The 288,358-nt window shown below is 43.8% G+C and overlaps 2 protein-coding genes and 1 pseudogene across 5 annotated transcripts; 1 reads left to right on the top strand and 2 right to left on the bottom strand.

The window, feature by feature from the left end:
* Positions 1-16,952: 16,952 nt before the first annotated feature.
* Positions 16,953-19,436, top strand: LOC102948090 (annotated as a pseudogene).
* Positions 19,437-37,419: 17,983 nt separating this feature from the next.
* Positions 37,420-44,264, bottom strand: GPR75 (G protein-coupled receptor 75). The gene is made up of 2 exons (XM_007072396.3): positions 43,887-44,264; positions 37,420-43,062 (listed from the first exon to the last, which is right to left on the bottom strand). The coding sequence occupies exon 2, from the start codon at positions 42,966-42,968 to the stop codon at positions 41,316-41,318; it is 1,653 nt and encodes a 550-aa protein (XP_007072458.1). The 5' UTR covers positions 42,969-43,062; positions 43,887-44,264; the 3' UTR covers positions 37,420-41,315.
* Positions 44,265-73,544: 29,280 nt separating this feature from the next.
* PSME4 (proteasome activator subunit 4) lies at positions 73,545-282,999 on the bottom strand. Of its 4 annotated transcripts, XM_037895874.2 has the most exons (47): positions 282,692-282,997; positions 255,469-255,609; positions 254,755-254,871; positions 244,647-244,691; positions 241,658-241,807; positions 229,555-229,618; positions 228,633-228,707; positions 223,732-223,854; positions 213,469-213,561; positions 211,515-211,780; positions 209,575-209,761; positions 207,563-207,652; positions 205,725-205,789; positions 205,482-205,632; positions 203,556-203,654; positions 203,009-203,078; positions 202,356-202,423; positions 201,526-201,741; positions 198,372-198,529; positions 195,557-195,652; positions 168,051-168,106; positions 164,899-164,955; positions 164,573-164,628; positions 164,392-164,490; positions 155,538-155,600; positions 155,267-155,362; positions 154,545-154,676; positions 153,343-153,552; positions 152,360-152,496; positions 144,397-144,450; positions 143,415-143,544; positions 142,117-142,198; positions 136,976-137,129; positions 135,068-135,137; positions 132,420-132,545; positions 131,614-131,766; positions 123,081-123,185; positions 116,959-117,050; positions 115,829-115,960; positions 114,151-114,359; positions 113,675-113,760; positions 103,084-103,212; positions 100,325-100,480; positions 86,455-86,617; positions 85,363-85,496; positions 75,838-75,976; positions 73,545-75,257 (listed from the first exon to the last, which is right to left on the bottom strand). In XM_037895874.2, exons 1-46 carry the CDS (start codon positions 282,898-282,900, stop codon positions 75,842-75,844), a joined length of 5,499 nt encoding a protein of 1,832 aa, XP_037751802.1. In that variant the 5' UTR covers positions 282,901-282,997; the 3' UTR covers positions 73,545-75,257; positions 75,838-75,841. The 4 variants fall into 4 exon arrangements, with proteins under 4 accessions (XP_037751802.1, XP_037751804.1, XP_037751803.1 ...); XM_037895876.2 differs by lacking the exon at positions 123,081-123,185 and having other exon boundaries at positions 282,692-282,999; XM_037895875.2 differs by lacking the exon at positions 213,469-213,561 and having other exon boundaries at positions 282,692-282,998.
* Positions 283,000-288,358: the final 5,359 nt, after the last annotated feature.

Raw genomic sequence — 288,358 nt, 5'->3', positions numbered from 1 at the left:
CTGACAGACTGAGCAAAATTGACCAGCATTTCTCAATAGTTCAAATAAAGCACCCACATGCTGCTTCTTTCCTACAGATATTGTGCAAAGTGTATTTTGAGTTTATCACATGCATTGCCCTACTGAAACTTGCCTTTCCTTTAATGCCTGATCAGTGGCACTGTACCCTGTAATAACTGAAGCAGAACTAATGGGCTGGTTTCCTTATGGAATATCATGAGAACAACTAACTTTGCCACATCCCGGATGTCTGCAGTTTTCTAAAGATGGAAAAAGTGGTATGTGGACCTGTGTCCAGCTTTGATTTCACTTCAGTTTTGAGTCCTTTCTCTTTGTCACAGCCTTGTGCTTTGTGACCCATCTGGGATGGGTGCTGCAGGCTCCCTTCTCCATCAATCACAATGTTGCTAGAGAGAATGGTAGAAAAATAGTTTCTGCCCAGATGAGAAGAGGGTTTTTGAAGTTATTTTATGTCATCTTCATAAAAAGTAGATGGAGCAGGAAATGTCACATCACAAATGCTGTACAAAAGCCAGGGGGGTTTTAAAGAAGGGAAACACTTGTTTTACAAGTCATCTAATAAACAGCAATTTAAAAAAAAAAATTGCACAAACTGCTGCTGTTAAAACAAGAGAGAAGAAAATTATAAAGAAATACTGTATGCCATTTAGATGAGAGATTAACCTAATCTCATAAATGGTCACAGTACCCTTTAGCTTGGTTCTTACCAGTGACTCCTACATCCATTACCTAGACACTATTTTACTGTTGCTATCCAATTCTAGTCACATGCACCCACATTTGTGTATGACATCCAGAAGTAGACACTACCCTGACTCTTGAGAAGCTGCTTTATGTCTGTCAAGGCTAATTCCCCACTCTGGCACTTTGAGTGCGGAAGGTGGGGGCCCGCAAGGATTCTAAAAATTTATACTGGCTACTCTGGGCTTGTATTAAACTCCCAAGGTTACAGCTTTTCTCTGACCTTGGCTGGGTAGATGCTGCCATCACCAAGTGCAGAACCCTTTGAGAGCCCAGGAAGGCACATTTGGGAATTTCTTCCTGTGGGATACCCCCAATCTCTTTCACTCCCCCACCAGCTGAGAAAGACCCAAAAAAAGGAAACCAGCTAATTAAACAACATGTGCACAAACCTCTAATTCTGTTCTTAAAAAAGGTAAATTTTATTTAAAAAAAGAAAGAAAATACATCTGGGAACTCAGACTATTGCTAGATTTTAAAAGAGCAATTACATGGATTAAGCACCAAGAATAGTTTCTTGAGGTCTAGCTTAAAGGTTACAAGCAAAACAAAAGCACCTGGGGTTAGCACAGGGGAATCCACAAGCCATAACAAAATAAAAGGGATAAACCTAATCATGTCTTCCTAGACATTTCCTGATCTATTTACATATCTGGGGTTTTAAATGAGTAGTTTCTAGGTATGATACTGATGATTTTTTCATACCTAGCCCCAAGCTTCTTACAGCATAGCTGCTGCCCTGTCCACCTCACCCCAGGAGAACAACAAAAGACGAACAAAGACTCCCCTTTTGTCTAATTTTTAAAAGTTCGAGCCTTCCCATTGGCTCCTTTGGCCAGGTGCCCACTCACTTCCTTTTACCTATGCATAGCAGTGAGACTTTTTAACCCTTTACAGGTAGAGCAATTAGAGAACAGCTACTAAGAGGGATTTTTTCACTACTGGCTGGCTGGGTGTCCATAAAAGGGAGCTACCCTCCGCTGTTTCATTTATCACTATGTCATACCACTTTATCAATAAACCCAGCCTCAAAGGACCCAGGAGGTTCAGCCCAGTGTAAGGGTGGCATAAAGGGTGTACAGAGGTTTATACACCTCTCCCCTTCCCTACTGCCAGTGTTGAAGAGAAAGAGGATGTGGGCAGGATGCCAGGCCAATCCTGGGTTACATTTTTGGCCCCTTGTGGGATGTACAGGACCGTATAAATTAGAACAGTCAAATATCCGTTTAGACACAAATAAGTGGCCTGATTTTTCAGAAGCACCAACAAATGCAACTGTAGGGAAAGGGTACTGCAGGTACAGAGCAGGCCTCTATTATTTAGACACCTGAGAATGGATTTAGGGGTCTAACTTTAGGCACCCAGGTTTGAAAGCCTTAGGCCATAGTAAATGCACCAACAAACAGTGCTAGGTACACACAGTGGCCAGTCTCAAATGCAAGTCTGCCGGTAGATGTACCTTATAATGGATACTGTTATGTACTTCCTACTAAATTGCATACCCATTCTTAAGGAACAGTAAGTACTTTACCAAACAAATTCTGTCAACAGGTGAATAAACTAATTTCCCATTTGCATGTGTCTCTTACAGGAAGAGAATTAGATGCCAACAAAAGCTTTTACCAGCCATCAGTGTGAGAAGTGAGCCTTCCTGAAGGTGTAGCACCAGCTAGCTGCTTAAGGATCTCCCGCTCTCTTGGAATTAAACCCAAGGGACAGAGGATGTCAGAACAGTCATAGGTGAACTCTAGAAGGCTGTCTTTGGGGGACCCACAGCAAAGGATATGGATCTGTAGGGAACAAAAGCCGCAGTCCCATATAGTGCCACAGTGGCAACAGTGCAGCAGTAGCTGTGTCACATGCACATACAGCTGTTGGCTCTTCTCTCCCGGGATGGGGAGGGAAATCGCTCACATGCAGGGATGTAACAAGAGTTCGAGTTCCTTGGAGTAACTAACTCCCACATGGCTTGCTGTTCAGATAGACACTGGGCTCTGAAAGGAGCATACTACTGAAGGCAAAGGCTTCTTTGGCCCTGTGCCAGGACCTCCCTCTCCCACGCTCTGGGCCCACATTGCCACTGATGTGGGGCAAAGGGGCATCCTGAGGGGCGGAGGAAGCAAGCATCAGAGTCATATAGGTCCACTAGCATCTGCTCCTCTTGAATTCTCTTAGCAGAGAGGACTATATAGCCCTAAGGTATTAAGGGTATTGAAATCTCAGCCTAATTGAGATTTTTTTGTTTTTGTTTTAAGTATATTTAAAAATAAATGAGGACGAGAAAATATTTTGTGGTACTGAATGTCAGACTGAAAAGCTGCAGCAAGTCTATTGTTGCCGTGTTCAAAGACTAGCTGTGCTATCTCACAAATAAATTTCTATTAAAGCAAAACAGAGGATTTGAGGAGGCGAAACCGTTTACCTTAGATATTTCAAAAAGAACCTAGTAATAAAGATATGAATTATTGTAGCCCACAAATCATAAAATTCACACAGGTGGTTACATTTGCCATCAGCCCATAAAGCAATTAACCAACGTATTAAAATCCTGGGGGTTGAATCAGTAAGTGATGGAGTTCTCTTATGCAATATCAATTAGTTCAGTTGAATTATGCTCATCTCTTGCCATATCCTGTTCATTGAATGGCTGACTAAATACTTCTATAGGAAATTCTTTCAAAGGAATCCTATGATTCTTGTCATGTCTTTACATACATTGACTCAAAGGTCATTGCATTACTACATCAGGGATTTCACAGCCAGAAAAAGAAAGGGCAACTGATATCCAAAGGCTAATTTAATTTAAATGATTGTTATCATCCATGAATCCAATTAACTGCAAGAGGGGACCAAAAAGTTACTCAAATATTTATGCATAAGCAAGACAAGGTGGGTGAGGTAATAGCTTTTATTTGACCAACTTAGGTTGGCGAGAAGGACAAGCTTTCACAGAGCTCTTTTTCAGGTCTGGAAAACATACTCAAAGTGTCGCAGTTAAATACAACGTGGAACAGATTGTTTAGCACAAGTAGTTAACACATATTTCAAGGAACCATTCAAGATGAAACAGCCCATTCATACCCTCTGGTCATAGGGAGGAAAGGGGGAAGGGAAGCAGCAAAGGGAAGGGATTAGTGGGTTATAGATTGTTGGAATAAACCATAAATCCACTGTCTTTGTTCAGTCCATTATTTTTGGCATCTAGCGGAGTTATGAATTTAAGATCCCAGGCTCAGCTTTTGAAAGTGTTGTGTGGATTTCCTTGGAGGATGAGGGCGGATAGGTCATCACAACTGTATAAACTGTCACAGCACCGCTTAGCCTGCGCAATATTGACGTTGTCAAAACAAAATCCTGTGGTTCATGACATCAGGGATGACTGTCCTGGGCATGTTCCACTTTGATAGTTAAGTGGAGGTAAAGCAGAGGAGGGAGTCAAGAGGAAAGAAAAGTTATTTTCCATAACTCCGGAGGTCAAGCATTGTATTTCCTGTTCTAGCCCGGTCAGGAGTGCAGAACTGATTTCAGGATTGGACAAGGAAATACACCCATTTGTATACCTCCACATCTAGTTCAACTAAACCCTGATCCAAGCCTCTCTTGGTAGAGAAAGTCTTTTTGAAGTTTTATAAGCTCCTGAAGGATTGGGCAAGCCTATCCAGATCCGAGAAGGCTTTGTGCAGGTCCACCTTGTCTCCTGGATATTACCAAGCCCCAGAGAGTTACCTTGGTTCCTAACCAGATTTACCTTTAAAAAAAAATTGAGCCACCACAAAGGAATTTGAAGTGTTTTCTTCTCTCCTCTACTAAAATTAAAAGCATCCCCTTAAAAGGGCTGAACTAATCCAGGAGCTTCAAGTGGCTAGTAACTATCTTTAAAACATCTAGCCCAGATTCTCAGATGCTGCATTCCCCTGCCCACATATCACAGAGCAGAGTCGGTGCCTAAAACCAGCACTGTCAACTACAGCAGGATTGCCCTTGGATAGGAGGATTCTCTGGCAGCCAATGTAGCGGCAATTAGGTCCTACTATGCTCAGAGCTACCCTCTGCTGTCTGATCCCTGGCTACTCTAAATTACAGTATAGCCAATCCAGGATAGAGGGAGTACAAAAAGCACCTTTTCTCCACAGTTGCTCTCCCTTAACCAAGGCTCTACCCCCTTCAACCAGTGTTACCACACAAATGAAAACATGCTCTTAGAGAAAACAATGAAAAAATGGAACAGCTGTTCTAGGTATTGATTGGCTCTGTGCTGTGAGCCAAAACTTTATGTTGTCAGCCATGCTGTTTACGCTTCTGTCACACATTTAAGGACTACTTTGTAGTGTGCTGGTGTTCTGCCGCTATCCCTGAGACAAAAAGCAGTTCTCAAAAAAAGCTGGGTATAGCATACAGTGAATACACAACACACACACACTGGAAATAATATATTATCTCAGCAAAGGCTATTGGCACACATGTCACAATGCTCATCTTCACACTAATCACATCAAATATTACTTTCAGTTTAATTACTTCCATAACATGCTTCACTCTCTCAGTAGGATCTGCTAGAATGTGGTCCATCCAACTCCTGTAGCTGAGGCAGCTTCAAGAGGCAGAGCTGCAATTTGAAGGATCGCCTCAACGAGAGAAAGAATAAATGACCACCGCCAAAAAGCAGCGACTATGTGCAGGGTCCTGGGGGAGGAGGGATGACTGCAGTGGAAGCAGAATGATGGGGAATTTGTGCTGGAGAATTTGAATTGCTTTAGGAGAAGTGACAGGAGACTGGAAGCAAGTTAAAGCTTTCCCATGGCGGGGATGACTGCAGAGCAAATGGGAAGTAGTCCTGGAATTGTCAGTGTAAGTGGCAGGACAAGACATGAGTAATTCCCATTGATTTCACTGGGAGCTTTTAGTCTCCTGCACCTGGAGAAAGAAAAGGAGGACTTGTGGCACCTTAGAGACTAACAAGTCCTCCTTTTCTTTTTGCGAATACAGACTAACACGGCTGCTACTCTGCACCTGAAGAATGAGTCCCCTGAGTTCAAAGAGAAGAGCAGAGCTAGTGACAAAATCTACTTTGTGTGTAGTTTGTCTCACTATTGATTTCTTGTCTGGGTGAGACTGGATGTAAACAGAGAGGACATCTGTCAAAGCAGCACTACTGCCAGTAGGAAAATATCATGTCATTTCTTCCGTTTGAAATTCTCTTATTACCATGATTTATTATTTACTTTGTGGTAGTACCTAAAGTGTTCTGGGTGCTGTGCACTCATATAGAAAGAGTTGGCCCCTATCCCAAAGACCTTATCATTTAAAAAGACAAAAACAAAAAAGTGGAGGTTGTTAAATAACCGTGCATGGTGCTTTACAGCATGACGCTGCCCCAAGGCACATACATTCTAAGGCTTTGTCTACACTGGCAAGTTCCTAGGCAGTAAAACTGCTTTCTGTGCTGTAACACCCGACATGGACACACTGCCAAGCCACTTAGTGCGCAGAAACTGCACAGTTGTAGCACTCTAAAAAAATCACCCCAATGAGAGGCGTACAGCTTTCTGCACCGCGGCAATTACAGCGCTGCAATTGGCCTCCAGGAGGTGTCCCACAATGCCTGTTCTCACCTCTCTGGTCATCGGTTTGAACTCTACTGCCCTGCCCTCATAAGAACATAAGAATGGCCCTACTGGGTCAGACCAAAGGTCCATCTAGCCCAGTATTCTGTCTTCTGACACTGGCCAGTGCCAGGTGCCCCAGAGGGAATGAACAGAACAGAGCCATCCCCTGTTGCTAATTTCCAGCTTCTGGCAAACAGAGGAGAGGGACACCATTTCTGCCATTCCTGGCTAATAGCCATTGATGGACCATAAACTTATCTAGTGCCCTCAGGTGACCAACTGTCATCCCCACCCCATACATTCCTTTGCAAATTTGAAAATCCTCTTCCTGTTTGCTCGGTGATGCGTGCAGTGGTTTCAGTGCATCTTTCTGGGTGGCCATGCCTGCTCCACACACCAGGCGATCCCCCGCTTGGAGCAGTGCCGAGCTGCTAGAACTCATCAGCATTTGGGGAGAGGAGGCTGTGCAGTCCCAGCTGCACTCCAGCCATAGGAATTATGATACCTATGGACAGATTTCACGATGCATAATAGAAAGGGGCCATGACTGGGACATATTGCAGTGCAGGGTAAAAGTAAAGGAGCTGTGGAACACCTACCACAAGGTGTGGGAGGCAAACCGCCACTCCGGTGCTGTGCCTACAAGCTGCCGGTTCTACAAAGAGCTGGACGCAATACTCGGTGGCGACCCCACCTCCACTGCGAAGGCCCCTGTGGATACTTCATTGGCTCATGTGCCAGTCGAGAGTGGGCCGAGCCAGGAAGAGGAAATCTTGGACGAAGAGGGAGATGGGGACCCAGAGGCAGGGGATGACTCGGAGGTCAGAGATGCATGCAGCCAGGAACTCTTTGCTACCCTGGAGGAGCCTAGCCAGTCACAGCAGTCAGATCTTGGCGAAGCACAAGCAGGAGAGAAGGCCCCTGGTAAGTGGATCCGATTTGGGGAATTGCTGAAGTGAGTTGTTGTGGGCAGGAGGGTTGCAGAAAGCAGGCTTGTCTCCCACCACATGCCCAGTCTGAGTGGTAGAACAGGCTGCTGATAGACTCCCTCACTTCATGGGACTCTCCCTCAGAGATCTCCAGGAAACTCTCATGGAGATACTGGGCAATCCATTGCCACAGGTTCCTCGGCAGAGCTGCTTTGTTTCTTGCACATTAATGGTAACTTTCTCACGCCACTTTGCCATCACGGAGGGTCGGGGGGACCATTGCTGCACACAGGCAAGCTACACAGGGGCCAGGACGGAAGCCGCAGGCTTGGAGAAGACTCTCCCTTGATTCCCTCCTCAACCTCAGCAGTGAGATATCTTCCACAATGATCACATCCTGTGGAAAGTGTGGGGACAGGAATGATTCTCAACCCCCACCCCTCCCTACAGTGCTGGCTCTCCCCAAGAGCCATGTGTCCAGTGTACAGCAGGGTCCAGGAAGAGTGGTTTACCCTGCCCCTGCAGCTGCTCACCATTTTGGGGGTCTTGTGGCTCATGTGTGTTTGCCTGGGGTCAGTCAGTTAGTGACAGGTGTGTGAGTACTGGCTGTGTTTTAAAGCACTGAATCAGTTTTATCTGAGTTACAAACAATACTGCTTCTGTAAAATGTTGCATTTAAACTTCACAGAGATGATCTTGGGAGCCCAGCCTTCCTCTTTGTTATCAGCGGCAGAACGGCTGCGCAGAATTAGAAAGTGGCCAAGAAGAACTAAGGGGGATTTTCTCCGTGAGGTTATGATGCACTGCACCGCCGAGAAACAGGAATTGAAGGAGTGGTGGGATAGCAAGAAGAGGGACCGAAAGGAGAACGCGGCACGCCAGAAAGAAGCCATGGAGCGGCTCTTAAATGTTATGGAGCACCAAGTGGACATGCTCCAGGTGATACTAGCTCTTCAATCCGAGCAGCTCCTTGCCCGTCCTCCCCTGCAGCCGCTGTATCAAAACTCTTTCCCATGCACCCCCACCACCACCACCACACTGTTATCAACCTCCTGGCTCCAGTCTCTACCTGCAGCATTCCACTCCTCCCTCATCACAGTCCAGCACTGTGGACTCCCACTACCCACTGCACTCAACACCCATCCCTCTGCAGTTTGGCCCTGCTGAAGTACAGCACCTGCTGCATTGTACTCCAAAAGAGAAGGTTGGGTATGATCCCTGGTCATACACAAATCTATATCCATCCCGAGACCCCTCCTCCTCTTGAGACCTTCCCTTCTCCCATCCCCCTCCCTGCTGATGAATTTTTTCGTTTGACTCTCTCCTCCGGTTGTTGTCTTTTAATAAAAGAATTATGTTGGTTTGAAAGCAATCTTTATTCTATTAAGTGAAAGCAAAAAGAGCACTGCAAAGCAACATACAATTATGTTAAGCCCCCTTCTTGCATCATATGCACCAATCACCTCCTAGCATTACCAGCACTGCAATCCCGAGCATAGCAACAAATATTAGTGGTTTTCAACTTCAAATTGCTGCCTGATCCTTATGGCCCTGCACCCCTCTAATAGCCCTGGTCTCTGGCTGTTCAAACTCAGCCTCCAGGTGCTAAGCCTCTGCGATCCAGCCCTCAGTGAAGCTTTCACCCTTCCCCACACAAATATTATGGAGGTAAAGCATGCGGCTATAAGCATAGGAATATTGTCATCAGCAAGGTCCAGCTTCCCATACAGGCATCACCAGCGGGCTTTTAACCGGCCAAATGCACACTCAACAGTCATTCTGCATTTGCTCAGCCTGTTGTTGAACCACTACTTGCTGCTGTCAAGTTGCCCCGTGTATGGCTTCATAAGCCATGACATTAAGGGCTAGGCTGGGTCTCCCAGGCTCACAATGGGCATTTCAACTTCCCCTCTGGTGATCATCTGGTCCAAGAAGAAAGTCCCTGCTTACAATTTCTTGAACAGACCACTGTTCCGAAAGATGTGTGGTTCATGCACCTTTCCGGACCAGCCAGCGTTAATGTCTGTGAAATGACCACAGTGATCCACAAGTGCCTGGAGAACCATTGAGAAATACGCCTTGCGATTAATGTATTCGGTGGCTAGGTGGTCTGGTGCCAGAATTGGAATGCGCGTGCCATCTATTGCCCCTCCACAGTTAGGGAAGCCCATTTGTGCAGAGCCATCCACAATGTCATGCTCATTGCCCAGAGTCATGGTCTTTTGGAGCAGGATGCGACTAATGGCCCTGCACACTTCCATCAACACAAGTCCAATGGTCGACTTTCCCACTCCAAACTGGTTAGCAAATGATCAGTAGCAGTCTGGAGTAGCCAACTTCCACAGTGCAATCACCATGCGCTTCTCCAGCAACAGGGCAGCTCTCATTCTCGTGTCCTTGCACCACAGGGCTGGGGCAAGCTCATCACACAGTCCCATGAATGTGGATTTCCTCATGCGAAAGTTCTGCAACCACTGCTCATCATCCCAGATGTGCATGACGATGAGATCCCACCACTCACTGCTTGTTTCCCAAGCCCAAAAGCGGAGTTCCACTGCGGTCAGCACCTCCGTGAATGCCACAAGCGATCTCGTGTCATAGCTACTATGTGTGGTGAGATCAATATCACACCCCTCTCGCCTTTGTAGTGTAAGGAATAACTCCACTGCCACTCGTGACATGTTGGTCAGAGCGAGCAGGATACTGGTCAGCAGTTTGGGATCCATTCCTGCTGCCTGAAAGAGGCAGGGCGCGCAGTACACAAACCATTGAAAGATGGCACCAAATGCTGATGGAAGTACAGGGATTGCTGGGATGCGAAGCAATGCATCACAGGGCATTGGGACAGGACCCAGGATGCCCTGTGACCCTTCTGCCCCCGCCTTCCCACAAGTCTTAGCAGCAGAAGAGAAAGAGATGCTCTGTGGGATAGCTGCCCAGAGTGCACCACTCTGAATATCACTGCAAGTGTCACAAGTGTGAACATGCAAATGCCCAGGCAGCTGTCAGTGTGAATACACAACAGCAGTTGCCCTTCTGCGCAATCTGAGCGGCGCTGTAACTGCCGACACTGTAACTTTGCCAGTGTAAACATGCCCTAAGGCTCTGATCCTACCAAGATTTACACACATTTAACATTAAGCATGAGCAGTCCCACTGAGTTCCTGATTAAGCATATGCATAACTTTTGCAGTGTTGCCAACTCTCACAATTTTATTACAAATCTCTTGGTATGTAGGGGGTTTCAAAGCTCAGCTGTAGGAGCCATTTCATTTCAGAAGATTCTCAGCTTCCATTAAAAAAAGTAAATTGCTAGCCCTCGCAGTTATGGAGAAAAGTCTGGAAACATGACCCGAAAGGCATACAATCCAGAAGGCAAATAAAAAAGTCCCCCAGATTTTAAAATTCTATGATTTTTAAACCAGTCTCCAGATTTTGGGGTCCTCACTCATGCTTTCTGAATGCTTGGGATTAACAATGCAGCATAAGTGTTTGAAAGTTCTGGGCCTAAAACAGTCACAATGCAGCAAGCGATAATAAACAGAGGGTGGGCCATTCATGGCTGAGGATAGGTCAGTGGTCTGTTCCAGCAGTTCCTATACCTAATGTGTATCTTCATTCTACATTATGGCACAGTAACAGCACAGCAGTCAGCTACCCTGAGACATTTTCTAAAACATCATAGAATGAGGACATTAAGGGTACATCAAATAACTTCCCCTTCCATTCCCCTTCAAAGCTTTGTTTAATTATTAATACTCAAATCAATGTGCCATGATTGGAGAGTAAGAAGAGGAAAACACAACAGAGACTCTCTATAGGGAAGAGGGGGAAATACAGCAGCTCTCAGTTAGGAAATAGTCATGTTAGGGGTTGGTTACTTGGCCTTGCCAAAGGACCAGCCCCAGAAAGGCATGCTGGGGAAAAGTTACTATGCAAGGGCTACCCCTGCCCTCTTTGGTGGTGCCCCGACGTCAGAAGAGGCATAGAGGCTGCTGGGAAATCCCCCCGATGTAGTGGCTCTGTTCTGCTGGTGTAGAGGTGGCAGGATCACTCTGTGACAGCATAGGCGCTGACATCTAATGGTGCTGGTGGGTGCTCGACCCCCCCTCTGCCGCCAGCCCCACCCCAACTCCACCCCTGCCTCGCCCCTGCCCGCCCCATTCCAACCACTTCTCCAAAGTCCCCGCCCCAACTCTGCCCCCTCCCTGCCCCTATTCGACTCCTTCCCCAAATCCCGGCTCTGGCCCCGCCTCTTCCCCACCTCCTCCCCTGAGCACGCCACATTCCTGCTCCTCCCCCCTCCCTCCTGGAGCTTGCTACAGCTGTTTGGCAGCAGCAAACACTGGGAGGTAGGTGGAGGAGCGGGGACACGGCATGCTCAGGGAAGGAGGCAGAGGAGGAGGTGAGGTGGGGGGAGCGGGGTGGGGAGCTTGGCTGCCGGTGGGTGCAGAGCACCCACCAATTTTTCCCTGTGGGTGCTCCAGCCCCAGAGCACCCACAGAGTTGGCACCTATGCATGACAGCCCCATGTCAGAAGGAGGGCCACTGACAAGAGTGCAGCTAGTCACTAGTGCACTAGCTGGCTAGTCTTCCTGTGGGCCCCAGCCAGCCTGGGCAAGCAGAGCAGAAATCAGGGCTTGTGCTGATTCTAGGTGGCCCCTCTCCCCCCCTTCTTCTCCCAACCCCACTCCCATCTCAGCAAGGGCAGAGCTAGGCAGGCTCCAACTTCCCCTCACAGTCAGGGCATGACACACCCCAGACCTGAGCAGGGTTGTCCCTGTGGGTCGGTCAGAGGTGGGTGGGCAGTGTAAGGGGCTGAGCTCTAAGAGAGACACTGAACTCACTAACCCAGGTAACATTTAGATCAGGGACAGCAATAGATTCATGACCCTTTCCTCTGGCTCCTCTGCCCACAGGTGGAGTTTGGGGGCGGCATGAGTGTGCAATGTAAGGACAGGAGAGTGCTGCTCCCAGCTTGCACCTCTGAGGTAGGAAGTCAGAATTTTGTTTAAACAGAGAGATTAACAGGTGATTAAGATAAGAAAGGGCTGTTAGAATGTTTCCTAAAGTTAAATGATCTGTTCCAAGCTTGGTGAACTGCAAAAAGTAAGTAGCCTAAATGACAGAAAGTAATTGTAGATTTTTCTACAATTGTTTCAATTGTTGTATTCAAGGGGTGGTAACAAAGTTACTAATATCTTTCTTTGAGAAGATAACTGACTTTTTTAGACAAAAGAAATGCAGTAGATCTAATCTACCAGGATATCTGTAAGGCATTTGATAGAGTTCCCCATGGGAAATTATGAGTTAAATTGGAGAAGATGGGGATTAATATGAGAACTGAAAGGTGGATTAGGAGTTGGTTAAAGGTGAGACTACATCAGGCGATACTGAAAGGTGAACTGACAGAATAGAGGGAGGTTACTAGTGGAGTTCCTCAGGGATCAGTCTTGGGACCACTGTTAATTAACATTTTTATTGCTGACCTTGGCATAAAAAGTGGAAGTGTGCTAATAAAATTTGCAGATGACACAAAGTTGGGAGTTATTACCAATATGGAAGGGAACTGGAATACTATACAAGAAGATCAGGAAGACCTTGTAAACTGGAGTTATAGAAATGGGATGAAATTTAATCGTGCAAAGTGCAAGGTGATGCATTTAGGGACTAACAACAAGAATTTTTGCTATAAGCTGGGAATTTATCAGTTGGAAGTGACAGAAGAGGAGAAAGAGCTGGGTTGACAGCTCATAGTCATCCTGTGATTAATGTGATGCAGCTGTGAAAAAAGCTGATGCAGTCCTACCATGCATCAGGTGAGATATTTCCAGTAGAGACAGGGAAGTGTTAGTGCCATTATACAAGGCACTGGTGAGACCTCATCTGGAATACTGTGTGCAATTCTGGTCTCCCATGTTTAAGAAAGATTAATTCAAACTGGAATAGGTACAAAGAAAGGCTACTAGGATGATCTGAGGAATGGAAAACCTACCTTATGAGAAGAGACTCAAAGAGCTTGGCTTAATTAGCCTAACCAATAGAAGACAGAGGGGAGGTATGATTGCTCTCTATAAATACATCAGAGGGATAAACACCAGGGAGAGAGAGGAGTTATTTAAGTTAAGCATCAATGTGGAACCCAGAACAAATGCATATAAATAGGCCATCAACAAGTTTAGGCTTGAAATTAGGTGAAGGTTTCTAATGATCAGAGGAGTGAAATTCTGGAGCAATCTCCCAAGGGGAGCAGTGGGGGCAAAAAACCTAAATGACTTCAAGAATAAGCTTGATAAGTTTATGGAGGGGATGGTATGCTAGGACTGCCTACAGTGGTGTGTGGCCCACTGGTGACTGCCTGTAGCAAAAAATCCCCAATGGCTGGAGACAGAACACTAGATAGAGAGGGCTCTGAGTTACTACAGAGAATTCTTTCCCAGATATCTGCCCACATGGTCACCATATCTGAGGTCAGGAAGGAATTTTCTCTCTGGTCAGATTGGCAGAGACAGTGCGGGCGGGGGGGTTCGCCGCCTTCTGAAGCCAGGGTCACTTGCAGATTTAAACTACTGTTGTCAGGGTTCCCTCCCCACTCTGAACTCTAGGATACAGACATGGGGACCCACATGAAAGACCCCCTAAGCTTATTTCTACTAACTTAGGTTAAAAACTTCCCCAAGGCACAAATCCTTCCTTGTCCTTGGATGGGTACTGCTGCCACCACCAAGTGAGTTAGACAAAGATTCAGGAAAAGGACCACTTGGAGTTCCTGTTCCCTAAAATATCCCCCAAAGCCCCTTCACCCCCTTTCCTGGGGAGGCTTGAGAATAATATACCAACCAAATAGGTAAACCAGATTCTTAACAAACAGAACTTTATTATAAAGGTAAAAAAAGTAAAAGCAGCACCTCTGTAAAATCAGGATGGAAGGTAACTTTACAGGGTAATCAGATTCAAAACACAGAGGATTCCCCTCTAGGCAAAACTTTAAAATTACAAAAGACAACAACAACAAAAAACAGGGATAAACCTCCTTTTTAGCACAGGGAAAATTCACAAGCTAAAAACTAAAGATAATCTAACATGCCTTGCCTTATTTACTTACTCTTTTTGTAATATTGAGACTCATTTTAGGATGGTTTTAGGAGAAGGAGTTTTCTGACCTGTTGCTTCTCTGCTTCCCCAGGAAACACACAAAGAGCACAAACAAAGCCTCCCCCCCCTCCCCAATTTGAAAGTATCTTCTTTGTCTGTTGGTCCTTTTGGTCAAGTGCCAACCACGTTATTTGAGCTTCTTAACCCCTTACAGGTAAGGGGGAATTCCAGGCTACCCTTAGCTGTATGGTTATGACAAGTGTAAATGGTGAATTCTCTGTAACTTGATTTTAAACCTTTAAACCATGATATGAAGACTTCAATAACCCAGCTAGAGGTTAGGGGCATAGGCGTTGACTCCATGGGTGTTCCAGCCCTGGAGCACCCATGGGGGAAAAATAGTAGCCAGATCCCCCTGACACCTCTAGTGTCTCCTGCCTGCCAGCGGCCCCACCGATCAGTTGTTCTACGCTGTGCAGGAGGCACTGAGGGAGGGGGAGGAGTGAGGGCAGGGTGCGCTCAGGGGAGGAACAGGGTGAGAAAAGGTGGGGTGGGGTGGAGCGGGGGCGGGAAGAGGCAGGCAGGGGCTTGGGGGAAGGGGTGGAGTGGGGCAGGGTGGGCCCAGGAGGAGGCAGGGGCGGGGCTCGGGGAAGGGGTGGAGTGGGGGTAGGGGCTGGGGCACAGCCAGGGGGTTGAGCATCCCCTGGCACATTAGAAAGTCAGCATCACTGGTTATAGGTCTATTACAGGAGTGGGTGGGTGAGGTTCTGTGGCCTGAAATGTGCAGGAAGTCAGACTAGATGGTCATGATGGTCCCTTCTGACTTTAGTAAGAGTATCTGAGTAAGGCTATACATTACAATTTTCAGTCTAACCTATGTCCCACAAGTGACTTGCCACAAGATATCAGAACATGTTCGTATTAGAGCTGAGTGGGTCTAATATTTATTTAAATTTCTTTCTTGATATAGGAATTAGATACAATGCTCCTGTCAGATATTTCTAAGTTATTATCTGCAAAAACACTAGAGCTTTCAGTTGCCTAAGTAGCCCTTGGAATCATGGATAAACTTGCGACACCCCTTCCCCCAATCTGAAATGGCAACCCTGTAGGCAGGCACGGAATTGCCCCCCACTCCCATGTGTGGCCCTGTTGGCCTGACTGGAGCCACCCTCCCCACCCCAAATATAGAAGTCAAACTGCGCCTATGCCTCAGCCTGTCACCGAGGCAGGGATTACCCAGCGCAGGAACTAGCTGCGGAGGGCTCTCACTGGTACAGGTCTGGTGCCTGTTAGAAGCGGTTGCAACAGTATATTGTAAACCATCCCTTAGATTAAGAGACTAGCAGAAGCAAATTACATAGTGAGGTCATAACCTTAGTCACCCCCACACAACCTGGGTGAACATGGTGCTTAGAAACTTCTTGTTTTCTAGTAACAAGCCCAGTGCTGAAAATGGCATTAGAGAAAAGCTAGGCCAAAAGGCTGAGTGGTAAACAAATGAAAACATTTAGTCCCAGAATAATAGTGGGGGTTATACTGATCCTGGGAAGCTATTCCACAGGGCAGAGTCAGCAGGGGAGAGAGGGCACTTACACCATCTGCAGTTTGACTGTATACTGGCATAGAAAGGAGGCTAGTGCTAGATACAGGGAAAGACACAAGGTTTGTGAGAGAGGCTAGAACAAATCAATGGAGGATTTTACATACATTTAAACTGAACCCTGAAATAAATGTGGGGCAGTGGAAGTATCTGCAGCTGACATGTGGTCCTTTGGTGATTATTTTAGTTAGTTGGTTTTGGTTTTATTTTATTGTAAATATCCTATGAGGTTACAGAGCAGAAACACTGGCAATACTCATCATATAAACTTCAGGCAAGTGTATTATTACAGAGAATAACCTCTACACTGTGTATGTAGGAGCGAAGAACCAGATCCTGCCATTCTTACTTACACTGAGTACTGCCCTACTTTTGGAAGAGTTCCACTGAATTAAATAGTACAGCTGTGGAGTAACAGTGCCAGAATATATCCTGAAAAAATTAGGGGTGAAATAATCAGGAAAATGACAAGAAGTTATAATTAACATGGTGCCATGTAAACATTTCCATTCTTCTTTTAAATGACTATAAAATATTGTAGCCCTGTGACCACCTGTCTCCACTCCATTCAACCCCAGCCTGAACAGAATGGACAATCAAGTTCTCAGTGTTCCAAAAGCACTGCCAAGTGTTTCATAGAATCAGAATATCAGGGTTGGAAGGGACCTCAGGAGGTCATCTAGTCCAACCCCCTGCTCAAAGCAGGGCCAAGCCCCAATTTTACTCCAGATCCCTAAATGCAAGGATTGAACTCACAACCCTGGGTTTAGCAGGCTAATGCTCAAACCACTGAGCTATCCCTCCCCCTTTTAAATATGCCCAGCTGCTCCCTTTTAAAATATATACAGTTAAAAGTAAACCAAGACTTGAATTGCTATAAGGGTCTATTTAATGTTGAAAGGATTATACTAATTGCTTTTACCTTTCTTTTCTCCAGGATCGGGTTCCTTACCAGAGTCTTTTATTTCTACTTAATTTCTTTCTTATTCAATGAGGAGGATGGATTATAATACCTCTAGCTCCAAATTTTCTAACTACTCCTATTTAAACCTTTCATCTATATCTGAGCTACAGGCTCCAAAAACTGCACGAGCCCTTGACTTCTCACATAACATTACTGAAAAAATAATCAGAAAAGACTTTGAAGGGTTTGGTGCTCTGGAAGTTTTAAACATTTCCTACAATCAGATTCAGGAAATTAAATCTGGTGCCTTTGAGAATCTATTCAACCATATTTCTGTAAATCTTTCATTTAACAACCAGTTACATGAAATTCCTTATCTTGCACCTCATCTAAAATTCTTACAAATACATGAAACCTCAGATTTTCCACAACATTTATAAATATTTTGAAAGATCATCAGAGACTGCTTTGAAGTCTTCTGTGTCAGCAGAAAGGTTGCAATATTCCAAAGGTTCATCTGGCTTGTTAAATGTTCATTCCAAGTTCAGGTGAAGCGTACAGGACTTTCAAAGACTAGATAAAAACATAACTGTGTTTCCACCTTCTATGATAAGGCATGCTTTCTGTCGAATGCCAAAATATGGAGTGTTTGATCTTTCAGACAGTAAACTGTCTAAGGAAGATCTGACAAGAAAAAACGTATGCCATGTCAGTCTTTGCAAAGATCAGCTGGGCAGTATTTTAGAGCTGAACATTAGTTACAACAATCTGGAAATTGATCTCTTGTCACTTTTTATCCTTTTTCTTCCAATGGAAAATGTACAGTCTATTGATGCTAGTTACAACAAAATAACAATTAGCAATGTAGATATTGGAAACATTTGTCATTTCACATCCAGCAAGCTTTTGTTTTTAAATATCAGTAACAATCCCATAAACAACTTAGATACTATATGTCTCCCTTCAACAATTAACATAATTGATTAGTCTTTCACAAGCATAAATCAAATAGCAAAAGTTTTGGTGCAAAATTGTTTGATTAAGAAAAGATATATATTCAGGGAAATCAGTTCATCTATACTTGTGATCCAGACAGCTCTGGAACAGTTGTAGACAAAACTGAACCTGGAAGTATACATATTGTTGCAATTTCATATATTAGAAGACAAGAAGGTACACCTATAGAAAGCCTGCCAGAGAAAGTAAATCATTTAGAAATGTCAAACTGTTCTATTGTAGAACTCCAGTTATTTGTCAGTAATGTGCAAGAATTGCTATTTTTAGACCTTAGCAATAACCCCATTTCTAAATTTCCTGACTTATCAACCGCTCTGCAGCATCTGGATTTAAGCAACAGTGACATTAACATAATAAAAAGAAAAGGAGTACTTGTGGCACCTTTTGCGAATACAGACTAACACGGCTGCTACTCTGAAACTTAACCTTTCTGGAAATCTAATAAACCAAATAGATCCTACCAGTCCAATTATTTTGCCCACTAGTCTAGACATCAGTCAAAATTTAGTATCAGAGATTTCAGATCATTTTGGAAGATTTCTTCCAGTATGGAAATATTTTAATTTATCTGGGAATAAGATCTCATTTCTACAAAGTGGGTTGTTTCTAGAATCTTTGATTAAGTTAGATATTAGCAACAATGCCATTAGTACAATAGTGGAAGACATTCTGGGGAGTCTCACAAAATTAAATGTTTTAACTGTTCAAGGGAAACATTTTTTCTGTAACTGTGACTTGCGCTGGTTTGTGAATACATATATCCATAGACCAAATCTGCAAATAAATGGACGAGAAAATCTAAGATGCAGCTTTCCACCAGATAAAAGGAGTGCATCGTTCCATTGGTGTTCAAATGGCTATTACAGCTTGTACAGACATATAATCTATGTCAGTAATAACAGGCTTATCTGGCATTTTGATGGACCCTGGAATGTAAAAATGGGCTGGAACTGGTGCATGGCAAAAAGGAAACAATGCAAAAATAGGCCATAAAATAAGTTGTATGATGCCTTCATTTCATACAGTGAAAATTATACAAGTTGGACTAAAGAGAATTTGTTGGAAAAACTAGAAATGAATGGGTTTAAAATATGTTACCATGAGAGAGAGAGAGAGAGAGAGAGAGAGTTCAAACTGGGGCTTCTGGTACTTGGTAATGTTTTCTATTGCATAGAGAACAGCCATCAGGTCCTTTTTGTTTTCTCCCCCAGCTTTGAAATGGCTGCTGGTGTCAATATGAACTGTATTTTGCTGAACATCAGGTCCTGAATGAAAATGAAGATTCTCTCATTATGGTTGTGTTGGAAGACCTCATACCCAACAGTGTACCACAGAAATTCAGCAAACTCAGAAAACTGTTGAAAAGGAAAACCCATTTAAAATGGAGCCCAGAGGAACACAAACAGAAAATATTCTGGCACCAGCTCACAGGTGCCTTAAAAACATTCAACGACCCACTTGCTTTGAAAGCAGATAATGGACTGACAAAATATATGTACGAGATGGAATGTGACTATTAGAATACATTAAGCTTCTGATGTAACATTTGCAGTCAAATAAGGCATATTTGCATATTTAATTTCAGGAAAGCTTTCCATTTACAAAATAGGAATTAAATCTATAAACTGATCAGTCCAATGAGAGACTATTAACCAGTTTGTGCCATGTACATTCATTTCATCTTGAAAAGAAGCTATCATGTGGAATACCAAGGCTTTGATATTATCAGACAAAGTCATGATTTCTTAGGGTTTGATAGTCTACAATTTTAAACCTCGTCAGTGGTTCAGGAAATATAGTGGATTTCAGCAAAGAAAAACTTGAGTCATATCATATGCTGTAAGTATCTTTTCAAAATCTCCAGCGAATTAGTCAAAAACAATGTGGTTAAAAGGCACAGATGTGGTTAACATTATGGAGATCTAATATTGCTCATAATGAGAAAAGACAGAACAGAAAACAAAGGTCATAACACAACATTCTTGTGATCCAGACTGAACAAAGTGTTGCAGTTCAGAAACCAACACATTTGCAATCACTCCCAAACCTGGTAGTGCCCACTCTGAAAACTGCTTCTAGAGACGAAAAAAAAAATTCACAATAAATAATATGTAGTAATTGAATAGCACTTCACATCTGTGATTTGCAAAATCCTTTACAGAAGCGAGGACTTTATAGACTAAAAGACTCTGTTAATACAAACCATTGGGGAAAGAAATTCCTGGTCCATGTTGTGTTGTGAGCCCTTATTCAATGGCTAAAGTATTGGAATAGATCAGAGCTTAGATATTACAGTGATAGGTACTATAGAATGTCCATTGACAACTAGATGTATGTATGTACAGATACCCCTAAGGTATCTACCCAGACACTTAAGAAAGTACGAAGAAGAAAAAGTCTCTAACCCATGACCATGCAGGCAAGAGAAGGCCAAGAGAGAGAAATGCTCCGCAGCTAATGGAGAAATATTGGTGATGGACAGGGTGACTCAGACTACTTCATTTTAGGGCAGAGACATGGAGAAATTCCAGCTGACATCAGGGACCAGCACCACATTGTAGCTAGGAACAGAAAACTCACTGATTTTACATGCTTTTTGTTTTTCAACTTCATCCTTGCCAGATCATGAGTGATCAGGAAAGGAATAAGAAATGCTACTCCTAGGCCTGGTCTACCCTACATGGATAAACCACCATGCACTGACCTAGTTGTGCATGTGTCTGTGCTTAAATTTGTCTCCCACTGAAGTAAGCTCTCCATTATGCTGACATAGTAACACTACCTCCCCGAGTGGTGTCGAGCTATGGCTGATATACTGAGGCTCATGCAGTGCAAATATAGACAATCCATTACCTATGGAGACCGGAAGCCCCCCACACCCTTTCAAAACCTCTTGAATTTTTGAAATGCCTTTTCCTGATTGTCCTTCTTGGTGAGCCCATCTAGCAGCTCTCCATTGTTGTGTGCAACTGTCCAGCTGACCATGCTGGCTACATGCTCCAGACTCGCTCTGGTCTGGAGCAGACAGGAGATATTGGACTGTGGGGAGAAGAGGCTGTGCAAGCACAGCTACAATCCAGCCACAGAAACATAGACATCTGTGAAGGTGGCTGGTGTACAGCTTCACGAGCTAGGGGAGTAAGGGGTAGGTTGGTATAGGATGTGATATGTAGAATGTATAGTTTAGGTGTTGGGACATGTGAAAAGATGCCTGCTTGTCCGACAGGGAAGGAGAACAGCCAGGGGAACATCTGGGTCACCAACCTGATCAGGTAAATAACTTGGTCAGCAGTCCAATCAGGTAAACAACTGAGTTAGCAAACTAATCTTTTGTGTTAGGCAGGAAGGTGTTTATATATAACGAATAACTTTGTAACAATGTATTTAAGGGGCGCACCTGAATGTGGGTGCATGCTTGCATTTAACCCTATGCTGTGCCCTGTTTTGGTGGACTGATTGCTAACTGAAGCAGCAAATAAATGACATACTTCACCTCAAGTCTGTCTGTGAACCTGTGTGTTCTCCCTTTGTGCTGCTTTCTAGTGCAAGTGGGACAAAAATGTGTTCTGTGCTGCTACAACAAATGTGATTGAGGCCTGGTAGAATCACGTTTCAATTGCGCTTTCTGCAATGTGGAAAAATGTTCTTGTCTCATCTACATTAAAAATAACACTGTTTTCAACACCAAGTCAGTAACCCACTGCTGGCAACTGTTCTCAGCTTTGATCAATGTTCTAGTGTAGATGGGACTTGTATGCCATTTGTTTATCGCATTCATAAAGCTTGACGGTCCAATGTTTCTATCATGAATGACAGACCTCAAGTAGTCCATAAACAAATGTTGAAGCTGTCCACAGAAAAGACACCTCTGGTCTACCTAAGTAATTTACATGTGTTTCGTTATAAGACAGCCTCGGTGTTACTAAAAGCCAGAAAGTCTATTGGGAGGCTACTCCTCCAGTGGGTATGATTCTCCAATCACTACCAACAGTATAAAATAAGGAGTAATTCTGAGTTATCCAAGAGCAGAAATAGTAACCTTATGAATTAATGAGCAAGTGAATACAACCAGCCAAATTTAGCCTGGTGTGAGTTATGAGCAGGTACATTGACTCAATGGCAATTGCTCCTTCTTACCCCTGAGCTGAATTTGAACCATTAGGTTTAGAGTTCTGGGATTTTAAAAGGAAACGATGGTATTTACGTAAGTAATTTTCAAAATTATGAGCTATATATTCACATTCAAAGACATTACTTTAAAAGGAAGAGCCATTGAGAGTAACTATTTAGCTTAGTGAAAAATTTGAAATTACTGTGATTCTTTAGCTGTTTGATGGCACCCTAATAGCTTTCTTTGACAGGGAACAAGACTGCGGGAGGGGGGGCGGGTGGAGAGTTGTAGATGTGGTATATATTGACTTTAATAAGGCTTTTGATACATGACCTTCTCATAAACAAACTAGGGAAATACAACTTAGCTGGAGCTACTGTACAGCGGTGGCATAACTGGTTGGAGAATAGTTATCAGTGGTTCACAGTCAAGCCGGAAGGGCATATTAAGTGGGGTCCCACAGAGATTAGTTCTGGGTTCTGTTATGTTCAATATCTTCATCAATGATTTAAATAATGGCATAGAGAGTACACTTATGAAGTTTGTGGACGACACCAAGCTGGTAGGGGTTGCAAGTGCTTTGAAGTAAATAGGATGAAATTTGATAAGGACAAATGCAAAGTATTCCACTTAGGAAGGAACAATCAGTTGCACACATGCAAAATGGGAAATGATGCCTAGGAAGGAGTACTGCATAAAGGGATCTGGGAGGTCATAGTAGATATCAAACTAAATATGAGTCAACAGTGTAACACTGTTGCAAAAAAAGCAAACATTATTCTGGGATGTATTAACAGGAGTGTTGTAAGCAAGACACAAGAAATAATTCTTCCACTCTACTCTGCACTCATAAGGCCTCAACTGGAATATTGTGTCCAGTTCTGGGGACCACAATTCAGGAAAGATGTGGACAAATTGGAGAAAGTCCAGAGACAAGCAACAAAAATGATTAAAGATGTAGAAAACATGACTGATGAGGGAAGACTGAAAACATTGGGTTTGTTTAGTCTGGAGAAGAGAAGACTGAGGGAGGACATGATAACAGTTTTCAAGTACATAAAAGGTTGTTACAAGGAGGAGGGCAAAAAATTGTTCTTCTTAACCTCTGAGGACAGGACAAAAGCAATGGGCTCAAATTGCAGCAAGAGAGGTTTAGGTTGGACATTAGAAAAAACTTCCTGTCAGGGTAGTTAAGCATTAAAATAAATTGCCTAGGGAGGTTGTGGAATCTCCATCACTGAATATTTTTAAGAGCAGGTTAGACAAACACTTCTCAGGGTTGGTCTAGATAATACTTCGGCCTACCTTGAGTGCAGGGGACTGGACTAGAAGACCTCTTGAGGTCCCTTCCAGTCCTACGATTCTATGAACCTTTTGTTGCCAATGTCTCTCGTTTCTAATTATGTTGCATTCATGATTGTGTGCCTGAATATAGCTTTGTTTTTGTTTGTAAACCTCCATCTATTTCTTGTATTAATCCCTCCCCCCACCTCCTCAGTTCCCTCCCCTCTCCTGCATTCCCCATACTCTAAATCCACAACTGAAATACCAATTTAACATGCAAAACAGTCCCCAAATGACTGTGCTTTGTTAAACTGTTAGGCTAACAGAAGACAGATATTATTGGTCATCCCAAATAAAGCAAATGTCATATTATTTTCTTTATAACAATAACATAGTTACTGTTCAGCTGTTCATTCCTGATGACTCCCGAGAAGTCCCTTCTGGTTAGCTTTAGATTACTCCTCAGGTATCTGAGTTCCCTTATTCACCTTCACTTCTGCCATTGCCAGTAAGGTATCTAAGGTCTTTTGTCTTTTCTTTTCATTTCTTCTTTTTCCTGGGTTTCACCGTTTCCCAAGAGTTTTTGAGGAGCTTATCTCTAGTTACTACCTCTGGAGAGATTTCTTGTATGTCTGAGATTTTGATTTCTATCACAAGCAATGGGGTTGTATTTTTTCCTTGTTTAAAGTTTCTTACCGTATAATACTGATTTTGGAAGCTGAATGAGAATTTAAATGGGAATCCCCATTTCTAGTGGCTATCTGCTCTCCTGAGCGTTCCTGTAATTTCCTGTAGCTCTCTTCTTTTTTTTAAGGTTACGGCAGAGAGATCATGGAAAATGTGCAGCTTATAACCTTTGAGTATAAACTCTAAATGCTCTCTGGCTTTTTTCGTAATTAAATTTTTCTGCTGCTAATTTCACAGTTAGGTCTCTGAGTTTATTATTATTATTATGAGGCCCAGCCTGGTGGAGCAGTGCCCTGTGTGCTCTCTCCACTTTTACCTCTCCCAGAGAGCTTAGATGTAACAACTCTAGAATTAAAGGTTTTACATATCAGATTGGTTTCCTCCTTCAGCGTTTTCAGGCAGACCCTTAATTCTGATATTCTCCCTTCTTTATCTGTTTTCCATATTGTCCAATTTAAGCTGCATCTCTCTCTCTCTGTTCCCGCAGTGCCATGTGGTTCTGTAGCTCTGTTTCTCTCACTTGCTTTTCTTAGGCCAGTGACTCGCTCTTCCAAGTCAGCAACTTCCTTCTTTATTGCAAGAAGCTTGATCGTCAAATCATCTCTCATGCCTTAAACTCAGAGGTCATCTCCAGAATGCCTGCTTTAGTTGCCATTTGATTTTCTTCAGCTCTAGCATTTTTGCCTAATTTCGCTGCCATGAGTTCACTTGGAGTCTGAGAGATTTCTCCATGCTGTGAGCCAGAAACAGTCTTCTCAGCCCTGGTCTACACTACGAGTTTAGGTCAAATTTAGCAGCATTAGATCCATTTAACCCTGCACCCGTCCACATGATGAAGCCATTTTTGTCGACTTAAAGGGCTCTTAAAATCGATTTCTGTACTCCTCCCCGATGAGGGGATTAGTGCTGAAATTGACATCGCTGGGTCGAATTTGTGGTAGTGTGGACACAATTTGACGGTATTGGCCTCCGGGAGCTATCCCAGAGTGCTCCATTGTGACCGCTCTGGACAGCACTTTCAACTCAGATGCACTAGCCAGGTACACAGGAAAAGCACCGGGAACTTTTGAATTTCATTTCCTGTTTGGCCAGTGTGATGAGCTCATCAGCAGAGGTGACCATGGAGAGCTCATCAGCACAGGTGACCATGCAGTCCCAGAATCACAAAAGAGCTCCAGCATGGACCAAATAGGAGGTACTGGATCTGATCGCTATATGGGGAGATGAATCTGTGCTATCAGAATTCCGTTCCAAAAGACGAAATGCCAATATATTTGAAAAAATCTCCAAGGGCATGATGGACAGAGGCAATAACAGGGACTTGTAGCAGTGCCATGTGAAAATTAAGGAGCTCAGGCAAGCCTACCAAAAAACCAGAGGCAAACGACCACTCTGGGTCAGAGCCCCAGACATGCCGCTTCTATGATGAGCTGCATGCAATTCTAGGGGTGTCCCTACCACTACCCCACCCCTGTCCGTGAACACCTGCAAGAGGGGAGTCTCACACAACAGGGATGAGGATTTTGGGGACGAGGAAGATGAGGAGGAGGAGGAGGATAGAGCACAACAGGCAAGCGGAGAAACCGTTCTCTCCAACAGCCAGAAACTGTTTATCATCCTGGAGCCAATCCCTCCCAACCCTCCCAAGGCGGGCTCCCGGACCATGAAGCCGGAGAAGGTACCTCTGGTGAGTGTACCTTTGTAAATATAATACATGGTTTAAAAGCAAACATGTTTAATGATTAATTTGCCCTGAAGACTTGGGATGCATTCGCGGCCAGTACAGTTACTGGAAAAGTCTGTTAACATGTCTGGGGATGGAGCGGAAATCCTCCAGGGACATTATTAAGGGGACATTCAGAGGTGGCCGTTCCTGCTGGGCTGTTTGCCTGTGGCTGAAAAGAAATCATCCTTGCTATTAGCCACGCAGCGGAGGGGGGGCGCCGTTCACGCTGAGCTGTTCGCATTTGGCTGGCAGGGATCTTCTCTGATACTAGTCACGTGGTGGGAGGAGGGGTGAAGTGATCATCCCAGAGAATTGGGGGGGGGGGTTAGTTGGGTTTGTGCTTCACATTAACCCGAAAACCGCAGCCCCCCCTTTTAAATGGCCAACCCAGTGGGTGCTTGGTATGGGAAAGGAGGGCGCCGCTGTTTGAAACTATTCCCATGTTATGAAGGCTGAAGAAGCCGAAAGACTGTGGGTTACCATGGCTGCCTGCAAGCCAAATTCTGTTGCCCGGCCCTGCGTGTGTGATCTCTCACACCAAACCGGCAGGCCCTCAATATAAGAGGCAAAATGAGACCTTGTACCGAAAGCACATGTGCTATGTAATGTTAACAGCTTGGTTCACCGTGAAAGAGTCTACCCATTGTTCTCTAAAATGTGTCTTTTTAAACACTACTCTCCCTTTTTTCCTCCTGCAGCTGCAAATGCTTCAACGTTCCCCTTATCATCTCCGTCCCAGAGGCTAGCACAGATAAGAAGGCGAAAAAAACGCACTCATGATGAAATGTTCTCTGAGCTTATACAGTCCTCCCGCACTGAAAGAGCTCTGCAGAATGCGTGGAGGCAAACACTGGCAGAATCCAGGAAAGCAGAAAATGAACACAAGGACAGGAGGGACAAACAAGATGAGATGTTGCAGGAGCAAGAGGAGATGTGGCGGCAGCGTGATGAGAGGAGGCAGGATGCAATGCTGAGGCTACTGGGGGATCAAACTGATATTCTCCGGCGTCTGGTGGAGCTGCAGGAAAGTCAGCAGGAGCACAGACTGCCACTGCAGCCCCTGTGTAACCACCCACCCTCCACCCCAAGTTCCATAGCCTCCTCACCCAGATGCCCAAGAACGTGCGGAGGGGGGGCCCTCCGGGCACCCAACCACTCCATCCCAGAGGACTGCCCAAGCAACAGAAGGCTGGCATTCAATAACTCCTGAAGTGCAGTGTAGCCTTATCCTTCCCTCCTCCCCTCATCCACCACCCCACCCAGTGCTTCCCTCCTCACCCACCCCTCCTGGGCTACCTTGGCAGTTATCCCCCTATTTGTGTTATGAATTAATAAAGAATGCATGATTTTGAAACAACGACTTTATTGCCTCTGCAAGCGGTGATCGAAGGGGGGAGGGCAGTTGGCTTACAGGGAAGTAGAGTGAACCAAGGGGGCGGGTTTTATTAAGGAGAAACAAACAGAACTGTCACAACGTAGTCTGGCCAGTCATGAAACTGGTTTTCAAAGCTTCTCTGATGCACAGTGCGCCCCGCTGTGCTCTTCTAGTTGCCCTGGTGTTTGGCTGCACATAATCAGCGGCCAGGCAATTTGCCTCAACCCCCCATCCCGCCATAAACGTCTCCCCCTTACTCTCACAGATATTGTGAAGCACACAGCAAGCAGCAATAACAATGGGAATATTGGTTTCGCTGAGGTCTAACCAAGTCAGTAAACTGTGCCAGCGTGCTTTTAAAAGTCCAAATGCACTTTCTACCACCATTCTGCACTTGCTCAGCTTATAGTTGAACTGTTCCTTACTACTGTCCAGGGTGCCTGCGTATGGTTTCATGAGCTAGGGTATTAAGGGCTAGGCTGGGTTCCCAAGGATAACTATAGGCATTTCAACATCCCCAACAATTATTTTCTGGTCTGGGAAGTAAGTCCCTTCCTGCAGCTGTTCAAACAGACCAGAGTTCCTGAAGATGCGAGCATCATGTACCTTTCCTGGCCATCCCACGTTGATGTTTGTGAAACGTCCCTTGTGATCCACCAGTGCTTGCAGCACCATTGAAAAGTACCCCTTGCGGTTTACATACTGGTTGGCAAGGTGCTCCGGTCCCAAGACAGGGATATGCGTTCCGTCTATCGCCCCACCACAGTTAGAGAATCCCATTGCAGCAAAGCCATCCACAATGACCTGCAATTTCCCAGAGTCACTACCCTTGATAGCAGAACATCAGTGATTGTGTTGGCTACATGGATCACAGCAGCCCCCACAGTAGACTTGCCCACTCCAAATTGATTCCCGACTGACCGGTAGCTGTCTGGCATTGCAAGCTTCCACAGGGCTATCGCCACTTGCTTGTGAACTGTGAGGGCTGCTCTCATCTTGGTATTGTTGCACTTCAGGGCAGGGGAAAGCAAGTCACAAAGTTCCATGAAAGTGCCCTTAAGCATGCAAAAGTTTCACAGCCACTGGGAATCATCCCAGACCTGCAACCCTATGCGGTACCACCAGTCTGTGCTTGTTTCCCGGGCCCAGAATCGGCATTCCACGGCATGAGTCTGCCCCATTACCACCAGGATGTCCAAATTGCCAGGGCCTGTGCTTTGAGAGAAGTCTGTGTCCATGTCCTCATCACTCTCGTCACTGCACTGCCATCACCTCCTTGCCTGCTTTTGCAGGTTCTGGTTCTGCACATAGTGCAGGATAATACGCGAGGTGTTTACAATGCGCATAACTGCCGCGGTGATCTGAGCGGGCTCCATGCTTGCCGTGGTATGGTGTCTGCTGGAGAGAAGAGTTGCAGCGGAAGCAGTGGCTGACAACGGATGCCACAAGAATAGGTATTTATTGAGACTGACAAGAGGACCTGCGAGGTGGATTCATGAGAGCAGGAGAGCAGAGTTGCAGCGGAAGCGGTGGAGGACGACGGTTAGCACTGTGCACATTGCCTGAGGAAGAACAAACGTACCCAGGAGCCCATGACAGACAACATGGAGAAATTCGCTATTGAGACAATAGCAGCAGAGCAGAGTTGCAGCGGAAGCGGTGGATGACGACGATTAGCAGTCCTACTGCACCATCTGCTGAAAGCAGTATGGCGTCTGCACGGAAAAAAGGCACAAAACGATTGTCTGCCATGCTTTTTGTTTTTCAACTTCATCCTTGCCAGATCATGAGTGATCAGGAAAGGAATAAGAAATGCTACTCCTAGGCCTGGTCTACCCTACATGGATAAACCACCATGCACTGACCTAGTTGTGCATGTGTCTGTGCTTAAATTTGTCTCCCACTGAAGTAAGCTCTCCATTATGCTGACATAGTAACACTACCTCCCCGAGTGGTGTCGAGCTATGGCTGATATACTGAGGCTCATGCAGTGCAAATATAGACAATCCATTACCTATGGAGACCGGAAGCCCCCCACACCCTTTCAAAACCTCTTGAATTTTTGAAATGCCTTTTCCTGATTGTCCTTCTTGGTGAGCCCATCTAGCAGCTCTCCATTGTTGTGTGCAACTGTCCAGCTGACCATGCTGGCTACATGCTCCAGACTCGCTCTGGTCTGGAGCAGACAGGAGATATTGGACTGTGGGGAGAAGAGGCTGTGCAAGCACAGCTACAATCCAGCCACAGAAACATAGACATCTGTGAAGGTGGCTGGTGTACAGCTTCACGAGCTAGGGGAGTAAGGGGTAGGTTGGTATAGGATGTGATATGTAGAATGTATAGTTTAGGTGTTGGGACATGTGAAAAGATGCCGACAGGGAAGGAGAACAGCCAGGGGAACATCTGGGTCACCAACCTGATCAGGTAAATAACTTGGTCAGCAGTCCAATCAGGTAAACAACTGAGTTAGCAAACTAATCTTTTGTGTTAGGCAGGAAGGTGTTTATATATAACGAATAACTTTGTAACAATGTATTTAAGGGGCGCACCTGAATGTGGGTGCATGCTTGCATTTAACCCTATGCTGTGCCCTGTTTTGGTGGACTGATTGCTAACTGAAGCAGCAAATAAATGACATACTTCACCTCAAGTCTGTCTGTGAACCTGTGTGTTCTCTCTTTGTGCTGCTTTCTAGTGCAAGTGGGACAAAAATGTGTTCTGTGCTGCTACAACCAATGTGATTGAGGCCTGGTAGAATCACGTTTCAATTGCGCTTTCTGCAATGTGGAAAAATGTTCTTGTCTCATCTACATTAAAAATAACACTGTTTTCAACACCAAGTCAGTAACCCACTGCTGGCAACTGTTCTCAGCTTTGATCAATGTTCTAGTGTAGATGGGACTTGTATGCCATTTGTTTATCGCATTCATAAAGCTTGACGGTCCAATGTTTCCATCATGAATGACAGACCTCAAGTAGTCCATAAACAAATGTTGAAGCTGTCCACAGAAAAGACACCTCTGGTCTACCTAAGTAATTTACACGTGTTTCGTTATAAGACAGCCTCGGTGTTACTAAAAGCCAGAAAGCCTATTGGGAGGCTACTCCTCCAGTGGGTATGATTCTCCAATCACTACCAACAGTATAAAATAAGGAGTAATTCTGAGTTATCCAAGAGCAGAAATAGTAACCTTATGAATTAATGAGCAAGTGAATACAACCAGCCAAATTTAGCCTGGTGTGAGTTATGAGCAGGTACATTGACTCAATGGCAATTGCTCCTTCTTACCCCTGAGCTGAATTTGAACCATTAGGTTTAGAGTTCTGGGATTTTAAAAGGAAACGATGGTATTTACGTAAGTAATTTTCAAAATTATGAGCTATATATTCACATTCAAAGACATTACTTTAAAAGGAAGAGCCATTGAGAGTAACTATTTAGCTTAGTGAAAAATTTGAAATTACTGTGATTCTTTAGCTGTTTGATGGCACCCTAATAGCTTTCTTTGACAGGGAACAAGACTGGGGGAGAGGGGGCGGGTGGAGAGTTGTAGATGTGGTATATCTTGACTTTAATAAGGCTTTTGATACATGACCTTCTCATAAACAAACTAGGGAAATACAACTTAGCTGGAGCTACTGTACAGCGGTGGCATAACTGGTTGGAGAATAGTTATCAGTGGTTCACAGTCAAGCCGGAAGGGCATATTAAGTGGGGTCCCACAGAGATTAGTTCTGGGTTCTGTTATGTTCAATATCTTCATCAATGATTTAAATAATGGCATAGAGAGTACACTTATGAAGTTTGTAGACGACACCAAGCTGGTAGGGGTTACAAGTGCTTTGAAGTAAATAGGATGAAATTTGATAAGTACAAATGCAAAGTATTCCACTTAGGAAGGAACAATCAGTTGCACACATGCAAAATGGGAAATGATGCCTAGGAAGGAGTACTGCATAAAGGGATCTGGGAGGTCATAGTAGATATCAAACTAAATATGAGTCAACAGTGTAACACTGTTGCAAAAAAAGCAAACATTATTCTGGGATGTATTAACAGGAGTGTTGTAAGCAAGACACAAGAAATAATTCTTCCACTCTACTCTGCACTCATAAGGCCTCAACTGGAATATTGTGTCCAGTTCTGGGGACCACAATTCAGGAAAGATGTGGACAAATTGGAGAAAGTCCAGAGACAAGCAACAAAAATGATTAAAGATGTAGAAAACATGACTGATGAGGGAAGATTGAAAACATTGGGTTTGTTTAGTCTGGAGAAGAGAAGACTGAGGGAGGACATGATAACAGTTTTCAAGTACATAAAAGGTTGTTACAAGGAGGAGGGCAAAAAATTGTTCTTCTTAACCTCTGAGGACAGGACAAAAGCAATGGGCTCAAATTGCAGCAAGAGAGGTTTAGGTTGGACATTAGAAAAAACTTCCTGTCAGGGTAGTTAAGCATTAAAATAAATTGCCTAGGGAGGTTGTGGAATCTCCATCACTGAATATTTTTAAGAGCAGGTTAGACAAACACTTCTCAGGGTTGGTCTAGATAATACTTCGGCCTACCTTGAGTGCAGGGGACTGGACTAGAAGACCTCTTGAGGTCCCTTCCAGTCCTACGATTCTATGAACCTTTTGTTGCCAATGTCTCTCGTTTCTAATTATGTTGCATTCATGATTGTGTGCCTGAATATAGCTTTGTTTTTGTTTGTAAACCTCCATCTATTTCTTGTATTAATCCCTCCCCCCACCTCCTCAGTTCCCTCCCCTCTCCTGCATTCCCCATACTCTAAATCCACAACTGAAATACCAATTTAACATGCAAAACAGTCCCCAAATGACTGTGCTTTGTTAAACTGTTAGGCTAACAGAAGACAGATATTATTGGTCATCCCAAATAAAGCAAATGTCATATTATTTTCTTTATAACAATAACATAGTTACTGTTCAGCTGTTCATTCCTGATGACTCCCGAGAAGTCCCTTCTGGTTAGCTTTAGATTACTCCTCAGGTATCTGAGTTCCCTTATTCACCTTCACTTCTGCCATTGCCAGTAAGGTATCTAAGGTCTTTTGTCTTTTCTTTTCATTTCTTCTTTTTCCTGGGTTTCACCGTTTCCCAAGAGTTTTTGAGGAGCTTATCTCTAGTTACTACCTCTGGAGAGATTTCTTGTATGTCTGAGATTTTGATTTCTATCACAAGCAACGGGGTTGTATTTTTTCCTTGTTTAAAGTTTCTTACTGTATAATACTGATTTTGGAAGCTGAATGAGAATTTAAATGGGAATCCCCATTTCTAGTGGCTATCTGCTCTCCTGAGCGTTCCTGTAATTTCCTGTAGCTCTCTTCTTTTTTTTAAGGTTACGGCAGAGAGATCATGGAAAATGTGCAGCTTATAACCTTTGAGTATAAACTCTAAATGCTCTCTGGCTTTTTTCGTAATTAAATTTTTCTGCTGCTAATTTCACAGTTAGGTCTCTGAGTTTATTATTATTATTATGAGGCCCAGCCTGGTGGAGCAGTGCCCTGTGTGCTCTCTCCACTTTTACCTCTCCCAGAGAGCTTAGATGTAACAACTCTAGAATTAAAGGTTTTACATATCAGATTGGTTTCCTCCTTCAGCGTTTTCAGGCAGACCCTTAATTCTGATATTCTCCCTTCTTTATCTGTTTTCCATATTGTCCAATTTAAGCTGCATCTCTCTCTCTCTGTTCCCTCAGTGCCATGTGGTTCTGTAGCTCTGTTTCTCTCACTTGCTTTTCTTAGGCCAGTGACTCGCTCTTCCAAGTTAGCAACTTCCTTCTTTATTGCAAGAAGCTTGATCGTCGAATCATCTCTCATGCCTTAAACTCAGAGGTCATCTCCAGAATGCCTGCTTTAGTTGCCATTTGATTTTCTTCAGCTCTGGCATTTTTCCCTAATTTCGCTGCCATGAGTTCACTTGGAGTCTGAGAGATTTCTCCATGCTGTGAGCCAGAAACAGTCTTCTCAGCCCTGGTCTACACTACGAGTTTAGGTCAAATTTAGCAGCATTAGATCCATTTAACCTTGCATCTGTCCACATGATGAAGCCATTTTTGTCGACTTAAAGGGCTCTTAAAATCGATTTCTGTACTCCTCCCCGATGAGGGGATTAGTGCTGAAATTGACATCGCTGGGTCGAATTTGTGGTAGTGTGGACACAATTTGACGGTATTGGCCTCCGGGAGCTATCCCAGAGTGCTCCATTGTGACCGCTCTGGACAGCACTTTCAACTCAGATGCACTAGCCAGGTACACAGGAAAAGCACCGGGAACTTTTGAATTTCATTTCCTGTTTGGCCAATGTGATGAGCTCATCAGCAGAGGTGACCATGGAGAGCTCATCAGCACAGGTGACCATGCAGTCCCAGAATCGCAAAAGAGCTCCAGCATGGACCGAACAGGAGGTACTGGATCTGATCGCTATATGGGGAGATGAATCTGTGCTATCAGAATTCCGTTCCAAAAGACGAAATGCCAATATATTTGAAAAAATCTCCAAGGGCATGATGGACAGAGGCAATAACAGGGACTTGTAGCAGTGCCATGTGAAAATTAAGGAGCTCAGGCAAGCCTACCAAAAAACCAGAGGCAAATGACCACTCTGGGTCAGAGCCCCAGACATGCCGCTTCTATGATGAGCTGCATGCAATTCTAGGGGGTGTCCCTACCACTACCCCACCCCTGTCCGTGAACACCTGCAAGAGGGGAGTCTCACACAACAGGGATGAGGATTTTGGGGACGAGGAAGATGAGGAGGAGGAGGAGGATAGAGCACAACAGGCAAGCGGAGAAACCGTTCTCTCCAACAGCCAGAAACTGTTTATCACCCTGGAGCCAATCCCTCCCAACCCTCCCAAGGCGGGCTCCCGGACCATGAAGCCGGAGAAGGTACCGCTGGTGAGTGTACCTTTGTAAATATAATACATGGTTTAAAAGCAAACATGTTTAATGATTAATTTGCCCTGAAGACTTGGGATGCATTCGCGGCCAGTACAGTTACTGGAAAAGTCTGTTAACATGTCTGGGGATGGAGCGGAAATCCTCCAGGGACATTATTAAGGGGACATTCAGAGGTGGCCGTTCCTGCTGGGCTGTTTGCCTGTGGCTGAAAAGAAATCATCCTTGCTATTAGCCACGCGGCGGAGGGGGGGCGCCGTTCACGCTGAGCTGTTCGCATTTGGCTGGCAGGGATCTTCTCTGATACTAGTCACGTGGTGGGAGGAGGGGTGAAGTGATCATCCCAGAGAATTGGGGGGGGTTAGTTGGGTTTGTGCTTCACATTAACCCGAAAACCGCAGCCCCCCCTTTTAAATGGCCAACCCAATGGGTGCTTGGTACGGGAAAGGAGGGCGCCGCTGTTTGAAACTATTCCCATGTTATGAAGGCTGAAGAAGCCGAAAGACTGTGGGTTACCATGGCTGCCTGCAAGCCAAATTCTGTTGCCCGGCCCTGCGTGTGCGATCTCTCACACCAAACCGGCAGGCCCTCAATATAAGAGGCAAAATGAGACCTTGTACCGAAAGCACATGTGCTATGTAATGTTAACAGCTTGGTTCACCGTGAAAGAGTCTACCCATTGTTCTCTAAAATGTGTCTTTTTAAACACTACTCTCCCTTTTTTCCTCCTGCAGCTGCAAATGTTTCAACGTTCCCCTTATCATCTCCGTCCCAGAGGCTAGCACAGATAAGAAGGCGAAAAAAACGCACTCATGATGAAATGTTCTCTGAGCTTATACAGTCCCACCCGCACTGAAAGAGCACTGCAGAATGCGTGGAGGCAAACACTGGCAGAATCCAGGAAAGCAGAAAATGAACACAAGGACAGGAGGGACAAACAAGATGAGAGGTTGCAGAAGCAAGAGGAGATGTGGCGGCAGTGTGATGAGAGGAGGCAGGATGCAATGCTGAGGCTACTGGGGTATCAAACTGATATGCTCCGGCGTCTGGTGGAGCTGCAGGAAAGTCAGCAGGAGCACAGACTGCCACTGCAGCCCCTGTGTAACCACCCACCCTCCTCCCCAAGTTCCATAGCCTCCTCACCCAGATGCCCAAGAACGTGCGGGGGGGGGGGGGGGCCCACCGGGCACCCAACCACTCCATCCCAGAGGACTGCCCAAGCAACAGAAGGCTGGCATTCAATAACTCTTGAAGTGCAGTGTGGCCTTATCCTTCCCTCCTCCCCTCATCCACCACCCCACCCGGTGCTTCCCTCCTCACCCACCCCTCCTGGGCTACCTTGGCAGTTATCCCCCTATTCGTGTTATGAATTAATAAAGAATGCATGATTTTGAAACAACGACTTTATTGCCTCTGCAAGCGGTGATCGAAGGGGGGAGGGCAGTTGGCTTACAGGGAAGTAGAGTGAACCAAGGGGGCGGGTTTTCATCAAGGAGAAACAAACAGAACTGTCACAATGTAGTCTGGCCAGTCATGAAACTGGTTTTCAAAGCTTCTCTGATGCACAGTGCGCCCCACTGTGCTCTTCTAGTTGCCCTGGTGTTTGGCTGCACATAATCAGCCGCCAGGCAATTTGCCTCAACCTCCCATCCCGCCATAAACGTCTCCCCCTTACTCTCACAGATATTGTGAAGCACACAGTACGCAGCAATAACAATGGGAATATTGGTTTCGCCGAGGTCTAACCAAGTCAGTAAACTGTGCCAGCGTGCTTTTAAATGTCCAAATGCACATTCTACCACCATTCTGCACTTGCTCAGCTTATAGTTGAACTGCTCCTTACTACTGTCCAGGGTGCCTGCGTATGGTTTCATGAGCTAGGGTATTAAGGGCTAGGCTGGGTTCCCAAGGATAACTATAGGCATTTCAACATCCCCAACAATTATTTTCTGGTCTGGGAAGTAAGTCCCTTCCTGCAGCTATTCAAACAGACCAGAGTTCCTGAAGATGCGAGCATCATGTACCTTTCCCGGCCATCCCACGTTGATGTTTGTGAAACGTCCCTTGTGATCCACCAGTGCTTGCAGCACCATTGAAAAGTACCCCTTGCGGTTTACATACTGGTTGGCAAGGTGCTCCGGTCCCAAGATAGGGATATGCGTTCCGTCTATCGCCCCACCACAGTTAGGGAATCCCATTGCAGCAAAGCCATCCACTATGACCTGCAATTTCCCAGAGTCACTACCCTTGATAGCAGAACATCAGTGATTGTGTTGGCTACATGGATCACAGCAGCCCCCACAGTAGACTTGCCCACTCCAAATTGATTCCCGACTGACCGGTAGCTGTCTGGCATTGCAAGCTTCCACAGGGCTATCGCCACTTGCTTGTGAACTGTGAGGGCTGCTCTCATCTTGGTATTGTTGCACTTCAGGGCAGGGGAAAGCAAGTCACAAAGTGCCATGAAAGTGCCCTTAAGCATGCAAAAGTTTCACAGCCACTGGGAATCATCCCAGACCTGCAACCCTATGCGGTACCACCAGTCTGTGCTTGTTTCCCGGGCCCAGAATCGGCATTCCACGGCATGAGTCTGCCCCATTACCACCAGGATGTCCAAATTGCCAGGGCCTGTGCTTTGAGAGAAGTCTGTGTCCATGTCCTCATCACTCTCGTCACTGCACTGCCATCACCTCCTTGCCTGCTTTTGCAGGTTCTGGTTCTGCACATAGTGCAGGATAATACGCAAGGTGTTTACAATGCGCATAACTGCCGCGGTGATCTGAGCGGGCTCCATGCTTGCCGTGGTATGGTGTCTGCTGGAGAGAAGAGTTGCAGCGGAAGCAGTGGCTGACGACGGATGCCACAAGAATAGGTATTTATTGAGACTGACAAGAGGACCTGCGAGGTGGATTCATGAGAGCAGGAGAGCAGAGTTGCAGCGGAAGCGGTGGAGGACGACGGTTAGCACTGTGCACATTGCCTGAGGAAGAACAAACGTACCCAGGAGCCCATGACAGACAACATGGAGAAATTCGCTATTGAGACAATAGCAGCAGAGCAGAGTTGCAGCGGAAGCGGTGGATGACGACGATTAGCAGTCCTACTGCACCATCTGCTGAAAGCAGTATGGCGTCTGCACGGAAAAAAGGCACAAAACGATTGTCTGCCATTGCTTTCACACAGGGAGGGGCGACTGACGACATGTACCCAAAACCACCCGCAACAATGTTTTTGCCCCATCAGGCGTTGGGAGCTTAACCCAGAATTCCAATGGGCGGCAGAGACTGCGGGAACTGTGGGATAGCTACCCACAGTGCACCGCTCCGTAAGTCGATGCTAGCCATGGTAGTGAGGACGCACTCCGCTGCCTTAATGCACTTAGTGTGGACATACGCAATCGACTGTATAAATCGATTTCTAAAAATCGACTTCTATAGTATTGACCTAATTTCGTAGTGTAGACATACCCTTAGTGAGTTATCTTTTTAAATGTTCAGAATTCCTTGGAGAATCCATCCTCTGCAACAATATGGTCTGTTTTTGTGGGAAGTTTTGTAGGTTTGGGGGTGTGGTGGTTGATGGAGGCAAATTCTTTGCTATCCCCTCAAAGCTGAGGCTTCAGAGAGCCATGTTATTTTGGCCCCCTAATGGTCTCTTCTCCAGATCTATTTTTACCATGAAGTCTATGAGAAATTGCCAAATTATAACCACTAGGTAGATGACCAGTAAGGATTTATTTTTTAGTTTATAAAATAAATTAACTGAAAATCATCTGGCTGTGCACATATCTGACTAATATTAGTGTTTTCCTCCTCATTTCTCCCATATATTTGTTACAGAATATCCCATCTCAAACAATGATCAGCATCAGATGCTTCAGAGGAAGGTGAAGTAACCGCACAGTAAGGATAATCTCCCCCCCCCCCCCATGAAGGTTTTATCCTAATCCCTAAATCAGAAAATGTTTTAAATCCTGATGCAGGAGGTTTTACATCCTTCCAAAATTTCTTGGCATTACCTATTATAACTCTGGATGTTCTTATTACTCATATAAATGTCCAATCCCTCTTTGAATCTTGGTAGATTCTTGGTCTCAATGACATTATGCAGCTATGAGTTCTCCAGTCTAATTCTGTGTTATAATACAAGGACATGCCACCTTTCAGTTTCACTTCTTGTGTTATCAGCCAGGGAGAACAGAAGCTCCAGATCTACCGTCTCTAAACCATTCAGTATTATATATACTTTTATCATGTCCTCTCTTATTCATCTCCATTCTTTTCAATCTCTTAGTATGGGTGGTCCACCCCCCTAACCATTCACATGTTGCATCTTGTCTCAGTTAGACTGTCACTTTTTTAGGAAATAAGGAAATTTTATTCCGTGTCCAGCATAATGGTGCCCTGATTTAATGGGGCCAGTTAGGTACTACTATAGTACAAATAAATAAGATTACTGGAGATAAAAATCACTTATTTTGTGATCTTCTAATGATTCCTGATACTTAAATTAAGGAATCACTTCAATAAAATTACAGCAACATAATATATTTTCTATTTATCACATACATTCAGCTCCACAAAATGCTTTGTTATTTAATATTATGTAGGACAACTCAAATTGGACAGTGTTCTTATTGCAGTTAAAAGTTCAGAAATGCTACATTTTATTATCTGAGACCACAAACATTTAAAAATATTAGGAATACAAAGTTACATTAGCAGTTAACTTAAGAAAAAACATTATAAAATATTTTGAAAAGATTTCAATCCCTTTCTCACTTTACTCATCATGCAAATATTGAATACATTTACTTTTATGAGCAAAGTGATCATAACCCTTAGTCATGTTATGGAGATCATATAATTCAAAGCAAAATGCGTAATTTAAGGAACATAAACAAACAAACCACCTTAAAACCTGATTTAGCAATCCTTGAACACCCAAAACTCTCACTGACTTCAGTGGGAAGTTCGGACGTGCCAGGAATGCAGAACAGGAGATGTGCAAGTTAAGTATAGATAGGACCCAATCCTGCATCCATTTCTCAGAGTCAGGGCCCAGTCCTAATATCCTTTCTCAAGTAAAGCTGCCACGTAGTGCAATCAGTATGGTGTCTGAGTGAGAACTGGAGGATTAAGCCCATAACATCATCTCCACCCCAAAAAATTATGCGGCATCATGCTAAGGAGTAATCCAAAGACAGAAAAAAAACAAACGTGAGACATTTTAGTTAGTTATATTTTATCGTCACTTTAGCAAGGACCATGTTGTTCATTCACAGAAAAAAATATCTGGGTAGGGAGAAACGAACCATTGAAATTATTTCAACTTTACATTTGTGAGAGAAATTTGTTTAGATTCCTTACTGCAAGAAATTATGTCATGTTTAAATTACTAAAAAAGAAAAGGAGGACTTGTGGCACCTTAGAGACTAACAAATTTATTTGAGCATAAGCTTTCATGAGCTACAGCTCACTTCATCGGATGCTCAAATAAATTTTGTTAGTCTCTAAGGTGCCACAAGTCCTCCTTTTCTTTTTGCGAATACAGACTAATGCGGCTGCTACTCTGAAACCATTTAAATTACTGATTATTATATTTTATTTTCTTAAAACTAAGAAAATTGTTCATTAAAGTGACATTCTTCAGTGGAAACACTGTAAAATAGTTTAGTTTCTAAAAAAGCCAGCTAAAACAATTCACATTACTATGAAAGGATGTTTTTCTTTTTCTAAATAATAAATCATTTCCCTGGAACCAAACGATGTAATTTTGTTAATTAAAGATGCCAACTTTTTCAAACTTGGGTCGCTAAAATGAGGCACCTGAACTTATAAGTGGGTTAATTATTTCAGAGCTTCTGTTGAAGTCTATAGGAGTTCAGAGGTGTTCAGCACTTTTGAAATACAGAGCACGTATTTAAGTGACTGACTTTAAGAACACCAATCTGAAAATTTTGGCTGCCGATTTAATAGCAAAAACTTTATTTTAAAACTAAAACCATCCTGTTTCAATAGGGATTTCCACAACACATAATACAATAAAACTAAACATCAGCATTATAAAAATATTTCACTTCTATATTTTGTTGCTTATGTAGGGCTGTAGATAAAATGCAGAAGTAGACAAATAATCTGACTTCAAGGTAAATAATTCATCACTAGACTGTTTTAAAATGTTTTAGTAGATAAGAAAATCTGAAAAAAGAGTAGTAATATTATGATTACTTGGTAATTTTGTTTTTTCCAGATATTAGTAATTTCTACCCGCATTTGATGGCAATGTCAGATCCTAATCTGCCAAATATATAAAGTCATAGACAAAAACCAAACAACAACACTGCTCCTCAGGTAACAGTTTGTAAAGTAGAAAATTACATAGGCTACTGCATTAGCAATAAATGTCAGCACTGTGATATTGCAATAGTCATTTGTATCCTCAAGTAAAACTTATAATTAGGCATTGCAAGTTAACTTTTATCAGTTGAAAATCATTTCTCCATATACCATTAAAATGGTATTTTATGACACCAGTGCCTACAATAAAGGTATAACAAAAATTAAGATTACCATATAACAAGGCACAATGCCTCTTGCAAGGATCATTCCTAATAGGTAGTGATATACAGCTATTTATAAGTAACCAGGAGTGATATCGTGGTCCCACTGAAGTCAGTGAGAATTTTCCATTGACTTCAATAAAGTCAGGATTTCACGTTAGAACCACAGAAAAATTTACTCAGTCTGGCACTTGTTATAGGAATATTATTCATTCTTTCAACGCCTGCAATAAAACAAACTTTATACTTAAGTTATCAAGATAAATCCTTAAGCATCCACCCAATTCACTGGAAACATGGTTTTCTACATTCTTAAAAATACAGCAAATATATAACAAACCATAATGTTGGCAAAGTCTGTTTTCTTTACATACTTTGCCACATGATGTAATTAAACCTACACTTTCCACACTTACAGTGTTCAGCATAAAATTTAGTAACAAAAACACCCTAATATAACTATTCCAAGTACAAATCTAAAAGATGCCCTTTTTATTAATGAAAAATTATACAATTTCAAAAAAATATTGTGGAAACAGTATTCTACTGCTTAGTTCAACTCTAAATAATTGAATATTAACAATAATAGTAATTTGTAAATTGGCAACTGGATAGCAAAATCAGATATAATACTATACCTTTGAGTTCAGAATAATCATGAATAAAAACAAACAAGGGGAGACAGAAAACCAGATGAAGTGTGGACAAGTTTCTCTGATATCATCCTCCAAGTTAAACAGAGGGGACAGGAATCTGTTTAGCTGAAGTGCTGTCATAATCTCGCACCAAGTCATTAGTGGTATGATAATGCATGGCAATATAGGATTTGGCAAATCCAAAAGTAGACTTTACTGGCTGTAAGCTATTTGGTGTGCTCACTTCCTGTGAAGGGCTGCTGTTATAGATGCTGTAATAAGGTTCAATGCGGGTATTCATGGGGGTTGAGCTGCTCTGTGCATAGTGCTGATGTCCAACAGAAGCCTTAGGACTCAACACACTTTCCTTAGAATGACTAGGACCACAAGCTTGATCCACAAACTTTTTCTGAGGTTTTGGAGACAACATGTATGCCGAATTGGTTTCATGATGGGATGACTTGTTTCTGTTGACTTCCAAGCTCCCTTTGCCCATAGCTCGAAGCCTTGTCTTCTGCTTGCAGCAGAAAAAACCAAGGGCTAAATATTGGAGACACCAAAGGACTCTCCTCCTAAGTCCAGCACTGTTCCGGGAATATATAAAAGGATTTAATCCAGATTTGAAAAAAATGAGGGTAAATCCACACAACTCAAACTGGTAGAGGATGAAACCACCATTACTGGACAGCACATCCTGCACCAAGAAGATCCCCAGGGGGAGACAGCAAACTAAGACAGAGAGGACAATGACCACACATGTCACCACCGCTTTGGAGTCTTTAGCTGTGGACAAATTCACTGTAGACACCAGTTGGAGCCTGGTGGATGCTGGAGCTGGCAGCTGGCTGAGATTCTTACTGTAACCATGGGTCTGGACATGCTGCAACTTGTTGTAGTTCTGGTTCCTGTACAAAGCAGGCATAGCACACTGCACCCCATCCACCCCTCCTGAAGCACGAGGTCCAATGAAAGGCTGCGGTCTGGAGGCATCTACTGTGATGATGGGGGGACATTTCCTCACTTGGGCATTTCTCCTCAATGTCTGGGCTATCATGATATAGGAGACTGAGACCACAGCTACACAGCAAATGAAATCACTCACATACAAGTAGAGGATGATCTTCCCTTCGCCACTGATCAGGCTGGACATGGGGAGGCAGAGGCGGGACTTACGGGTTCTCAGGGTGGCCAAGGTAGCCAAGGTGAAGCTTGTGGCCCACAAGAGCAAGGTGAGCAGGAGAGTGCAAGGGAAGGAGGCAGTTCGGTTGGGCTGCTTACCCAGCACCATCCGCAGCCGGTGCAGGGCAATCACAGCCACTGTCTTGAGAGACATGATGATGAAGCCAGAGCTGGTGAGGTGGAAAGTGAAGCAGAAAGCATCAGGAACACCATTCACAGAGTTGAAAAACAGGACGAAGGCAAACATGGGGGCAGTTACCCCACAAATGAAGAGGTCGCAGAAGGACAAGTTGAGGATCATAAAGTCAAAGTTAGTCCTGAATTTCCTGAAGGCTGGGTCGAAGAAGGACAAGAAGACAATGAGGTTGCCATAGGACCCCAGGCAGAAGATGAGGGCCAGCAGAAAGGTGCAGGTGACCAGTGTGGCTGTGTGGATGATCTCCTGGAGATCCCCCTGGAAAGAGGAAGAGGTGGAATTCCCACTGAGAGAGTGCAGCAGCTGTAGGGAGGTGTTGAAAGGATCCAAGCGCCTTTGGTCAGCCCAGTTCTGCAGCCTGCCTGTCAGGTTCATCTTCACAAAAATAAACACACTCCCACCCCCAAAAGGGGAGTCCAGTGCCTCAACTCAGAGGTTTGGGGCAAAGTGGGTCCATGGTGGATGAAGCCTGTACACACCCCCACCCAAAGAAAAAAAAGTCAGAGCACAGAGATTAGCCCACAAAACAGCATGAGTCACTGAATCACAGATGTTAGGAATGAGAGGGACCTACCAGGACACACACCTCATCCCCTAGGGGCTGGGGCAGGGCTCTTCCCTAAACTACAGGAGCCCTCCCAGTCAATAAGGCATGGACAGAGACAGGGGACCGGGGCCAGGGAGAGACCCCCAGTCCCTGCAGGCAGGCCAGACCTCCCCCACCCGGTAAAAGAAGGCAAAGGCCCCAGTCAGAGCCTGCCCCACCCCCCAGGCTCCCTGGTGAATAGGGCCATGCCCACCCCACAGCCCCGCAAACACAGCCCCGCACCCGCCTCCCACGCACCCGCAGCGCGGGCACAGACCCGGAGCCGCGGCGGCAGGGGCAGCACTGCCCCGCTTGCCCTCTCCCCCCGGGAAAGGCAGTCGCTGAGCCCAGGGGAGCGGCGGGTCCGGGGTAGGGGCGGCGCGGCCGGCTCCTGGCGAGTGGCCCCGGACTGCCCAGCCAGGGCCAGGCAGGCGCAGCCGGCAGGATGCACGCAGGGCCCCTGGCGCGCCCAGCACCGCAGCCTCCCTGCCGGCCCCGGCGCTCCCTGCTCCGCCAGCAGCCTCCGCAGGTGCCCCGCACAGCTGCGTGCGCCCCACCCCCCCCGCGCCCAGTTGTTTCCTCCTCCCAGATGTGAGCCCCCCCTCCCGCCAGCGGTGCCCGTCTGCGGCCCCCCGGGCGCCGCCATCCGGGCAGCCGGGCGCGGGGACTCGGGGCAGGGTAGCGCCCGCCCGCGCGGAGCCCCCTACCTCGCTGCTCGCGGCGGCGCAGCCCCGGCTGCTGCGGCGGCGCCGGCCTGGCCCCGGGGCGGCCCGGCTCTCTGGCGAGCGCGGGGCGGGAGCCCTCCCCGGCTGGGCTGGGGGACAGGCGGCTGCTGAAGTCATCGCCGACGTGCGGGAGCGGATCAATCCCCTCACTGCCACCTGCAGCCAGAGCCCGGCCGTGCGCTGCACCCCAGGGCACGCACACACTGCATCGCCTGCACACTGCATCCCCTCCACACACTGCAATGCACACACTGCATCACAGCCACACAGTGCAACCCCACTGCACAGTGCAGTGCACATGCTGCAGCACGACCACTTACCACAACCACATACTGCACCACAAACCACACACTGTACCCACACTGCAATGCACACTGCGCCACAATTGCACACAGCACCACAACCACACTCTGCACCACACACTGCACCCCTGTTGCACCGCACATTGCAACACACCTACACAGTACAACACTGCCACACACTGCACACTGTACCACAACTACACACACACATGCTGCAACACACATACTGCACCACCACCATATACTGCACACTGACAGTGCACCACTACCACATGCATAGTGCCCCATCACTATATACTGCACCACCACTGCACACACACTGCAACACAACTGTGTGTGGACCATGCATGCACATGCACCCCACAACTGTACCTGCATATATGCATACTGCACCACAACAGTCCACACATTGCAACACCACAGCACATACTGGTACACACAGTGTGTGTCAACCACACACAGATCTACAAATGCAGCAACCCAGCCTCACAGAGCCACACAGACGTACACTGCCATATACAGAAAGACAACCACACACAGCCCCATCGCCCCAGAACACAGCCATACAACCCAATAATACAAGAGAGAGGCACTGTCACAAGACAGTGTAACAGCCATACAACACACAGTTACACACAAACATGAGAGAGGCACCATTGTCACACAAAACTACCACACACAGCAGCACAACTTACAAATAGCAACACAGAAGAAGCACTGCTACCACACACACAAACACACATTCAATGCCATAACACACAACGAAACACATCCCCAGACCACACAGAGCGTGACAGCAACACACACACCCTGCTGGTGACAAGGCAATGCATAAAATGCTACAGCAACAAAGCCTTAGCGCCACACACTGTGTCAGAGTCACAGCAGCACTCTCTTATCCACATACAAGCCATGACTATGCTAGACCCTATGGCTGCCTCTAGACTGGCAATTTTTGGGAAAAGCATCCCTGTCCTGTGGATAGTGAGCTCTGCATGCTGACACTGTCTCCTTGTAACATGACTGTACAGCACCAGACAAGAAGGAGCCCCAACGCTGGCTTGGGAATCCTAGGCATTACTGTAATACTAAATGAAATCAGAATAACAGCGAGAGTGCTAGTACAGGTTGCCTGCTACCATTGGAAGCCCTCTGTCATGTAATCCTGCAGCTCTAGATGCCATAGTGTTAAAAATGGGCCAGATGACACTACAGATCCCACTGCTGCTACAAACCAGCGGAGAGCTCCGGTCTGAATTTTGTCAGTAGAGACTCAGCCCTAGCGTAGCCAGGACAAAAGTGTCTTCACAGTATTACCAACTCATGGGTTTTTTTTTCCGGAGTGATGGGATTTTTCTTAGAACGGGGCTAGTCTTGTGATGAGGCAAGACACTCCAGCCCTCTAGCATTCCCACTTGCCCATTCCACTTGCCTGCCGCCTGGGAAAATCAAGGTTGCTGAAGGCAGAGCAGTCTTTCCCCCTTCCCCATCCCTAAAGCCACTTGAAGCCATTCACAAAGGGGTGAGGAGAGGGAAGAAGGGAGCAAGAGAGTCCGGCAGCTCAGGGCAGCTCCATTTCCGCCTGCCCCCTCCCATCCTGTGGGCAATAAGGATGGGATGGTGCATCTGCTCCTCCCCGTCTCCATCCCTCTGGAGAGAAGTGCAGGGGGGAGGGGAGGTGAAGAGCCCCTTGGAGCTTCCCCCTCCCCATCCTGGAAAGGAGAGATGGGACTCGACTTGCAGCCCCTCCCCCAGCCTGGGAGAGGAAGATGAAGAACCCTAGGAGGAGCAGAGGTGAGGCTGGGCAGGGGTTGGGGTTAGAGCTCTGTCAGCAGAGGCCAAAATCCCCTTACCCAATATATTTGGCAGCGTGGGCAGCACTAATTATCTCTCACACACGGGAAGGGCAGGAGTTGTTCAAAAACAAAAGACAGACCAAAAACCCCACAATATAGTAATTTAAAAAATAAATCTCATAAATTTGGGGTCCAATCTCATGACTTTTTGGGGTCCAACTCATAATTTGTGATCTCTTGTGCTTGGCAATAGTGAACCTTGACACCTGGTTTCAGCACTGGTCAGCTTCCTAGCCTTGGTATAGCTACAGTGTCCCAACAACTCCGTGGCACACCAAGAATCAAATACCCTGTTGCCTTGGCAAGTGCTACAAATGGAAAGGGGGGAAAGACCAACTGGCATCTTCTGGGGTGCGTGTCACACTGCAAAAGAGGCTTTTAGGGGTACGTCTGCAGAAAAAGGGTTGGTCTTAACCAGTGTTAGCTGAGTTAGGATAAAATAGCAGTGAAGACACAGCAACTCAGCTTTTAACTCAGTTGAGCAGCTCAAGTTAAACCCCGTGGGGCAGCCTCCTGTTGAACTCAAGCTGCTAACCTGAGTTAAAAGCTGAGGAGTTGCTGTATCCTTGCTGCTATTTGAACCCAAGTTAGCTAACCCGAGTTACGAATGCACCTCTTCTGCAGTGCAGACGTACCCAAAGTGTCTGCCCAGGATGGGGCTCTGCTGCATGTTTGGAGTTTTAGCCTATAGGAATGAACCTACTGGATACCTTCCCTCCAGCCAGGCTGAGTTGGAGGGAAATGCGTGGAAGGTGCTGTATTTTACCATGTTCACCCTCCAGCCAGCGGAGGACTCCATAATACAGGTGAATAGGAAAAAGAAATATCAGCCGGGGTCAGAGGGCAGCAGGCTCAGGAGGATGCCAGCCAATCAGAGGCAGAGTGTGAGCTGGAGCTGCTTGCTAGTGGCTGTAGCCTCAGAACTGGGACATAGGTACTGGAACTAGGGATGCTGGGGGTGCTGCTGAACCTCCTGGCTTGAAGTGGTTTCCTTCATATATAGAGTTTACAATTTGGTTCAGTGGCTCTCAGCACCTTCCCTATACAAATTGTTCCAGCGCCCCTGCGCTGGGGAGAGAGGCAAAGCTGGAACTGATAGGGGCAAGCTGGGCAGGAAAGCAACCTGTTGCTGGCAGCTGTAGTGACAGCAGCATGCAAGCAGGAGGCATGGGATAAGATGGGCAACAGAGGAGGAGAGTGTAGAGCAGGGGTTCTCAAACTGGGGATCAGGACCCCTCAGGGGGTTGTGAGGTTATTACATGGGGGGTCGCGAGCTGTCAGCCTCCACCCCCAACCCTGCTTTGCCTCCAGCATTAATAATGGTGTTAAATATATTTAAAAGTGATTTTAATTTATAAGGGGGAGTCGAACTCAGAGGCTTGCTATGTGAAAGGGGTCACCGGAACAAAAACGTTTGAGAACCACTGGTGTAGAGGGCCCCAATGAGACCCTGTTCCAGTTACAGCCCTGTACTGGGAGCTGGGCTGGGCTAGAAACCATGGGTTGATTTTTGTTGTAACCGTTGACATCTCTGGGGTATTTACATTTCTTCCTTTTGCTAACCCAGCCAAGTAACCCGGTTACTTATTTGAACTACTTGAGTGTCAATGGGGACTCTTGAGAGCTGGCACCTATGGAGCCTGGTGCTCAGAGCACTTGCCTCTGAGCTCATGGTACACAGAGGAGTTACCAGTCACCTTGAAGGGAGCGGTGTGCACAGCGCTCAGAGCAACCCCCTGCAGCAGATGGAACTGATGATCAGTTGGCAAGAGCAAACAGGACAAATGCCCAGTTTTTCAAAAAAAGTTGGGACAGCAGGGACAGAGCTTAAAAAAGGGACTGTCCAGGCCAAAATGGGATGTATGGTCACCCCACTGATTGTGTACTTGGTGAGAGTCTGGCTCAGGGCTTGCACGATTCACTGTTGTGATGCAGTGTGGCAGTTCCGGTAGGGATCTGTAGCAACTTAGATGTTTGTTTTTGATCTTTTCTTTCCAGTGACTCATATATTGTTGTCTCCATGTCAGCATCATAGCAACACAGTCTCACACAGAATGTCTACCTCTCTCACACACACTCACAGAGTCTCTGTCAAAGATCTCCCCCTTCACACAGAGGGCAGCTCCATAATTCAAGGCTGCTTGTGAGGTTTAATGAGGCATGTGCCATAGAATGCAATGCAGGCTGCATATCAGTTGTCAAGGAAACTCACAGGATGCACATCCTAGAAGTTTTCCTGAGGGGAAAGACAAGTCAGTTAAAGCAGCCTGGGGAAGTTTTGCTTGGAGTGAAATCAAAGTCCCCGGCTCATCTGGAGAGTAGAATAATGGCTGCATATTTAGTTTGAAGGCTCATTTGTCCCTGAACAGCGGTCAGGCTGTGGGAGGACTGCCGAGCATACAACACAATAGCATCTACAGTTCTCAGGCCACATGTGTGGGTAACAGAACCCTTATTTCTGATTGTAGTTAAGGTTGTGGTTGCTTAGAGCATGACTATACATACTGAGCCAAAGTAACTGGCTAGTTGGGGTTTTGGAGGTTATCACATGCACCAGCTCATGAGGGTGAACAGCTAGGAACTCAGCACTAAAAAGAGAGGAGAGACCCTCTGCTCATTGTGTTAAAACAATTCTGCTGATGTTTTAAACCAGGATGAGAAGAGAATACTGGGCATGCCTGACCTCAAAGCAGCACTTCCCTTTTCCCTTCTTTTTCCTTGTATCCATCACGTAGGAACTGTTTTTCATAATGGAAGGATACTGTAACAAAACAGCCTTTGGTGGGACACTACTATCAATTCAGTATCAATTCAGGACAAAGAGCATGGCAGTCACAGCCCAAGGCTGAGGGTCCTTTGGACACCAAACCAGCCAAACAGAGAGGACTTTGGTTTTACCCCACTGGCTAACCAGAAGTCATACAAGCAATTCCCTCAGACACTCCAGTTTCCCAGTATCACCACCAGCACCGCTCCTTATGGGGATGAATGGTTATGAAAACGAATAGCCCAGTAAAAGAAAAAACGGTTCTCCCGATCCAAAGGACCAAGCCCCAGACCCAGGTCAATATACCAGTCAGATCTTACTCACAAATCACGCTGTTGCCAATCCTTTAGAATCTAAAATCTAAAGGTTTATTCTTAAAAAGGAAGAAATATAGATGAGAGCTAAAATTGGTCAAAGTAATCAATTACATACAACAATGGCAAAGTTCTTGGTTCAGGCTAGTAGCAGTGATGGAATAAACTGCAGACTCAGATCAAGTCTCTGGAGTACACCCACAGCTTGGATGGGTCATTCAGTCCTTTGTTCAGAGCTTCAGTGTAGTAAAGTTCCTCCAGAGGTAAGAAGCAGGATTGAAGACAAGATGGAGGGGATGCAGCTGCCTTTTATAGTCTCTTGCCATGCGGCCTGTGCTTCCTTTGTTTCAAACACAAGCTGCCCAGCACATAGCTTGAAGCCTCAGAATTCTCTCCATAGGCATTTCCCTTCATGCCTTGCTGAATCATAAGGTGTATCTGCCCTCTCTCAATGGGTCAATTGTATAGCTAATGATCCTTAATGGGCCATCAAGCAGGCTAGGCAGTCCTGATGCCAAACTGTCTAGGGTGTCACCCAGAAGCATAGCACACTCTATACAGACAGTATAAAGCCAATACTTATAACTTTAAATACAAAAATGATACATACATACGGATAGCATAATCATAACCAGCAAACCATAACCTTCTCATAGATACCTCACTTGACCTCCTTTGTAAAAGATTAGGAGCAACTATAAGACCTTGGTCGCAACAATCATCTATACAGTCACAGTTTATGTCAGTAACATCACAGATACATTTTCCCACATTGATTTTTAAGCATTTCCTCCTCCTTTTCTTGGGTCACTGAGCCCTAGACTCTCTAGCAGGAAGTTCAACAGGGTGCCAGTAGATAAGGTATTGATACAACTTCCAGGTGGCTGAAGGGCTTCAGTCTTGTGCTTTCCAACACGCAATGTAGCCTGCTAACTCTTGTTCTGGTGTGGCTCTATTCCGTGTTTCCAGCACACAAGTATCAGTTCTTATTGTATTTGCACATGATGGTTGAATTCTACTTTCAAGCCTGGCTCAATTTTCTTTTCCTGTTTGGTGTGTCTAGCGTTCATTTACTTCGTAAAGAACTATTAAAGTTTTATCTGTTTCACTCCAACTTGCAGAGACAAGTTCATTTACTAGAAAAACACTAATATAACATCTAATATGGTCTTTAAAGCACTGTACTCAGTATTATTAGAGATCTACTGAGAAGGCTCCTCAGCCCTGTGTAAACAATCAAAATAGGATAATCTGGTAGCAATGAAAATTTAATTTATTATGCTGTCTGTATAAAGAAGCACTACCCTGTGCTGTGTGGCCATTTGATGGGCTAGTAATCAGAAGCTGTTTCCCCCTTGCAGGCTCTCAGATTCCCTTTGTTCATTCTGAGGTGGGAATAGAATAGCAAAGTTTGAGGCCAGGATTATCTGACATGTTGTATCCTGCCTTAATGCACAGTCCCACGACCTCAAGTGCATACATGCTGATATACAGTCATGGATACACCAGTGCTGACCCCAATGCAGACCACAGAGCTGTCTTGAGAGAGAGAAAGAACTTCAGCCTCCAACCTCCCAGCTCTTATTGCAGAAAGGCAGGCAAGCTGCTTGTTCCTTTCAAGCCTAGCAATCAGTTTCCACCAAGTTATGTTTTCAAGGCTCTTGTGAGGAAAAAGGCTAGAAATGTCCTTTCTTTAAAAAATGAAAGCAGAAATTTTCTATTATATTTCTAGCTGTTCTCGCTCTGCTCCATGTCTATTCTCAGATACTCACGTGCCTACACAAAGGTGTCCACTCAACAGCAAACACCACATCTACAAATCGAGGTTGGATGCTTTTTTAAAAGATAGGCTCTAGGAATTATTTTGCAGAAGTTCTATTGCCAGTGTTATACAAGAGGTCAGACAAGATTATCACAGTTTGTCCCTTCTGGCCTGGGAATCTATGAATCTAAGAAAATTCAAATCTATTCACTGGTTCCCCCTACATTTCCCCCATCCCCCCTAACATTATTAGAATGATCGTGTCTCAGTCAGTCACTTTCACCACCTTGTGAAACAGTCAGGTTGCAAAGGCCATACAAGTTCTCTCGTGTAGTCCATCAGTTTGACTCTGATGTTTTCATGCTCTCTCTTTTTGTGGATTCTGGAGTGATTCTGAAGTCCAAAGATGCTTGTGAGCAGATCGGGCAGACAAAGTCATTGGTGAGCATGTTGGTAGCTACAGCAGTGGTATGACGCTTTTCTCTTGCAGCTAACAATCGATTATTTCTGTCCTCTTCAAAGGCTTGGAAAGCTCTGAGTGTTGTGTGTCACCATGCTGATCTATTTGACACAGCCTTCTCGAGATCATCTGGTTTTATTGTATCAAAGTGTATGATGTTCTTGATGCTGTCCTTGTAGCGCTTTCTCGGGTGGCCTTGATTCCAATGTCCCTGTGCCAAGTCTCCATAGAAAATTTTTCTGGGGAGTTGATGTTCAGGCAGCCTAATGATATGTCCAACCCAAAATAGTTGGGCTTTTATCTGCATGGCCTCGATGCTTGTCGCATTTAACTTTTGGAGAACCTCATGGTTGGTAATTTTGTCTTGCCAGTGGATCCCATAATGGCCCGCAGAGACCACATATGGAAGGCCTCTAGCTGTTCTAAAAAGTTTTAAAATACTTTCATCCCTATGTGTCAACACCTGAAGAGAAAGTGTTGGAATGGGAACCAGCAGCGGCACATGGAATGCAAACTTCTCCATGAATCTGTTCCATTTTCTCAGATCCATAGTGAGGGGAAAGCCATCTTTTGAATGTCAGTGGGGCTTGTGATCCTGTCACGTAAGTTATGTCTACACTTAGGGCGGCATGTAGAATACGGACACAGCATGCCCAGCTATCACGGGTATAAATAGCAGTGTACCTGGGAGAGGTACTGCTTAGTGAGTCCTGACATGCCTGAACCCTGCGGGTATGTAGCCTACACAGCTCTCTACATACCCAAGCAGGGCCTCCCCCATCTACACTGTTATTTTTAGCAGTGTAGTGTCCCACTTCTGGAGTCTTGCCTCACTGCAGTGAAATGCTCTGGAAGGGGAAGGCAACGGGGAAAGGCTCCAGCAGCCAGTGCCTTTCCCCACTGCCTCTCCCATGGCTCCCCTTTCACTACTGCATGTAGGTACAAACCACAGTGTGGATGCAACCTGCTTTTCACTGTGGTGTACCCTACATGCCTCCCCAAGTGTAGACACAGCCTTAGACACGTTTGAAAATAACAACCTCTCATCTTTAACAAAGAATCCATCTCTGCTCTGTGCAGTGTCTTGAGAAAGAGATGTACAAGGGGACTACTTGTGTGAGCAATCACTACTCAGCGTGAATAAAGGTTACAAATTTGGGACCCTGATGTTTGTGAAATGCTTTGAGAGTCTCAGATGGAAGGTGCTATAGGATTAACTAATCAAGATTATAATTATTAAATAATCAAGATCATAATTATTGTAATTCTATTGAATTAGAAGTGATTCTTTAGTCTTCCAGATTAAAATTCAGCTGGACCTGTTGTTTTATTGCTTTTCTGTTTCTAAACAGACCCAGTAAGGAATCCTGTAACTTACGTAACTAAAAAACCCAGCCAAACATGTAATGGCTTGGCCATCAGCTGGTTGAAAACATAAGAACAGCTATGCTGGGTCAGACCAAAGTCCCATCTAGCCCAGTATCCTGTCTTCCAACAGGGGCCAGTGCCAGATGCTTCAGTTTATCAAGTGATCCATCCCATTGTCCAGTCCCAGCTTCCAGCAGCCAGAGGCTTAGGGACACCCAGAGCATGGTATTGCATCCCTGACCATCTTGGCAGATAGCTATTGATGGACATATTCCCCATGAACTTATCTAATTCTTTTTTTTAAACTCAGTAATGCCTTTGGCTTTCACAATATCCCCTGGCAACAAGTTCCACAAGTTGACTGTGTGTTATGGGACGAAGTACTTCCTTATGTTTGTTTTAAACCTGCTGCCTTTTAATTTCATTGGGTGACCCCTGGTTCTTGTGTTATGTGAAGGAATAAATAGCACTTCCTTATTCACTTTCTCCACACCATTCATGTTTATAGACCTGTATCATATCCCCACTTAGTCATCTCTTTTCTAAGATGGAGAGTCCCAGTCTTTTTCATTTCTCCTCATATGGAAGCTGCTTCATACCTCATTTTTGTTGCCCTATTTCCAATTCTAATATATCTTTTTGAGATGGGGCAACCAGAACTGCATTCAGTATTCAAGGTGTGGGCATAACATGCACTAGGAGGGTGGTGAAGCACTGGAATGGCTTATCTAGGGAGGTGGTGGAATCTCCATCCCTAGAGGTTTTTAAAGGCCCAGCTTGACAAAGCCCTGGCTGGGATGATTTAGTTGGTGTTGGTCCTGCTTTGAGCAGGGGGTTGGAGTAGGTGACCTCCTGAGGTCTCTTCCAACCCTAATCTTCTATGATTTTATAACATGGATTTATATAATGTCGTTGTGATATTGTCTGTCTTATTATCTATCCCTTTCCTCCATGGTACATTGAGTAAACGTTTTCAAAGAACTATCCACAATGACTCCAATGTCTCTTTCTTGAGTAGTAACAGCTAATTTAGATCCCATCATATTGTATGTATAATTGGGATTATGTTTTCCAATGTGCATTACTTTGCATTTATCAACAGTGAATTTCATCTGCCATTTTGTTGCCCAGTAACTCAGTTTTGTGAAATCACTGTGTACCTCTTCACAATCAGCTTTGGACTTAACTATTTTGAGTAAATTAGTATCGTCTGCAAACTTTGCCACCTCACTGTTTACCCCTTTTTCCAGATCATTTATGAATATGTTGAACAGCACTAGTCCTGGTACAGATTCCTGGGGGACACCGCTATTTACCTCTCTCCATTCTGAAAACTGACCATTTATTCCTACCCTTTGTTTCCTATCTCTTAAACACTTACTGATCCTTGAGAGGACTTTCTCTCTTATCCCATGACCGCCTACTTTTCTTAAGAGCCTTTGGTGAGGGACCTTGTCAAAGGCTTCCTGAAAGTCCACGTACACTATATCTACTGGCTCACCGTTGTCCACATGTTTGTTGACTCCCTCAAAGAATACTAATAGATGGTGAGGCATGATTTCCTTTTACAAAAGCCATGTTGACTCTCCCAACACATTGTGTTCATATATGTGTCTAATAATTCTGTTCTTTACTACAGTTGCACCAATTTGCCTGGTACTGAAGTTTGGCTTTCTGGCCTGTAATTTCTAAGATCACCTCTGGAGCCTTTTTAAAAAATCAGAGTTACATTAGCTATCCACCCAGTCATCTGGTACAGAGGCTGATTTAAGTGATAGGTTACATACCGCAGGTAGTAATTCTGCAATTTCACATTTGAGTTCCTTCAGAACTCTTGGGTGAAAACCATCTGGTCCTGGTGACTTATTACTGTTTAATTTATTCCAAAACATCCTCTATTGCAGGGGTGGGCAAACTAGGGCCCGGGGGCCACATCCAGCCCTCCAGACATTTTAATCTGGCCCTCGAGCTCCCTGCAGGGAGCGGAGTATGGGTCTTGCCCTGCTCCAGCACTCCAGCCAGGGAGCGGGATTGGGATTTGCCCCACTCCACGCATCTCCCGGAAGCAGCAGCATGTCCCCCGTCTGGCTCCTACACATATGGGCAGCCAGGAGGCTCCACACGCTGCCCAAGCGCTGCTCCCACAGCTCCCATTGGCCAGGAACTGCTGCGGGGCCGGACCCTGTGGACAGGACAGCGTGCAGCGCCGCCTGGCTGTGCCTCCATGTAGGAGCTGGAGGGGGGACATGCTGCTGCTTCTGGGAGCTGCTTGAGGTAAGCGCCGGCACCCCTGACCCCCTCCTGTGCCCCAACCCCCTGCCCCAGCCCTGATCCCCATCCTGCCCTCTGAACCCCTCCATCCCAGCCCGAAGCAACCTCCTTCATCCCCAGTGCCTCATCCCCAGCCCCATCCCAGAGCCCACACCCCCAGCCAGAGCCCTCATCTCTTCCCCTCCCCCCACACCCCAACCCTCTGCCCCAGCCCAGAGCCCCCTCCCGCACTCTGAGCTCCTCATTTCTGTCCCCACCCCAGAGCCTGCACCCCCAGCCAGAGCCCTCACCCCTCCCACACCCCAAACCCCAATTTTGTGAGCATTCATGGCCTGCCATACAATTTCCATAACCAGAGGTGGCCCTTGGGCCAAAAAGTTTGCCCACCCCTGCGCTATTGACACCTCAATCTGGGACAATTCCTTAGATTTGTCACCTAAAAAGAATGTCTCAAGTGTGGGAACCTCCCTCACATCATCTTAAATGAAGACCAACGCAAAGAATTCACTTAACTTCTACGCAAGGGCCTTGTTTTCCTTGAGGGCTCCTTTAGTGCCTAGATTGTCCAGTGGACCCATTGGTTGTTTGGCTGGCATCCTGCTTCTGATATATTTAGACAAAAAATGCTGTTAGTTTTTGTGTCTTTTCCCAGTTGCTCTTCAAATTCTTTGTCCTGCTTAATTATTCTTTTACACTTGACTCACCAGAGTTTATATTCCTCCAGTAGGATTTGACTTCCAGTTGTTCAAAGATGTCTTTTTGTCTCTAATGGCCTCTTTTACTCTGCTGGTGTTTTGTTGTTGTTTTTTTTTTTGGTCTTGTAGCGGCTTAATGCGGGGTCCCTCCCACTTTGGGTCCTCTGGAGGCCACCCCGCCTCACTATGTCACTGATAAGTCAGCCGCTGTGGGGAACGAAGCAGTCTCCGCTTGCAGCTGAGGCCCAGGCCTGTGCTCAGTCAGCCCTGGATCAAGGCAGGGCAATAAAGAGTCTGAGGCTCAGGCAAATGAACAGTCAATTAGCCCAGGCCCTGGATCCAGGAGGTGCAGCAAAGAGTCTGAGGCTCAGGCTTCTGGCCTGGGGAAGGGGAGACTGCCACCCCCGGGTTGGGGTGGCAGGGGAGACACAGGCCCACCCACTCCACTGCGTCCTGGCCCAGGGCCTTAGCAATGACAAAGCGCTTTGTCACTGGGTCAGTGGGGAGCCATGCTGCAACACGTTGACTCACCCTCTGTCAGCGTTGCAGCCAGATAGGGGTCTGCTACCCCTGGGCCACTTCCACACTCCCCTTCTTGGTGTACCTGTTTCTGTGAGGAGCGGTCGAGGTTGACAGTGGCTTCTGGGACCATGAGCAAGTCTTTGGGGTCTGTTCCGCCAGTGGTCTGGGCCAGTCATCTTCTCCCCCCGGGAGTCAGGTCCGACAGCGCTCTGGGCCAGTTGGTCTGCTTCCTCCAGGTCTGAATCAGCTGGCAGCCCCGGTGGCCCAGGCCAGTCCTCTGCTCTATCAGCACTCTCCATTGCTTCCCAGCTCAGGAGGCCACAGGGGCGTCTGGACTCTCCCGTGGTTCCCTCCCTACTGAGCTTTCTGGGTCACCTTTTATACTTCCTGCCCCTCCCTCCCACTTCCTGGGGGAGGGGCAACTAGGCCCTGGTTCCACCCACCAGGGTTCAGTGCAGGGGCCCTCCCACTCTGGGTCCTCGGGAGGCCACCCTGCCTCACTACACCCCAGCCTCCCTTAAGTCCAGCTCCTGATCTTCGGAGCTGGGCTCTTGGCTTTCCCCTAGGTGGGACCAAAAGTCCGCATTAGCATTCGGTTTCCCTGCATGGTGTCAGATAGTGAAGGCATACTGCTGTAAGGTGAGGTACCATCTCATCAGCCAAGCGTTGGTGGTTTTCATGGTACCCAACCACTTTAGGGGCTCATGATTGGTTATCAGAATGAAGGGTTTCCCGAAAAGGTAGTATCTGAGGGTCTCAATCACCCATTTGATGGCGAGGGCCTCCTTTTCTATAACGGCATAGTGGCATTCTGGAGAAGAGCTTCTGGCTAATGTAGAGGACAGGGTGCTCTTCCCCATCCACATCCTTGGACAAGACCACCCCTAGCCCCACCTCCGAAGCATCTGTCTGGACCAGGAACTCTTGGTCAAAAATCGGGGCTGAATAGTACAGTTTCCCGACACAGGCCCTCCTTGAGGGTTTGGAATGCCTCTTTGCATTCTGCCGACCATTGTACTCGACGGGGGCTGTCCTTAGTTAAAAGGGCCATGAGGGGAGCTGCGATGGATGAGAACTGGGGGATGAAGCGTCAATCGTATCCTGCTATGCCCAAAAACTGCCAGACCTGCTGCTTTGTAGTTGGCATTGGGCAGGCCTGGAGGGCTTGGACCTTCTGAGGGTCCGTACGAGGCCTCACCCTAGGGTATATCTCAGGTAGGTAGTTTCCTGCCATCCAATCCGACATTTCTTTGGAAAGCAGGCCTCACAGCCAACCCAAATGGTCCACAGGACCACCACTACCAGGAGTAAGTGTTCTTCCCAGTGGTGACTATAGATAACAACGTTGTCTAGGTAAGTGGCTGCGTAGGTGATATGCGGACTCAGGAGGTGATCCATCATGCGTTGAAAGGTAGCCGGGATCCCATGGAGGCCGAAAGGCATCTGGAAAAATTGATATAGCCCCGTTGGAGTGGCGAACACCGTCTTCTCTCTGAAATGTGGGTCCAAGGGGATCTGCCAATACCCTTTTGTGAGATCAAGTGTGGTGATGTAATTGGCAGTTCCAAGACGGTCAAGGAGCTCATCAATCCGGGGCATCGGATAGGCATCAAACTTCGAGATCGCATTTACTTTCCGAAAATCAATACAGAAGTGATGGCTCCCATCAGGTTTTGGGACCAGTACAATGGGGCTGCGCCATTCACTTTGCGACTGCTTGATGACTCCCAATCCTACCATTGTTTGGATCTCCTTTTCCACAATCTCTCGCATCTGCCGTGGGAGAGGGCGGGTCGCTTCTTGAACTACCTGTCCCAGGGTTGTCTGGATCATGTGGCGTATGACGGTGGTCTGCCCAGGGCATGTGATGAAAGTCTTCCAGAAGGCTTCCAGGAGGCACTGAGCTTGTTTCTGCTGATTAACTGACAGCGTGTTGCCCAACTGAGGCTCCTCTGTCTTGTCCAACTCAGGCACTTGGGGCCCTAGGGCTGGTTCGGGTGGGTAGGGGGTGATTAGCAATCCTTCCTGGACATGCCAGGGTTTCAAGAGGTTCACATGGTACACCTGTTTCTTCTTCCTCTGGTTGGGCTGGTGAACCTCGTAGGTGACAGGCCCCATCTGATGGACAATTTTGTATGGGACTTGCCACTGAGCCAGGAGCTTCAACTCTTCTGATGGGAGGAATAGAAGTACCTGGTCCCCAGGTGCAAAGCTTCTTGTTTGGGCCCCGTGGTCATAGCACCACTCCTGGATCCCTTGGGCCCCCTGAAGATTTTCTCAGGCAAGAGAGTCCTGGCTTGGTCAAGCCAGTCTCGCAATTGCCTTACATATTGGAGGAGCCCCTAGGAGTTTCAGGGGGTGTATTCCCAGGCCTCTCTCATCAGATCCAGTACCCCGCAGGGCTCAGGTAAATGGGTGGCATCGTCCAGTAGGATGAGGATATGCCAGAACCCAGCCTTGCTCTTGGGGAGGGGCCCAATCAGGTCCATGGCGACTTGCTCAAAGGGCACTCCCACCACGGGCAAGGGAACTAAGGGTGCCTTCGACATCCTGGGATCGGTGGCCAACTGGCAGTCAGGGCATGAATGGCAATAGTCCGTTACCTCCCAGTGAACTCCTGGCCAATAGAAGTGGGATAAGACCTGAGCCAGGGTCTTTTCTTGTCCCAGGTGGCCAGCTGCAGGGATGTTGTGAGCAAGCTTCAGAACACTTCTCTGATGGCATCGGGGAACAACCAGCTGGGTCCGGACCTCCTGGGTCTGGGGGTCCTGCTCTACCCAATAGAGGCGATCAGCTGTAAGTTCAAACCGCAGCCACTGCAGTGCTCTCTGGGGGTCTACTACAGTCCCATTGACACGGGACACTTGGTTATAGGCATGCTCAAGGGTGGTTTCATCCTGCTGGTCTTGTGGGAAGTTGGACAGGGAGGTTCTCGCACGGTCTTCCCCCACTGGATCTGGGGGCCGGGTTTGGGTCCGGGATGCATTGGGGTTTTCCTCCCCCTGTTCCTCTTCCTCTGGTTCATGGTGTCCCTCTTCATTGGCCTCAGGGCCCTGGTCTGTCACTGTGTCTTCCCCTAGAGCTGTCAGGGGAGGAGTCCCCTGAAGGCTGGCCTCCCAGAGAAGGTCATTAAAGCCTGGCCAGTCCCGGCCAAGAATGACGGAATAGGCAATGGTGGGGGCCAACCCTACCATCACCTCCTTGGTCACCCCATTTATCGTTAGAAGTACCCGGACCTGGGGGTATACTTTTATGTCTCTGTGAACACAATGGAGTCAAATCTCTCCTTCGGTCCTTTTTGGGTTCAGGATGACTCCCTGCCGTATGAGGGTCTGCCCATTTCCCAAATCCAAGAGGGCCATGACTGACTTGGGGCCCACTTCCACCGGCGTTGTCAGCTTTGGGGAGGATGGCTTGTGGGCCCAAGATTCCCTGGTTCAGACCTAGCCAAAGCTACAATCCATCTCTGGACATTCCCACTGTAAGTGTCCGAAACGGCCACACATGAACCAGGGCCCCACGTTTGAATGCGCTTACGGGGGCGACGCTTCTAAAGGTGGGCTCCAATGATAATCCGGGCCTGCTGAGCTCAAGACTCCCCAAGAGGCATGCCTTGCGGATGATCGGGGGGGTTGGGGGGGTTACGGACGTGGTTCTGTGAGTTGCAGGTGCCTGGGTTCTGCTCAGGTCTGGGTCTGGGTCGATGCTGGGGTCATCGCCCTAGTTGTGGTGCCCAGAGCCTGGGCACCCGGCCTGATGGGATCTTCAGCAGCCAAGAAGTCCTCCATCAAGGTGACGGCTGTGCTTAAAGTTTTTGGGTGATGTCAGAGTACCCATGCCCTACCGCGGGGCAGGAGAATCTGGGTGAATTGCTCCAGGGCCACTTGCTCAGTGACTTCTCCCGCCGAATGCCGCTCTGGGAGCAAACACCACCAGCAGAGGTCCTTTATCTCATGAGCGATGATGCGAGGTTGGGCTCCTGAAGGGTAGGTTGCCTTTCGGAGCTGCCAATGAAAGGTCGCAGGGGTAATATCTGGGGCATCCAGGATGACCGTGTTCACCCACCTGTACTCTCGTGCACCTTCATTTGGCAGCCCCCGGTAGGCAGTCTGGGTGATTCCACTCAAGTATGGGGCCAAGAGGGTGGCCCACTGCTCCTGGGGCCACCCAGCCACCACAGCGACCTGCTCAAAGGTCTCCAAGAACGCTTCTGGATCATCCTTGGGTCCCATCTTGGAGAGCCGGGCAGGCACCAGGGCCGTGGTGGGGCCGATGGCCCCCCAGATCAGGGCCCACTGGGTTGGGGTAGCAAGGTCGAGAGCTGTTGGAGGCACTGCTGCTGCAGCTACCGATGTTGCACCCCCAGTTCCCAGAGGGCTTGCTGTTGTTGGGCCCCAGCTGCTGCACCAGTTGTTGTTGCTGCTGGCTTTCAGCCAAGTACATAAGGAGCTTCTCCAGCTCCATCCTTTTCTTTCTCTTTCCCCACTTCCCCCAAGAACTCATCAGGGGCAGCCATGGGACCCCTTATCACAGGGGTCAGGTCGATGCCCACATTCTCCACCAAGTGTAGTGGCTCAGTACAGGGGCCCTCCCACTCTGGATCCTCGGGAAGCCACCCCACCTCACTATGTCACTGATACATCAGCCGCTGTGGGGAATGAAACTGTCTCTGCTTGATCAAGGTGGTGCAGCAAAGAGTCTGAGGCTCAGGCCTGTGTGCAGGATGAGCGGCAAATAAACAGTCAATTAGCCCAGGCCCTGGATCCAGGAGGTGCAGCAAAGAGTCTGAGGCTCAGGCTTCTGTCCTGGGGAAGAGGAGACTGCCAGCCCCAACTTAGCGGGGATGCAGGCCCACTCACTCCACTGTATCCCAGCCCAGGGCCCTAGCAGTGACAAAGCACTTTGTCACTGGGGATCCATGCCACAACACGCTGTCAGGTCCGATGGCGGTCTGGGCCAGTTGTCTGCTTCCTCCAGGTCTGAATCAGCTAGCAGCCCCAGTGGCCCAGGCCAGTCCTCTGCTCCCTCAGCACCCAGCTCGGGAGGCCACAGGAGACATCTGATCTTTCCAGTGGTTGCCTCCCTACTGAGCTTTCTGGGCCACCTTTTATACTTCCTGCCCCGCCCTCCCACTTCCTGGGGGAGGGGCAACTAGGCCCTGGTTCCACCCACCAGGGCTCAGTGCGGGGGCCCTCCCACTCCAGGTCCTTGGGAGGCCACCCCGCCTCACTACAGTCCTCATACTGTTTTTTTAATTTAGGGTATACATATAGTTTGAGCCTCTATTGTGTTTTGAAAAAGTTTAGATGCAGCTTGCAGGCACTCTTGTGACTCTTCCTTTTAATTTCCGTTATTTTGTGTAGTTCCCCTTTTTGAAGTTAAATGCTACTGTGGTGAGTTATTCTGGTGTTCTTCCCCCTACAAGGATGTTAATTTGAGTTACATTATAGTCACTATTTTAAATTGGTTCAGCTATGTTCACCTCGTGGACCAGATCCCATGCACCACTCAAGACGAAATCAAGAACTGCCTCTCCTCTTGTTTCAGAGTAGCAGCCGTGTTAGTCGGTATCCGCAAAAAGAAAAGGAGGACTTGTGGCACCTTAGAGACTAACAAATTTATTTGAGCATAAGCTTTCGTGAGCTACAGCTCACTTCATCAGATGCATGCAGTGGAAAATACAGTGGGGAGATTTTATATACACAGAGAACATGAAACAATGGGTGTTACCATACACACTGTAACGAGAGTGATCAGGTAAGGTGAGCTATTACCAGCAGGAGAGAAAAAAAAACTTTTGTAGTGATAATCAAGGTGGGCCATTTCCAGCAGTTGACAAGAACATGTGAGGAACAGTAGGGGGGGAGAAATAAAGATGGGGAAATAGTTTTACTTTGTGTAATGATCCATCCACTCCCAGTCTTTATTCAAGCCTAAGTTAATTGTATCCAGTTTGCAAATTAATTCCAGTTCAGCAGTCTCTCGTTGGAGTCTGTTTTTGAAGTTTTTTTTTGTTGAAGAATTGCCACTTTTAGGTCTGTAATCGAGTGACCAGAGAGATTGAAGTGTTCTCCGACTGGTTTTTGAATGTTATAATTCTTGACATCTGATTTGTGTCCATTTATTCTTTTACGTAGAGACTGTCCAGTTTGGCCAATGTACAGAGCAGAGGGGCATTGCTGGTACACGATGGCATATATCACATTGGTAGATGTGCAGGTGAATAAGCCTCTGATAGTGTGGCTGATGTGATTAGGCCCTATTATGGTGTCCCCTGAATAGATATGTGGGCACAGTTGGCAAAGGGCTTTGTTGCAAGGATAGGTTCCTGGGTTAGTGGTTCTGTTGTGTGGTGTGTGGTTGCTGGTGAATATTTGCTTCAGGTTGGGGGGCTGTCTGTAAGCAAGGACTGGCCTGTCTCCCAAGATCTGTGAGAGTGATGAGTCATCCTTCAGGATAGGTTGTAGATCCTTGATGATGCGTTGGAGAGGTTTTAGTTGGGGGCTGAAGGTGATGGCTAGTGGCGTTTTGTTATTTTCTTTGTTGGGCCTGTCCTGTAGTAGGTAACTTCTGGGTACTCTTCTGGCTCTGTCAATCTGTTTCTTCACTTCAGCAGGTGGGTATTGTAGTTGTAAGAACGCTTGATAGAGATCTTGTAGGTGTTTGTCTCTGTCTGAGGGGTTGGAGCAAATGCGGTTGTATCGTAGAGCTTGGCTGTAGACAATGGATCGTGTAGTGTGGTCTGGATGAAAGCTGGAGACATGTAGGTAAGTATAGAGGTCAGTAGGTTTCCGGTATAGGGTGGTGTTTATGTGATCATCGCTTATTAGCACTGTAGTGTCTCTTGTGTGGACTGGTCCAGGCTGAGGCTGATGGTGGGATGGAAATTGTTGAAATTATGGTGGAATTCATCAAGGGCTTCTTTTCCATGGGACCAGATGATGAAGATGTCATCAATGTAGTGCAAGTAGAGTAGGGGCATTAGGGGACGAGAGCTGAGGAAGCGTTGTTCTAAGTCAGCCATAAAAATGTTGGCATACTGTGGGGCCATGCGGGTACCCATAGCAGTGCCGCTGATTTGAAGGTATACATTGTCCCCAAATGTGAAACAGTTATGGGTGAGGACAAAATCACAAAGTTCAGCCACCAGGTTTGCCGTGACATTATCGGGGATACTGTTCCTGACGGCTTGTGGTCCATCTTTGTGTGGAATGTTGGTATAGAGGGCTTCTACATCCATAGTGGCCAGGATGGTGTTTTCAGGAAGATCACCGATGGATTGCAGTTTCCTCAGGAAGTCAGTGGTGTCTCGAAGATAGCTGGGAGTGCTGGTAGCGTAGGGCCTGAGGAGGGAGTCTACATAGCCAGACAATCCTGCTGTCAGGGTACCAATGCCTGAGATGATGGGGCGTCCAGGATTTCCAGGTTTATGGATCTTGGGTAGCAGATAGAATACCCCTGCTCGGAGTTCTAGGGGTGTGTCTGTGTGAATTTGTTCTTGTGCTTTTTCAGGGACTTTCTTGAGCAGATGGTGTAGCTTTTTTTGGTAACCCTCAGTGGGATCAGAAGGTTTGAAGAATGTGGTTTTGGAGAGCTGCCTAGCAGCCTCTTGTTCATATTCCAACTTATTCATCCTCTTGTGGGTTCCAGGAGTAACTGCTTCAAGAAACAGTTATTAATGTTGTCTAGAAATGTTATCTCTGCATCCTGTCTTGAGGTGACATGTTACCAGTCAATATGGCGATAGTTAACCCCCCCACATTATTTCTGTTTTTGCAGCTTCTCTGATCTCCCTGAGCATTTCACAATCACCATTGCAATCTTGCATAGGTGGGTGGTAGTATATTCCTACTGCCGTACTCTTATTTTTCAAGCATGGAATTTCTATCCGTAGAGATTCTATGGTACTGTTTGATTCATTTAAGATTTTTATTATATTTGATTCTATGATTTCTTTCACATATAGTGCCTCACCCGCACCAATATTACCTACTCTGTCATTCCTATATATTTTGTACTCTCGTATTACCGTGTCCCATTGATTATCATTCTTCCACCAAAACATCAATAAATATTGCATCTGGCATTTTTAACTCCTCTCCTGCCCCAAATGCTGCTTTCATATATTTAGAGGTACTCTAAATATAGGCACTGCTATACCAGATCAGACCAAAGCTCCATCAGATCTGGCATCCTGAATCCTAGAGTTGCCTTTGCTTCATGCTTTAGAAGAAAGCAGCTCTCCCCTCCACCCCTGTGCCCCAATGCATCTGGTTAACTCTGTGCTCATGATAATTCCTGTGTGGCTCATGCACACACCTCAAGCAAATATAACACTTAGGCTACAGAACTACTTTGTGGTGAATTCCATTTCATTCAATACTTAAAACTGACTGCCTGCCCTTTAGAAGCCTTAGTGTGACAAAATAGTGTTGGCAACATTTTCAAACAGGGAGACAAAGCTGTTAATAACTTTTTCCTGCATGGGCATTCCCCTGGCTGAAAGAGCACTCTGTTTTGCATGGACCTGCTCAGAGCCTGAGAAGAACACAGTGTACAGATTAGCTGAGACAGTGCCTTTCAGGAGTCGCCTCACCAACAGAGGAGGAGGAATCAATACCCCTTAGTCAGATTAAGACAAAGGATATGTCTACATTTAAAATGCTACAGCTGCGCAGCTGCAATGCTTCAGTGTAGACACTACCCTATGCTGACGGGAGGACGTCTCCTGTTGGCATAGGTAATCTACCTCCCTGAAAGGTAGTAGCTAGGTCGATAGTAGAATTCTTTTGTCAGCCTAGTGTTCTCTGCACTGGGTTTGGCTGGTATAGGTACATCTCTCAGGGGTAAGGATTTTTCACACTCCAGAGAGACTTAGCTCTACCAAAGTAAATTCCTAGTGTAGACCAGGTCTAAGAAATGCCTTTACAAATAAGAACAGCAGGAACTTCACTGGGAGTTTTTTCATTGACTTCAGTGGGCATTGGCCTGGAGCTAACAGCTAAGAGAATTGTTCTAAATGAGTGAACTTTTTCAGGTAGTGAGAAAGGGCCAGATTCTGATACATTTACACTGACCAGTGCCTCATTCCACCAATAATTCCCCCAATGTCAATTAAACGACTTGTAGGCTAAGGTGCTACCTAATGTAAGGATACCAGAATCTGACACCAAGACCTCAGTCTGGCAAAGCAATTAAGTACGTGCTTGACTTTAAGTGTATGAGTAATCCCTATGATGAGGTATTCACTCCCCCACCCCCCGAAGGGATGAAGGTGGCTCAGAAGGAAATAATTAACCTAGTAGACTGGACCTGGGGGAGACTTAGGCTTGACTGACAAGCACTAATTGGAGCTGGAGCCCATCTGAGCAGGAGCTTGTCTAAAGCCAGGACATGGGAATAGCAGGGGCTGCAGCCTGGAGGTCTGCAGTCACGCTCTGAACCTGGTAAAGAGAGAAAGAGGAAACCCAGTGGGGGTGTGGACACCCTGGGATCTTGACCCCAAGGGAAGGGTTTACCCAGAAAGGTGGTGGTGGTGAAGAAAACCTGCAGAGGGTGGAGTAGGAAGACTCCCACGGACCTGGCAGTGAGGACTGAGACAGTGCAAGCCTTGGCTGCCAATTGTAGGGTCCCTGGACTGGAACCTGGAGTAGTGGGCATGCCTGCGTTCACCTAACAGCCTCTTGGAAAGTGGCACAATCTTGAATAGGAAGACTGCCTGGAATGTCACTCAGACAGCTGGTCCAGTGAGACTTTATTACCTTGGAAGGGGAAAACTATGTAGTGACCTGGCCAAAGGGCTGAATCACGAAGAGGAAGCACTGTGATTCCTAGAGAGCAAGAGGGGCTACGTCGCGAGTGAGCAAGTGAAGGAAGAAGGCATCCAAATAGGCAGAGCTAATTCCCAGATGCAGCCACTGGGGGATGCCACAGCAGGGAACAGATCTCTCCCCTTCTGCATTACAGTCCCAGTGAAGTCAAGTAGTCACATGCTTAAAGTTAAACACACACTTAAGTGCTTTGCCGAACTGGGTCCTATGTGAACAAATATGATGATAAAATCAAACCAACCCTCCTCCCGCCCAAAGGTGGAGCATATTTCCATAATGTGTTCTATATTAATTACACTACAGTATTTGAAACTTCAGCATACGCTGTAGTGTATTTAATACAAAGAATGAAATCTCCAATAATATGAAATGTCATTGCAGCATCTGCTGTTACATCTTTACTGTGAGCTGGAAATTAGCCAAAGGGTAGATTGGTGAGGGTCCACTTGACAGCATTCAGTATTAATACTTTGCATTTCTTTACACTTTTCATGTAAAGATGTCAGAGCACTTTATAAACATGAATGCAAATCAGCCTCCCACCACCCCTGTGAAGAAAGTTTATTATCCAAGGTTACCAATGGAGAAAATGTATCTAGGTGGCTTTAAAAAATACCTCAGAAAATTGAATACGGTATCTCCCCCATCTCTCTGTAGCCACCTCTTGTTGTCTCTTGACTTATACGTATGTTTTGAGCTCTTCATCTTTTTGTTCTGTTTTGTACAGCGCCTAGCACAGTGGGATCCTGGTCCATGACCTGGGCTCCTCGGTGCTGTCACAGGACAACTAATAAACACAAATAGTATCTCATTCTTTGAGTGCTACATTAATTTACTTGCCATTCACAAAACATCGTGGTCAGTTTTTAAAGTGACTCGAGATTTTGAGTGTCTCAATTTTTGGGTGCCCAATTAGATACACTTAAATGGGCTTCATTTGCAGGAAATGCTCAGCACCTGCCCTCTGAAAATATGCCTCCTCAAGGGTCTCATGTTAGGCATTCAAAAATGACAGCACCGAAAGTCATTAGTCACTGAAAACGTATGGCAGCAATCCACACTAGATATTAACCAGCCTGACTGGACAAGGCAGCGAGGTGCTATGAAACTGCTATTGTGCAAGGACTCCTGCTTTACGTATTGGTATTGCATGCATTGTACTGGTTTTGTATGAATTCGTTATCCATCACTGGAAAAAGCCCAGACAAATACATAAAAGCATTGCAGTGCTTTGTATATGCAACAAAACAGCAACACTGGAAAGTTGCACTGACAGTTTGAAAGTTCATCTGAGATACATGTAGATTTATTTTTAAAACATTTCTTTATAAAACCAAGAATATGGCAAATATTTTTGTTCAATAAACTTATGACTCAGTTCACCAGCCTGGCCAATGCACACTGTAGGCTAAATTCTCTTCCAGCTATTTTTCTATTGAAATTAATTATAGGGCTGTTCAGCAATGAGATGTCAGTCTCCTCCCGGAAAGGGCCACTGGCGTAGCCACCGTTACTAAAAGAAGGAGAGACTCTTCTGGCCTAAACTCTTGTTCCATGTTGCTGTTATCAAGATATGCAGAATGGGGTTCCCCAAGGCATCAGTTGTGCCTTACTGCTTCAGATTATGCTTTTCTCAGCTGTCCTGTCTCTTGTGATGTTCCTGGATCACAGTTCATTTATCTTCCTGGGGTGAAATCCTGGCCTCACTGAAGGCACTGGGAGTTTTGTCACTGACTTCAATGGAGCCATGATTTCACCCCTTAAGTTTAGCTATAGACCTCAGAGAAAACATTATTGTGTAATTAAACACAACTGAAAAATCATTCTCTGATCTTTTACTACATGCAGGAGGGAGTTACCGCAAAGTGATTAATACTGTTCAGTTTGAGTGAGAAACTCTTTCAGAGCCATTTAGCATGTTTGGGGACTAACAGGATGATTCTGACAAATGCAAGACCAGGGATTGTTTGTGCAAAACTTACAGCAGAGTGTGACTATTTTTGGTGCTGCTCAAATAATGTTTTTAAAAGTTTCTTCTGCTATTATTCTTACAACAGCTTAATAACAGTGGAGTTAGCAGGCCTGGGTTCTGTTTCTGAATGTGCTATTGACTTACTGTGTGACCTTCTGAAAGTTATGGAAACCCTCTGTGCCCCAGTTTCCCCATCTGAAAAGTAGAAATGATAACTTGTCCTTCTTTGCAAAGTACTTTAAGGTCTAGGGATGGAAAGGTCTGTATAAGTGCTAAATATTATTACTGGTCATAGTTTCAAACTTGGGTGCCTACAATCAGGCTCCTGAATTCCCATTTGGGCACCTACATAAATGGGTTGAGAAAAGGCTGCTCAGCACTTTGAAAATCAGGCTATTTATTTAGGGTCGGGTTTTCAAAAGTGCTTAAGAGCTTGGGAGCACAAGTCTCACTGACTTCCTTGGTCACTTCGGCATTTCTGAATATCCAGCTCCGAGCTGCCAAAATATGGATTTAGGAGCTTAGTTTCAGAAACCATAGTTTGAAAATTTTTGCCCATTAGAGGTGGTAGTGAAGGGTTAAATATTTGTGAACTGGACACTTTCTCAAAAGGAAAAACTGTTTCGCTAAAGGTAATAATTAATTAATATGGAAGACCTCAGAAGCGAGAGATTTTTTTTCCAGTACTATAGTTATCAAAATATAGAAATATACCTCTGGGTACAGCACAAATGTTTCTAGTAGAAGTGTGGCAGTCTTTTACAAATTTAAGTAGAAGTTTGTGTGTTCAAATTCTCTTTTTAATATCAATCACCAAAATAAAACAAGCAGAGCACAGGACTACTGTACATAGTCTGCTGAGCTGCTATGAAGATCACAGAATGTGGCATGCGCTAGACAAAAAGGTCATTAGAACTCAGGTCTTGTATTTAGGAAGTGAAGAGATGAATTGAGGCAAAAAGGATTTCCATGGGAACAAGAAACAATACTGCACAATCCTTTTACATTGGCAACCTAAGTCGCTCTCTCGTCCTCTCCTTTTAAAGAGGATGGCTGACAGCAAAATCAATTCGTGTCTGTGAGACAGGAAATATGATCACAATCATTTTTGCAGCATCTTTCATTAGACATTTGGATATGAACTCATTCTTTACAGTATTCTTAGAACATCCCTCGACAATAAGCATTTCTAAAATATGACGGTCTTTAATCCTAACATTACTAAATGTCACACACACACCCTCTGGTAAACTACTACTTAAGAAACTTGATCCCCAAGGCATCTTTTCCAATGCAAGGCCAAGTCCTGTGAATATTTTCTGCACGAGGTTGGGTATTATTTTTGAAAAGAATTTTAAATATCATTCCTCTTTATAACAGAGTGCGTGTGTTTCACAACTTTTCTAAAACAGCTCTAGACAGGTGCTGAAAAATATAAATGAAAGTAAAATGAAAATAATTTAACTCAGCTCACCACTTGTAGAATGAAATTGCAAAAAAGGGAGAGGGGAGGTTTTTCTAAAGTTGATAAACTGCTACGAAAAGTTTCAGAGTAACAGCTGTGTTAGTCTGTATTCGCAAAAAGAAAAGGAGTACTTGTGGCACCTTAGAGACTAACCAATTTATTTGAGCATAAGCTTTTGTGAGCTACAGCTCACTTCATCGGATGCATCCGATGGTGCCACAAGTACTCCTTTTCTTTTTGCTATGAAAAGTACATTACAGAAGTTTAAATAAACTGGGATTCTATCAGAGAGACAGTAGAACCAGGCTGAGTTAATTTGGAACCTACATAAGCAAAACAATGACCAATTGCACCTGGAGAAAAGGGATACAGGGGAAAGTACACAAGAAAAATCTGGGTCTGCATTAGAAAAATCCACTGACATGAGCAGCTCCCTTGGATACATTGCTGAAACTATAAATTTATCATTTCTATCCTAAGTTCTGTCATCTTCATTGAACTGTTCAGCCTCTTGAAGTTTAACATGGCCCAAACTCTACTTCAGTGTCTTTATAGTATGAAAAAAGCTGGGCAGAGCCCTGAGGATCTCTCTTCAGACAGAGAAAGCTTCTCTTACTTCTCGGTCTAAGTGGTGCGCTATCTCTGGTAGTGTCGTTTGAAATGTGGCCACATCCCTTGAAGCTGAGTAGACTATGAAGGAGACTGGTGCTCCAGAGAATAACATGCTGCAGCGTGTCCAGTATCCGCTTGCCTGAAGTTGAACAGAACGAGACAGATGAATAGTGGGCCTCCCAGGCCAGTTTCTGAACAAAGGACCCAGGTGCATTCATACTGACGGAAAAGTAGGACCTATTCCTTGACCAGGGCTGCCCTGTTGCTTCAGATCTTACCCCTGAAATAAGAGAAATCCCTTCTCTGGTAGGTAGTGACGAAAGGAGCTTCTGCCTGTGCACAAAGGCTTGTAGTTCTTGAATTTTGCCAGAGGGTGGCATAAATACCTTGGCTTGTTTGTGCTGTTGGCTGCCCCTGATAGAGCTAGGTGGGTGAGGTTCTGTGGGCTGCAATGCACAGGAGGTCAGACTAGATGATCATGAGGGTCCCCTCTGGCCTTAAAGTCTATGAGCTCTTCCCCACAAAGGATTCAACTGGAGAATTCTGAGGCACAGAGGAATTGCTGTCAAGTAATGAGTCCAAAGTTTAAGATAGAGCTGGTGCCTGGTATTCTAACTTCCATGGCTCTCACTGGATGCCTCACAGAGTCTATCACAGACTTCAGAGATAAATTGTTTATAGCATTGATAGGAATTTGACATGATTGCAGATGTGGAGGCTTTTGTGTCATTGCTTCAGAACAATGTGGGTGTAGTGAAACGTGGTTGCCAGGGAGGCTTTAGAGTCCACTCCAAAGTCCCTTTTATCTTCTTTACTGTGGGGTCTTTGCGGAAGAATCCCCCTCAGCCGGGATGTTCAAGTCAGGGCAGGCAGGAAGCAGTTGTGGCACAGAACCTCTTCTGCAGATCCTGAGAGGGCCTCCTTGCAGATGGAGCAATTCAGCTTTCTGCTTGCTCTGTTTAGCGTGCTCCACCATGGTTGGGAGGAGACTTAGAAGGGATTCTGGAGAGCAAAACCCAAGAAACTTCTGTCCCCTAAGGGAGAGCAGAGACCAGGGGAAAAGACATTGCTTGCTACTGCATGAACAATCATCTTTAAAAAGTAGGATGGCAATGACAAGGTGGGAGCACTGAAGCCATCACTCAGAATGTGGTTTAAGTGCAGAAGGGCCAAGCCCCACAAACAAGTGAACTGCCTCCAGTATCTGTGAGAAGAGGCACAATCTAAATGTCTCAGACTGGGGGATATGTTGGGATTCACAATAATATTTTATGGCTGAAATTGGTGGAAGCTAGTTAGAAATATGTTGGTGATTGTTAGCTTTGGAATATCTGATTTAGTTGGGGTTGGTCCTGCTATGAGCAAGGCGTTGGACTTGATTACTTCCTGAGGTCTCTTCCAACCCTAATCTTCTATGGTTCTGTGGTATGTTGCTTGAGGGAAGCCAAAAAAGAAAATTTTAGCAATGAACAAAGATGGCACCCCAAGAAATGGTTCCTAAATCTAATGTTTTGGCAAAACATATTGTAGTTAATCATTGGCTGTGTGTGTGTGTTCTTTCTGTGTGCTGTCCCAGCTCTGCGCAGATAGCCAACACAGCAGACCTCGATCAAACTGCCCCCAAAGATCACTGACCTGTTTCAGTAGCAAAGGTGCCTGGCCAGGTTTATTGTCAACAAAGCACGGTCCGATAGATGCTACAGGACCACTAAGACATGCATGCCTATTACAATGGACCAGCTCAGTGAATGGCAGGACTTTCCATTCCCCCCCTTGGCCAGCCAAAGACATGCCCTCTGAGATCCTGCTTTATACACTGATACTAGCAAGTTATGTATTGCCCCTCTGACATCAGTTACCCCCTTTTACTTTGTACATGTTGGTTTGATCAAAACATCTCTATCCATCACCCTGGTATCCTGACTTTATCTTTAAGAGGGGTCAGTGTATCCTTGTATATCTTTGGGGAGTGTGTTTACATCATAACCTTGTATCGGGGTGTTCTGGTACCACTCTTCTGGAATGTGTTTGCATGAGTGTCCTGTGCCGAGTACTTTCCAGGAAGGTCTGTGCTTTTGCAGTGCCAGCCCTGTTCTTGCCAGGTTCTGTGAACTTGCAAGCAGGCATGTTTTGTAACAGGGCCTGACTTCTGCTCACAATCTGACTTTTGCTAACTTTGCTTTATACCAGCAAGGCTTGACCACTACTGTAGTTCAGGCTTCAGGCCTCATAGCAGGCCTCTTATAAAAGGCCTCATGTCTTAGGCTCTCTTTGTACTACACATATCATGGCCCAAGCCTAGGACAGAATGAAATTAATCTGAGCCACAGAAGAAATAGTTAAAAGACAAATTTGTTTGTACAATCACAAGTACATTTTTATCCCAGGGAATTTTCAAGTTGAGCAATTTACTACGGATTTGCAGAGCTCACCTATCACGGCCCGTGCTAGTTGCTTATTAGCTACAATACAGTTATTATTATCTTTGAAGCACAGGGCCATATTCTCAGCTCCCTTTTTATCCCAGTTCCATAATCTGGCTAGTTTGCCAACTGAGAATGGGAATTCTCAACTGATGTGAAGCTGGCTCCTATGTCAATTGCCCTAAATCCAGCATAGGGGGCAAAGCAGAACTCTCCGCTTTCCTACATCAATTCTCAGCTGAGGTGTTGTGCTTTAAATAGCATAGCTTATTACATGTGCTTTCTACAATCTTTAGTGTTTTCAAAGTTAATTTTTATGCTACTGGAGAGAGCTGAATTTCTTTGACTTTAGACAGCCGTTTGACTAGTGAATTCACTGTTGGGAAGGTAATGCCTTTGGTCCTGGTCTCATCAGAATTCACAAACTAAGGAGGGTGAGGCATCATCAGCACATCAATGCAAGGACAAAAGAAAACCTAGGATCCCACTGGAGTAGGGACTGGTCATTCAACAAGTGGCATTCTTCCCTCTGCAGTAGTACTGATTGAATATCTCAAGTAAGGTATTAAGGGAAATTTGTTGTTGAGATGCTAATTCTAGGAAGTGTCATAAAACAGAGGTTGTGTCCACCTGTGGTTAAGTATTCCTAAAGAAATTTTCTCAATAGAATGGTGGTGATCTCAATATCTTGGCCAACTTCCATTTGTGCCCTCTTAAAATTATACCCACATTTCAAATGAATGCAGTGTTATTCCCTTGCTGTCGTTAACTGTGGTGCTGTGTGATGTTAGAACAGATGACATGTTCTATTCCTGAGGTAGTGCATTTCAGTGATGGGTAAAGAGACTATTGTTAATACAAAAAAATTTAAAATGGCAACCTACAGTCTGCACCACATAAACAACCTGACTTCTCTTGAATTCCACAATGCATATAGATTTGATACAAAAACCCCATAGAAATTGGAGTAGACAATCCTAAATTAGATTCCGAAAGTAGTGAAAGACAAAAAATGCAGATGTTACAAACAATCCATTTATTGGGTTTTAAACTAGGTACACAATTGAAATAATTTTGGCACTACACTATACAGTGGTTACATCTGTGTGCTGACACTTAGTAAATACTGTACTAGGAACACTGCTGTGCTTTAAAATTGTATTGAGTCACTCCATCAGCAGGTAGATATTTCAAAATGTATTGTAGTGTTCCTGTAAGGAAGACTGTACAGGTTGTGTGAAAGATGAAACATATCAACTTGTGAACTATTTCATTGAAGGAGGTACCTTGCTTTCTATAATCTTATCACATCAAAACATGTGATGTTAGCATTTAGAGATGGTCACAAATGTTGCATTAAAATCCTCATCAGATGCAGTCATGAGATAAATGAAAACTAAAACAAAATAAAATTTCTGCCTTTTAAACAAGGAAAGATATTTTGCTAAAGAAAATAATTTAAAAAACACTAATGGCATTTGATTTGATACAAAAGCCAGAAGCACTATAGTATTAACATTGAAGTGTGAATTTTTACAAATTAATCTCACAATGATGTTATGTAAAAGGTTGCAAACTGTACAATGTCTTCCTAAAGCAATGCCTCTACAATTTATACAATCTTTTACATCTATGTAACACATATTAAACATGTCATTAAATAGCCAATAGATATCAGTCTCTGAACAAACTTGCAGGCAAAAAACCAAAACCAAAAACAGAACTTCCACAATCTTAGCAGTCTTCCATTTATGCAAGATATGCTTCTCCAAATGCTGACTAATAGTCTTTTTAATGAGAATATTCTGTTAAAAAAATTCAGCCATTCAGTGCTTTTACACACTGTACATACTCTTCAGTCTCTGAATTAAAACCTTGCTTGATAGCAAAAAATTCATATCTATGGGCTCTATTCATCTGAAAAGATCCACAGCCTTCCACCCTTAGGAAGCTACAGATGGTCATGGGTTTAAGTTGTGCACCAGGTCAGATTACCTCCTAAAACTTGGCCAGGCCATGGAAATTTCCCCATTTTCCATAGTACTGATCTAGGCTGCAGAGGACAGAATGGATATTTCCATTTCCATAGAAGGTCAGATTTAAAAGGGTAGTCCAACTCTCAGATGGATTAAATGGCACAGAGTTTGTCACCTAATGGGTACCTGAATGCAAGCAGTGAAAAAAAATCCTTTGAGAAAAATAGGTTCCTGGCCTCTTGTCATGGGAGTAGGCGGGTTTGAGGTTCATAGGTACCAGCTCCTGCAGGTTGATACGATAAAAAAATGTCAACCAAAACTGGAGCACTTCCCTTAGAATGTTCAGACTTGCAGTCATGTGTGCTCTGCAAATCCACGGACATAAAAAATGGCTGGCACATGGAATAAGAAAGAAAAGAGGCGATGGGAAGAGATGGGTGGAATAAGCCAGTGAGTAGAGGTTGAAGGTGGTAAGGCTGTATAACGCAGGCCCATGACAGTACGCTTTGAAACAAGTAATGATCTGGCCCCGCAGATGCAGTAATGGAAGAACGCAGGACTCCCATAGCTACTCCCTGTAGAGTTGTAATTTGTGATGAATAGAGCTCTGTTAGGACCTAATATTTGTATTTTAAAAAATGGTTTTGATTAGGCATCAGGATTTCCAAGACTAAAAGTTCCATACACAATAAATTAGTTTTGAGTTTCCTTTATTTTTGCAGAAATGTTTCTAGGTCCTCATTTTTTCCAAGAAGAACCTGAAATAGAAATAATTAAAAACAAGATTATATCTTTACCCATGTTCTTGTGATACTACAGAAAATGATGATTAAAAAAGTCCCTTGCAGGCTAGCACAGTGGTCCAGTCACAACACATATCATTCCCATGTAAGAGATCAGGGTTCAAATTCAAGTCTGATTCCTTGTTCTGCAGGTCAACAAGGACCAGGAACACTGTGAATGTGGTATGCTAAGTCTCAAGGTACCTTGTGTCCCTCTAGTGATGCTCCTCTGACAGAAATGCAGAGGGCAGCTTATGGGCTGAGAAGGTTTGGGAGCAAAGGAAGTGTTGATAAAACTTCTTTTCTTCTGAAGACCTAGACTTTTAGTTTATTGTGTATTCCCTTATTTTTGTTTGAATAAAGTAAAGATAAACAGCAGGTCACTAAAAGCAGAGTTTTCAACCAACAGAAATGAGCATCGATAGGGACTTCATTTGGAGGGAACGCTTTTCCCTGGATCTGGGACCTTCTTTCGTTTACTTTGACTGGATGGCTAGAGTGGATATCATAAAATGGCAATGTTTTCTAATTTAAACCAAAATAAACGCAGCCTTACCTATTTAAGCATAATAGCATGGTGATACTAAGAGGTCTGTAAGGACAAGCAGCTGGTCATCAGTGAACTGCTGTTTGTGCTCCTGCCAGTTGTCATGGTGTGTCCTCCGGAAATTGGACAGTGTTTTCTTTACTGTCATCTGTGTAGCAGGCAAGAAAAAAATTAGATCTGTATTAATTTTTGATATTTTTTAAAACTGTTTCACATCTGTGGAAAGTTTCCCTAAATGGGATAACAAACAACAAAAGTAAGAGAGGGTTAATCACCTTGTGCAGTAACTGAGGTTCTTTGAGATGTGAATCCCTGTGGGTGCTCCACTTTAGGTGACTGTGCACCCTGCGCCTCTAGTCGGGGAATTTTGACAGAAATACTTGGCTGGGCCACACATGCGCTCTCCCAGTCTCGCGCCTGCAACGGCAATTAACTAGCGCTTTGCAGCCCCCTCACTCCCCCAGTTCCTTCTCTACCGCAGAGGAATTAATTAGAACGCCGAAGTAGAGGGGAGGAGGGTGGGCAGCAGAGCACCCACAGGGACAACCATCCTGAAAAACCTCAGTTACTGCACAAGGTGAGTAACCCTCTCTTCTTCTTCGAGTGGAGTCCCTGAGAGTGCTCCACTTTAGGTGACTGTAGAGCAGTGCCCCTCAGGGGAAAGGGGGGAATTTGGAGTTAGGTCTGAATGGATGATAAGACAGTGTGTCCCAGCCGAGTGTCAGAGGCTGAGACTTGATGGATGACGTAGCGCTGAATGAATGTGTGAGGAGAAGTCCAAGTAGCTGTATTGCACATGTCGGTAATAGGCACATCGTGCAGGAAGGCAACCGATGTGGCTACAGATCTTGTGGAGTGTGTTCTAATCCTTGAGGGGGGTTGTAGGTCATGTTGTCGGTAACAGAGCTGAATGTAATCTGAAATTCATCTGGAAAGTCTCTGCTTAGAGATGGGTTTTCCTTTGGAATGGTCCGAAGTGGAGAGGAACAATTTAGGAGTTTTCCTGAACGATTTGGTCTGTTCAAGATAAAAGGCTAGTGCCCTTCTAACGTCAAGGGTGTAGAAAACTGCTTCTTGCCTGTCCTTGTGAGGTTTAGGGAAGAATGTGGGAAGATGGATAGGCTGATTGATGTGGAAAAAAGAAGGGACTTTAGGCAAAAATTTGGGGTTAGGTCAGAGTGACCTTGTTTTTTTTTTAAAAAAAACCCACATAGGGTGGTCCAGCCATAAGACCAGCAATTTCTCCCATATGATGGCAACTAGGAAGGCCGCCTTCATGCAAAGATGTAGAAGTGAACACATGGCCAACGGTTCAAATAGGGCGGTTGTGAGAGATCAAAGCAGTAAAGTCAGATCCTATGGGGGAGTTGGGGCTCTGGGTTCTGGGTAGAGGCTGCGCACTCCCTGCAGGGATCTTTTGGTAATTGGGTGAGCAAAGACTGAAATGCTGTTCACTTTGTCATGGAATGTTGTAATGGCTGCCAGGTGCACCTGCAATGAACCCACTGAAAGGCCAGATTTCTTAAGGTAGAGCATGTAGTCCCATGGTATGGGAGAGATGGTGGTGTCGATTTGTTTTTTTAGGCACTATGTGTGGAATCTCTTCCATTTATGTAGGTATGTAGCCGGTGTAGTGGGCCTTCTGCTGTTTAGCAGGATGTCTTTAACACCCTCAGAACAAGTTCTCTCCTTTGCCATGGAACCATTGAGGAGCCAGGATGTGAGATGGAGCGACTCCAGGTTTGGATGGAGAGTCTGACCTGCACCCCAAGAAGAGATTTGGAAGAAGTGGGAGCCAGGGGGGCATGATGACATCTGTTTCAGGTATGGGTGCCAGGTTTGTCTGGGCCATGCTGGTGCTATCAGAATGACTCTGGCTTGATGGATTCTGATCTTGTCCAGGATGCTGGACAGCAATGGGGTATGAGGAAAAGCATACAGGCGGGGTATGCGCTACAGAATGAAAAATGCATCGCTGCTGGATCCTGATCCCAGACCCACTCTGGGACTGGACATTTGCTGTTTTGTTTTGTGCTGAATAGGTCTGTCGCTGGGAACCCCCATAGCTGCAGTAAGCTCTGGATCTTGCAGGTGTTGATTGCCCACTTGTGGTCATTCGAGAACCTTCGATTTAATGTGTCGGCTGTGCTATTCCGAGACCCGCGGCAGGTAGGTGGCTGATATGGTGACTGTGTGTGGTATGCACCATGTCTAGAGTTTTATGGCCTCCATACCTAGCGAGTGTGATCTTACTCCTCCCTGTTTATTTATGTGGAACATGCAGGCTACTTTGTCCTTCATGATCTGTATGTTTTTGTCTTTAATCAGAGGCATGAAATGTGCATAGGCATTGCGAACTGCGAGTAATTCCAATACATTGATGTGGAGTGTTGATTAGGAAGGATATCATCTTCCCTGTACTGTGAGTTTATGTAGGTGGGCACCCCACCCCAGTAGAGAGGCATCCGTTGTGATTATCGATTTGGGAGGAGGCTGAAGGAAAGGGACACCTGCGCAGATATTGTGTGGGTGAGTTCACCATTGTAGTGAGTCCTTGACCTTCGTTGGCATACTCAGAAGTTGGTTCAAATTGCATGTATGTGGTGTGAACACCATCTTGAGCCAACACTGCAAGCAGTGCATGTACAGTCTGGCATGTTTCACCATGTACATGGTCACTACCATGTGATCTAGTAGCTGAAGACAGGTCCCAGCCGATATCCTTGGACTGTGCACTGAGGTACTGATGTGGTTTGTTAGAGTGGCGAATCTCTGAAGAGGTAATGATGCTGTCACTTCTAGAGAATTTAGATGCGCGCCAATTAAGTCCAGTTTCTGGACTGGCGTTAATGTGGAATTTTGGACGTTTGTTTGTATACTGAGACTGGTGAAGAGTGACGTTGTCTGGTGCGTGACTGCGATGGCTTCTGCCCAAGTGTGAGCCTTGATCAGATGGTCGTCTAAGTAGTGGTATATCATGACCCAGTGCTTGCGAAGGTGGGCTGCGGCCACAGTAAGGACTTTGGAAAATACGCAGGGGGCCGTGGAGAGGCCAAAGGATAGTACTGTATATTGGAAATGGTCCTGTCCTAGTACGAACCAAAGAAATTTGTTGTGCATAGGGCTTATTGTAATGTGAAAATATGCATCTTTCAGGTTGAGGGCTGCAAACCAATCCCTTTGTTCCAGTGCTGGAATGATTGTAGCTAACATAACCATCCTGAATGTTGTGTTCTGACGAATTTGTTTAGCTTCCTGAGACCAAGGATGAGTCTCCAGACTTCTTTCGGGTTAAAAAATAATGAGAATAGAATCACAGAACTGGAAGGGACCTCAAGAGGTCATCTAGTCCAGTCCCCTGCACTTGTGGCAGGATTAAGTATTATCTAGACCATTCCTGACAGGTAGAAGCCCTTCCCTCTGTGATGTACCAGAACTGTCTCTATTGTGCCCAGTTGTAGGAGATGCTCCACTTCCTGTCTCAGGAAGGGCTCATGAGAGGGGTCCCTGAAGAGGGACAGGGAGGGATGGAGAGGAACTGGAGGGCATAGCCAGGCTTGATGATTTCCAGTACCCATCTGTCAGAAGTGATGGTTCACCGGTTTGGATAGAACAGTATTAAACGATTGGTAAAGGGATGGTTGGTGGGAGGTCTGGCAGCAAGTTGTTGGCAGCAAAAGTCAGGGGGAGGTCTGATAAGCCCTTGACCAAACCTTCAAATCTGTTGTTTAGAGGTTGATTGTTGAGATGTGGTGGGTTGGGAGGAGCTTGGTCTGCGTCTGAGTGGTCTCTATCTATGCCTCTGGTTACTGTATTGTCTTGGCTGCTGTGCGTACGATGATCCTTGCTGCCGTGTCAATAGAGTCCAAAGAGGCTTTGAGGACAGTTCTAGCCAAGAGGTGGCCCTCGGAAATGAGCTATGTAAACTGCTCTCTTTTGTCCTCTGGTATGTAGTCAATAAAGTCAGAAAATTTGGAATAGTTTTTATGGTCATACTTCGCCATAAATGCTTCATAATTAGCGACCCGGAAGTGTAGTGTTGTTGATGAATAGGCCTTGCGGCCGAGTAAGTCCAGTCTTTTCCACTCTTTATCATAATGGGTGGTTCTAGAGTAACGCTGTTTGCCCCGTTTGTTGACTGCATCAGTTGCCAATGAATTTGTCTGAGGGCATGTGAATAGAGATTCCATCCCTTTCGAAGGGATGTAATATTTTTTGTCTGATCTCTTACATGTGGGTGGGATGGTGGCAGGGGTCTGCCAGATGTTTGTGGCGGATTCCATGATTGCTGAGTTAATCTGAAGGGCAATCTTGGAGGAAGTGACGTGTGAAGTATATCCAAGCGCTTGTGACATGACTCAGAGATCTCCTCTAGGGTTATCTGGAGTGTCTCTGCTATTCTTTTGAAGAGCTCCTGGAAATTCCTGAAATCAACTCCAGCAGTAGGCGTAAAGGACATAATAGTCTCATTCAGTGACAATGAAGTGCAAGTGGCAGGAGCTGCTTCCTAAGCTAAACCTTCTTCCCTCTTCTCAACGCTGTTTGTGAGGGGTAGCTGGTGACACTGTGGATAGTGGTGAAGAGTGCCTATGTACCTCCATGGTGCCACTTAGGGGTCTGGGGTAAAACTGTCTATAAGCTGCCCATGGGTCCCAGAATGCCCACTGAGATGGGAAGGGCATGGGGTTCCCAGGGGTGACCATACCACCCTTGAAATTCAGATACTGGTGCAGGCTTAGGGAGTTCCTGATGTATGAACCGAACACTGCCTTGCATAAGTGAAGAGCATTGGGAGGAGAAAACCTCCCCCTTCTTCATCTTCATCCTCCTCGCTAGAGATAGAGGAGCGACTGTAGTTGGTGGAGGGAGCACTAGCGAAAGTACCGAAGAAGTATCAGTACCAAGGAGAGACGATTCTGGTACTGGGGCAATTGTCAGGTCCTTTGGAGCAAGAAACTCTTGAGGTTGTGGTACTGATGAAGGTACCTGTGTGAAAGGCGGTTGTGATAAATGAAGGGCGGGGGGTAGCTCCCTTTTATGGGCACCCAGCCAGTCAGTCAACCAGCTATAAAGTCCCTCTTGGTGTTTGTTCCCTGCTTGCTTTACCTGTAAAGGGTTAACAAAGTCCCCCAGATAAAGGAAAGGGAGTGGGCACCTGACCAAAAGAGCCAATGGGAAGGCTAGAACTTTTTAAAATGGAAAAAACTTCCCCTTTCTCTCTGTTATTGTTTTCCAGGAAAGAGGGGAACAGGGAGCAGTTATGCTATGAGAAGCTTTAAGCCAGGTATGATCATAGATCATCCGATCATACCTAGAACTACTTATTTGGAACCCCCAAATGTGTAAACAGATTAGGAATGTTTAGAAAGACGCGATTAGGTTATTTCTTTTATTTCTTATTAGCTTGTGGACTCCTCTGTGCTAACCCCAGATGCTTCTGTTTGCTTGTAACCTTTAAACTGAACCCCCAAGAAAGCTATTTTGGGTGCTTAATTTTTGGAATTGTTCTTTTTAAATCTAGCAAAAGCCTAAGTTCCATATGTATTTTCTTTCTTTTTGTTTTTAATAAAATTTACCTTTTTTAAGAACAGGATTGGATTTTTGGTGTTCGAAGAGGTTTGTGCATATGATGTTTAATTATGTAACGGGACTGTTGCCCCCTTACTAACATTCAGTGGGGGTGTTTAGTTGCTAGCTCCCAGTACTAAAAAAGGGGAAGGGTCGATGGGAAATCAGGACCCTGAGACTGACAGCCCCCAGGAACAATGGGGAGAGGCCAATGCTCCAGGTCAGCCTGAATGACAGGGCGGGCAGGCTAATCAGGGAGTCAGGAGGCCAGGGAGGTCCCGTCCTCCGTGTAAGCTGGAATTGCCTGGGTCAGACAGAGTGGGGCCGAGCTAAGGAGAAAGCAGGGGCCTGAACTTAGCTGGGGAGATGAGCTGTGCCAGATCCAGAGGGACCAGAAAAGCAGCCCGGAGAGAGCAGACCCTGTCCTGGGAGCAGAGCTGCAGCCCCAAAGCCAGAGGCACAGCCCAGAGAGAGCAGACTTGCCCTGGGAGCAGAGCTGCAGCAACCAGAGCCACAGGGGTCAGAAAAGCAGCCCAGGAAGCAGGTCAGTGTTGGGTGCAGAGTCACAGAAGCAGCCTGCAGAGCAGATCCGTTCTGGGAGCAGATCTGTAGCAACCAGAGGCAGAGGGGCCAAAGAACCAGCCCAGGGAGCTGGAGGCAGAGCAGCAGCAGCAGCAGCAGCGCTGAGACAGAGTGGTGGAGCTGGGGCAGGAGCAGTCTGGAGCTAGGTGCGGTGAGCAGCTGGGGAGAGCGAGGGGGATCCTGGGCAGTGGGCCCAGCACAGGGAGACACCTCAGCCAAGAGGCTCTGCAGGCCAGGCTTGGATCGTAACCCCAAAAGGGCGGGGACAACGCTGGGAAGAAGGGTCCTACCACTTAGAGCCTGAGAGCATGTGGCCACCACCAGAGCAAGTGTCCAACCCACAGCATCCCTGCAGCACAGCCAGGGCCTGAGAAGGCGGCCTGGGACTTACAAGGAACAGACTGTGAACTGCCCGGACATTCCAGAGACACTGTTTGTGATGTTCCCTGCACAGAAAGGGTTAATGTGTTTCCTTTAACCTTTCCCTTATTCTTTTTAAAATTAAGTGCTGATTAAATAACTTGCATTTACTTTAACTTGTATGTAATGCTCAATGGGTCAGAGAAGTGCCCAGGGCAGAGAGTACATCCCGGAGTGGGGACACCCTAACCCTTGTCCTAGGTGACCACAGCAGGGTTGGGGGTCGAGTCCCCCAGGAATCCGGGGCCCAGCCTTGTTGGGGTTACGAGGACTCTGCCAGACAGGAGAGTGGAAGGGGAGTCCTCAAGGGCAGGGAGGCCACTGGGTAAAGGAAGTGGGAGTGACGACTCAGATCCTTTCGCTAGCCCACTTCACCGGGGTAGTGCAGAAGCCAGGAAAGTTCCCCACAATAGCGGGACTATTCCCCCGCTTACAATTAGCTGGGGTTAACAGCTAATTTTCTTTGTTTTCTTTCTCAGCTCTTCCCCGGAGGGGAGTGAAAGGGCTTGACGGTACCCCACAGGAAGGAATTCCCAAGTGTGCCTTCCTGGGTCCCAAGGGGTTTGAATTTGGGTGGTGGCAGCATCTACCCATCCAAGGTCAGAGAGAAGCTGTAACCTTGGGAGTTTAATGCAAGCCTGGAGTGGCCAGTATTAATGTTTAAAAATCCTTGTGGGCCACCACCTTCTGCACTTGAAGTGCCAAAGTGGAGAATCAGCCTTGACAGCGGTACAGAGAACTGTGGCAGTAACAGGGGACCTTGCGGTACCAGTAGGAAAGGAGCCAACAGAGAGCATGCCGAGGATGGCATGACAATCTGCGGGGCAGTGTCTGTGCTATTGAACATAGGGCCAGCAGGTGGCACTGTTGCCTTTTGTACTGCAGAGTTGCTTGGTACCGAGCTTTTTGTCTGTGCTGCCAGTGCCGGGGTGGAGGAGGCAGTCTTCTGTCTGCCCTCCTTCTCAGAGCCTGCCTGCTAGGGTCTGTGGCTGTGACGGTACCGCCGGTACTGGAAGTCCCTGCTGACTCAATGGTACTAAGCCATGGTGTGTTCGGTACCAATGTGGTGGATGGAGTCAGGGAATGTTTCCTCTTTGATGTGGTCTTGGTAAGGGGAGTGTTAGCTCTCCTCTTTCCACATCCTTCAGGAGATAGGTCCCTTCCTTTCCGGGTGGAGGAAGTGGGTCTGTCAGAAGCCGCCTGCGGTGATAGGATGGCAGGAGAAGTTTGCAAGCCCGGGTCTGAGGCGGGATGGAGGGACTTCTCCATTAGGATAAGTTTCAGTTTAAGATCCCTCACTTTCCTTGTCTGGGTCTTAAGACTGTGGCAAGGGGTGCACTTCTGGGGCACATAAGTTCCCCAGGCACCAGAGACACGGCGAGTGTCCACCAGAAAGCGGAACTGCCTCGCGACAGGAGAGGCAGCGTTTAAAGCCAGGCGACTCGGGCATTCTGAGGAAAAATAATGTCCCTTAAGAGGACGAAAGGAAAATTTTTTATTTATTTTTTAATGGGCAGAAAAAGAAATAAAGGGTTCTTAATCAACTACCCTAACTACACTAAACTACTTGACTGATTTAATTAAACTAAATCTGAGATAAAAGCGAGAGCGCGCACTGCTGGGGCCCTGACTTGAACCAAGGGCGGCTGAGAAGGAACTGGTGGATGAAAGGGTCGCACAGCACCAGTTAATTGCCACTGGAGGTGAGATGGGGAGCGTGCGTGTGCAGCCCAGCCAGGTACTGCTATCGAAATTCTCTGACTAGAGATGCAGGGTGCATAATCACCTAAAGTGGAGCACCCACAGAGACTCCACTTGAAGAAGAACAGGTAGTTCTATATTTGGATGACACTCCTCAACTAGCATTTGTATACATTTAGACAGTTGGAAAGTCTGGAACGGACCCCCAAAAATTCATCCAGTCCAGATCTGTAAGATTTCAGAATTTACAAAGTTTTGAATTCTAATCTCTCTAGATCAGTGTTGTCAAGGCTCTTAAGTATAGTGAAAGAACCTTTGCTTGTTGGTTTTTGTTTTGTTTTGCAAACTTTGGAGACCTATGATAAATTCTTATTAATTTTTATCAAAATAGTTTTCTTCCCTCCTCTCAGTTTTCAATCTTGTTGATCCTGCTGTAGGGGCTCAGGCTCTGCTGGGTTTTTCAGTGTTGGACAGACAGATGGTAAAAGGTTGAAACAATAATTTTTGTTCAGTCACATATAACTTGCAAAGTGGGTGGGAGATCAAACTTTTACGGGGACATTCCAGAGATATTGTCTCCTATTATTATTTAGTATATCTCGTTTGGTGCACCGCAAAGGCAAAATAATTATATGCATTCTCCAGATTTAATTTTTGTAATCCAGTAAAAGTCAGCCCTAGCAGAACTGGTTAGCTCTTTCAAGGAAATTCCCCTCCACAAAGTTTAAACACTATAGTTAATAACAATAATATAGTTGAATTGCTAGCAACAGCTACAGGTAAAGATGCTTAAGTATTTCCATTCAAAGCCCCTTTTTTGAGGTGCTCACAAAAGTTTCCAGTACTTTCATCTATCAGGCTGCAATTTTATAGGCCCTGGTCTCTACCCAATGATTTTGTTTGCTTTATTTTGTTTAGTTTGTGTAAAAACTATGTTAGTCATTTTTGAGTACAAGGAGAGTGAAGGAATTTCCCCATTATAAATAAAGCTCTCTCAGCTTTCTACTTTATTTATTTTTGGCTCTAGTGTAGAAATGACTGAGGCAGAAAAGAAATATGGCAAGGAATTGGCATGCTTTCATAAGGTGCCTTTGAGTTAAAGCACGTTTGGAATTAGCAAAGTTATGAGCTTTTGAAGAAAAAATGTCACACCGTGACATATATTCCTTCACAGTCTTTCTTCAGGAAGCTAATGTAAGGATGATAGACATGTTTTAGATTAGAGTAAACAGAAAAAAATAAATAGGATCAGACTATTTTTACCTCAATAGGCTGAGGATCATTCAGGTGGGCACTGAGGTCCATCAGAAGCTGGGGCATCCAAGTGGGTACATCATAAGGGCTTGACAAAATACATGCACTAAGTCCAAGCACACCAGCATGGCGCTTAACCAAGTCTGCAATGAAAAGACTGTAATATACATGTGGCAGGATATAAATCTTTCAAAATATGTTTCCATAACACAGCCAGGCTTGAAACTTCATTTTCAGTAATTCCAGCTATTTTTAACTTATGAAAAGTACTAAAATAAATACACATTAAACGTAAGTTATCATGAGCAGTAAAGCGCAACTAACATCCATACTAGGGGAATTCTTAATCTTCACATCTTCTACCCATTACAGGCTCTTGTGAAGAATCAAAAAGGAGAGGTTATTTACCAGTTCAAGGGCTGCCTCTGCAATGGACTCAAAAATGCCTGTACCAGTGTTCTGTAACTTTTTGGTAAACTGTTCCTGTTGGGGCTCATGTAAATACAGTCTAATGGCACTGACAGTTCTAGGGAGGGCAAGCTCTAACTTAGTTCCTTTCTCCGGCGCCTCACAGGTGAAGGTGGATGAGGCGTGTGACTGCTAAGACAACCCTCAAAGAATTACACTGACTGGTAAAATAACCATTTCCTCTTTGACGAGTCTCTGAATACATGTACATTCATGGAAGTTGGTAAGCAGTACACCCTAGAATAAACCACAAAAACCTATTAACCGTCATATAACTCTGCCCTGTAGTAGTATAATGTTATTTAACATTTATACTGTATCAGCACCCAAAGTACCTAATTGGGATTGGGACCCCATTGTGCTAGGAGCAATACAAACATACAGGAAAAAAGTCAGATCTATAAACAAAAATGTTTTGTCATGATGGTTTATAAACATTTAAGTATTATAAATATTTGCATACACAACAGCTCCGTTTCTTTATGTATACTGCTTGAAGAGTCCTCCGTAACTGCAGGGCCTGTTCTAGCCATCTGGGTTGCTCACATAATAAGTTGTCTAAGGACAATGTAAATAAAGTAACTGAACCAGTTTTTTAATTTACAGTTTGCTTCTCCAAGGCAGTGTCTTTACCTGCAGAAGGAATGGTATCCACCACTGTGCCAAGGTCTCGCTTTCTCTTTTTTGGTAGTCTTGTCTTGCAGAGCTGTTCAAAGTGAGCCTGCACCAGGCTATCCATAGTGAGGAAGTTGCACTGTAGCAGGCCACTAAGTGTGGTAGCAGCCATTTCTCTCACCTAGGAGCAGAAACATCAGCTACATCAATTACTACAGAAAACACTCATGGCTGACTTTTATTACTGCCCTGTTGGACTGATCAGTTAGATCACGTTGCCATACTGTGCTTGACAAAGGGCTTTCAAGTTTTTATCACCTCATCTTAGTAGGTCATTAAATACAATTAGTATATCAAAGTGTCACATATAAAGCAATAAACAATATTCATTTACAATTTTAAAACTGTCTTTACACAGATTGACAAAATTAGTGATCCACGACTGCAGCAAACAGTAAAATTTCAGTGTCAAACTTGTGTTGTAAGCTAAAACAGCAACTGATTTTGAATTTTGAAAAATAGTCATGTGTGATAAATATATAATCCAGAACAATTCATAATAATGCTACTGTGATTTTATAGAAAATATATAAATAGTACAACTATTACAGAGATACCTGCTTTGTCCATTAATGAAATCGGTACACTAAGATTAGTTTACACAGGGGAAAATATACTTATCCAAAGTGTTTCATTTCTTTCCTTGCTACATATGAAACCTTTACAATCCACAGTTTAGGATGAATATCTTGGAGATATGCAAATTTAAGAATGTTTATATTCATGATATCTATTATCCTAGCTGAATCTTGGGAAATTTACCAGGCCATCCTGTATTAAGGCTGAATTATGACAATACTCTTCATAATGCTGTAACTCTTGCTGATGTTTATAAGCAATGTTGGGTTATTAGGCAATAATAGTATGTCAGTAGTGTGCAGTCACTGACTCAGTTGTATAGCCTTCCAGTATTCATTTTACTGCCTTGAGCCTTGGTCAATCCATCAGAAAATTGACTTGTAAAAATAGACATGAGAGACATGCACCATTCTTTTGTAACTAAGTTACCAAAAGTACTAGCCAAATCAATTTCAACTAATTACCCACAAATTCACAATGCTACAATCTTTTTGAAAACTTCACTGGGTTTAATTATATCTGAAGACAATTAAATTACTCTTTACTTACAAAAACAGCTTCGCCTACTCAGTGTTACTACATCACTCCTAATAAGCCATTAAAATTAGTGAAATACACAAAAAAATTAACAAATTGTAGAAACACAGGTTCTTTCTTGTCATCTCAAATTTGGTCCTGTCGTAACAAGCCCATTGCTATTAAAAATCGAGGTGTATGGGCTGACCATAAGAAAATTTTAACATTTAAAAATCTGAAAGCCCAATTAGCTTATTAAAATGTGGTCAGCAGTTGCCTCATTTACTGATAAGTACATACTGTTATACTTACACTAAACAGAACGCACATCTATCTAGAGTACAAACACCTACCCACGCTCTGAATCCAATGTAGCAGATTATAATAAATTATATCCTTGAACATAATGTTCTGAACCTCCACAAAGCAATAAAGTATAGCAGCAAGTGCTGTAATAATTAAACATAGTAAGTTAACAATAGGCTCTTGAGGCTTCCTTCCATTTACATTTCCACAGCATATTATTCAAATGTGATCCTCGTTATTAATAGTGGAAAGTATGAAGTGAAATAGTCTGCCAGTACTGTTTATCAGCAATATATGAGTCTCTTAAGGACTAAGCTGTTAAATGAAACATGAAGTGCTAATGCAAATCCCAGAATAGGTTGAAGCCCGGCTGTAAAGTGGGCGGGCTCACTGGGTACCTAATCATTTACATCACTGTTCACTGTATTAGAATCCATTTTCAATATTGTCAAATCAACCTTACTAATGGCAATATTTTGCTGCAACGAACACGTAGAAACAAAGTCCTTAAAAATCACATTAATAAATTATAATTTTATACATATGTACTGCAATGCCCATTAATATCTCTCATAGTTAAGAATTTATAAGCCATTAGGCCTGTATGATGATCTAAAAGCTACAGAGTAGAAACATATTCAGTGGAATACTTTCCCATGCATCAGGATTTTCTAACTACATTTTTTTGTAGAGGAGTCAAACTGTAGCAGTTGGCTTTCTTGTATCTAAAAGCAAGTAATACGTGTTTAATGACACACTGAAAATTAAAACAAAAAATTCAGACCACAAGGAAAAGTTGAAGTGGAGTACTCTCAATGTACTATTTGCTGTAAGAAGCTAAAGACACTCAAGTTTCTTAAAAGGGAAATTGCAGTGTAATAAAAAGATTTTAAGCAGTATATTTAACTACATAAAGAATAAATTAGTGAAGAACTTTTGTAGTATATAAAGTACAAAAAAAAGAAGAAAAGTATGAAGCTGCCATTTTGACAGTCTCCTAAATTAGATCAGAACTGAGAAAATTAAAGTCCCATTAAAAAACACTCTAAATTAGATAGATTCAATGTTGTCTTACAGTAAATTATGTACTTTTTATGTGTTTTGGTTGATTTAACAGCTGTTTTAACATTGACTCCATGAACAACTAACAAAACATCTTAACTCTTTAAGGGACCATTTACCCAGACTAGATGTTTCAATTTCACAGATTTTAATACCAGAATGGATAAGTTATAAACAAACTAGGCAGCTGCCTAGGCGGTATATTCTTCCTAGGGAAACGGGGCCAACCTGAGTGGCACCGCAATACCGCATGTCAGGTTACAATGCTACTAACTCAAATTTGGCCTATCTGCCCCTCCGTCATGATGGGGGTGTGGCTGGGCTCACTGCACCCCCCCCCCCACCCCAGTTGAGAACTTCTTTTCTGCGAACAGGAGGGGATGGCAGACTGAACTTTTGCCTAGGCCGGCAGACTGTCTTGAGCAGTCTTTGACAATGAACCATGATAATGATCTAGTTTGACCTCCTACATAACACAGGCAGTAGGACTCCAAATGCTAATTTACATATCAAGCCTAATTACCTGTGGTTGAACTAAAATCATTTGAAAATTACCATTAAGGACTTCAAGGGATAGAGAATCTACCACATCCCTTGATAAGATGTTCCATGGTTACTTACCCTCACTTAAAAATCTGTGCTGAATTTTCAGTTTTATTTTTTTAGCTTACTTCATCTTTCTAGTCACTAGATTTTTTTTTCTAATACCTTTGTCTGATAGATTAAAGAATCCAGATATTTTCTCGGTGTAGGTACTTTGAGACCATGATCAAGTCATGTTTAAGCTTCTCTTCAATAAACTATAGACTGAGGTCCTTTAACTTCTCATTGTAAGATGCATTTTCCAGACCTCAAATAATTCTTGTAGCTCTTCCCTGAATCCTTTCCAACTTTTCCCAACATCCTTTTTTAAGTGTGGACACCAGAAGTGGATATAGTATTTCAGTAGTGGTCTCACCAATGCTACAGGCAATATCACCTCCCTACTTTTACTCTGTATTTCTCCAAGGATCCTTCCAAGGATCATGAGCCATGGTATTACACTACAGTTTATGTTCCTTTGATCATCTACCATGATACCTAAAAAAGATACAGTGGATGAGGTAACATCTTTTATTGGACCAACTTCTGTTGGTGGAAGGGACAAGCTTTCAAGTTTCACAGAGAGACCATCTTGGGCCTTGTCTACACTACAGAGTTTTGTCGACACAAGTTAAGCCGACAGTCAAAATTGGTATAATTACATCGCTTGTGCATGTTCACAGTATACTCCTTCTGTCGGCAGAGTGCATCCACACTTGGTACTGTAGCATTGACAATGAGAGCAGAGCACGGTGGACAGCCATCCCACTGTCCTACTTGACACCTTCTGCAGCTAAGAGTTGTGGAGCGGGTCGTCCCATGATGCAGTTCTTTCTGTCCCAGAATTCCATGGGATTCTGACTGCATTTCGCGGCATTTTTCAATGGCCTGTTTATTGTGTAGCTGCCATCTTTGTGTGAAAGGATGGATCCCGCACCGCTCTCTACTGTTGTAGTCATTGTTATGAATACATTGCAGATGGTCATGCAGTGTATCATGAGCACCCAATCTGAACAGGAATCAGAGTTGCCTGACCTGCTGTATGTCATGGAAAGAAACACCACCAGATTACTTTTGGCATTCACGGAGCAGCTGAACACAGTGGATTGTGGAATACGACTTTGGCAGACTAAAAGTACGCTGGTACTGCTCCATAATATTTGTGAGGCTCAGAGTGAAAAGTTTCCCCCAGGGTGGAGCAGCCAGATACCAGCGCTATTAGAGGGGCTATTCGAATCAGGGAGGTTTTGAGGTGATATTTTGATAACGAGCCCTAGTAATGTAAGTCTTTCTATACAGCACTCTGCCATGCTTTGTTAACTTGCCGCCTTGCATGAAAATTGTGATGATTCCCGATTGGGATTTGTAGTCAGCAAATGATCACCACTATGTATTATTACCAACAGCAACCACCACATGTAGGAGACAAATAAAGATTGGTTATCTTTCAGAGAGTTTGTTTTTATTAAATACTAATTAACAACACATGAAAGGCTTGGTGGGAAGGCAGATAACAATGAAGGGCAGTATAGGCTCTCATAGCTGTGTGTAAGTCCAGCTATCATTTTGGAAGTTGTCCGATAGGGGTGGCATGAATGGGGTACCAAGATGTTCCGGGAAGTTGCAAGGAATGTGTGGGAGGAGTTTGGGGAGGGCATGGAAAGCAGTTCTGTATCAGCTGGGATGGGAGGGAAGCATGCATGTGTTCTGCCTGGAGAGTTAGGGACTTCAACATCTCCATTTGCTCCTCCTTCACTTTTATCATCCGCTCCTGGTCCTTTACAATGGACTCCTCACTCTCCTTTCTGTCCTGACTTTCCATTTTAAATTTTTCCTTCAGGGTCTCTCTCCACTCCCTGCGTTCACTTTTTATGGCCTCTGAGGATTGAAGCACCTCTTGGAACGTCTCCTTCCTGCTCCGCCTTGGTCACTTCCTTATCTGGCAGAGGCGCTCTGCCAGTGTGTAGGGGTACCCCTGAATGTCACATCTGTGTATTGTTTCTTGTGCTTCTGCAGAATTATGATGGTCACGCACAACAACGAAACATTATAGTAAAATATACCTCTTAATATATCAATCACTTTCTCACTGTCCCTTGGCAAGTGTACATCTTAGCGAAAACCCTAAACTTGGTGAGTTCAGCCTTGTCCACCACTTTGTCCTTGGGGTTGAGTCTGCTGTCTGCTGTCTCCAGCCACCCCCGCAGTATCCCCAGGTCTCTTGGCAGTGAAGGTTGGGCCCAGCTCCTTATAGAAGAGGCACGTCTTCGGTGCAGCACCAGAGCGACGGTTTGCCTCCCTTGCCTTCTGGTGCGCCTGCCTCAGCTCCTTTACCTTCACATGGCACTGATGTGTGTCCCGTTCATAGCTCTTATCCAACAAGCCACGAGAAATCTGCCCGCAGGTATCTAAGTTCCTATGACTGGAGTGGAGCTGGGATCGCACAGCCTCCTCTCCCCAAAGTGCAAACAGATCCAACAATTCAGGTGTGCTCCAAGCGGGAAAGCGTTTGCTTCATGGAGCTGCCATGGTCAGCTGGGAAGATGCAATGTGAGCTGTTCACGCCGAGCAAATAGGAAGTGGAATTTCAAAAATTCCCTGGCCTTTAAAGGGGGAGGGGCGGATGCCTGCGTACCTGGGTGTAGGACACCAGAGTGTTGATGAGAGTGGTCAGGTTAGGCATTGTGGGATATCTCCTGGAGGTCATTTACAGTGACATAATCAAGTGGGATATCTACACTGATACTTTGTTGATGTAACTTTGTCGCAAAAAGTTCTACGCTTCTTGTCAAGGTGGTTTTATTTTGTGAGCAAAGCAGGAGAGTTTTGTCAGCAGAGGTAGCACTGTAGCGTGTATACCTCCACTGTTTTGCCAACAAAACCTGACTTTTGTCAACAGAACTGTGTAGTATAGACAAGGCCTAGGACATGGGTTTTATGGCCCATTACAACAACTTGTAACACACCCTGCTGCCTAGGAACCCGCCATTGTCCTACAACTGCAGAGCTGTTCATTGCCCATTTCATTTTAAGTGGTCATCTACAACATGCTTATGCTTAGTCTGTCCCACCTTGCATTTAGCTTGGACACTCTAGATTCCTTCTCCAGACTTGAGGAAGAGCTCTATGAAGCCTGAAAGTTTGTCCCTTCCAGCAACAGAAGTTGGTCCAAAAAGAGATATTACCTCACCCACCTTGTGTCTCTCATGTCCTGGGACCAACACAGCTACAACAAAACTGCAAACATGAGGGCTGGGCTGAGAACTGTGGAACTGATTCCTGAGGAACCCATGAGAAATACTAGAAATTTAAAAAGTCCATTAAGAGAGAGGCAAAAGAAGTGGTGGGGAGAACCATCAATTTTAGCATTTTTACTTAAAATAACCTGAAAATCCACTTCAGAATTAAGAATTTGTCTGTCACGTTTCAGCCCAGAACAAAGAGACAAGGTATATAGACTTGAAATCACCCTCTCATTAAATATAGCACGATGAAAGCAATGCTATGATAATTACTGAAACATACTGGAACTTGCCAATTCTTATAATGAAAAAGCAAGATTACTGCTACAGTAAAGTAAAGTTTCCATGGTAACAACATGATTGCAAGAGATTACTACACAAAATAGCTTTTGCTGATATCTACCTTGGCAGTTCAAGGACATACGTTTTATCTAATTATTTGCAAATCTATGTAACTATTAAAAGTGAACATCAATTTTTGTAAATTTTGTAAATGTGGGATTATGTGATGCATGCTTTGATTAGTATGGATAACAAATTATCCAGGCTCACAGCTCTTGTTCTACTGTAATACTATAACGTGCAGTGACATGACTGGTACCAAAGAGACCTGCTGGAGAATGGAGCCAGTGCATTGGGAGCAGAGGGTTAAAGTGCTGTTCTTTAAATACAAACTACAATCTCGCACAATTTGAAATATTAATTCTATATTTATGTTTTTTAAATTACTTGCAATTCACCTTTCACAGCTTAGATTTTCATAACAGTGAGACTTTTCAGCCCAATTTTAAACAGATTTTATACAAAAGCATGACACAAGAGGGACTTCTTGTCCTTCAAAGAAGAGAAACATGTTACATGAAAATGAACTTTTAGTTAGGCATTATGGAAAAGTTGTCCTTTACAAATAATACACAGAACAAACTGGTATTTGGGGACCAGAGGTAAAAGGGCTCAGTTCTGGCTGAAACATTAACATTTCTCACTATGATTCTGCACTGTACATTATATATTATACATTATATATATACAATCAAACCCATGTGATTTCATAAAACCCTTTTTAATATATCCAATACATTATTGGTATAATGTTAATTTAAAAAGCTTTACTGAAAGGAAGAATTTCACAAATTAGAAGCCCTGCTGATAAACATTTGAGGTTCCCATGAACGCTCTTTGTAATGCACCTCGCATTCATGCCCACGAGTGCTCTCAAGAGCACACATGCATTAAAATCACCATTTGGATTTGAATTGCTTTGATTTGTGCATCCTGAGCATTAGTAGTTTCCTAGAAACCAAATTTCTCAACATTTCTAATACACAGAATACTGCTTTGATGGTCAGAATACTTATGGCCTATCTGTTCTCCAATGAGATATTAGGTTTTCTCAAATCAACATCTGGCTTTTAAGTTGGATGCATTTAAGTTACTTAGGAACTTGAAAAAAACAGTTACTAACTTCCTGTAACTGTTGTTCTTCAAGATGTGTCTACTTGCTCCGAGCACCACTGCTGGAAAGTTTTCCCCTGAGTAGTATTGTTTGGGTTGGCTCTGGTACCCCTTGGAGTCACACCCTCATAACGGTGGTATATAGGGCCCCACCGACCTGCTGTCCCCTCAGTTCCTTCTTGCTGCCTAACTCCAACAGAAGGGCAGACCGGGGTGCGGGGGGTGCGGAGCGGGTTTGGAATGGACATAAGCAACACATCTCGAAAAACAGTAGTTACAGAAGGCTAGTAACTATTTTTTCTTCTTCGAGTACTTGTTCATGTCCATTCCAATGTAGGTGACTCCCAAGCAGCTGCACCACTCGAGAGTTTGGAGTTCATTGGCACACTGACTGTAACACTACTTGGCTGAAACCCACATCGTCTCTAGCTTGCTGGGTGATGGCGTAGTGGGATGCAAAAGTGTGGACTGATGACTATGTTGCTGCCCTACAGATGTCCTGAATCAGAACTTGGGCCACGAACGCAGCCAATAATGCTTGAGACTCTTGTAGAAAGGGCTCTCAGTGGAGGAGCTGGGACCTTCACTAGGTTGTAGCATGTGCGGATACAGGAAATGATCCACGATGAGATTCTGTGAGCTGAGAGTGGACAGCCTTTCATTCTGTCTGCAATGGCTATAAAGAGCCGAGTAGATTTCCAAAAGAGTTCAGTCCTTTCCATGTAAAACGCTAGTGCACGCCAAACATCCAGCACATGGTGTGTCTGTTCCTCCCTGTTAGAATGTGGTTTCTTATAATGAATAGGATAGGAAGATAACCTAGTTATTATGGAATTGTGAGACTACCTTTGGCAGGAAGGTCGGGTGGGGCTGCAGCTGCATCTTGTCCTTGAAAAAGACTGTGTATGGTGGTTCTGAAGTAACGGCTTGGATCTCTGAAACCCTTCTGGCTAAAGTAATGGTGGCCAGGGAGGACAGCTTCCAGAACAGATAGAGCAGAGAGCACATTGTCAGCAGTTCGAATGCACTAGAACCTCTGACCCCCTTAGCTCCGGTGGAACGTCTTCCACTGCTCCCACCTTAGAAGCGACTGCACCTCCTGGTCCAGAAGTTGCTTGTGAGAAGGTCCTTGAAGAGGGATGGGAAGGGAGGTTGGGAAGGAGGGGAACAACTGACTTGAAGAGTGTATCCCAGTTCTATCGTGTGTAGCATCCAGCGATTTGAGGTAATGCGGGCCCATCCCTACTAGAAGTGGGATAACCAGACCACAAATATAGGAGAAATCAGATCCACACATTGTCCTGATGCATTCCAACAAAAGGCCTGCTTAGACCCTGCAGATTGCCTCGGGAGTGCGGAGAGGGAGGCAGGCACCGGGGCAGACAAGGACTGGGATGGAGAACTTCTTGTAGCCTTTACTCCTTCTTCTGCTATAGTCTTGTCTCTGCTGTGGGGGGTAGAAGCGTGCCATCGGTTAGGGCTTAGAGTGCTTCCTGGCAGGAGCCGGTGTACGCAACTCCAGGGATTTCAGGGTGGCTCTGGAGTCTTTCAGACTAGGCAGCTTCAAGTCTGTTTGTTCAGAAAAGATCAGCTTGCCTTCAAATGGAAGGTCCTGCACAGTCTGCTGCACCTCAGAGGGCAACCCCAAGGACTGAGGCCATGAGCTTCTTCTCACGATCACAGCTGAAGCCATGGATCGGGCTGCTGAGTCTGCCACATCCAAAGCTGCCTGAAGGGACTTCCTTGCCACCGATTTCCCCTCTAAAGCTAGGGCCAAGAACTCGCCTGACTCCTGAGGCAAAAGCTCCTTGAATTTCGCTATTGCACTCCAGGAGTTGAAATCATATTGGCTCAGGAGTGCTTGCTGGTTTGCTATCCTGAGATGGAGGCCGCCAGTTGAGTACACCTTCCTGCCAAAAAGGTCCAGTTTTTTGGCATCTTTGGCCTTGGGAGTCGGCCCTTGCTGACTTTGCTGCTCCTGCTCATTTGCCACTGAAACAACCAACGAGCCCGGTGGTATGTGAATGTGTAGAAATTCATACCCTTTGGGAGGGACAAAGTATTTTATCTCCATCCTCTTTGCAATAGGTTGAAGGGACGCAGGAGTCTGCCATAAGGCCCTGATGGGGTCCAAAATTGCATCGTTCAAAGGCAGAGCTACCCACGATGGCCCTGAAGCTGCTAAGATGTCTACCAGGGCATGGAAAGATTCGGAGATCTCCTCCACCGGGCTGTCAGTGTTAGCTCCTGAATGGTGGGAGATTGTGGTACTGGGACTGACATTAACTCCCTCGCTACCTCAAATGCTTCCGGTGTGGATGGTAGCACCAGAGCTGTCAAACTCCGGTGGCTCTCTCTTGGTGGAGAGTCCGAAGGTGCTGGATTCAATGGTGCCCTTCCCGGGGTCGGAGTCAACAGTATCTTATGCACCGCTGGCATCTCCAAATGGCCCAGCACGAGTCACACACTGTCAGCATCTCTATGCCCCGCAGACCTTGGGGTTGGGGAATGCTCCCCGGTCAGTTTTTCTCTGATTCTTTCTTGCATTAGTGATGGAGAGCAGTGCCGAGAGTCCCGTGCCGGAGTTGTCTTCCTTGGCAATGGAGATGAGTGTAAATGCTAGGAATCCCAGCCCATAGCGGAACGGCACAGTGGTGGACAAAATAAGGTAGCCCTTCCCAGAAACTTTCTGCAAAGGATTGCAGAGTACCTCCCAGATTACAAGGCGGAAAAAGACGACTCGGGAGGACATGTTTAATCAGTTAATGCGCGCCTCTGAGAGTGACAAGACGGAGCTCAGAGTATGGAGGATTACACTGTCTGAGAAACTGGATATGGACGGGGAGGATAGGAGAGCATGCAGGGAACAAGAGCATGCCAGTCAGGAAGAGATGCTGCGGATTATGAAGAAGCAATCAGACATGTGGAGGTCCAAGAAAGGCTGCTGGATGCTAGAGTCCCTCTGCAGCCTATGCTGAACCTGCTGCCATCAGCACCAAGTTCTACATCCTCCTCCCACAACCGTCCTATGAGGCGGGGATGGGGGGGGTATTCGGTATCCCTTGCACTCAACACCAGTGGAGGGCACAAGGACCAGAAGGAGCCCATTCCCACACCTTTGATTGTTACTGCAGTGCATCTGTAAGCAAGCTTTCCTTGTTTCTCCCCCCACAGTGTTATCAGCCCTTTTTGCTCCAGGTTATCTTACTTTTCCTAGCTTTCTCTGTGTGTTTGTGTGCATAGTAAAACTTAATGGACTGAGCAGAAAAGGCTCTTTATCCATTCAGCACACGGTGGTTGGTGGGGGTGGAGTTTACAGGGAAGAAAATGCAATGGAGGGGACAGTTTGGTAAGGAACAACACAGGTAAGTGTCACATTACTCTGGCTCATTGCTGAAACTGGTTTTCAAAGCCTCCTGGAGATGCAAAGTCCCTCAGTGTGCTCTTCTTATTCCCCTGGTGTCTGGCTGCTCAAAATTGGCTGCCAGGCAATCTGCCTCAACCCCCCACCCCAGCAGAAACTTTTCTCTCTTTGTTTCACAGATATTATGGAGCACACAGCAGGCAGCAATAACAATGGGGATACTGCTTTCACTGAGGTCTAACCTAGTAAGCAAACAACGCCAGTGATCTTTTAAAGGTCCAAAGGCACATTTCATCACCATTCTACACTTGCTCAGCCTATGGCTGAATCAGTCCTTATCGCTGTCCAGGCTACCTGTGTACGGCTTCATAAGCCATGGGAGTAAGGGGTAGGCTGGGTCTCCCAGGATCATGATTGGCATTTCAACATCACCAATGGTTATTTTGCAGTCTGGAAAGAAAGTCCCTGCTTGCAACTTTCTGAACAGATCTGTGTTCCTAAAGATAGGAGTGTCATGCACCTTTCCCGACTATTCCACGTTGGTGTCGGTGAAACCACCCCTGTGATCCACCAGCGTTTGCAACACCATTGAGAAGTCCCCCTTTCAGTTTATGTACTCTTTGGCAAGGTGGTCTGGTGCCAAGATAGGGATGTGTGTTCCGTCTATCGCCCCACTGCAGTAAGGGAACCCCATCACGGCAAAACCATCCACTATGTCCTGCACGTTGCCCAGAGTCACTATCCTTCTTAGCAGAAGTCTTTTAATGACCCTGCAAACTTGGATCACAACAGATCCCACTGTAGATTTATCCACTCCAAATTGATGCAACACTGACCGGTAGCAGTCTAGCATTGCAAGCTTCCACACAGCTATCGCCACTCGCTTCTCCACTGTCAGAGCAGCTCTCATTTTAGTATTGCTACACTTCAGGGCTGAGGAAAGCTCTTCACACAGATCCTGGAAAGTGGCCTTACACATTCAAAAGTTCTGCAGCCACTGCTCATCATCCCACAGCTGCATAACGATGCAGTCCCACCAGTCAGTGCTTGTTTCCCGGGCCCAGAAATGGCGCTAAACCCTGTCAAGGTGATGCGTGACTGTCACCAGCAACTGTGAATTGCTCCGCTCTAGGTCTTCCAGCAGGGCTGGTTGTGTGGCATCACACTACTCCATGTGGCGGCTCTTGTATCGGCTATGTAAATACTGCACGATAAGGCTCAAGGTGTTTGTAATGCTCACAACAACAGTGTACAACTGAGCAGGGTCCATGCTTATCGTGCTATGGTGTCCTCGTGGGTAACCCAGGTTTATGCAAAAAGATGTGAAAAATGTTTGGTTTGTTTGCTGCTGATTTCAGGAAGGGAGGGAGGGACGTAAGTGCATCATGGGAGGCTAACGCCATGTTGCCATAACCACCCATGCCAATGTTTTGGTCTCGTAAGGCACTGCAAACCCAACCCAAAATTCCACTTGGCTACTTGCACTGTGGGATAGCTACCCACAGTGCAGCACTTTGTGCATCAATGCAAGCCCTGCTAGTGAGGATACACTCCGCTGACACAATGAGCGTAGTGCGGACACACAAGATCAAATTGCTTAAATCGGAGGCTTGATGTCAACTTAATTTTGTAGTGTAGACATGGCCTTAGTCCGACTAAACTTCTGGAAAATCCTAGTAACATTGATAATCTCTCAAAGACACAAAACTAAAAATTACTTCAACAGTGGTGATAAATGGAAGATATTTAAAATGCATTTCTACTCTGAAAAGAAACTGAATAAAATGTCATTGTAAAGTTATGTTTCTATATTTTGATGGCTTCCATAGCAAATTTTTTCAATTTAAAAAGTAAAAAGATGTTTTTTCTAACAGTCAGTCCTGCAGACTCAACCTAGAATCTGAGTCAGGCTTAGGTTTTTTGTTTTTGTTTTTTAAATTACTCTTGCATCACATCAGTAATAATGGCTCTGCAAGACAAATTCTGCCCTCAGATGTGGGCAACTCCATTGTCTTCAAATTATATCTGTGCTACTCTACTGAAGACATTCAGAACTGAAGCCAGAATTTGGTTCTGCAATAGGAACTTATTTCTGATGTATTAGCCTAGACAGAGTCCAGTTCACTTGCTCATAATACTGCAGAACCAGTATTGCCAATCTGAGTCAAATGAAGTAAAAACTTACTTTTGTCACTAAAATCAGCTGCTGTGAATGAATACACACAGGTAACCTCTGCTGAGTAAGAAAGTGTTATTTTTACATAATCAGATTTTAGAGTAGAAATGCATTTTAAATCTGAAGGTTGGGTTTTCTACTAATACCCATTATGTACTTAGTACTGTAAAGATACTACCTCTCTTCCAACTGTATTTAAAACAGGACAGAAAACATTGGGGGGCTTGTGCCATTTTATTATTGCTAATGAAATGCTTTCTGGAACAATTTTGTTTTCCTGCTGAAAGTAGAATTTTATATAGAATACAATTCTATACAAGTTAGCATTTTTATTATATATTCAAGAAACTAAACACAAATGCATTTTCTATTAGTGCTAAATATGGCAAACTTTCTATTCTTTGTATGAAGTTACACAGTAAGAGGCAAGAAACTAGATATATAAAGATAAATATAAAAAAACTTTAGTTCTGCTTCTTTTATTCACATTCCATGTCTTTCACTGAAAGTTAAAATACATGGGAATAGGTATAACTTCATGTTTACCTCAAGCTGTTCATCTTCCAAAAGTTTTATAACCAACCATCTTATGTCATTGACAGCTTCTTCATTGTTGAGGAAGATAAAGAGATTATAAAATACCATAGTCTGGAGGTAGGTCAGTATTGTGTACCTAGCATGCCAAGAACTGCTTCTTGCTGTCTGAAAGCAACAAAGATTAAACAGTTGGAATTAAAAACAAGGGCATGTAGACAAGCTCTTTGATTTACTCTAAATATTGTCATGTACCATTACTTAAACCTTTTGTGCTGCTGCAGCAAGTTACGCATAAAAGTTGGTTTCCCACCTTATAGTTAGCTTTGTTTTGTTTATGTTCTTTTAGGCTAAATTTCCAAAGCATCTAAATACTTAATATTTGTAGTACTGGATATATAACTGAGAAACTAAACAGATCACACCTTTTGATTTGTTCATGACCTCAGATACCAGCCTATTCTAAGTGGCCAAAAAGTTTAGTTATGCTCAATTTTGCATTGAAATTGTCTGTATAGTGGACTTTAACTGTGAAAAAAATGCTTGTTACTGACAAAAGATGTAAGCAATGGGTGAAAGTTGAACTAGTACCACCACTTTGACTGCATCCACTGCTGACACCCATTTTCAGTAATGGGTAATTTTTCTAGAGTAGATGAAGGTTGAAAGATTAAAGGAAAAATCCATTTGCTCAATTTTTTTATTTTGTGCATTTGATAGCACTTTGTATACTATCAGTTTCTCCATTTCTCTGTATAGTCTGTTTTCCTTTTCATTTGTGTGGGTCTTTCACAAAGTTACAAATAGGACAGACATACATTTTAACAGAAAAATACCATTGTAAAACCACAAAAAATAGGAGAGGGACCCAACAGAACATGCTGCTTTCTGAAACTACATTTCAACTTGTTTTTGAGATAGTCAACTGGAAATCTGTTCTATGTCTAATGCTGTGAGTCTGCCACAGAGGTCACGGAAGTCACAGATTCTGTAACTTTCCGGGACCTCTGTGACTTCTGCAGCCTTCCAGTGCGCCTGACCGCAAGGATACCCGAGCCGCACTGGGCCGCACAGCAACACTGGTGGTCCTCGGTTGCCCCACCCCCGCCAGCAGCAGTGTTCCTGGGTGGTCCCCCATCAGCAGTGGCGGCGGGCACCCTAGAATCATAGAATATCAGGGTTGGAAGGGACCTCAGGAGGTCATCTAGTCCAACCCCCTGCTCAAAGCAGGACCAATCCCCAATTAAATCATCCCAGCCAGGGCTTTGTCAAGCCTGACCTTAAAAACTTCTAAGGAAGGAGATTCTACCACCTCCCTAGGTAAAGCATTCCAGTGTTTCACCACCCTCCTAGTGAAAATTTTTTTTCCTAATATCCAACCTAAACCTCCCCCACTGCAACTTGAGACCATTACTCCTTGTCCTGTCCTCTTCTACCACTGAGAATAGTCTAGAACCATCCTCTCTGGAACCACCTCTCAGGTAGTTGAAAGCAGCTATCAAATCCCCCCTCATTCTTCTCTTCTGCAGACTAAACAATCCCAGTTCCCTCAGCCTCTCCTCATAAGTCATGTGTTCCAGACCCCTAATCATTTTTGTTGCCCTTCGCTGGACTCTCTCCAATTTATCCACATCCTTCTTGTAGTGTGGGGCCCAAAACTGGACACAGTACTCCAGATGAGGCCTCACCAATGTCGAATAGAGGGAGCATTCCCTGGAGCATTCCCCCAGAGCGGCGGCAGGTGGCTTTCCTGGAGTACACCCCCAGAGTGCCCCCAGAGCCTCCCAGGACACCCAAGATTTAATCAGGGGTGTATAGTACAAGTCATGGACAAGGTCACGGGGCTGTGAATTTTTGTTTGTTGCCAGTGTCCTATCCATGACTTTCACTAAAAATACCCATTACTAAATCTTAGCCGTAACTACGTCCCTTTCAAAGTGACATTTTTATTTTAAGCCGACTTGTTACTAAACCCTTACTTATTTTTATTCCTTAAAATAAATTTTACATCCCATTTGGGGCAAATATTTGACAAGTAAAAAATAAAACTGGAAACAGAACTTTTTTGAGATAGTATTTTGTTAGAAACAAAATGTGAAACATTCATAACGTTCATGTATTTTTCCCTTACAGGATTTATACTCATAGGAACCTAAATGTAAGTTTAATCCTTTTTCCGCTTAAGATAACTATACTTTCAAACACTGGGTATAATTTTTAGTGAACAAACTAGAAGAAAGGCAATCCTTTCTTTACAAAGAGTTTAATGCTTTATTAGTATGTATTTCTGCTTGGCAATCAATCAATCAATCAAATAAAAATTGGAAGCTGATACAAAAGCCATTTTACAAAGTTAATTCAGATTATTGTTCCTGATGACCAAACACTAACATGGAATTTATTACAAAGCAAAGGAAGTCAGCAGTCTCAGTAGTGCTGCCTTTTTGGCTGGTGTACAGCGAATTACTGCAATCAAGAGTTTAACTAAGTACTTAAACATTCTTCATGATTTTGGTGAGATGTATGCCACTTCAATATAGAAATGAATGAATAAAGTAGTTACACTAACAACAGTGTCACTATACAGACTCAAAGAATATAAGCAGCAAACCATTTCAAAAACTGCAGAAGACCTTTGCACATGTAGCACTGGCAGGAAATAAGAAATACTTAGTTTCAAAATTGTTAACTCAAGTTACCTTGTATGAATAACAAGCTCAACAGGTTTTAAAGTGATGTACATTCATTAAAACAATTTAGATCACACTCACTTGTTTTAGCACCTGGAGTACCAAAGGCACTTGTTGAGGATATAGCAATCCCTGAGACATTAATGATAAACACATCTTAGCATCTCTTTTGAGTTCATCATAGCTATTGTCATTTTCTACTGGTGCAATCTACAAAATAAGAACAAAACAGGAAGCGTTAAATATTTGTTGCTAAAAAAAAATCCTGAAAGAAAGAAAAAGAAAAAAAAGAAAAACTTCTTTGCATGAAATTAATGTGTTATCTGAGGGGGGAACTATTCGTTTTAATAACTCAGTAGTAAAGATTAAAACTGGGTCAGTCATCAAGACGGGTCCTACTTATTTTAGAGGACCATGTGTCTAGGAAAGTTTAAAATTTCTGTATTTGAACATGTAAGATTTATCGACCTATAAATGCTCAACTGGCCTAAATTTGTTAAGTAAGGTAAATGAGTGTTAGGCAAAAGTTTGAAAAAATGTTTTTAACATTCTAAGGAAGGATATAAAGTAGATGGCTGTTTAAACAGAAAGTTTTCCATACCCAATTAAGTTTCTCTTTCATATCCTCTAAGCCAGTCCAGACACTTGGGTATAATTCCACCCTGCCAGTAGATAAGCACACAAGAACTTTTTATCCAGGTCACCCCCTGTATATGAAGGGTTTGCTAGCCCACAGAGGGCAGCTGTTGCTGTCTCCAGCAGTAGAGAAGTCCTTTGCGGTTTGATAGAAGAAAGAAGATGAAAAATGAACCTGAGACTGCAGAACTCTCTCAGTCTGGGTCATCCATGTGTGTGGTTTTCCCTTTTAGGCTGTCTGCTGAGAGGTTCAACATGCCCTACTCCAACCTCTGGGAACTAACTCAAACTCCTCAGGTACGAGGCTATTTCCCTCAGAGGCTCTCTCCTTTTGCTTTGTACAAGGTTTGGAATGAAAATAACAGCTGAATTTGACAACTGCTGGTTGCAGTACCATTGGCTAAACAACTGATGCACTAATAATTCACTTGATTGAGAAAAGATGACAATGTTTTAAAGGTTGTTCTGACATGGGGAGGATATCTTTCAATGAAGATCTCTGATAGAGAAGAAGTTATTCACCTTGTGCAGTAATGATGGTTCTTTGAGATGTGCGTCCTTATGAGTGCTCCACTGCAGGTGTGTCTGCGTCCCTGTGTTGCTGATCGGAGAACTTTGGTAGCAGCGTCCTGTGACGGTGCACCCCATAAGGCTTTATAGAAATATGTTTATGACTGTATATACAACATAACTAGAATATGTTTTATGCTGCATATGCCATGTAACATACCTATGTAAAGGTTACCATCTACTGAATATGTTCATCCTATTTGTATGCATGTGTCATTGTTGTATTCGAAGGTATGAATACTGGCTGTATGCTTGTTTGATTTTAAATAGCCATAGTAAGGTATTTGGTCAGCTTCTTTAGAAAGGAATTTGCAAGTACAAGAAGCCCAATCAAGAAGCACTTAACACACAATGGATCTTGGAAGGCTCCAATCCACATAAGAAGTCTACACGAGGACGTTCAAGGTACACTACCCCGATATAACGCTGTCCTTGGGAGCCAAAAAAATCTTACTGTGTGTAGTGGGGTGGCTGCCCCACTCCTATACTAGAGGGGGCTCCAGCAGGCCAGAGAGGCTGTGCAGGTGGGCGGCCATTCAGAGAAGGCTTGCTAGGGAGTCAGAGGCTGAGTAAGAGATAGCCAATCAGGGCCAGGCTCAGCCCTATATAAAGGCTGCCCAGGAAGGGAGCAGGCAGTCTCTCCCAGGCCTTCAGAGGGCGAAGGTCTGTCTCCTGTGCAAGGGGACTAGCACCAGGGACAGCGCAGTCCGGAGCAGGCGATGGGAGCAGAAGGAACTCCAGCCCAGTATCTGCCAGGCTGCAGGCCCCGAGGGAAGGGCCGGGCCGGTGCAAAGGGGATGAAGGGGAAGTGACCCAGGGAGAGAGGCAGACAAGGGGAGAGAAGGAGGGCAGGAAGGCTGCCGCCAAAGGGTCCCTGGGTCGGGACCCAGAGTAGAGGGCGGGCCTGGGTCCCCCCCCCTTCCCCATGGCACATACACCCAGCTGTTGGATGTGGCGATAGTGGACTGCACTGGACCCCTGGCAAAAGGGGTTAGACTTTGGGGTGTGGTTGGCCGCTGTGGCTGGGCAAAGTGAAAGACTGCTGATAACCCCCCCCCCGAAAGGGGGTGAACGAGGACTAGGAGGCACTGCTGGAGGACAGTGTCTTGAAGAGGACGTCACAAGGAAGGAGCAACACGGGTCCAAGAGAGAGTGAGAGACGGACAGGACACCACCAGTGAAGGGCGCTCCACACTGGACTGAGCTAATTCCCTGACGAGTCAGCAGGAAGCCCTGCGGTGGTGAGTCCCAACCCCATCACACCGTGTAATAGGTGAAACCACGTTATATCGAACTTGCGTTGATCCACCGGAGCACGCAGCCCCACCTCCCCGGAGCGCTGCTTTACTGCATTATATCCGAATCTGTGTTATATTGGGTCGTGTTATATAGGGGTAGAGGTGTAGCATGTGGACAATGGCTGCTGTCTGTAAAAACGGAGTCATGCATGGACATGTAACTTGCCCATGTGACTCCAAAACTCCATCGTGGAGCTGGACTTTGCATAGACGAGAGGAGGGGGGTCTCTGCCCACAAGAGAGTCTATTTAAACCCCTGGGAGACCCCTTCATTTTGTCTTCAGCTGGCACAAGAGATAGCCTCTCCACCCCCAAGGATACCGGAAAGAAACTGGAACAAAGAACAGTAACTACAGGGGGTGTGAGTGATTGCTGGATACAGAGTAGAAGGATGTTTCTGTTCAAAATGTTCTGTGTAAATTAATTTTGTTTTGTGTGCAAATGAGGAATGTATGTGTAAAGAAATAAGTGTGAAGGCCATCGCTGAGCCAGATGTACAAGAAAGAAACCAGAAACAAATGCAAGGGCGCCAGGAGGCTGCAACACGCTCCTATTGAAATGTCAGAGGAGGGCAAATTAATGACTCTAAAAATAAGACAGGCACCTATCAATGGGGACAAAATAGCTGTGATCAAAACCAGCATGGGATAACTCCCTGAGGAACTTGATGAAAGAACAAGATAAAGAATAAGAAGGACAAGTTAAAAAAAAACAAACAAGCACTCGTCAAACAACAATTGATTACAGCATGATAGTGCAAAACTCATTGATCCCAATGAAGGAAAATCACTATATAAACAGGGTGCCTTGCCATGAAACTTAGGGTTCATCCTGCCAAGACTTCCCCGAAGCATCGTGTTGCGACCGATGAAACCTGGCTCCTCCCTACTGGTGATCAACCTAGCTGGTCATTAGGTTGATCCGGACTTTGGACTGGTAACTATAACATCGACCGGCAGGACAGTGTGTGTGTTTGTGTGTGTGGTGTGACTGAATGCATATGCTAATTGTTGTATCTTCAATAAACGCGGCGTATTGCCTTTTCCCCTGAAAAAGATTCCGTGTGCTTCTTATAAGCACAACATTTTTGGTGGAGAATTGCGAAAGGGAGAAGACATGCACTGTGATTGTTGAACATACTGCTAAATATTGTTAAAAAGTATACCATACGTATAAAGTGATCAATCATTCAGGTGTGCACAACCCTGGGCGTAGAAGTGTCGGGCAATAAGGGGAGGATTAGAGCCCTCGCTCCAACCCGTCTGTTGGGGAAAACGATATAGATAAGATATATACAAACTGTCTAGTTATATACACCCCCGGTCATAGAAGTGCTGGGCCATAAGGGGGAGGGTTAGAGTCCTCGCTCCTACCCATCTGTCGGGGAAAAATTGCATAGATGATATACTCTTGGTCGTAGCAGAATCGAGCCCAAAAGGTAGGGGGCTTAGTGTTTCCCCCTCCTGCTCTGTCAGGCAGAGTTCTTTTTAGTGGGTATAGACTTTTGTGTTTTGTAAGTCCCAGCATGAGCGTGGGCGCGGAAGAGTTATAAAGGTAAAAGAGATTCATAAAGAAATATGTTTAGGCGGTATTTTCTATGTGAGACCCAACTCTGAAGGATATAGGAGTGTGGGCAAATAGTGGTAGCACCTGTGTAGGAAATGTTTAAAAGGAAGCAATCAAAGATGATACTTTGTTCAAGAGATTACTCCTTTTAAACAGATCTTGCTCTGTTAAACCAAACTCTGAAGGATATAGGTGTCTGGGCAGTGTAGTATATTTTGTGAGTGATATTGTGGTGATTTCACAATTTTGAAGGAAATGTTTTAGGAAAGAGACCAGGAAGGGTGGGGGCTCGTTGAGGAGCCCACCCTCCTTGCTAAATTGGTAGTGGAACAAAGCCTGTGTCCACAAAAAGGGACAGTTCAATGAGGAAAGCAGAATAGGGCCCAGACAAGCAGGCAGGCAACAAATAAAAAAATTGGAAAACAGCTTGGAAGCCCTGAGGGCATAGTGGCAGACGTATATATAAAAAAGTAAGTACAGGCATGGGGAATTCAAATCCCTGGAACAATACTTGGAATGGTGAAATCTGAGTTGATGAAGGATTTTCCCCTGAAAAAGATCCCGTGTGCTTCTTATATGCATAACACACTGCAGGTGACTCCTGAGCAGTACCCCTTTTGGAGGCCTGGGACTTCGGAGTGGCGTCAGTTAGAGATGACAGTACTGTGGAGCCGAAGATGGCATCAGAGGCAGAGTCCCAAGAGATCGCATAGTGTTCTGCAAAAGTGTGGCCTGACGTCCATGTCTCTGCTCTGCAGGTTTCTGAGACAGGGACATCCTTGAAAAAAGCGACAGATGAGGAAATCGATCTTGAGGAACATGTCTGGATCGAGTCGGGGTGTGTGTGTCACATTACAAATTTGGTAGCACTGTCTGATGCAATTCGAGACCTGCTTACAGAGTCTTTGGGCTGATACTGCTGAGCTGTTGAATCTTTCCACCACAATGAGGAAAAGTCATGGGGACTTCCTGAAGGCCTTTGTAGAATGCTAGAGCTCTCTTAACATCTAAGGTATGTAGTATAGCCTCCCTATTGTCTTGGTGAGGCTTGCGATAGAAGATTATAAGGTGGACTTACTGATTCATGTGAAAAGGGGAGGTTACCTTAGGGATGAATTTTGGATGAGGCCTGAGTGTAATCTTGCCTGGAAAGAATACTGTTTAGGGGGGGATGTGCCATCAAAGCTATCTCCCCTATTCTTCTAACTGAGGTAATTGCTGTCAGGAAGGCTGTTTTCATTGATAGGTACATCAGCGAACAGGTGGCCATGGGTTCAAAGGGGGGGCCTAGTCAGGCCTTTCAGTACCAGGTTTCGGTCCCACGAGGGGGTAGGAGTCAAGGTTGAGGGAAGAAATTCATTATACCCTTAAGGAATCTTTTAGTGGTTGGGTGTGATAGTACCGAGTCCCCCTCTATGGGTTGTTGAAAAGCTGTGACAGCTGCAAGATGGACCCTAATAGAGTTTAGAGACAATACTGACTTTAAGGGTCAGAGAATATTCCAGAATATGTGGGAGAGTTTCTGACATTGGAGAGATTTGTTACGATGTACACCAAATCTGAAACCTGGACTATTTCTGCAGGTAAATAAGTCATGTGGAGGACTTTCTACTGTGTATTAGAAACTCTTGTACTTCCTTTGAGCATCAACTTTCTAGATGCTGGAACCATGCAGGAGCCATGCTTTGAGACAGAGAATCCCAAAGTAGGGATGTAGGGTACACGCTTTATCTTATGAGAGGAGATGTGGAATGGTTGGAAGGGAAACTGGAAGGCACATTGTGAGCTGTGTCAGGTAAGGTACCAGGTCTATCTTGGCCAAGTAGGAGCAATCAGGACCGTGAGCTTAGTCCCTTCGGCAGTAGAGGAAACGGAGGAAAGGTGTAAAGAAGGTCCTTGTCCCAGGGGAGAAGAACATCACTCAGAGAGTGTTGTCTTGAGCATCAGCATGGCCACTTCTTGTTCTGGTATGCAGCAAACAGGTCTGTGGATTGTGTTCCCCATCATGTGAAAAAGTCATGGAATACTGATGGGTGCATCTCCCACTTGTGATCGTGCGTGAATTAGCAAGTGGGGTCATCTGCTATTGAGGTCTGCATGCCCAGGAAGGAAGCCGTGGACAAGGTGATGTTGTGAGAGATGCATCAGTTCCATAATTTCATTGCTTCTGTGCATAAGGAGGGCAACCTGGCCCCTCCCTGGCAAATGTAGTATCTGCAGGCTATGTTGTCTGTTAGGATATTTGTATGTGATCCTGCTGTCAGCGGGAGGAAATGGGTGCAGGCATTCCTGACCGCTCTCAGGTCAAGGAGATTGATGTGTTGAGATATCTCCAGAGGTAACCATTTGCTGAGTGATGTATCGGTGGTAAGCAGTGATGATGGCGTCCTCTGTGAGAAGGGAATCCCTTTGCATACATTGGCTAGGTTCTTTCACCAGTCCAAGGAGCTTTTGATCATGGTAGGTAGTGACAGGGGTTTGTCCACACTGTCTTTGTTCGGCCTGTAAACTGAACTGAACCATAGTTGGAGGCATTGCATGTGGAGTTTGGTGTGCAGTATCACAGCTGTGCCCACTGCCATATGCCCCAACAGTGGGAGGCAGAGTCTGGTTGGTACTTGAGGACTGCATTGATCCGTGTCTATGAGTCAGACCAGGGATAGGAACCTGTGTTGAAGTAGGAAGGTTTGGCCTGCAGAGCATTCCGGTCGACCGCCATGAATTCCAGGTGTTGCATTGGCGTGAGGGTCAACTTCTGGGTGTTGATCTGAAAGCCCAGTTCTGTGAACAAATGTATAATGGTGTTGATGGCTCAATGAGCCTCCTAGAGCGATCAGGCTCTGAGGAGACAATCATCCAGGTAAGGATAGATCATTATCCTTTGTGAATATACATGAGCGGCTACCACTGAGAGAACTTCGGAAAATAGGGACCAATGAGAGTCTGAAGGGGAGGACTCTGTATTAGTAATGGTGTGTCCCAGAGTGAATCTGAAAAATTGTCTGTGAGCTGATAGTACTGAAATATGAAAGTAGACGCTCTGTAGGTCAAGACCTGAAAACCAGTCTCCCTGTTCCAGAGATGGAATGATCATCGATAAGGTGACCGTCTTCAATGTCTGAGCTTTGACAAACTTGTTGCGAGCTCTGAGATCCAGTATGGGTCTCCAACCTCCCTCCCTTTTGGGTATTAGGAAGTAAAAAGAATAGAACCCCTTGCCTTGTAGATGTTGAGGAACTGGTTCTGTAGCTCCTAACTGGAGGAGTCAATCTATCTCCAGTTGTAGCAGACTCTCATAAGAAGGGTCCCTGAAGAGTGACAGGGAAGAGTGTTGTGGAGGGGGTAGAGAGGTGAAGTGGATGGAGTACCTGGATCAGATGATTTCTAGGACCCATCTGTTCGACATTATGCATTCCCAGGCACTGTGGAACCCTGCCAAATGGTGGCCAAATGGGTGCGTGGTCATAGACAGTACTGGGGAGTAGTCTTATGGTGCCTCGACCTGCCCCTCAAAAAAGTGGTGCTGAGAGGCAGGGGCTGGGTTGAAGATTGTGGACCAGATGCCTTATGTTTTGGGAATTTTCCCTTTTTTCTTTGTGGCTCATAATGGTGCTGTGATGGGAATTGAGATGAATAATCTATGTGTTGGGATTGGGGGCTAAAAGATCTCTTTTGTCCCCGAGTGTAGATTCTCAGCAACCGGAGGGTGGCCCTGGAATCCTTCAAGGTGTGGAGGGAGGTGTCAAGTCGTCTCAGCAAAGAGCTGGGCTACTGGCAGAGAGAACGCTTTTGTTGGATATGGCCCTCGCCAAGGCAACAGATGCACTGGGAGTGCTTGTCCACAACCGGGACCGCCTCACTGTAAGTGCAGCACTTCTTTAAGCCCAGAGAGCCTTGTCCAGGGCGGTCTCCCCCACTGTGGGTTGACAGAAGAACAAAGTCCATTTTTCTTCTTTTAGGCAATGGCCAAATAAACAGTAGAAGGAGGAAAAGAAACAAAAGAGGCTTCTAAGGAAGCTAAAAATTAGCAATTGTAAAAGAATAAACAATCCACAATGGACAGCTAAAGCTCCATCTCTAGCTGGGGCAGTTGAGAAGGAAAGCAGGACTGTTAGGGCTTGTCTACACTGGCAAGTTTTGTTGCCAAGAACTGCCTTTTGGAGACAAAACAGCAAGAGCGTACACACTACAATGGGACTTTTGTCGCGAAAAACGCCCAGTATCCCACAATGCCTGCCCTGATTGCTCTGCTCAGTGTTTTGATCTCTGCTGCCCTGCAGGCATGCGCCCCTCCCCCTTCAAAGCTCCAGGAAGTATCTGTGTGCTGCTCCATTTGGGGAACAAACAAAGAGAAAATAATTGGAATGCTCCTGTTCTGTCCTGCACTAGGAACACAGCAGCAGGCAGACTGCTGCTGCAGGGGGTGGGGATTCCTCACCATGGAGAGCTCACAGAGCTGCTCATGATGCTGTTCTTGGCAGCTGAGGGGGCTGTGGGAGAACTCACAGAGAATCCCAAGATGCGCAGCGATCAGCTCTTCCTTCCCACAACACTGCACTATGGGATATATACCCCTGGTGAATTGCTCACCCTGTTGATGATTGGTGTCCCCAATGTGGGCATGATCTATCGACAGAAGGAGCAAGTGTGAACAGCCTTTGGTGATTTTTGTTTTGTCGACTTCTGGGTGTCGACATAAGTTTTGAAAGGTTTCAGAGTAGCAGCCGTGTTAGTCTGTATTCGCAAAAAGAAAAGGAGTATGTGTGGCACATTAGAGACTAACCAATTTATCTGAGCATAAGCTTTCGTGAGCTACACCTCACTTCATCAGATGCATCTGATGAAGTGAGCTGTAGCTCATGAAAGCTTATGCTCAGATAAATTGGTTAGTCTCTAAGGTGCCAAAAGTACTCCTTTTCTTTTTGACATAAGTTTTGTAAACAAAACTCTGTAGCGTAGACAAGCCCTTAGCCCCTGAGCGCTGGCTAGCCTCGTGGTGCAGTACAAGGTGAGACAGCGCATGTGCTGGCCCAACGGACACAGCTACCAAAGTTCTCCGATCAGCAGTCTAGGGACATAGACACAACTACAGTGGAGAACCCATAGGACATTACTCAAAGAATTCCAGGTCTACCACTGAGTTAGAAGAAAAGTTAAACTGGAAATATTAGCAATATATTTTTGTATCAGTAACCCTTTTGTGTGTTTTGGGGACATAAGTTATTTTTAGATAACTAGCTGATCTGACATTTTATTAAAGTAAGAATGACTCTTCCCACAAAGGTAACCTGTACTTTAAACTGAAATGGATGCTATTCTGCCTTGCTAAGTTCTTATGATGGGCCGATATAGAACACAAGGGATCCTGAACTCCCAGTTGATTAAATGAAAAGTGAGCGAGAGTATGTTGTTTTAAAAACAGTATAAACTGACAAAATTGGTAACCAAGGATTAAAGTAACGAAGTTTGCCTAAGCAAAGTTTTGATTTTTTCCATTGCCATAGAACAACAGTAGTCTTTCATCATAATGTAAATTTGACAGGATTTTTTAAAAAGACTTTGTCTAATTTACATTCAGTATGCAGGAATTAATGATGAATCCCTTGTGAATTCTAAATTGAATGAAATTTGCTGTTCTTTTTCATGGCCTTAACAGTTGTGAAAAAGCCTGCTTTGTTGCTGTCTATTAATTGAATTTGATCTTAATATAACTATAGGGGCTGTTTCCACCACTGGAGAGAAAAAAAAGTGAAGATGGTGATATTCCAAGTCTAAAGGTACTCGTGTCTATTCACAGTGACTTGGGTTAGGGTGGACAGTATAATCTAGAGAACGCCTGCTAAGAATAATACTTTCCTCATATCAGTCATATTTTAGGCCAAAAGGCCAACTGCTGTGAAAAGCAAGCTGTCCCATTCTATGCAGTAGTGGTGAAATGAGCTGTCTCAACTTATGAATGGTAGAAGGACTACAGGAGCCTACCAAGACCTACAGAGTAACTCCATCTTTGAAAATGTAAGGGTCTCACACCTGCTAACACTATGGTGTTGGAGTAACTGCAGAAGAAAACAGTTTAAGTGACTACACTCTATAATCTTCTAGAACACTGCAGCTAAACAGCACTGCATAAAGAGTTTCTGAAGTATGAAACCGAATGGTGGTCTGCTGGACACTACTCTACTTCCTTTACCAAGTGTGACTATTAAGTCTCCGCATTCAGAAACTCTGGCCAAGTTCTGCCTGTTCACTGTAAGAGCATACACCTGAAAAATATCTGGATCTCTCTGCACCCTTTCATCATTTTGAAACAGCTCAGGATTCCTCCATAAGATCAATCATACATTTCTATGTGCAAGAATGGGAGGGCGTATTAGAAAAAGGCTAGACCAATGGTTCCAGCTTCTATAAGTACACTATCAATTTCACACATAAGCAAAGGAGGATGTTGGGGCAGAATTTGGCTAGCCATATATATGCACAGTTTTCTATTAAAAAAAAAAACATTTTTTAAAATCAATCATAACATTACTTTTTATTCATTTATTTTTATAACTTGTTTTTAAACCAAATGTGACTAAAAGCTCAGTAATTAAAATGGGTACCTTGAAAAACAAAGGTAAGAGCTGGAGTTGTTCTGTGACAGCCGTGGAGAAGGACCGACCTGCACTTGCCATCAACCACTTCAGGACTGTTTATAAAAAGACAGAAATACTTACTGAATAACAAGATCAACAAGCAAAATGACAAATGTATAGGCCAAATTCACTACTGGCATATCTCACCAGATTTCTACTAATGTTAGTGGAGTTGCATCAACAGTAAGTTTGGCCCTGTGTTCTTATGTTAGAGCCCATGAGTTTTCATTAGAATAATTATTACTCAAGCCATAGTCATGTAATTTGGAATAAGTTATACATTAACACAGTCCAACCTACAAGAGGTACAGACACCTCTTTAGTATAAAGCTAATGTAACAGGCAAAATTGCACATTGTAAGTATGCCACTTGCAGTACTCAATCATAATTCTGTGCAGCCAAACATATTGTCTGTTTTCACAAGTTAAATTCAGCAACTCACTGGTTTTCAAGAGTTTAATGCCCTGAGTTCGCTCATCTTGTTCACCAACTCCATTCTCATCCATAACATGGTTCTGAATTTCTTCATCCACTTCCATAAGAGGTTTGAGCTTTTCAAGTATTCGCGTAGTGAACTCATGGACATGAGGGGACTTTGTTGGAGCAGTATTTGGCAAGGAAACATCTATCATGAATATGTAGGTCAAAACACTAAAAATAAATAACGCAAGTTTATACATTAACATGAAGAAACCAGTTAAATGTGTTCAGTGGCTATTTGCTGCATTTTACTAGTTGAAATTTAATACTTTTCTGAAATTTAAAATTTCTTCCTGTAGACCACATAAAATAAATAAAACCAAATGCTATCTGAAACAGAATGCAACATCATTGTGATTCATGTCTTTACCTCAATTTAAGGCATTACACCATAAGAGTACAATGCACCAAGACAAATAACCTCAGTTCACTGAGCTGCTTCACTATATATACACACATCTAAACCTCAGTGAGAACATGAGGAAAACTATTAATTGAGGGCTTAAGAACTGTTTTCACCTAATGAGAAAGTGAAAGACTCAAGGGGGGAAAATGCTATGGCTTTTATTTTTAATGAGTTCACATTTTTCATCTTTGACAATGTCTATCTATTGCATTTGGAATCTTATTTGGCGTGTAGGTAACTTGATATCCTGTAGTAGAATTATTTTTCTTATTTCTGACAAACATGCTATTTTGCATACTGTACATGAAAAGATATGCTGTTTACTTATAACTCTTTCCTGAAGGTTGCAAACTGTAGACACACAAAATGAATCATACAATAATAAATGGTTAAAAGAAACTGGGCATATTTAGTCTTGAGAAACAAAGACTGAGGGGAAACCTGATAATCTTCAAATATATTAAGGGCTTTTCTAAAAAGGATGGTGATCAATTGTTCTCCATGGCCGTTGAAGGTAGGACAAGAAATAATCACCATAATCTGCAGCACAGGAGATTTAAGTAGATATTAGGAAAAACCTTTTAATCATAAGGATAGTTAAGCACTGGAATAAGCTTCCAAGGGAGGATGTAGAATCCCTATGATTGGAGGTTTCTAAGGACAGGTTAGTCAAAAAGTATAGTCTAGGACTGTGTATTTGGTCCTGTTTCACCATGTAGGGCTGGACTAGATGACCTCTGAAGGTACCTTCCAGCCCTGCATCGCTATGATTCCAGATTATTCTCTGACTATAAATATTTCTAGAAAAACCCACTCTACCACATCTGAGACCGTAATTATTCATTAGTTATAGGTTCTAACTTGTTACAATTTGATAGACTTTCAATGGCACTTAGGAGCTTAGGTGGTTTTGAAAATTTCACCTTGGTCTGGCAGGGGTTGGGTACAGTTCATTTGTTTCTAGAGCTTTAGAGCTCTCCCAGTGTGAAAATGAGAGGTCACATGAAACAACAGGATGAGAATCAAGACATCACCCTATGTTTACAAAAAGTGCCTGTTAAATAGCAATTTATGGGTACATTATTTTTTGGAAAATATTATTTATTTCTATTCTGGTACTACATGTATATGTTCACATACCTAGGAAGACAATCATCCAAAGAAAATAAATAATACTTGAGTATTCAATGGACATGAACAGAACAAAGAAAATTCTTCAGAAGAGAACACTAACCTTCCTATTCTTTCTCTGACATTTTTGTAAACCTGGGTGAGTTTAGGTTCCAAGTACTTTAGTAACCTGTGCAACAGCTCTGGTACTCTCCATTCTTGCTGTGCAAGGCCACCTTGCAATACGTAGAGTCGGCTAGAAATTGGAACATGAAGGCTTTAGTTAGCTTTACTGTATTGACAACTGCAACTTATTTTTTCCAAGTCTTGTTTTTAATGATTTACATATATCCATGAACTACAGATACACAAGAGTATAAAAGCTTTTCAATCACAAAATGAGAGTAACTATTACAGTATTGCTGTTATGTCAGTACCATAGTTCCACAATAGTTATGGTTCTCAAACTTACTTAATAGGACCCCCCTTCTTTGTGTCTGTAGTCATTTACACCCCTCCCCACCCCCACTACATATACTGCTACCCAACTCTGAAGGCAGAGTGGAGAGCAGCAGCTGCTGGTCAGATGCCCAGCTCTGAAGGCAGCTTCACGCCAACAGCAGCACAGAAGTAAGGACAGCAATGTGAAAAGTGATACTGACACATATCACTTTTCACAGCAGATTGAGAAGTAAGGGTGCAGCAGTGCAGAAGTAAGGGAGGAAATGTGAAAAGTGACATGTGTCAGTATCACTGTTTATAGCAGACTAAGCGTCCCATTGCCACCCTTCTGTGCTGCTACTGCCGCTCCGGGGCTGACCTCTTTATCCCCGCCTCCTGGGTGTGCGCGGCCCTTCTGCAGAGTCCCAGCCACCAGGGGCTGACAGCCAGAGCTCAAAAGAGCACAAAGCTAGCACCTCCCTTGACACATTCAGGAGGTACGCCCCATACTTTGAGAACCGCTGTCCTAACTGAATCCAATTAATCATAGTGATGTGCTTTAAGCAATGTTTTTCCCCTCTGGGCCCTACTCTACCCCTGGGGAACTAAGGATAGGAGGGGGTAGGGCATGAACAAGGAACTACAACTAAGACAGGTTCTTGTGTGGGATGTGCAGGTACATGATTAAACTCTTGGCTCTTCCACCTTGCAGTGGCCAGTCACAATATACTCTGAGTGAACTTTATCCACATCTCTTACATTTGTTCATGCTTTACCCATCAACTGTAAAGCAGTTTGAAGGTAACATTTTACCATGCATCTACAAATGATCCTCCTTCACCACTCAAAGGAGACTCCAACAACAGCTCAAATAACCAGTGCAGTTTCCGAGGATCTCTGCTCTCCTGATAAAGAAAGTAATAAATCAGTAACTGGAAAACAGAGGAATTTGGTGATTCTACTTTAAGCCATGTAAAAAGAAAGACAATTAAATATTTGCATTAAATGTTCTTGAGGTTCCTATGTATGCATTATTACATAAACGAAGACAGTGTTTTGCTTTTCTCAAAATTAGGGTCCAGTAAAAAAAAACAATCAGGATCATACAGAAATGCGGCATTCTAATATGGATAGTAGTGCAAGAGATTTATTACCAATTACTTAGTAAAGTACAGTGATTTAAAAACAGTGTTATTTTTATTTCTATGGCATTTTAAAGGATGTAATCTAGTTATGAAAAACTATTAACATTTAGTGCAGAGAAATCTTACTGGATACAAGGCCTGGTCTACACTAGAAAAAAAAATGGTTACCTAAATTTTCGTAGCTGTTGTTCTTCGAGATGTGTTGCTCATGTCCTTTCCATTCTAGGTATGTGCGTGCTCATCACACGCACAGTCATTGGTGATTTTTGCCTTAGCAGTATCCATAGGATCAGCTGTATTGCTCTCTTCAGTGCTGCTCTCATGCGTTGGTATATTAGTGCTGACCCTAAGCCCTCTCAGTTCTTTCTTGCTGGCAACTCAGGTAGGAGGGTGGATAATGAAATGGACATGAGCAATACATCCTGAAGAACGAAAAGGTAGGTAACAGTTTTTTATTTTTCAAGTGCTTGCTCATATCACTTCCATTCTAGGTGACTCACAAGCAGTATCCTCGGAGGTCGGCTTGGAGTTCACAGTCTAGAGGCTTGCAGTACTGCTCAACCGAAGCCAGCATCACTCCAGGCCTGCTGGGTAAGTGCATAACGGGACATGAACGTGTGGACAGATGACCAGCTGGCCGCCCTACAGCTGTTCTGGATAGGCGCTTGGGCTAGGAAAGTTGCTGAGGAGGCTTGTGCCCTGGTTGAATGGGTAGTTATGGTGGCACCCCTACCTGATCAGAACAGCAGTGAATGCAGGCAGTGATACAAGCAGAAATTCTTTGAGTGGACACTGGATGACCTTTCATCCTGTCAGCCACCACGATGAAGAATTGGGTTGACTTGCGGAATGGCTTGGTCCTTTCAGTGTAGAAGGCTAACACCCTCCTGACATCTCAGGAATGAATCTATGCTCCTCCTCCGACTTATGCGACTTTGGAAAAAAGACAGGTAAGTAAAAGTCCTGGCCCGTATGCAACTGTGAGACCACCTTTGGCAGGAAAGCTGGGTGTGGCTGCAGCTGGACCTTGTCTTTGTAGAAGACCGTATAGGGTGGTTCCGAGGTAAGCACCCTAATCTCGGAGAACCGGTGGGCGGACGTTATCGCAACTAGGAATGTAACCTTCCAGGACCAGAGAAGGAGAGAGCAGAAAGCCAGAGGCTTGAAGGGGTTAAGCCTGAAGATATTATGTCGAGCACCCAATGGTCCGAGGTGAGCCGTGACCAGCCTGACCAGAAGGGGTGCAGGAGGTTGAGAAAAGACCCAGGAGGTGGATTCTGGGGAGTGACTGGGGCGCCGTCCTTGGGTGCATCCTCAAAACACCTGCTTCTGGCTTCCTTGGCCTCTAGAAGAACTAGGCTGGGGGGAGGAATGGGAAGACGATGGGTGACACCATTGAAATCCTTTGTCCCTATCCTTCCTGGAGAAGCTGGACTGGGGGACACCACAGAACCTCGATGGAGGTGGAGGGGGATGGAAAGGCTTTCTAGCCTTCTAAGGGGTCTGAAGGCCCAAGAAACGGCGGGTGGCATGTGAGTCTAAGGCCGTGGAGCTGTTCGTCAGTCAGCTCCCTCAAATGGAAGGTCCTGAAGGGTACTCTGCAACTCCTGGGACAGCCCAGAGGACTGTAACCACCAGCTGAGCCTCATGACCACTGCAGAAGTGACTACCTGGCCGCCGAGTCTGTAGCGTCCCAGGCCATCTGGAGGGTGCCTCTCGCCACTGCTTTGCCCTCGTCCACCAAGGCAGTGAACTCCTGGGCTCGGTCATGTGGGAGGCCCTCCTTAAACTTGCTGATGGAGTCCCACAGGTTGAAGTTGTACCTGCCTAGCAGGGCCTGATGGTTAGATACCCAAAACTGCAGGCCGGCTGTCGAATAAATTTTCTTGCCAAACAAGTCCAGCCTCTTGGTGTCTTTACTTTCCAGTGTGCTATTCACCTGTCCCTTCTGTTGTCAGCAGACACAACCAGGGATCCCCCTGGAGAGTGGGTGACAGGTACTCAACCCCCTTTGTGGGGACGTAATACTTCTCTTCCACCTTCTTGGAGGTAGGTGGAACGGAAGAGGGGGTCTGCCACATACACTTGGCAATTTTAAGGACCCTTGGGTGGACGGGCAATGTGACCTGGGACAGGGTAGAGGAGAGTATAACATTAAAGAGGTCATCAGACTCCTCTGCTAGCTCCTTGACCTCCAAGTTCAGGTTGGCAGCCACTATTTTAAACAGGGCCTGGTGCTCCTTGAAGTTGTCGGGGGGACTGCTCATTTGTGAGGAGCCCGCCACTGTTTCGTCCAGAGACAATGAAGATGACTGCATAGCAGGGGGAGGTGCAGCTTCCCCTTGCTCGTCTGGGGATGGCTCCTTGGGTGTCAGTACCTACTATGTCACCCTCGTGTTAGATTTGGCACCGTGCTCTGACTTGGGTGCTGGCTGTGCCAGGTGCAGTTTGTCCGATTAGGCCTGGGAGTAACAGTGGGAGTACGGGACTGGCATAACAGGTACACCTCAAAAGTTCCAGTACTACCATTGAGAGGGGCCTTGCCCCATCTCCACGCCACAGGAGCCATGCCAGTCTCGTGGGCCGGTGGCAATTCGCCTTTTATAGGCGAGGGGCTGAACACCCCTTCAGGCTCAGATCATTGCCCTTCCGGTGACTAGGGCAGAGCTGTAGATGCCTGAGTCTGCTGACTGATCCTTGCTGGCGACTGTAAGGGGAAGGCAAGGACCGGTGCCTGCCCGAAGAGCAGTACTGGGAAGCTGGAGACCGGTTCCATGACCAGGAACGATCCCACACTGGGGGAATCACCACCTGGGAGATCGCCTAGGCAATGGTGATCTGCACCGTGGCGAACTCTGGTGGGAGACCTGAAGGGTACTAGGGGTACTGAGATCAGTGTCGCGACTCAGGTGTCCTGTGCCTTGCAGGAGGAGACCTTGGCATCAGGGACCTGTGCCTTCTAACTGGGGACTGAGGCTGCGGTGCTAGGGCCACAGTGATGGGGACAGACACCTATAGTCCGGGGATTGGGGATGCTCCACTGCTTTAGGGAGCAGTCCCATAACCGGCTTGCCCATAGATGCCGGGGCCTTGGCCAGGTCCATCATCTTGGTTGGCATCTGCAGTGCCGGTTGGCCTACTTGCTCTTTGGCCGCCGGGGCCACTTCGGGCAAAGATGTCTCTACTAGGGGATGGGACCTCTTACTGCTCCCAGGAGTCAGAATCATAGAATCGTAGAATATCAGGGTTGGAAGGGACCTCAGGAGGTCATCTTGTCTAACCCCCTGCTCAAAGCAGGACCAATTCCCAACTAAATCATCCCAGCCAGGGCTTTGTCAAGCCTGACCTTAAAAACCTCAAAGGAAGGAGATTCCACCACCTCCCTAGGTAACGCATTCCAGTGCTTCACCATCGTCCGAGTGAAAAAGTTTTTCCTAATATCCAACCTAAACCTCCCCCACTGCAACTTGAGACCATTACTCCTTGTTCTGTCATCTGCTACCGCTGAGAACAGTCTAGATCCATCCTCTTTGGAACCACTTTTCAGGTAGTTGAAAGCAGCTATCAAATCCCCCCTCATTCTTCTCTTCAGCAGACTAAACAATCCCAGTTCCCTCAGCCTCTCCTCATAAGTCATGTGTTCCGGCCCCCTAATCATTTCTGTTGCCCTCCGCTGGACACTTTCCAATTTTTGTACATCCTTCTTGTAGTGTGGGGCCCAAAACTGGACACAGTACTCCAGATGAGGCCTTACCAATGTCAAATAGAGGGGAAAGATCACGTCCCTCAATCTCCTGGCAGAGGCGGGTCCCTGGCTGAACTAGGGGGTCCGACCCCAAGCAGCTCCAGGGTGGGCATGTGGCCTAACACAGGTCTTTTGCCCGAAGCCCCCTTTTTCTGTGGTGCTAGCGGGCCCATCGACTTCAACCACTTCTTAGGCACTGCGGAGGGGGAATGGTGCTGGGTGGGTTCCGGTGCTGTGGTGCACTGCACGCCAATGCTGAGGTGCCAGGCATGGAGTCCAATCGAGAGGGCTCCGAGGTAGGATGAAGCGAAGCCTCCATGAGAAGGACCCTCAAGTGCATATCTTGTTCCTTCTGAGTTCGAGGACGAAAGTTTTTGAAGATCCTGCACTTATCCTTTCTGTGGGACTCTCCCAAACACTTTAAACAGCTCTTGTGGGGGTCACTAATGTGCATCGGCTGGCTGCACGATGAACATGGCTTAAAGCCTGGGGAATGGGGCATGCCCCGCTTCGAGGCGAAGTCTCAGCCGGGACTCTAACTCCTAAACAACTACTCTAACACTTACCTTACAGGTCTAAGTACCTATCGACTAACAACAAAGGAGACAGAACAATGGACTGTAAGAACCACTAACACTCTTGGGATGTAAGACAAGGTGCTCCGACCAACCGTCACGGGCGGTATGAAGGAACTGAGAGGGTGTAGGGTCGGCAGTGATTAATATACCAACGCATGAGCATGGCACTCAAGAGGGAGCTACATCCGACTCTACAGATACCGCTAAGCCAAAAATCTCCAATGATTGTGCACGTGGGCATGCACATTGCTAGAATGGAATCGATACATGAGCAAGCACTTGAAGAAGAATTAAGTTTGCTTAACTACGTTGCTCAGGGGTGTGAAAAATCCATACCTCTGAGCAGCGGCGTTAAGCAGACCTAGCCCCCCCGTGCAGACAGTGCTAGGTCAATGGAAGAATTTTTCTGTTGACCTGGCTACTGCCTCTTGGGGAGGTGGCTTACTACACCGTCGGAAGAACCCCTCCCGTTATTGTGGGGAGCCTCTACACCAGTGGTTCTCAGCCTTTCCAGACTACTGTACCTGTTTCAAGAGTCTGATTTGTCTTGCGTACCCCGAAGTTTCACCTCACTTAAAAACTACTTGCTTACAAAATCAGGCATAAAAATACAAAAAAGTGTTCACAGCACACTATTACTGAAAAATTGCTTACTTTCTCATTTTTACCATATAATTATAAAATAAATCAATTGGAATATAAATATTGTGCTTACATTTCAGTATATAGAGCAGTATAAAACAAGTCATTCTCTGTATGAAATTTTAGTTTGTTCTGACTTTGCTAGTGCATTTTATGTAGCTTGTTGTAAAATTAGGCAAATATCTAGATGAGTTGATGTACCCCCTGGAAGACCTTTGCATACCCCCAAGGGTACATGTACCCTGGTTGAGAACCACTGCTCTACACTGAAGTGGTGCAGCTATGTTGCTGTAGCATTTCAAGCGTAGACAAGCCCTTAAAGGTCAACAGGCCACCCTGGTTACGTTAATCTGTATCTATATATTTTCCAGATCCTTTTCAATATGTTCATGATTAAACTGCACTTTTTATTTTATAAACTGAGGACAGTTCTGTGGTCTGAGCTTCAAAAGAAGAGTAAGGAAAAATTCAGCACTAGTGGTAAAAGATTTTACAGTAAGTGCAGAGATTAATGTCATCAATAGCTAGCTCTTACATAGCTATCACAAAACTAGAAAGTAGATGAAAGTGTGAACTATACTTCCAAAAGAAAAAGCATCCACAATTGTGAATGAGAAAATGTATTTTACTGTTTTCTGTAGGACTTCAAGAATTAGTATATAATGCAATTTTTAGGTTGTATTTACTACTCTGAATTTAATCCTAATAGAATAAATCTAAATATTTTTCTTCATAAAATTGTTATTTACATATTACCAAAAATGTGTGTGTTTAATTTATTTTAACATGAATAACGAGCAAAGCTAAGCAATATTGAGAACTTACACAGGAAGTTGCTATACATGTTCCCCAATCATTATAAGTTTCCACGGTAATATTGGATAAAGCTGTTCGAAGTAGTGGGCACAAAAGCTTCCAAAGTTTCTCCACCTACTCAACAGAAAAGCAAAGGTGAGATTATGGATTTTGCCATGTATGGCTCCTACTTAACTTCTCTAACTCCCAACCCCTCAAAGAGAAATTTGCTTCGTACAGTAGCTCAAAATTATTAGAATCCTGAAAAAAAATTACCAGGAAAGGCAACAATTCAAACTGCCAACATCTTTTTCTGTTTTATTTACAGGGTGCTCTGAAGTACTGCTCAGTCAAGTTCATAGATATGCAGCCTCTTGGGTTTTTTCAGTTTAAGTACAATACTACTACAGGATTGCAGATTTTGTTGCTTCTGTAGGCTGAGTGCTTTGCACACACCAGGGACTCCTTGCATTCATCTAGTCTCTCCCCACGTTCCCTGTGTGCCACCCTCCCATCCCCTTCTACTTCTGCAATCAGCCACCCCTTCCTCCATGCTGGGTCTCTGTGTGCCCCCAATTCTCACCCCATGTCCTCCTATGCCAAAAGTTCAATGTGCTCCGCAATCCCGCCTTCCCTCCTGTGCCAGGGGCTCTGTCATCCCCATTCACTCTATTCTCCGCACCATTTTTATTATTTTCTCTCCCTTCCATCTTTTCTTTTTCAGGATGTCTACATTTAAAAACTGTATTGGGAAGATGGGCAGAGCTGAGATGGGGGTTTTGTTACACTGAAAGGTGTTATTGGCTGTCATCAACCAGTTCTTTGATCAGTAGACAATTATTTACTCCTGGGGGAATTCTGCACCACTGCGCAACACAACATTTTGCAGAAATTAATGTTGTGCACGCAGAATTTCCTCCCCCTCCCAGAAGAGTCACAGTAGTGTGAAGACACTGTTTCATTTACTATAGTACTATATATTCATATCTAAGCAGTATGCCAGGGGAAATATTTAGTTTTTATATATATATATATATATATATATATTATTCTCACAGCAAAATGACTCACCAAGTATTATTATTTCATCAACTACAATTTGTTAACAACATAGCAAAAGCATCCCGATTGGTTAATAATTAAATCACACAATGTTTTAATATCATGTGCTGCAAAGAACCACAGGAGACACATTAAAGAGCCACTTCTGGTTCAGGAACCTTAGCTAAGTATCACTGGTCTAAACAGAGAAATGCCACCAAATTAAGAATAAGGCCTCGCAAACTCAGCCAAACCCCCAGGTTCAGATCTGCAAAGTATTTTGGGAAGCAGTTTGTACGAGGTGCCATAGAAGGCAAATATAACAGCAGCAGCAATACATTGCATTTCCACATATATTCTGTTCAAAGATCTCAAAGTGCTTACCAAACTTTAGTGATTTAAGCCTCATAATACTTTTGATGTAGGGTAGGGAAGTGTTATTTCCATGAGGAAACTGAAGAAGTCAAATCACTTGCCCAAGGTCACACAGCTAATCCCTGGAAATCACTCAGTGCAAGAGGCAGCAATAGAACCCAGATCTCCTGACTTGCTGTAGTGAGATATAATTCCAAATATTTCCAGCTACCATATATAAACTGTCGCAAGTAGTCCCATGAATGTGATTTGCCAGGAGATCAACCTTCAAGGCAAATCTTCTTCCTTTATCTTGTGGATGCAATTATCTTACATTTATATGGTGCCTTTCATCCCAAAGCACTCTGAAATGTAGTCACCTATGTAAGGAGCAAAATCTAGAATGTACACTTTTTGTGGAGTACAACATTCAGTTCAACTGAATTAAGAGACTTGAATATGCTTTTCAACAATCTCTTTAATTTCTTCAATACTTCAAGACTGTTAATGACTCATTTTCTCTATTACTAGATGGTGTTGGGGTTTGGGTGTACATGAAGAGGTTTTACTTGTTTAGTACACTTTCTAGAGATTGATCAGTTGATTCAAAATAGAATTACTCAGTATTCTACATATTGTTTTGGAGCACAAAGAAAAATCCCAACAAATGACAGGCCACTTTTGTAGTCTCCCGTCTCAGATATTTTATTCTGTGTTTGCAACACAGTATTCTTAATTTTTTTTAATGCAGTAATAAGCAATGAATAGCTAATTATGTTAACATTAATTTAAGGTCTTGTCTACATTACAAAGTTTTGTCAGCAAAAGTTATGCCGCTTTAATTAAAGCCACTGTTTCATGTCCACACTAGCTCCTTGTGATGGCGGAGTGCATCCACACTAGCAGCTCTTGCTTTGACAGAGAGCAGTGCAATGTGATAGCTATCCCACTATGCAACCGGCTGCAGGGTACTTTGGGAAGGGTCTGCATTGCCTCATGGGGTAGGTACAGCATCACATGATGCAGGTTTCTCAATCCCATCGTTCCCTTCCTGGGGCATCCTAGTAGATTGTCAGCTGCTTTTTCAACTGAAATGTATAGGGGGAGGGAGAGGAGAGTGGTGTGTCTGGGGCAGGGGAAGACAGCAGGCTGACCGACCTATCCTGAGGCAGGAGGAGGGGGACACCCCCCCCCCCCCACATCAGCCCCCGGCTCTGCTCGGCACAGCAGTCTCTTCCGAAGCAGCCCATTCTGCCTGCCTGCCTATGGTTCTGGGATTCCCTCAGTTCTCCCACAGCTTCCTCAGATGCCGGGAGCGGCATCCTGAGCAGCTCTGTGAGCTCTCCGTCCTGAGGAACATCAAAGCAGCATAGAAGTCCTCTCCTTCCCCAGCCCACCCCCGCCTTGCTCCCTGCAGCAGCAGTCTGCCGGCCGGCCGCTGTGTTCCTAGCGCAAGGCAGAACAGGAGCTTTCCAATTATTTGCTCTTTGTTCTCCAAGCGGAGCAGCATGCTCAGCTGTCAGATACTTCCTGGAGCTTTGAAAGGGAAGGGGCACATGCCTGCCGGACAGCAGATATCAAAACAGTGAGCAGAGCAGTCACAGCCAGCATTGTGGGATATTGGGGGAAGCCAGTTCTGTCGACAAAACAAACAGCAGTGTCTACACTGATGCTTTGTCGCTTTAACTTTGTCACAAAAGGTTTTATGTTGAGGTGATTTTGTTTTGCTGCCAAAAGTAGCTAAAAACCTAAAAATACATTCAGCACTACAGAATTTTTTTTGGAAAAAAAGCCTATTCACACACAAATGAAATTTCAGATGACCTATAACTGTGAATTTGACTGATCAGTTTCAACTGGGGAAAACTTTTTCAGCAAAGAGAGAGAGTCTGTCCTTTGACTCCTTTACCCCAGTGGTTAGGGCCAGGGCCAACCTTAGCATGGGCGACTGCTCAAGGTGCTGCGGTAGGGGGGCTGCCAAGAGAGTGTCACAATAACAGCCTCCTGCCACCCTGATCCTCACAGCCGCAGCTCACGGTCCACCTCCAGCCTCACTCTGGCCCTAACTCCTGCGCCACCTGCATCTTCTCTCCATCCTGCCTCCTCCCCAGCTCCTCCCCCAGCTCTGGTCCGCCCCCATCCTCCGCTCCGCCTGTACCCCTGCTTTGCCCCCCATCCCTTGCTCTGCCTGCACCTCCACTCCACATCCTCGCCACCCTCCCAGCTCTGCCTCCAGCCCCGGTCCAACCCCGTCCCCTGCTCCACTCCCAGCTTCGCTTCCAGCCCTGATCCACATGCACCTCCACTCCACCGCCAGTCGAGCTCCATCCCTCACCCAGCTCCACCCCCCAGCCTCACTCAGGGTGTCATTTAGGTAACACAGGCCCTGATTAGGGCACTTGGCTGGTATGTGAAAGACCCAGGTCTGAACCCCTAATTCTGGAGCAGGGACTGGAACAAAGATTTGCCCCCTTAATGGCCCCACCTCATCTGAGCATCCTAACCACCACGCTATGGGACTGTTGTTCTTAATCTCTCCCGCTGAAGTTCTTCCAGTTTATAGAAACACTTAAATATTCACTGGGAAGAGAGAGCGCAACTCTATAGCATGATGATTAAGGCACTCACCTAGGAGGTTGGAGCTGTGGATTTAATTCCCTCCTCTGAATCAGGCACATCTACAGCTACAAAGTGTAACAGCTTCAACAAGAAAAAATAAAAGCAACACACCTATAGCTTGGTGGTTAGGATGCTCCTCTAAGACATTTGTGGAATCTGAGTTCAAATCCCTGCTCCAGAGTGGGGATTCAAACCTGGATCTCCCACATCCCAGGCTGTGCCCAAACCACTGGGCTACAGCTTCTAAAGGAACACCCTCTGACCCATGAAGTTTGCAGGCCCAAAATGGACTTTTCCAAATTCTGAATTATTTTCAGAACCAAACTGAATATTTTCCCCTGACTTTTCCACTTTCTGGCTGAACTGAAAAATCACCCAGCACTATTCAGCACATTATTTTTCTTTGACATTTTAAAATGCTGTTTACTCTGAAAAGTGAAACTGACACCTTCTAATTCATATTTGCTCTGTGTATCCAGAGTTATTTCTGTTTATTTTAACAACAAATAAGTCAGTGCTTATTTTAGTATTACTGAACCAACACAGCTAAGATTCGGCAACCTAGATTTTATTCTGCCTTGCACATCAATGGCAATGTCTAAAGCTATGCATGAATGTATATATTTATGGAAAAGTTCAAGGCTATGGGTTTGTGCAGGTGTCATGGAGTATAATCAGCAAACTATGTAGTTGCCTAAGTATAAATGAAGTAATAATCTGGTCTGCAGAAGAGGAGGTTACTCACCTGTGCAGTAACTGATGTTCTTCGAGATGAGTGTCCCTGTGGGTGCTCCACTGTAGGTGTCGATGCGCCCCTGCGCCGCTGTTCAGAGATTTTTACAGCAGTACCCATATCGGCTGAGCATGCGCAAAGCCTGCCTCACACATACCAGTCTTGTCTTAATATTGCACATGTGCGGCCGAACTCCTCAGTTCCTTCTCTATAATGGAGGCCGCCCCAGCTCCAAAGTAGAGGGGAGGAGGGTGGGGAATGGAGCACCTACAGGGACACTCATCTTGAAGAATGCCAGTTACTGCACAGGTGAGTATTCTCCTCTTCTTCTTTGAGAGGTGTCCCTGTGGGTGCTCCAATGTAGGTATCTCTCAAGGAGGTAGGGACTTTGAATCTGGAAGGAATGCAGTAGATAGAACAGCTCTGCCCACACATGTATCGGTGATGGGTCCCTGTGTAAGAGCATAATGTTTTGCAAATGTATTTTCAGAAGCCCAAATGGCAGCTCTGGAAATGTCCTTACGGGGGACGTTACATAGAAAAGCCACTGAGGCTGCCAGGGATTTGGTGGAGTGAGTCCTGATAAAAGTAGGGGGAGTCACATTCTGTAATTGATAGCAGAGACAAATGCAACTCGAGATCCTGTTGGAAAGTCTGTGGTTAGAGATAGATGAGCCCTTACAGCGCTCTGCAATGGGGACGAATAGCTTGTTGGAACGCCTGAAGGTTTTAGTCCTGTCCAAGTAGAAGGACAAAGCTCTGCGCACGTCTAAAGTGAGCATCGTAGATTCAAAGGAATTTGCATGTGGTAATGGAAAAAGGTAGGGAGATGGATAGGCTCATTGACATGGAAAGATGAGTGCACTTTCGGTAGAATTCTGGGGAGTAAGTGTAGGGTGACTTTGTGCTTAAAACATATGGTGCATGGCAGATCTGCCATGAGTGCTGCAATTTCTCCTGTGCGTCTCGCAGAGGTAATTGCTACTAGAAATGCAGTTTTCATAGAGAGATGTAGGAGGGAACATGTGGCTAATGGTTCAAATGGTTTTTGGGTTAGGCATGTTAAGGCTAGGAGAAAGTTCCAAGGTGGATTAGGCGGATTGATGTCTGGGTATAGGGTTTAGGGTCCCTTAAGAAATCGCTTAGTAATTGGGTGAGCAAAGATAGGCCTATCATCGATGGCATCATGGAACATTGTAACTGCAGCCAAGTGGACTTTGATGGAACTCAGAGAGAGTCCAGAGAGTTTAATCTCTAACAGACAGTCAAGGATTAGTGGGAGAAGCACGGAAAAAAGGAGTGGTTTCTGTGGCAGCCCACGGGTATGTAAATCTTGTCCAGTTATGAAGGTAGGTGGTGTGTGTACAATTTGTTGTGCTATGAAGGAGTATATTTCAAACCTGCTCCCAGCAAGTTCACTCTGCATGAGAGAACCATGAAGGAGCCAAACCCTGAGGTGTAACATGGTTAAACTGGGGTGGAGTAGTAGACCGTGTTCTTGGGACAAGAGATTCGGGCGGAGAGGTAGTGGGATGGGTGCGGAAAGCGCCATCTTGGCAAGAAAGGGGTACCATGCCTGTCTGGGCCACGTGGGGGCGATCATTATGACCCTGGCTTGGTCTGTTCGTATTTTGATCAGTACTTTGTGTACGAGTGGTATCAGGGAAATGCATACGTTAGGTTGGTGTTCCATGGGAACATGAATGCATCCCCCGAGGAGTGTTTGCCTAGTTCATGAATGCATCTCCCGAGGAGTGTTTGCCTAGAACAAAACCGTGGGCATTTCTTGTTTGCTGCAGTTGTGAAAAGGTCTGTGGTTGGGTATCCCCACGTGTGAAATATGTCTAATACTATATCCTTGTTTAGTTCCCATTCATGGTCTATGGGAAATCTTCTGCTGAGGTCATCTGCGGTGGAATTGAGAGAGCCAAGTAAGTATGCAGCTGATATTTAGACATTGTGCTTCTGTAGAAAGTGAATGGGATCGCCCCACCCCCACCCCCTGCCTGTTTACATAGAACATGCAGGCAATGTTGTCAGTCCTTATCCTGACATGTTGGTTTTGTATGAAGGGGAGAAATTGGAGGCAGGCCTTGAGTATCATTCAGAGTTCTACACGTTGATGTGAAGGGACTTCTCGGCAGGAGACAAAAGCCCCTGGGCAGTGTATTAGGGCATGTGAGCTCCCTATCCCGTAAGGGATGCGTCCGTAGTTATGATAACCGGCGGGACGTCCTGTAGAAAGGGGACCCCAGAGCAAAGGTTGTGGGGCAATGTCCACCAGTGGAGGGAGTCCTTGACTCTGGGAGGTATGTATAAAAGGTTGTTCAGTAGACAGTGGTCATCCAACTTTGGAAACATCTCATGAAGAGGCGAGCATTCCTGACTACAAAAGTGCATGTGGCCTAGGAGCTATAGGCAATCTCGTGCAGTCACCTGTGGACTGTTGTACACCTTGCTAACCAAAAGGTTGATGGTGTTGAGAAGGTGGAGTGGGAGAGATGCTATTTTTTTGCGTGAGTCGAAATGTGCTCCTATGAACTCCAGTTGTGGGGTGGGAGTGAGCGTAGATTTTCTTTGTTCATTCGCAGGCCAAGAGTATGGAAACATTGGACTGTCCATTGTGTGGATTGAATGGCTTCTTTGAGGGTCCTGGCTTTGAAAAGGCAGTTGTCGAGGTAAGTAAAAATTATGATTCCCTGCCTTCTGAGATGAACTGTTACGACTGCGAGGAGTTTGGAAAAGACATGAGGCGCAATTAAGAGACCGAAAGGTAGGACCCTGTACTGGTAGTGTTGCGAGCTCAGAACGAAGAGGATAAAACGTCTGTGGGCAGGATGTATGGAACATAAGCACCCTGCAGGTGAAAGGCTGAAAACCAATCTCCCTGCTTCGGTGCTGGAATTGTGGTTGCAAGAGTCACCATTTTGAATTTTTTTTTTTTTTTAAAGGGATGAACTTATCTAGTAACTAGAGTGCTAAACTAAGGGGAAAAAGGATGTAGAATGGGTAAGAGAAAAAGTTTTAACAAGTACGCTGTAAGTCCAACTCTGGCCAGGGATGGTAGAGAAGGAACTAAGGAGTTCGGCCACGCACGCACACTATTAAGACAAGACTGGTACGTGAGGCAGGCTCCGCACATGCGCGGCCGATACGGGTGCTGCTGTAACCATCTCCGAACAGCTGCACAGAGGTGCACCGACACCTACAGTGGAGCACCCACAGGGACACCCCTCGAAGAAGAATCTTCATTACTGCTGATGATTCATAATATGGAAAGAACACAGCTTGACTTTCAGATCTTGGACTGAGTTTACAGGGCTGGAAGTTAAAAAAAATATGTTTTTTCTTGTATACTGAGCACATTTAAATCTGAAAATCATTGAGACCCAATAAACTTGGGATTCCACAATACTATTTGAAGAGACAGAGTCCTGTGGCACCTTAGAGTCTAACAGACGTATTGGAGAATAAACTTTTGTGGGTGAATACCCACTTCGTCAGATGCATGCATGCATCCGATAAAGTGGGTATTCACTCACGAAAGCTTATGCTCCAATACGTCGGTCTATAAGGTACCACAGGACTCTTTGCCGCTTTTACACATCCAGACTAACACGGCTACCCTTCTGATATTTAAAGAGAGTCACTTTTCAGAGTAGAAATGAATTTTTAAGGTAGCACGTGAAAGTTAGTTTTTAAGTAATATGCTGAAAGACCTTCAACCTGGCCATTCAGTTGATGAGCACATGCTGATTAAACAGCTGGAATTGATTCCTTTACTTTTGCAAACCACTTAAAATGTTACATACACACCTTTTCAAATGTCCAGTGTTTAGAGCCTCTTATCAGACCAGCTATAATTTCAGCTACACATCGCTGGGTACTTTCATGAGAGTCTGCTACCAGATGTTCCAAGTGGGGCTTTAGAACTGGCAAGAAGGCATCATCAAAGTTTCTGAATATGCCCTGTTAAACAAGATTACACTTAAAAATGTTTCACTTAAAATATTTTTAACCTTTAACATTGCGTGCAATTTATATTAATATTCCCAGGCTAACAAGAGCAGCAGTTTGTATTGCCACTGTCACTGAAAAAGTAGTAATGTTAATTCTGTATGGAATGTTCCTTTTCCTATTTATTGTCCTAAACACGTCAGAACTGGATCCACCTACTGCTGTAGGAGATACAATATACAAATATAGGTAGTACACATACATGTTGCATCATTTTCAGTTGCACAGGTTTTTAATTATTTAACCAAATTTATATATATTAACATAGTGTTATTAGTCTTAACTATATTTTCTCCGTAAGAGACATAGGAGATTGAGAAACAAATTTAAAGTTTAAATATATAGTTAGGTAATGTTTCTCATATGTTCAAAATAGAATTATCCCCAAATGTATATACCCTCTCTATATCACCACTATAAGGGAAAAATATATTTGGAGAATTCAGAAGACAGTATAATGAAGTTAGTCATAGTGGCGCTTAGGGCATATCTTCTCTCAACATTTAACAACAGCGATAGCTTGGGTCACTGAATGCAATGCTTTTCACACTGATTTGATAATTATCTATATAAGGAAATTAATTTATCCATAAAAATCTAGTTACCTTGAAAAGGCAAAATCTGCGAGGATTAAATTTGTCTTTTCCTTTTCTGTCTTCTAGAGATAGAAACTTTATTAACTGCTCAACAAATTTTGGATCGGAAAAGCGATCATATATGATTTGTTCTGCCTGTAAAAGAAAACAGTGATAAGCCTTAGTTTAAATTCAAGGTGCTTAGCTATCACAAGAGTCTCATCTGGGGGGAAAAGATCTTTCCAAGTCCTAATTCTTATTTTTTTCTACTTTTGCCAAAAAAGGAATCCAAATCATGCCCACAGTCTCCATTTTCCGCAGACAAGCACTAGGTCAACATCTTAGTGCCCAGAGGTTTTTAGTCCTATAGTGATGTTGGGCCATCTTTCCTTCCACTAATATAATGCTTTCAAAGCGGTCATTTCCAATGGCACTTACTATGGACACCAGCTCTGTACTCATGATTACTCTCCTGATCACTTCAAAATCTTTATCATCATTTCACGAACCACTCATTAGAGAAACTATGAAGCACTGACACGGACACATTTTTAAGCAAAATGTATCCCAACTAATCTGAAAATTGGGTCCCTTGTATAGCAATTTTCCATAGTATTTTTTAAAATTTATTTTGGTTTCACACTTTCAGTCATTTCTCATTTTCATTCTTTCCCCTCAAACACGCTCCAATTCAGTAAGGCACTTGAAAATACCCTTACCTTTAAGCATGTGAGTCCAAATTAAGTCAATTTTAGCTCACATGTTTAAAATTGTGTCCACGCATTGCATACACCTGGAAGTCAAATTCTATATTCCTATTCTATATGCCTCTACAAATCCAGCCATGCCTGACTGGAAAGGATTAAAACGTCTCAGAAATATTTTTTTTCATAATGTATCTACTGCTGTGAACCCACTACATAGTTCTAGGTGCCCTTACTTTTTTTTTTTTTTTTTTTTTTAAATAGGCACCACCACCACCTATGGTAGAATATTAAAAATCTAAATAAAATGACAATGTCATCAGTAATTCAATCAAGTCTTTGCATTCCAAGGAAACTCCACCAGTCCACACCAGCATCAGCAAGTACATCAAACACCACAATGTGGCAGAGGCATCAAAAGCAACTGATTGACTTTCAGATCTATCTGATCTTTGCTCTACATCAGGAGGAGATCGACCACCAAACTAGCAGACTGGAAGGATCAAGATGATAGTACTGCACGTTAGCTCTAGGACTCTCACTAACCCTTCTCAAAAGGAGGAGATTAGAGATGATGCAACAGCTGCAAAAATATATATTTGGTTACTTGAATTAAAAACAAATTGTAAGGCTTATTTAGCATGATAACGAAAGACTAAGAAACGTTAGTTTCAGATAAAAGTAATGATTGTGAAAGCGCTGGACTGATAGCGTCTGAGGCAGAAATCCTGTTTATTCACAGAACTGGAATAGCAGGCCTTCCCACACCATGTTGCCATTATGCATCAATCCTGTTCTGGAAGAGTCACCTTTAGGGTAGAAAGTTCAGTGTCCATATTCACCTCCTTGTTGACACTATCAACTACAATCAGCAAAATTGGTAATTAGTAGGGCTGTCAAATGATTAAAAATATTAATCACAATTAATTGTGAGATTAAAATAAACCATGATTAATTGCAGTTTTAATTTCACTATTAAACAATAATAGAATATCACTTAAATATTTCTGGATTGGGGGAAGTGTGTGTGTGTTGGGGGGAAGTGTGAGACACAGAGTAGGTGTGTGTTGGGGGAGTGTGTACGTGTGTGAGAGACAAACTGCGTATGTGTGAGAGACAGTGTGTGTGTTGGGGAAGTGAGTATGTTCAGCGCACTGTCTCTTTAAGCAGAGCACTCTCCAACCTGAATGCTTGTTCAGACTGCAGCAGCCGCTGGTGGCTCCCGCTCCTGACCCAAAGGCAGCAGAAAACAGGCTCCCTGTCACCCCACCCTAGCTTAGCAGAGACTGGGTACATGGGGAGGAAGATGGGAACCCCAACATTAGCCCCCAGCCCACTCTGCACAGCAGAGAGGAGGGTACCGGTGCTGAGCACCTTGGGTGTGCGGAGTAGAAGCAGAGGTGGCTGCAGAGCAGAGAAGTGGGGGGAGGAGGAGCACCCCTGCTCCAGAGGTGCCCCTGGTGCCCTGGCCCAGCCTGCCCACCCCTAAGGCCAGCAGCAGCAGCAGCCATGCTTCCCATGTTCCCTGGCCCCAGATCAGCAGCAAATGGGTACACAGGGACACCCAGACATCAGCTCCCACCCCCAACCCCTCTGCTCTGCACAGCAGGCAGAAGGCAGTCTCCCGGTCCAGAGCAGCTTGGCCAGGGGCAGCTCCATGGGGGAGAGAAGGAAGAGGTGGGAGCAGCAGTGGAGCAGGGCGGCCGGGGGAGAAGGCAGGCAGCGGCACCTCCCTAAGCACAGCGCCCTGGTGTGTGATTCAAGCATTAATTTATTTTGAGTTAATTGTATGCATTCACTATGATTGACAGCCCTAGTAATCAGCCATTCAATATGGCCATCAACTTATTTCAAACATTATCTTGATGATTGTTCGGTGCTCTAATGACTTAAAAGTCACAAATAATCTGTGCCAGTCTTGAATCAGAACAATCCAGACTCTCAAAAAAAAAAAAAAAATCCTAGCATGCTTACCTCTACCAACTCCTCTCTCCTCCTCCCGAGCTTTGGTTGTTGCTCAGCAGAAGCATAAACTACCATATTTCTAAATATTAGAGGAAATATATATTAGCATTACTTCCAAAATAAATGAAAGAACAAAAAACAATTCTGCTAATTCTCGACATTCTATATACTGATATCAAATTAAATCTGTGGACTCGAACACCAAAATCTAAAGCAAATTTCTAATATCTTAAACATTTTTGAAACCTTCTTCTCTCTTGCCTCCACTATTTGGGGTTGGTGACACTTATAGCCTTCTTCCAAAACACATGATTGTAAACCAGGCTGTTGTGCAGACTGATCTCTTTGACATCTGCTGATATCCAGCCCATGTAAAGAGTCTTTGGTCTCCCCTTCGGATCTCTTCCATCCATAATCACTGCAAGAGCCATCATACTTTTTTAACACTCTGGTATCTGTTTGATATGCCCATACCAATGTATAATAGCCTCCCTAAACTTGTCTTCAATTGGAGCAACCCACATTAGGCCACTTGCAACCTCGTTCTGATCTCTATCTTGAAGTGACCAACCATCTGACCATCCTGACATCTTCATTTCTGTGATGGAGAGCATACTGATTTATCTTCTTGTGACTGGTTAAGTTTCTCTTCTCTACATTAAGATGGGTCAAATACAGTTTTATACACTTTAATGGCATTTTTTTATCACAGAGAACTGGGGTCAGCTCCCACCATTTGCACCATACAGCTTTAGTGTAATGCTGGGCATCACTCATGAGGGCACTATCGTCAACAACAAGTAATCCTAGGTATTTAAATTGTTTTATTCTTCTAATCTCTCTGCCTGCAATATCCTCTATGTTGAGTCCTTTTCCCCCACTCATCATATCCTCAGTCTTACCGACATTGACGCTAAGCCCCGCCTGCTCAAAACAATGCTGCCACTGTTCAAAACTGGCTTGCCAGGTTTCACAATCTTCTGTACATATTACTATGTCATCAGCAAACAGCATGTTCCAAAGCGGTTCCCTTTGTATATTCTCATCAAGTCCATAACAACTGCAAATAAAAAGGGGCTCAATGCTGATGCGCAGTGTAGGCCAATGTTTACTGGAAATTCTCTACGGTAGCCCCATTTAGTTTTGACTACGGTAATCACTTCATCATACATATCGTGGTTTAGATGGACATAAAACTTTCTGGCACACCTCTGTCACAAACTTTACTCTAATCAGACGAATGTATGCCTTCTTCGAGTCCACAAAGATCAAACCCAGTTGCTGTCTCTTTTCTCTGAACTTCTCCATGAGGATTAATAGAGCAAATATGTCACTAATTGTGTTCCTCCCAGCATGAATCCCCTGACCCTTTCACATTTCAACCATTCCATATACACGCTTTTCAGTAATCTTCTCCTATACTTTCATAGCATGTGACAAAAGCTTAATTTGATGACAATCATAAACACTTCTCAAACCTAGCGTTAAAAAAGGGCATCATTGGGGAAAATTTAGCCCCCCAATATTTTTTTAATGATTGATTGTAAAACAAGCTTTTACAAAATCCAAGACCAACAGATGCAATTCCAACAGAAATAGTTAAACAAAAAATATTCCCCACAATGTTTGCAGCACACAAAAAGCTCACATCACAACTGGCTGGAAACTGATTTGCAATAAACATGGAAATGGAGACTATTTTCATTGTCCAAGCCAGGAGAAGTGCAAAAAGTAAACAAGTAGCACAAATAAGAAGGAAAATGGATTTTTAAAATTTTCAGTTTTAATTATAGTTAAGAAAATTAAAAATATTATTTTTGACCCAATAGCGTCCCTTTAACTTCAACAGTATTAGTCAAACTTTCTATTTTTCTTACACAATTTTGCCCACAATGCACATAATTTAATAGTACTCACTGAGGCCAGGTATAGTATCCCCAGTGTGTTTTCTCCACAAAACAACACGACTCCCAAGCTTGTTTAGTCTTTGGTAAACTTTCACAATCGAAATGCAGCCACTGGTTATCAGGTCTGTCACCAGCCTGAATGCTGGAAGGCTTGGGGACGCCACCTATTTTTAAAGATGTATTAATGTTATATTAGATTTGTTCACAAGCCCATATTTGTTAACATACCCACACAGTTATAATTTACTATCAGCTTTTTCATGAGAGAGCCATTTCAAGAAAAGACAGTTGCCTTTTCTGTAACTAGTGTTCTTCGAGATGTGTTGTTCATGTCTATTCCACAACAGGTGTGCACGCTCGCCACGTGCACCGGTGCCGGAAGTTTTTCCCCTAGCAGTACCCATGGGGGGAGCGCCCCAGCAACTCCTGGTGTGGCACCTCCATGGCGCGGTATAAGGGGAGCTGCACGCTCCCCCCACCCTCAGTTCCTTCTTGCCAGACAACTCCAACAGAGGGGAAGGAGGGTGGGATGTGGAATAGACATGAGCAACACATCTCGAAGAACACGAGTTACGGAAAAGGTAACTGTCTTTTCTTCTTCAAGTGATTGTTCATGTGTATTCCACAATAGGTGATTCCAAGCTATATCTGTTGGAGGTGGGTAGGAATTCACAAGTTCTCGGGACGGAGTACCACCCTGACGAACCTGGCATCATTCCTGGCCTGGGAGACGATCGCATAGTGCGAGGTGAATGTGTGAACTGAAGACCACATGGTGGCCCTACAAATGTCCTGGATGGGGACGTGGGCCACAAAGGCAGCCAACGAGGCCTGCGCCCGAGTTGAGTGTGCCCTCACAATGGGCGGCGGTGGAACCCCTGCCAGCTCATAACAGGAAAGGATGCACAAAGCGATCCACTTAGAAAGCCGCTGAGTGGAAATCAGATGACCCTTCGTGTGCTCAGCCGAGGTGACGAACAGTTGCAAAGACTTTCTGAACGGCTTGGTCCGCTCGAGGTAGAAAGCCAGAGCTTGCCTCACGTCAAGCGTGTGGAGACGGCGTTCCTCGCTAGTTGCGTGAGGCTTGGGGCAGAGGACTGGCAGAAAAATGTCCTGACCCATGTGGTAGGCGGAGACCACCTTTGGGAGGAACGCAGGGTGTGGGCAGAGCTGGACCTTGTCTTTATGAAAGACTGTATACGGTGGTTCGGAGGTTAGGGCCGTGAGCTCCGAGACCCTCCTGGCCGACGTGATAGCTACCAGGAAGGCCACCTTCCACGAGAGGTGAGACCATGAACAAGTGGCCAGTGGTTCAAACGGGGACCCCGGGAGATGAGCCAGCACCAGGTTTAGGTCCCACTGTGGAACCAAGGGCTTGGAATACGGGTAGAGATGGTCCAAACCCTTAAGGAACCGGCTGGTCATAGCATGGGAAAACACCGTGTGCCCTTGCACTGGGGGATGAAAGGCTGATATGGCCGCCAAGTGTACCCTGACTGACGAGGGCGCCAGTCCCTGGACCCTCAGGTGGAGGAGGTAATCAAGGATAAGCTGGATTGGGATGGCCATCGGGGAAACACCCTGGTCTGCCGCCCATCTCAAAAACCGAGACCACTTTGCCACATAGGAGCTGCGAGTGGAGGGCTGTCTACTTTTGAGGAGGACGCACTGAACCTGTTCTGAGCACGCTCTTTCCTTGCCACCTAACCACTGAGAAGCCACGCCGTGAGGTGAAGCGTTGCTAGGTTGGGATGGAGGATGCGGCCCTGGTCCTCAGAGAGCAGGTCCAGGCGGAGTGGCAACTGCCATGGTGGAGCTACCGCCAGCCCCGAGAGGGTCCCGTACCAGTGTTGCCTGGGCCACGCCGGGGCAATGAGAAGGACCCTGGCTTTGTCTGTCTTTATTTTCTCCAGGGCCCTGCTGATCAGAGGGAATGGGGAAAAGGCATAGAGGAGCTGGCCTGACCAGGACAGGGTAAAGGCATCAGAGATAGCGCCCCTCCCTAGGCCCCCCCAGAGCAGAACCAGGGGGCATCGTCGGTTCTGCCATGTCGCAAATAGGTCCACCTGGGGAGTACCCCACCTTCAGAAGACCTGGCGAGCCACTTCCGGGTGTAGAAACCACTCGTGCTGAGAGGAAAAAATCACTGCTCAAGCGATCCACCCTCACATTCCAAGCGTCCGGCAGGTGGAAGGCTTTTAGGTAGATGTCATAGGCTATACAGAAGTCCCATAGACTAAGGGCTTCGTGGCAGAGGACAGAGGATCGGGCCGCGCCTTGCCTGTTGATATAGAACATCGAGGCTGTGTTGTCTGTGAGGACCTTGACTACCTTGCCCTCCAGGTGCAAGCAGAAGGCCATACACGCCAGTTGCACCGCCCTGAGTTCCTTGATGTTTATATGAAGCGGTAGGTCTTGTAGAGACCACAGGCCTTGGGTCTGAAAGTTCCCCACATGGGCCCCCCAACCCAGGTCCGACGCGTCGGACACCAGCTCCAACGATGGGGCCCTGTCCCTGAACGGGACCCGTTGGAGCATGTTATTTGGGGAGGACCACCACCGCAGGGAGGTGATCTCTGAGTTCGGCATGGTGAGGACTTTGTCCATTCTGTCCGTGGCCTGGGAGAATTGCGAGGCCACCCAGAGCTGGAGAGGCCTCATTCGGAGTCTGGCGTGACGGACCACTTATGTGCACGCAGACATGTGACCCAGCAGTTGCGGGCAAGCCCTGGCTGTTGTTACTGGGAACCCTGTGACCGAGTCAATGAGCCCTTTCAGGGTGTCGAACTTGTCTGGTGGGAGAGAAGCCCTGGCCAATGTTGCGTCCAGCCAGCCGGCTGTTCGGGCTGGCTAGCTTGATCTGTAGAGGGGCGGCTCTGAGGGGAGGCTGGGTTGGCGTATGATCCGCTGCTGCCTCTGGACCAGAAGCATCGGTGGTGCCGGGATCTACGTCGGCCACGGGACCTTGATCTTGATGCGGAGGAGTGGCACAGATGGTTGTAGCTGCTCTGCGAATGGCCTCAACAGGTGGACCCGTGTCGGCGAGACGAGGGCGATCAACACTTGGGGCTATGGTGCCTTGGCAGAGACTTGGAACGGGAGTCCGAGCGGGAACAGTGTTGATGATCGTGCAGCGACCAACTGCGGTACCTCCTGCGAGACGAGGACCATTGGCGACGTCCGCCACAGTCCCGTCGATATTCGCTTCACCTAGATGAGTGGTGATGGGAGTCCCAGTCGGACGGCACCCATCCAGACAGTCTGGCTGGCGTTGAGGGCGATCCACATGGACTGAGGCCTGAATGGTTGCTAGGCGGTGAGCAGTGTCGGGAACATTCCCTCGACTGAGACCAGTACCGGGCCGGTGGCGACTGTGGTGATCCCAGAGGCGGCTTGCCTCTGGAGCATGGGGCTGACGTCGGCGGAGCTCCAGGCACCGGCATGGACATGACATCTCTGGCTGCCTGGAGGGTTTCGGGCGTAGATGGCATCCGGACATCTGGACAGGCCTGCTCCGAAGGGGCCGGGCTACTCTGCTCAACATGAGTCAGAGGCCTAGGGCCCGATGGGGATCGAGGACTACCCAACATGGGCCTAGCCTCTGTCCCAGACTTCCCTCGGAGCCATTGCAAAGAGGGAGTCTTTCCGGTCCTCTTGGCGTGCCCCGTGGACAGGGAGTGGTGCCAACTGGATGATGGTACCGGAAGGTCTCCATGTACTGACGCCATGGTGCTGGGTACCCGTTCGGAGCGGCGTGCCGGGGTTGGGGCCAGCGCCAACTCCATAGGATGGCCCGGAGCCTAATGTCCCTTTCTTTTTTAGTCCGGGGCTTGAAAGACTTGCAGATCTTTTACCTTTCGCTGATATGGGTTTCTCCCAAGCAACGCAGACAATCCGTGGGCGGGTCACAACTTGGCAGAGAGTGCCTACAAGAGCCGCACGACTTAAACTGCCTGGAACTGCTACATCAAAAAAAAATTGATGACCCTGGGAAAACATGTACAGTGGCAACCTTAGTCATGGAGCACATACTTGTGCTTACAATCAAGGTACAACACAACCAAGAAGTTTAGTCTAGACGGGACCGGTATCTGTAAAGCTTGTTTGGGTGTTTAGTTTAAAAGACAAACATATTTTCTTTCAAATACTTCTTTGAATGCTGCTCATCCTCCAGGAGTTCTGCTTACATTTCTCTTCCAGCTTCCAGTTCATTTTCCATATCTAGTTTTTAGGAAGGTTTTGGTTACAGGTAGTGCAATAGAGAAAGGGATAAGCATATAGTTTGAAGTAGGGAGACAACTTGTTCACACATCAATTTTTTAAACCAAGAAAATTTGTTACAAAGATACTATTAAATCACAAGATTTACAACTTTAACTAACCCCTACCAATATTAAGAAGAGATTCGATTTTTCCTTCATGTGTGATGTACTGTGAAGCACCACTGAGAGGAGCCAAAACAGCAGACTGAAATCCTGTAGTGAAAATGACTTAAACAACACTCGAGCCTGTGAGGTCATGTTTAAGGGACAGGTGAAGTTTTTCTGCCTGTTCCTTTTTGTAATGTATGCATGCATAAAAAGGGAAAGAACATCTTGAACTCAGGTTTAAAATGTTTACCTTTACAATAAATAATGTTGAGTTCATAGGACTCATGGAACCAAGAAAAGTCATCTGTCACATTGACAAATTCAGAAATAATATAAAAAGAATGTTATTTAATATTTGTTTATACATAGTGTTCATCATAATCTGGATCATAAAAAGAATAAGGAATGAACAGAAAGCAGAGGTACCTATTAGTATATGCAAGTCTGATTTTGTTCTCATTCAAGTTAATTGCAAGACTCCCACTGTCTTCAAAGGGAGAAGGATCAGGCCCTGTGTCTATATATAAAATATGTACACACACACGACCCTCCCTACAACCAGCTGAATAAACTACGAGTACACATCTACTTGTGAGATGTGAACACATTTTGTTTTAAAGGCAAGTGAAAAATGTTTTAATTAGATTACCCATTTTGTTTATACCATAATAACAGAGAACATGTGTTTTCTATTGGTAAGGTAGGTGGGAAAATATATTTCCTGAAAGCTTCAGGATAAATTTAGGTATTTAGGATCTGAAATCTCTTATTAAACACTTACTGACTTCATAAGGGCAGAGGGACACCTTTTTGTGGGCTCTCTTCAACTGCTTGAGGATGCCAGCAACAGCTGAGATACCCATCTGAAAAGGAGAATGAGGATTAATTCATCCATTTCACATTTTCAGTGCAAGGATTTGTCTAGTCATTCAGAACATAGTCACTCATCCTCCCAGGTGAATGGCACTCCCTTTAAAAAGTCAGTCAACATCATCATGTGGCACTTAGTCACACCAGCAGATGAGATTAATTCCTCCACAGTCATCTCAGGCCCCTCATCACAGAGAACATGAGACCTAAATTCCCTCTAAGCTGCATGGCCGCGCAGCAACCTATTAAGCGCCATGCAGGCACTCAGGGCTGCGGTGGGGAGAGATGCCTCTCCCCCAGTCCCCGGACCTGCCGCAGAGGGGAGAGGTGCCCCTCCCCCGGCCTCAACCCAGCCCAGCCCTGGACCTGCTGTGGCTGGGGGAGAGGTGCTTATCCCGCGGCCCCAGCCCCGAAGCTACCGCTGTAGGCCCTCTCTCCCCACTGTAGGTCCAGGCAGCCTGCACCCCAACCCTTGTCCCCACCCCAGAGGCGACATCCCCAGCCAGAGCCCTCACTCCCCCCAGACCCCAACCCCTTGTGCCAGCCCAGAGACCCCTCCTGCATCTCAAACCCCTCATCCCTGGCTGGAGCCCTCACCCCCCCACACACCACAACCCTCTGCCCCAGCCTTAAGCCCCTCATCCCTGGCCCCACCCCAGAGCCCACATCCCCATCTGGAGCCCTCACCTCCCCAATCCACCCTCTGCCCCAGCCCTGAGCCCCCTCCCACACTCCAAACCCCTCAGCCCCACCCACCGCCACATGAATTTTGTTGTGTGTCACACATCACCTCCACACTGGTGCACATAACAAAATTCATTCTGCACATACGTTGGAAAAATTAGAGGGAACACTGCATGAGACATAGAATTAAACCTCTTTCGCATGGTGTGCATAGTACGAAGTCTGCCGTCTAGTTTCCTCTTCCCCCCAGCCTCCCACAATGCTGAAAGTGTGTCCAAGTCTCATTGACAAGCAGGATAAACAAAATTAATAGTACACATTTTTGCTCATTCAAAAGCCCTCAGATCAACTGCCATTGTCATAGGACTCCCAAGATCACATGCAATCTGAGGGATGTACTTTTATGTGGGTAAACAGGGCCCTGCTCCCCAACTGGAGCCTCTAAATAACAAACAACCACCACCACCACCATTTGATCAGGGATTGAAATAGCAAAAGAAATTTTAATCAGTTTGCCATCTTTACCTTGCGAATCACTATTGCGTCGTGGTTGAGACACTGCACAAAGAATCTTATGGCACGGACAGGTAGTACCCTATCATCCCTCAGGAGGAGAGACAGAAAGCCAATGCCTATGTGTTCAAACTTCCAGGGGCTAAAAAACAACATATACAATGAATAGTGGAGTGCTGTATGTAATGCTGTTGTTCAAAAAAGGTTATAAAAATATACCTAAAAGCAAAAAACCATCTGTTAAGAAGGTGTATCTAACCACCATAAAACTAATGTTCTATTCCACAACCACACTATACGGGCATCATTCTTATTAAAAGAAGGCCTGTCTACATCACTTGGGGAGAGAAAATGGGCCTTGAAGTGCATGCAAATTGCATCCATTTGAAAGCTCTTTACAGTTAGACTGGTGTAAAATTGCCTTAATGCAACTGAGAATTAGACCTCACATATCTTTATTTAGCTAGTAGTATTTTAAAAATAATATACCTCGTTAACAGTAATTTAAAAGTACTTGCACTTCATTGCCATCTTTACGCTAGATAAATAATTGTACTCAGAAATTGTTAGAAATGGAAAGAGATACTGAAAACAACAACTACTAATTACTGCAAGGCTACATTTACTTATAGTACAGGAATCGGGTGGATGGCAGCAATGCAAGATTCCTCATGTTGACCTGACACTTCCCTGTTCCATTGGGAGGGAGAGTTGAACAACCCTACAAATGGCCCTTCTGTCCCCCTATATCCATTCCAATTGATGTTGGTTCTTGTCCACCAGAAGTAGGCGAAGGCCAAATATGTTTCATGTATGAGATGTTAGACAGTACAACTTTTTGATCACTACTGATCTAAACTGCATTTTAACCAGTCCTGTACAGGAAAGGCTGCATGTGTTATTTCCAGTTATCTAAGCTATCTATTTTACTGTGCGTTTTTTTAATTCAGAAAAACTAGCACACAAAAAAGTTCACAGAGAAAGGCAAACTTACAGATTTCTTTGATTCACACAATCTAACAGCATGTTGACCAAATTTTCATAGTTTCTGAAAAAACAAAAGTAAAATGAGTATATAGACTTGAAGTGTACTGTCAACAACTAGACATCATGGAGAGAAGTGTTTAAAAGAATCTTTACATAAACAAAGTAAGGCATTATATTTTCTCTTCATTCTCACAACAAATATAAATACTACAGACAATGTCTGGTAATTAAAATAACACTGCAGATGCTGTGTATATGTCATGTTAATTTTTTTGAGAGGAAGGGGTGGAGAGGAGAGAATCGCTGTTGAGTCAAGGGAGGAATATTACGGTGATTCCTCCACACTGTGGCTTTGTCTAGACTAGGATTTCAAGGTGTGATGTTGGATCATGTTAGTCAGCTAAGTCTAATTAAAACCCTTAAAAACTCGAGTCAAGACATGGCAAGCTATACTTTAGCATATGCTAAAAGGGTTGAGTTTAAGTTTTAATTTGTCTTGTCTTGACTAGAAGTTTAGGTTTTAGAGTAAGTTAACTAACGTGATCCAACATAATACCTTTAAATTTCTGTCCAGATAAGGCCTTAAAAGGCAGCTAGTCTGCCCAGCTGAGTGGCATTTTCTGCACTGTGTTTTGGAGGTGTGAAAATCAGGGTATCATTTCCCTAGAATGCACCAGTTGGTCTCTATCCAATTAGATCAACTTGCATATCATCAAAATATTCAAGTCTCGGTTTTTGACATTACTGACAAGCTCGCAGGTTGATTCACCCTCATGTTCACTAGTAGAAACCAGGAGTAACTCCATAGGGTCAGCAGAGTTTCCTGCCTAAAGCTGGTATAAGAGAGAAGTTGTATGTGCTTTATAATCTGCCTGGCTATACACCAGGGGCAGGAAAACTTTTTGGTCTGAGGGCCACATCAGGTTTCCAAAATTGTACGGAGGGCTGGTTAGGGGAGGTTGTGTCTCCCCAAACAGCCTGGGTGGCCCAGCCCCTGCCCCCTATCTGACCCCCCCCTGCTTCTTGCCCCCTGATGGCCCCCCCAGGACTCCTGCCCCATCCAACCCCCACTGTTCCCTGTCCCGACGGCCCCTCTGGGACTCCTGCCCCATCCACCACCCCCAGACCCCCCACCTCTGACTGCCCCCCGCCGCCCTATCCAACCCCTCCTCTCATTCCTGACTGCCCCCTGGGACCTCTGCCCCATCCAACCACCTCTTTTCCCTGTCCCCTGACCCCCCACCCCTTACTGCCCCCTGCCACCCCATCCAACACCCCCCCACAATTCCTGACTGCCCCCCGGGACCCTTGCCTCATCCAACCCCCCTGTTCCCTGCCCTCTGACCGCCCTGACCCCTATCCACACCCTCGACTTCCCCTGCCCTCTATCCAGCCCCCTCTACCCCCTTACTGCACTGCCTGGAGCACCGGTGGCTGGCATCGCTACAGAAGCGCCGCCCAGAGCACTGGGTCAGGCCGTGGCTCTGCAACTGCGGTGCACTGAGGCTGTGGGGGAGGAGAGAACTGCGGGGCAGGGGCCGGGGATTAGCCTCCCCAGCCAGGAGCTCAGGGGCCGGGCAGGAGGCCGGATGTGGCCCACAGGCCGTAGTTTGCCCACCTCTGATATACACTATGCTTTACCATACCAATAAAAGGTGCTCTATTTTAGATTCTTCAGTCCTGTCTGGCCACTTCGCATGGACTATGGACAATTCCCCATGTGAAGGGGAACTTTCTGCTGGTGTGTAAACCCTTGATGATGAGGCTCCTTTGCCAGATCCCAGCCCTGGCTTAAAGCCATGCCAGGGGGAGGTATAGGACGTAATGGGAGTCAGTCAGTGCCAGATGCTGGACCAATGCACAATCAAGAGTTGTAATCAGCTCCCTACTAGCCACTGTTCCCTGGCACCAGGGAGAAATGAGCTATACAACTGTTTTCGTCTCTTGTGTCCCTTCATTTAACAACCCCCTTTTTAATTTAATGCTCTTCTAGCACTTTTTAGTGAAAAATTTATGCCATTCAGAGTCCTCCAAGGAAGGGTCAGACTGTATAACATGGCATGTCCTAGAGTTTTAGGCCTTTCCTGTGAATTTAATGCCGACTTTTCCCTCAGTTCCCTCCATGTCAGATAATCTTCCCAGTGGAATGTAGAAAACAGTAACTCATCCCTGGGAGGCAGGGAAGGGTTTAATTTACCCATGCAGGTATGAAAAGGAACATAAGAGTTACTGGGGAATGCTGTTCTATAACACCCTTTCACCAAATGCTGCCTCGGCGAGGATGAGAATGTCGACTACAGTGTTTGAAAAAAATGTGGATGGAAGGTCCTGTAGTAGCTTTACAGACCTTCTAGTAAGATATGTGTGATCTTTCCAAAAAATCATTGCTCTTTCCACAGAGTGAGTGGTACGTGGTAATAAGGAGTTGAACCTCAGGCTCCAAATGCCTCTGCTATATAAACTTTTATTCCGATGTAGGCTTTGTTTACCTCGAGCTTATGAATTTTACATCCTTAGGATATTTGGCTTCATCCAGGACAAAAATACCACTTCCTATTATATAAGAAAGATTGCTGTTACCTTGGGGACAGAGGCCTGCTTAGTTTACAGAACTACCATGTTTGACAGAGCATATAACCGAGACTTCATTGAGAGCATTCCAAGCTCCAAAACCCCCTTGGTACCAGGAGGGGGCAAGTAGACAAAATACTTTCAGGGAGAGGAGGAAGAGACCTACCAATGTGAAGATGTAAGGCAATTTTATTAGGATTTGTAGCATGCAGCTCAAGATCATGACAGGAATTTGTGTTTTGACTGAGGACTGGTAAGAATGGTGGTCCTCAGCCATCTGTTATGTGCTGGTGAGGAGAGATTCTCATGGATTTCTTTACAGTGCAATATGCCTGAAGTCACTGACTTGTCCACCTGTCCACTGGTCAGGCTAATACCAGAATATCCTTAGCTTTAGCAGACTGTCCCCTGATGTGTCTCTCTTGTAACATCAACATCTACACCTCAAGTGATATACAGATATCTGTGAATCTCCTCCAAGATACTAGGAGGATGTTTATCACTTTCTCAGAAAGAGTGACTGATTCCTTTCTAGGTGATGGGCTAGACAGCACTGGATTTTGACTCAGAATCAGCCCCCCATTGTGTGAAGTTTGAGAGGAGGTTCCAGTTACATTTAAATTGGGTCTGAGAACCAAGACCTGAGTGTTAATGAGAAGGCAGTTACAATTACTGTGATCTTGCTCCTCCACAATCTGATTTACCATCTTTACTATCAGTAGCAGGGGGGAGAGCATAAAGGAGGCCACTTAGCCCACTTCTGAGATAAGGGGACCACAACCTACACTTCGGTGTATCTCTTGCTCACATAGCACCTCTTGATATTCCAACTGGACTGGGATGCAAATAGAGCCATCAATAGGCTTCCAAACTGGCCTGCAACGCACTGAAAGGCTAACTGATCTAGACGGCATTCCCTTGGTTCTTCATGTGTCTTGGTGAGCTGGCCGACACTGACTTTCCTTCTTGGCACAGAATTTTGAGTAACAGAGTAGAGGCTTATGTCCAGGACATGAACAAGGCTACTTCTGTAAGTAGTGCTGAACATTTAACTTCTTAGCAATTGTTCACAAATACCAGATTTCTGAAGAATCATCTGCTGGAAATGGAAGAGTGAGTTTGATGGTCCATAGCATGAGACAGTGCCGGTTTATTTTACTTTGGGGACATGATAAATATTATCTGAAGCACCCTTTTTCTGAGTGGTTCACTCCCAGATGGGAGCCCACCCTGAAATGCCCCTCATAGGAAATCTAGGTGAGGGATGTTGCAAGAGAGAATCTTCCCAGACTCAGGAAACCCAAAAATCAAGAGCAGCTTTTGGAGTTGGATGGTTTTCCAAGAAATGGTGGCCTTAGTCTTTCGACTCCGGAAATGTAGCAAAAAGCCTCCTCCTAATGTGGAACCTGCAAGAGCAGCAGCTTCAAAAGGGAACACTTGCTGAGATGAGGTAGATTGAAGATTCTCTCACTGGAACAAGGGATGGACCAATTTCCTTGTCTAAAGCCTCAGTGACTGCTTTGTCTCTATGCTCTCCAAAGAGCTTACCAACAAAACATTTAGAAGGATAACAACACATATTTGGAAGTTTTGAATGTGCAGCAAACAACAGTCAGGGGAAGCATCAGTCCCATAAAAGCTGTTATGGAAATCTAGTTTAAGGTAGATTTTATATATGGGTTTTTTTTTTCTTTGTTTTTTTTTTAGGTGGGAGTTATCTACCCCCCAATGGCCTCCCAGATGAACACAGAACTGCACAATCAGAGACTGCAGTTAATAGTCCAGGGTTGACACTGCTATATCCAAGTTCTCATCTATGGGAAAGTCATTTTTCTGCAGGGAACCAAAGAAATCTGCAGGGGACATAAATTCTGCACTTGTGCAATGGCGCAGAATTCCTCCAGGAGTAAACTTTGCAGGGTTTGAGGGTTTTTTTTGGATTTTTCATTTTCTAAAAACATAAGCACCTCTTAAGTTAGATCTCCATTCATGCTAAACTCTGGGAAGCTTAGCTGAGAGTCTGAGGTATCTCGCTTATAGACCAGTTTTAGATATTTCTACTTCTCTTTGGAGAATCTAGAAGGGAGATTCTCTCATGAAAGGTTTTAAGACGTTGTGTTGTTCCTTTACGAGTTGATTGTGAGCACCAGCCTTCACCAGTCCCTGGGCCAGACCTCTGAGAGAATGGTGACGAGGCTCTAGGAGGGGGAAAGTGTGTTATCAGAGAGATTGAAAGAACAATCTGCAGCCATGTATCCTGCATGTCGTCCTAAGGAAAACAGTAGCCCTCCTGTGGGATGGCTGGAAGAGGATCTGTATCACTTCACCCCATGCTCCCTGCTGCTGGATCTCGGCACGATATGGCATTGCCACCCTTACTTCTGTGCTACTGCTGGCAGGGCACTGCCTTCAGAGCTGGGCGCCTGGCCAACAGCCACCTCTCTCAGGCCACCCAGCTCCGAAGGCAGCGCAGAAATAAGGTGAGCATGGGGTGAGACCAGATTTCATGGTCCGTGAAGTGTTTTTCAAGGCCATGAATTTGGTAGGGCCCTACTCATTAGTATCAAATGTCCCAGGAGCTGCCCCCTTTCATGGCAGCTGAGCCCTTGCAGGTAAAACAGCTTGTGGGAAGGGGGATACTTTGCAGCCTTCTCAACCATCTCAGCATGAACCTTACTTACACGCTGGTTGGGAACAGGAATTTCTTCCTTGGGGTTATTATGGGTGTCTCTTCCCCCAAGATTCAGGAGGCTCCAGTGAACCTTTCCTGCTTGCTCTGAAAGCTGTGGGAAATACAATCCTCATTCCTAGGAGAGAGCTAAGGGGAGAGAGGTGCAAGGGGGAGGGGAGTTTGAAAAAAACAAACAAACTTATCCCCCGTTCCATGCCACTCATTCAGGCCTCGTCTCAGTGAAGGGAGCTTCCATGTGGCCCACTCAACTGTCTCAGTGTGGACCTTGCCAACATACCAGCTGAGAGCTGGGTTCCCGAGGCGTTCTGTCTCCCGTTTCTGAGAGGAAAAGGGAGGACAGGTGGTGTCCTTCAAACTCTCCTCAGAAAGCCAAAAATAAAAAAATGTTGGGACTAGATTTAGCAGTTTTGAGGATAAAAACCTCAAAACCAATGAAGGAACAGAGCATTTAGTTAAAAAAAAAAAAAAAAAAAAAAAATTAACAAATCCTGTGAAATCTCTGCTAGAAAGGGAGACCCGGAGTCTGCAGTGTGTGCTTCTTGGAAGCATCTTCCTATGGGGAGATCCTTAGCCCATGCCCTGAGCAAAGATCTCATCTGCTCCCAGTTGCCATGGAGACAGGGAACACTCCACCATTAAGGCTGTCTGACATGGAGGGACCGGGAAACTGTTTCCATTATTCCAACCCCTCCATACCACACTGCCCCCAAGCATCAACTCTCTAAATGAATTTCCAAACCAGATGTCAATGTCATTGCTTTAAGGCTGATCCATTCCTTCTCTTCTGTCTATTTGCAGCAATTATTCCCAGGGGAATTCTGAGCCACTGAGCGTGCACATAATTCATGTGCCAGGCATAATTTTTTTCCCCCCACAGAAAATAACTTCTGCCGGAAAGTTCCTGCAGTTATGCCTTTTGACCACCAAGGGCTGCTGTGGTACTAGAACAAAGCAGCCGCTCCCAGGCCAGCCCCAGCTAGGATAAGGAAAAAGAAGAGGCTGCCTTCCTGGCAGTGCCCTGTCAGTGAAGCCAGGTCAGGAGAAAGGAGATATGGGGGAACAGACAGAATGGGGCACATGGGACTGCTGGGGGGTTACAGACTGGGGTTCATAACTGCTAATGGGGGAGGACAGACTGGGGCAGGGGCTAAATGGGAGTGGAGGTGCAGGGCCACATGGGGATAGGGGAGGGGATGCAGGGCCATATGTGGGAAAGGGGGATGGCTGAGTATGGGCACAGGGACACATGGGCACATGGGAGAGGGTGAAGGGCCACATCGGGGAAGGGGGGTGGCTGAGTGGGGGCACAGAGATATGAGAGTACGGGGAGAGGGGGTGCAAGGACACACAGGCTGGGGCTGGCTGAGGTGATGCACGGCCACATGGGGGTGGCTGAGTGGGGGTGCAGGGCCACATGGGAAGGGGGGGAAGTGGGTGCCTGAGTGGGGTTGGAGGGACACATGGGGACAGGGGCAGATGTGCCTGATTGAATGGGAGAGGCTAGGGGTCTGCCAAGGTCTGCACGGGGGAGGATCCCTAACAATCCCTCCCCACCCCACCCAAAAAAACTGTTCCATACTTCCCCCACCCACACCCAACAATCTTCCAGGTTCACTCCCCGGCTCCTTTCCTCCCCCTCAGCTCCTCCGTTACCCTTGACTCCCCCAAGACTTTGCACTGCTTCTGAGAGGGGTGGGAAATACAGCTCTGTATTGTAGTTTAAATGAATTATTCAAAGTTTTGCATAAATATGCCTAGTAAGGAATCTATTTGTCAAAAAACATTTCCTGAATCTTTTTCGTTGTCTGTATTGTTACAGACATACTTGCTGACAAGTATTTTGAAATAAATTACCAAAGTAATTGAAACTGGTGTGATTATATTGTGCTATTTTGACAAATAAAATATGCAGAATTTTAAAATATTATGTGCAGAATTTTTAATTTTTTCATGCAGAATGCCCCCAGAAGTAAGCAATATTCTCTTATTACTGTGTTGTCTCATACTCAGGCACACTGCTGCCTTTTCTGTTTCAGCTGCACTGTTGCTGTTATTGGTGAGCACCCTCTTGAAGACCTCACGGAAGGGGGTACACCAGCACAAACACATTAAAGTGACTGAAAACAAAGCTGTCAAATGCACAAAGTAAATCAATTGAAAAAAAAATCGTTCATTAGTCTGAAGTATTATCTTAATAAGTACTAGTAACTATAACTGGTACAAAATTTTGAGATGAAGTGCCATTTTGTTAACACACTACTGGAAGGTGCTCAGGCACTATGGTGATGAGAATATGGAATATTCCATTCTATACAGGTTCTCATACAAGTCAATGGGGTCCCTTCCAATGTAGTTAAGAATTACAGAAAGACAGCTACAATAAGAAATTAAAAAGATGCAACAATGGAAGGAAAGATGGTCGGAGTTCAGTGTCACGTGTAGGCTAACGTATTAAAAAAAAGGTTATGAAAGAGAGATTACTTTTAAACAGTTTCATTTTTGCTAGAGAAAACCCTACACATAGATGTCACAAATAATGATTTCTTATTAGCCTCAAAACTCAGACGAAAAATAGCACATCCTCTTGGAATACTACATTTAATGAACAATTTTAGGTTAAGTTTACATCATCACTCATGAACTGTATATGTTTATCGACTAAAAACTATTATGCTTAATGAAGTCTACATAGACCAATCTAACTTACTGCAAGGCCTCAGCATTCTTTTCTTTCTGTCGTTGAATTCCTAACTGAATCTCTTCTGAACTAAGCATCATCCCGCTGGCGCTTGGGTTTTTTGCTTTTTGCATTAGAATGGCCATCTCGACACATTTGTCTGGAACCTGTTGAGAGAGAAGGGAAACATCTCTAACTGAATAGCAGCCAAAGAATGCTAGCCATCCTTTTGGAAAAGGAGACACCCAGAAAGGCAGTCAAATGAAGTGCTCATACTGTCCCTTCCACATAGATATGACTAAGCCTCCCTTTATATTTTACAAAATTGCCTACACAGGCAATTCAGGTTGCTCCTTTGTTATTTGACAGGAATCACTGCTCTCAGTAGTCTTGTTATGATAAGATGGAGGAAAATTTAGTAGTTTTAAAATACTGATAGAGCTATGATTACATGTCTATATTTTAAGGCATGGAGTAAACCATGCACAAACTGTGATTTTATAGTTAAACAAAAATGGTAAAATATTTATGATAATGGTTTCTGTCCTCATGTTTCATTTATTAAGTAAATTTAGTATTGTGAAAGTTGTTAGATTAACAACAGAACAGACACAACACAAGTACTGACAGTGCAAGCTTCCCCACACTGTCCTGCAAGTGCACAGCGACCTTGATCTGGAGAGCCCACACCTGACAAGAGCCAAAAGATAAGTTATTTTTCATTCCCATTGCATACCTGGCCTCTAAAAATGGGTGGGGGGGGGAAGTGGGGAAGAGGGGGGAAGGTGTCAAATTCTAATAATCTTAAACTCAAATCTATAATATTCCAGTCTTAGATATATTTGTCTATATTTATGCATACTGGAAATCAGAATGAAATCAATACATCAATATTAGTAGTCAAAGCTAAACCGAAACATGTAAAATTTATTAAACGACTGACTCATTTTATCAAATATAAGTCAAACAGCCTCTGAATGTGATGTTAGCTTTTAAGTAATTTTTTTGCTTACTGAAAAGTCCAATCCAATTGTTTCATACTGTCTGTGGATCTTTTCTGCTAGGTCATCAAAGAGTCTCACTATAGATGGCTTTTCCAGAGACATAGCTTTGCTAAGTCCAGAAGAAACAATTGCTGGCCATGTCTGTACAATACAGTCCCAATCATGAAGATTTGCCAGGCATACCCCACTGTGGTTTCCAAGAAGACAATACAAGGCACCCTACAGTAAACAAGAGTTGTAATATTAAAAGTTATATAAAGCAGTCATTCATATAGAATAAAAATGTGTTGCTCTGCATTGTACAAATTATTAAATTGTAACACGAACTGAAATTAAACCATCCAGTTTATCTCTAATATATACAAGATATTCCACACAATTCTGACATATTAAATATTTATTTCAGTAGTATGTGCAAGTAGTGCTGATTAATTGACTAATTGGATTTCTCTTTCATAGAATGGTTGTGAGGGAACTATTTCCACAGAACACATTTCAATAACCACAATGAATAAACAAACACCTGGCCTTTCTACAAACCTATTTATGGTAGTTTAAATTACAAACTTGTGTTTCTTAGGCTTGTCTACACTGCCCTGCAATTCGGCCTCTGAGTGGCATGAACAGAAGTGAGCATCAAAGTGTTGCGCTGTAACTCCGTTGTGTGGACACTGCAGGCACACAAAAAAAGTTTCCTAGTTCGCATTAATGTAATCCTCTTCATACAGGATTACACTAATGGTGTGCGCTGCTATTCACACCCCTGTAGCCTGAATTGTGGGGCAGTGCACACATAGCCTTAGCATAACATTTTGTTGATCAGCTCTTTGTTCTTCCTTTCTTGCTCTACTAGGATTGCTAAAAAAACTACTGAACTAAGAACAGTATGCTGAGATTTTATTGCTTTGTACTATTTTTTTTTTAATTAGGATATAAAAGTGAACTGCTATTAGCATAAAGCATTCATAATTCCTGAGATCCTGATGAAATGGGGTATATTCATGAAGGTGGCGTATGGTATAAAAATATTTTTAATGAGCACTTTTTTGGGATGACTGCCTAAGTCACTTTAGGGTTAGCTAACCATGAGTAATTCAACCATCCCAAAGTTACGCTAATAAAATCTTTACACCATACCACATGTATTTTAACCATTAAAATCTTACACACAAACTAAAGACAGATCTGAAATTAAGTAACTGAGACAGTACTTTAAACTGCTGCTGAGTAACATCGTGTCGGTCTGGCCGCAAAAACTCCAAAACCAAAGGAATGATATCTCTGCAACAAAAGTTGTATGTTCCCAGTGCTGTGAAGAATGCTTGCTGAGCTTTACTTCTGACCTGTAGAAAGATAAGCATTACCACAGATCTACAAGTACACAAAAGAATATACAAAGCAGTGATATCCTAGTTCCCTTCAATTACTAACGTGCAGGTCTTAGGAAGGTGAGTCAGTGCATTTGTCTTGCCATGGGATGCATCTGTTCTGTGACCTGAAGACTTCAGTTTCCACAACTGTCAATCTGGCACATTTGCTAAGCACTTAATACAAATGAGATTAAAGTTTAATAAATAACTCCAAAGATTCTATGGTCCCAATTCTGGTTTTGGATGAGTGTGTGCGGCTGCTATTGACTTTAGCAAGTCTTTAATTCATAGGACAAAACACACTTTTGCAAATTTCAAAAAAATCAGTCAAATTTTGGGCCTAACCAGGATTGAACAGAGCCCTGGAAAGAATTATGTGAGTAATTAAATGTTTCATACATTACTGAAATGGAAATAAAAAACAAAGATACTGTGACACTGAATTTTACCAACGAATTAAAAGCTATATTACATTACATTTCACTGCAAATATCAAGTTGAAAATAAACTCAATAAATGTAACTGATGACTGAATTATTTTAGCACAGAAGAAATATTCTTACCTGACCATAGGAACTTGTAGACAAACACAGAAGATCCCTAATCATGTCTTGGTGTATATTTTTATATTCACAGCCTTCAACAGTTAGAGTTCTCAGCTAAAGGAAGTAGAAAAATCCCAATTAGACACAGGCTCTATTTGCAATTTTACAAATCTAAGAGGGGAAAGTTATTGTAGAGATTGAGAATGCTTTTAGTTAAATAAGATGTTACAGATTAACATTTCCTAGTATAGCTGCAAGTAAAAATTGGTAGTACAGAAATGTACATTACCTCATGCTGCAACATGACTCTGTCAATTAGCAAGGCTCTAATATGCTGCTTCTTTCCTTGAAGCTGCAAGGAAAAAATCAGAGTAATTTGGTTCAGATCTCAAAGCTAACTTTAGCAATGTAAATATGAACTCTCACCTTTTATGTTTTCTGTACACAATATATATTATCAGCGGGTTCTACAGTGAGACATTCTGACTGTTGGGCTGCAGTTATACAAAGGTTTTTTAAAAAAACTTCTGCCACAGTGACAACTGGTGTCAGTGGATATTGATCCACGTCATGTGATGGAGTGAAACTGTAACCTTGACCCATGTCATATGTCTGGAGATAAGAAATAATGACCACTCTCATACAGCACTCTTGTATGTCACTTCTTTATTACACAGTGTTAATCATGGCATGAATTTGCTTAGATAACTGCCCCCAACTTTCTTAAAGATTTTTCCCTAACCCCTCAGCAATTTGAAGCTGGCTTATGCCTCAATACATAAAAGTTTATATCTCGTGCCCAGCTGAACTTAGCATGTGCCCTTCATAACTAACTTTAGTCAAAGAAATCTGGCATTTGTTTACGGTCAATTTAAGATTATCTTCTTTGGTATGCTACAGAACATTGCTCAGTCTCATTGTGGTGTTTATTTTTGCCCATCAGCAGCTGATAATCAAGTTCTGCCACGCTATCCACATCTTCAAAAATCTGGGACATGAGCCTTTGGTATACCTAAGGTGACGAGGCAATCCCAAAGGAAACTCACTTAAACATATGTACTAAAAAAGGGACTTAAAAGGTGAACAATTTTTCACTTCCTATCAAGTCAGACCTGCCAAAACCCTCGGCTTGCATGCAAAACTGGTAATACTCTTGCATTTTGAAGTTTCAGCATCACCTCTTCAACCATTTTCATGGGCTGGTGCTTGCATACAGCCCCATGTAAAGGACCCCTTTGCATAGCGTTGTGACTGTCTCCACATTTAAGAGCAAAAATCTGGTTTCCGTCATTTGTTTACTGTGTATTTTGTCTTTATGCCTTGGTATTTATCAGTACTTCTATATATCACACTTATTACATCTCCCATTACTGCTTTACCACAGGGGAACAGCATCAGTGCTAGAGCAAGGATGTCAAACTTTCAGAAAATCTCTAGTGAAAATATGGCTTTAGGATCTTAGATGGAATTTCTGATCAATCTAATATCAAGAGGTTAATAGTGTTGTTGCCATTGTGTTACAAACAAAACCCATGTGGAAGATGGGAGACTGCCTATATATAGTAATTTACTGCATCCTTATCTTCCAGTCCAATAGGCAGGATTATGAAGCATTTTTAATTCATTATGCCCTTTAAGAGGCTAAGAAAGTACTCTACTGTTTAGCAAACTTCTTCCCTTTTGTATCTACTGGAGTTTGAAACTAACACGACTCTTTGTTTACATCCTTGTTTGTGCATCAGAATAGCAGATGTCCGCATAATTCTAAAGATAGAATATTGCACAAATTCCTCTGAAGAACCAGAAGAGAACACACAACATTTTTGTGTAGAGCAAGAAAAAGAAAAATATACAACTCGAAATCCTTAGTAAATATTTGAATAAAAGATACCTTTCAAATAATAGGAAAAATAACTTGAATAGTGTCTGATGATTTTGGTGTGTCCATCTGTACAGCTTATGAATTCTGGGTGAGATTATGAAGTTATCCCTATGAAAATGGATTTCTTCTTATTCATCAGCAGGTGAACAGCTGGAAAATGGACATGATTCTGATCCAGACCTTAGATTCTGAGTAGTCCCTGACCAGCCAGTCATCTAAGTCAGCCTTTCTCAAATGTGGCCACCAGGGGCTTTTCTTGCAGCCACAGCCTCCTGGGCAGTGATGGGGTGGGGGGGAAGAGTGGCAAAACAGCAGCCCCTCCCTGTTGCTCCTGGATGCACCACCTTGCTGTTGGTTGCTAGGGTTGCCAGAAGGGGTTGGACCCTGCCCCCCTCCGGAGACACCTGGGGCACAACGCTGGAGGAGTAGGCAGGCAGTGACTTCCCCAGCTTCCCAGGGGCTGTGGGGCTCAGGATTTGTGCTTCAGACCTGCAGAGGTGGGGGCGATGGGGCTGAAGGGCTCCGGGTGCATGGCAGCAGGCCCCAGGTTCCAGCCACACGGCTTTGGGCTCCATCCCCAGGCACCGTCTCCCATCTGTGGGGCTTCAGGATCTGGACACAGGGCTTCAAGCTCCAGCCCCCAAGTATTTTAGGAAAAAATATCAGAGTCACCAAATAGGAGAGCCACTCTGAGGCCACCAAAAGAGAACCCCGATCTAATTATGGAAACACCTGGATACTCATCTTTTTCAGATAGGCCACCATCACATGGGACACCACAGAGAGCCCACAGGACAAAACCCAGAATTGGTAATGATTGTTGTTCAACACAAACCTGAGAAAGGACTTGTGCGTTGGGTGTATTGCACTGTGAAACTCTGCATCCTTGAGGTCAAGGGCAACATAACAGTCTTACTGATTTAGGGAGGGGATAACTGACGCCAAGGGAGACCATCTTGAACCTGTGTTTCTTGTTATAGGTGTTCAATGGTCTGAGGTCTAACACTGGATGAAACCCCATCTTTTTGGGACTAAGTAAGTACCTTGTATAGAACCCCTTTCCCTTCTACTGAGGGGAAACCTCCTGCATAGCATCCAAAACAAGACGGGACTGCATCTCTTGTCAAAGCAGACATTCATGGGACAGGTCCTTGAAGAGGGATGGGGAAGAAGGTTAGTTGTGGAGAAGGGAGAAGAACTGAATTGTGTGGCCTCTCTGGACCACCTCCAATACCCAGCAGTCTGATGCTAGACCAGGCCTGTTGGAAGTGAGCCAGACGTTTGCTGAAAGGAATGGAGGGCAATGATTGTGGGAGGAATAGTATGTTGTCCTTGGGCACAGAGTCAAATCTGCTGATCTGCTGCCTAGTCGGTGCTGAAGCAGGGTGGTGCAACTGAGAGGTAGATCCCCCTACCCCCGAAACAGACTTTCTTCTCAAGGGCCTCTGCCTGCGACCTAGGCCATCCTGCGACCTAGGGGCTCAGATGGCCTATACTGGAAGAACAACTGTCATGGATAGGGTTGGGGTCTGAAGCGCCTTCTTCTGGAGGCCAGGATATAGATCCCCAGGACCATTAACCTATTAGGCTGCAAGCTGGGAGAATTCAGGCTGAGAGGAAAGCTATAATTAGGGGAAACTCACCTGTGCAGGAACCAGAGGGGCTTCTATACAGCAGAGAGAGGCTGCAGGGAAGTAGTCTGCAGTCACTCCCTGGGAGAATGGAGGTGTGTTTGGGGCTATATAGGCAAGAAGCCTACAGTTACTCTCTGGGAGGAGGGAGTTGTGGGGCTGCCAAACCAAGTGAAGGGTGGAGAGCCAGAAGGTAAGGAAAGGGCTCAGGGAAAAGGCAGCAAGGTTCAGGAGGGTGCAGACCTTGGCTGCTGATTAGAGGGTCCCTGAGCTGGAACCTGGAGTAGAGGGCAGGCCCAGGATCCCTTACCAGCCACTGGGGAATTGGTATCATAGGGGCAGTGCAACACGTTGTACCTCAAAGCAGCACCTTGGAACCTCCATATTCACCATGGTGATATGATTATGATACGTTTTGTCCAAAATATGCCTTGTGAAATATCGTTTTAAAAGTCTTGATCTGTTGAATATTAATATTCTGTTGGATTGTATGTGGTATCATTGGATGTGAAGTTATGAAGTTTTGCTATGTGTGTGTTACTGAAATATGTTGTGAGGTTGAAACACCCACAACCAGCCTTTCAGGTATAACAATGGAGTAGCCAGGCATCCTGATGGCCCATTAAAGGGAATCCACTCTCCCAATGGCTATCCCAGATGACTTCTCAGAGAGAACATGTAGACAATGGAGACTGCTTGACCAATTTGGACTGCCTGATCCCCATGTCAAACGATCTTTCCAGCAACCTGGAAGAAACTATAAAAGAGGGAAAGTGACATCATCACTTGGCCACTCCCCCTGCCCAACTCAACACCTGGAGAACAAAGACTTTGAACAAGGGAAGGGATCCTGTTTAGTTTGTAGAACTCAAGACTACAAATTTATTTTTATTTCTTAGGTAACCTACTTAGATCTCTACATTTGCTACTTCTAATCACCTAAAATCAACCTTTCTGTAGCTAATAAATCTGTTTCATATTTTACATAAAACTGTGTGTTTTGGTTGAAGTGCTTGGGAAATCTCAGCTCAGTTTACAAAGGCTAGCGTGTGTCCTCTCCACATCGAGGGAGAGGCGGGCTAGGGAATGAACTTACGCTGACCAGGATTCTGACCAGTGCTAGACCATACAGTTCTGGGGTGCAAGGCTGAGGAACTGGGGGGAATTGGCTGGAGCCTCTCTATTGTTGGTTCATGAGTGGCTGAGAAAGCATTAATGTAACTCAGTTGAGTGTGTCCCTGCCTGTGGATGTTTGGGTAAGTGCAATACCTGCACAAGGTTTGTGGCTTGACACAGCATCACAGAATGAGAGGGATACCAGACTCCAGGTTGCACCCCGGGGTCCCATCATAGGCAGTGAATGAGACGAGCTAGTCCCTGAATGGCCAGGAGGAGGCACCATCTATGGTGAGTGGACCCTGTGACAGATCTCATTGCTTCATCAGTCTTCTTGTGGAAAAGTGAGCAGCCCTCAAGTGGCAGGTCCTCAATAACTGTTTGAAATTCTTCAGATATGTCTGCCGAGGCCAGCCAGGAGGAGTGGCGCATTGCAACTGTTGTTGCCATCGGCCTGGAGGCAGTGCCTGCATGTCCAAAGCTGCCTACAACGCAGTTCTGGCCACCACATGACCTTTTGCCAGGCTGGCCTGGAAGTCACCCCTGAAATCGTGTGGCAGCCTCTCAAATAGCTGTAGGACACAGGCAGCTGATGTGGTTGCATTTTGCCAAGACCACCTGGTAGTTCAAGATCCTCATCAGGTTTCAGAGTAACAGCCGTGTTAGTCTGTATTCGTAAAAAGAAAAGGAGTACTTGTGGCACCTTAGAGACTGGTTAGTCTCTAAGGTGCCACAAGTACTCCTTTTCTTGATCCTCATCAGGAAGCTCGAAGTGGAGTAGGATTTCTGGCCACCGCGTTTTAGGTGCTTCACCGTCTCATCTTTAGAGATCAATTTCTGGCCGCTCTAATGGGATTGCTCATTGGCCACTGGATGCAAATAGAACTCTGTTCATATCCAATAGCCAGGACTTGGTACCATCTAGCTGTCCATTTGGATGTCAGTGCCAGTGATGCTGGTGTCTGCCATAAGGCTTTCATGGGCTCCAATAGCCCCTTGTTTATCAGGATCACTATGACTCCCAGTACCAAGTACAGGATATTGAGGAGTTTGTGTGGCATATCCCACACTACCTGCATAGGTATCTCTAAGGCCACTGATACCCATGTCCCATGAGGTCTTGGAAAATCTTCTAGTCCTCAAGAGTGGCAGCTGACTGTTCTGGAACAAGGGTATCATCTAGAAGAGCTCATGGCCAGTACCATCCGTCCCTTGCTCTGGATCTGATCCACTGGAGCCGCCTACTCCTGGTCCCAGGGATTCTGCAGGGACAGGTCCAGTCTTTGGCACAGGGGTGATTATTTGCCTCATGAGTGTGGTGGAGAGGCTGGTCCTGGATAGTACTGCAGTCCCCAGGGGGTCCACATGCCATGATCATATAGCACCAGGCCCCACAATGTGTGGTCTCAGTGATCCCAGTACTGGGCTGGGTTGGTTCCGCCCTCCACCACAGGGACATGTCTCTTATCCCCCAGATGAGGTTGATACCGCTGGGTAGCAGGACCTGACCAGGGATGGCTAATGGCTTTCCTTTGAGTCAGAATCAGTCCTTTGGGAAGGATGGTGCTCAACCCGTGGGTCTAAGGGGAACCTGACCAAATAGTGGAAGTATCAAAGTCACTGGGCCCAGAAATCTGGACAGCATCAGTGTGAATGCAGCTGCAGTAGCCGCACAGGTGTCAGCCATGTCAGCATGGCCCAAAGTGCTTGATCACCAACAGATTGGTGTGGCAGTAACTGCACTGGAGCTGGTGCTGGGGGCAATAGAATGACCAGCACCGCAGTCAGGCTTCTATCCAGTACTGGGCTATCTTTCTTCCTGACTACCTCAGTAATGAGAAGGCTAAAACAGCCACGACAGCATCAGGTGAGACCTCTATTATGGCTAGGTCCACTCAGCTGGTACGAGTTCTCATGCTTAGGGAACTTTTCCTAAGTTTTGAGACACCCTTAATGTCCATATGCACAGCAGTCTTATGCAACCTTGAAGTCGGATTCCAGGGAGGGGGATGATCTTCACCTCTGCACTCTGAGTCTGATCCATTTCTCTCCTTCCCAGATGAGGAAGCCAGAGGACTGAGTGAGCATTTGGCTGGCTTTGATGATGAAGCCAGGGCAGTTTTCAACAGCCAGCAGTCTCCTGAGGATCCAGGCGCCTAAAGTCTGAGGTCAGAGATTGGCCTTATCACTGCTTCATCAGACAACCCTTGATTGCTGGGTCCACTCTGAAAAGTACCTACAGTTTTTACAGAGTTCCAGAACAAGTCCCTAACTGAGACAGAACACGGTGTGTTCATTGTTCAGAGGCATGACAGAGTGGGCAGTTCTTAAAGCCCAGGGATTTGCCATGGTCAGCCACAGCAGCTGGTAGTGCCAGTGACCACAGGGGGAGAACCCTTTCCCCCCGCAGCATCCTGTAGACCTACCTAAACTGAGACTAACTAAACTGAGACAAAGTGGATGAAAAAGAGTCACTTTCGGGATGAAGAACAGCTGGCTCTAACCGAATCCAGTGGAAGTAGCAGTGACGGTTGATAGGAAGGGGAATCCAAGAAAGGGGAATTCTTGTAGAACTAATAAAACTATGATTTTATCCTCTGTTGAGTGCATTTGCCCCCAACCCCAGTTATCAAGGTAGCATGTAATCTCAGGTTCCTGGTGAATACTTCACTACTCAAACACAGAAATAGCTGTAGTGGTTGGAAAGGCCTTGGGCGAGTTAGGAGACTACACACTCGAATACAGATTTAACTACTGTGTCACAGTTTGGGGCAACTGCACCTGTATTTCCCTTCTGCGGTCCAGCAAAGGCACCCACTCTAGGTTCACGGATCCTGAGCAGTAATCTTTATTGGGTCAAGACCTGAATCTCTCTTCCTCTTGACCAGGGGATTTTCCAGGCTGCACAGTTTCCTGCCTACACTGTGAATTCCCCAGCAAGCCAGACTACGTAGACACGCCTGTGTCCGCATTTTGCTTTCTACTCAGAGGCTATAAATAGCATAACTGATCATGGTTATAAGTTAGCACACAGACATTTCTAAGCAAGCACACCTATTCTTAAGGTGAAAGCAGTATAGAGAAAATATATTAAAAACAATAAAAGAACCTATGTGCATGCTTATTAGTTTACCCTCCCTCCCAACGCCAGGAGGGGCTCCAATCAAAGTTAATCTTTCAAACCTCACCAAAAAGTTTTTTCTGTGGCTTCAAGTTCATAACAGCCTCAGCTCAGAACAAGCACCCCAATTGTGCAGATCAACCTGTTTCTTTATACAGATTGAGCCTCTGATCTCAATCTTTGGGAGCAGATAATGGTTCTCTCCTCAGGGCATAGCTTCAAAACTCTTGGTTTCTGCATAATCGGCGGAGGACATTTGCATTCATCTCCCCCAAGCTATTTCCCAGGGGTTCCACTTCATAGATATTGTCCCAAAAGATCATTCTTGTTTGCCACATTGTTCAAGATAGTTCTATGACCACGCAGGCCCACAATAATCTTTCCCTTTAATACAATGGACTCCAAAATATTTAAACTTAATTCAACATGGTTTTCCAAGGAAACTTCCAAATCTGTCACATACTGCTATCTAACACTTTTGCCACCTCAAAACAATATCTCCTTAAGACATTTCAGGATGCTCTCTCATGAACTAAAGCAGAAGACGAGATGCAACCTACAGATGGTTTAACATGCAGTAGCAACATGCTACTGGTGTGGGTGTCTATGGGGACTTGACTGACAAGAGCACATTCTCATTAATGATCATGCTGTACATTTGCTGCTGGCCTAATGTAAGATCTTGGTCCTTATCTTTATTGCTTTAAATGCGTGAAGACCTAACTACCTCAAAGATGGCCTTCTCTGCTCTCTACCTCAGCAGCCATGTTCAATAATCTAGATTTCACTTCTCATAACATTGGGCAACTCATTTAAACTCTCCATGTCTCAATTTCTCAACCTGCAAGAAGTAGATATTAATGTTTACCCACTTTTGAGAAGTGTTTGGAGATCTATTGATGAGAAGTGCTAAATATTATTTAAACTAAGGGAGAAGAGTTTGGTTCCTATATGCTTCTCAACTTAATTGGCATCTATGGTTCTAACATCGTAAGTGCTTCACAAGTGCTAGCAATAGCAGCAATTTAATATCCAAGGACAGTATTATTGCAATGCAGATAAGTCACCAAAAATAAAAAATCCCAGCATGTAGTTTCTTAGTGACTAGCAAATTAACAAAAGATCTATCATTAATAGTATCAATATTCAGTACATAAAAAGGGATGTTATGAGGCTTAACTAACATTTGTACAGTGCTTTGAAACCTTTTGAAAAAAGGCACTTATTGTAACAAAAATATTCTAATGATACATCAGCCCACTGTAACATATATCAATTTCACTAGGAATGCATGCAAAGTTCCATTAAGACAGTAAAGGCCAAAAAACAGCCAAAACTAAAACTTTAAAAAGGTTGTTTTTCCCTAACTAAACTACGTAAACAAGATACTGACCCTGTTCTCCATTGACTTCTTCACTAAGTTAAAGCTCTTCCACCGGGAGTCAAACTCATGCTTGTGAGACCCTTGGAATTGTAAGAGATCACCAATGATCTAGAAACAAATGGTTTTACGTTATGTAAAACAAGTCAACCCATTAAAATTAAAATAAAACACATAAAAATTACTATTATACCTTTATGATTAGAAACAAAGACTTGGTATCATCTTCTGAGTTGTTGAGTATATAGTCTACCGTTGGAATGGAAACAAAAAGTGTGTTATCTGATATGAAGCTCAGTTCAAAGAGTTAACTACACTCAATGAAATATTTTCTCTACTTGTGAAGCTCAAAACGTTGTGTCATTTATGTTGCCATACAATTCACGACAACAGATTTTGCCTCTTTGCTTTGCTCTACAATACTGATATTAGATTTAAAAGCACAATAGACTGACAACGTTTAAAGCAAATCTTTGCAGATGTACTGAATACAGGAATGAGAGACAAAAATGTACTTACGCAGTAGTTTCCTTATGACCCTAGCCATGGTTTCTCTGTGGTTCTCTCTTGATAAGTCTACACAAGATAATAAGAACATTCATTATACATAAAGTATATTCTCTAAGTTACACAGTGTTATAAAATATAGAGAAGCTTAACTAAAAAAATAATTAATGGAAACTCAGAGTGTGACATGCAAAAGCTTAAGAACAGATTAGAGTTTCTTTACATACCTCAAATCATATGAGGTATGGGACTCTATAAGGGTGATATAAAAAGACTTTGGAAAAAATATTATATTTTTATATACATACACCTTTAATAGAAACAGTCCTGATCATCTCTATGACAAAGTCATGGGATACCTCACTCAGTTTTCCACATCATGCTGAAATCCTATGTTGCAGTCACCATCTGTCAGACCAAATACTGGATAGGACATCTTTCAAGTTCATCATCTCCGTTCACTAAATCAGTACAATAATGGTTCTTCAAGCAAAGGGGTAAAAATGGTTTACAGTCCCATGCAGGTTGGGACACGTTTCTGTTCTGCCTCTCAGGGTATATATACACTGCAATAAAAAACCTGCAGCAACGAGTCTCAGAGCCCAGGTCAGTTGACTCAGGTTCGCAGGGGTCAGGCTGCTGAGCTAAAAAGAGTGATGATGTTTGGACTTGGGCTAGAGCCTAGGCTCTGAGACCCTGTCCCCTCACAGGGTGTCAGAGCCCAAACATGTATACTGCAATTTTTAGCCCTGCAACCTGAGCCTTGTGAGCCCAAGTCAGCTGACTTGGGCCAGTAATGGCTGTGCTGCGGGTCTTTTATTGCAGTGTAGACATACCCTTAGGCAGAGTTAGTAGTGGTCAAGTGCTTTGCCTAAGATGAGGGAGAGCAAAATAGGAGTTTGGTTCTGTGCAATGTCAGAGTGGTGCAGAGTGCCCATCATATCACAAACTCTGAAGAATACACTGACTGGGGCGGGAAAGAAGAGCAGAATGCTCAAGGGGTGGGACTTTATCCTTCAGGCAATTAAGAAGGGGAAAGAATGGAGTTTCTATTCTCTTTGGTTGCTTGGAGGGGACGGTAAAGTAGCACTTTGCCAATCCAGGCAATGGGAACGGTAGAAGGAAGAAAGAGAAGAACTTCCCATCCCTTCAAGCACTGAGGACAGTGGTTGGAGATAAAGTTTTATTCAAAGAGAGGAAAGAGAGAAGCTTCACCTCTGACAAGAATCTTTCATATGCCAGGTTAATCCTTTTAGAAGTGCTGCAAGAAAGAGACCTGGGCTCAAATCCCTGTTACACTATAGGCTTCCTGCATGACATTGTGCAACTCAGTTTCTCTGCGCCTCAGTTCCTCATCTGTGAAATGCCGATATCCGTACTTCCTATACACATTTCCCTTGACCTTTGTAAACTCTCTTCAGCCCGGTTAACCTCCATCTCTGGGTTCTGAGAAGCAGACTGTCCTGCTCGCAGCGTGCTCTCTCAGTCTGTGTGTGTCTCCTTGTCAGGCTGTCACCTCTTGCTGACTCCCTAGGCAGCCTCTAGCAACTCATTCAACCTCAACGCTTTTCCGTGGTTCTCTAATGATCTGTTATCTTCCTTTTGATCCTAGGCTTAGACTTGGGAAAAATAAGCCATTCTTAGCCTGGCTGTAGTCAGGTAGAACATATTCCCCAATTAACAGCTTCACCATTGTTTCTTCAAGGCTTCTTATCCGAGTCACCATTTTACCTTTCCTGCTTGGTTCCTTTAACAACTTCTTTTGATCTAACTCCATAGCAAGTAACCCATCATAAATACACACACATAGGCATGCACCATATTGAAAAAAATAATACAGATATTTCCCAGTTGGTCCCAGGTGCCTAAGACAGCTAAATACAAGACTTGGCACAAAGATTGGTATGACCTGAAGCTGAGAAGCACCCAAATTATGAGACATGAAAAGAAAGAGGTTATGAACTACTGGGCTACATGATAGACACATATATACTAGCTGCTCTTCTCCCTCACAGCTATGCAATCTCAGAGCTCAGGGTACACATGGCAGAGACTCAGGTCTCACTTGCCAATCATTTACTATGAAAACACAATTAAATGGATGTACGTGGGTAAAGACCACTGAATCAGGCCCTTTTTTTTGTAAGTAGCATATTCAGTTTGAATATCTGTCTCCTTTAGTAAACTTCTGGAATATATTTTATGTTTTACTAATATGATAAATAAGGCTTCCGATTTCCCCTTCTGGGAGTCATGGCTTTTTCACCATGGCCTAAGCATTGCCAGGCTTTTCTGAAGTTTTCCTTCCATTTTCTGTACCAATTGTTGTAACTGCTACTGGCCCAACTGATCTCGAACTCCACCCCAACTACACACAGATAGACAGGTTCTCTGAAATATACAGGACTGATCACCACCCTAAATAACCAGGACCACACAGCACTTATGCATTCAAACAGGACATACTTTGCAGCTGCAGCAACAGCAAAAGTGTTAGCCGAAGTATATGTTATACGTATTGCACACCTTATCAATATGTATTACAAATTATATTAACGTTATATAAAGGTTAGCTTGAAGTCATGCTAAATTGCATTCTGCTCACTCAGGCTGAGGTATATATCCCACAATACCATGCACAGCACAATACTGCACTTCACATAGGCGGATGCAGAACTTGTCAAAACCAAGACACATGAATGCTCTGCCCTGGTACAAGCTTGGGAGGTGCCTTCACAGGCAACTGATTTGGAATGTAGTGTCCAAAAACAGAATAAGGAAAGATACACCATGATACCGGAAAAAACAAGGTACAAATATATTTGGTAAATTTTAGTCCCGGATGATGTACAGAGTGCTCATAAAAAGTTACAATATACATATAAGAAGTTTGGAGAGTGTATTTCGGAGCACAGCTTCTGTGTAAGATGGACTAAATGCTGCAACTGTTTCCCAGAAGGACTGGTAACATATTAACTCTTTCCTTTCTGTTTTGCACTGCTTTGTCTTTAGATAATAAGTTTGGCTAAGCTTGGTTAGTTGGTCTCAAACATTTTTAACAATGAACCATAAATGTAATCAAATCAATTGGCTATGCATTTAACAATAAGAGTACAAAATTAATTATCTCGTGACTTGATTTAACAGAGTTGGGACTGACCTACCATAGTTAACACCAGTGTAAAGTTTTGTCTCTTCCAAAGACACCAGACTTGGAACCCTGCATAAAGACAAAATACATTGTATTACAAGGTAAGGAAATCTGTCTAAGAAAATGAGTTTTATTGACAACTAATTTCTACTTACAATGTAAGGTTAATGCTTGTGGATGACTGAGAAGGCTTAATTTACTCATTTTATTTGTTATTTATCTTTAACATTCTGAAAGCTAGGAATACCTACTGGTCAGGTAGTTTGCCTGTTTTGAGAGAGTGAAAACCAAAGCAAGGACACCTTGAGTATAAAATCTTGAACGAGTTCCATTTAAGAAGAATTCAAAATGACTCACTTCTTCTGATGCATGTTCACATCAGCATGACAATGAGGGACAGTGGCACTGATACAGCTATTTATTGGATTAATTGCAGGTGAATCAGATTACTGGATAGCAGGGAACTGAATAAGAGTCTCAGGAAAGGCTGAATATATAAATTCAATAGCTTATTTTCCCCCACACCTGTGGGCCTTTCTTTAAAAAAGAAAATGGTGTGCAATGTGCCTAGGCCAAACTGTTAATGCTAGTCTCTGAAGCCCCCACTACTAATAATAACCATGCCAAGAAAGTACATAATTGTCAGCACAATACATCTACATGACAAGTTTTTTCTTATAAAGAAAAGCTTAACCAAGATAAAGATTTGGTTATGACTTGATTCTACTCTAAATTTTTAGCTGTGCATTCTTAGTCCTTGTAAAATGTGGGTTTTGTACATGGTTGCATAAATAAAACAGCAGACTGTGACACTGGATGCCAATGTATCTAATGGCAAGACCAAGTCATTAGAATATACATTACATTTTCTTTCCTGTTTTGTTTCTAAAGCTACATCATAGACACCAAGGGTAAGTGGATTCAGATCCTGAAGGAAAAATCACTAGGATACTTTTCAAAGAAATTCAGGAGCTACATAAATACTGCACTAACATGTTGGAAGAACAGTATCACCAAACGGTCCATACTGCTAAATATAATTTTCCTGTGCAATTGAGGATTGTATCAATGGTGGAAATGGTGCAAAAAAAGTTAGAAAACTGGGAGGAGGAACAATATCAGTCTCTTATTGTTACAGATGTTTGCTTGGCAAGAAGTGCTTACACATGTAGCACCCGCATCAGCACACATAGTCCTAACACAGTAAAATGAAACAAGGCTCCACATTTAAATTGGTGGATTGAGAGGTTTACTCGCCAAGACCAGAATTGAGGGTTATATTTACCCTAGAACAATAACTGATATCACTGAAACCTAAAAAAGAACAGGGAGCTACAGTCATTACATTAAGTGAGGTATTGGGGATGTCAACAACAACAACTGCAGGAAAATCCCAACATCCTAAATCCTAAAATAAAGTCTTGTAGGTAACAGACTCATTTAATTGTTTTTGTACTGTTCACATCTACACATTAATCAAAATCCCAAATCAATTAAAAAGGAAGACATTTTAGTTCAATTTTAAAAGCTCTCAATTAAACAAAAAAAAAGGAAGTTTTCACTTTATTTTCCGTTCTGTGCTTCTTCTAATAGCACTAAATAAAGAGCTTGAAAATAAATATCTTTCCATACTAATAACTTTTCACTTATTTTTCCCTATAAAAAGAACTGATATTAACATGGGTGCTCCAGTTATAATGATTTGTATGGGTACTAATATTGATTCCTGAACAGCTCCAACATTAAGGTAAGACAGCTGTTCCCTCTTAAAAAAAAAAAAAAAAAAAAAAAAGATACTCATGGTGCTACACAGAAAAATCTGTTTTTAGAAAAATGCTGGCTAATTAGCATATATCCTTCTAAAAAGAGATGTGTACATTTCTCTAATAGATATTTCCAATTTGGAAGATATTAACGATATTAAAGAAATGAAGATTACTTATTTATAACCAGAGTTCTACAAGATGGCGCTGCATATTTCCACTTATGCGGTACTGCACCACCTATTGGTGTTTAAGGGTAGAACATTCTCCAAGCAGTGTCTGTTAGTGTGCTCACATTCTTACATCTCCCCTCAGCATCTTCGAACATTTTGAGGGTGAGGCTATATCAGGGGGCCAAAAAGCCTCTACCACTTCAGTTCCTTCCATCACCAATCTAGAGACACAGAACAAGAGGACTCTGAGAAAGAGTGGAGAGTGTGTGAGAAGTGTGAATATGCAGAGCCATCTCAAAGAACTTTGGTTACAAGTAGTGATTTTCATTTCTTCTTCGAGTGGCTCTGCATACTCCCACTTATGGGTAGTTTGATCAGCAGTGCTGAAAATAATCTGGAGGAGGGAACAGAGTCCTAATTGAATAGAGACTGAAACACCACTCTACGAAATCTAGCATCAGTCCTGGAAGCCAAATCGCGAGCATGATGTTTACTAAAGTGTGTCCAAACTCCAGGTTGTAGCCCTGCATATTTCTGAAACAGGGACTTGCTTAAGACACCGCCACAGCTCTGGTGGAACAAGTCCATACCACTGTAGGTACAGGAACTCCTGAAAATGTGTAACATTCAGCAATACATGATTTAATCCATCTAGAAACAGTCTGGGGAGACATAGTATAACCCACATGCCTGTTAGCATAAAACATGAATAATCTACGTGATTTTTGAAAACTTTTAGTCCTACTTAAATAATATGCTGTGTTATTGACATAAGCTGGGACCGTATAGATCATTGTTGCAACCAAAGTCCTGTAGTGGCACCAAATCTTGTATAAAGGGGGTCAAATGAGGTGTCTAAGACAAGGTTATGGTTTGCTGGTTATGATTATGCTGTCTATATGTGTGTTTCATTTTTATAGTTAAAGTTATGAATATTGGCTCTACACTGTCTGTATTTCAAACTTGTGCTATGCTTCTGGGGAACACTCCAGACAAGTTGATGTCAGCTCTGCCTAGCCTGCTTGATGGCCCATTAAGGACCATCAGCTATACAACTGACCCACTGAGAGAAGGCAGACTCCCCTCATGACTCAGCAAAGTATGCAGGGACATGCCTATGGACAGAACTCTGAGGTTTTTCCATGCCATGTGATAGACAGCTTGTCTCTGGAACAAAGAAAGAAAGACCACACGGCAAGAGAATATAAAAGGCTGCTGCAGCTCCTCCATCTTGTCTTCAATCCTGCTTCTTACCTCTGGAGGGACTTTGCTACACTGAAGCTTTGAACCAAGGACTGAAAGACCCATCCCAGCTTGTGGATGTACTCCAGAGACTTGATTTGAACCTGCAGTTTATTCTATCACTGTTGCAAGTCTGAAGCAAGAACTTTGCCATTACTCTATGTAATTGATTCCATTTAACCAATTCTAGCTCTCATCTATATCTTTTTCCTTTTATGAATAAACCTTTAGATTTTAGATTCTAAAGGATTGGCAACAGCGTGATTTGTGGGTAAGATCTGATTTGTATATTGACCTGGGTCTGGGGCTTGGTCCTTTGGGATCAAGAGAAACTTTTTTTCTTTTACTGGGGTATTGGTTTTCATAACCATTTGTCCCCATAACGAGTGGCACTGGTGGTGATACTGGGAAACTGGGGTGTCTAAGGGAATTGCTTGTGTGACTTGTGGTTAGCCAGTGGGGTAAAACCAAAATCTTTTCTGTTTGGCTGGTTTGGTTTGCCTTGGTGTGCACAGAAACCCCAGCCTTGGGCTGTAACTGCCCAGCTTTGAGCAATTTGTTCTGAACTGGCACTCTCAGTTGAGTCCCGCCAGAACCGGCATCATTACATATGCAAAAGCTCTTCTTGCATCCAAAGTATATACAACAGATTCCCCCTTATTAGTAAGCAGTTTTGAAGAAAAGACTGGCAAATTAATTGTCTGACTGATGTGAAATTCAGAAACAACTTTTGTCAAAGACCTGTGATCAGGCCTAAGAACCACCTTATCTTTATGAAAAGACACAATTGGAGGATCAGCTATTAGTGCATTTAATTCACTCACCCTTCTGACTGCTGTTAGGGAAATAATGAATTATCTCGTAAGAGATAAATAATAGACAGCCAGTGGTTCAAAATGTTGTTTCATGAGTGTAAATAAGACCTAGTTAAGATCCCAAGGAGGGACAGGATTTCTAACAGGGAGATAGATATTAGCTAACCCCTTCATAAACTCCTTACCCATGTTATGCACAAATAGCGATCTACCATCAACCAAAATACGGTAAGCTGAAAGAACTGCCAAATGCACTTTCCAATATGAGTTAGATAACACCTCAGTTTTTTTGTGCATGAAATATTCTAAAGTACAAGGTATGGAAGCTAAGACAGGACAATCAGATTTTCCCCGCATCCAAGCCACAAATCTGGACCATTTCAAACAACATCAGCTGGTAGACAGCTTTCTAAAACTAAGAGGTACATTCTACACCAAAGAGGAACATGACTTTTCAAGATTAAACAGAGCCAAAATCTGACTGCCCAAGACATGAGGTAAAGGGCCTGATGATCTGGATGATGAATCCTGCCCTAGTTGCCAAGATGGAAAATCTGGAGACAGAGTAGAACATATGAATACACTGGTGGACAGCTGAAGCAGATTCATAAACCACTGCTGACGCAGCCAAACCAGGGCAATAAGAATTATCTTTGATCTGCCCTTGTTAGGATATAGATACGCAGGCCTGTCTGCAAAGGTCTAGACTTTAAGAATTTAGGTGTATTCTTATCACTTAGCTAGTTATAGAGGTATAAAAGAAAGAATCAAAATCACTGTCTGCCGGTGTAAGGGCCTTCTCTTACTGTGACAGTCTGAGGCCCTGTTCTTAGGCTAAGGCCTTTGGCTAAGCAGCAGAGGCAGCCATAAGCTGGGAAGCGAAGGGTCACATCCTCACATTCCAAACTAGTCACATTGAAATAAGGTGCTATTGGGCTGTTAGGAATACAGTCCTGTCCTGATAATGCCTATCACCTCCAGAGAAAGGGAAGTGCCTAGAAAATGTAAAAGGAAACTTAGTTTGATAGCATCCTGTCTGGCAAGAACTCACTTATCAATAGCTGGGATGTGAAATCCTCACTTCTGTATTGTTTTGTCATTATAGTTCCCATTTCCCTATTCTTTGTCTGCATAATCTATGTCTGGTTCTGTGATTGTTCCTGTCTACTATATAATTAATTTTGCTGGGTGTAAACTAATTAAGGTGGTGAGATATAATTGGTTAAATAATCATGTTACAATATGTTAGGATTGGTTAGTTAAATTTCAGGAAAATGATTGGTTAAGGTATAGCTAAGGAGAACTCAAGTTTTACTACATAGTCTGCAGTCAAATCAGGAAGTAAGCGGGGGGGGGGGGGGGAGAGAATGGGAACAGAGAATGGGGGCAGGGAAATTGGAATCATGCTTTGCTAAGGGGGGGAATGGGAACAGGGTCAGAGGTAAGGCTCTGTGGTGTCAGAGCTGAGAAGGGGGACACTAAGGAAGGAAACTGCAATCATGCTTGCTAGAAGTTCACCTCAATAAACATCGAATTGTTTGCACCTTTGGACTTCGGGTATTGTTGCTCTCTGTTCAGCAAGAAGGACCAGGGAAGTAAGTGGGTGAAGGAATAAGCCCCAACAGTCCTGATATATCTTCCTTACCACCCTCTCGATCAATGGAAAGGGAAGAAAAAGCTTATAGATGGTGGCTTCCCCAGTCCAGAAGGAAAGCATCCAAGATGCATTAACTGTCCCTTCCTGCTCTTGAGCAAAATACATGACATTTAGTGTTGAACCTTATAGCAAACAGGTTGACATCTGATTGAGCCCAACTGGAAAAAGATGCTCGGAATCAACTGATCCTTCAGGGGTCATTAGTGCATTTGAGAACTGTCCCTGGTGAGATGATCTGCAATCACTTATTTTCTCCTGCTAAATTCAGGGCCACCAAATAAGTGTCATGGAAAATACCTCAGTCCCATAAACTGATTGCTTCTGCACAGAGCTGAGCAGAGAAAGCACCCCCATTTGCTGATATAATACAGACTTGATGAATTATCTGCTACCATTTGCACAACCCTCCCACGTAAATGAGAGAGAAACAATCTGAGGGCCAGATGAATGGCTCTTAACCCCAACACGTTGGTGTGCAATCTTCCCTCCCAATAAGCCCAATAACTGCAAACTATAAGATGACTCATATGTGTCCTCCCCCCACTACTGTTTGATGCATCTGAAGATAACCTTACCAATGATGAAGGGGGATTGAACTGGACACCACTGAGAACACTGCTCTGACTGACCACTCTGTCAATAAGTCCAGAATGTTTTGAGGTATGCCGACTAAAATATGAAGATTGTCCTGATTTGGTCTGAAGACCTAAGACATCCAACGCTGTAGTGGACTCATTCTGAAACACACAAATGGACTCACATACGTAGTAGTAGCCATGAGATCCAGAGAGAAAATTACTTTCTGAGTTTACAATCTGAATGTTTAAAACATATTGCACTATTTTTAAAAATTTGTCCTCTGCCAGAAAGGCTTTCTCTGCTACAGAGTCCAATATGGAGACTATGAATAAAATTCTCAGAGTGGGACAGAGATTCAATTTTTTCACATTCAGAACCAGTCCCAGGTCTGAAAAAAGAAAAAAAAGGGGTGGTTGTAAAAGCAATGTGGCTTACTAGATCCTCACCAATAGCAGCATTCAGCAGTCAATAGTTCAAATATGGGTAAATACAAATAGCCTGCTTTCACAGATGAGCTGCTACCACAGAGAGGCACATTGCAAAAAATTTTAATGCCATGGACAGGTCAAATGAAAGCACCTCGTACTGGAAATGGCATCCTGCCATCATGCAATTAAGGTACTTTCAATGAACATGTTGAACAGAGATATGAAAATACATGCCCTTTACTGAGAGCCGCAAACTAATACATAGTTGAAAATGAAGAGATTATAGAGCCAGAGTTAACATATGGGACCGTGTGACACTCTGTACCTCTGGGGAACACCCAGCACCCCCATGTTCATCCTTGTAAAATGATTGTGTGGTATACAATGCAAAGTTTGTCATGTTGGGTGTCTTTGGAAGGCTCATGATGCACTGAGCATGGTTGTTATAGTGATGTTATAGTAATTGTTACAGTAATGTTATAGGTTATAACTTCGTGTATGTAATTATGAGGCTGAACAAGCCCAGACAAAAACTCTCCAGAAGCAGAGGGGCAATTCACACCTCATCAGGGCGTGGATGGGACAAAACCAGCCCAGCCTCACAGGAATAAAGGGTGCTGGCCTATGCAGCAACAAAAGAATCTGTTAGGGCCTGGCTACACTTGTGAGTTACAGCACAATAAAGGAGCCCCAGGTGCCCTAGCTCACTACCCATCCACACTGGCAAGGCAGGTAGAGCTCTCTGACTCCGCGGCTACAGCGCTGCTGGTACTCCACCTCGGCGAGTGGAATAACGTTGGCTGCTCCCCCGCTGGAGTGCCATGGCACCATTGTGAACGAGGTGTTGCATTACTGTGCTCTGATCAGCCTCTAGAAACGTCCCATAATCCCCTTAAGTCAAGTGGCCACTCTTGTCATTGTTTCTGAATCACTGCAGGAATGCGGATATGCCATTTGCAAGCTCCGTTTCTGACAGCCGGCTGCTTATCTGCTCCAAGACAAAGCAGCCATTAGTGTGGAATGCTGTGTGTGAGAGAGAGAGGCAGGGGGGAGGAGGAGGGTCTGCTGCTGTCTGAACTTACAAGACAGCATGCTGACATGTTCTCAGCCCCCCAAAAACCCACTCTCCCCCCACATACACACAACACACTCCCTGTCACACTCCACCTCCCCACCCCCATTTGAAAAGCACGTTGCAGTCACTTGCATGCTGGGATAGTTGCCCACAATGCACCGCTCCCAATGCTGCTGCAAATGCCGCAGATGTGGCCATGCCAGTGCGCTTGAAGCCGTCAGTGTGGACAGACTGCAGCACTTTCCTTACCACGCTCTCCGAAGGCTGATTTAACTCAAAGCACTCTACACCTGCAAGTGTAGCCATACCCTTGGACTCTCGAGGGACTTTCTTAGGTCAGTCTGGAACTGCGATGAGGTAAGGCTCACCTGACTCTGAAGGGGTGGGTGGTCAAAGCCAAGAGGGAAGAAAGGACATGATAAAAGGGAGAGACACTGGCCATGCTCGCTCGCTCTCTCTCTTCCACCTACATCTACAGACACCACACCAAGCAACTGAAGCGCTGATCAAAGGGGAGAGCCTGGCTGAAGAGCAACCAACCAGCCTGTGGTGAGAAGCATCTAAGTTTGTAAGGGCACTGAAAGTCTTAAGATCAGCTTAGAATGCATTTTACTTTTATTTCATACAAGCTTCCACTGTGCAGTAGGCATAACTGGACACTGCAAGACGGAGGTTCCTAGGGTTGTGTCTGGTACCAGAGATATTGGCTTGTGTCATTCAGTTGCACAATCCAAGGAGCAGCTTACATGCCAGAGGCTGTGCGTGAACAGCCCAGGAGTGGGGGTTCTCACAGCAGAGCAGGATAAGGCTGCCTCACAGAGTCCAGGATTGGAGTGACCTAGCAGATCACCGGTCCAGATAACACCAGAGGGGAACGTCACAGTGGCGCAGCGAGCAGGGTGTATGTACAGCTTGTTACTCCAAGTGAAGCTCACACTTTAAGCACTGATATTTGTGATTTTAAGTGAGTCTTAAGTGCAGTGGCTAACAACAGTCAGTAGGAGGTCACAGTTTTGTTGTTTTCTGTTTGCTTATTTCGGGAAAGGGAAGTAAGAACAGGAAAGAAGGAAAATGAGTGGAAGCAGTGAAGCAATTTCAAAGTTGGAGCTTTTTAGGCTGCAGATTGCAGAAAAAGAGTGGAAGCACCAGAGTTTATTACAACTGAAAGAATTGGAGATATGAGAGAGAGAGAAGAAAAAGAGGCAGCTAAAGAGGAGGCTGCCCACAGAAGGGCTATGGAGGCAGAGGCAGCCAGGGAGGAGGCTGCCCACAGAAGGACCATGGAAGAAAGAGAGAGAGCGCGAGCATAAACACCAACTGGACTTGCTAGAGGAGCAGAACCAGAACCCCCGGACCCCAATGACTCCCATCACTCCAAACATCCACAAATGGGAACACTTATGTCTTGCATACAGTGAAGACGATGATATTGTTGAATATCTGACTACCTTTGAAACGCTGTGTGTAAAAATGAAATCCCCAATGATAAGAGAGTTCCTACCCTGATTGCAAAATTAACTGGTAAAGCTTGAAATGTATTCAATGGAATGCCTATTGAAGATGCTTTAAACTATTGTAAATTTAAAGATACTGTTTTGCGAAGTTTTCAGATTATCCTCGAAACATACAGAGTTAAATTTAGGAATCTTAAAAGGCATATTGGTATGAGTAATGGGGAATATGTAAACAAAATGAAAGATTTGTTGGGAAAATGGGTGAGGTGTAAAGACGTGGCAAGTTTTGAAGGAATGTTAGATCTTGCTGCTCATGTGTATTTCCTAAGCATATGTAAGGCTGATATAAAGCAGAGTCTATAGGACAAAGATGTAACGTCTGTGAATAAGATGGCTTTTTTAGCTGATGCCTTCAAACAGAATCAGGCGTCTATTGAGGGCAGGCCACAGAAAGAGGGGTTTAAAACTGGTGGGAAGGGAGGATCCCATTTTGCCCCTGGGAAGAGAGAAAGGGCGTGGGACCATAAACATTCTCTTGCCCAAAAACATTTCTCTTGCCCTCATCCCAAATCTCCTGTAAAAGTAGAAGAGCCCAAAAGGTGCTACCAGTGTAATTCCACTGATCACCTGATGAATAAATGCCCTGTGCTAGGAGGAAGCAGGCAACCAATACCTCATGTTAGTTCTGCTGTCCTCAACACAGAAACCCCCCAAGCAATTGAAACCTATCATATTGGTTCTGCGAGGTTAGCCTCTGAAGAACCAGATATGGAGTATGTTAAGGCTGTCCAAATTGATGGCAGAGAATACTTGGGGCAGAGGGATACAGGGACCCAGATCTCTCTGGTTAAACAGAGGGCGGTCCCAAAGGCCAATATGTTGCTTGGCCAAATGGCAGAGGATTGTGGGGGTAGGCAAAAACAGATTCCTCATACCACAAGCTAAAATCCATGTGGTTTGTGAAGTGTGTTGACTATGGAGGTAATGGAACACCTCCTATTTGACCTGCTCCTTGGTAATGCTTTTTTCCATGTAGCTCAGGTTAAAGTATTTGCCTGCAGCAGGAGGGAATTTTATGCTGGGACCCTGAGGGAAAGGGTAAGGTCCGAGGAACTGCTGAGAGAATGGGAGCGTCTCCTTGATCCTTCTGCAGCAGGGAAAAGTCACATGCTTCCAGGTGGGAGGGTGGTTGAGACCAACTCCTGCACTGCAGCTGGAGGCAACACCACACCAGGAAGGAATGGGTGTAATGCCTGCCAGGGAGAGAACTGTTGTTAGCTGCCAGCAGGTAGCAGCTGAACCAGAGGCAAAACCAGCTCTAGGGAGCATAGAGAAACGTGTCCCAGAGGAGAGCCCAGAGAAGGGGTAGGGAATATCAGAAACCATTTAGATGGGTGAGGATTCCTGTGACTCTAACATAGGGAAGCAGTGTGCTTCCAAGTATGGGAGGGGCTGAAACTAGCTCCTTTCCAGCAGAAGGCAACATGCCCTCAGGCTCAGGGGCAGGAGAGATGTCGTAAGGAAATTGTCCCAGTTGTTAGCTGGTAGAGCTTTGCAGCTGAACAAAAGACAGAACCCTTCCTAGGGATCACAGATAAATGTGTTTTAGGAGGTGGCCCAGAGGAGGCAACTGGGGAAGGAATAGTGAGGGTACAGGAATGTCTCCTCACTAGTCACTTGGGGCAGGATGCCCAGGACACTAGGAGGATGGCTGGGTCAGCATCTGTGCACCCAGGCACTCAGGCTGTGACCCAGGTTTTGAGAAGGAACTGTGTAACTGACCTCCTGGAGGGAAGCAGTCACAAAGCTGACTTCTCAGGGACAGAGAAAGGGGTGGCAGAGGGTACCCCAATCCAGGTCCCAATTTTTCAGGATGCTATTTCTGATAAGTTTTTGGAAAGTAACTGTGTCTCTTTAACTCAAGATGCAGCTCCAATGCCTGTGATAACAGAGGAGTTGGGACCAGGAAATTGCCAGGTGGCAGTCTGCCAGAACAACAAATGACCCAATTGACAGAGAAGGGGGTGTTCTCCCCCAGGCTGGTGAGAGACAGGAAGAAGTTATGGAAAAGCTGCTAGGAAAAGATGAATCTGACCAAAGGATAAACATATCTAGCCCACAGAGCACAAGATCATGGTCCTCTAGGAAAAGGGAGGAGGGAAGGACTCAGTGCTGGGAGGGGGAAACTCAGGGTAACCCCAAAAGGGGAGCTGGATTTTCTACATATGTAGAGTCCTGGGGTTGGGAGACCGCTCCCCAAAGGGCCAGCCAATGTGCAGGATCCCCCTGGGCACTTATCTTGCCAGACCCTGAGATACCAAAATGCCAGAAACATGATTAAGAGCCCACACAGAAGGGAACACTGGAGGGAAAGAAAAGCCAGTGACTGATTACTTGGGAGAGAGTCAAAGGACACCATGGGTAATGAACAAACTAATCTCAAACTACAATATCTGAACAGAGGGCGTGGCATCATAAAGATACCTGTGAACAGCTATCTGTGATAAAATTTTTGGTATTAATGTTAAGATTTGGAGATAAAAATTTTGACACGGATGTTAATCCTTATGATAATGCTACTTTACAATTAATACTTGTAAACAGGTTTAAAGCTGATCACAGCAGAGAAACCATAACAAACCTGGTTTGCTGTGTGTGAATGGAGAAACGGAGGCACACTGTCTCGTGGCCTTAATGGCTGGATGCCAAGAAAACGATAAAACTGCCTTCGAGCTAGTCAGTGACTAATCCTCTTGCAGTAAACTAAGAGGGGAGGTGTAACGCTCTGTACCGTGGGGGAACACCCAGCACTCCCATGTTCATCCTTGTAAAATGATTGTGTGGTATCCAATGCAAAGTTTGTCATGTTGGGTGTCTTTGGAAGGCTCATGATGCACTGAGCATGGTTGTTATAGTGATGTTATAGTAATGTTATAGGTTATAATTTCATGTATGTAGTTATGAGGCTGAAAATGTATCCTCATGGCTTAGAACAAACCCAGCCAAAAACTCTCCAGAAGCAGAGGGGCAGTTCACACCTCATCAGGGTGTGGATGGGACAAACCCAGCCCAGACTCAAAGGAACAAAGGGTGCTGGCCTAGGCAGCAAAAAAAGAATCTGTTAGATGCTCGAGGGAGTCACCCCCCCTTTCTTTTGTCAGTTTGGAACTGCGATGAGGTAAGGCTCACTTGACTCTGAAGGGGTGGGGGAGGGGGTGTCAAAGCCAAGAGGGAAGAAAGGACATGATAAAAAGGAGAGACACTCGCCATGCTCGCTCGCTCTCTCTCTTCCACCTACATCTACAGACACCACACCAAGCAACTAAAGTGCGGGTCAAAGGGGAGAGCCCGGCTGAAGAGCAACCAGCCAGCCTGTGGTGAGAAGCATCTAAGTTTGTAAGGGCACTGGAAGTCTTAAGATCAGCTTAGAATGTGTTTTACTTTTATTTCATTTGACCAAATCTGACTTGTTATGTTTTAACTTATAATCACTTAAAATCTATCTTTATCGTTAATAAATCTGTTTGTTTATTCTACCTGAAGCAGTACCTTTGGTTTGAAGAGTGACAGAGACTCCCCTTAGGATAACAAACCTGGTGCATATCAATTTCTTTGTTAAACTGACAAACTCATATAAGCTTCTAGCATCCAGCGGGCATAACTGGACACTGCAAGACGGAGGTTCCTAGGGTTGTGTCTGGGACCGGAGATATTGGCTAGTGTCATTCAGTTGCACAATCCAAGGAACAGCTTATGTGCCAGAGGCTGTGCCTGAACAGCCCAGGAGTGGGGGTTCTCACAGCAGAGCAGGGTAAGGCTGGCTCACAGAGCCCAGGATGGGAGTGATCTAGCAGATCACCGGCGGAGGGGAACGTCACAGACCAAAACTTTTGCTATTGCTGTTGTTGACATCTTTGATTTGATGAGAAATAAGCCAAGGGAGATTGCAAATAATACTGTCTCTGATAATAGAAAGTAGAAGGTCTCCTCCTAGAAGAAATCAAGCCCAAGAGCAAACCATCGATCTTGTCTCCTTCCGCTTTTTTCAAAAGTTCATCTGTCTTTTCAATGAAAATACCTCCCCTTCAAAAGGAGAGATCTTCCACCTTAATTCTAGTATCTAGAACCAGAGTAGAGGGAAGCTAAGCATTTCTCCTCAGAGTAACTGCAAAAGCCAATATTCTATCAGAAGAGTCTGAGGCATCAAATGAAGCCCTGAGAGCATGCTTTGCCATATTCTGACTCTCCTCTATGATTGGCAATTGCCAATCTTCTTTTGTCATCTGGCAAAACCTGCACAAACAATGACATCTTTTCCCACAGATGGAATTCATAGAGGGCCATAATTGCTTGGTAATTTGCCATCCTAATACCAAGAGAGGAAGAAGAGAATACATTTCTTCCTAGGGAATCAGTCTTTTTCCCTTCCCTATCAGCAGGAGTGGAATGTGCTTGTCTAGAATTCAAACAGCCACCACCAGAAGCAAATTAGGTACAAGGTATGTGTGAAAATATGAAAACCCTTCCAAAGGCACTTGAAATAATCTGTCTCCTAGGCTTGCAGAATTTTAGCAGGCTGCAGTAGACCATCAAGGATTGGAACAACATCCTACTCTTGGAGGTAGCCCTAAGAATGTCAAACACTGAATGGGAGGTACCCTCCACAGATACTGAAGGTAAGTTCACTGTGGATAACATCTGATCTAGCAGGTCATGAAACCATAGAGCATCCTCAGAAGGGGAAGAGGCAGAGGCAGAAGCCACCCTGACATGCTTGTCTGGTGACAAATCAGGATCATAGTCTGTGTTCGCACACTCTTGTTCAAAAAGAGGAGATATCTCCTCATCATCATCTTCAGACAGAGTATCACGCACCATCGTCTGAGATGCAGATAGATCCAGTGGAATCAGATTCAAGGATTTCTCTGCTGCCAGACCCTCTAGCGTCACCTCTCTATCCATACCTACAAGAACCGAAAAATTACTGTAGTAGCTCTGTATAAAGCTATGGAGCCCAGGATTGCCAATTTCCCCAGAAACTGGGATTCAGGAACATACCTGTAGGAGGGAGACCAAAAGGAGGCATGAACCAGGAGGAAACAAGTTTCTTTATTCATCCTCTAGCCTCCTCTTGATACGGATCAGGCCTCAGATTCACAATAGAACACACTGGAGACAGCAAAGGACCTTGAGGGAGGATAGAAAGAAATGGAGAGAAAACTCTTTGAGATGATCCTACAGAAGTCTTAGGAGGAGGAGGTATAGACAGATGAAGAGAAAGCATAATAATCTCCCCTGCTCTCCATTTTTCCGATTAAGATAACACAGACCTCAGAAAAGGCAAAACAGGTCTGTTTCTCAAGATCTTCTGTTTCTCATTCAGATCCAAGGAATGTTCAGAAGATAAATGGTGCACATAAAGCACCAAAGTAAAAATTCTCTTCAGATCAATAGATGGACCAGAACTGGAGCAGGGGTTGAGGCTGGAGCCAAAGACTTAGATGGCAAAGGATCTGGTGAAATACTCAACTCCTTGAAACTGAAACTGGCCTTGCTTTTGGAGCCACAGAGGCCTGTCAGAATTGGATGGTTCTGACATGTGGAATCCAACTCTGCTAACAGTGGCCATCTTTTCCCGGTATTCTTCTTTGGAACGGACACAGCCAGAGCCAACGGCATGGCTCTCGATTCTGTCACAGGTGATCTTCCCATCTCCATTAATGGTACCTTTCAAAGACCTGACTGCCTGAGAAGCAGGACCCGGAGAGGGACCTGATGAGGGTTCCAATTTTCTGGAACCTTTAAAACTGCTCTACCTTGCTGGAAGAACTCAAAGGAACTGAAAACGGCCTCTTGGACGTTGGATCCGACGAATGCCTGGATCCAGAGGGTTTAGCCTCAAGTACCTCCTTAAGGAGAAGAACCTGCAAACTGTTCTGCCACTCCTTGCAAGCTCTGGGCATGAAAGTCCAGCAGATGGAACATCCTAAAGGAGAGAGTGGCCCTCTCCCAAGCAAGAAGAACTCTGATTCCAAGAAAAATAAGAAAAAGTAGAACTATAAAACTGAGGTTCTCCAACACCAGGAAGACAGCCTGGCACAAAGCACATCTCTTGAATCCCCAGCTTCTTTTTTTGATTTGGTTTCACCATAATCTGGAACCGAGTTACTAACTTAATTTTCCAGACTTATCACCAAACTACAAACTACGTTAAACAATTAACAAAACACAAACAATGGATTTCGTTGGTGTTGGTCCTGCTTTGAGCAGGGGGTTGGACTAGATGACCTCCTGAGGTCTCTTCCAACCCTAATCTTCTATGGTTCTATGATGGGGGAAAAACAGATCTGAATGGACCAGACAGATTCACTTCCATCTTTGGCACATGATCAGAAGGAAGTTAGGCAGTATATGGCTCTGTGCCCCTTTTCATAGCCTTCCCTCGGAATGTTCAAAGACACTGAGTGGAGAGATAGCAGGGGGCATGAGAGTGCTCTAACTGGAAACTACTTGGAGCAGGTTCTACCGTTAGGCATCACTAGGCGGTGTAATACCCCACAAGTGGGAATATGCAGAGATAGTCAAAGAAGAAAGGGAGATTTCTGGTTTCAGCTAGATTAACAGTGTCCCCAAACAAAAGACAACTCCCCTTCTGACAGGTAAGAAAGTAGTACCAATAACCAGAATCAGTAAAAGAAAAAAAAAAAAAGATGTTAGGCTATTAGCTTTCTTTAATACAGTATGTCGGGGATAACGTCAACTACTAAATTAGCTCAATTATAAGAAAAATATTTCTAAGATATAAAGAAAACTAGTATTAAAATTAATTCTTTAGCGGTTTCTCCAGCCACCAATGGACAAAGAGAAGTCCATAAGTAGCAACTCTACTCAAGGCAGTAAAAAGGATTAAACTGTGATTATATAGGCACAGGAGTTTTTCCTGAACTGGATCTATTTCTTCCATCCCACTACTTTCAGGCAGAAGTCTACTGGCAGAAGAACGCATCATTTTCTGCAAACAAGCCATGTTCTGCAGCAACACCTCTAAATTATGATGCAAGGGAAAAGGACATTTTACCCCTCTCAGGTCTGTCTACTCCACACTTCGGGATCTGGAGACCATTAACTATAATCTTAGCTCAGATAGTATCGAATAATTAAGGACTAGATTGGAATATCCTTACTCACACAGTATTATTTTACTGTACAAGCAGTCCCAATGACCTCAGTGAGCCTACTCATCGTGTAAGGTTCTATATTCAAAACAAAGAAAGGCATCATTCTTGTCCCAAAATAGGATCTCCTCTTTATTAATACATAGCACTAAAGCTCAGCTACTGAGTCAGCAGCTTCGTTTTAACTATTGAAAAGCAAGCTTTTCTAGTATACACACTATCAGGGGAACATGGCATTTTTGTTATATTTACAGCTGATGCTGAAAAGCAAGATCCGCTTAGAGACACTGCTTACATAATTAAAAAAAAAAAAAGATAATACTTCATTTTATACACAAAGAAAGTCACACCACACAAGAGACTCTAAATGCAATCTCGTGTGTTGTATTGCAGCTCATTCCATATTAACTGCATCCAATACACATGGATTGGCTAAAAGAACCTACACTTTGTGTAGGCTGAAAACATGTAAATCCAAATTAACTGAAGCCATCATGAGAAATTTGTTAGTTTATTCTCCACACTACCAACCCTAAAATCTCCTTTATAAATGGAAAATGTAAGGGTTTTTTTTTTCTAGTTTGAAAACATTTCACTATGTGACTTGCCCAATTCTCTGCAGATGTTCTATGCCTAGAGTCCAGTCATCAGATGCAGCTTCAAAAACAAAGGCCAGTTGGCTTCACGCCATTCCACCAATTGAAATGAAAGTTTTCCTAAATGCAAATACGTATCTTGCCATGTTTAGGATTAGATCATGGGCCAAACCAATTATTTTATGTTTAACATACGAGACTCAAAAACAAAGAACACAATTGGAAGGTGAAACAAGGAGAAAACAGGGTTACTCACCGTGGAGTAGTAACTGTTGCCTTTTCTGTGTGCAGCTCCCCCAGCAGAGCTGGGTAGTTTCCTGGAGATGCCAAGAGAGGTTAGCTAGCCCTGCCCCTCATTGTATGACAGCACAACCTTACACATTCAAAAGAACTGGTCCTTTCTCATCCCTGACCTTCAGAATGTCTTGAGTGAAAAAGATACTAAAGAAGCTCGTACAACAGTTGGGGCAAAGAGGGAGGAGCAATACATGTCCTAATCAAGCTGTATTTAAGAAGAATGGGGTCTCAGTGAGTAACCCTGTTTTTTGCTTTCCCAAAAGAGCTGCTTAGAGCTACCATAGTAGTACTTAGGCGGTGGAAATGGGAAGCTAGAGAGGAACACAATTGAACAGCAGTGAAAGTTGTCTTAACCCTTTAGCACTTGAGAGCATGATAAGTAGACTGTATTGGAAAATTCTGATTTATAGCACCATGAGATTCATTACATAAAAAAGGAAATTAACTCATTTATAATCCCTAACAATGTTACAAAGACCCCATGAGCATAATAGGAGATTGTGTATGTAGAAATGTTATGTACACAAATATTGTGTGAGGACAACCATCACACAAAATGTTATATTTCTGCAACCAGGGTATAAACCACACACCACTGAAGATTTTGACTAACTATTCAGGACCCTAACTCACCAGCACGACAGAGATACTAAATCCCTCAGGATTTTGCACTCAGCCACAATACTCCTGTGCTAGATGGGGTGAAAGCTGTCCAAACCACCTCTTTCCATCTTCTACCTGGACTGGAGTAGAACTCACAAGTCACCCCAGTCCACCAAAGTCAGATCAGTAACTATTTTTTTTCTCTTACATTAAAAGATGAAGAAATATGAATCGTCAAAGAGCATTTCTGAAACACTAATTTACCAGATACAAAGAACATTTCAGAGGGAGAAAATAGCACACACTTGTTTAGGCCAACGATTCATGAAATCTACTACTCTGCCTCTAACACTGGCCTATATCTGACGCTTTCAGATGAAGAATGGAAAATCCCTCCCTCCTGCAAAAAAGTAGGTTTCAGACAAAGGAGAAAGAAAGATGCCTTCCTGTACCCATAGCAATCTGCTTACAGCCTGAAGCCACTTACTTTTATCTCAGCTAGCATAACTTCATCTGGTGGCCATTAATTTATCTACCTCTTTTTTAGACACAGCTACAGTATTCAACTCTGACATCCTGCAGTCACGCATTCTACATGGCAAAACGATGTGCATTAAGCTGCAGTTAATTTCCTTTTATTTATTTTATATTTACCTGTCAGTAATTTTTTCAAACATAATCTGCTCTTGTATGAGACAGATTGTGCAGTAATAGTGTAGGCACTTAAAATGGAGTACCCAGTGTTTTGTTTTTACTTAGGAAGGGATTTCAAACATGCCTAAGTGACTTAAATCAGGTGAAAGTCAATGGGAGCTACGTCATGGAAGGTGCCTTTCAAAATTCCATTCTTAAAATATAAGCAAAGGAATTACCTAGTTTTAGAAAAGCAAGTTTTGGAAAGCAAGAGTATTATAAGACCTAAACCATAAAAGCCCAAGACCACTTACTAGGTGAGGCACCCTCTTCAAGCAGCAGATACCCAACTCACAAATCAACTGATGCTCCAAGCTACATGATGGCATTGATGGACTTTTAAAAAAAACAAACAAACTGTGTAGTTGAAAGACAGGTGCTACTACAGTCATTAAAGGATAACAAGGGATAAAATAAGACAAAAAATGATGAAGTAATTAGACATGAAACAAAGGCCACAGACTCTGAGTCTATGAAATCAGAGGAACACTTAACACTCAGGAGTAATATTTAGATGTATTAAGAGTATAGTTTAAAGTCACTGGGGTGCTTCTATTAACTTGACATTGAGAAAAATAAAACCAGAAACAGAACTAGACAAAAAACTCACAGCAAATTAAGATTACTGAAAATGGGTCAAAACAGTTTTCTCACAGAAAACATTTCAAAATACAAAACTCATTTCTAGAAAGAAATGACTTGCAATAACTATAAAAAACAGTTTTTAAAGAAACATCTTTTAAACAAGCTAGGATGTTGGTATAATAGAGAGTTTCACCCAAAAAGAAGCAAAAAGGAATTATGTGTTCATAGGGTCCATGGTAACTCATTCTCATAGGACAGCTACTGGGGAAGAGTACTCCTAAAGCAAGGGAACCGAGAATAGGAATCAATCCTAAACATTTACAGTGCGAAAGGAAAGTCTTTTATCTGTCCATCCGAGTAAAATATTAATTTAAAAACCAAGACAAGTGAATTTATTAAGCCCTAAACCAATTTTTCTTTGTAAAAAAGGTTAAGCAGAACTGCTTACAAGCGTTATTTTAAAGATATCAGTCTTCTAGATAACTACTATTTTTGTACAACAGAGAATTAAAAGTTCATAGTAAGAAAAATTTCTCACATGTAAAACCTGGCAATTGTATATGAAAATAAAGGTTAACTATAACGGGCAATGCTGACCTTATTGCAAATGGCTGCTCCTTCTGTTACAGAGCCTATGACATTTTTATCTGGATGGATGATTTATAATTTTATAGTTTTATAGATGGTTTATAGTTTTCCATTTTTTACCTTTATTTAATCTAAAAACTTACTTCCTTACACAATTAGACCTTATCTTTTTTGTAACACTGATGGTTAGAAATATGACATTGAATTATATTAATGAAATTTAAGAAAGCATGGCTCAAATTAATTAGCAATACAATAAGAACTTAAGAACGGCCATTCTGGGTCAGATCAATGGTCCATCTAGCCCAGTATCCTGCCTTCCGACCGTGGCCAATGCCAGGTGCTTCAGAAGGAATGAACAGAACATGTCATCATCAAGTGATCCATACCCAATAGAAAAGATAACTGGAATGTAGAAAAGAAATTTATTTGCTTAATATAGACCCAGAACAAAGGGAACACATTTGTGAAAATCACAGAGATACTAGTGTAGATAAGGGATTGAAGATACCTTCACAAGATTATAAAACTGTATTAGCAAATAGGCACAAGATGAAAAGTGTGTCAACCACAAAGTAAATACCTATAATAGACCCCTAATGTATTGTAGAGAGATGTTAAAATAATACTATAACCTAGGTGTGTCCACCAGGCAAATGAGTAATTATTTCTGGTATGTTTGCTAGAGTCACACTTGAGAGTCTACATTAAATCTTAGTCAAGGTTGTTGGAGAAATTAAATGCAATTACTGCTGAAATAAAACAGACCTTCAGCAATTACTGCTGAAATAAAACAGACCTTTAGACAAATTTTTGTTTGTCTCCAAACAAGCTGAACCCCTAAAATCACCGGGTACCATAGGTCCTCACCAGAAGATATCTCATAAGAAGTAAATCAAGCAATATAAGATTCTTGGTGAAGTCTTCAAGTTTTCCGAGTTAGGTACCATCAGCCTAAGTGCCCCTTTTCTCATTTTTGCAGCGTAAAAGCCAATAGACCAAAGATAGATTTCTAACAGTAGTATTATCATCTAATTGACAGACTTTCCTTTTGTACCTACCTAAAGTTCAGATACTACCTACAGTTCTGAACAGAGAGCTATGGGATAAATTTTATGAAATATCCAAGTTAAAATAGTTATAAAGTTTAATTGCAGTTAATGTTATTGTTTAAACATTGTATTAAAGTTGTTTAGTATTAGTAAGCTGTTACTGTGCATATACATGCTCATAAGTACAGAAGAAACATATTTTAATAATTAAGTATTAAATATTACAAATATTAATCAAGTTGTTCATTGTATTAATCTTGGTTAATGCAAAAGCATTTGATTTGAAATGGAAGTAAATATTTTAATGTTTGGAATCGGAATGCTGATTTGATAATGAACCCTGGAAGTTGTTTTCTGTAGAACAAAATTGGGGATAAAGTTTCCAATACCTGAAGCTGGAATAAACTCACCTTGCATTAAAGTTAGCTTTAAGTAAACAAAAAATAAACTGAAACGTCAAGATCAAAGGAATTTAAGAGTATTGTACATATACACACAACAGATTACAGATTTATAACTGTTAAATGTTACAAACATTGACAGAAAACAGAATTAGATGATTTAGAATAACTCTGCTGGCACTGTATTTTCAATTAATATCAAGAATCATGAAATTATAATAAGGATTAAAGAATCGGCTGAAAGACAAAAGCAGCCTCACTTGAAGATCAGAAGGTGAGCAAAGAGTTGTGTTTGTCTGGATCCAGACAGCAGCTACCCACTTCCTATAAAAGCAGTCCTGAAAGGTAACCTTCCTCTCACCGAGAGAGGAATATTTTTAACCAAGTGGTACTAGTCCCAAATCCTAACCAAAACTACCTTGAGAAAGAGAAACTTTCCTGAAGATTGAAGACACCAACACACAAGCAAGCAAGCCTGTCTTATTCTACCTAAGCAAAGCAATATGTGTCACTCAAATTTCATAGGTAAGCCCTGTACACCAAGGGAGGGCAGGATATTGGCTCAGGAGAACAGAAGGTACTACTTTTCTAAATGGTTAGAAAAATTGGAATTAAAACCTTTGTTCCATAAACCAGGCCACTGTGCTGATAAGGTCTAAATTCTAGAGGGAATAGACTTAATAACCCAAGCAACTTCCATAGTTCCAGATAAGGAAAGAAAAGCTGTACTAAATACAAGAAGGAAAAAATTGTATTTAATAGCGTTAAGATCAGAAAACGTTTACTAGGATGTGGTTTCTACTTAAAATTTAGGTTGATGTAACTACGGTACTCGGGGGCTGGATTTTTCCAACCTAATCCCCAGTGTAGATACAGCTGAGTTGAAAGAAGTATGCTTCCGTCAACCTATCTACCATCGCTCAGGGAGGTGGTTTTCCTACAGTGATGGAAAAAACCCTTCCTTTGCGTAGACTGAGTCTGTACCAGGGGGTAATGCCAGCATAGGTACGGTGCCATAGCTATGACTCTATAGTCCCCATAGTACAGACATGGGCTAGGACAGAAATATAACTGAGTCAGAGGTTCTGAGAGTTAAGTTTTTCTATGCATTACTTAATTACTGTTTTAATAAACACTGTATTTCAGCGCGGAACCTGCTCGTCTTTGGTGTGTTTTAAGACCAAGTTGGCTACCACTGAGCTCTTAAAGTTGGTTAATTGCTTAGAATACCATTAATATAAAGTTCATAGTCATTTTGATGTATGTTACATACTTTTAAATTGTGACTTGCAGTGTTATATGTGTGCTGTTTGGTTATATTGCTTTTTGTTTTCTTGTTAAACTGGTTTGGAATGCCAATGAGTTATTTGCATCATTGACCATTAATGCCCTTTTGTTTTAACACACTGATATAATTAAATATTAATATTTTTACTTTTGAAACATGTTTAATTACATAGCGTGGAACCTATGTGGTGTAACCTAAGAGTTATTGGTATCCATTTGGTCTTGTATTGTAATCTATTTTGACTACTGCGTTTAGTTTTAGAAAGTTTAAGTGATTTTAAGAGTTACTATACTGAACTTTCTTCAGTTTACTACTGTTTGTGATACTGATTTTCAATCATTGTGTTAAATTTTGCTTGTAACATTTGACTGTCAATTGTTTAAATGAATGTTTTTAATCAATTTTTCCATTTCTTTTTTTTTATATAACTATTTACCTTCTATACTGTGTAAACCATTTGTATATTCTTTACCATTTAGTTAATTTTAAAGGGTCTTTTTTTCCCCCTCAATAAATAAGCCTTATTTCAAAATCACATTTCTTTGTTCATTTGGTTGGCATCCTCTAATCCAATGTGGGACCAATCTCTTTCTGGGAGAATAGCAAATTAATGATCAGATAGCTCCATCTGCTGGTTCTCTTTTCCTTGAACTAGTCTGAAGAGTAAGTTGGTTAATACTTTTATTTAATCATTCATTGTTTCTCCTAATTGTCAACTCTGATAATTTTTGGTAATTTTAATTTTAAAACTACCCGGTACTCAATATTTTGAAAACCGCCACTTTAACCTCCACACTATACTTGTTTTTTCGCACCAGCGTAGCTACATCAACTTAGTTGCCTTGATGCTGAACTGGTGCAAACCTCTAATGTAGACAAGGTATCCCAGCAAAAGAGTGGTCTACAATAGTACATTACTCTGATTCAAACCCTAGTAAGGTGCACCACGCCAAATCACTTATTACACCAGTGTAGTACCTCTTCACTATAGGTCCGCACCAGCTCAGCCATACTGGCACAGAGAATGTCAGGGTGTAGACAAGCTCTTGAAAGCATTGTACACAATATTTTTATTCTCTCTGTAAAATGCCATGCACAACTATGGATCTGTATTAAATATTAGGCAGCCTGGGACAGGAGCTTAAGTTTAGGATGTTGGCCATGCATGTGCTCACCTAAATATGTACATTTTGTGTTGAAGGACTTCTGAACACTGTGATATTACAATAAGGAATCCGCTAAGCCAGTTCGTGTATTTAAAAGCATCTTTACAAAAACCTACTCCAAAGTTTTCAAATATCAGTGCTGCAAACAAACAGTCACTGAAATTTGTATGAAGAACCTACAATATGTGGCCTGATCTTCAAAGCTAGTGAAAGGAGCTGAGAGTGCTTAGCACTGCTGGGGGTGTGTGTAAATAAATAAAAAAATCAGGCCACTTCTTTTGGTCCCTCTATCTTGACACATCCAAGTTTGAAACCTGAAAATTACTTATAGCCTCAGTGACTACACGCTTTCCAGCATATTCTAACAATGTGGTAGATAATATTATGTAAAAAACAAACAATGAACTCAATGCAATTATGACAATGAATTTTTCACTGTTCTTGGCAGTTAGCCTAACGTAAGAGTCTTCCTGCACCCAATCCAGATGCAGAATTGCACGGAGAACACGGGCCAGAAGAGACAGCATCAATACAATCTAGTGTGCAGAGCTGTAGGTTGCCTCAGCTATTCAGATCATTCTCCTCTCTAAAGGAACCAGACCCTAAAGATGTCACATCTCCAAACTCTGTTGTCTGGTTTTTGTTTTGAGTTCCTTTTTTGGTAGGACCTGTTATTCACATACAATATCCTAGTATACAAGAATGCATACAACGTAAAAAAAAAAAGGCATAGAAATGAAAGCTTATTATTATTATTTATTAACTTTATGTTCATTCTGGTATACTGCAATACTCTAACTGAGTCAGGCAGTCCTAGCTCTCCGGAGGTTAGGTTGCCTGTAGGACAGACCATTTATCTTTATTAAATCCTACTTTCGCTGCAGAAAAACTTTATTTTAGCTCTTCATGTCTTTTTCTTCTCGGAACAGAAAAAATTATTTTGACATGAAACTAAAATGATTCCTGTATTTCTATCAGTCTTCTTCATTCCCCAGAAGCCAGGATCACATTTAGGATACTAGTGCACAGCATCAATCACTCAGCTTTTATAAAGCTATTATTTAAAGTTAAGGGGAGAATTATATGGGGTATTTAGATAAAGGAAAGGCTGGTTTTGGAGGGCAGTCTTCAAGAGCTCTAAGTTAAGCCTTGAAAAGAGATGATTGAGAATTATCTTAATCATGGTTTTAAAAAGACTTGATGGGATCATACAAGGATCTAGGGATAAAATCTGTTCACATGACAAGGCAAAGGTGTCACCTGAGGTCATCAGTTAAACTAAAGGAAAAAAGATTTAGATGAAATGTCAAAAGCAGTCTCTTCGTAAGGATCATCAATATGTGAAATAGGCTGCCAAAAGAGAGAGATAGCATGAAGGAATTTGAGACTTGACAGATATACAGAATAAACTAGTTACATTTACTGAGGTGTAAAATTCAGACACTGTGATGCACAGAAATCTGTGATATGTGATTTCGGAGGCCACTGTTTTACACACACACACAGAGTTTAAAAACTTATATACTAGTTAACACTGCACATCTGTTAAGCCAGAACAGGAAAGGCAAAGCTTCCAAAAATATTGCAAGAAACAGTAATTTAAAATTTCACTGGTAGGCCAGGCCTCATCTGATTTGAAAGAGACAAAAAAGCAAATATCTGATAAGAATAAAGTCTCCCAGCAGGAACTTACAGTTATTACCTGTGACAGAATGCAGGGAGTTAACAGGTGAGTCTGTGCTCCGATCACTCTGACACAAATTAGCTTCCCCTCAGAGGGCTGATTGGGGCACCAAAATGTACTTAGTTAAATCAGGATAGCAGGCTGAGAGAGCTAAAGGATTAATTAGCCCCTCAGCTGAGGGCTGATAAAAAGGCACAGGAAGGAAGTGTAAGGGAAAGAGCAGGGCTAGCTGAGCCCAGACTCAGAGAGACCTCCGGGAAGGGAGACCTCTAATCCTCGTAGGCCCAGGGAGAAGCACTGAGGATACCAGGGCCATTGTGCATAATTACTGCTACACAAAACTGTAAAGGTCTTGGTGGAGGGATCTGAAATAAACAGCATGGTGTGGATATTCAACCAGTGGGACAGAGAACTGCCCTGTTACATTGGCCAACAGTACTAATTCCAAATCAGGAGAGACTAAACGATCAATTGCAATGTAAAGCTAAAAAGCAGTCTTTCTCCATTTTCTGACCAGCCAGTGTTGGCCGCAACTCACTAAAGAGTCTACTGAGGATTTTACCACCTAATAAAAGAAACTTCCACTTTGATGGTGAATCAAATTAAAGCTTCAACTCTAGAAAACACAGCAGGGCCTAGGGATTGGGTGGAAGAGACAGTGAACAACTGCTCAACTGAATTTATTTTTTATAAATGTATGTGACCACAGATAAAGAAGTTCCACTCCTGTGGCTATTTGACATCTTGTGGACTAGATTGTGCCTAGTTGTATCCTAGTGCGTAATAGGGGGGGAACCACTTAATGGGTTTTTCTTCCTCTTTCGTGACCCTGTGCAAAAGGCAGCCTCAAACTCAGTCTCTGCACTCCTGGCAAGTGTCTAGTACTGAAGCACCCCAAGGAGGGAAGGCAGCAACAGGGTGTGGTGGGAGCCCCGGCCCCACTATCCTCCCACACTGGCCAATAGAATAGGACCAGGACAATTCCACACCTTCCCAAAGGGTTCTGTAGCTCCCACTCTGGCATGGACTCCCACTCCCAGAGGCTGCTGTTTGCGTGAAGCACCTCAGCGCTTACTTTGCAGCCCAGTGCAAGCTCCAGGTATAAAAGCCAGAACAGAGCCCTACATGTTGTAAAGAGTTCTTCAGCCTCTTGTGATAATAGAAGGAACACATTTTAACTCATAGTTATATTAAAATTTCCATATTTCAACATTTTTCAAAAGAGGAAACGATCCCAACCATAGCACAATGAACAGATTTTAAGCCTGAACTACTAACATGCAACAGGAATAAATTCCTTTACTTTCACAATTATAATTTACTGTGGTAGAGAATATATATTTTCTGAAGTCCACAGTATGCAGGTGCAGGTAGCCAGGTTCACTTCTGGTCTTACATATTTGCATGGGTATTCAGAAACCTAATCAGAATGGAACTAATCTGCTCTTTTAATGTAACAAAAGACCTCAAAATTCAGTTTCTGACCTTTTCTAAAGTTAATATCCCATTATAAAGACCAGGGGAAGCTCAGAGCCCTGATGGCTTTATTCTTTCAGGTTGTCTGGTAAGAATCTGAACAAGACAGCAGTACACTGGCTTATATTGTACGTGTTCTCTTTGTGATGAGGCAAGATACAAATATTTTAAATGAAAGTCTGCATACTGAACAATTAAGTAATTTTGACACAAGGGAAACAGCTTGTTTGATCCAGTGTATGTGTGCATGGGAGGGCGGGGGGGGGAAAGAGTCACAACCTGAGAGCCAGCAGACCTGTTCTCTATTCCTGACTCTACCACTGTCTCACTATATAATTTTGAACAAGTTACTTAACCTCTCTGTGCTTCAGTTTCCTCATATGTATAATGGTGACAATGCTGACTACCTCCCTTCGTAAAGCATATTAGCATGAAAAGTGTACATGTTAAGTATTATTTCACATCTTAAATATCTAAGTATTTATATAACCACAAACCTGAAACCATGCATTTTCCTTAGTGCCATTAGATAAGTTTGGTTTTCAAAGAATTGACACACACACACACACACACACAAATCTGTCTTAGAATTCACTGTGCAATAATAAAAAGAAGAATAGGAGTACTAAATTAAATATTATAATGTTTAAAAGTATAGTACTAAAAATATATTACTAACAATATTTTAATACCTTATTCATAAACTACATATAAACAGAGCTTACTTACAGGTGAGCTATCCTCTCTCCTTTCAGAGGAGGTAGAATATTCCCCGAACCAATTAGGCAGTTGTGCACTATAGTGAGACACTGCTGTACATCATCTCTGGAAGTCAAAAAAGTTAACATTTAAGTCAAAAATTTCAATGATAGAAAATAAGTGAAGATTATTTTTTTTCTTTTTATCAATATTTTTTAATAAAGATGTTTTTTCTTGGGTAATCTTAGCAGCTTCTTCCCACTAGAGGTGCTCTGCAGGCAAGTTAAGCATTTCTGATCCTTTAATTCATTAATCTTAAAGACCATTTCATAAAATCCTTTCATGAAGCACCTCCTTTCACAAAGCTCTAACCCTCAACAGTTTAGTTTTCTGAATTATTTATTTTGCACACCATCCTGAAATAGTGAGGGAAATCATCTGCAGCACGAGATGAAGAGTCTAATTTAATGCACAGATAACACTGATTTTTCCAAACCCCAAAGATTATCTGAAAATTTTTATTTTCTTCATTACATAAAATGTTCTAGTGTGAAGGGGATCATTTTCCCAGGAAGATTTTTTTTTAACAGTGTTAATGTTTTGCTATCTCTGTGCTACTGTAGATTTTGAAGAGCAAAATAACTTTTTCCTAACTATTGGTAACGAGTGGCCTCCTAAAATCAAAACTTAGATCGCTTCCATCATATAGGGGGGACCTGTGTATTATATTGAAAATTTACATTAGTTACAAAGTTAGTCCTCTGTCCTTTTATTAAAAAGGCTTGTGATGAGCAGAGTTTATACATTTTAAAATAATTCCTGGCACTGTTTTTTGAATTCTTAACTAATTTTTTGGGGGAAGTGCTGCTCCTTGATTACAAAATCCTTAGCTATTATGCATTAGATGTGAAGAATCCTTAATATTTTTAAACACTGATGTCTACATTTGAATTTTTCATTCATCTTCACCTGTATGACTTCATTATAAAGTGACTGGAAATATTTATATTAAGGAAATTTACTCCCGACTGATTTTTGTATATGGCTTAAGCATAAACTGCTAAGTATGTGCTTTTATTTCCAGGACAAATATCCACAAAAATGTGATTTCTAGTTCTCAGACAATGGAGTCAAACTATTGGAGTTGGCAACTTCTGGAGAAAAAGGAACTCAAGCACTAACAAATTTCAAACATCTCTGTACTTGGGTACACAGCACTCATCTAGGATTCATCCCTAACCCTTACCTACCAGCCAACCGCAATACCACTAATGGCCTCTATTAGGTCTCTTGCCCTGTTTTCCTCTCATTTTCTAGTTCAAGCTCTTGAATTTATTTCCCTGCTACTGCTTTTTTTCCCCCTCAATATTTATTTTTTTAATATTGTGAGAAAGCCTATACACCCCGACCAAGACAGAGATCTCATCATGCTACACCCTATATAAACAGATTCAGAGACGGTCCCTGCCCTGAAAAGCTTAAATATAAATAGAAAAGACAGACACAGGGCAAGAAAAAAGGATATATAACCAGAGAAATGGGTTGTAAATTCCATGTAAATTCCACTCTGGTTGGCTCCTTTTTAAAATATATTTTTGGCTGGATTTCTGTAGAGAGATGATTGACAGGAGCAGGTAAGAGGTTGTCATGGATATATGAAAACGTGGGAACCTGCTCACCGGGACACAGAGAGCTGGAGGGGCCCCATATGTTTGTCTTCATGAAGGACACCACTAAAAACTTAGTGCTTACCTTGATCAGATAATACTACTTATGAGTTATAAAACAACAGGTCCATGTACTTTTAGGAAGAAGGTTAAATTGATGCAAAGACCTCTATGTTCAAGGACTTTTACATTGTGATGTTTCTGACTATAGTTCAAAAGAATCTGTCACATATTTAAAGAAAGGGGCATCCACCAAAATGCCCAGAGTTTTCAGATGGACGTTCCGGGGGTCACAAACAGGGGTTCATAAGGGCTAGTGGGGGAGGACAGACTGGGGCAAGGACTGAATGGGAGTGGAGGTCCAGGGCCGGGGCGGCAGGGTGGAGACAACATGGGGGGGGGGGGGGTGCAGGGCCACATGGGGGAAGGCAGGGGGCTGAGTGGGGGCACAGAGATACATGGGGATGGGGGAAGGGGGCTGGCTGAGGGGGTGCAGGACCACATTGGGATGGGGAGTGGGTGTCTGAGTGGGGGTGGAGGGACACACAGGGACTAGGAGTGCAAGGACACATGGGAACAGGGGCAGATATAGCTGACTGAATGGGAGAGGCTAAGAGTCAGCCAGGGTCTGCATGGGGGAAACTCTCTAACAATCCCTCTTCCTCCCCAAACCTGTTCCATTCTTCTCCCACCCATACCTAACAACCCTCCAGGTTCACTCCCAGGCTCCTTCCCCCTCCCTCAGCTCCTCCATTACCCCTGACTCCCACAAGTCTTTGCACTGCTTCTGAGAGATGCAGGAAATATGGTTCTGTATTGTAGTTTAAATGAATTACTCAAAGTTCTGTATTAATATGCCTAGTAAGGAATCTATTTGTCAGAAAACTTTCCTGAATCTTTTTTGGTGTCTATACTGTTACAGACATACTTGCTGACAGGTATTTTGAAATAAACTACCAAAATAATTGAAACTGGTATGATTATATTGTGTTATTTTGACAAATAAAATAAGCAGAATTTTAAAATAGTGTGTGCAGAATTTTTAATTTTTTGGTACAGAATTTCCCCAGGAGTAGCCTATGCAATAGATGCTAGCCTATGAGCATAAGCAACGCAAAGTGCAGCTGCTAATGTATATGGATAGAGTCACCTAGTGTATCCCACATGATACTACTGACCTGGACATTTCTTGTTTTCCATTTGCATAATGCTCTAGCTTGGTGAGCTCTGGCTGAAGAAAAGAATCCAGTAAGTAATAGGCAAAGGTTATTTCCTTAGATGAAGGAACATGCCACTGGATATTCAGGTTCCACAAGTCACCTGGTTTACCCCAGTCCTATAAGAACAAAAACAAAACGACACTTCCCCTTAGTAAAATGTGAAGCAAACATTAATTAAAAAGTTAACAGATATGAAGAACATCACTTTCAAATATAAGACTACCCATAAGTAAAAATAACTGCAAGTTCAAGGAGCTAAATTTATACTCAAATCTAGTTGGCAATCCAAGAACAATATGAAACCTGCAACAAATAGCTAGAATATAAAAGATATACTTTCAAGGAATAACTCGCTGACAATTTTGATGTTCTCACTGAAGTAGATTCTTACCATTTGACACAATCCCTCTCTTATAGGCCTCAGATATACAAAATACCCCAAATTCTAACTCTGACTTTTGATCTTTCCATCAGAGGTCACCAAAAGGTTAGCCTATTTTATCCGTTTTCAATCACTCGCTCTTTTAAAACAATCCTGAAATTTGGTATACTCATTCATTATAAAAAACAAATTTGAAGTTTGACATTCCCATTCCAGGTCATCAAAATTCAGTCTAATAATTTACAAAGCTTATTTGAACTCCCCTGTGATGTAGTAATGTGTCCAGTTTGGAGAAATGAAGGTAATCTGAGGTCACCCATTCTAATTACCCAGATTTTGCCAAGAAAGTTATCAAATGCAAATAAGTTATAGTCATGTTAACATAAAAGAAGGACTGCTGCCAGCTAGTGTGCATTGAGAGAGATTTTGTACAACCCAAGAGCCCCAGTCACGGATTAGGTCCCCACTGTGGTAGGTACTGTATAAACACAGTCCCTGACAACCTAGAACTTAAGTTATCTACCTACAGAAGAGATGCACAACAGACAATGACAGCACAGATTCCTCATATTCAGCTCAATATTTTTTCTGGAGAAACCACTGTTAGGAACAAGAGGTTATTTCAGGATCTATGCTCATTCAGTGTCTGACCTCTTGACCAAGACATTCTAACACGGGTCCCAAATACAATGTGGACATGTCCACGGGGAAATCCCATCTTATTTCACATAAGAACAAATAGCCATCATATTGTAATTACTTTTAGGTCAGAATCGGTATGTATGTTTAATAGAGAAACCAGTGTCAGCTGAAATCAAAATAAAAACCCTCAAAAGGCTCAGGAATTTGCTACTACAATTTGGAGGATAGTTCTGCAGTTAAATATTGCATTAACACATTTTGGGATGACTCAGCACATTAGAAAAGCTTTGTGCTGTAGCAACTCATACCTGAGATAGGAAGGGGCCTGTTATTTTGTGATTTCTATTTTGTGATTTCAGAGTTCAGACAGGGTACAAAATCAAGGTACTTAAACACCTGTCTTTCCTCCAAGTTCACAGACACCTGCTGATATCTGCTTATGATGGCAACAGCTCTAAATCAGCTAACTGTCATATCCTTGGCAACTCATCGCGAACACCTTCTTCAGCTCCGGTTCTTGCCTATCTTCATGCAGTTAGTTAAGAATATAATCTTATCAAATTACATCTAAAACTTTTAGTTTGGTTGACCTCAGAAACAATCAGTAAAGAGGAAAGTTAAGATTACAGGGATTGTCCATTTGTAAAAAAGAGCTTGCTGTTACTTGTCATCTTTGGAAAAATATCCAAGTCTTCCATGGATATTACTTTGTAGAATGACAAGTTAAGAGAGAAACAAATATTATAAGAAGCATATGATAGATTTTTATGACAATTAGCAGTTGGAATAAAGTGTCTGTTTAGAAAGCATGTGGTATGCATAATTAACTCTGAAGTATTAGGTTTTCTCCTCAGTTTCAGGATGAGTATTCAGAATGACAGGGTTTTTTTTGAGGCATGCATATAATGGAAGTAACAAGTGGTAGAAAGCTACATGACTTGATTTTATACACAAATATATACAACAAAACTGCACTAGCTTCCACCAATGAAGATGACATCCACTACAATTTCGGAGTTTTTCAAAAGACAATCTGATTACTTAAAATGTAATTTTATTGCTAGAAAAGGCTCCCTTAATAACCTGAAAACCAGCTGACAACTTGCTCATTGTTGTATATTAGTATGTCAACACAAAGAAGATAAAAACCAAAAGGCAAGCAAAATATTCAAGTTGCAATTTAATGTTTTGTTACTATTGCTGCATCTATTTATATTTTAAATGTGAGTGTAATTTCACTGTACATTTATTCTGATTATTTTTCTTTAAATATCGCTCCTAAAATATTTGTTTAATATTTCTCTGTTCTGATCCTTTTATAAAATGGTCTTGTTTCCCAACCACTTTCTAATGGTATAAATGATTAAACAAAGAGCAAGGCAGTGGAAAATTAGGTTCTTAAAAAAACCACATGTTCATATTTACTTATTTTGCATACATTTCCCACTGTTCATGAAATCATACGTCCCCACATGTGGGGAAGAGGAACTAGGAAGGGCTATAAGTCTGACTCATGAGATATGGAGGTGAGGTAACGATGCTTTGGGAGACCTTATCAGAGATGTTAATATTTTCTAGGTCTAGACTTTTTATGTAAAAAAAAAAAAAAAAAAAAAAAAAAAAAAAAAGGAGGGTCGGTGGAGTGTTGAGGAACCCAAAACTTTGCTGCTCAACTTTAAAGCTAACAGCAATTTACCTGCATCTCATGCATCTCATGATTGTCAGGTCTCAAGTCAGCTCATCATAAATTGCTACATTTAGGCATAATACAAAACTATAATCATCATAAATTTGCTTTATACTATTTAAATATACTAGTGTGAACATCAGCAATACTAAGTGTGCTCCATGTCATTAAGCTATTCAACATAATATTTAGCATTAATCTTTTCAGCTACTAGTGTACATTTATTTCAGTTAATATATCTACTAATTTGCAATGCAGTTTTCAAAGTTTAAAGCATCTTTCAATTACACTTTCCATATTCACTGTATTGATAAATCTTGAAATAAAAACAAATAAAATAGAGTAGCATTTTTAAAAAAGGTTGTCAAATCCTCTAATCCTAAATAAATGAAAATCCTTGCCTTGATAGGAAAGTATTCAGAAAGAGGCTTGTCAAAGCCACCTGGCACACTGCAGTATTCTGTGGGGTAGATAAGTGTAGTAGAACGAAGAAGATGGTGCAGTAGGTTACAAGACAGAATGTAACCCTGCTTACAGGTTAAATGCAGGGTTCGCTGCAGAATCTTCACAAGCTGCTCCCTGTATGGCAGCAACTTCTTTCCATCCACTCGAGTGATCTAATAAATGGTAGAAACATTCAGACGTAAACATAACCAATGAAGTTCAAGAGCTGTAGCACAGGATAATAAAGATCAACACAAGTCCACAGTACCTGGTATAAAACTAACTCTTAAAGTGGTGCTCCATTAAATTTGTACAGAAACATCCAATTCTGCTGCTACATGAAACAATATCAACTTGACTAATGCAACAGCAACTCCTGATTCTATGGCCTCGCCAAGTCCCAGTGCTGTCCAACCTCCATCATGTGCAAGATTTCTGCCTTCACAAGTGGATCTTTTCAAGTTTCATTTTAAAATATATATCTTCTCTTGCACAGTTTCATCCCTTGTCCTTTATTGGTACCAGAACCAAATGCTTTAAATTTATTTCCCATATAACTAAAACATTCATTTTCTGTAATGGATATCATATATTACCCACTCTTGCTTAATTCTGCAGTCTTTAGGAAAAAGACTATATGAAATACTACATATAAACTTTAAGTATAATAGTGCAATAGCAAAAATGAACTGCTTCTTTCCGCCCAATGGCACTAAAGTTGAGCCAACGATGGAACAGACATGCAAAGAGACAACCAAAATGTAACTTTTAACATTCTTTGCAGTACCTCTGACAAAAGCTGAAGGTTCCAGAGTAGCTCCTTATCTAGCTCTTCATCATGCAAGACATCATCATCTAAACAGCAAAAGTATTAAGCGCTACTGTTGTTATATGGAAGTTAAATGTTCATATCTGAAGGTTTTCCAATTTCAAAAGTTAAACCCACATGAGTATTACAAATCAGCTCAGCCATTCACATCCAGAGTCTTACATTTATGGATGTTTAACCACCCCCAACCTTCAAATTCATATTTAATTCCCACCCACCAGATGCCAATGCAGTCAGTGTGTTCGTCAAGAAGTAAATGCATTTATTTAATACTTATTCAGGAATCAGAGAGTCAAATCTATTCTTATAAGTGCTTTTATTAAACATGGCAGATGAAAAGTTTGTTAATATTTATCTCTTGAAATGACTTTTGGAAACCACATTTCTTTAGAATTTGTTTACAAACAATCTTTCTACACACATCCTAATAAAAGCACTCTCTTCTCACTCATTCTTTCCCCGTCAGTCAGATGACTTTAATTTATAAAAGAAAAAAGAATATTCTCCAAAGAGTAGATGCTGATTTTAAAACACCAATTCTATGTTTTAGATCAGCAAAACTCAATCCTGTACGAAGCTAGTGGAATACATTTGAAATCTTCTGAACTTACTTATGGTAAGATGAGTTATAACACTGCAGCAATGGGGCACAAAGAGCTTCAGAGATTCCTCAGGGCAGCACTGAAAACATCATCATAAATAATCAATTTAAACAAGGAGATCTTATGGTGATAAACAAGAAGAATAATTAGCATCATCTCACAACATTATTTACAACAGAAAAGTAAAGAAATAAGAACAGGACCTTACTCAGCTTGGCTGTTATTCAACCTAAAACTTTTTGATGGTTGGAGTTTGATTCCACACTTTTAATTCTCAGCAAGCACAATGGTATATTTAAAGTGTAACACAAACTGCATCTCAAACTTGCAGTCCTATGGATTTTAAACTATACTCACAAACTATTTAACCTGTTACATTTTCATCCCATTACAACTATCAGATTTTAAGCAGGATAATTACAGATAGATTGTAAGAAAAACCTAAATTTCCAAACACATTTAAAGTTTTCCACAATAGTAATGCAGGTTCAGTAAGTAGTAATAGTCTTGTATGTAAATTAAACTCCCAGTGAAATAAGAGTTCTCTTTTTCTCACTTTTACTGCAGCCCGGCACATGTCAGCAACCATCCGACCAGCAACTCTTGTCTCAAATATATTTGAAACAGCAAAGTTAAAAACTTTTTCCAAAGCAACCTAAGTGGAATACAGAAGAGAAAAAAAATTTATCTCATCAACCATCTTTTGAACAGAGCAATGTATTGCAGTACTGCACCTATGAATAGAGGTGATGCATGTGTGCGGCAAATCATGTCCTCATTGTTATTCTGTAAAATGTTGCTGTCAAAAGCGCATGTCAAATAAAAGCAGAAGAAACATGGACCTGGAAAGTCAGAAATAGATATTCTGCAGAATCATTTTAAATACTCAGAATGCTTGAAAGTTCAGTATGGAGAGATCACCCATTCAATCAGCTTTAGTTATAGATGTTGTGTTGTGTATTTGGGGCGGGGGGTGAGAAGAAGGGGAAAGACAGCAACTTATTGTGCGAGAGAAAATCCTGCATAGTTCCTTGCTTGTATGGCATGGCTGGTTTGTTACAGGAAGCTTCTGCAGACTATGTCAAGTTCAGTGCATTGGAAGATAAGGATGCTACAATATGTTTGGAACAAACAGCTTCACAGTCTGAGAACTTTTTCCCCCATGCATCCGACGAAGTGAGCTGTAGCTCATGAAAGCTTATACTCAAATAAATTTGTTAGTCTCTAAGGTGCCACAAGTCCTCCTTTTCTTTTTTTCATGGGTCCCCCATGGGAATGAAGGCAGCTAGAGGAAATCAAAGACCTATTGCTGGTTAGCAGGGGAAGTCTATATCCAATATCCAATTCAGCTTTAGGATACTTCCAAAAAAAGACACACAAAAAAGAAGAGGCTTTCATCAAGCAAGCCACAGAACTCTTCAGAGAAGTATCCCACTCCCTCTGTGGTAGGCTCTCACCTCCCTCCCTCCTCACAACTGAGTGGCCCAAAACACACATTTTCCTGCCGCCATATTGGGTGAAAAGAGCCAGATCCTGGCAATGGTGCTGGACCGGTTCTGGATCAGCTGCTTTCCCTGCCTCCACTTTGGCTTTTCAGAAGGTTTGCAACTGGAGGTTTAGTTCCTATCCCCACATACAAGCATCTTTACTTTTCCTCACATCCTACAAAGCTAGACCCATAGAAGGGGAAGAGCCTTAAATATTTTGTTAAGTGACATTTAAAAGAAAAGAACTTAATTCTGTCACCCATCTGTAGGACAAGTTAGATAAAATGCAGTGCAGCCTGCAGGTGACTACTTACTATCCAAATAATGAAACAATTAACCCACTCAACTGGAAGATATACAGATTAATACTTTATAACAGCAACAACACTTAGAAGGTTTATATTAAACCAAAAGAAGCCATACACACTACTATATTTCATGAACGCTTGATGAAGCAGCTTAATTTTTGCATGCTAAGTGTCCAAACACACATAAACTGTAATTTAAATATCACAAGGCCAGAGTTTTTACTATAAGATTCAGGGAAGGACTTTGCTTATAACACTGGTGGGCAGAGAAGCCACAGTAATTTCAAACCTCTGGGGGAGAGAAGGCGGTATCTGGGACTTCAGTAGTCACCATTAGCAGATGAAGGGGGAACCTTGTTAAACCAAATTGACCTCTACTTCTGTTTTAGATTATCTGTTAGTAAGAGTATTAAGTGTAGAGCATACACTTTAGAGTAAGTTTTGGCTAAGACTTTTGTACTGGAGCACATCATTGTATTATTTGACAAAGCAGACATCATGAAGCATTTAGTTCTTCTTTTCCAGGTTCTCATCAGAAGTCCAAACGTGAGGCCATCATCAAGAGAGAAGACTCATCAAATGTACAAGCGCTTTGCTATCATAGAAAGAACAAAATCCTCCTTGTACAAAACTGAAAATGAACCAAAGGTAAACATTTTCTTTTTTCAGTACAAAAGTTCCACATACCTTAAATATCTCTTTTGAACACTGAGTGAGGATTGTACTGAAAGTGGAAGAAAGACCTAATTCCACTAAACTCTCTAGATGAGTCATCTTCTCAGTCTCAGTCTCCTCTCTAGTTTGTTCTAGTGTGCTGCTTTCTATGAGTCCAAAACATCTACACAATTGGAAAAAATCAAGATTTAGTAAACGAATAAAAAAGAATCTTACTTTGAAGATTTTCATGCTGAAGTTAGTATATACACTTACCTGTCCATAAACTGCAGAACAAAATCTTCAAATTCAGCAGTAGCAGAGCACAATTCTCTCTCCACCTACAGTTTTCCAATGTAAAGAAGAAAGACTCTGAACATTTAACTTTCCTAATTAAATATATATTTATATTCCCTAAATTACTACCTTTTAAAAAATACTTTCTAAGTAAGGTTAGCACTTGGATCGACAGACTGGAGAACTTAGTATTGCAGTCCGTTTTATCTACAGTCCAAGAAGGGAGCCACAATCCAATCTTCTTTATACTGTCCTACCAGCATGCCTGGCCCTGCAATCTGGTGGTTTAACCTCTGAGGGTGAAAGTAGTTCTGTCTCCACGGCCATTAAATCCTTGGTCCCACAGCTATCTCCAACAAGGATGTCAATTAGTGCTAATTGTGATGGTAGATTTTTTCATGCTATCTGTACACTAGGAACTCTGGGTGCAAACTCTTGCTATATTTTCGTGAGTGCTGTGATTCTCTGGTATTAACATTGAATGAGAATGAGAAGTCTCCAGCAGCTCAGAATTTCCGCCTGAGCTGTAACTGATGATACAGTTCTGAACACAGCCATAAAGGGCCACTGCTCAGAGACTAAACTGCAAGTATTGGACCGCAGCTGCCACCAGCAGGGGCCGCTGCTCTATTTGTAGAATCCATCTGCTCCCCAGCTGAAACAGTTTGTGTCAACCATGGGAACAACAGACTGTGGGGCAAGCAAAGAAGCGGGGGAGGAGAGGCAGAGGGTGGCACGGGGCGAGGAGCTGCCTCTGTGGGCCGCTCCTACCCAATCCTCTCCTCTATTCAACACTAAGTGGGGAGAGGAAGGGACACAGAATCAAAGGTGAGTGGGAAGTGGGGGAGCACAGTAGAGAAAACTGTTTCCAGGCATGGGTGCTGGATGGAGGCAGTGTTTAGGGGATGCAGATGGAGCAAGAAGGACAGTGCCCAAAGGGAGGGAGGGGGTAGTAGAGGATAGAGCAAAGAGTTGAGATCAAAGCCTGGGGAAGGGATGGTTTTGGATAAGGGCTCCACCTACCCACTAGCAATGAATGGGAAAAGGTCCCCCAGTGTGGTGCATTTTAGGATGACTTCAATGAAATGATCATGCACAAAAAGGGTGATTTCCCCTAAGAGTTCAAAACTGACAAAAAAGCAGCGAAGCACTTGCTTGCTTTTTTTTTTTTTTTAAATTATTAAGAAAATCATTTCCATTTTTGGATTTGTGAAGGTGGCAATCGTGGAAACTCACTGTTCAACCTCCTTTCCAAGAGGCTACCAAACAGCTAAATTATTAATTTTAGTCAATACCAAATTGGGCCAGATTTGGACTAAAAATGAGAGGTGGAATATATCTCATTAACAAGTCTTCAGTCTACATACTTTGTTGGATTTATTGTAAACACATTAAAGGGGCACTACCACGTGGTTTTACAGAACCTAACACTAACAGAAGCCTATGGTTTTTGGGTTTTTTTGAGTATCAAATACAGTTTGGATTTAAAATATCTCCAAACACTGCAATATTGTACTAATGTATGATAACTGAGAAGTGAAAAGGGATCAATTTTCATTGCTCAGTTCAGTAAACCTAAACAGTGAAACGATTTAAGATTTTGAAAATTATTTCTCTTATATTAAGCTGTTACTAATAGGAAGTATGTCGTTTTTAACTATGCAGGGCAACGTTCTCAGGATGCCCCTCTAAGACTTTTGGTAACACACTTGTACAAGAAGGCAGTTAAATTGTATTCCTATAGAGAGATCATTATTGTACTACTAGAGTAAGCAATGTTTTGTAGTTTATATTTTACGTCTAGGAAGCATTCTTACCTCTGTGAGATCATCTCTCTCTTGCAGCACAGATGAACAATCTACTAAAGGCACCAGAGTAGAAAACGTTGCAATAAACTGGAATGTGATCTGTTGGGAGTTGCAAACATGTCTCAACGCACATTATACATATTAAAAGTTGATGAGATTTAAAACAATCTATGGGATTTAAAGCTTGAGGCATTAATTAGAACAGGAAATCTTTACAAACTTTCTGTAAAAAAAAATGAGAAAAAAATTAGTTGTTTTGGAAACTTTTATTAATATCTTTCATTCAAGGCAGAAAACTTCTGTATTGGTTACTACCAAAATCAAGTACAGAAAATAATTCCGTTTTCTGTAAGATTATCTTATTTTGTACAATTCAATTATGGAATTTTAAGGAAGAGAGACTTCCAACCTAAAATGTAAAATATGTATAGGTATGCTACTTTTAAAGATGCATCAAATGTGAAAGTGACATTAGGTGTCAAATATATATTGTTTAAATACCTGATCAGCATGAGTCCCTAAGATATGGGCATTTCAGACCTGATCCAATGCCCACTGAAGTCAGTGAGAATCTTTCTGTTTACTTCAATGAACTTTAGATCAGACCTTTAGGATATGTCCACACTGCAAATTAAGGTGCAATTGTAATGCAGGTAGGGGTACTTGTGCTAGCTTTAATCTAGTTAGTGCAGGTAATAATAGTAATGAAGATATGACAGCACAGGCTTCAGCATGAGCTACCCAACCCATTGCAAGTCCATCGGGGACCCTGTGAGTGTTCACAGATTGCTGTGTCTACTGCAAAGTCTTCCCTGCTATCATTACCAGTGCTAGCTAGATTAAACCTAGTGTGGGTCTGCTTACCTGCACTACCATTACATCTGAATTTCAAATGTAGACATACTCTTAGAGGCAAATTTCTGCCCCCATCCCTTGCACAGATGCGCAATAACCAAACGTGCCATTCAGTTCACTGAGCTGAAGGCTATTCAAGGTGAGTCCACTGTATATGCACTGCAGAGTACTGCTGTACAGCAGCATAGAAGGGTGGTCTATGACAAGCCACAAAGCGTGGTCAGTGGGTCCACAAACTACATGGATTGCCTGGCTAAAATCCATCCAGATGATGCAGTAATAAATAGATGCTTCGTGCCACAGCTTCGATATATTTTTTTGGGATGTAGGGAATTTTGTCTCCAATTCTCACATAGGTCTCTTGCCTAAAAACCTTCTGTATGTCAGAATTCAACCGCACTTTATATCGCAGCTCCATTCATAAATTGTTTTACTAAGGGTCAATTTGTGATTATAGGTTAGGCCACAATTTAGTCACGGGTATTTTTAGTAAAAGTCATGGAAAGGTCAGAGGCCAGTCACGGGACTGCTGTCCAGGGCTGGCTGGCCAGGAACCGCTGCCTGGGGTCACAGACTGTGGCTGCTCCAGCTGGCCACCCGGGGAAACACTGCCCGGGGCTGCTCTGACCAGCCGCCCACCCAGGGCCAGCAGACCACGGCTGCTTCGGCTGGCCACCCACCAGAGCAGCAGCTGATATGGCTGTCCCAGGGGCCACCTGAGCAGTTGGCCCCAGAGCCAGCTACTTAAGCAGCCCTAGGGTCAGGCACACTGGCACCTGCAGAAATCACAGAGGTCACGGAAAGTCATGGAATCCGTGACTTCCGCAACCTCCATGACAGACACGGAGCCCTAATTATGGGTGATTTAATAAATGGTTAGTCAACTGTTATATTTTGATGGAGGTCAACAAGTTGCTTATAATGATCTATACTTTTTACTGATGCACTGAGGGTTATCTATGTACACATACTATTCATATCTGTAATATGTTTATAACATCTATTAATCATTTATTAATCTTTTATAAATGGAACCTTAATATGAAGAGTGACCTAAAATCCTTTGGAAACATAATGTGAGATCAAAATTAAAGAGCCTTCAAAGTAACCCTAAATAGGCAGACTGTATTTTATACTTTAGGAAAATCTGAGATTTATATACTTACCATGCATTTACTAAAGTCATTTGGATCCACACCAGGCAACGCTCTCATCAACAAAGGTAGCATGTGTGTTGGACCTTCAGGAAACCACTTGCCCCCAGACACCAGGCTACGAGCTACGCCAATTACGCAGCTTAAAGTAGCCGTAAGCTGATGAGGTTCTGTTAATGTCTCTAGTGCAGGGTATGTTCTACAGAGATTGAAGAAAAAGGCAGATTAAAAACAGCTAAAAATTGTAAACTTCTAAAAGAAAAACCATACCTGATGAAATTAGATAAACAATACTATGTCAGTTTAAAATGTTCCTTTTAGAAATTATCCAATAGTCCAAACCTTTTGTTGTATTTCACTGCACAGTGAATTTAATAACTCCTTTCTTTTAAAGCATGCTCCTCTCATCTGAGCAGAGCTGTTCACCACCAGTGTCCCACAGAATTATTGTTGAATAAATTATGGGTGATTCCAGTACATTGTCTGGACTAGATCCAGGGCAATAAAATTAAAAACAAAACAAAAACTAAAGACTGACTATTACAGGTGCTATGGGTCAGTCAAAAAAGCCCATATTATTAAAATACTATCTAGATAAATGGTTCAGATATATTTAAAATATGAGCTCTTTATGGATTTCAAAAATTATATGTAGAACAAAATCTTGGTCTTTATTGTCTCTAAATATCAAAATTAAATAAAGATGTAACGTTTAACAGTTTTATATTAACCCATTAACTGAAGAAAGCCCTGTATTTCAAGACATCTTGTTAAAAATTAAAGCTCACATTTATTACACAAATAAAATACTGGAGTTGAATTTTTACCTGTCCTGTGCTTTTTTATATAGGGCACTTCTTTAGCACCCCATATAGTGATAATTGTGAAATAATTCCTATTATTCTCATGACAGTTCAAGGACATACTGAGTCACCGTGTCACATCTGCACTACTTCATTCAAAACACACTAAATTACAAGTCTCAGATGTGCCTACACAGAACAGAGCATTGCATTAAGTGTATTGAGACAATAGCATTTAGCAATATAAGCCTTATTATGCTCCACTACTTAATTATGCAGTCATCCCTAACCCAGAATAAATATATTACCACTGTTGCCTTACTTAGAAGAGCAGTTATGTTATTTTTATATGTAACAAATGTAGCGAGTAAATAAAGGAATGTGGGAGGTTAATTTTTCAGACACTGCAAAGTTCAATTATATTCTCTGGAAGGGGATGGTGCAATGGTTTTACAATTTTGGTAGTTTGAAGGGAAATGGTAAGAACAGTAAAGGGGATTATGTTGTTGCCAGTTCATTTGATTTTTATACTGAATTTCAATTATAGTTGGGGGCCCAAAACATTCCAGATGAGTGCTATTTTTGCAGTTTTCTTGTAAAATCAAAGGCAACATTGAAGCAAATTTTTTACCTACCTGTAACAATACAATGTATCATTGTCAAAGAAAATTGAAAAATCAATATAAATATGTAATATATTACACACTTTTTGCTACTCAGATAACATTAAAGATACTTATTTAAACTTTGGCCCAGATTGTGAGCTGTGACAAGGAGAGCTCAGCACAGCTCAGGAGTGAGGGGTGCAAAACTGGCTTACAGTTGATCCTGAAACTGTCTGTTGACAGTCTCCATCATAAATTAGAGCAGCCTGAAGGCAATTCTAATTTATGCTAGCTAGCAACAGCCCCAGCCATTCCAGGAGCCAGGGAGCAGCTGAGCACAAAAACTAAAAAGCACTTCCTCCTTCACTTGACAACACCCCGACTAACCTAGCTGCAGGGATGGGTGTGGATCCGACCTAATTCAGCAGCTCCCCCAGCCCAAGTACTCCCCTTCATCAAGGAAATTCTTCTCTGGCTCACTATGGCTGCTGGGGGGCAAGCTCTGAACTTCTATTTGCAGTAATGTTTCTTCACTGTAACTTACTTTTCAAGTACAGGTGGAATTACTAACTCAGGACGCATTAGTGCAAGATTTTGTAGGGCTTGAGCAGCCTCTAGGCTTCCAGTTTTACTAAACATAGCCAGAAGGACAGGTTGAATAATGCATTCTACAAAGTCTGTAACATCTTGATCAGTAAGTTTATGGCTATCAGGCACAGGAGTTAGCCAAGTCTTCTTCTTGTAACGCTCACGATGCAGTCTTCTAACAACACTACTTGGTAACCTTTGAAGCAGTTTCATCAACTTGTTCTGTTGAATATATAAACCAGAGGAAACAATCAATTTCAAGTAATTAGCAGTGAGAATGGACAGTGGCAAAAACTTGATATATCCTTCCTATACCAGGTACTCAAAAATAAGCTGTGTTAACTTCAGGACAGTTGCTCAAAATGGATAAGAACCGCAGGAATGTAGTAAATCTAAATGTTCAGAATTCACTATGAGAATTCAGTTCCCAGAACATTACAAGCTACACTGTACATGTCATTCCTAATCATTTCTATAAACATTTAAAACACATGCTTATATACTCTGTACAATGACTAAATTAGCTCTAGAAAAAACTCAGATAAATGAAGATTACTTACCAGCAATGGAGATCTTCCATAAATATGAATGTGCAGAGGATATGCTTGAAACATTCTGGAATATGTAAGCCATCCTGTGATCTTGGAGCTGCTCAGGAATGAGGCAGGACCCTGGCATGAGTTAGAGCAGCCTTGCCACTAACTTGTGCCAGCTACCAGGGGAGATGCCCTGCACTGCCTGGTAGAGGACCCACTACAATACCTCTAAGTCGTCCAAGGATCCTCTGAGGGTCAAGAAACCCAGCTTTAAGGTTGTTAAGGGATCTACCCCACTTCATGGACTGTATCTGCAGAGCAGGTTGGGAAAGGTACCTGCCCTTGTGTTCACTATTCACATGCGTCAATATCTATTTCCAGTGACAAAGAGTTAATGTAAAAAGCACCAAGAAAGACTGACTAAGTTAACCTAGTCTGTGAACCAAACCTAATTTATGACAGCACTGCTGGAATTCAGTGCAGCGAATTGTTCACCAGAAATATTTGCACCAGTAATATTTGCAATAGTAAATTGCCTTTTAGTAAGCTCCTTTCTGCCCTAACTTACGCACAAGCAACTCCCATTCAAGAAAGCTGTATGAAGGCAGAATTGGATCCAATAATTTTTCATATGTTTTTCTAGGATACTTCTAATTAAAAATAATTGTTGGAGATTAAAAAAAGCTCATTTTATCTCTGAAAGGTACTGTGCACAGAGAGACATAGAAAAATCCAGTTCTGTTGAGAACTGGAACATCAATTTTAACTGTGAAAACTAAGCTACAGTCTAAATTCAATACTAAATATTAGAACAAAAATGGCATAAAATGTTAAATAGTGGATTTTTAGCTGTGCTTTTAACAAAAGCTCAGTTCATGTTGACTAATCAAAGTTAGATTCTGCTAAACCTACAAATGTAGGTCAGTATTGTATCATATTCTCTTAACGAAGAAAGTGTGCTTCAGACACTAGAATCATATGATCAGTTATTCCAAAATCAGGTTTTACTAGGTTCTTGAAAAACTGACAGACACAACAAAGACTAACAGCAAGTTTAATTTGACATGTTCATTTTCACAGCTTATACTTAAGACAGTTAAAAAATAAGCCATGTTTTCTTAATAGATGGGGTAGTTTTCTGGCTCCTTTTCAGTTTAATTTCACACATCATACTAGTGTTTTCTTGGAAATTTATTTTTTAAAGTATATACATAGTCCATAGTAATCTATTATAGGATGAAATGGTTTGCATAAAGCAGCATATACTCTTTTACTAAGAGCAAAGAGCACAGCAGTGAAAAATTCAGGATAAAATTATAATCCCACTCCAAATTTAAAATCTTTAGTCTTAAAATCAAAGCATAACAAACTCACCAGCCAGCGACCATTATTTGAAGGATGGTAAAAAGATGCAATACTATTGAATAATCCAGACAAGTGCTTCTGTACTAGTTTACTTGGTCCACCCTGTCCAAAACCAAATACATATATATTTAATCTACTTAACAGGAAGAGCATGAAAAAGGACACTGTCGAGGTCAGAAATCAAGCTTAACCTACCCAAAATAGATTATTCAGCATCATGAGACAAGTTAAAGATCGATATAATATCCTTCCATAACAAAGGCAACTTGGATTAACTAACAAACTATTAACACAAATCACTTGGGCTTGGTTTTGGTCACAGAAACATTCTACTACCTCTCTATGCTTTTCTTCTGTTCTTGCGAACAGAAAGAGTTTTAAAATTTGCAAGAATTCCACTTCTGTCTATTTTTAGAACTATCTTTCTTAAGTATCTTTTTATATATAACAAATGCCATGCAATATTACGGTCTGAGGAAGATGGGCAGGAAAAAGGAAACTGCAATATTCTGGTAACGTATTATTGAAGACAAATTCAAACTACTGTGCAAAGGATACCGAACTTTTGTTCAGCTTTTAGTGAAGAATGGCAGTGTCATTAAAAATACCCAAGACCAGATATAGGAGGCCTAATAATTGAAAGAAATATACATAGGCTTGGAAGGATTAGATTCTTATTCGGTTATATCAGTTTCACCATCAACAAACCAACGGAAAAATATTTCCGTGAACAATAATCAAAAATTACAGATAGGCTAAGAAAGAAAAATACTGCTTGAGAACTTATTAGAATTTCATTTAAGGAAATTTGCTTTGCATACTCTGACATGTGATGTTGACAACTTGTGTTTTACCAGTTACAAAGATTTAATTTTACTAAATTTCAATGTCTTCTCCAATTAAATAATTATTGTTTGACACCCCCTCCCAGAATTTCTCAAACTATGAAAATTTAAATAGATAAAAAAATCTAAAATGCTTAAAAATAAACATCAATATTATTGGTCAAAATTGTAAAAAAATAAAAATCAAATTTTGCCAACTCTAAATATACATTATTGTAAGTGGGGTGGCTGATTTCTCTTAGAAATTCATATTCAAATTTTTATATATGCTGAAAAAGTTAATAGGATGGTTCTTAACCCAGTATTAAGAGCAGCACAGCTGTAAGTCAGTAAGAATAAAAAGCAAGTTACCTGAGATTTGAACCTTGTAATGAGGCAGAGTGGCCTCCCTCTGGACTTGAGAGCAAGGGATCACTAATTCCTCCAGTGGGAAGAGCCAGACCTGCCCTTCCCCCCCAACCAGAAGTACCGGGGTGGAACTGGAAGTTATAGGAAAAGCCCTGCAGCTCAGGTGAGCAGGAGCCACAGAAGAAGATATGCCTCTCCAGTCTGCTGCTACAGCCAAGCTGACGCTGTGCAGCGCCTTGCCTCCGGAGGAGACTATGTAACACTGCACCCCATATTCTTCAGAGAGATATTATGATGATATGATTATGGCATAATTCTGATGTATTTTATGCAAGATAGGTCATGTGAGATATTACTGAAAAAGTTATGATTTACTGAATATGATTATCCTATTTGTATGCTTTATCACTTTTGTATCTGAAGTTAGGAATATTGACTACGCATCTGTGTTACAAATGTGAGCACACATTGGGAACTCCCACTAGACAAAGGACTCTCAGTCTAGATGGCTGTCTGGAAAGGGCCCGTTCAAGTTAATGAACCATTAGTAAGAACAATAGGCCTTAGAAGAAGCTTATTTCACACCTGGGGGCCTTACTGAGGATGCTCGACTCATGGCTGCTATGACACTACAGGGACATGTGACCATGTCACCTGGTGCTGGACTCCATCCTGGGATATCAGTGTTTTTCCACTGACTGGCATGGGAACCAAGCTTTGAAACAAAGGTTTCCTGCCATATGCAAAGGCTATTTAAGGCAGGGAGTGACATCATCGTGGTTCTTCACTGACTCCCCACCCAAAGAGACTCCTGGAAACACCTGAGGAACTAAGACTGAACTGGAAGAAGTGCTGGACCCAGGCTAAAGGGATTTTAAGCCTGTGAATGGAACACCTGGGGATTACAAGCTGTAAACTAGTGCAGCTTGCCCCTTAAGAAACTGTAGCCTGCTTGTATCATCACATACGGTGAGGATTTGCTATTCATATCCGATCTATGTAATATATTAAGCTTAGTTTGCGTTTTTTGTTTATTGCTAGGTACTCTGCTGTGTTCCGTTTGCTATCCCTTATAATCACTTAAAATCTATCTTTTGCAGTTAATAAATTTGTTTTTGCTTTGTATAAAACAAGTGTGTATGGGAGTCATAACTCAGGGGCAGAAAGCTGTTGTATATTCCTCTCCACATTGAGGGAGGGGACAAATTTCATGAGCTTATGCTGTACAGTTCCCTGTGCAGTGCAAGACGGTGTAATTTTGGGTTTACACTTCAGAGGGAGGTGCAGAATAGCTGGCAAGTTCCTTAGCTGGAGCTTTACCATGCAGAAATGATCACAGCATCTGCATGTAACTGCAGCTGGGTGTGCCCCTATCTTTATGCGTGCTGGTGAACGTGCAGGCTGTTCACAGCAGTACAGTGTAAAGGGAGCAGTATAGTGAAAAGGGAGCCCAGGCTGGTGCGTCGGGGGGCTCAGTGGTACCCCAGTTCCAGGTGGCACCTGTCACAACCATCCTTAGAGAGGAGTTGCCAGGACTGCCGTGTGCAGTGTACCCTGAGGAGACAGAGAACCCTTGGACTACGGAACCCCCTCTCCAAACTGTGATAGGAAGTAGCCCAGGGAAACCAGACTTAGTCCAGTTTGGTTGCCAGAGCAGGGGTCAGGGTATTTTGGCGGGATCCCCCGTTGATCCAGTGGCCGAACACTCCGCCACTGTTAGGGCCCAGTGGAGTCGGATGGGTCCGGGTCCCCCTATGGCCCCCCAACACCAACCCCATCCCAGGGATGGCGACGTTTATACCCCTAGGCCAGAAGGCCTGTGTTTGGCTTGTGCCATCAGGAGACAGTGAGCCTTAGACTGTGCGTTTGCTGGCTGCCTTATCTAGGAGGCTTAGGCTAAAGCCTGCTCCTTGCTCTGCCCCACCCAAAGGGCCAGAGCCCTAGACTGTTAATTACTGCCAGCCCCAGCCAGAAGACTGTGGGCTAAAGACTGCTCACCACTCTGCTCCACCTGAGGGGCTAGAGCATCAGCCTGTTACTGCTTCTTTGCCTCTACTAGGTGGCTACAGAGCTGTAGACGTCTTACTGCTCGGCTCCACCAGCAGGACCCGAGCCTGAGTGCTGTTGCCTGACACAGCTAGGTGGAGTGACCTCCCGCCTCATTTGAGAGCAAGGGACCACTACAAACCTAAATGTATGCTTCCTGAACAAATATTTCCATTCAGAACAGGGCAGCTACTTAGAATGATTAATTCATTCCATGTAGTAACATTGGCAGGCTATAGCATAATGCTAGAAACCTTCTTTTTGTAACTGTTATTGTTGGCATTTCTTTACATTCTTTGATGAAACAACATAGCTCCATTTCAGTGCACTAACGTCACCCAAAATTAAATTCATGATTCTTTAATTATCCTTACAGGATGCGAGGTAGACCCATGAAAATTTGGACTGTAAACCTGAGCTAAGTTGCAACTCTAGTAACAATAAAACTGTAATGAAACAGACCTGAAGTTTAATTGTTTTATTTCAATATAATGTACTCTATCCTGCAATAAAGCTATAAGGAATTTATAATATTTTATAGTAATAGACTAATGACAGAAAACATAGGATTAGGATTCCCCACTGTACTCTAATGGGCGAGGCACTTATGATGTGTTGCTCATGTCCATTCCAGTCCAGGGGTGCACATGCCCATATGTGTCCCCGTCAGAGATTTTTGCCTTAGGGCCAGCTGTGGTGCCCTCTGGAGTACCGCACTCATGCTGTGGTATATCAGGGGCCGGCGGCCCTACGCCCTCTCTGTTCCTTCTTGCCGACAACTCCAACAGAGGGGCAGAAGGGTAGGTAATGGAATGGACATGAGCAACACATCTCCCTGAAGAACAACAGCTCTGAAAGGTAGGTAACCTTTTTTCTTCTTCGAGTGCTCGCTCATGTCGATTCCATTCTAGGTGACTCACAAGCAGAATCAATGGAGGTAGGCTTGGAGTCACAGTCTCACAGTTTGCAGCACTGCTCTGCCAAAGCCAGCATTGTCTCGAGCCTGCTGGGTCAGCACGTAGTGCGACGCAAATGTGTAGATGGATAACCAGGTTGCGGCCCGACAGATCTCTTGGATCGGCACCTGTGCTAGGGAGGCTGTTGAGGACACCTGCACCCTAGCTGAATAAGCCGTCATGTTCGCCGGCAGGGGCATTTTTTCCAGCTCATAGCAGTAGAGGATGCAGGCCGTGATCCAATACGAGATTCTCTGGACTGACACTGGGCAACCTTTCATCCTGTCAGCGACAGCAACAAACAACTGTGTTGATTTACGGAACAGCTTTGTTCCAACAATGTAGAAGGCCAGCGCCCGTCTGACATCCAGGGCATGCAGCCTGAGCTCCTCATCCTTTGCATGAAGCTTTGGACAAAGGACTGGTAAGTAAATGTCTTGACCAGTGAGGAACTGGGAGACGACCTTGGGCAGAAAGGCTAGGTGCGGACGCAGCTGGACTTTGTCCTTACAGAAGTCTGTATAGTCTGATGTGAGCACCCTGATCTTGGTCACCCTACGGGCTGCAATTATAGCGACCAAGAAGGAGACCTTCCAGGAGAGAAGCAGAAGGGAGCAGGAAGCCAAGGGTTCAAAGAGGGGACCCCTGACCATGAACAGTACAAGATTCAGATCCCAAGGCGGGACCGGATCTTGGACATATGGGTAAAGGTGCTCCAAACCCTTCAGGAAGCTTCCCGTTATGGGATGGGTGAAGACCGACCAGCCCTGAAGCGGAGGGTGGAACGCCAAAATGGCTGCCAGGTATACCTTGATCAAAGTTAGCGACAGACTCTTGTGCTTAAGGGGTAGTAAATAAACCAGGATGTCCTGCAGAGGGGCCTCTTCCACACGAATGTGTCAGTCTGAGACCCAACACATGAACTGCTTCCACTTCACCACATAGGTAGGTGGACAGTTTTCTGCTGCCCAGCAGGACCTTCTCGACACCAGCGGAACACCCCCGTTTGTCCACACTCAACCACGCAGCAGCAAAGCAGTCAAGTGACTCCAGGTTCGGGTGCAGCAGGTTGCCGTGGTTCTGGGACAGCAGATCTGGCCGAAGAGGTATCTGCAGCGGGGTGGCTGCCAAGAGACTCAGCAGCATGGCGAACCAGTACTGATGAGGCCACACCGGGACAATTAGAATACTCTGTCTTACTTTACCTTGAACAGGACTCTGTGGATTAACGGCACTGGCGGGAAGGCGGTATTTGACTTTGGGTGCTGATGTACGCTTTGTCCCTGCCCCGCAGAGAACAGAACACGTGGCACTGCCTGTTCTGTCTGGACCTGTGGAAGATCAGGCTGACCACTTCCAGAGGGAGTGACCATTTGTGGTGAGACAAGAAGGTCCTGCTGAGGCAATCTGCCAGGCCATTCTTGGCTCCGGGCAGGTGGGCAACTACCAGATTAATGGCATGTCACACGCAAAAGTTCCAGAGGCTGAGCGCTTCCCCAACAAAGGCCCGAAGACCTGGCTCCAACCTGCTTGTTGATGTAGTACACTGCAGCTGTATTGTCCATCAGAACCTGCACCACCCTGCCCTTCAGGTGAAACAAGAATGCCTGGAAGGCCTGGCAAACCGCTTTGAGCTCCATGACGTTCATATGAAGGCCCAGATCGCTGTATAGCCAGCAGCCCTGGGTGTTGAGCTCGTCCAGATGGGCTCCCCAGCCCAGGTCAGATGCATCTGAAACCAGGGTAAGGGACGGAGACGGGGTCACGAAGGGAACCACCTGCCGCACCGACTTTGGATCCAGCCACCAATCCAAGGATGAGAGAGACGTGGCTTGGCACCATGACCACTCGGTCCAGGACATCCCTGCTGGGGATAGAGAGCAAGGCCAGCCATGCCTGCAGAGGTCGTACATGAAGATGGGCATGGCTGACCATGTATGTGCACTCGGCCATGTGGCCCATTAGTCGTGGGCTGTGGTAAGCGGATGGTTCTTCACGTGGGCAATCAAGTCCTACCTGGTTTGGAAGTGCACTTCCGGAAAAAAGGCCCTCGCTCGCGTGGAGTCGAGAACCGCTCCAATAAACTCTATGCGTTGGGCCAGCGTTAACATGGACTATTCTGTGTTTATTAACAGGCCCAGATCATTGCAGGTGAACCACACCAGCTCGAGGCTCCATCGGACCTGCTTCGGAGACCCGCCCTTGATGAGCCAGCTGTCGAGATACGGGAAGATCTGGACCTGGCGATGTCTCAGGTAAGCCACTACCAGTGTCACTCACCTTGTGAGCACCCTGGGGGCCAAAGACAGGCCAAAGGATAACGCCGTGAACTGGAAGTGACGCCTGGCCACTATGAAACGCAGGAAGCACCTGTGGCCCAGGAATACGGAGACATGAAAGTAAGTGTCCTTCAAGTCAAGAGCAGTGTACCAGCCCCCCGGATCCAGGGAAGGAATGATGGAGACCAGGGAGTCCATGTGGAACTTCAATTTCTTGAGAGACTGGTTGAGGCCATGCAGATCCACGAGGAGCCTGAGACCTCCTTTGGGATTAGGAAGTAGTGAGAATAGAATTCTCTTCATTCAATGTCCTGAGGAACCTTCTCCACAGCCCCCAAGCCCAAGAGCTTCTCTACCTCCTGAACAAGGAATCGCTTGTGAGAAGGGTTTCTGAAAAGAGATGGGAAAATGGGGGGGGGGGGGGGGGGGAGAGCTGGAAGGAGGGGCAGCCAAGAACTGCAGGGTATAGCCCCAAGCCACTATGTCCAGGACCCAGTGGTCCCACATAACCCATGACGAGGCTGAGCGGCAGGGGGAAAGGCGGCTGAGGAAAAGGCGGGTAGGATCGTCAACTGACTGGGGCGTCACTCTCGGGCACGCTCTCAAAACGATCACTTCTGGCCCCATGGGTGTTTGGCTGCCCCAGTCTGGGCTGGCGAGCAGGAGGAAGAAGGGCGACAACTACTAAAACTAGCATCCCTTCTCCTTGTAGGTCCCTGATGAGGCTGCCAGGGTCTTGGCGGCATTGGTGGTTGGAAGGGCTTCCTGGCTGATTACAGCATGTGCATGCCCAACGAGCGAAGGGTAGCTGTAGTGTCCTTCAACTGATGCAGCCCGGCATCTGTTTGATCCACGAACAAACCAACTCTGTCAAAGGGGAGGTCCTGGATCGAGGCCTGCATCTCCTGGGAGAGGCCTGCCGTCTGGAGCCAGGAACTACATCGCATGACCACTGCCAATTTGGCCACTCTTGCCGACAAGTCCGCTGCATCCCATGCCATTTGCGGGGAGCATCTGACCGCTGCCATACCCTCCTCCAGAGTGCCAAACTCTTGGGCCAAACCCTGAGGGAAGGATTCCTGTAACTTTTTGAGACCGTCCCAGAGATTAAAATTGTACTGGCCCAGCAGGACCTGATGGTTCGCCACCCAAAATTGCAGGCTGGCAGTAGAATAAATCTCTCCCCCAAATAAATCAAGTTTCTTAGCTTCTTTGTTTTTGGACGTCGAGGAGGTGGGGACCTGCATGTCTTTTTTGTTGGTTGCAGATACAACCAGCAAGCCCGGGGGGGGGGGGGGGGGGGGGGGGGGGGGGGGGGGGGGGCATAGAGGTATTTGAAACCCTTGGCAGGCACAAAGTACTTTTTCTCAGCCCATTTCGAGGTGGGCGGGATGGAGAAGGGGGTTTGCTGCAAGGCCTTGGCTATATTGAGGACCCTCTCATGCAGGGCGACCCAGGCGAGCATAGAGGCCAAGAGGACATTGAAGAGGGTGTCCTCCTGCTCCCCCATCTCCTGTACCTCGAGCCCCAAGTGCTTGGCCACGTGCCGGAGAAAGGCTTGAAGTCACCCGGCGGGCTAGTTCTGGAAGGTCCCACGACCGCCTCATATGGGGATGATCAGGAAGACTGGAAAGCCAGTGGGGGTGCTGGGGTCTCAACCATGGTCGGAGAAAGAGGCTTTGGGGTGGGCAGAGGTTCCTCCACCCTGACCTCAGAATGGGCTTCCAGTACCAGGTCCGGTGCTGGTGGGGCCACCACCCAATGTTCCGCTGCAGCCACCGAGCAGTGCTGTGAAGGAGGCACCATCACAACCAGTATGCCCCATGCACTCCAATAAGACCACTGTGCTGGCCAGTGGTTGTGCTGCCTTTGCGGTCCTGCAGATGAGGGAGCGGGCTCCGGTGCCCAATCATGCCAATGAGACTTTGGCAATCAGCTGAACTGGCCCTCCGTACCGGAGGAACCCTCTTCTGGTGACCAGGGAGGAGCCGTCAACATCTGCGTTTGTTCGCTGGTCATGGCTACCGGTGATCGTTGCCCAGGCGTAACTGAAAGGTAACTGTAGCGTGGAGAGTGGTATTGGTGCCGGGGAGACCGGTACCAAGGAACATTCCCACCATTCCGGGATTGGGACCAATGCGACCATCAAGAAAGCGAGCAGTGCCGGGAATAGAAAGGAAAGCGTCGATCCCATGCTGGAGAGTAGTGACGAGGGGATCTGGAAGCATGCCTGGGTGACCGGCGACACGATTAGGATCTGCCCCGGGATTCCCGACGCAGCAGCAAAGAGCAATGCCTTCTGTCCGGCAATCAGCGTTGTTCCCCTATCCCCTGAGGGGTCTTAACTGCAGGCTTGCCCTCTTGGGGAGCCTTAGCAGGGTCTTGCGGCAGCGGGGTCATCATAGGAGCAGGTGGAGACCTGTGCTCTCTCTGCACCGAGGGAGCCAGGGATGACAAAGGTGCAGGCAGCAGTGCGGGTACCATACTGCTCCCAGGAATCGGTGATGGACCTTTAAGGGCACCCCAACCAGGGAGGCATGATCGCGTGGCTCCGGAGAAGTTTGGTGGGCAGGTCTGAGTCCCTTGGTAGATGACCCCTGGGCCTTCTTGCTTGGTGCCAGTGAGTGCTTCTTGGCCTTCTTCTTTGGCAGAGGTGATGGCCAACAGTGCCAGGAGAGACCTGGTGCTGGTGCACGGAGGCCGAGGCACTTGGCACTACCTGCCTGGACAGCTCGGAAGCCAGGCGGAGGGCGGACTTCATCAGGAGAGAACTGAGGCAATGTCCCGCTCCCTCTGGGTGCGGGGCCGAAAGTTTCTGCAGAACCGCCCCTTCATGTGTGACTCCCCATGCACTTAAAGAAGCTGCCCTGGGGGTCACTCACAGGCATAGGTCTGCTGCAGTGCGAGCAGGACTTAAACCTGGGAGACCCGGGCATGCCCCGCCTCGGGCAAAATCCCGCTGGGACCCTAACGACTAACTAACTAACACTTAACGAGCACTTAACTACTTAGCACTAGCAAAAGCGAACTACATACAACAGCCTTAAGGCATGAAGTTCAGAATGACAGACAACCATTAGCTCTAGCTAAGAAAAAAAAGGTGCTCTGACTGACCACCACAGGCAGTAAGAAGGAACTGAGAGGGCATAGGGTCAGCGGCGCCTGATATACCGCGCTCATGCAGCGGTACTCTAGCGGGTGGCACAGTCAGCCCTATGTGGCCCTAAGGCAAAAATCTCCGAGGGCCATGTATGTGGGCACACACACACCTAGAATGGAATCCTTACGAGCAAGCACTCAAAGAAGAACTAATTTTCCGTAACTAAGGACTTGTATAAATAAAGGACACAATACCCAGTGGGACTGGAAAGTGATAGTGACAATTACCACAACCAGAACCTCAGAAAGAAAGAAAAAAAAAAAGCCCAAACCCTTTGGCTACAGAAGTTCTCCCCGTCTCACAGTGGGAGCTCAGGACCCAAGAATGAGAATCCTGTTTGTAAAGCATCTCTGAAGAACATCACTGTGGACAAACTTCATGCTTGTACTGGACTTTAAATCAATGAGCTGGCAGCTCATTTCCAAAGTGCCACTTAGAGCAGCCCTGAAATAAGCCTTATGTTCCACATCCCCAACCTACGGCAAGGCACTACTTTAAATAAACATTGGTCAAAGAAAACCTCAGAAATAAGCATCTGCTGAAGCTGAATACCCAGACACTCTAATCATTTTAGCTACACAGCTGTTCAGAGCTTTTCATTACCAGTTTTTAATGTACTATATAAAAAGAATACTAACCATCATGGCTGTGATCCACATTACTGCATGTCCTATATCATAAGCATTTGTTAAGAATCTTGGAACTAAAACTTGACCGCTTCCCACTGGAAGATTCAAACTTCTCAAAATCCTTGTAAATATCTGTTAAAAAAGTTAATATTATTACTTAATACTATTTATAAGAGGTTTCTGTACAATACTTGTAATGGGGCAACAGTTCCTGCATAGTTGTTATTAATTTGCTAGAATAAACATCCGAGTAACAAAACATCACATATGCATTTAGTGATTGGCTACTCGTAGTTACTGCAAGTTCCATTCTTAGCAGTGTGCATAACCGATACAATTTTAGGTCCCAGCATCAAGGGTTACTCTCAGACAATCAGTTTTCACATAAAGGTGAAATACATTTAAATGCATGATTGTAGGAGAACTATCATGATACTAAACACCCAGCAGTCTGAGATTCAAACTGCTGGTACTAGAGAACTAAAATCAGGTTAAAAATTATGCAATAGTTTTTTCTCTCCTCTGCTGGTAATAGCTCACCTTAACTGATCACTCTCATTATAGTGTGTATGATAACATCCATTGTTTCATGTTCTGTGTGTATATATCTTCCTATTGTATTTTCCACTGCATGCATCCAATGAAGTGGGTTTTAGCCCACGAAAGCTTATGCTCAAATAAATTTGTCAGTCCCTACGGTGCCACAAATACTCCTGTTCTTTTTGCAATAGTTTGGTTATCATTACAATTTAAACTTCTACCTAGTATTTCAAATGATTTGTGCATACTGTAAACAAGAGTGTTTTCCAAGAATTGCTGTGGGGCACTCCACCTACAACTTCTTTTCAGTTAGAAAAGGTACCATAGACAAGGAGTTATTTATTTTTATTCCAATATTTTTGATGATGTTATAGGTTTGAGAGGGAAAATGACTGCCAGCAGCTTCTTACATGCACCTACAGTTTTTGAAGATGGAAGGAAAGTTAGTCTTTAGTGTCCTATCCCCACATACTTCTTCTGCATCAGAAGCTTGAGGATAGGGCATAAGGGTCCTTGTATTTATCTCCTTATACTTGGTAACTAGGTGTTGCAGCTAATAATGGAGATTCAAACCATACCAACGTGTTTGGGGATCTTGGATAAGGCAAAATAGAGAAATGGGAGAACAAAGAAATGTTAAGTCTGAATGAAAAAAAAACCAAAACAGGCAAGTATGATTAAAATGCAGTTCCAGAACCATAAAAAGGAACATGAAATTAAAGACAAACCCACTGGATTTAATAAACAAGAGATTAATAAGGCCCACCACTTTTTTTTTTGATGGAAGCAATACAAAAGAACATGAGAGAGAGTATAGCAGTCCACAATACAGAAGCAAATCCAGCCAGAGAGGCGTTACGAAGAGAGCGTGCGGCCCCAATAACGGTCGGCAATGAAAAGGCAGGAGAAAGCACGGAAGCTGCAGGTGTGCTGAGGGTAGAATGCCAGCACCATACGTATGTCCAGGGAACGAAGCACGCGGTGTCTGGAGGAGGTATATAGTTTGGGGTAGAAGGTGGGGAGATTAAAGTGTCTGGTAGAAGGCGGGGCATTGATTGAGGTGGAATGGGGATGCCACTTTGGGGAGGAATTTGTGGTGGAGGTGGAGGGAGACACTGTCCTTGTGCAAGACAGTGAAGGGAGGATCCACCACCATGGCCGCCAGTTCACTGACGCATAGTGCAGAGGTAATGGCCACCAAGAAGATCACCTTCATGGAGAGGTGGGCAGGGAGCAAGGGGTGAGAGATTCCAAGGGCAGCTTAGTGAGGGTGGAGAGGACCACACTGAGGTCCCAGGTAGGGGTCCGCTTGCAGATTGAAGAAACGGCATTGAGAAGGCCATGGAGGAAGCGGACAGTAGTCGGGTGAATGAAGACGGAAAAGCCATTCACCAGGGGGGAGAAAAGCACGGAGTGCCGCCAGGTGTACATGAATGGAGGAGTGGGCAAGGCCGGAGTACCGGAGGTGGAGGAGGTAGACCAGGACAACAGGCATGGAGATAGCATCCAGGGAATAGCCATGGTCACACATCCAAATGGTGAAGCAGCACCATTTCGCCTGATAGCAAACTCTAGTGGGCCGTCACCTGCTGTGTGTAGGGATGTTGTGGATGGAATCAGAGCAGAGCATGCTGCGTCTATCCGCGAGCTCCATCCAAAATACCAGCCCGTGGGGGGGCTGGGGTTGGGTTGTCAGATGCAGCCAATGGGTTGTGTCAGGAGATTGGGAAGGTGAATTGGGGGGCAGATGGAGAGGAGAAGGAGATCTGTAAAGCGATATTGGCAAAGCCAAGCGGGGGCCACAAGGATGACGGCCGCCTGATCCCATTGTATTTTGCTTGGGGCTTGTGGAAACGGGAATGGGTGAGAAGACACAGTGGAGTTCGGTGGTCCAAGGAAGGAGAAGGGCGTCGCCCTGAGATCCTGGGCCGAGGGCTCCCCTGGAACAGAAGGGAGGAAGTTTGAGATTGTCTGCTGTGGCGAAGAAATCCTAGTGAGGTGTACCCCACTGGCAAAGAACAGAGCGGAGTGTGGGGTCATAGAGTTCGCACTCATAGTTGGCATGGAAGGAGAGACTGAGGGTGTCGACATGAGAGTTGCTCATGCCAGGAAGATGTACACCAATTCCAGAGGAGGATGGCCTTCACACAGCGGGAGGGGGAACGTGTCCCGCCCTACTTGCTGACATAGGCAACTGTTGCATGTTGTCTGAGAGCAGTTGGACATGGCAGGAGCAGAGGAGTGGCAGTAGCATTCAGCAGGCTAAGTGAATGGCATGAAGTTCAAGAACGTTGATGTGCATTCTTGCCTCTCTGGGCAACCAGAGGCCCTGGCCATGAGTCCATCCACATGTGTGCCCCAGCTTGCCAGGGAGGTGTCGGTGGTGAGGGTCGTGCATGGCACCGGAGGCATAAATGGGATGCCCACCAGGAATGGAGGACGGGTTGTACCACCAAATGAGGAAGGTTGAGGGCAGTGACCATATGGTGAAGGAGGGCCTGATTCTGGGCATGATCAATGGGAGGTAAGACGGAGGGAGGAATGAGCACTTCAGCAGGCAATGAAAAGGCACCGGTGGGGACCTGCGGGGCCAGTGGAGTGGGAGCGTCTGAAGGAGCATTGTAAACGGTGGTAGTGGATGTGGAGGGCTGACTGAGTATATGACGTTGGTATGGGTCCCAAAGCAAGCTAAGAGCACCGAAGAACAGTGGTTCCGACTCTGGCCATGCAGAGGTAAGAGGGAACTGGAGCAGCACTGATCCACACGGCTTCTTAAAGTCATGGATGAGCCACGCGGTTGACGCACATTCGGGTCAACAGACACTACTATGAGCAGTTCTGGCTCTGGCGCATGGCGCGAATGAGCACCCGTGATTGGAAACCACATAGGGACCATCACTCGAAGAAGAACAAGTATTTATATTACGAGAGAAATTGGATTTAATCTTTTCATAAGAGACCAAATTTCAGCAATAAAGCACCCAAATTATTGAGGAAACTGATGAAGTTAATATTTACCCTCGATGAAGGATTGAAAATTTAAGCGATGATCATTTAGAAGTCAGGAAACTAAGAACATAAGAATGGTCATACTGGGTCAGACCAGAGGTCCATCTAGCCCAGTATACTGTCTTCTGACAGTGACCAATGCCAGGTGCCCCAGAGGGAATGAACAGAACAGGTGATCATCAAGTAATCCATCCCGTCGCCCCTTCCCCAGTTCCTAGCAAACGGAGGTTAGGGACACCATCCTGCCCACCCTAGCTAATAGCCATTGATGGACCTATCTTCCATGAACTTATCTAGTTCCTTTTTAAACCCTGTTATAGCCTTGGCCTTCACAACATCCTCTGGCAAGGAGTTCCACAGATTTACTGTGTTGTGTGAAAAATACTTCCTTTTGTTTGTTTAAAACCTGCTGCCTATTAATTTCATTTGGTGACCCCTAGTTCTTGTGTTACGAGAGGAGTAGCTGTCTGGAGATTTATTTCGTACGTTTAATATCCAGTGAAAAAAGTTGAGTCTGAATTCCCTAAAATAACTGAAGCAAGCCGTATCTAAAAGTATCAGAATCACACAATTTCATTTGTTTTCTCAATAAGAAGGGACAGGTGGCTATATGAGCCAGCAATTTAAGAGACATAAAAATGTTGGCCAAAATAGTCTCTTTCCAACTTTTTGGTATTCTTACAACTTACACTTAGCCTCACAAAGGCATTAATATGATCCTTCTCAGTACCAATTGGACTATTTCCAAGGAAGCTCGCTGGCCTGAATTCTATAGTGTTCATACCACTAAGACAACAAAGAAAAAGAAAATATTACACTATATCTTTATTAACTCAAATTTGGAATTGTTTGAAACAAAAATAACTTTGGACTTTTGAAAATGTGCATGCTACATCAAAATCTGATTCAAGTTGGCAAAAGCTGGTTTACACCAGAAGATTTTAATATATTAAAATGCTATGAACAGCTTGAAATCAAAAGTCAGAGATTCAGTGTGTTTGTGCTGTGCATCAACTAATTCAAAAGCAGTTCCATACTTGGTCTCATTCTTGCAAGTAAGTGGGATTACTTGTGCATTTAAAGTTATTCACACGCATAATTGTTTACAGAAGGGTGGTGCAATATAGTAATACCCTTTTGAGTCAACTGATGAAGACTGCCAACTCCCAAAGCTATACACAGAGAGTTAATTCAGATTTTCAGCTGCACATACCAGCTTGAAAATACGGTTATACGAGGCCAAAACAGAGGCTACAGAGAATATTTATGTTTGGTATTGCCTACATTGAAATATATCTTCAGGGTTAGTGTAATATTATTGCAGGGTAAACAATATCACTTGTAAAAATAACAGATATTACCTTTGGTACATATGGATCCCAGTCTATGTACCCTATGTTGTCAGTGGCCAAGCGAGCAAAAAGGTTTACTAGATGCTGGGGGGAGGGGAGGAGAAACAAAAAAACAGGTCAATATTCCATAGCACACGTTTCTAAGAGAAGAACTCGACGCCCATTTCATCAGTGGCCACAGAGGCAAAATATCAGTTCACCTCAGCAAGAGAGATTTTAACATCACATTCACCAATGTCACACAGGGCATAAATAAGGAGTTAAAGAAGCTTAATGTAAACATCTGAGAAATCATTACACTTTCTGCGCTGAGATCCCCACCTCACTTGTTACTTCTTTTAATATTCATGACTAAAATACAAACAAAAACTCCACCCCTCCACCCCCATATCTCTTTCATATTAGGGATACTGAACTATAGTGGTGGGATTTCATAGAACTATAAACTATACCACAATAGCCCTTTGCATCCCCATAAGGATTGACTGGTAGTCTGGAAAATGCATGAGAGAGCAATTATAAACTGCCCAACAAGCAAAACTGCTGGCTTGTTTACTCAATCAGCAACAGCTTGTTGGAAGTCATGAAATTACCACCTCTTTCCTCCACATTAGAGAAAGGGGAGGAAAAATGGAACTTGATGTGACAGTGTTGAAGTTAAACACGGGAGGGATAGTTCAGTGGTTTGAGCATTGGCCTGCTAAACCCAGGGTTGTGAGTTCAATCCTTGAGGGAGCCATTTGGGATCTGGGGCAAAAATTGGGGATTGGTCCTGCTTTGAGCAGGGGGTTGGACTAGATGACCTCCTGAGGTCCCTTCCAACCCTGGTATTCTATGATGATTCTATGAAATATTTCAGGTCTATTTACAAGTACATTTCACTCTATTTATATACTGCTATTCTACAGGATTAGGAAAAGTAAATACTCACCCCCTCCCATTGTGGAAGATTTTGAACTGAAAACCAGAGGCCTATAAATTCATCAAACCAAAGCCTGCAAGAAAATGAAATCAAGCCAGTCATTTCAGAACTGCACCAATCTCTCCTCCATCATCAGGCACACATTTCATCTCCACTCTACTAGGCAGTTTCAGGCACCTTTTCTCCTGGTCTCACTTTCACTAATCCAAGTATTTTTTCCCCCCTTACTGACTGGCTATGGTCACTGTCCTACCACTAGTTCTTTCATCCCAAGCTTCAGTCCTTGGCGTTCTTTCCTCCTCCCTCCTTTACCACCTCGTCATTTCTGGCCAACTTTTAAATGTAAAGTTTAGTAAAAGTTATGTTAATAATTTACATCTGTATTTCACTTCCTTCTACCTACCTCAGTCTCACCAGTTCCTTGTTCTGTCTTAATTTTCATCTCAACTGGCATACTCACTAGTAAGAGCCTATCGCACCTAGTTTGTACCACCCTCCTACTCTAACGTCTAACATTTGTCCCTATTGTCCTAGACCTATCATAGGCATCCGACTTGATCCCAAATTCTTTCAGAGCTTGGGAAACAAGCTTCACCATTCCTCCACCTAAACTCTTATTTATTCCTTCATTTTACTGAAACCTTTCTAATTCTCTCCTTTAAGCTCTCCACAAGCCCAATTAAATTAGAAGTATTTAAATCAGCAGGGCTGATGAAAAACATCCCAGGGTATTTAAGGAACTAGCTGAAGCAATTCTGAAACTGCTAGAGATTATCTTTGAGAATTCATAGGGATGGGTGAGGTCCCAGACAACTGGAGAAGTGCAAACATACTGCTTATCTCTAAAAAAGGGGGAAAAGGAAGAGCTGGGGAATTAGAGACCAGTCAATCTACTCTCAGTACCTGGAAACATACTGGAACAAATTATCAATCAATTTGTAAGCACCTAGAGGATAAGAGGGTGATAAGTAATAGTCAACACAGATGTGTCAAGAACAAGAACTTTCCTTCTTTGACAAAAAGAAAAGGAGTACTTGTGGCACCTTAGAGACTAACAAATTTATTTGAGCATAAGCTTTCGTGAGCTACAGCTCACTTCATCGGATGCATTCAGTGGAAAATACAGTGGGGAGATTTATATACACAGAGAACATGAAACAATGGGTGTTACCATACACACTGTAACAAGAGTGATCACTTAAGGTGAGCTATTACCAGCAGGAGAGCGCGGGGGGACAGGACCTTTTGTAGTGATAATCAAGGTGGGCCATTTCCAGCAGTTGATAAGAACATCTGAGGAACAGTGGGGGTGGGGTGGGGGGGGATAGTTTTACTTTGTGTAATGACCCATCCACTCCCAGTCTCTATTCAAGCCTAAGTTAATTGTATCCAGTTTGCAAATCAATTCCAATTCAGCCACAAGGGGCCACAACAGTGGTTCCCTTAACCCACCCAGCAATATTGTTAATCTATCCAACTATACTCTTAGCCCAGCAGAAGAATCTGTCCTATCTCGGGGCCTCTCCTTCCGCCCCTCCACCCCCACGAACATGATACAGTTCTGTGGTGACCTAGAATCCTATTTTTGACGCCTCCGACTCAAAGAATATTTCCAACACACCTCTGAACAACATACTAACCCACAGCGTCCTTCCTACCAACACTACAAAAAGAAGGATTCTGGGTGGACTCCTCCAGAAGGTCGAAACAACAGACTGGACTTCTACATAGAGTGCTTCCGCCGACGTGCACGGGCTGAAATTGTGGAAAAGCAGCATCTCTTGCCCCATAACCTCAGTCGTGCAGAACACAATGCCATCCACAGCCTCAGAAACAACTCTGACATCATAATCAAAAAGGCTGACAAAGGAGGTGCTCTCGTCATCATGAATAGGTCGGAATATGAACAAGAGGCTGCTAGGCAGCTCTCCAACACCACTTTCTACAAGCCATTACCCTCTGATCCCACTGAGGGTTACCAAAAGAAACTACACCATTTGCTCAAGAAACTCCCTGAAAAAGTACAAGAACAAATCCGCACAGACACACCCCTGGAAACCCGACCTGGGGTATTCTATCTGCTACCCAAGATCCATAAACCTGGAAATCCTGGGCGCCCCATCATCTCAGGCATTGGTACCCTGACAGCAGGATTGTCTGGCTATGTAGACTCCCTCCTCAGGCCCTACGCTACCAGCACTCCCAGCTATCTTCGAGACACCACTGACTTCCTGAGGAAACTACAATCCATCCGTGATCTTCCTGAAAACACCATCCTGGCTACTATTGATGTAGAAGCCCTTTACACCAACATTCCACACAAAGATGGACTACAAGCCGTCAGGAACACTATCCCCGATAATGTCATGGCAAACCTGGTGGCTGAACTTGGTGACTTTGTCCTCACCCATAACTATTTCACATTTGGGGATAATGTATACCTTCAACTCAGCGGCACTGCTATGGGTACCCGCATGGCCCCACAGTATGCCAACATTTTTATGGCTGACTTAGAACAACGCTTCCTCAGTTCTCGTCCCCTAATGCCCCTACTCTACTTGCGCTACATTGAGGACATCTTCATCATCTGGACCCATGGAAAAGAAGCCCTTGATGAATTCCACCATGATTTCAACAATTTCCATCCCACTTTCAACCTCAGTTTGGACCAGTCCACAAAGAGATCCACTTCCTGGACACTACGGTGCTAATAAACGATGGTCACATAAACACCACCCAATACTAGAAACCTACTGACCGCTATTCCTACCTACATGCCTCCAGCTTTCATCCAGACCACATCACACAATCCATTGTCTACAGCCAAGCTCTACGATACAACAACATTTGCTCCAACCCCTCAGACAGAGACAAACACCTACAAGATCTCTATCAAGCACTCTTATAACTACAATACCCACCGGCTGAAGTGAAGAAACAGATTGACAGAGCCAGAAGAGTACCCAGAAGTTACCTACTACAGGACAGGCCCAACAAAGAAAATAACAGAACGCCACTAGCCATCACCTTCAGCCCCCAACTAAAACCTCTCCAACGCATCATCAAGGATCTACAACCTATCCTGAAGGACGACCCATCACTCTCACAGATCTTGGGAGACAGGCCAGTCCTTGCCTACAGACAGCCCCCCAACCTGAAGCAAATACTCACCAGCAACCACACACCACACAACAGAACCACTAACCCAAGAACCTATCCTTGCAACAAAGCCCGTTGCCAACTGTGTCCACATATCTATTCAGGGGACACCATCACAGGACCTAATCACATCAGCCACACTATCAGAGGCTCGTTCACCTGCACATCTACCAATGTGATATATGCCATCATGTGCCAGCAATGCCCCTCTGCCATGTACATTGGTCAAACTGGACAGTCTCTACGTAAAAGAATAAATGGACACAAATCAGACGTCAAGAATTATAACATTCAAAAACCAGTTGGAGAACACTTCAATCTCTTTGGTCACTCGATTACGGACCTAAAAGTTGCAATTCTTCAACAAAAAAACTTCAAAAACAGACTCCAACGAGAGACTGCTGAATTGGAATTAATTTGCAAACTGGATACAATTAACTTAGGCTTGAATAGAGACTGGGAGTGAATGGGTCATTACACAAAGTAAAACTATCCCCCCCCACTGTTCCTCAGATGTTCTTATCAACTGCTGGAAATGGCCCACCTTGATTATCATTACAAAAGGTCCCGCCCACCTGCGCTCTCCTGCTGGTAATAGCTCACCTTAAGTGATCACTCTCGTTACAGTGCGTATGGTAACACCCATTGTTTCATGTTCTCTGTGTATATAAATCTCCCCACTGTATTTTCCACTGAATGCATCCGATGAAGTAAGCTGTAGCTCACAAAAGCTTATGCTCAAATAAATTTGTTAGTCTCTAAGGTGCCACAAGTCCTCCTTTTCTTTTTGCGGATACAGACTAACACGGCTGCTACTCTGAAACCTTCTTTGACAGGGTTACTGGCCCTAGCAGATAGGGAGAAGCAACAGATGTGATATATCTTGATTTTATAAGGCTTTTGACACAGTCCCACATGACATTCTCATACACAAACTAGGGAAATATGGTCTCTAAATGAAAGTACTGTAAGATGGGTGCACAACTGGTTGAAAAACTGTATTCAAAGAGTAGTTATCAATAGTTCACTGTTCCACTGATACAGTTCAACATATCTAGTGAAGTCCTGCAGGGTCTGTCACTATACAATATTTTCATTAATGCTTGAGGAATGGAGTGGAGAGTATGCTTATAAAATTTTAAGAGGACATCAAGCCAGGAGGGGCTGCAAGCACTTTAGAGGACAGAATGAGAATTCAAAATAACCTTGAAGAATTAGAGAATTGGTCTGAAATCAATATGATGAAATTCAATGAAGATAAATAAAAAGTACTTTTTTGCCTGGAGGCGCAGGGAGAGCCAGCTGAGATCACTCAGTTGGGGTGAACTGCAAAGAATGGGGCAGACAATCCCCAAAGCTGGTGGATATTTCAATACTTAGATTTACCAAGATTTATGAAACAGCTTCTATACCACCTGACTGGTTACTCAGAAGTCAAGAATGATGAAGATGAATGAAAATCTTATTCGCCATATAAAAGAAAAGATTCTACCAATTCCAAAAGATCGGACACATTACCTCCCAGGTTAATGAATATTCCAGATCTTACCAAATACATGCTTATAGCCAATTCTTATTAACTAAACTAAAATTTATTAAAATACAAAAGAGATACATACAGACATGAGTCAATCTTGAGGTTCAGATTCATAGCAGAGATGATAAGCTTTGTAGCTGCAAAGAGTTCTTTTAGAAATTTAGTCCATAGGTTATAGTCCAACGTTTATCTTCAGGGCGGTCCAGTTAGAACTGGGATCTCAGTCCTGATGGCTTAGGCTTCACCTGCATGAAACCTCGAGCAGATCTGAGATGACAGGATCAGGACCCACAGATCTTTTATACAATTTCAAGCCTTCTTTGAGAGGTCGGCATCCCTTGGCTTACAATAGGTAATCAGGGCGACTTTGGGCATGTCTTCACTAGCAACATCAAAGCGCTGCCGCAGTAGCGCTTTACAATGGCTGTGTAGTTGCGGCACCAGCATTGGGAGAGAGCTCTCCCAGCGCTAAAAAAAAAAAAAAAAACCACCTCCACGAGGGGAATAGCTACCAGCGCTGGCGCACTGTCTACACTGCAACTTTACAGCGCTGAAACTTGCAGGGCTCAGGGGGGTGTTTTTTCACAGTGTAGACAAAGCCTTTGAAGTAGGACCATCACCAGTACTTAGCTACACGAATTAACATAAGGCAATTGCCTGTTTTTCACCATTCGCAGATGACTGGCTATACGTTTCAAAAAGAGATGGCTACAATGATATTCCGTGTTTACGGTTCATTTAAATGCTAGGATGTTCTTTTGATCGCTGAATTAACAGAATACAGCATAGACAGGGACTGTTGATTACATTGTTGACCACTACCCATATATTTGTGGTGGCAGAAGACAGAACAAGGAACAATGGTCTCAAGTTGAAGTGGGGGAGGTCTAGGTTGGATATTAGGAAAAACTATTTCACTAGCGGGGTGGTGAAGCACTGGAATGGGTTACCTAGAGAGGTGGTGGAATCTCCATCCTTAGAGGTTTTTAAGGCCTGGCTTGACAAAGCCCTGGCTGGGATGATTTAGTTGGCGTTAGTCTTGCTTTGAGCAGAGGGTTGGACTAGATGACCTCCTGAGGTCTCTTCCAATCCTAATCTTCTATGATTCTATGATATGTAAATACACAAAAACATAAACATTATCTCCCATTACTCTTTAAGGGTTGAATTTGAGTCATTCATCCTGCAGGATGTTTAACCCTTTCTGGTCATGCGTCACAGTACCACATTCAGAAAGGAAAAGTCAAAAGGCACAACTACTAAAGGAGAAACAAATGGTAAGGTGGTAGGACAGCTGAAAAAGATCAGGGAGTTAATAACAGATCACAAATTGAATATAACCCAACTATGTGATGCAGTTATGAAAAAGACTTATATAGTTCTGGGGTGTATTAACAGGAGTGCTGGAGATAAGACAAGGGAGGTAATTGTTAGAGGCCCACATAGTTTTTGCAAAGGCAAAATAACAAAACAAAACAAAACAAAAAAACAAAATGAAAAACTCAATGCGCAGTAGCAGCTCCTGCCTCACAGGGCTAGCTGGGCTCCTGCTCTGGGCATTGCAACCTGGTGCACAGGGTCCACAGCACTTCTTAGGTTTGGCTCAGCCACCCCTCCAACTTGACCAGGGGAGGGGAAGAGACCAAAATTGAGTGAGTGCCTGAGCCCAGGCAGCCCAGTGGGATAGAAGAAGCAGCAGCAGCAGGGTGAGTACAGGATGGTCTCGCTCAGCAATATCCCACCTGGGCCTCGCCCGGCCCCCCTCGGGGGCTTGACCATCCCCGAAGCCTCCAATCCAGTCAAAACACCTGGAGCTCAGCCCAGCTAGTCCTGCAGGACAGGAGCTGAAGGAGCTGCTGCTGTGGGGTAAGTGCAGGGTGGGTTCACGCTGTAATACCCCCCACCCAGGGAATATCTATGGGGGGACAGGAGAGGAGTTCCTGGGACTGATTAATGGGGTACTTGGGCACCGAGGCTCAATGGTGGAGGAGGAATATTTAAAGGGGGGGGCAAGGTTCAAAGGGGGATTTCATAAAGGGGACCTGGGCATACTGGGGTTGGAGGCTGGAGAAGGAAGCAGTGGGGGTTGGGAAAATCTGTGGTGTTCCCTTGAGTTTGGGAAATTGAGTGGGGATGGAGAAGTGGGGGTTATTTGGGAGCTGCAGTAAATTTATTAATGTGAATGTAATAAAATCCTTTTTCTCAAGCCCATCTAATACATGCACATAGATTTATATCTGTCTCATCTCTCCAGTTCTTCACAATGGATGCCAGATCATTATCTCAGGCTTCCCAAATTTGTAACTGCCATACCTTTAACTGACTACCAAGGAATCACTTCATTCAGCTTGTTAAGTTTAATGAGGTGAGTGAGTGCATCTTATAATACATATGAGCTGGAGAAGCCACCATATAGTTCATGTATTCATTAGAAAGATTATAGGTGTCACTTAATTAAGGCTATGTTTTCGTCACGGGTATTTTTAGTAAAAGTCATGGACATGTCACAGGCAGTAAACAAAAATTCATGTCCCATGACCTGTCCATGACGTGTACTATATACCCCTGACTAAATGTTGGGTGCTCTGGGGCAGGGGGGGCCCAGGGGCACCACGGGTACTTGTGGGGAGGCGAGGGGGGAGAAACAAATCAGGACCCCTGCAACTGCTGCGGGGGGGGAAGTGATGGGGGACTGGCAGGCTCCCTTCCTGGCTCCATGCAGATTGCCAGAAGCAGCAATATGTCCTTCGGCTCCTAGGCAGAGGCACGGCCAGCGGGACTCTGCGTGCTGCCCTGGCTCCGAGTGCCATGGTTCCCAGCCAATGGGAGCTGTGGAGGTGGCGCCTGCAGGCGGAGACAGGACGTGGAGCCGCCGGGCCATGCCTCCGCCTAGGAGCATATCACCATTCTGGGGAGCCCACTGAGGTAAGCGACACCTGGAGTCCTCACCCCCTCCCGCACCCCAACCCCCTGCCCCAGCCCTGAGCCACTTCCCACACCCAAACTCTTGCTGCTGCTGGGGCGGGGGAAGGAGGGACCCAGGTAGCGGCACATGGCCCAGGACCCCTGGTGCTGCTGGGGGGGCAGGGAGGTGCAGTAGCCCGAGACCCTTGCTGCTGCTGGGAGGGGGGCACAGCAGCCCGAGACTACCCCACCAGCGCCTCGTGCAGCTGGCCCAGGGGCTGCCCGAGCTGCTCAAGTGGCCCCCGGGTCAGCTGCACCAACTGCTGCAGAAGTCACAGCGGTCCCGGAAAGTCATGGAATCCATGACTTCCATGACAGACTCACAGCCTTATTTTATTTTCTAGCAAAACAAAAAACTTATCCTTCTAATGAACCTTTCTTCATCTCTTTTCTGTTTCCACACTATCAATAGCAAGAGCCTCCTCTCTCAGGATTGCAATTTTTATTAAAACCTACAGAAAGGAGGAGAGAAAAGGAAAGAGAGACAGAAGAGGAAAGGAAACTTAAGAGTAAGGAGAACTGGAAGGCTTGGAAGTGACTCAAAAAAAAAAAAAAAAGCTAATTATCTGTAATTCTTGTTCTCTGAAGGCATTTACAGTATAACTGATCCCCACCCTAAGCCTCTAGGTAATAATGTGACTCATAAAATTACCATAACATAAAATTCTAAACCACTGGCTTCTAAGAGGCAGTAATGCATGCCAACTCTGTTGCTGTAACTTAGCTAACCTTAGTGTTTCCAATATTCTCTGCTTTCATCGAAAAAATGGTAAGATTAATAAATGACTGAAGTGTACTTAATTTACAAGGTAGTTGAAAAATCCAACTCTGAGGTGGCTGAGCAGAGATCAATAACACAAAACACCTTCAGAAAGAAAGAATTACAAGAAATTCCCTTATTCAACAGCAGCTGCCTTACAGTAAATGCATACTTTTAGATGCTCAACAACAAAAAAGGATGTCACTATAGGTGTAAACACAGAGCCATCTACAGAGACCCACATCAGCAAGGTCTGGAAAAATAAGGTAATATACATCTGGATAACAATAATAGTTTAAAAAAAAAAAGGGGAAGGGGGTGGCTGTGCTGCATATTCTTCTGGTCAAGACCTGCTCAGAAGCTGGCTGGAGCAACAGCTTGAATAGGACCTTGAAGTGGTAGGCCTGAAAAGGAATAGCAATGGGATATGCAATCCAACAGCCATTTAGATACGACTTCCAGTGACAGCCTGAAACAGCTCTGAGATCCAGTTCATTTCAGTGACACCTGATGTCACTAAAAGCAAGTTTACCAAATAATCAGAAGCATACCTGTGCCCCTAACTTGCATAATTACCATAATTGTATTCAGAAGTTGGGTAACTGCACATGTAAATTACCTAAATTGCTCTGCCTCATTTCCCACCACCACTGAGAGATTTCAAACAAAATAGTAATGTTCAGTTATTGAAGTTCAGTTATTATTCCATAAGAGCCATACTCTCCTTCAGTCTTTATGCAAAACACCCATTGTTATCAATACGAGATCTGCAGTGGATAGAGGGTAGCGTATGACCCTGAACAACATAAGTGCAGTTCACAGACCCCATAAAAAAATGCAGTATGGCTCTCTTCACAGAATGAATTTGACACGTGTGTGTACTGTGAGCTCTAATCCACTTCAGATAATCTTTTCACATCAACAGGTTTCAGAGTAGCAGCCGTGTTAGTCTGTGTCTGCAAAAAGAAAAGGAGTACTTGTGGCACCTTAGAGACTAACACATTTATTTGAGCATAAGCTTTTGTGAGCTACAGCTCACTTCATCGGATGCAAAGCTTATGCTCAAATAAATGTGTTAGTCTCTAAGGCGCCACAAGTACTCCTTTTCTTTTTTTCACATCAAGTTCATGGAGAACAGTTTCCCCAGGAAGTGCCTTCAGTCTTGGGGAGAATGTTGACAGGAAGACTGACTGTTTAAGGGAGAACTCCAACACCACTTTGGGGAAGAATTTAGGATAACCAAATATCATCACACTACCCTTTTAAAACAGGGTGGGGTGGAAGTCAGTAACACCTCAAGCTAACTCACTGAAGTCACTGCTTCCATGTAACAAAGAAATTCAAGAGGTTTCATCAGTTTTCTAATGACCAACTTAATATCACACGTAACCAGAGACTTTTTAAATGGGCAATTTCACAGGTGCTGACTTTCCAAAGCGCCGGGGGGCACTCAACCCCCTGCTCTGTCCCAGGCCCCACCCCCACTCCATCCCTTCCCCCAAGACCCCATTGTGCCTCTTCACCCCCTCCACCCCACCTCTTCCTGCCCAGTTCCGCCACGTCCTCGCTCCTCCCTCCACCCCCTTCAAGCCTCCCGAACACGAAGAAACAATGGATCACTGTAGGTCGGAGGAGCTGGGTGGGGGGGGAAGAGCTCGTAGGGGGGCTGCCAGTGGATGCTCAGCACCCACCATTTTTTCCCCTGCAGCACCCACCGACTCAGTGCCTATGGGCAGTTTCAAATGCAGTAAGCCACTCAGACACCTGATAAGTACAGGCGTCAGTGGAACTAATTTCAGTATTCATAGGGAAAGCTAAAATGGCTTAGGGTCCTTGGACAGCATGCACCCTCCCTCCCTATTTAGGTCAGTCACCTACAGCACCCAACTAAAACGTCTCCATAAAAACATCATGTGCTAGCAATGCCCCTCTGCCATGTACATTGGCCAAACCAGACAGTCTCTACGCAAAACAATAAATGGACACAAATCAGACATCAAGAATTGTAATATTCAAAAACCAGTAGGTGAACACTTCAATCTCCCTGCACACTCAATAACGACTTAAAAGTGGCAATTCTTCAACAAAAAAACTGCAAAAACAGACTCCAATGAGAAACTGCAGAACTGGAATTAATTTGCAAATTGGACACCATCAAATTAGGCCCAAATAAAGACTGGGAGTGGATGGGTCACTACAAAAAGTAATTTTCCCTCCCTTGGTATTCACCCCTTCTTGTCAGCTGTTGAGAATAGGCAACTTCCACCTTAACTGAATTGGCTTGTTAGCACTGACCTCCCACTTAGTAAGGCAACTCCCATCTTTTCATGTGCTATAATATATATTCTGCTTACTGTATTTTTCACTCCATGCATCTGATGAAGTGAGTTTTAGCCCACGAAAGCTTATGCTCAAATAAATTTATCATCTTTAAGGTGCCACAAGGACTCTTCATTGTTGGTGCTAGAGTAGGCATCAAATCCAGATACACCCAAGTTCAGTCACACAGAATGCCTTGAGAGCTTCAGTACATACACAATTTCCTCACACATTAAGGCCTGGAGTACAGATCTAGATGGTGACAGTCAGCACACCCCGTTGCTCAGAGAACTCCACGGGGATTCTGCAACAGAACCAAGCTTCAACTGGCATGATGCAAGATGAACTTGAATACACTTCAAGCAATGTGCTGATAAGGGATTGTCAGGCTGCACAAGTAATCCAAGAACTCTCAGCCTGAGTTACCAGCATCAATGCTAAGTGGAACTGCATAACTAGAGTCATGAAGAGTCCGTGCCCAGGAGTCAAAAGACGACCATGTAAGGCCACAGTGGTCAAATAATGGCCACTAAAGGCTGGCCAAAAATCTGTACTCTACAGTGAAGACTTCAATTCAGTGTCCAACCCCAGTAATGTATTCATTTGATGCAGTGAGGACATGCATTTCACTGACTTAACAGTGCAGCTCGACAATGAGAGAGTGCTAAAGCACAGACCTGACACAGTCTACGTTAAAGCAGTTAGCACTAGTGCAAAGTCTTGATGCCCACTGAGAACACTTGACCCTGGTTCACTAAAAGCTCTACTCCCTTTGGGGGCCAACATCACCGAAGCCTGTAGCCTTGCCAACCAAGGTACATCACTAGAAATGTTAAAGTTGTATATTTCATGTAAATTCGGAAAAAGGTACTCTTTTTTTTTTTAGTTAAAAGAACTTTTTATTTATTTATTTATTTTTTAAATAATGGTAACAAGATACCAAGAAGCATGCGGTGTAATGAAGGAAGAGTTGAAAGGACAGAGCAGTGACCCTGGGGAGCTCTTCCCATTTTTCTTATGGAGAAAGAAATGGATGGTTGGAAACATAAGTAACAGCTCGTGTTCTACAATAAAGGTAGCTCCTACTTCCCTGCCCTAGAAGTCAAAGGCTTACAATTTTCAACTATTCTAAGAACTGTTTTGAAGCAGCAAAATTACAACTGTTAGATGCACTCCTAAAATGATGTTCATTACAATGCAATTTCAAAAGACATGAGTACCAGATATACATATTTATCAGAACCGATACATGAATCTATTTGCATGATGCGCAACTTCATAAACTACCAATTAACAGGCAATGCCTTGGCCATGTAATGTGGTATTACCCAACAAAGAACAAAAATAACTTTAACATTTTGAGATATACTTACTTAAAACCTTTATGGTGAAGTTCTGGAGGAAGGGAAGTGGGTAGAAATAATTCAAAATAGGTGATGGCCTTTTGCATGGTAACATCAAATGGGCACATTAAAGGCCGCCATTCATCTAGCATCTCCGTGGAGGCATTTTCTGGAAAATACCTAAAAAAGGGGAAGTCTTAATTTTCACTTCATTTATTGATTTTTGCCATGAATTTAAATTTTACAGCTAAATTGTGCACTGAGATGTTATGGTGTAAGGGCCATATTGTTAGAAAGAAAGAGATAAGAATCAGACCAGTAACCCAATAAATCCTCAGCCTCACTCAGCCTCCAAAAAAAATAAAAAAAAATAAAAAAAAAAAGTCTGAAGGATGAGATGACTGGAAATATGGATCATTTCCACAAAGTGTGCAACTGTAATAAAATTTCTTACTCTTATTACATCTAAAAAAATCCTCATGATACAGAACCACTTCAATGTAAAGATTGTGTGAGATTAAATAACGGATATTTACATTAAAGACCGATCTTAATGGAAGTAGAGCTAATGTTCTGATTCCTCCTAATAAAGTGCATCTGGAAGACTAGAATAGCCCTATAACAAATATGGAACTTTTCTAAGAAGGAGCTGCTTACTCATGTAAAATTAGTGTTTAGAATTTGTTCCACAGTCAGAATAGGCATTAGTTTATATAAAAAAGCTACTGCGATAAAATATGGCTACTTAAAAGCCATGCCACCAATTCCTGCAACCTCACCCATGCAAAATTTAGAGTAAAGAGTTTCCAGAAGTTAAATCAAATTTCACATTTTCATTTTGAACTAAAAACATGCATTATACATTAAGTGTAAATTTGATGCTAATAAAAGATGTCAAATTGTCAGCAATGTTCCCTCTAATTTTTTACTTTCATGTGCGGAATGAATTTTGTTATATGCACCAATATGGAAGTGATGTGTGACACATCACCTTCATATTGGTGCACATAACAAAATTCATGCGGTGGGGGTGGGGCCGAGAGGTTCGGAGTGTGGGACGGGGCTTAGGGCTGGGGCAGAGGGTTCAGGGGATGACGGCTCTGGCTGGGGGTGCAGGCTCTGGGGTGGGGCTGGAGATAAGGGGCTCAGGGTGTGGGGGGGGCTCAGGGCTGGGGCAGAGGGTTGGAATGAGGGGTGGGGGCTCTGGGGTTGGGCCGGGGATTAGGGGTTTGGGGTGTGGGCAGGGGCTCAGAGCTGGGGCACACAGTGTTGGGATGCAGGGGGCTGCGGGCTCTGGGATGGGGCTAGGGACGAGGGGTTTGGGGTACAGGCTGTCCCGGGACTGCAGTGGGGAGGATTCCCCCCAGCCCTCTCTCGCCATAGCAGCTCGGGGCTTAGTGAGAGGCATCTCTCCCCGGCCGTGGCAGCTCCAGCGGGGGTGGGACGGGCCAAGGGAGGGGCTCCTCTCCCCCGGGAGTGGCAAGTCCAGGGCAGGTACCTGCTGGGGCTGGCGGGGAGGGGCGCCTCTTCCCGCCGCAACCCTGAACCCCTGCGTGGGGCTTAATAGGCAGCTGTGCAGCTGCACAGCTTAGAGGAAACTTAGACTGTCAGCCCTAAAAACCAAATTCCTTCATTTGTCCAAAAAAAATGGCACTGCACAACCAGCGTGAGTGTAGAATTCCCTCACCCTACCAACGCTTCTCAACACCAACTTGGGGTGATTACCTCTAGGTAGCCATTCAAACCTTGGTGTCTCTGCCAATAATACTTAACAGATGCCAGATGTGGCAATGGTTTTATAATGTGGATCACCTGCTCACATGAAAGTGGACAATGAATATCAATATTTCACATAGGCCAGAAAAGAGCTACCAGACCTCTCAACTGCATTCCTTGTATATCCCAGACTCCTATAAGTCAATTAGTACAGAGCACTATAGAAAACTCTAGACCAGGGTGAGGATATATGCACTGTGGGTAGTGGATATGACTGAGGTGATGTGGAAAAGACAAAATCATGGTTGCAGATTACAAAGATTGGTTTAGGATCTATTTTATAATATCCTGGCTTAAAAAAAAAAATCTATGTGGCTTTCCACTTAACTTTTTATTGGTTTTCAATTAAGGTTTCAGCTTAGAAGAAAAGAGTGTTTTTTTTTTAAAACACACACACTTTGTTTCAACATTGTGCAGAGTGCTACCCTTAGTTATTGCCCTTTTGATTTCACTTTAAACATGTTACTATAAAAACATACCACAGGAATCATCGGCTCATACATGTGGTTGAGGAAACTAAAAAATCTCTCTTAAAGGTAAAAGATCACTCAAATTGATACACTTGAGGCAACAGCTGTAGAAAAATTATTAATAAGGACTCCAAAATTTATAAAAACAATGTTTTACACTCTTTTCCCTCCTCCCACCTGCCCCACTCCCTTCCATAAGTAGGCCCAAAAATAGGTCTTTCAACCTCTAACTTAAAAGATTACTCTAAATTGTACCAAGGAAAGCAACAGACCAATCCATTATGGTGTCAACTTTCAGGATAGCCAGGACTAGGGAAGCAAGAATTTATTACGCTTATTTCTGTTAAGCAGATAATACACACTTGAAAGATTAAGTTAAACAATATTTCCAGAGAAGAAATAATAGAAACTTGATGTATTTGCATCACTTCAGTTCAAATAAAAAAAAAAAAAAGTGTATCATATGGGTTTAAAATGATGAAATAAAATTAGTTCCATAAAACAGGAGCCTTGTCCAGAAAATATTAGCAAATGATTTTTCACTAGAACAAAGCCTTTCATCAAATATAAGGTACCAAATATAATTCAACTTTGGAACTTCAACTATAAATGCTAAATGTTATGTTGAAAAGAGAGAGGGGGGATCAGAAAGCTTACACTTTTAAAAAAATAGCACAGACAGTATAAAGTACCCCCAAGCACCTAACACGTTCCAGAAAAGAAATACTAAAGGCATGTGCTTCAGAAAGATTAGAAAATAGTTAAGAACTTACGGTCGACAACTTTTCACAAGTGTTTTTAGAACGCTTTCTACAGAACTGAAACAAAAATGAAAAAGAAAATTAGAAGCTGTACTTGAAATAGACTAATGTAATTACAACAGTCAGTTTATGATTGTTTAAAATCTAAGATGGTATTGATGCAATTAGACACCATCTGTGTACATGCAGTGGCTAATCCTTCTGTTCCATACAGACCTAATCACAAGGATTAAAACTGCTTTAATTTCTGATTCTACTCCTTACTCCTCTCTAGTATTCACTGTACTTCAAGCAGAGTGAAAAACTAGTACCATATTAAAGAATAATATCTTGCATTCTATTATGGACTAACAAGCAGAATCAACATAGTTTTTATGGATACTTGAAACTATAATAGAAAAAAAATCACACAATAAGAGTGTTAAGTTTTAAGATAGATGAAGGGCAGTATATTTCAGTACCTTTCAGACTCCAAATCCTTAACTATTTTTTTAGATTTGGTTTTTGTTTATGCATAATCGAATCTAATGCATTTGTATACATCCCTAACCAAACAAAAGAAATGAATTAACTGTAACTCACTAGTTATTTCTACAGCTTCCCTGACACTTAGCAACAGCTGACTGAACAAGTTTTCCTAGCTATGGGTAACATTGTTTTTATCAGAGTAACAATGACTGTTTTTAATAGCAATTTTCACACGAAGCTTCTTCACATGTGTAACATCTAATTCTGTCAAACTATTTTTTAAAATTGAAGCAAAATAGTAAATGCTCTCACAAAGATGAGGAAGGGAGAATCATGTATCAATGGCACTATGACAGGCAATCTGTTTTTACTTTTTACATGGCTTTGTAATTAACATTTAATTTCAGTAAATACAACAGTAGACAGTTGCTAGATTGCATTTTGGTCAGAGGCCATTCTCTGAATAAAAATATTCTATGAACTCAGAACATCATTGTACTGTACATGTAGTTTATCCACTGCTTAAAAGTAAAACAAATACTGTATCCCTACCCTCACGATACCAAAAAATAAGAAATAAAAGTGGAGCCTTGCTCAGGATAAAGAGATCAGTGTCCAGTAAAAGTTCTGATGTCCAGCTAAAATACCTTCTGTGCTCTCCTTGTAAACACTATACTGTACATGTGACAAGTCCCACAGAAAGGAAATAAGACTCCACTTAAATTCACAGAAAAGAATATAAAATGGATAAAGCACTTTTTCATAGAATCATAGAATTTTAGGGTTGGAAGAGACCTCAGGAGGTCATCTAGTCCAATCCCCTGCTCAAAGCAGGACCAACACCAACTAAATCATCCCAGCCAGGGTTTTGTCAAGCCGGGCCTTAAAAACCTTTAAGGATGGAGATTCCACCACCTCCCTAGGTAATCCATTCCAGTGCTTCACCACCCTCTTAGTGAATAGTGTTTTCTAATATCCAACCTAGACCTCTCCCCTTCAACTTGAGACCATTGCTTCTTGTTCTGTCATCTGCCACCACGGAGAACAGCCTAGCTCCATCTTCTTTGGAACCCCCCTTCAGGTAATTGAAGACTGCTATCAAATCCTTCCTCACTCTTCTCTTCTGCAGACTAAATAAGCCCAGTTCCCTCAGCCTCCCCTCATAAGTCATGTGTCCCAGCCCCCTAATGATTTTCATTGCCCTCTGCTGGACTCTCTCCAATTTGTCCACATCCCTTCTGTAGTGGGGGGGACCAAAACTGGACGCAATACTCCAGGTGTGGCCTCACCAGTGCTGAATAGAGGGGAGTAATCACTTCCCTCAATCTGCTGGCAATGCTCCTACTAATACAGCTCAAAATGCCATTGGCCTTCTCTGCAACAAGGGCACACTGCTGACTCATATCCAGCTTCTCGTCCACTGTAATCCCCAGGTCCTTTTCTGCAGAACTGCTGCCTAGCCAGTCGGTCCCCAGCCTGTAGCGGTGCACGGGATTCTTCCTTTCTAAGTGCAGAACTCTGCACTTGTCCTTGTTGAACCTCATCAGATTTCTTTTGGCCCAATCCTTCAATTTGTCTAGGTCACTCTGGATCCTATCCCTACCCTCCATCGTATCTACCTCTCCCCGCAGTTTAGTGTCATCTGCGAGATTTTCACAGCGAAGCCTTTGAAGTATCTACAGTCCTGCAACACTACCTCTCTGTATCAGTGCAAATCAGCAGTTTCTTTCACCCTCTCCCCAGGGTCTGCATTTCAAGCAGCACTCTGTAGAAGACAGAATTTTGCAGATTTTATCCAGAACTGAGAAATTGCCAGAGTCCAAAACTTCCTTGCAAGGTAAGCTGGTGACTTACTCAAACAGTTTCTAATAGCCACAGGAAAAAGAAGAGACCAACCCCCTTTTGCAAATAATGGAATAAAGTCAAATTGTCAAATTCTGCTAATACACAAAGACTTTGGATTAAAGTGCCACTGCACCTGAAGAATCAAATAGTTGGAAAACAGTCAGGTTCATTATATTAGATGACAGGAGTTCCCCTATGCAACAAGGAAGCCCCAGCAGCACTCCTGGATAATTTTATACTAAGCTGTTGAAGATTGACATTAAAGATTATTCATAGTGTGGAAAAATACCACTACATTCCACTCAAGCAAAGGAATTGCAATGGAGAATTTGGAGGCTGGAAAAGGAGAACTGAGAGAAGAGGAGATGAGACTCATCTACTGATGCCAGAAATCACAGACCTGTCTTGCTGGCCCACAAGTTTTACAGCAGATCTTAAGCAAGGATGGGTGAAGATTTTAATCTTACAATCATAGCTTTACAACTCAGGCTAAAAAGAATGAACTAGGGGACATCAGATATGGTTTTGCAGGTAAAAAAGAGTGGAGGCCGCAACCCAGTATCCAATTAAACTGCATGTCAACTTCAAGACAGTACATTCTTTGGGGATTCCACTTTGACTATCCCATCTGTGAGAGAAAGGCAAAGAATAATATAACAGGAGAGAATAACTCAGTCTGTGTAGTAGCTGGTTACTGTCCTCATTATTGCCTTGAACAAACTCTGCCTCGAGCCTCTGACCAGTGGCTTGTGTTTGTTTCTCAATGTTTATTTAGATTCCTTGCAGACTGTGATGGAGAACTGTTTACAATATCCATATTTACCAGGCTAGCAGATTTTTGTATGCAGCTGTAACACTAAATATGATCCAGGTCAGAAAGCATCAAATACATTAAAAAACTGCCACTATGGATCAAACCTATGGCCTAGCTAGTCCAGTAACCTGCCAACACCCCAGGCCAGTATCAAATACTGCAGAGAAAGGTGCTAAAGGGCATGTCTACATTGAAAACTTAAGTCAACCAAATCTAGTAATTACTGTGGTGGTTCATGTCCACACTACCCTCCTTCGATCAGTGGTGTGCATCCTCACTCTAGGTTCCCTGCTCCCTCCCCTACAGCCACCCAGAATCTCGCCTCCCTGCCAAGGGCAGGGCAGCCACCCAGGCTCCCAACAGGGAGAAGGGAGGTGGAAGCCTCGATGCAGCCGGGCTCCTGGCAGGGAGCCAGGATGCCAGGAGCAGCCTGGCTTCAAGCAGGGAGACTGGGTAGCAGCTTGCCTAGGCAGCCCGGCTCGGAGCGGGAAGCCTGGGCAGAAGGCAGCAGTCTGGTTGGGAGCGGGGAGGACTTTCTTGTCAATTTCACAACTGCAGCATGGAGCCATAAAATTGATTAAAAAGCAGCCAACAGCTAATGTAATAACACAGTGTCTACACGGACACTGCATTGCCCTAACTATATCAACATAAGCCCTAAGCCTTTCATGGAGGTGGAATTACGTCGGTGTAGTAGGCCATTTACATCAGCAAGAGCAAGGCTGTAGGGTGTAAACTGACATAGTTAGGTCAACATAAGCCACCGTACTTCAACATAACTGTATAATGGACACCAGGGCAAAGTCTCTGTAACGAAGACTTAAGGAATAACTTCATGGGGAACAGAGTAGCAGCCGTGTTAGTCTGTATTCGCAAAAAGAAAAGGAGTACTTGTGGCACCTTAGAGACTAACCAATTTATTTGAGCATAAGCTTTTGTGAAGTGAGCTATAGCTCACCAAAGCTTATGCTCAAATAAATTGGTTAGTCTCTAAGGTGCCACAAGTTCTCCTTTTCTTTTCATGGGGAAGTTTCTTCTTAGTATTTCTTAATAGTTGGCTGATGTCCTAAAGCATGAAGGTTTATATCTTTTATAAATATCCCATATAAAGTTAACTGTGGATATTACCCATATAAATCCATGATCATTTTTTAAATCCTACTAAACTTTCTTTGATTTTTTTTAACCAGTCCTTCTCTCCTTCTTCATTACAAAAAGTGGAGACTTGCTTATTATTAGCAGTCTTGTAATGTATCTACCTTTAAAAAGAAAAGCCAGGTAAAGCTCTATCCCTGTACATGTTTTAAGTACTGTAGGGTTTATTTTCTTTATGTGGAAAAGGATATATGATCTCTCTAACCTGTAATATCTAACTTTTGTGTACTCTTTCAAGACTGAGTGTACATTTGTTTAAAAATAAAGGAATTAGTTTAAAGCCTGATACTATTGTCTATATTTCACTAATTATCAAAAAACAGTGAAATACACTGTGAAGTAGGGAAATATAGCCTAGATGAACCTACTATAAGGTGGGTGCACAAATGGTTTGACAACAGTACTCAAAGAGTAGTTATCAATAGTTCAGAGTCAGGCTGGAAGCGCATGTTGAATGGGGTCCTACAGGGATCTGTTCTGGGTCCAGTTCTATTCAATATCTTCATAAATGATTTGGATAATGGGATAGAGAGTATACTTATAAAATTTGCAGACAATACCAAGATGGGAGGGACTGCAAGTGCTTTAGGGGTTAGAATTCAAAATGATCTTGACAAACTGGAGAAATGGTCTGAAATAAACAGGATGAAATTCAATAAGGATAAATGCAAAGTACTACACTTAGAAAGGAACAATCAATTACACAAACATAAAATGGGAAGTGACTACCTAGGAAGGAGTACTGCAGAAAAGGATCTGGGGGCTATAGCGGATCACAAAGTAAATGAGTTAACAATATAATATTATTGCCCAAAAAAAAAAAAAAAAAAAAAAAGGCAATGTCCATTCTTGGATGTATTAGCCGGGTGTTGTAAGCAAGACTCAAGTAGTAATTATTCCACTCTACTGAGCACTGATAAGGTTTCAAGGGGAGTACTGCGTCCAGTTCTCAGCACCACACTTCAGGAAAGATGTGGACAACTGGAGAAAGTCCAGAGGAGAGCAACAAAAATGACTTAATGTCTAGAAAACATGACCTACAAGGAAAGATTGAAAAACCTGGGGTTTGTTTAGTCTGGAGAAAAGAAGATTGAGGGGGAACATAAGTATTTAAGTATGTAAAAGGTTATAAAATGGAGGGTGATAAATTCTTCTCCTTATCCACTGAGGACCCGACAAGAAGTAATGGGCTTAAATTGCAGCAAAGTGGATTTAGGTAAGATATTAGCAAAAACTTCCTAACTGTAAGGGTAGTTAAGTACTAGAACAAATTACCTAGGGAGGTTGTGAAATCTCCATCGTCTAACCCAAGGGTGGCCAAACTGCAATTCGCAGGCCGCATGGGGCTCTTTAACAGTTAAAGTGCAGCTCACGGAGCCCCCCAGGCCCTCCCCATTCTTCACCTGCCCCAGGGGGAGAGTGGGGCCTCTACCCTGCAGCAGGGTAATGGGGCTAGGGGCTTCTGCCAGAGATGACTGCTGCCTGCTGAGAGTGGAGGACATGTGCCCCCTTCCCAACAGCTTGAGTCACGCCCTCCCACGCACACACACCCTCTTACCTTCAGTGGCCCCTCCCTGCAGCTCCCATGTGTTAGCCCCCCATGCAAAGGTAGCAGCAAAGAGCTGGGAGCTGCAGGGAGGGGCCGCTGCTCTAGCTCCATGGGGAGAGGCAGCAGCAAAAGCAGCAGCTCTGCTCTCCCTGCAGCTCTCAGCTATTTGCCACTGTCTCTCCCCATGGCTGCAGCTCCTAGCTGGACGGCTCCAGCAGCTGCCGTGAAGGCAGGAGGCTGGCAGCACCACGTGAACGAGTAGGGCTAGCAAACTCTAGCAAAAATCTGGGAGGACATGTGACCCCACACGTGCTCCCCCCACATGTCCCCTTCAGCTTCTGCCCAGTGGGGAGGTGGGTCTTGGGGCTTCAGACTTGCGGGGCACGCCTGCCGGGGTTCAGGGCTTCACCCAGAGCGAGGCTGGCGCCTCCTGCGGGACTCAAAGCCCCACGCCCCAGCAGGCGTGGCCTGGCTCTCAAAATTCTGAAGATTGTCATATGTGGCTCAGACAGTCAGGAAATTTGGCCACCCCTGGTCTAACCCAGTGGTTTTCAAACTTTTTTTCTGGCAACCAGCTGAAGAAAATTGTTGATGCCCACGACCCAATGGAGCAGGGGCATGAGGGGCTCGGGGTATGGGAGGGGCTCAGAGCTGGAGCAGAGGGTTAGGGTGCGGGGGTGAGGGCTGTGGGGTGGGGTACGCAGGAAGGGGCTCCGGGTTGGGGGGGGGGGCGCTCAGGACTGGGGCAGGGGATTGGGGTGTGGGGTTGGGGCACAGGCTTACCTCGGGCAGCTCCCAGTTAGCTTCCGGGGCACAGTGCGGTGTCAGAACAGGTAGGGACTAGCCTGCCTTAGCCAGGCAGCACCGCCCACGGGACTTTTAATGGCCCAGTCGGTGGTGCTGACCAGAGCCACCGCAACCAAGTGCCTTACATTCCACGACCCAGTACTGGGTCGAGACCTGCAGTTTGAAAACCACTGGTCTAACCTGCTCTTAAAAACCTCCAAACATCTGTCAGGGATGGTCTAGATCAATGGTTCTCAACCAGGGATTCAGGGCCCCTTAGGGGGCCACCAAGCATGGTGGGCATTAGACTCTCTAGGGCCCAGGGCAGAAAGCCAAAGCTCCACCACAAGGGACTGCAGCCCAGGACGCTGAGCCCCACCACCCAAGGCCCAAGCAATTGCCCTGCTTCCTACCCCAATGGCAGCCCTGCCTTTTATATGCAGAACAACAGTTGTTATGGCACAGGTGGGCTGTGGAGTTTTTATTGCATGTTGGCGGGGCCTCAGAAAGAAAAAGGTTGAGAACCCCTGGTCTAGATAATACTTAGTTTTGCCTTAGTGCAGGAGACTCAACTAGATGACCTATCAAAGTCCCTTCCAGTCCTATATTTCTATGATTCCTCAGAGTAAATAATGCAGTACTAAAATTTCTTTCTGAAGGTTATTTGTATTTTATACTTATGTAAGTATAAATTTCTGCTACATTTTCATAACCTGTTCTAAAAAATAATTTTCACTGACAAAAATCCGGAGAAGCCAAAACTGTCAGGCTGCTCGGCGCATTTGTTTCATACTGCCTTTTCTACTTTATTTTTCTCCTTAATGTGGTTTCTGGTACCACTGTCCTTTCTCTCAACCACTTTCCACAAACTTCAATGTTTTGTAGTAAAGTTAAATTCATTTAAGAGACATGCATTTCTAAAGCTATGTAAATATACATTTTGTCCATATTCCAAGTAATAATTATTCAAACATTAAAATCACCTCGTGTTGTACCCTTTGATGTTTGTTGGTTAAAATAATTAGCAGATAGCCATTTTTCTCAGCCACATCACACACAGTATATTTTTCCACAATTAGAAAGGTTTAAATACAGTGCGACATTCTCATAAATAGTGGTGTAATGTTAACATTGGATTTCCAATACAATTATTTATGCAGAAAGTTACATCTGTGTGACATGTGTTACAGTCTAACAGAACATGCAGAAGATAACACATCGGCCAGAGCTGAACAAAAAAACATTATCCTTACCACCTATGTAAAACATTAAGCACAAATGTTTTAGGTGAAGACAAGCCTGGTCGATATGAACTGAATGTAAAAAAGAAAGATGTAAAACATGACATGGAAAACAACAGTTCTATCAACAAATATAGTATAAGAGTAACTCTAAAGGTAGAAAATATTTAAATGATCCTGGCAATATTTAAATAATTATCCCTTCATATACAGCAGAAGGAATTCACTCAAATTTGAAAATTTCAACAATGTTGCAAAAACACCGTATGAGAACACATCGCACTGCATAGTAAACGGGATGCCATAAACTTCAAATCTAGTCAATTAAAAGCAAAGGTTGATATATCACCTCCATTTGGAATCCTCCTTCCAATTTTTGTGCTTTTACAGCCCCCCACCCCTCCAAATTTTCTCTCCCCATTTATTGTGTGGGTTTTTCCACACAGCAAAGGAAAAACAGACTAATTGACTCAACGGGGCAAATTGCATATAGTCAGTTTCACTAGGGGTTGGCAAATCCATAACTAATTACATGTTTTCCTCTTATTGACCTTTTAGATATAGTAATCCTTTAGGTGTTATTTGAAAAAACAGTACATAAACTATTATCAGAAAGAAGAGCAAATTTTTAAATTTGGCCATTTCCCTTTAATAGAATATTTTTTTCAGACTATATATAATTATCAGAAGATCTCAGAGGGAAGTCTCCCCTAATATAATTACACCAATAATTTGATTGTTTTCTCTTCATGACACACAGATCATAGGCAGGGTCCTTTTCGAAATTTATGGAAAAGTGTGTCTCATTTACAACTATCACTGATCAAAAAACTTTTTTCCTGTGAAAAATTTCAAATGAGAATTTTTAACTCAAAAGTAGAAAAATTTCAGTTCAAGCTGTAGTTTTTTGTCAAAAAGTTCTGAATTTGTTTTTCTTCCTTCCTCCCTCCCTCATTTCTTTTATTCCCCCCCCCCCTTTTTTTTGGCCACTGAGTGCAATAAAATGATTATAATCTTTGGCTTTTCCTTCATTTTTTCCTCTCCATTTCCTTTTTGAACTCTAACTTTTCCAAAGTTGGAGAAATTTTTAATAGAAAAAATGAAATGTAACTGTGCCACTCACTAACTTTTCAAAAGTTGAGGTTAGTGTTTCCCATCGAAAAATGGGGTTTCCACAACATTAGCAGCACCTTCCTGAAAAATTTCAACTAACTCTATTCTGCTTGTATGAATAGGAAATAATGGAAATTGGATAGAGAAAAATCAAGAAAATGTAACATAGGGACCTTTGAACCTTTATCTGACAAAGAAGAACGGAAAGTTCAACAGGTAGCCATAGATGGAGTTGTGAAGTCTGTGCACACTGCATGGCTGCAAAATAGGCAACAAGTTTATGATAGGACAGAGAGGTAAAAATGATCTGTATAGGCAATGGATTGATAATACCAATTGTGCTTTATGTTTACTGTAAATACACAGACCTCTGTATGGGTGACGTCCAAATTTCAGGATTTGTGTATACATGAATTGAGAATGGTTTGCAATTTTTGAGTGTGGATACCAAGAAAACATTACATATTGATGTCCTCTATAACCACACTTCACACAGTGCATATTTGCTTTATGAAAAAGCAATGTGCGATTTAGACATTTTCAAAGTTTCTTTCCCCTTAAAAATAAAAGTTTTAGAAAACAAATTAACTTTGTAGAACAATTGCATTTGCCCACATTATTATATTAGCATTTTTGATGTATAAATGAATATATAATCTTCCCCAACGGAAAACATTTGGTTTCTCTGTGTGTGACCCAGGCATTTTACATGTAAATTTCGTATTTTGTGTCTGTGTAAGAGAGACACTTTTTTTCCCCTAACTTGTTGTGAGATGGAATTAAACAAAGGAATTTAAAAAAAATTATCACTGAAGTTTATTAATTAGACTGTGGTCTATTTTCCCAATGGAAGTGGTTGAAGATCCATGACTTGACATACTTAAACCTGAACTTTATAGAGTACATGAAAAATAAAGAAATATCATAACAAATAATTATTCACTGTCAGAGGGATGTGCAAGATGATAGATCTTTTTTTTACCCTTTATTTCCATGAATGTATAAAAAAAGTCTAGATATATATTTGTTCATTTGCTATATATCAAGATCTAAATATTAAAAAATAATCTTCAACCACATTATCAGTGTTCTAAAGACCCCTTAAACCAAAGCAATTACTTCAATAAACTACAATAAAATAAAACTTACTTAGGAAACCAATTTAATCCAAGGTGTTCTGTTTTGGAATACAATATCCTCTCCAACATTTCATAAAGTGGTCTCCATGGTAACTCCAAATCATCTCTTGAAAGAAGTTCTTTTTTCCTAATTTAAGAAATGAAGTGCACTTCGGGATTAAACATTGTCCTTACCAGCACACAGCATACATTAGAATACCTAAAAACTGAACAGCAGAAAGTTATTTGAACGTACATTTGTCTTTTTTCCACATTATTGCTACTAATGGCATGCCAAACACTATTCACTTACAAGCATTCTTTCTGGGATTCAAGACATCCATAATGTCTCTACAAAAAAATTGCCAAGTGCAGTTATATTACTCATTAATAAATACTTTCAATGACATGTGACATACACCTCTCTTAATTGTTCCTCTTAAACTTTAGTTCTCAGACCATATTATTTTTGGAGATCTCCATCTTCTTATAGGATTTCTATATCAAGAAAAGCAAAACTAACATAGGATATTTAGCTCTTTGATCAATATTGAAATCAAGCCTCAAAAGGGACCATTTTTCTCAAATTTCCCTCCATTATCAAAGATCTGTGCAGGGTAAGAGGAAGTGATGTAATCTGTACAGGGACAAACAATGCAGTTAACTATACTATAGGCCAAGGATCAAATGTCCAATTTATGGATGTAAATATTTAAGTAGAAGAATGCTAGCAAAATGTACTTACTTTAACAGGTTTATCAACAGACGTGCAAATCCCTGCATCATGCTGATCTCCAGCTTTGGTATTGTTACCAACTCATACAACAACTTGATAAAAAGCACATGATCTTCTTTGCTAAATTTTCTCCCATATAGTCGGATATACCTATAAGGAAAACATGAGTCAGTGTTGTGCGCTGAGCATATTCATCCTGCCAAAGAACTGACCCCATCTAGGAACCTTACTGTTCAACCATGGAGGACCAAAGTAAAAACTACCCAAAAGTTTTAGCAGTAAGCACAAAGTCTGGTCAATATGCTAGGCAAAGAAAGAAGATCCTGATGAAGGCAACTAGCTGTGGAAAGGAAGGAACTGAGGCAGCTGAGGACCACATGACCCTTTATAATTCCTGTTCCAAGCGTTCGGTGCCAGACAAGGGCATTCATGCAGCCCCAATGGGCACTGCTTTTTCAGAAAATTCCTGAAGCTCAGGAGCAGCAAGAGTTGTATCCCACAAGAGGAAATATGCATAGACCACCTCTAAGAATACCACATCATTCCAACAAGTTTCACCATTCCTATTTTATATATATTCCTGTAAAGAAATAATCTCTAAAAGTAAGAGCCAGTTAGAGAATATTCATGGCCATCTGGAATGGATACATTCCAGAAGGTCATGGATACTGGCTCACTGAAGAGAGCAATCTAGGTAAAATGTCATCCTGCCACAGAAGAGTAAAATGCCCCAACCTCTCACTCAGAGAAGTTGATGACAAGTGCAATTTCTTGTATTTAATTAATATAAGGCAATTTACATTGGTTCTTCCTCCCACTCCTCCAGTGTCTATCTCCCTTATCCCCCCACCAACATTGGTATGATGGGCTGCAAGCATGTATCAGCATGGGCAATTATGATGGCCAAAGAGAACATGCGTTATTCTGCATGCGAGAGATAGTTAAGAGAAGAAGTGAAAGTGTGACAGATGGTGGTGGGGTATGAACGGGTGCACTTTCTCTGACACATTCATGCTTACTTGCTTTCTCTACCCACTCACTAAGAAAGCAGAATGTGGGAGAGGAGTCCTAGAGGTCAGCAAGTGGGGGAGGGAGGTAAGGAAGTTCTGGGACTATTAAGAGAGAAATGGGAAGAAAAGCACGGAAGTACTCTCAGGTAGCTGGTAAGCAGCTGCTAGAAGCAAGAATGGATTGAAGGCTGTTCTGGCAGCAGAACACGAGGTCAGGGAGTAAGAAGGGGGTGAGGAAGCTGAAGGACTGTGGGATGGTAGTAGAGATAGTGTTGGAGGCTACATGGATATGTAGCTGAGCTCTGGCAGTGCTGTTACTTGCTGAGTTAGCAGACAGGACTGACCGTCAGGCAACCACCTCCCAATGCCTCCCCCTAATGACAGGCCTGAGAGAGATGCAGCACTCAAACTGGGGGGAAGATCCAATCTAGAAACCACATTTTTCAGTTTATTTATTTTATACATTTGCACCTGTGATGATTTGGGGACGCTCCGTACAACTTATGAATTCTGGTTGATTTTAAATAGGATTTTATGAAGTTGTTGCTATGAAAAATGCTGTTGCATGGAATTCACCTCTAGCTATGCATATCCACCATAGGCTAACAGGACCTGGCAAGTACCCACAAGACAATGGACAGGATATAACTTTACCAACTGTGCTTTGACCAGACAATAGATATGTTAAGAAGGTTTGCTGGAGCTGAGTGAAGATACTTCCTCCTACTTGGGTGTAGGAAGGGGGGAAATGAAGATAGTGGAAAGTTACCAAGAGTAGGACAAAAAGGGAGAGGTGACAAACCAGGAATTTTAAAAAGTCTGGGAAGTAAGGGGAAGATGGAGAGAGACACAAGATGTGTGGGGTGCAGGAGAGAGGAAGGAAAATGGACCAACAAAAGTCACAGAAATTGAGCTGGGGAAGAAGGCTCTATATTTCAGAACTGACGCCATGCACTGCAGCAGAAGGTCCCTGGATGTCCCAGATAATTAGGGCCCTACCAAATTCACAGTCCATTTTGGTAAATTTCACTGTCACAGGATTTTAAAACTCATAAATTTCATGATTTCAGCTATTTAAATCTGAAATGTCACGAAGTTGTAATTGTAGGAGTCCCGACCTAAAAAGGAGTTGGGGGGAGCGGTGTCACAAGGTTATTGTAGGAGGGGTTGCAGTGCTGCTACCCTTACTTCTGCTCTGCTGCTGGTTGCGGCGCTGCTGTCAGAACTGGGTGGCCAAAGAGTGGCAGCTGCTGGTTGGGAGCCCAGCTCTGAAAGCAGAGCTACTGCCAGCCGCAGTGTAGAAGTAAGGATGGCATGGTATGGTATGGTATTGTCACACTAACTTCTGCACTACTACCTTCAGAGCTGGGCCCTTGGTCAGCAGCCACCAATCTCTGGCCACCCAGCTCTGAAGGCAGCAATGCAGAAGTAAGAGTGGCATGGTATGATTTTGCCACCCTTACTTCTGCACTGCTGCTGGTGGGACGCTGCCTTCAGAGCCGGGCGCCCGGCCAACAACCACCTCTCTCCCACTGCCCACCTCTGAAGGCAGCGCAGAAATAAGGGTGGCAATACTGCGACCCGCCCTAAAATAACATTGCAACCCCCCTGTAACTCCCTTTTGGGTCAGGACCCCCAATCTGAGAAACGCTGGTCTCCCCCCCATGAAATCTGGTCTTTTATGTGCTTTTTCCCTATTGTATACAGATTTCACGGTCCATGACGTGTTTTTCACAGCCGTGAATTTGGTAGGGTCCTACAGATAACTCTGACCCCAGCCCAAGAATGCCCCAGCGTGGTGATGAAACCAAGGCAGGGAAACATGTGAAGGAGTTTATTATTTTTGTACAGAGCTGTGTATGTCTCATGCTACTGAAGAACGAGCAAGAGGATTGTAACACCAAAGTTAAATCTATATGATGTGTCCCTTGAAAAGGTAAACTGTGGGCCCAGACCACCACACAGCTGGAGTTCTGGAAGAGGACATGCTTAAAATACTGGGGAAAGATGAAGGGTTAGCACTGCTTCTAGGGCCTACACAGGGGGCCATATGGTCGCAGCTCTCAGCAGGGGGTGCCAGATGGAGGATCTGCACCACAACTCATGGCCACAAATCCTAAGAGAATAGCAATGCACTCTGCTCAGACTCTGGGGCATAAAACACCCTGCGATTTAACAGCTGGATCCCTCATAGCAGTCTCGTGAATGGCCAAGAGGGGGTCCTCAGCTAGATCTGTGAAAGCAGCACTTTGGCATATCTATTATCCCCATGTAGCCAGCCAGTTTGTCCTTTCATTTGCATGGGCCTTCTACAAAGGAACAGGGGAGAGAAGGACATGGCAAAATATGATTGTAAAGCATGTTTTGACTTGTTAGTGCGTATTTTAAAAAAACATTTAAACAATGGCTCAAAAAGGCTTTAAAAATTACTATTCTTGGTAAGGATTTTTGCCAAGTATCTTGAGATACAGAGGCTTTGCCTTCACTACAAAAAATGTGTTTTTACCACAGGATAACTAATGTGCACAGCTATCCTGACATAAACCCCCTAGTGGAGACAAGACACTGTAGTTTTTGCCATGAGATACCCAGGCAATGTCAACACTATATTCCACCTGTGGTTCACCTCGCCTAGGTACCTCAGGGTAAAACTACAGTGCCTTTTCTCCAAGGATGTTATGCTTCCAGACTGGTCGGAAGCATCAGTCCAGCAGCTGAAATACAGGATGAAGCGACACTTCAACACTTCAGAAATAAAAACCTGGGAAGATACTAAAGTTTTTCGAATTACAGAGGAGTATCGCTCGTGCCCCCATTGATACAGCCTCTGAGCTGGCTCCAGGGCAAGCACAGCCAGCTTTGCTCACTTCCTGGGGCCTTTGTCTCTGCCAGGGCCACTAGTAGGGGGCACACAGCTCCCTGAACATCCTGTCTGCTCACCAGAGCTGCCTGAGCTGGGCAGTGGGCTCTGCTGAAGCACTAGCCATGGGATGCAGGGGTTCAGCGGGAACAAGCAAGGCAACAGCAGCCTGCCAGCAACTTGCTTCCCTGGATTCTGGAGGGACTGCTGGGTTCAGGGAGAACAGGAGACCCTGGGAGACAAGGAGGGGCTTCCCTGGGCTCGGGGAAGCAGAAGCCACTGGACTCAGGGAGGGATGGGGGTATTGCAGGGTTGAGGCCACCTCATACTCAGGCCAGTCCCTGCCTCCTGTAGCTGGGCAGGCTCCCAGAGCGAGGAGCTTGCTCTTCCAGGCACACCCCGTTGGGAACAGGCTGGGCCCTGAGTAGGGGGGACAGTTCCTGCAGAGATACCCCTGACCCAGCTGTGCTGTGCCCCCATGGCTGGTAGTGGAGCAGGTGCTGCAGACTGAACCACTGCCAGGAGGCTCTCACAGGGACTTCATCAGCTGCCACTTCAGTGGCCACTACCCACAGCACTACCAGGCTTGAGTGGTCCAAAGCCCTGTCACCAACCTGGACACCCTGCTGGGTAGCTCCAATACCCCTGACAGATAAGTACCCCAGCCCATCCCCCTAACCTCTCCTTGCAAACCTACCATGTGGGCCCATTGCCCCATCCATCTCTTGCTGGCCCATTCCTGTCCTCTTAAACCATCACACAGACCCATCCCTCCTCCCACACCATGTCCCAACTCCCCTCCCTCTGCAATCCCACACACTTACGTCAGAAGCCATCTCCCAGTCTCTGCAGGGTCACTGTTGGCCCTTGCTGTAAGGGAGGGAAGTGAGAGGGTTCACAAGGCTGGTAGGTGCAGTGTCTCTGGCAGGCGGTACATTGCCTGGGGCCTGGCCTACTCCTTTGAGTGGGTTCCCTGCGGGGAGGACCTGGCTGCCACATGATTCTGTGCTCATCCACCACCAACACCCCACAAATAAGCCCCAGAAAGGGCCACCTAGCCAGATGCAGCTACTTGCAGAACAGCTAAGCAGGAGCCCCACACACACTTGAACCCAGTGTGGGCATGTGGGACTGGCTGGGCTACTGGGGAGTTTTCCAGATGGTGCCAGGGCCCCTGACCGGGCAGCCATACCATGGTACTAGGGCTGAGAGTGAGGTACATGGTGAGGTTACACAGCGGAGGGGCAGGCAGGGAGTAAGGCGAGCCTAGGATGCTTACACAGCCAGGGAGGTAGGAATGGCGGAAGCAGGACAGAGTACATGGGGAGATGTTAGCGAGCTGCATTCTCAGAGTGGCTTTGTGGTGCCATACTGTTGTTTGAATGCTGTGCCCAAAGTTAAAGGAGTTGGCTCCAGCAGGGTGATGGGAACCAGCACCCAAGCCAGGCCTACGCCACAGCACGCACTTGGGCTGGCGTTCACACGCTGAACAGACTTGCTGCCTTTCATTGCAGATCTCCCTCAGGCCTTGTCCGTGCTAGCCATTGCATGATGCTGCCATTGTCCCATGGCACTAGAGATGGGTGGACAGCCAGGCGAGCCATTACTGCCAATTGCTCTCTGCTGAAGGTGAGGGTGACCCTGCTGCCGTGTATAACTGGAGGCGGGGAGGGAGGGAAGAACTGGCAAGTGTCCCCATACAATGAATCTCTGCCCCCCAGTGATCATTTCTGCTGGGCTCCAGCACTATAACATTTAGCACTGCATCACCTCCTGTCTCCCCTATGTTTTTACTGTAAGACAGCTAATGCATGTTAGTTATCTCATTGCAAAAAACAAAAAACCAACAACGAATCCCACATACCTAACTAAAATCTTTGAAGGTACTGCTAATGTCACTGGGGGAAAAAATACATTTTTAAAATTGTAAACTATATATGTAACAGAATCTTATCAAGTCACCTCTGACACTCCTAAAAGGAACGTTTCTAGATTTAACGTTTCTAGATTTAACGTTTAAGTAATCCTATGGGTATCACTCTAACAAGAACATGAAATTTACAGTTAAGGGTGAAATCCCAGACCCAATGAAGTTAATAGCAAAAATCCCATTGATTTCAATAAGGGCAGGACTTCACCCCCACAACTTTTCATTTAATATTCCCTACTTAAATCGGGATTGCATCATATGTCTGGATGCATCCTGGAGGTGAATGCTTGGCTGAGAAGATGGTGTCACCAGGAGAGCTTCGGCTTCCTTGACCACAGGATGCTGTTACAGGAAGAAGGAATACTAAGTAGAAATGGGGTCCACCTATCGAGGAAGGGGAAGAGCGTATTTGGATACAGACTGGCTAACCTAGTGAAGAAGGCTTTAAACTAGGTTAGAAGGGGGCAGGTGACCAAAGCCCACAGTAAGTCAAAAACATGGAGACCTGGGAGAAGGGTCGGAATTGGTGGGGAGCATGGGCTGTTATAGCAGGGATAAAGGAGAGACAAAACAGAAGTGGGGAGAGCGGGAATCAAATCAGTATCTTAAATGTCTGTATACTAATGCAAGAAGTATGGGGAATAAGCAGGAAGAACTCAGAATGCTAATAAATAAAAAGAACTATGACAGCTGGCATCACAGAATAATAGACATGACTGGAATATTGGTATAGAAGGATACAGCTTGCTCAGGAAGGACAGGCAGGGAAAAAAGGGTGGAGATGTTGCCTTGTATATTAAAAATATATACACTTGGACTGAGGTTGAGATGGAAATAGAAAACAGACTTGTTGAAAGTCTCTCGGTAAGGATAAAACGTGTAAAAAACAAGGGTGATGTCAGGGTAGGGGTCTACTACAGACCACCTAACCAGGAAGAAGAGGTGGATGAGGCTTTTTTTAAGCAAATAACAAAATTGTGCAAAGCACAGGACTTGGTGGTGATGGGGGACTTCAACTACCCAGACTTCTGTTGGGAAAATAACACTGCAAGGCACAGATTATCCAACCAGTGCTTGGAATGTATTGGAGACAATTTTTTATTTCAGAAGATGGAGAAAGCTACTAGGGGAGAGGCTGTTCTAGATTTCATTTTGACAAATAGGGAGGAACTGGTTGAGAATCTGAAAGTGGAAGACAGTTTGGGTGAAAGTGATCATGAAATGGTAGAGTTCATGTTTCTAAGGCTATGTCTACACTACCCCCCGGATCGACGCTCCGGGGTCAATTTAGCAGGTCTAGTGAGGAGCTGCCAAATTGACCACAGATCGCTTTCCAGTCGACCCCAGTACTCTACCCCAAACGAGAAGAGTAAGGTAAGCTGGTGGGAGAGTGTCTCATGTCGATCCAGCGTAGTGTGGACCCCGCGGTAAGTCAACCTAAGATACGTCGACTCCAGCTATGTTATTCACATAGCGGCAGTTGCATAGCTTAGGTCAATTTACACGGTAGTGTAGACATAGCCTTAGGAATGGTAGGAGGGAGAAGAGCAAAATAAAGACAATGGATTTCAAGAAGGTAGACTTCAGCAAACTCAGGGAGTTGGTAGGTAAGATCCCATGGGAAGCAAGTCTAAGGGGAAAAACAATTGAAGACAATTGGCAGTTTTTCAAAGAGACATTATTAAGGGCACAAGAGCAAGCTATCCCACTGCATGGGAAAGATAGGAAGTATGACAAGAAACTATGCTGGCTTAACCAGGAGCTCTTCAATGATCTAAAAATCAAAAAAGAGTCCTACAAAAAGTGGAAACTAAGTCAAATTACAAAGGATGAATATAAACAAATAACACAAGTATGTAGGGACAAAACAAGAAAGGCCAAGGCACAAAACGAGATGAAACTAGCTAGAGATATAAAGGGTAACAAGAAAACATTCTACAAATACATTAGAAGCAAGAGGAAGACCAAGGACAGGGTAGGCCCATTACTCATTAAGGGGGGGAAATAACAACAGAAAATGTGGAAATGGCAGAGGTGCTTAACGACTCAGTTTCGGTTTTGACTAAGTAGGTTGGTGGTGATTGGACATCTAACAGAGTGAATGTCAGTGAAAATGAGGTAGGATCAGAGGCAAAAATAGGAAAAGAACAAGCTGAAAATTAATTAGACAAGTTAGATGTCTTCCAGCCACCAGGGTCTGATGAAATGCATCCTAGAATACTCAAGGAGCTGATTGAGGAGATATCTGAGCCATTAGCGTTTATCTCTGAAAAGTCATAGAAGACGGGACAGATTCCAGAAGACTGGGAAAGGGCAAATATAGTGCCAATCTATAAAAAGGGAAATAAAGACAACCTGGGGAATTACAGACCAGTCAGCTTAACTTTTGTACCTGGAAAGATAATGGAGCAAATAATGAAGCAATCAATTTGCAAACATCTAGAATATAATACGGTGATAAGTAACAGTCAGCATGGATTTGTCAAGAACAAATCTTGTCAAACCAACTTGATAGCTTTCTTTGAAAGGGTAACAAGCCTGGTGGATGGGGGGAAGCGGTAGACGTGGTATATCTTAACTTTAGTAAAGCTTTTGATACTATCTCATGTGACCTTCTCATAAACAAACTAGGGGAATGCAACCTAGATTGATAAGGTGGGTGAAAAACTGGTTGGAAAGCCATTCCCAGAGAGTATTTATCAGTGGTTCACAGTTACGCTGGAAGGGCATAACAAGTGGGTCCCACAGGGATCAGTTCTGGGTCCAGTTCTCTTCAATATCTTCATCAACGATTTAAATGATGGCATAGAGAGCACACACAAAGTTTGTGGACAATACCAAGCTGGGCGGGGTTGCAAGTGCTTTGGAGGATAGGATTAGAATTCAAAATGATCTGGACAAACTGGAGAAATGGTCTGAAGTAAATAGGATGAAATTCAATATGGACAAATGCAAAGTAGTCCACTTAGGAAGGAACAATCAGTTGCACACATGCAAAATGGGAAATGACTGCCTACGAAGGAGTACTGCGGAAAGGGACCCGGGGGTCACAGTGGACCATAAGCTAAATATGAGTCAACAGTGTAACACTGTTGCAAAAAAAAGCAAACATCATTCTGGGGTGTATTAGCAAGAGTGTTACAAGCAAGACACAAGAAGTAATTCTTCTGCTGTACTCTACCCTGATTAGGCCTCAACTGGAGTATTGTATCCAGTTCTGGTTGCCACATTTCAGGAAAGATTGTGGACAAATTGGACAGAGTCCAGAGGAGAGCAACAAAAATGAATGAAGATCTAGAAGACATGACCTATGAGGGAAGATTGAAAAAATTGGGGTTGTTTAGTCTGGAAAAGAGAAGCCTGAGACAGGGCATGATAGCAGTTTTCAAGTACATGAAAGGTTACAAGGAGGAGGGAGAATAATTGTTGTTCTTAACCTCTGAGGATAGGACAAGAAGCAATGGGCTTAAATTGCAGCAAGGGAGGTTTAGGTTGGACATTAGGAAAAACTTCCTAACTGTCAGGGTGGCTAAGCACTAGCATAAATTGCCTAGGGAGGTTGTGGAATCTCCATCACTGGAGATTTTTAAGAGCAGGTTAGACAAACACCTGTCAGGGATGGTCTATATAATACTTAATCCTGCCATGAATGCAGGGGACTGGACTAGATAACCTCTTGAGGTCCCTTCCAGTCCTATGATCTCTGCTACATCCAGTGGTAATTTGGCAAATGAAAGAGTCACATAGTAGTGGGGAGGGCCAAAGGAGTAATACAGCTCAACACCTTCTTGAAGATCACTCCTCAAGTAAACAAAATCCTAATGAATACATTTTACAGAGACCTCTCCTTCTCAGCCATATACAAGAGGACAAGACACTTCTGTTCACCATATTCATGATTCAGGAGGTGGACTGAGAGTATAGTATGCACCCTCTCTTGCAGGCCAACATCCAATTTGATGCTAGCTTTCCCAAAGGGACTTGCAAAGGAAAGTTCCATGGAACACTATCAGCTACATTTGAAGTCTGCAAATTGAGTATTTGAGGAGCCAGTATGCATGCATATGGCAAGGTAGGGAAAGGAAGGAGAGAGGGGAATAAACTCCAGACACAGAGGAATCCCTCCACATGCCTTCAATTCAAACATTGTATTACTCAGTTTCAAATCACTCAGGTTTTTGGCATGGCAAGCTATACAAGTGTTGCCACATTCTATTACAGAGACAGATCCCTCAGCTCTGCTAATCAGAATTTGTTAATATCCACCCAGTTTATGCCTTCACACTGTGCTTGAGATTTGGATCCCCTGAGTCCATATGTCATTAGTGTCCTTTCCTGATCCAATGGTAGGCTGCTACATAGTGCAATATTGTCTCTGCTGTCTCTCTCCTGGCTCATCACTTTTTCCCTCATCACTTTTTGATAAGAAGTCTTAGAGATTTCCGCAAGTTACTAAGAATTCTTTCGTCCACTCCCTCATATTTTGGACACTGGAGTATAAAATGCCCTCTGGCTCAATCCTTCTGTCACAACGGTTGAATAAATTACTCCTCTCTAGACTTGGTCTGTGTCTTGCACCTTCCAATTTCCCTCTCTAGATTACAATTATTGAGATTCTATTTGGCAAGACTCTGCCACAGGTTTTTCACATATCACTGTAGTGAAATAGTCTGCTAAGGATAGTTCTATGCAGGGATCTGTAGCAGTCTAGTTTGTCGCTGATTTTGATCTGTTATTCTCAGTGATATATTGCTGGCTTTTATTCTGGTCTAGCATCTTGAGCATTTTTTGCTTGCAGGAAGGGGGGTCATTTGCTCCACTGGTCACAAGTTTAAGCTGTTAGCCCTGCACGAGATAACTGTACAGGACCAGATCATGTTTTCATAAGGATTTAAGTTTTGATTCGCTAGCACTTTGCAGTAGAGGAAGTGTTACCACTTTAGCTAAGATTGCATCAGAAGCTGTATGTACTTTTCTGAATGCTGATTAGTCGGGGAACAGACTGAACTATGCTGTGCCTATTGCAGCATCACCATACATCTGTCATTGCACAAAATTTAGCTTGATCTCCTTGCTTAACACAAGCTTTTATAAAGCTGCCTTTGGCTAACCTAGAAGTGACCTTTGAAATTTTTTAAAGAAAGGTTACTTGGTAACACAGAAGTCTCCCTCCGTCTTCCCCACAATAATCTGGTAGCTAGACAGGACTTTTATCCTTTTCCCCTCCCACCACCAGTGAAACACAAACATAGGTACTGCGGAGGCATCATGGTAGGTATCTGCATTTCCAGCAACATAGACTCATCTTGCCTACACACAGAGGTTCCATCAGTTAATCTAAAATAGGTTTAAAAAAGCAATTTAAACCATACAAACCTCTGTGTGGCTACACTTCTGATTTAATCCTAGTAAGGGCTTGTCTACACTTGAAACATTACAGCAGCACAGCTGCAGCTGTGCCGCTGTAGTGCTCCAGTGTAAAAACTAACTACACAAATAGGAAGGGTTCTCCCATTGGCATAGGTAATCCACCTTCCTGAGAGGCAGTAGCTGGGTCAACAAAAGAACTCTTCCATCAACCTACACACAGGGACTTAAGTTGACTTAACTACATCAGGTAGTTGGGTCGATCTAATTTTTTACTGTAGACCAGGCTTAATTTTACTGACAAGAAAACCTGATACAAATCTGGTTTAAACCAAATTACAGATCCACACAGGGGTTTGCACCAGTTTAACTAAAGAGATTTAAAAACACAGCTTTAGTTAAACTGTGTGTGTGTGTAGATAAACCAGGCCTCCCTTCAATCCCTCCTTAAATGGAACGATGCTACAAAACAAGATTGAGGACAAAAGGAGGGCCCAGTTTTGTGGGCCACCTCACCCAAAAACTTGGGTGGGCAAAAAGAATAAATATTGTTCAACAGAAGTTAAGCCTTGGTAATCTCCTTCTATAGTAACAAAAGCTTCTATAGCAAGCTTTATAAGTAAAGAGCTGCCTCAACAAATATCTACCATAGGTAATGTCTTAAGGCCAATCTACTTCATAAAAATAAACCATTTTTGGAGGAACAACTTGAAGTTTAAATCAGTTTTAAAGAGTGATTTAAAAGTAATTTTAAGGTACACCTGCCAATTTGTGGTATTACACATATTTTCCTTTTTTAAAAAAAATTCTCTCCTGTTGAGAAGATCCACACATACAGAGAAAAATGCCTATTTAGTGAAAGAGTGAGACTGAATTTGAAAGTACGTATGTATAGTCAAAGTAAACAATCTGAAAAAAAAAATTTTTCTCTAATCTTACAGTTACAGTAATTTTAGGTTTCACTCAAAAGTAGATTTCTTAGTTGACAGCATCCCTTTAAATGTGGCTGTAGCCTCTACATTACACATATTTTCTCGAGTAACAAACTACTGCAGTTTCAACTTTCTAAACTGATATCTTTACCTGCACTATTGCTCTATTTCTCTCCTTGTCCAAGGAATTAAGTCTACCTTTGGCAGCAGAAATTCACGTGACCTATAACATGACTTCTGACATTAAGCAAATATTCTTTCCTCTTAAAATAGACTAGTCTCATTTCAGTGTCTACACTGCCACTTTCAGTGCTAAAAACTTTAGTCGGTCAGGGGTGTGAAAAAACACCCTCCTGAGCGACAAAAGTTTTAGCACTGAAAAGTGCCAGTATTGACAGTGCTTTATTGCCGGGAGCCGTGCTCCCAGCGATAAAGCTACCACCCCTCATTCAGGGTGTTATTTTTTATCGCCGGGAGAGCCCTCCCCCGGCAATAAAGCGTGACTACACTGCCCACGTCACAGTGCTGCTGTGGCCGCACTGTAGCGTGGGCAGCGTAGACATACCCTTTACCTCCCACAAATCTCAGAAGAGAAGCAGGCAAGGCTAGCCTCTCCCTTGCAATCAGAGGATATAACCAAGGCCATCAAGGAAATGAGTCCAGGCAAGACCTCCAGTCCTGATGGCCTACCAACAAAATTCTATCAAAGTCCCAAAGAACTGGCTCCTAACCTGTTATAATTTATGAAGATGCCCTAAAGAAAGGTACATTACTTCCTACTATGAGGGAAGCCCTAATTACTGTACTACTTAAACCAAGTAACAATGTGCAAAAGTGTACTAGCTATAAATCCATCTCTTTAATCCAGGGGTTGTCAAACTTCATTGCACCGTGACCCCCTTCTGACAACAAAAATTATTTACACAACCCCAGGAGAGAGGATCAAATCTTGAACCCACCCAACCCCACCGCCTCAGGCAGGGGGGCCAAAGTCCGAGCCCCACCACCCCAGGGGGAGCCAAAGCCCCAAGGCTTCAACCCCAGGTGGGGGGCCTATAACCTGAGCCCCATCACCCAGGACTGAAGCCACCCGGCCCCAGTTGGTGGGGACTGGGCTTTGGCTTCAGTCCCAGGTCCCAGCAAGTCTAATGCCAGCCCTGGTGACCCCATTAAAATAGGGTCAAGACCCACAGTTCGAGAACTGCTGCCTTAATCAATACTGATATAAACATACTTTCAAAACTATTGGCTAAGATACCTGAAAAAGTAAGGAGTGATAAGGTTCATCCCAACCAAGTGGGATTTACTAACAAAAGGCACAGTTCTGATAACAGGTTTCAGAGTAGCAGCCGTGTTAGTTTGTATTCGCAAAAAGAAAAGGAGTACTAGTGGCACCTTAGAGACTAACCAATCTATTTGATAACACACGTCAGTTGATCAATGTTATGGCATTCCACCAACATTCTAGAAATTCACATGCAAGCATTTCACTCAATGCAGAGAAAGACTTTGACAGTGAACTGGAAATATCTGTTTCTTAGCCTGGATAAATTTGGGTTAGAGAAATCCTTTATTTCATGCATAAAGCTGTCATATTCCAATCCCAACTTTTGCATCCTAACAAATAGCACAAGACCCCCACTCTTTGATCTGTTTCAAGGAAACAGACAGGGATGCCCTCTCTCCCCTATCATTTTCAACTTAGCATTAGAACCATTTACAAGACTAATTAGGGAACACTAAGGTATATAACGGAACAAATCAGGGTCTCAGGAGACAAAAATCCTTCTCTCCTAATATATTAAAAAAAAATTCAGGTCAATCAATATCCTACAAACAATAAATAACTCTGCAAATTCTCTGGCTACAAGACAAATTGGGATACATCAGAAACAATGAAGATCCATTGGATTTAGCTGGAAGTGGCTCTTCTATAGGGACATTTAGATGGCAGCAGAAAACCTCAGATAGCTTGACATCCTATTCCCTAACAAAATTAAAAACACAGTCAAGGTTAACCTAACCCTATTAATCATGCAGTTATCAAATGATTTAAATAGATGGTAGGCACTACCACTCTCCCTTTGGGGAAAAATGATCATTAAAATGAATGCCTTTCCCAGGTTCCTTTTCATTGTGACCTCCCTCCCACTCCATACTCCTCCCTTTTATTTTATTAAAATCGACAACATGTTCAGGTCCTTCTTGTGGGGTGCTGGTAACAAACTCAGAATCCCATTACAAAGATTACAGTTTTCTGCCAAAACAAGTGGTTTCAGGTTTCCCAGCTTTAAATTTTATCATCAGGCAACAATTCTTAGCCAACCAGCACAGTGGCTCATTCCCTCAAGCTGTAGAGACCCAAACTGGCTCCACATGGAAGCAGAAATGGTTGCTCCTTTACTCTTTAACAAAGCGCTGCAGTCGGATTATTACCAGATTCCCTAAAGAACAATTACCAACTACTGTGGCCACCAGAAATACAAGGCATATGCCTATTAAATTTAATAGTCACCCCCTTCTACATACCATGGCCTCTATCTGGAATCACTCGAAACTCTGTAAAGCAGGCAGCCCCATCATTTGGCCAGACTGGATTAGGAAAGGGATTCTGACCATCACTCAATTTATTGAAAATGATTCCTTCCTCCCTTTTACAATATTAAAAGAAAGGTTCAATCTAGAGACTACGAAGGACTAGCAATATATCCAACATAAACATACCATCTCCCATCTGCTTGGCTCCAAAGCCTGTGCTACCCCTGACCCACCCAAAATGCTTTAATTTCTTACAATATTACCCAGATTGCCTAGTTCCTCTTCCCATTTCTCTTTTAGGCAATCCATGTTTAATTCAAATTTTCTGGCCAAGTGTGCATATAATGTTGCCATAAATTTTGGCAACATTATATGCACACTTGGCCAGAAAATTTGAATTAAACATGGATTGCCTAAAAGAGAAATGGGAAGAGGAACTAGGCAAATTCTTCTCTGCTAACCAACAGAAACAAATTTTAGCCAATACTCCAAACTGTTCCTTGGGCACCTGTTTTAAGATTAATCCAGCAGAAAATCATATGGATGATGCACTGGACCACTCTCCAACTGTTCAAAACAGGTGCTGATAAAACAGACAAATGTTGGCGCTGTGATTCAGCAGGTGATAACTTAACCCATACACTCTGGGAATGCTCCTTTACCCATATATTTTGGGCAGACCTTAACTGGAGAGTGAATTTTTTCCTATCAAATATAATTGTGTTACAAGCTAAACATGTGATCTTAAAGCTAATAGATGTTAACTGAATAAATCTGAAAGACTTCAGCTAAGCAGAGCACTAATAATTGCTAAAAGACTCGTACTACATAAGAACGGCCATACTGGGTCAGACCAAAGGTCCATTTAGCCCAGTATCCTGTCTTCCGACAGTGGCCAATGCCAGGTGCTTCAGAGGTAACGAATAGAACTGATCTAAAAAAACAGAAGTCCAAAAAGCGACCAACAACTGAAGACTTGAGCACAGACATCGTAAGTTTGGCAACCATGACAACCATAACAGAAATACCTAAGAAAAATTCTCAGAGATATGGGATGCTTTCCTGGATGTATCTGAATGATCCTATTAAATGTATCCCTCACTTCCGCCTCCTCTCTCCCCACTTCCTTCCCTCCCAATTTCTATTCCCCTCCTCTGAATTTTGCTTCTATTCTTTATCTTAATTTTTCTTTAACTAGTTGGATTTTTATAAACTAACTTGGTTTGTAAATTGTGTAATCCAAATAATTGATTTATATTTTAACTATAACTATAACTATATATATATATATATATATATATATATAAAATTAAATGTTTCAAGTATAGGTCTGGTTAGGTAGCAAATGGTGAATATATGAGAAGTTTATGTATAGTTTATGTTTATTTTTTCTGTATGTATATTTTTATAAAATTTAATAAAAAGTTAATGGGAAAACAAGTATTACATTCCATATTATCTACTACAAACAGCATACCAAACCTCATTTATTCCAGTCTGACTGTGTGTGCACGCTTAGATTTACCTCTTTTTGGCTTCTTTTGAGCAATTACAAAACAAACGTTCTGCAGGACACCACCCTGAAGAGCGCTTACGATGCACAATTTTGGCAAATAGAAGTGCTTCCTTCTATATACTGAGAAGAATATATAGCATTGCAGTAGGCTAACACTGAGAGACACGGGGGAGGGAATGGGTGAATCAATAAAAGCCAAAATATTTCCATTTGAGCTTTATGTACTTAAATAAACACCACTAAAGGAAAAGCAATTAAAGGATAAAATTTGGTTTTCTTGAGGCCCAACCAAATTATATTCCGCATCTTTTGAGGAAGACTGTACTTTGTTCAGCAATTTGTGTTTTTGTTTATATCCACGGAAAATTCAAGTTTTCCACAATTTATGATCATGCCAGTGGCCAGAAACCATCACCAACCAATCAACATCCCTTTGATTCCTGTGGTGGGATAGTGGGTTGGCCTGCATTTCATTCACCTCCTTCCCTCTCTGTGGTTAGGGAAACACACATGGAAATCCTGGCCTGATTTAAGCCAATGACAAGACTTCACCCTTGCTGTCTGGCAGCAGGAGGAAGAAAAATGGGGAGAAGCTCTAGAGCAGTGGTTCCCAAACTTGTCACAAAGGATGACTACAGAATCTGCAGCAGCCATTCTGGACCCTCCCAGATAATTGTTAGGCCAGACACCGGAACACTGCTCCTTTTCATTCACCCACCTGTGTTTGTAGACACAGGTACAGTACATGGACTAGTGAAGATATTTGTTTCCTTCACCAGCTCCAGTTCCACCCTGACTTAAAATTGCAGTGGGAACGTGGGGAGGCAGAATGTAATTACCTGAACTGGAACTTGGCTAGAACACTAGAATTACCACCTCATTTCAAAAGTGCTTTAAGATTGCTGATGCTCACAAGTAGTCTGGACTTCTGTTTAACACCTTATGTGAAAGATGGCACCTCCAGCAGCACAGTGCCCCTACACACCAGGCTGGGACATGGGTTCCATTCAAATACTGCCCCAGTTGACAGTACTCGGTTCCTGAAGTCAGATAGGGTCACCGGATAAGGGGGTATGACTGCAGACCAGGAAAAAGTTTTGGGGTATTCAGTTGTACACCAGGGAGTTTGAGGTCTACAAAACAGGTCAAATGGGGCTGGAGAGTACAAGGCCCATCAGAGAAGGATTTTACATATATCTAGAGCAGTGGTTCCCAAACTTGTTCTGCCGCTTGTGCAGGGAAAGCCCCTGGCGGGCCGGGCCGGTTTGTTTACCTGCCGCGTCCACAGGTTCGGCCGATCGCGGCTCCCAGTGGCCGTGGTTCGCTGCTCCAGGCCAATGGGAACTGCTGGAAGCGGCAGCCAGTATATCCCTCGGCCTGCACCGCTTCCAGCAGCTCCCATTGGCCTGGAGCAGCGAACCGCGGCCACTGGGAGCCGCGATCGGCCGAACCTGTGGACGCGGCAGGTAAACAAACCGGCCCGGCCCGCCAGGGGCTTTCCCTGCACAAGCGGCGGAACAAGTTTGGGAACCACTGCTCTAGAGTCTTCTTTGAAAACTTCTAATTCTTGGTTAGAAGTGTCCTTTACAGCTATCCCATTCCATCTACTCCAAAGCAAACTGAATGAAAGAGGTGTTGCAGAGAAAGGCCAAGAGGATTTGCAGTTGCTTGTATTCAAGCAAGCCAACTCCTGTTAGTAAGGTTTCAGAGTAACAGCCGTGTTAGTCTGTATTCGCAAAAAGAAAAGGAGTACTTGTGGCACCTTAGAGACTAACCAATTTATTTGAGCATAAGCTTTCGTGAGCTACAGCTCACTTCATCGGATGCATACTGTGGAAACTGCAGAAGACATTATATACACAGAGACCATGAAACAATACCTCCTCCCACCCCACTCTCCTGCTGGTAATAGCTTATCTAAAGTGATCGCTCTCCTTACAATGTGTATGATAATCAAGGTGGGCCATTTCCAGCATAAATCCAAGTTTAACTGGAACGTCGGGGGGGGGAGGTAGGAAAAAACAAGGGGAAATAGCCACTCCCAGTCTCTATTTAAGCCTAAATTAATAGTATCCAATTTGCAAATGAATTCCAATTCAGCAGTTTCTCGCTGGAGTCTGGATTTGAAGTTTTTTTGTTGTAAGATAGCGACCTTCATGTCTGTAATTGCGTGACCAGAGAGATTGAAGTGTTCTCCGACTGGTTTATCAATGTTATAATTCTTGACATCTGATTTGTGTCCATTTTATATAGAGACTGTCCAGTTTGACCAATGTACCTGGCAGAGGGGCATTGCTGGCACATGATGGCATATATCATATGCCATATATATATATATCATGATATATACAAAAAAATTATGATATATGCCATCATGTGCCAGCAATGCCCCTCTGCCAGGTACATTGGTCAAACTGGACAGTCTCCACGTAAAAGAATAAATGGACACAAATCAGATGTCAAGAATTATAACATTCATAAACCAGTCGGAGAACACTTCAATCTCTCTGGTCACGCAATTACAGACATGAAGGTCGCTATCTTACAACAAAAAAACTTCAAATCCAGACTCCAGCGAGAAACTGCTGAACTGGAATTCATTTGCAAATTGGATACTATTAATTTAGGCTTAAATAGAGACTGGAGTGGCTAAGTCATTATGCAAGGTAGCCTATTTCCCCCTTGTTTTTTCCTACCCCCCAGACGTTCTGGTTAAACTTGGATTTGTGCTGGAAATGGCCCACCTTGATTTTCATACACATTGTAAGGAGAGTGGTCACTTTGGATAAGCTATTACCAGCAGGAGAGTGAGTTGGGGGGGGGGGGGGGGGCGGAGGGTGAGAAAAGCTGGATTTGTGCTGGAAATGGCCCAACTTGATTATCATACACATTGTAAGGAGAGCGATCACTTTAGATAAGCTATTACCAGCAGGAGAGTGGGGTGGGAAGAGGTATTGTTTCATAGTCTCTGTGTATATAATGTCTTCTGCAGTTTCCACAGTATGCATCCGATGAAGTGAGCTGTAGCTCACGGAAGCTTATGCTCAAATAAATTGGTTAGTCTCTAAGGTGCCACAAGTACTTCTTTTCTTCCTGTTAGTAAGATTACTAATTGTAATGAAGCCTGAAGGGCTCAGCAGATGAAACAGTTTTGGACTTCTGGAACGAGGAGTTGGAGTCAGAAAGATGAGAAAGTAACTGAGGCACTAGGAATCTGAGAAAAAGGATAGCAGCTGGTCAGAATGGAGAGTCAATGCCTTTGTTAACACTCATGGCATTATAACGTAATAGAAAGACATTAACCAACTTCAGAAAAAATTTAACAGCAGTTTGTCAGTACTAAATGCTGTTCCTTTAAGAAACAGAAGGGGAAGAGAGTATAAGAATACACAAATCTCCAGAGCATAAGCATATCACTATGCACAGGAAGCAGAACTAGACAATGAAATGGCTTCTGTTTTTACAGCTTCAAAAAGACTTCTTTATGTAAGTGGAGAAAAAACAGATTGTTAAGCTTCTAATCATTCATCTTCAACTAATCCAACTGTGCATCAAGACACTAAAATATTTCCTCCTATGAAGGGGCTGAGCAACCTGCCCTCAGCAGTACTCCATGATTAAGGAAGCCAACACTAGTAACATCAACATGAAACTTTTAAAGCTTTCAAAGCACCCTAAAAATTGTCTCCACAGAAGGAACACAATATTACAGTTAATAAGGAGAGTGTGTACAGGACTTCATGAGTCCCACAGGATTCTTGGGAATCCACATTTGAGAAGGTGTATTTATTCATATGCAAGAAATATTAATGTGGAATTAAGGCAGTAGGCACTCAGTACTGCCCTATTCTCCTTGTGCCTTTCCAGAACATTTGAGTTTAATTCCCAAAACTCAAATATTGGAGAATCAGAAAATGTTCAAGTTAAAGTCCCCTGTAATGAAGGTTAACATTATGTGAAACAAATAGGCAGCTTTGGACAACCATAAAATACTGAGTTAAGTGACACTTCCCACACAACCTTAACTGCCCCATTCAATTCCTGCTTTAAGGAGTTCATCAGTGACATCACAGGACCTTACCCCTCCCTATGCCCTTGCCAGCCAGTTGCAAGTATTCCTCAGATCAATGGTGCTGCACAGTGAAGGTCCACTGGACTGGACTGTATGATAAGGGGTTCTGATTTGGAGTTTAGTTGGGCACTGAAAACGGCAGGGTTAATGCTGTTACTTTTCCCATTCTTATTGCCATCCCCATGCAGGCAGTTAACTTTTACTCTGCACGCAGTACAGTGTCACCGTAGCTCTCAAAGACCAAATTAAAAAAAAAAACCACCCGTGTCCTTATTCCTATGTGGTGTATACTAGTCCCTCACTGTACAGTTAGAGTACATGGCTTCCTCATTTTTATTTTTAGAAAATGTACTGTACTACCAAATACATATTCTGAACTATAGCAGAAAATTATCTGTATTAGAGAAAGGTGGAAGCTCTGCCATGGGTAAGACTGAGAATTGCTTTCACTTACTAAATTTAGTAACTCTTCTAAAATCCTCCAAGGTTTCCAATACAAATTTTTCATGTGTAGCAGAGGATAGTTTTCTGTCCAAATCTACAGTGATCCATAAAAGCAGTTTTTGAAATATGAGATGCAAAAATAAGTGTTAATCATGGTTTGTAAACCATTAAAAAAAATTAAGTATTGTTTAAATTCTTCTTGTGTACCTTTGAGTCCCAACTTTTGCCCAGGAAAAACGTGATTTCCTCACAGACAGAATAGGGAGTAAAGGCAAAGCTTATAATGAAATACGGATTGCAACCATATAGACTGATCTCCTACTGAGTGGATGTACATTCATTTTAATTTTGTGCAACCAGTAATTCAAAAACAGCTGAATCACATTTTTCATGCATTGGCATCTTCCTGCATTCTGCAATAAATCTATTGCTACTCACAACAGTAATTACCTCAGCGACACAAAACTACATTGCTAGGAACAAATCTTGGTCCTTTAGCTCCAAAAATATAGGCATCTACCTCTACTAAGTTATAGAAAGGCCCATATGTCCTTCCTAAGCTGTACCAGCCACCAGAGAATAAACTTTTTGTCATAACAATTACAATAAGAACATTAATAACTTGTTTAATTTAATTACAATCTATATTAGTTAAATAAAGAATATGCACACGTTTTCAACGAGATATTACAATGTGAAAAAACTGATGTGGTACTAGCAAACTTTTTTTGAGCTAGAAACAGACACTAGTCAACATTTTTAGATCAGGATAATTTTGTGATGACTTGTAACTTTAAAAAAAGTGTTCTCAAATTGACTATAGACTTTTCAAAAAGATTCTCTTTTGCTTTCAGAATAAATCTGGCAATTTTCAGGACAAATTAATTTGCTAGCCAAAGTTGAAAGGGCACTAAAAATAGGAGTTTATAATGGAACCTAGTCACAAATTTATACCCCAATCCTTCAAACACTTAAGTATAATTTTACTCATATTAGTCCCATTGAAGTCAATGGGACTACTCACATGAGTAAAGTAATTGCAGGATTGATGTCTTAATGGAAGAGAGAATTCTCTCTCTTTATAGGATGCATACATAGTACAATTAAAGAGTCCATTTACTTCACTGGAAATTTTGAGCGTACAAGGAATGCAGCATCATGCCCAAATGCATTTAAAAAGGGACCTGAAAGGCATTTTACCTGATGAGATCTGATTTCAGCATTTTGTGTTTCTTCTAAATAACTGATGACATCATGGACATCTGAAACAGCTGCATTTCCAGCACCACCCTGTGTATTAGTGATGTTCTCAGCTGTTGCAATATGCAGTAAACAAGATCCAAGACGCAGTTGTCAGCAAGAACTGAAGTAGTAACTGATTTTCAATTATTTCAATTGAAAATGTATTAAGGTCTGATCTTGTACTCCTTGTGTACCCCAAACACTACATACACACACAAACACTTAAAAATGTGTGTATAAATATACATAATAAATATTTTATATGTCTGTATGTAGTAAGTGCATAAATACTTTTTATTTACTCTACTGTTCATTGCTTCTTTTGTTTTCTGTATAGTTAATTGCTTTATGAAATATTATGAGAATACAACATTCGAAATTTGGATATCTGCAATAAAACTAAACAATAATTTTACCATCCTGAAGATTCTGCCTTTTTGTCTGGTTTTGGTTATAGAAAAGTAAGTTCATACAGAAAACCAGTGTGTAACTTATGTAGGACAGTTGGAGAGGGAATAAAGAGTTGACTTCCACTTCTCCCCCAGTATTTTTTTTAAGAAAACGTGTTCCCAGATCATTGCAGTGCATTATAGTACCACAGAAATCTTGGGATTAAATAAAGGTCATTTTTTACCCCTTCAGTAGAAACAACCAAGCTGCATCACACACACAATGAATTCAATCTTCAAAGAGGAGGTGACAAAACATACTAGTCCTGTCCCTTTTGTGATTCAGAGAGCAGCACAGAAATTATTCTAGATGGAATGCACTTACTGCCCTACTGACTAAACTGTTACAGTAATTGCAGTTTACAGTATATCATCTAATGGTTAGTTCAACATACACACTGTCAAACTGCAAAGAGCCTAACTCCAGCAGATGAGCTGCCAAAGTCACCCTACTTTCAGAGGCAGTCCTTCCTCTCAGCCACTGACAAATGCCACATGTTTTGACAGCATTAGCATATGAACCTCTGCCATAAGACTAAAAACAACAGGCATCACTGTAAACAGTATGAGTTAGCAGATGGCTAGGGGAAAAACAGTACCAATCAAGTTCAAAATGTCTCATAATGCAGTCATGTAATGCTATCCAAGAATACTCTTTGGTAAACACAAGGTCACTTGCACTGATATTAGTCAAAACCAGATTTTAATGACCACATATGTATTAAATTCCCAACAAGTGTTCAAAAATACTATTTTTCCTTTTTTTAATTACATAGGTGAAAAGCCACTTTACAATAAATTTAGGAACCAGACCACCAAATGCAGTCGTCACAGATCTCTAAGAAACTGACTTACTCATTAGTCTCAGTTATGTAGCAAATGTCATTGCTATAGAGATGCAGAGTGCTTAGCAAAGACAAAATGTTATTCATATGGATGTGATACACCGATTAGAGGATTGCAGCAGTCACCATGTAAAAATGGCATCATATGACATGGTCAGGCAGAACAGATCATTAGAAAATATGAAACTGGCTATGTTTTTTAAAATGTATTTACACATTTCTATAATGCCCAAAACACCTCCAACTTTCATCTACACCAGGAAATTTTAGAAAAAATTCCCACTGGTGTTACCACCAGAACCACCATCAGCACCAGCGGGAACCTAATATAGACTAAGGTCTGGCAGCTCTGTTTTTAATCATTGTAAGGCTTTGTTAACACAATGGCAAAAATGTTAGTAAATGCCAGAACCTAATCTATGCTAATGCTCCCACCAGTACAGAATCAGGGGGAGCACTGATGCAATTTTTGTTAATGGACTGTTTTATAATACTTAAATACTGCACCTACAAATATGTTTGCTATGGAGAAGGGACTGTTAAATTCTAATTTTGAACTATGCCCTTTTGGAAAGGCAGCATTTCACTACTTTTGATGTTCATGAGATACACTGGTTTGAAAGCAATGGAAACTGAATTTCAACAGTGTAGCTACAATATGGCTAACAGAAGGGCAAGCTTACTCAGAAAGCTCTGCCACCTCTGGGTGGAAAGATATGTTTCATTTCCATGCCCATTCAGACCTTGGACTGTGAATAACAAAAAGAGGCCCTCGTTTTGATGTGTGTGTAGTGAAACTGGACTGAACCCATAAACTCATTTTACATAATCCAAACATCCATCACTTGGTAACAATAGTTTTTTGTCATCATGCACCTAGGATAAATTAATATGGGAGTTTTTTCAAAAGCACCTAAGGCTGACATTTTCAAGAGACTCAGGGAATTAGGCACTTAAACCCTCTTGAATTTCTAGAGGATTTGGGTGCCTAGCTCTTTTAGGAGCCTTTGAAAAATCTCAGCCTGAGGCACCTTTTGAAACTCCCACTCAAGACCCAGCAACCTGGATGTAAAAGGGACCTGGTAATGGAATATGGAGCCTGAGCAACCCATCTGACCCAAATGGTTTTATTAACTGTGGGTCCAAAGGATAAAATCTCTTAAAACTTGTTTCCCTCTCAATACTGCAAAATGGTTACAAATTGAATCAATTTCTTTAACAAGGAAAAGGTGAGAGAGGAAGCAGGTTTTCACATCCCACGTAAATATACAAAATTAATAGTTTCCCAATAGACAAAGATGCCTTTACCAATGAAACATCCCCCTTTGCCCTTACTTCTTATTCCAAAGTACATTTTGACTGTTTTGTATCATTCATGGTGACACAACATTAGATACATTTGCAGAGACAAAGAGTATTTTGTGCCAGAGAAGAGACTCAGGTTAAGCTCAACAAGTTACTCACCAGGTCTGTTACATATTCCAGAGTCTAATTCAGTTTCCCTGAAACATAACCGCTCTTTGGAAAGTAGAACTACTGCCCTATCATAGTCTACTCTCCCCACAAAGTATACACAGATGTGCAAGAAGAAACCACTGAACAAAAACCTGTGTGCTACCTTTGGCAGCAATGACCAGTACAAACTTATTCCCAGGAGAGATGGAGCAGTCATGTATAGTTTCTGGCTAAATAAATGAAGGCTTAGCGAGTAACTACCTTCTTTAAAGCCAATAAAATCCTCCTTCCACAGAGACTAACAGGCTAAGCAGCCTTGAAATGGGAGTCTAGTCTCTCTTGCAATACGAGCCTACAGAGGAAATTGCACAAGTTGGGAGGCAGCAGCAGAAGTTCCCCAGCTTCCCCCAAACAAGAGCAGCAGCTCCCAGAGGCAGCAGCATCAGTCCCGCTACTTTAAAGACAGGGTTTAACCTGCAACAACCTAAAACCTGGCTCCAGTCCCAGCTCCTGCTGGTGTCACCTTTATAAATAGCCCCAGACAAAGGTCCCTCTGGCTCTTGGGGGCAGAGGGGAGTGACGGTTGAAGTTTAATGGACAGAGGACAGACTCATTGTGCAGGGGTTGGGGACCTCTGCACTGTCACATGCTAAAGAAGAGGGTCTCCACTCACAGCCTGAGCTGCTGTCACTGACCCCCCTTCACAGCCTGCAGACTGCTCGGCCTACAGGCACTTGCCCCCACATTAATTGTGAGCAAAAACTCTTGGGAAACAAAGGGATAGAGGGCAAAAGGCACCCACACCAGCTGGACACACACACAGGCAGCAGGTACAGAAGACAGCAGGGAAAACACATACTATAGAGAGAAACCTGGCATGCACACACACACAGGTTAGAGGATAGCCAGGTACACACACATTGCAATGGGGGTAATAAAAGGCGGGTGCACACCACCAGTGTGTGTGTGTATAAACAGAGGATAAGTACACGCGCCTGAGGGGAGGCATATTGAGGGCAGGTACACCCCCACCCCCTGGGGGGAGTTACTGAGGGTGGGTACACACACCCCTCCCCACGGGGAGGAGTACGGAGGACAAGTACACCACTGCAGGAAGGGGTAAGAAGGGTGGATGCACATAATCCCCAAGGAGGGTACCAAGGGAGGGTGTGTACACGCACACACACAACGACCAAAGGCAAGACGGATACCAGGGACAGGTGTACATACACACCCCCTCAGGGAGGGCGGAGATACCAAGGGTAGGTGTGTACACCCCTTGGGGTGGAAGGATACCGAGGGCGGGTATGTACACATGCACGCACACACCCTGGGGGTGCCAATGGTGCATGTACACTCAAGCCCCGGGGCAATGATGGTGTATGTACATACAAATACACACACCCCGGGGCACTGACAGCACGTGTACAAACATCCATGTACCGGGGAAGGGGACGATGACACACCAATTGCACGTATACACACACGCACGTATGCCGGGGGGAACAATGGCACGTGTACAAACACACACACATGCTGGGGCTACTGATGGCACGTGTATATACAAACTGACTTACCAGCAGCACCAATGGCGTATGTACATGCAGGCATGCGTGGACCAGGGTACCAATGGCATGTATACATGCACTCACCGGGAGTACCATTGGCAGGCGTACATGCAGGCACGCACCCACTGGGGTACCAGGCACTGATGGCAGGGTGTATACCATCGGGGACATAGATGGCGGGGGGTGCATACACACATACCCAGGGGCACTGAAAGCGTGTGTGTACACCCACATACACCCATACCCCGGGGGGCACCGACGGCGGATGGATACATACACATACACACACACACACACACACACCCCCCCGGGGGTACCAACAGCAGCACACACACACCCATACTCGGGGGGCACCAACGGCGGATGGATACACACACACACCCCCGGGGGCACCGACGGGAGCACACACACACACACACACACCCGGGGGCACCGACGGAAGCACACACACACACCCCCGGGGGCACCGACGGCGGATGGGTGTACACACACACCCCCGGGGGCACCGACGGCGGATGGGTACACACACACACACACCCCCGGGGGCACCGACGGCGGATGGGTACACACACACACACACCCCCGGGGGCACCGACGGCGGATGGGTGTACACACACACACACCCCCGGGGGCACCGACGGCGGATGGGTACACACACACACACACCCCCGGGGGCACCGACGGCGGATGGGTACACACACACACACACCCCCGGGGGCACCGACGGCGGATGGGTACACACACACACACACCCCCGGGGGCACCGACGGAAGCACACACACACCCATATCCCGGGGGCACCGACGGCGGGTGCGCGTACACACCCACATACACACACCCATACCCCGGGGGCACCGACAGCGGGTGCGCGTACACACCCACATACACACCCCGATCCCGCAGCCCTACGGCTGGGGCCGCTCTTCCTATCCCAGCTGCCCCGGCCGGGCTTGCCCTCGGCGCCCCGCAGGGAGGCGCTGCCTCGGCCCGGGCGCAGGACTCACGTGGAGAGTTTCCTGGTCCAGAAGAGCCCCCCGGGCCACAGCTCCTGCAGCTGCACGGCCCGGCCCAGGTTGCCTTTGATCTGGGCCAGCAGGCGGCTCGCCTCGGCCTCCAGCCGGTCCCCGTACGGCAGCAGCTTGTTGTAGCCGATCTCCTTCTGCGGCACGAAGCCTGGCGCCTCCCCGGGCGGCCCGTTCCCGCTCCCGGCCATGGCTGCCGCCGGCGCCGTCCCCTGCCGCTGCCGCCGCCGCCGCCGCCCTCTGCGCCCGGCTCTGTCCTAACGAGTCACACAGCGGCTCCTGGTGACGAAGCAACCAACCGAGGGAACGGCCGCCTCCCGCTCGGGCCAGGTCACTTCCTGCGCGGGGGGCGGGGGGAGCGGAAGCGGGCGGTGGAGACGGGGGGCTGAGCTAGCAAGGGGCAGGGGATGGGGGGATGGAGTGGGGGAAGGGGGAGTGCGAGAGGCACTTTAGGAGCGTTGGGCGACTTGGGGCAGGCCTCTGGGGCCTCAGAGGGGCAGGGAAGGCTGGGGCAGGCACTGGGAGCTGAGGGAAGTCAGGGGAGGCACTCGGGGGGTCGGGGAGTGTGACAGGGAGACTTCAAGGTGAGGATTTGAGGAAGGAGGTTGGGAGGAGGCAGGGCTGAAAGGAGCTCTGGAGGGAGAGGCAGAGTTGGGTGTCTGAAGGGGAGCCGGGAGTAGAGGCTGAAACAACTGTGGTGGGGTTTGAGCTGAAGAGGGACAAGAGAGAAGGGGCTGAGTCACTGGCTGCCTAGCAGTGCTGACCTGCCCTAGAGCTCTGTCCGGGTTGGATTCATTCTGGCAATATTTAAAGTCGCTCTGTCTTGTTAGGAAGGATTTCGCTGGGCATTTGAATGAGGCCGTTTAAAATTTCACTTAAAAAGAAATCTTTATGCAGATTGTCCCACCCTGACAGCCCTTGACACAGAGTGCGGGAGAGGAATACTCATCCCTGCTTCTGTGGCATCCACGCAAATATGGTATTAACAACAGTGTAAAACTGTTCCCCACATCGTCGTGGCAAGTGAGGCAAAAGATAATTTTCCTAATTACATTTTACTGACATTTTGTGCCAGAGCTGAAGGGAACAAGGGGGTGAAATTTTGACTGAATGATCACACAAAGTATATTTTTAAGAGCTTTTAATTCCAACCAATATAAAGAGACAACTAAAATGAAATATGCTAATTGGAGAACAATCTTGCTATTGAAGAAATCAACATCAGACATTGTAGGACTGCAGGATCCATTCACAGTCTGTAGTAAATATAGAGAGAGGAGACAGAGAAAGCTGTACAGTTGTGTTAACTAAGATTAAATGCCCAAGAGCTGTAATCACCTAAAATGTGACTGTGCTGGTTGTGGTGGATTTCACCAGTGTAAGAAACAATGGTGCTATGCATCCACACTAGTTATCCCATTTTGGGTGGATTTGTACCCCATGCTTACACATAGCACTTTAATCAACAATTGCAGTTTCATGACCCTGTAGGTATCTGGTCTACAAGTTCTCAGCACAAGTCCCAGAAGCAACGGCTTGTGGGACATTTCAAAAGGCTTCTGTGTGCTCAAGGGAATTGTGGGAAAAGGGGGAACTATCCGTGTAAGTACGTAAATGAGACTGTGTCATAAATGTAAAGGGAAGGCTAACTACCTTTAAATCCCTCCTGACCAGAGGAAAAACCCTTTCACCTATAAAGGGTTAAGAAGCTAAAGATAACCTTGCTGGCACCTGACCAAAATGACCAATGAGGAGACAAGATACTTTCAAAGTGGGGGGGGGAGGAGGAAACAAAGGGTTCTCTCTGTCTGTGTGTGTCTTTTGCTGGGACCAGAGCAGGAATGCAGGTCAGAACTCCTGTAAAGGGTTAATAAGCAATCTAGTTAGAAATGTGTTAGATTCTGTTTTGTTTAAATGGCTGATAAAATAAGTTGTGCCGAATGGAATGTATATTCCTGTTTTTGTGTCTTTTTGTAACTTAAGGTTTAGCCTAGAGGGATTCTCTATGTTTTGAATCTGATTACCCTGTAAGGTATTTACCATCCTGATTTTACAGAGGTGATTCTTTTACTCTTTCTTCAGTTAAAATTCTTCTTTTAAGAACCTGATTGCTTTTTCATTGTTCTTAAGATCCAAGGGTTTGGGTCTGTGTTCACCTACGCAAATTGGTGAGGATTGTTATCAAGCCTTCCCCAGGAAAGGGGGTGTAGGGCTTGGGGGGAAGTGGGCTCTTTCCCTGTTATATTTGTTAGACGCTTGGTGGTGGCAGCAATAAAGTCCAGGGACAAAAGGTAAAATAGTTTGTACCTTGGGGAAGTTTTAACCTAAGCTGGTAAAAATAAGCTTAGGGGGGTTTTCATGCAGGTCCCCACATCTGTACCCTAGAGTTCAGAGTGGGAAAGGAACCTTGACAGACTGATTTTCAGAAATGCCAAGTGCCCACAACTCCAACTAACGTTCAAAATCCACTTTTTGTGGCTTCATGGTTTACCAAAAAGCAGTTTAGCAAGTTTACCCTGATGTGAGGGCCGAAGTCACATTTGTCCTCCAACTTCTGTAGAATTGTTGGGGTTCAAAGGGGAATTAAATATTGGTGTTTCCCAGAAAGTATGAATTTTAAATAGGAATTGGGCATCCAAATCCATTAGACACCTTTGACTATCTCAGCCATAATGTCCTCAGGGCACATTCTTTTATAAGCATAAGCTCTACTTCTGGAATGCTATTCACTGACAGTGCAAAAATTTTGGCTAATAGTTCATATGGTAATAATTCACAACCTCACAGGAGATTTTCCTGACAGACTTTGATCAAAAGAGGTTGAAATAATTTTGTTTTTTATTAAGAAAAAATAAAAAGCAAGTCTTGCATTGGGAGACACTAGTACAAAATGGGTTGGATTAGACATATTGATCTGCTGTGATAAGTGTTGTCACAGCATAAACTGGTCATTTTTCATGGTAGTTGGGCTCAGCCTTACTTTTCCCAGGTGATGGATTTGTGCTGGTGGTTGGGTCAGGTGACCAATCATCATGTGCCATAGAGAATGGGGGTGCTTCCTATAAGAGGAAGCCTGCTAAATTAGAAGGAAAATCAAATAACATTAATTTTAAAATAATTTCTTTAGGAGGCACTGGGCTAGTAAAGAGCTGGAGAAGGTCTTTCCAAAGCGAGGGGCCTGGAGTGGGACCAGCTCAGATCTCTTGTTCAAAGGGAACTAAGGTATGAAGAGAGAACAAGAGAGAGAGAGAGGTGGTCCTTGCAGCTCTGATACAAGGATAGTTGAAGGAGCCCTAGATACAAAGGGAATTAGGAGGCCTTGAGAAAGGGTTGATCCAAGAGGAGGCAGCGTAGCCTGAACAGGGTAGTATGAACAGTTGAAGGAGCTGATGCTCACTCTCGCTTAGGGGTATGGGCTGGGGGTTCCAGCTAGGGTATGAGGAAAAAGTCCAATTTCTGTTGTCAATAGAGCAAATGGACTGCTGAGCCCGGGGTGGGGGGGGTCTAGAAAAGGACCTATGTAGCCCACTGAGGACAAAAGCATTGTGTGGACTTGAGGTTTGATCCAGATGTCCTAAGGGGACACCCAGTATGAGTTTGTTCGATGTCTGTCTTATTTTGTGGGACTTCTGGTTCCATCTCTCCCTATGTCCCTTCCTTCCCCCCTGCCCTGAAGTAGGGGTGGACTTTCTGATTTGGCTGGAGAGCTAACTCTACAATAAACATGAGATTTGGCTTATCCAAAAGTGGCAGATTGAAGTGCTAGAAGACCTGTAGAGAATGAGACAATGAGTTAACTAGAGTGAAGAAATTGAGGCAGCAGTAAGCGTCTAATGTCAGGTAAGATTCTGTTACAGAGGTCCATTTTAATGATTAAGTTCTTCAGTCATTACGGCTGTTACTCTGAAACCAGTCATTAAAGTGGAGTTCAAATGGTGCCTGATTCTGCCACTGACTTAACGAGTGTAGTTTGAAGCCTATGTTGAGTGTATGACAGGAGTACTGATAGCTGTTACAGCTAGTTGTCTCCTAAATATAATTAATTGAAATTCCTTTCAAGAATTACATAATTACCAGGCAGCAACTGCAAACTGATTAGATTTAAAGCTACTACTAAGGGTAAATTCAGTTTTCTGATCTTTACATTTGAACTAGTTCTCCTTATGAAGGAAAATGGCTGGTTCTGAATGCTGAAACAATGGGCAACAATTGTATAGCTATTGATACTGGAAGAAATACAATAGACAACCTTAATTAAACATAAAATAAAGACTATGATACTCAGAGATCGCTGTTTAATTTTCCAGAAGAAAAAATTCACACCAAATCCCTTCCTGACTCTTTCAGCATTGTAAATTTTTCTTTACTACCACTCCACAATAATAAAACAAATAGGCGCAGCAAGAAATGGTGTGCATCATGTTCACATATGTATCTGTGACCAAAGAGGAAAACTCCACTGGTTTCGCAAGGTCAAAAAAATCAGTGCAGGCACTGTTAGTTTCTTTTAGAGAGAACTACAGACATATCAGTGCTGTCACACTTTTCAAAGTATGCCTATTGCTATAATCGTAAGTATATGAGTCAACACTTTCAGACAAGAGTGCCTAAAAATAGTCATCTAAATCCATATTTATGGAAGTTCAGGGTGCTCAGCACCTCTGAAAATCGGACCACTTTATTAGGTGCTTAAATTATAGGTGGAACTGGTAACAATGGCTACAGTTAAGGCTACCTAACACTTTCTATTATAAGCCCATCTCTTCAGTTGCTTATAACTTTTTCAACTTTAACCATTTGGGCTGAAATTTTCCATGCTTATTCTCTGTCTTAAGAGAATTTTTTTTTAAAGTTTTAGTTAAATGGCTTGTTCACTTCAGGGAATGAGGTGAGGATAAAAAATATTTTTGCCACTTTTAAAATAAATTTTCAACCATTTATTTGAAGAGCTGTAGTTCCTCTGGGGCTTGGGGTTGGGGGGAAATCAGAAGTATCCCCACATGAGGCAGTCCTGTGCTTAAAGGTGTGGTTTCCACCAGAAAGAGCAGAAGAGAATGATACTAAACAAACCAAGTGATTTATTTCTTTTCATTATTAAAAGTACTCAGTTATTAAAATTTGTTTCTCTTTAGTCATGGTATGCCCTACTTAGTAAAAACCTCCTGTGACTAAAATAATGTGTGTGGTGGGGAGTCACATCTCTGAACTGGCATTAAGAGAAAATTAAGATTTCATCTACCATTCCTTGTTTCTCTGGCTTGTAATTTTTGGTAGAAAATGGGTGGGTGCTCACCGCATTAACACATTTCTTTCTCTCACACAAGATCTTGATTCTATTCAGTAAAGGCCAACTCGTCACACACATTACTACAAATAAGTGGTAAGCCTTGTCTATTCTAGAAAAATAACACCCTGCTGAAAAAGGAAGAGAGCAAAGGATGCAGCTGAACACCATGGTGCTAACACAGTATCGCTGCAAGTTTAGACAAAGACAAATGGTGTTCCATACTCATTCAGAAACTGAAGTTAAAAGCTGCATTCTAATGTTTAAGTATGAATCTAGTTAAAATATAATTAGGTATTTTAAGAACTCTTTGAAGTTCAAAAATTAAAATGATTCCTTTATGTCCCTCTACCCAATTTTGATAC

Source organism: Chelonia mydas, chromosome 3, assembly GCF_015237465.2.
Source record: "Chelonia mydas isolate rCheMyd1 chromosome 3, rCheMyd1.pri.v2, whole genome shotgun sequence".
Taxonomy (NCBI): Eukaryota; Metazoa; Chordata; order Testudines; family Cheloniidae; genus Chelonia; species Chelonia mydas.
This window is presented reverse-complemented; position numbering and strand designations above follow the sequence as displayed.

What these genes read in the sequence shown, in the direction of transcription:
- GPR75 (XM_007072396.3), bottom strand. Translation starts at nt 42,968, where the DNA reads ATGAACCTGACAGGCAGGCTGCAGAACTGGGCTGACCAAAGGCGCTTG.
- PSME4 (XM_037895874.2), bottom strand. Translation starts at nt 282,900, where the DNA reads ATGGCCGGGAGCGGGAACGGGCCGCCCGGGGAGGCGCCAGGCTTCGTG. An exon ending in TTACACTGGTGTTAACTATG is followed by an intron (nt 164,956 to 168,050) that starts GTAGGTCAGTCC and finishes TATCTTGTGTAG; the next exon opens with ACTTATCAAGAGAGAACCAC. An exon ending in CATGTATAGCAACTTCCTGT is followed by an intron (nt 117,051 to 123,080) that starts GTAAGTTCTCAA and finishes TTTCTTTATCAG; the next exon opens with GAGAGCAGAGATCCTCGGAA.